A 288,358-nucleotide genomic window follows, 5' to 3' on the forward strand; every position below is an offset into this window, starting at 1 on the left:
GGTACACAAAATGGCGCAGCAAATGCTAACTTATGTAAGAACAATTCGGAAGCATGATTTTTATTCTAACATGCCGACTTTCCAGAGTCTGGACGCTGAAGCGTAGAGTATAACTGAGCTTTGCATAGCACCAGGTAGTATGAGAGTTATGCTATGGTACATTGTTACATTATACTATACGATTTTTGAATGCTACATATCTGCCTGTTACTTGGCCGCTTAGCATTTTCCTTGCAAATAGATGTTTCTGTGACTGTGTGTTTACCTATGGAGGGTCATCTGTGGGGTTTTTGGTGGACAGACCATACTCAATATAATCAGACTGATGTGGATTTTTCCCCTGCAACTGCATTCCAGGGGGGGGGCAGTGGAATCTGTGCTGTTGTTTATGGTTGTCTCTGTGAAGTGTATCGCAGTGGGAATGGAGATCATTGATCCTCCAATAACTATGTGATATATGGTGTACAACTGTACTTTCCTAGGCATTAATAGAATGATTGTGAGTGGTTGTGGATGGAGTGCATGGGGCTCATTGTGTTGCTTACAGTGTTTAAGCTGATTCTTGTGTCAGGATGGTAGGTTGGTGATCTGTGTAATACTAGAGATGGCATTTTAGTTTGATGTTTAGATATCTCAAAGTAGGGCAGCCTCTTTGTAGTTGTGATTTGCTCAAGCGAGAACTGTCTAATCTAACTCTCCCGTGTCTCCTGTTGTCTTTCCTCACTATGCTTGTGTCTCTGCCTTTCATCCTGGTGGTCCGTTCTCAAGAATATCTTGGTTGCCTAACATGGTCTAGGTATTTTTAATAATGTGATTGTGGGTGTATGCGATAGAGGTTTCAAATGTGGGCTTGATCACAACCTGACGAAATTAATTGAACTAAAGGAGCACTCCTATTTGTTTAAGTTCTACTAAATTTAAATATACTCAGAAACCAGGTGTGCCACAGGGGCTAGCACACTGTCCGAATGTGCCAATAATCAATAATCCAAAATTCAAGTTTTTCAACCTGGCCTCTGTGCACTGTTACCTAAACACAATTGTGAAATTTTCAAATAAACTGTAAACACTTGTGCAGGTATCCTCCTACGTGTGAAATTAACAATAACCAAGTAATAAATTGTACCCACATACATAGATTACATTATCTCATGTACATGTTTAATTTGTTAGAAACACAAATCAATTGCTTTGGTATATATTCATGCTTTGCATCACAATTTCAAATGTTCCGGAGAACCGCCCAATGCATTTCAGGCCCCATCGGCCCTTCTTCAAGTCTGTGAACAAGATAAACATATTCTCATATAAAACAGAACCCAAGTATGGGTAAGCGGTCTAATAAATGTTTACATCAAAAGAAACCATCATTTCATCAAATATAGATTTCCAAAATCAACCCATGCATATGGAAAACTGTAAAACAAGAGCGTGGAAACAGGTGAGCAGAAACCCAATAGTGGATTACAGAGAAAGGTGAAGAAAAGGTGCCTGATAATTGAAATAACGATCTACACTGTTTGTCCATAGCTGCGTTTGAACTAAAACCATTCCAACCATGGTGCTCCAAGATCAAAAAATACCCATAGCCATGTGCAAATTGTCAAATGAAACAACGGAGTAAAAAGAAAAACGGACACAAGGATTACAAACCTTGGAGTCCTCCAAAAGGGTAACGCAAACTCTACCAATCTAGGAATTAAATAGGAGTGCTTGAATAATGCATCCTCTCGAATAGTGACTTAAACAGAAGATGATGATAATGGATCAAGCGGTAGTGAAACGCACAACAAACTAACCTGGTGAAAAAGCTTATGGCCATGAAACACGTTCCCCGAAAATCCGGCCTGATATAAACACGATTGTCGAATCTAAAAATACAAATACGTACGGTTGTATGAACCATTTAAATAACATGCGGTGACAGCATAAGTCTGAAACCCAATGCATGTCAACTAACCTTGATCCGAACTTCGAACGGGGGAACACGACTTTCCTGTCTCTCCCGCTAACACGAACTCAATGGCTGATGAACACAACGCATGCTTACAATGCGATGGATTAAATCACTAGAATAAAAGACAGACTAAGGAGCTCACCGCAACTGTTGTAAGCGCCATATATAAACGATGAAAAGACGGGTTTATTCAGTATAAAACACACTGAAAAGTAACGGACTACGAGCCACTCATCTACTACATGAAGCACACTAGTTAAACTATAAAACTAATGTAGAAATCACAAAAAAACTTATATTCAAGCCAAAAGGTACTCTAACCAAGAGCCCAGTGCCCATGCGACAATAATTACACGGACTCGAAAATTGGTGCTTATATAAAGTAATATCCCTGAAGTGCAAAGGAAAGAAAAAAGGGTAAGAGACATAGCACAAATAATATTTCTCAAATACATTTCACTTCCATATAAAAGAGCATGGTGCTGATGATGACAGTGAATCAATACATTAAAAAACATGATGCAAATTAAACATGAGAATGCCTATCAAAAAACAGCCTGTCATGCTTTCCATTTAAGATAGAACTACAAAAAACAATCTAGATCTACCTTATCATTGATCCCTTTGGGATCCTGAGTGTTAAGCCTCCTTATCCAGTATATTTCCCTTTGAAGTAAGGTTCTGGTAAGATCTCTACTGGGTGCGGGTTTAACCATCTCTATTACCTGGAATTTTATCTGAGCTATTGTGTGACAATTTTTTGTCCAATGCACTGCTAGACTGCTGTTGGTGTTGCAATTACGGATAGTGCTTTTGTGCTCAGAAATGCGTGTTTTAATTTTTCGCTCAGTTTTGCCTATATACAATAGACCACATGGACATTTTATTCCATAAATCAAGTTTGTCGAATTACAGTCTGCATTTAGTTTGGTTTTGATTAACTCCCCCGTGTGGGGGTGCTGTATATTGTCACTACAAATTACATTGTTACAATGAACGCAGTTCTGGCACCGTCTGGTACCCTTGAAGTTTCCCCTAGTCTGTGATGGTTTAGAATTTAAAATTTCTTTTAAGTTAGATGATCTTCGAAAGGCAAATATGGGTTTATTCTTGAAAAGATCTTGAAAGTCGCTTTCATTGGCTAGACTTTCCCATCGTTGATTGATGATGGGAAGTGTGGCTCAATGGTTAGAGCGGCAGACCCTGATGCAGAGGTCTGACCCGGACCAGGGTTCAATTCCCGCCTCGGCGGGTCTTGGGCTCAATTTCCCCGGACTCGATAATTCTCGCCTCGGTGCCTATTCTAATCATGGGTCCCACTCTGCAACTCTGGGCAATAGCTTGCTTAATCTCCATAACGGCCCCAACAGCGCTAGGATGCCTGGCTTCACCTTGGGGGTGCCCAGGAGTGGGCACTTCACAGGGAAAGGCCAGGAAGGGTTCCACAGCGGTATGTGCACAGCGCCTGAGAGACCCTTTCGGGGGTGTGCGGAGCGCTATATAAATGCACTACATTTACATTTTACATGATCCTTTTAACCTGCCGAGAGCAGGTGGAAAATTTTGATACATATACTTGCCTATTGGCTGCAGTTTTAACTTTAGTTTCAAGAAGACTACTCCGTGTTCTATTGTCAACCTTCAAAATGGTTTGATCTAAAATGGGTTCTGGATAACCTTTTGATTTGTATCTTTCTTTGATGATGCAAAAATTATTTTGTAAAGAGATGTTGTCTGAACAGATCCTTTTGGCCCTGAGGAACTGAGAATAAGGAAGGTTATGAATGAAACTGGTAAATAATAAGGCGATATTCTTGTCAGTTGGTTTATGATGCACCTCTGTGTGTATATTCCCGTCCTCCAAGGTCACTAAAACATCCAAAAACTGTAAAGATTTTCTGTTCATTGTACGGGTGAATTCAATGTTTTCGTCAAACTGATTAAGTTGATTGATTTTAGTATCCAGTAGATCCCAACTGTTGTTCCACATTAAAAAGATATCATCTATATATCTGCAATATAATAGCAGATTATCGGACCATTCTTTGTCTTTATAAATGAAAGAATCTTCAAATTTAGCCATGTACGTATTTGTGTACGCCGGGGCCCTGGCGAAGCCCATTGAAGTGCCCTTCAGTTGCAAGAAGAATTGATCTTCCCATTCAAAATAACTATGATGAAGGCAAAAGTGTATATCTCCAAAATGAACACTTTGTCGGCTCCTATAGCATTCTGTTGTAATAAAGCCCATTCTACTGCCTCCACACCTCCCGAATGGGGATAGAGGCATATAATGATTTGACGTCCAAGGTGCACAAGATGGTGTCTTTATTTTGTTTAACTGCGCTAAGTTTCTGCAAAAAATGGGTAGTGTCCTTAATGTATGAACTCCAAGCCTGAACATAAGGTTGCAAGAAAATGTCTATGTATTGACCGATAGGTTTGAAAATGGTTCCGCACCCTGTGAAAATTGGTCGAAATGGGGGATCCTGGAGGTTCTTATGGATCTTTGATAGCATATACAGTCCTGGTCTTTTTGGATTGATGATCGTAAGATAAGATCAAGTATTGGTCGTGATCTATTCCATCTCAGTGGCTTTGTTTAATAAAGTTTCAAATGTAGAAACCAAATCCGGCGTGGGATCTTGATCAAGTTTAAGGTAAGTGCTAGAATCTGAAACATGTTCCATTACTTTTGATACATAGAATTGTTTATCCATTATGACAATAGCACCTCCCTTATCTGCCTTTTGTATGATGATACGATTGTCTGATGCTAAAGACTTCAAAGTATTCTCTTCATACTTGGGTAAATTGGTGGTACTGGATTCCTTGATAATTATCGCTAGATCGTTCTTTACCAGATTCTCAAACGCATCTAGGATTTTATGTGATGTGGGAGCTTGAAAAGTGGATTTTCTTTTAAATTCGATGAATTCAGGTTCTGGACGCACAGGTCTCTGATGTGCATAGTAGATAAGAAATAACGTAGACGTAAAACTCTCATAAATTTGAACAAGGCAATTTCATTTTCCAAAGCATTTGTTCGATAAGTGGGAGCAAATCCTAATCCTTTATTCAATATGCGAGTTTGTTGTGGAGTGAGCATCACCGATGAGATGTTGATTATAGCACATTTTTCTGGCTCTCCTGGGCCAAAAAAGATTTTGATGTTGAGGCATGGTCTACTCTTGTCTCGCCCATTGCTCCACGTGATATTTTACTGCTTTTGTCAATCCTGGGTGGTGCTCTATTCATGGTTGTGTCTCCTTCTGTGGCCACACTCTCTTCTAAAGAGATGTTAGTACTTTTTTTGAAAAAAACCCTTCTCTGGGCGTATACCTCGGCCCAGGTATACACCTCATTCAATTTGTAGTCCAGAGTGTCCCTTTTGTACACATCATAGGTGATGGGACCAGAGTAAAGGTTGGTGCCGTCCACGGCTCTGACTGGTTCCGGCTTATCCTTTTTGACTAAACGAATTCCCAATGTCTTAGCAAATTTTAAATCGCAAAAATTTCCAGTTGCCTCTGAATCAATCATGACAGACACTTCATCCACCTCTACATCCCGGAACAAAATTTGACTGGAAATAATTAAATGAGGGGCTGACGATTGCAGTGTGTTCACTAAAAGCTGGGCACTCGGAGTTGACTCCTTTTCTGCTTCCACCAGAGCAACTCCTTCTACTGGTGGAGCCTGTCTTTTACCCATGCGTTATTCTTGGGTTTCTTCGGGCACTCCTTCACGAAATGGCCTGCTCCGCCACAATACATACACAACTTGCCCAAACGTCTCTTCTCTCTTTCTTCCTTAGTGAGAGGACCTCGAACAGTACCAATTTGCATTGGTTCCTCACAAGTTCCAGCCTCTGAAGTTTTTGTCACCTCCGTTCTGATTCTATCAAATCTGGGTGGAACTGACCGGGTTTCCTTCCGTCTTTCATTTCTCCTTTCCGATTGGTGTTGATCAATTTGCAATACTAGATCTATCAATTCCGAAACTTCGGTGGGCCTCTTCAGAATCTGAGCCAACCCATCTTTTAATTCATCCCTAAGGCCTCGATAAAATATTGCTGCTCTTTTTGCCTCTGGCAAGTTGGTTTCCACAATCAATTTATTAAAATGTGCTAAATACGCCACAAGCTCCTGATTACCCTGCCTCAAGTCTAACAGTTCATTATCAGTGGTCTGTGAAACTGTTCTGCGATCAAAAATTCGTAAAAACTCAGCCTTGAACTCTTCAAAGTTGTATAAAAAAGGATCGTTGGTAGCAACTGAAGGCATGGACCAGGCTGCAGCATCTCCGCTCAGGTAAGACAGTATGAAAGCCACCTTAGACTGGTCTTCCTTAAAAATAATGGGCTTACATAAAAAATGTAAGGTACACTGTGTGAGGAATATCTGGGCCTTGTGTGGATCTCCCTGAAACCTTTCTGGGGGCGCAAGAGGAATAGTAGGTGACATTGCATGGACAACTTGGGTGGTTAGTTCAGTAGATGAAGGCGAAGGGGAGAAAGCATGTGTCTTTAGCTCCCTAAAACTAGGGCTGGGACTAACTGTGAGCTCATCTATCCTTTGACGCAGATAACTAGTTTCCTGATTTGACTTACGAACCTCTTCCCTAGTTTCATTTAATTGTTTCTGCAACTCTTCTAATATTGAAGCCAAAGCCTTGACATCGAATCCTTCAGCCATTCTGCTCAGGTGGAAACCAAATGGAAGGCACTTCAATCTGTCAAGAATCAATACCTGAACCTGTTGAAGTCCACAGGAGCAGAAGGCCAAAGTCCTAATGGAGTATAGTTCCCAACTCCCCTACCCCTCTGAACCAGAATACACTCTGGACTCAGAAACGGGGGGGAAAGGGGAATGGGAAAATAACAAGAGAGACTGCCACTCTGGTACCCTCGCTGTATCCCTCAGGGAAGTATCTGCACCTGCAATGACAAGCACAGAATTACTACATCCAGAAAACCCTTTTGTGAATCTAACAATTTAACATTACATTTAACTTTTCTTTACCTGTCTGATAGTGGATTTTGCCTCTCTCTATACTGTTAGAAAATCTTATGCAACCTTTCTTACTGGAGTTTAGTAAATAAGCACTTGAATTGACCAGTTGAAACAATCCAAATGAATTAACTGTCTTTCTCCTTCTCTTTTAGGTATTCTTCCTGAAAGGATGCGGACTTGGTGGTTGGTAAGTATAATATATATATATATTTAATGCATACAGTCGAGTTATGATGATTGTAGACTTAAACTCTGCTTGCTGATATGTTTTTTTAAGGTCACTTGATGCCAGAACGAAGCAGTATTCTGTTCTAATGCTAAGGCTAAAAACGAACTTAAAAGAATAAAGAGCAAGTAGGATTCTAAACAACTTAAATTTTCTTTTTCCTTACCTCAGTCTTCTCCTTAGTTCTGGAGCAAATCTTTAGTAATATGTCTCTATTAATAATTGGAGATTCTGTCCTTTAGCGATGAATGAACAAACAGTCTATTGCAGGAAAATTCATAAACTCAGTCTGAGCGCTATTCAAAATACTGAGTTCCTTCTGAAGATGAAGACTGCCTCACAAAGGGAATGTTCAGCACAAGAACCGGCGCTGGCTAGAACTGCTTCAAGAAATAAATAACCTCACCAGCAGGAATACGTCTCAGACACAGCCTTAAAACTCCTCACACTCCTCGCTGCTTCAGGAACTCCCAAAATATTCAAGTCTCTGAAGAGAAAATCCAGTCACTGAGGAGCGCAGTACAGAACCTACCTCCTCTAAAGGTTTGACAGTTGAGTGGCTGTCAGGCTAAAGAGAGGGAAACACTAGAACGCTAACTACCTGCACCCACCCTCCATGTTGAATGTACTCTGCCAAACAAGCGTCTAGCCACCAATTCTCTCCAAGTATAAGGTGAAAGGGCAACTCTTGAAGCCTTCCCAAACTTATGATCGGGACACCTTAGCACAGAATTATGGAGAATCTGGTCAGACCTGACAGGCAGGCTGTTTTTTGATAGGCATTCTTATGTTTAATTTCCTTCATGTTTTTTAATGTATTGATTCACTGTCATCATCAGCAGTATGCTATTTTATATGGAAGTGAAATGTATTTGAGAAATGTTATTTGTGCTATGTCTCTTACCCTTTTTTCTTTCCTTTGCACTTCATGGATATTACTTTATATAAGCACCAATTTTCGATTCCGTGTAATTATTGTCACATGGGCACTGCGCTCTTGGGTAGAGTACCTTTTGGCGTGAATATAAGGTTTTTTGTGATTTCTACATTAGTTTTATAGTTTAACTAGTGTGCTTCATGTAGTAGATGAGTGACTCGTAGTCCGTTACTTTTCAGTGTGTTTTATACTGAATAAACACGTCTTTTCATCGTTTATATATGGCGCTTACAACAGTTGCGGTGCGCTCCTTGGTGCGTCTTTTATTCTAGTGATTTATTCCATCGCATTGTAAGCATGTGTCGTGTTCATCAGCCGTTGAGTTCGTGTTTGCCGGAGAGATGGGAAAGTCGTGTTCCCCCGTTTGAAGTTCGGATCAAGGTTAGTTGACATGCATTGGGTTTCAGCCTTATGCTGTCACCGCATGTTATTTAAATGGTTCATACAACCATACGTATTTGTATTTTTAGATTCGACAATCGGGTTTATATCTGGCCGGATTTTCGGGGAAGCCACGTTTCATGGCCACAAGCTTTTTCACCAGGTTAGTTTGTTGTGCGTTTCACTACCGCTTGATCCATTATCATCATCTTCTGTTTAAGTCACTATTCAAGAGGATGCATTATTCAAGCACTTATATTTAATTCCTAGATTGGTACAGTTTGCGTTACCTTTTGGAGGACTCCAAGGTTTGTAATCCTTGTGTCCGTCTTTCTTTTTACTCCGTTGTTTCATTTGACAATTTGCACATGGTTATGGGTATTTTTTGATCTTGGAGCACCATGGTTGGAATGATTTTAGTTCAAACGCAGCTATGGACAAACAGTGTGGATCGTTATTTCAATTATCAGGCACCTTTTCTTCACCTTTCTCTGTAATCCACTATTGGGTTTCTGCTCACCTGTTTCCACGCTCTTGTTTTATAGTTTTTCATATGCATGGGTTGATTTTGGAAATCTATATTTGATGACATGATGATTTATTTTGATGTAAACATTTATTAGACTGCTTACCCATACTTGGGTACTGTTTTATATGAGAATATGTTTATCTTGTTCACAGACTTAACCCCTGAAGAAGGGCCGATGGGGCCTGAAATGCATTGGGCGGTTCTCCGGAACATTTGAAATTGTGATGCAAAGCATGAATATATACCAAAGCAATTGATTTGCGTTTCTAACAAATTAAACATGTACATGAGATAATGTAATCTATGTATTTGGGTACAATTTATTACTTGGTTATTGTTAATTTCACATGTAGGAGGATACCAGCACAAGTGTTTAAAGTTTATTTGAAAATTTCACAATTGTGTTTAGGTAACAGTGCTCAGAGGCCAGGTTGAAAAACTTGAATTTTGGATTCTTGATCACAACCTCCCATTGGCCTGGGTGTGAGTGGTGTGGTGGTACGATAAAGGTTTTCCCTAAAGTGCTGTTTCCTAGAGAAAGGACAGATTTTAGACCTTCCCAACCATTCCAGAGTATGCAGTTATCTCTGTTGATTGCTCATCATGGATTAAGGATTTCTTTCTTATGTTTCTCCTCTTACACTGTACGAACTATGTAAGAGTTACCATGTAGGAGCCCACCTGTGGGAGCTATGGCATAGATGGATGGATGTAAAAGGAGAGGAAGGCACATGAAACAGACAGATAGATCGAGGAGACAGATGATCAGACAGGCAGGTATGCACCTGTCCACGGATAGATCAGCAGAGCAAGGCTTTGCTCTCCTGTCTGTAATGGAGACTAGCTAAGCTACCTATGTCTTGTGAGCCGTAGCTTTGCCCGTGACATGTTAGAGATAGCGCTGCTGTCTGCAATGAGCAAGATATTGCTCCACCAAAGACACAGGGTACCCGAGTGGCAAGTGAGGAATAGCTGTGATTACCTTAGGAAGTGAAAAGTATTTCTGCTGGCTGTGACAGATGAAATAGCTCTGCTCTGCTCTCTGCACTGACCACAGATCATAAGACACTCTGCTGTGAGTGACAAATGGACACGTGGCATATTGCTCCTGTCCATAGACCGGTGACAGTATAACCCCAACCCTAAATCAAGCACATTCTCAGACTTCTGCCCAGGAGATCTTGCAAGGACAGGCAGGCCTTGCTGCTTCACATCACTAATCAATACATGTATTTGCAGGCAAAAGAAAGTCTTCCTCTAGCATCTCACTAATGAAACAGAGTGGACCACAGTGGAGAAGTATGAGTCTCGGAGGGGTGCATGGGATGCCTGTTTATGTTGACCCTAGTGTATTTTGGTGGGTCATTTAGATGTCATTGTTTATGGAATGAGGGAGTCAGGCAGAAGAACAATTTAGATAAACGATTGATGGTGTGCAGAGATGCACAGTTTATGGACATGCTCGAAAGGATGTTTTCCATCGTTTCCCACTGTTGCAGGTCACAGGCATTTCAAACAGAGAAGGACTGCTGAAAATTCTTGCTACCCTGTCAGGCAGCAATGTTGTGGCAGGGCTGCCTGGGGACGACAAAGAACGTTGTGTCTCCATAGCAACTTGGAGTTGAGACTCAGCCAGCATGTAAGTGTAGGTGTTTCTGACTGGTTAGATGTCTGAGTGTTTGCAATGTGCCTACATGAGTGGCAATTGGCCAATAAGCTAGAAAAGTGCACATGCTCACCTCCCCCCAACAAGAGGGCGCAGTCCTATGTGGTTCTTACTTGTTAAGGCCCTCTATTGTGCCTAGCATGCTACAGGGGCATTGATGAATTGACTTCTAAAGCACAACTCATTGCCTATTTCAAGGGCATGATCTTCCCCATCCCTTTCTAGGATAGAGAGAGGCATACTTATCAAATAATCATGCAGTACAGCAAGCCCCCTTACTTTGCTGCGTGATAAAGAAAGGGCAGAAATGTGCCATATTTAACATTTTACTGTGCATTCCTGTCATTTCCTAGCGCTGGCCAACCTGGGCACCCTTGGGCCATGGTGCAAGAGTGCCTGCATTTTAAGCAGGATTGTTTTTGTGCAGGAATGCACACCTTTCAGCACAAAAGCGATCCCCAGATGCATTTTCCTCTTTCTATGGGTGCTTCTAAATGCAGCACACAGACAGAGGAAAGAACAAGGAGAAGTAAAGATATTTCTCCTTGTTGCGCCTCCCCTGAGGATGCATAGTTTTTTGCAACATTTCTAGGTCTACCAATAATGGTAAATCTAGGAATGTGCCAACATCCATGGATGGGTGGGTGGGAATACCCATGAGTAATGCAACACAACAATTTGGGCTACGTTGCATTACTCTAGATTTATCAAGCCACTCAGGGCCACACAAGGTGGCCTTGCATGGCTTGATAAATCTAACTTAAGAGTTGGATCGCTCTTGCGCCCCAGTGCGTGGTGCAAGGGTGATGCAAAATTTCGCCCAAAGTGTTTGGATGTCTAGCTGTTGCTGGAGGAAGGGGGGTGTCTGTATTTGAGCAACAAGTGGACATTTTACGTTGACTCCACAAGGCTTCTAGGTGAGCAAGGCATCAGGAATGGGCTCTAGTGTAGGTTCTTTGGCAGGAAATAACCCCTCTGGGTGGGATGTGCAGTGCTCCAGTTCCCCTGGGCTTCTCAGAGCGAGTTCACTGTAACCCCAGTCCCATGCATTGGGATCTCGAAGGTCCTGATCCATAATCCAGGCTTTACTGTCTCATCTGTCATTATGATGGCCCTTGTGTCATCTTGTGAAAAATAGGTGTGGTTGGATACTAGGGTTATAAAGGAGAGAACATCAGAGCTATATGACATGCTTGGAGCTCCAGTATAAATGCCATGGGGCATCTATGAGTTGGACTGAGAGTGAGTCATGTGGGCAAGAATATCCGGTTTAAATGAGAGCAGCAGCACATGCTCTGGTGGCAGCGACGTCTATATAAAGTCTACCTTAGTTGGGAGTTACCTGCCCAAGCTTATGTGCTATAGCCATTCTTTTTACAGTGGACTGATTTTATACTAGAACAGCTGTGTTTAACTGAAACAACTATGAGCCGCAGATATCTATAATTTCTAAGAGGGTAAGGCAGGAGACCAGGTAAAGGACCATTAATGCAGGAGTCATGTGCATTGCATCCCAAACCAGCGCTCTTCACCGGGTACATTGTGTGCATAATGTGCTCTCTGCTCAACCAGGGGCTTCCTTTTATGTTGCTCCACTGGGAGGAAGGGAACTACATCACTACAGTAGCGCAACAGGCGTTCAAAAGTTCATTTTTTAACTAGGCTCTCTCTGATGAGGACCAGCCACATGAAAGCGCTTACACTTGCAGGCATGCTTGGCTGATCGTAGTCTCCCATTGAGGCCAGCGTGACAACTTATCAAGTGCCTAGGTTTGATGTCTGAAAAAAACTGTACCATGCAGTGGATACTTCATATATTTTTATTTTGTTTTCTCTAGTTGTTAAACTAAAAAAAAATACAAAATGTGTTCATTATTTATAAATACAATCTACAGACCACTGATAAACAATCCATAATGTATGCATAAAACAAAAATAGATCATAAAAAACAATTTAAAATGCTCATGATTTATCAGTTTTCTAAATATCATGCATTCATTGTCGATTATTTCTCCACAAATGGGATCACTGTATAGCATAGTGTATTTTCTTTCCCTAATACAAAATTTCTAGGACCTGCGAACAGTTAATGAAACCATTTGATAAGAAATATGTAAACCGTGACGCGTGAAAATAGAAAATGGATGGCATATTAAAAACACATTTTACTGGCAGTGCACAGGATCTACCCCTGCTACTCTGATTCACTTCCGGCTTGGTGCATGTTCCCAAAATGACTTGAACCGGAAGTTGATAGAATTAAAAGCACATAAAAGCTGCAAATGCTTTTGTCACTTTCACTTGTTGACAGACCTCTCTCTGACATTCCCCAGTACCTAGGGGCTTAGAGATGTCCATTGGAGTTCCAAGTTTCATCTGATCCAATTTTCCTGAAACTTCTGAAGATAGATAACTACTTCCTCCAGCGTCCAAGATCTAACCTGAAATATCCTTCTTTTTTTATACCTTAGAATAACTAAGTTAATTTCATCATCATTGTAGCAGCATCACATCTTTCCTAAGATATAACATTAGCAAATTTTCATCAGTCAGAAATTAAACCAAAACAATGCTTGATGGAAAAAGTTTTGTTTCTGATTTCCCTTTATGTATTTAATCAGAGATGTTTTTTGATAAAGGTTGCAATCAGAATCTGTGGTCGCATCTGGTACTCAACTAGAACATCATGAGGGGTGTTGATTTGGTCTCCCTGGAGTCGGTCAAGCAGAGTCACGCATACAACGGCGGCTGGGGAAAAAAAATGCACAAATATTATAATTTGTCTCAATTTAGTTTTAGTTGGGTTTAGATTTGAAAACGTTTTTACAAATATGATTTAAGTATAGAAAAACAAATCTCTATTTACTTGGAACAAAATCACAAACATGTTAAAAGGAGGGACTATTGTTGCTGATTGTGGAAGAAAAACTCCAGTTTCCAGGAAAATCATCAATAAACATGTAATTCTTAGAAAAAGAAAGTGCCCGTGATTACAAATAGCTGTGGTAAATCATGCTATTGCTTGTTTAAATTGACATAATAAAAGATTCCGATAAGCATTACTGTCATTTGCTTCCAAAGACTTAATTACAGCAACACATAGGAAATTATATTCACTGTGCAACATAAACCGTGAAGCTGTTATATCAGCTATGTATTTATTTGAACTTTAATACATTCTGCTGTATCAAAGTACGACCTAAGTGGGTTAACTTTTTTAAAAAGTTGCATAGTATTTCAGGGTAATTATTTATGAACCACTCTTGACGATACAGATTTGCAGGAGATTGTGTCTAGTGGTTTTAAAAAACTCAAAAAGCTCTCTTTTTAAAACACTAATGAAAGTCTGCTTTTGAAAAGAAAACCACGGAAATGAACCAAATGGGACAGAAAAAAAAATGAACGAATAACCTTGCAAATACTTTGTAAAGGCTACTCAAGAAGACACAGACCGGTCCAATTTCCAAGAATGTTTATATTGTGTTTATCGGTTATATTTTTGTGATGCCTTTCTTAAGGGAATGTCTTCGAAATGTCTTTATCTACAGGAAACAGGTATACTGTGTATTTTCACAGCAGTTTTTTTCGGTTGCTTCATAGATATATAAAATGATGGTAATTAGCGCTGAAAGATAATGTATATTGGGCGCATAACTGATGAGGGATCAAATGCAATGCGTGTTCCGGATCAGCTCTGGAGTGTTCCGTACCCTAGAATTTTTAAGGGCAAAAGAGACTTAAAGGCTTGTTTGCCATTTTGGGCCAGAATGTCAAGGTCCCAAGGTGGTTATCGCCACATTAAGATGGTGGATCAATTAGTTATCAAATGATTTGTGGTTTATCTTTTTTAGGCAAGACCAGAGGGTATTCAGGGCATACGCAAGAGAATTATGACAGAATTTTGTGTGAAGACTCTAAGGGCCTTGCCTCAAGATTTTGTACAGCTTCACCATGGACACTCCCCTCAACTTTTTTAGGCACTGTGACTTGGAAGTGAGAGAGAATCCATTTTTGGGGTAGCCTACATCAGGGAAGGACGCCTATTTGTACGCACATCCTATGTTGACACAGATGCTACAGGTGAGGGGGATAACACATAGTATTAGGGATAGGTGGATATAAGGTACCTGACTAGTATGGGCCACACACCTCATGTCATGTAATTACTGGGACAAGGAAGATGGAATCATAGTAATGACATTATAGGTAAGTAATCAGGATATTTCTGTAGTGATTTTACGTAATGGGTGTTTTCCTTTATGGAATTTACCATATATTAAGTACATAAACAAATGCATACAAGGGTGTGACCCGTAACACATGTATGACCTATTATGCACATTAACACAAAACAGTTTGGAAGACCCAACATAGAATGAATAAAGGCACTCACTGACTTTCCTAATGCATACAAATATATACATATAAAATGTATATTTTGTTTGGGAGCTTATAGCATTCTGGTATTATTGGGTTTATCCCACACTTTGGGATGGTTTTTCAACAGTCACAGTGGGTGCTAAGAAAGGATTTCCGCTTTGTGGACAGGCACTGGGAGAATCTAATAGTCAATTCAATTCTTTTATTAAGATTTGGATCTCAGATGAGGTCCACAATAAAATGAAACAGAATATATAAACGATGGTCACAATTGTAACTGGATAATAAAATTATTATTACATATTTAAATCCTTCACTGCAACAAATAAATTGAGTTAAATACATATCCAATGTGTTATTGTTAAAATTTCCATATAAGAGCAATTCATAAATAAGTACAGTTTTGTGTAAAAATTCAACTACATAGCAGCAGAGGTTTATGTGCAAATTATTCTAATAAGAGAGAGATTGATAAAATTTGTGGCTAAGTCTTCATTCCCCCTTAGCAGAAAATGTTGTGTGTAAGATTATTCCAAAGAGTAAAAAGACACTGGTAGCCATTAAAAAAGTCTGCAAGTAGACCGAATATTTATATTCTTGGTAATGACTGTTACCGTGGGCCCAAGATGCAAATTATCATAAAAAGACAGACGGATAACATTTTTGGCTAAAATCTTCATTCCCCCGCCCCCTTCCCCAGCAGCATGAGGTGTGTGCAAAATTATTCCCAAGGGTATAAAGACCCTGGTAGCCATAATAAAGGTCTGCAAATAGACACAACATAGAATGAATAAAGGCACTCACTTTGTTTCATTATGCATATATAAATATATGCATATAAAATGCATGTTTTGTTAATGAGCTTATAGCATTCTGTTATTATTGGTTTTATCGCACACTTTGGTATGGTTTTTCTTCTTTTTTCATGAGTCACGGTGTGTGCCAAGAAGGGATTTGAGCTTTGTAGACTGGCACTGGGAGAATCCGATAGTCACATTTATCCAAGGGTGATAAAAGATTACCATGGCTGTAAACCAACATGAGATTGTATTTAAGTACAAAGCTGGTCCTTGCTGTACAAAGTTGTAAGGATGTCAAGGTTGCATTGGGTCTTAACGTCTGGTTAATTAAGTCAACTCAAATTTACTTACACCACATTTAGTGGATACATAAAGTGAGGCCTGAGATAAGAGTGAGTTACCGGGCCATGAGAGTCGTATTAACAGTACTCACTCCAGCGGAACAAAGCATCCCACACTGTAGACCATACATGCTTCCCTTCCCGCTCAAACAGAAAAATATTAGCTGGTAGTCTCTCAATTGGTGGACAAATATCAGACTGGGTTTGTTCCTAAGGGAAACATTGCACCAGGTTTGCATCACTTTGAATCTGGGCCAAAGTGTTATATTTGGATTTACTTTCTAGCACAAAACAAGGTTAATTCCGATTATGTTTAATTATAAATTATCAATACTCTCTACTTGGTGTGTGTGCGTGACTAATGAGATTCGTGGATTTCCAATAGCGGTCTCGATTGGAGGAACATTATTTTACTTTGTCAGATTCTGTGAGCTGAACATGTTAAGGTGGCATACAAGCTTGGAGAGATTGATTGGTGATTTGATGTCTTTCCCCACGCCTTTAAAGGGGAAGGTCATCTTCTTGAAATTTATACGACTGCTGCATGTTTTTCAATGCATCTGATGCGGATTAGAGATGAATTCTTTAATCCTAGGATGAAATTGAGATAAATGGTTTGTGAGATCACTTTGAGTACCTACATTGCCACTAGTGTAGACGGGAACCCATACTAGATACTTGTAATAATGAACAAGCATAACACACACAGCACAACTGGGTTTGTTGCAAAGCAAATTATAGACATCATAAAGAAGCATGTTCACTCTGTGCTGCTGCCCCCATGACTCATGGGGAATGCAGCACATAACAGCAACATTAGTGCGTAGCTTGAAAGCAATAACATATCATAAAAAAATAGAAATATTTAGTATATAGAGCTAGAACCATTGTATCTAATTCTTGGTTTGGGGGCGCAGGTGTTTATTGACAAGAACTACTCGGACAGGCGCGAGTGCTAAATCAGAACATAACATGGAAATACAAAGTGAACACCTCGGTAATAAACAAGTAAGAAACTGAACCAGATAGGAAGAATCAGGAGAAATTAAACTTAAGGAAAATAAGCCAGGACACCTGCAGGAGATCAAGAGAGAAAGGGTGGTACCTATATGTGGTACCTATTAGGCACAGCTAGCATAGATCTTACAACTAGGGGCTAAAGTTATTCTCAAGAAGGAACAGCAAACCAAAAGAGACTGTTGAAGGAAAACAATGGCATCAGTTTATACAGTTTTGGAAAGCATGTATCTGGGTACCTGCGCATGGACCAGAATGGCTTCAGGATTGTGCAATATCAGAAAACAGGGAATAGCACACGGGTCAGGTAGTTTAATTTTATCATCAGAAAGGAAGCCTTCTGTCTTTGAGCTTCATCAAGTCAAAAACAACGAGAAATTACTCCAAATGTCACAACACATTGTAAAGGCAGCAACAACCAAGAAGTGCTGCAAAATTGAACACAGCATTTGCCAGGCAGGACATACAGTACATCTTCTTAGAGCTGGTTTGATGAAGGATCAGCACTGGTGTCACAAACAAAGGATTTCAAGAAACTGCTTGGATAGAGGATTAAACCCACCATAAGCGCCTAATTTGTAAATAAGTAAATAAGTGCCAGGGCCCAAGGTACTGCTCAGGAGACCACTGCAGCTTGCAAAGTGAAATGGACCGGCCATTGCGGCCACATGCTAGACTAAACCCTCTCTGCTAAATATCACATCGCTAAAACGGTGTAGGTTGGGCAATTTGAGGCAACCCAAATCAGTAAGAATAGCCTGGACGTGCTACAATTTTTTTGCAAATGTGTATTTAATTGTGAAGTTGTTAAAATAGACAGACTGTGCCATCATATGGTGTACTATCATAAATAAGTGCCGGTTTTACCAATAAAGTGCCTGTGTCGAATACCATCCCACTGGTACAAATTAAGAGCTGCCAGATTCCTACAATAGATCAACACTGGTTCTCTAACATGACTTTAATGTTTTTAACACAGGTTCTACATTCAAGGAGCTGTTGCAAGTCAAACGGACTGTTAGTTAGAAGCTGCAACTCCCTTATTTAGACCTGAGCGTAACTGGGACTGATTCAGCCAGGAAAACATTCAAAGTACAAATTTCACAGTACGTTACAACTTCTGGGATGTGGTTCCTGGTTGCATATTACCAAACCAAGACTGGAGGAGACAGATTCTAGCACTGTAGTTTCTAGTCACTCAAGCCAATGCATTTTGGGAGCTGTAGTTTCAGGGTGCCTGGTTTCCCACTCTGTGAGGTGTTTCAGGTCTCCTAGTCCACTTAAACAGTGCATTATGAGTGGTGTAGCTCCTGGATGCCCGATATTCAGCATCACAACACTGTGTACAAGTTCTCGTTCTATTTGACTTGAAAAGAATATTCTGTGCAATTTTGTGATTTTGTCTTGTGAATGCCAAGTAGCAGAGATAAAGGGGTTCAGAGAAGAACCTTCCTCCATGCCGGAGTCCAATAGTGACAACCTGCAGATACTGCTACTAGCCACAAACACAGATCAGTAAATAAGAAGCTTCATGGCCGGTTGCAAATCTCAAGTTACCCTATGAGGTTGGCATCATCAAGACTTTCTATAGGGCATCATACCTTGAACATTAAATCTTGTCAGGCAGTGGGATGAGCGGATGCTAGGCACTCACCGGATGCGACCCAAAGAGAAGATAGAAAAAAATTACCTGGCAAAGAAATATTAGGACTTGGAAAAAAAAAGTTGTCTAACCAGTGTTTCCCAAACTGTGGGCCGCAAGTGGATTTTCGGGTGGGTCACAAAAGTCCAAGCAATAGATAAAGATGCCTTTAAATTTTCGATTATTTTGTCACAGTTGCTGCTCTTGAAAGGCAAAGGTCAAGTTTCAGGTCAGGTCTTCTGACAAATTTCTACTTTTGTTTTTTAACATGGAGATTGGTGTTTACAAACTCCTCTCACTACGAACATATCAGAACATGGCTCAGTTCCTGAGTAACATAATAAGTATATTGCACTTCTTTTATCAATGCCCTGTAAGTAAGAGTGGACAATCCCTCCACCTAGTCTAACCAAGTAACTGCGTATCGGTAATCCTCTACTCACGGCTTTCTGCATCAAAAACAAAACATAGTTCAAAAGCGGCACTCTACGTGTCAAGCACTCCTACTCTCCACCTTCCATAAGTAAGTACGGGAAGTCCCCCCACCATGCCTGTCCGAATTACTGCATCCCGGTAATCCTATTCTCTCTGTGGCGTACACCACGGGCGTCATCTTGCAGCGACTTAAATACAATCACTACCCAAGAAATCTTTTATCTCTATGGCGTAAATCAGTAAGAGCCATCTTGACATGGACTATTTATCCATGTAAGTTACCAGAGTCAGTCAAAAAACGAAACTAATCATACCTGAAATCTTCTATCTCCCTGGCTCAAATCAGTAAGCGCCATCTTGAAATGGTGTAATAATCCCTATGTGTTATCTAAGTCAGTCCGAAACGATACTTATCATATCTGAATAACGGTAATGAAATGTTCAACAATGCAAAGATCTCCATCTGAAATGTGTTCAAGTACACGAATAACTGGAGTGAATTGATCAATAAAATCAATACAAGACCCATCTACATACACTCTGCCGAACAATCTCCGGATTAAAGTATGCGCCATCTTTGAGCGTGGGATGTATAAATCGTAACTCAAACATTTAACATCTCAAAAGCGCACATATGTGAGCGCCAGCAAAGTACAAATATAAACTTTGTAGGAATGCCAAAAGCGAGTACCATTAATTCTAATAAATTTTCAAAATGTCCAATATCCAGTAGGCTAAACAACCAACTAGAGTATAAAGACTCCGTATACATTACCATACTAGTTCCGTATTCCCCAAGTCAAGAACCACTACTATTGGGAATATATTCTCATAATTAGTCCGTCTTGTTAGGAGAGTAGTACCAGGGAAAAGAAATAGTTCTATAAAAGTGATATTATTGTACACAAGTAAGTACTGGCGTACAGAAAAGGGGATAGAAGCCAAAGTAACTATTCCCAATAAAAGTCATTAAATACAAGAGTAGAATAATCAATATTGGATACTCAAACATGTAATAAACTGGGGTAGCAGTATTGAGGAAACCCAACAGTAACATCAGACAGTCACATTATTATACCATTATTAGTAAGGTTACAATAAATCTACACAATTCTCTAAACAAATGTATTGACATTGGAGTGTACGGTTCAATATAGACTCATAATCAATAGTATTCACTAAACTAAATTGCCCCAAGATCCAAGAAGTCATCAGTTCATATTCAGTTGCTAAACATCATATAACCTGTCCAGTAAGACGGAAGGTCAGCATGAAGAATCCTAGGATAATGGTTTTACATACATTCTTGTCTAAACATGAGTAACACATTTGATTATCAATATCCACTATGATGTAAACAAAGATTTTTATAGGATTTAAACAAAGATATTAAAAGGCTCAATACACTTTACTTGGTGATGCACAAATAATAAATAGGCACTGAAACCCGGTTACCACACATTATCATGTGTGTACAATATAGTTTTATCAGTTAAACTGTATGACTGTGTAAATTTAGTGGCCTTTTCCACGGAAAGTGTGCTGACGGTAAATAGCAGTGTGCAACCACACAATGTTTTAGTTACATTAAAAAAATGCCTGCATCATGTCTAATAAATCTAAGTGGATCACAAAAGTTTGTCATTCTAAAAAGTGGGGTTGTGGTTCTAAAATGTTTGGGAAGCACTGGTCTAAAACTTGTATTTTAATCTATGTTAGGAGTTGGTTTGACTAACTATAAAAAGGCATTCTCTCAGTGGAAGAGATCTAGCCACACAAGAATACATCTTCAACATACAAATAGTCACAGTTTATTGGCCACTGACGAATACCATTGCAGATTTGCTTGTTAAGTAGCAAATTAATATTAAGGGTATCCTAAATTCTCCTGGGTTAAAAAAAAAACACACTAAATTGGAATCTGAAGACCAACAGGGATGATGACATCAAGCAAAAGAGGGCATATCTGCTCCAACCTTATCCGCCAAGCAATTAGATGAGTAATACATTTTAGTGTCACTTCCATGTAAACCTGGCATTTGGCTGAATTACACAAATAGTACTGCAAATACTTTTCGTCATTGTCATAGCCCGGAATACTGTGTGAAACAAGTCTGGTGCAAAGGACACTTTGGCTACGATTTCCCTAAAGGGATCTGTGGAAAGTTTGAGTAAACTATATTTAGAATCTGGGCATGCGGCAAGGATCAAAGTGAATAGAAGGGCGTACGAACTAAGACTTAAATGGAAAGAGAAGCTCATTAGAACTGATCATACGTGAAGCATCCTTCTTCCCAATGCATTGTAACATAACCAGATAACATCAAACAGTTGCAGTACCATTTTAGGGTGAGACAGAAGCCTTAAAAGGGGGGGCATGACCAAGCGGTCCACAATGGCGGACTCGCTTTAAGTGAGCCACAGGTGGCCCACTCGTAATCCTACCTCATCAGCCTGCATTCTGCCCTCACTCTCCGGACGCTGCTGTCTCCATACCCGTGTCACTTTGGGGAGGCTGCCGACCCCAATAGGAGCTGCAGTGACAAAGTGGTGACAGACGGACGGCCTGCGAGACCGGGCTCGTGCGGCCTCCCAGCCTCTTTCGGCCCGACTACCAGTAGGGCGGGCGGCACCTGGGGGAGGCCTGGCCGGGCAGCAGACGGTTAACCTGAACATCGGCAGTGGAAACCACGGCCGAAGAATAGCGCTGTTCACCTTTGTGGCACCCCATGTGCATGCGGCAGGCCCACTGCTGGATGCGGCCTGCTGCTGGCGCAGATAAATATTCTCCAGTCCAGTGCCCCTGGAAGCCTGCCGTGTGAAGTACATGGAGCGGAGACAGAAGCAGGCAGCGGGCTGCAATGAGATGAACGGGGGGCACGCATGGAGCCGCAGATTCGTTTTCTGGTTGGGGGACGCCACGCTCGAAAGGCATAATCGACGCTGGGTTTCACCATTTTGTAATAATACAGTCTTCCTGGCACAACTGGCATGTTGACTCTGCCGTATGTTCCCTGGGGTTCCTTGGGGGCTCCCTCTTCCCTTCTCTTCTCTTTCCTCTCCTTGATTGGTGAAGAGATCCAAGCGCCCGGAGAGCTCCTTGGGACGTCATGCCCCGACTCGATTCCTTTACCTTGACCCACCTTCTTGGACTACTGGTGCCCGACCCCACCCTGGAGCTCCAGTCATAGGTTAACTTGGGGTACAGGGCGAATCGTATGGTGCTGACTCTGCAGCGATTTACGTCCTCTCTACGTGGCCCGTGGGCTTGGACCTCTGCTACTCTGAGGCCTCAGTGGAGCGGGTAGCTGTGACCTACATTGCTCTCCATCTGTGCCCTACATCCTTACAGCTGAGATCATTTCATACTGTTACCTTCTGGGACTGCCTCCACGCGGGAACTACGCAACGCTGCTGGAGAGGGTTGTGTGGGGGGCACCCATTAGGCGGGTGGACGGTGGCTGCACACGGAAGCGACTGGACTAGGTCCGGCGCGGCCGGTGTGTTGGCTACCCTCATGCCTGCCTCCTGCCCACCTTGAAGACAAACAACGTCTACAATAGTGGCAGCGGGGGACCCTTCACTCCTCAGAAGCAATACTATTATAATTGCGGTCTACGACGAGCGCTTCCTACGTGCCATTTCCTATAGCTCTACATCTGTAATACCAGACACCGTCTACTGTCACTCAGAATGACCCGAAACAAGCTGCAGGGTACTTAACAGAGCGCGCTGGATTGCTACGCTGGGGCGCAGGCGGCAGAGCCAGCTGCCCTGTCCTCTACCGTTCCAGACAATGCTGCACTGATGGTGGCGATAACCCAGTCTCGCGAATCTCTTGGAGGCCAAAATCGAGGCCATGGGATAGGACGTCATGCTGATCCGCCAGGGTCACAACAAAGTAGTTGACAAGATAACGGAAGCGGAGACCCCTATATCTACTACAGAGGACACAGTTACGTCTCTCCAAAAGAGGGTATCCTCCTTGGAATCCATCACAAAGGGTCTTGCGATCAGGGTGGAGGATGCCGAGGGCAGGGCTCGTTGGAATAATCTTCACTTTGTGGGCTTTCCGGAGGGCTGCGAAGACAACAACATGGAGCAGTTTCTTACCACATCGCTTGCAGAATGGATACCTCAGTCATCTCTGTCGCAATGCTTCATTAACGAACATGCTCACAGTGCCTTGCTGCAGAAGCCTCCGCCCCGGGCCAGACCCAGCCCATTATTGCCAGGCTCCTCAAATTCCAAGATAGGGATGCCATCCTTGCGCAGGTCAGATTGGCAGGAAAACTCCACTATAACTCTCATTCCATTTTAATTTTCCCAGACTATACGAGACTGGTTCAACAACGCCGACAGTTATTCACAGCCGCGAAGGCCCGGCTCCGAGGCTTGAAGATCAAATATGCCTTGCTTTTCTCGGCCTGGCTGCGGGTTCTTTATAAGTCACGCACGCTGTTCTTCAATACCCTTGAGGAGGTCTTTGCCTGGGCGGATGAGAAGCAGAAGCTTAAACCGCACACCTCGCCATCTATTGACTCAGAGTCATCCTCTGGAGAAGCCGCACAAAAGACTGTCAAAACTAAAGAGTAATCGAACTGCAGATCACACTCATGGCACCGATCCAAATCGCGGGGGGCATCTAGCTCCCAAGTGGATGGAGACTAACATGAACTAGCACAGTCACACAACGGAAACTGAGGGTCGTCAGTACGATATGTGTTTGGCTGATAAAATATTCCAGGGCCCCCATGGGTTTTTCCCCCCCTTTGACTCATTTCTCAGTATCTGAGAACATTATCTATGCATGGGGAATGTTTACTGGGGATCCATTGGTTTGGGGCAGCAGTAGAACCCAGACCACGACAAATACTTCAACCGTTATGAGGTATTGGGTGAGGTGGGAGGGGCTGAGAAGTGGTTTAACGAGTTGTGTTATACTGTGCTGTGTTTTTCTTCATGCCTATGATTTTCATGCCATGCGACGAGCCATGTTCTCTATTTATTCTCCATATCATACCATATGTCAGACCCTGCTGGTAGGCACCATGTAGTGACCTAGAATATACGTGGGGTACTGGACAAAATCAAAAGAGGGGTGGTTCTTCCGCAGGCTAAACGTGCTTCAGCAGATGTCCTGCTACAGCACGAAACTCACCTTTGGGTTCCAAAGTGCCATGCCTCTTTTGATTTGGCTATATTCAGGACCTCCATGTAGAAGTCACCAGGGGATCCCGTGGGGTGGCGGTCCTTATTTATTGGAGAGTCCCCTTTACACATGCTAAAACATGGCCGCTATGCAGTTGTGACTGGTACGTTATATGGGGAGCTTGTTACATTTGGTAGTGTTTATGAGCCCCCCTATTGTCTGAAAAGTTTGTGGAATGCTAGACTAGAATGATGTTGGAGATTCCCAGGAGCCTCTCTATTATGGGCAGTGACTGGAATGACATATTGGTATTAGCTCAGGATAGATCGAGATTGCGTGGTGGACTGGAGCCAGTCAGTGACACGCAACTACAGACACTGGTGCGAGATATGGGCTGGGTGGATACGTGACAACACTTACAACCGACAATACAAAGCTACACATACTACTCTACAGTACACAATTTGTTCTCGCATTAAATTATATATTTCTACCGGCTACTTACTATTATCGGATTGCGGATGCAGATATCCTAGCTAGAGGCCTCTCAGAACATTCTCCAATAACGTTGAAATTGCGGCTGGACATAGCCCGCCCTTCCTTCTGATGGTGCCTTTCGACGTGGCATCTTCATGATCCACAATATAAGACCTACATGTATCAGGCCGTTACAGCTTATTTTACTGGAAATTTGTGAACTGTGAGCTCGGCGATGACCATCTGGGAGGCTATGAAGCCAACCCTTAGGGGTGCTGACATCTCTTTCTGCACCACTCAGCGAAAGAAGCGCAGGGAAACATTGATTCAGGCTGAGGCTCAAATACTTGACCTAGAGTGACGGAGTCGAGATGTAGGTGGTAGACAAACTCTGTCAGCTCCTCTTCCCACAGCAAGTATATGCTAATGTTCTGCGGGATGAGGCCAAGCAGGCTTGGCTGGCCTCACGCAGCCGAATATGTTAGTGGGGGGACAAGTCGTGCTTTCTCCTACACTGACTATGCCAGTGGGCGTCTCACCCACTAACAACACCAGGTATTTTGGGTGACGAAGGTCAGACAATGACAGATCCAGCCCAGATTGCGTCCAGCTTGGCAACGTATTATGCGGATTTATATGCCCCTAATGATGTGTCACCTGAATCTGTGATTTCTCGCTTTATAGAAGATCTACCCCCAGAGCCCTATTGGATACGGCACGGGCAGACCTGGATGCTCCCTTAACAGCTGAGGAGATGACTGCAGCCCTCACAGACTTGCCCGCAGGCAATGCTCTAGGTCCTAACGGTGTCCCATGCAAGTTTTACAAACTTTCAGTCCCAGTTTGCTACTCACTATCTGGAGGCGGTGAACGTAGCCCTCGAGGAAGGGAGACACCCATCAGATTGGCGACATGCCGAAATTGTGATATTTCTTAAATCCGGCCACCCCCAGATCAACACTCATCATACTGTCCCATATCACTGCTAAATGTAGAGGCTAAACATTTGGCCAAAGTCATTGCCAATCGTATCCTCCCTTTTATGTCCGACCTGGTTCATCCGGACCAGGTAGGCTTTATGCCTGGCCGGAACACCCGACATAATATCTGACGGGCCCATAACACAGTGGCAGCGATTGATCATCTGGAAGGTCCGACTGCGCTGCTGCTGGCCGACATAGATAGGACATTTGATTCCTTGGGGTGGACGTACCTGTTTGTTCTCCTGCAGCGTCTTAATCTTGGGCCACGCCTTCTGTCCTATATCCGGCTGTTATGTATGGATCTCATGGCTTCCGTTACAGTGGCAGGTGCTGTCTTGGAACCCTTTTCTATAGGACGTGGCACGCGTCAGGGATGCCCTCTGTCCCCCTATATATTTGCGCTGGCACTGGAACCTCTGGCCTCATGGGTCTGGATTGACGCACAGGTTAAGGGATTGGAGTGGCCCGGTGGAATATCGTATCAGATCGCTCTTTATGCGGATTATGTCCTTTTCTTTATATCAGAACCGCAGCGGACGGGACCACGGTTGCTCCGCATACTACAGATATTTGGAGAGTTCTCTGGCTTGTATATGAACGCCCGGAAGTCTATACTTTGACCTCTGTGTGGGAGCTCCAAAATTGGCGCATGGACTGTGGAAGTCACGATAGCTACATTGGGATTTAAATATCTTGGGGTTCATCTGGCTTTGTCCCAGTCGGTGTCATGGGATAAAAATAGTACCCCCCATCTGGCTGTGCACCCAGACTGAGATGAAGTCATGGACTCGTATGCCCTTTTCCATATTGGGTAGATCGGCGATTTTCAAAATGGTGTCACTTCCTCACCTTCTCTTTCAGCTGCAGAATCATCCCTTTCCAATACCACCCGCCTGATTCCAAGGGCTTAATTCCAGACTTAGCCTTTTCCTTTGGAATGACCAGACCGCTAGAGTCGCACTCAAAATATGCTTTCAGTCTACCTATTGTGGGGGGATAGCGACACCGGATATCCAACCGTATCATGCAGCATCCCACCTCTTAGTGGTCAACGATTGGTGGCACAGCAATCAAAATGATTTGGCGTACCAGGTGGAACGATGGCTCATGGGTAGCACCTTGCCACACAGCTCCCACCTGCTACACGAGTGGTCTTTGGAGTATGGAAGAAATTGCTGCGCAAAATGGGATAGTGGGGAAAACTGACAAGAGAAACACCTCTTTGGCAGAGTGGACTTATGCCACAGGTATCTACCTTGTCGGGCTTTCGAGACTGGGCTATCATTAGTATCTCCACACTGGGAGACGTGATGCGCGGCACCGTTCTGAAGTCCTTTCAGGAGCTCCAGAGGGACTTTGAGATGGAGCGTACTCAATTTGACAAGTATTTGCAATTTTGCCGCTCTCTAACACCGTAAATAGCGACCCTGGAATCTATCTCAGAGTTTAACCCGATAGAGGATAAGGTCTTTATAGGCGATTTGGGTGACCACAAGATGGCAAAAATATAGCAATCTCTTGTGACGAATCGCTCTACAACCCTGGACTCACTCCGGGAGAGATGGCAGGCAGAGACGACTGGATGGAGATATTAGAATCTCGTGGGGATCCGCAATAGCGTTACGCCCAAGATTAATTCAATTTAAATATGTACACCATGCCTATTTCACAAGCTATAGGTTGTGGAGGGCAGGACTGATGCTTCTCCCATCTGTCTCCGCTGCGACAGTGTGGAAGGCACGTTTATACATACTATTTGGGAATGCGCTGGGCTCCCTAGATTCTGGACTGGGGTCATGGCCAGTCTGTCAGAAGTACGGGGTGGAAGATACCCCTGCCCCCTAGGCTTGCACTGCTGCATGTCACAGAGGAGATTGGAGGAAATATATAAAAAAGGCATCTACTATTTCTGGGCCCTACTCTGGCTAAAAGGTATATAGCCAGGACATGGAAAGACGCGACATAGGGCATGGAAAGACTCGACATAGGACATGGAGGGCGAGTCTGGATTGGTGTATGAACATGGAGCAACCTATATTTAAGGCACGAGGCTGCTCGCAGAAACATTTCCAGATCTGGAGAGGCTGGGCAGATTATCTAGGTCTTATTTTAGAACCCCCTCCACCACGCTGTACGGATGCTGAGATTACTGGGTGATAGTTCAAGGGGACACGAAATGATGCAGGGATCTACTTTATATGAGAATTGGCTTGCAAGGTATGTTAAACTGATTATTATGTTGTACATGGCACACTTGGTTATAAACTTGTGGGCTGTTGTTTACAAGCCTGATATGTTTATTTTCTTATTTTGTAAATGTCATATGAAAGTCACCAGATTGATTCTCATAATGCTGACCAGAACTAACTGGCTTTCACCTGTTCGAGATGCGACTGTTTTATCTGCGGACTTAATAAAACTGTGTTTTGAAAAAAAAAAAAAGAAAAGGGAATTTTCACTAGAATTAGTTCACGATTTAATGGAATAAGGTTTTTATTTTAGTTGTAATGTTTACTGCGATGCCTAGGAAGCATTAGATATATACGTTCTTAATCTATTTAAAAAATACTAACAATTAATTGAACTAGTAAAAAGATTACGTGAGAGTATGCAAAGCATGCTCTTCTGTGTCGTCTCCTTTCTTGTCACCATAAAAAGCAAATTTTCTCAGACTGCTTCTTAGACCACTGTTTCCTAAATATAGATCAGAACCACAGTAACAGAACACCAGAAAAAGAATATACTGATGAATACATTGAGCATACTTGGTATGATAATCTGTTGTCCTTGGTAGTACCTTGTATTTGTAGATAAAGTGTATAAATGGTGAATAGTGAAGTATCTGGTGCAAGGAAAATAGTCATTCATCCTCGTGTTGGAGAAACCCTTCTGCAGATCGCCTGCTTCTTGGAAATCTGGCTGTTTAAATATGTTGCATAAAGAAGATTGCGGAAAGCCTCTGTTTTCCCACAATCCCTCCTGCTTCCTCCTGTGCTGATGGATTTCATGACAGAGGAAAGTGTGGCTTGTTGTTGCCATATGAAGGCTGCTACTCTACAGACAAACCAAGCAATTTGGCTGGACAGTGGTCTGTACGCGATCTGTACTCTCTGATGTGGTGTATTTATATTACCGTAAGGACCATTACTAAAAGGGAGTCTTCTCAAGTGTTTAGGCACCAGTGTTTGGTTTGAGTCTCCCTTTGGCGTCTTGGGGCAGGTATGCATACAGTGTCTAGAGATTTAAGGTGAAAAGGCAATAGTGATCATGTTTGGATTGTGCTGTTCTGAGGCTGCTGCACTACCAGTGACTTCCATCAAGTAACACACTCAGTGCATTTCATTGTGTGTGGTTTTTTTAACGTCCAACATTTTGACACAAATCCAGCAATTTCTCTGACAGAAACAACCAAAGGGGCTCGATTCGCCCGTTTCCCTGAAACACAAGGATATGTCAACAATTTCAGTAATTCAGTTAAAATATTTATGCGGTCATTGTGGCATAATGAGGGGTAACGTGGAAACATTCAAACATGTGACACATCACATGGCATAAAGGTTGAGTAGTTCTGATGATGGAAGACCAGAGATTTCTTAGTCCAAATGGGTACATTCAGGTCCCTTCTAAAAGCATCATGTGGGACACGGTGAACAAGAAAACAATTGAGATTGTCTCGTGGAATACTAAACTTTCTTTCACTTGTGCAAACGTAATCATGTTATGCCCGGCTTTCACAAATGCATTCGAAGTAATGTAGATAATCTGAGTCATACATTGATTTAAAGGTTGCATGCACATCTGGAGGCTGTTCTCTCAATCTGTTGCTCAATCTATATATTTGTTGTTGAAAGTTAAACCACGTAGGAAATGCCACAGTTTACTGAATAGACTAGAAATTTTGGCACAGCTATTTTAAAGCAAGCTGCAGCTGCAGATTAATGTATTGGTTTATTCATGGTACATTATATAGCTGATCATGGTGCCTTCTGACCACTTTAAAGACCTTGGACCACTGAAGCTGGTTAATGATTTCTGTCAGGACTCGTTGGTCAAGGTGACACAGATGTAAAGGTCAGGTCGCTCTTAATATGAGGCCTTATCGTAGACCGGTTTTCACGGTTTGGGAACAGCAAGACTGGAGGCTGTTGAGGGCAGGAAAGGTGTGAATAGCTGCTACGAATGGTAGAAGTCTACTGGTTCATCAATGAAGGGAACTGCTTTGAGTCCAAGAAAGCAGGGAAGAGTAGTTATTTTTTGGACAGTAGGCATGTAAGGAATTAAGAGACAGAGGAAATCACGTGCAACAACATGTTGTATGGTTATTCTCCACTTGCTTCTGTACCGCTCACTGGCCTCTTGTCCCCTCAGGTTTGTGCGGGATTCCTTTTGTTTCGGATGCCCTAAGGCCTCCTGGGATTTTGTTGTGGCAAGTTAGTTGTAGCGATAGACCTCCAGCACCTTATTTCTGCTACTCCTGAAAGTCTTCTAGTGGCTCCAGACTTGGAGTCAATTTCTGGCTCGTGATTAGGTGGGTAGTGGGGCTCTTATATGAAAGCTATGGATTACAATACATTCCTTCACTGTTATCTGTTGTGCTCTTTTCTAAACATGACTTCACGTACCAGGCGTGTTAGGACTACCAGAGCTCCTAAGGGCAACCGGTGGGTCACCTTCCTGAGGCTTACATCCCAGTTGAGCTACCATCCAGATATATACGAAATCGAATGTAAAGTTCCTTCCTTCCCACACAAAACCCTTGCCCCCAGTTCGCTGTATTGCGAGAGTGATGGTTTATAGGAAGAACTGGGTTTAACATCATCAGCACCATCTCTTGAAATATAGGGGATTTCTGGGAGTCTGCTTACATTTATGATTTACAGTTAGGATTATGTGTTGCAACAATAAAGTCTTCCTGTCTGGCCTCTGGGTCATTGCTTGGATGCTACGAAAGAATAAGAATTATTCCCTTGCGATTGCCATATTGATGATGCAGGCAGGTCGCAGTTAGACTCTGGACTGGACTCGAAATAAGGCATCAGTATGGTCCTTTTGATCACTGCATCCTCTTTTTGTATTGTTCAATATTTGTCTGCAGAAGTACCCCATCCAGAAAATGAGGGAGCTTGTCAACCCATAATAACCTAAGCCTGGTTTTTCACTCGGTGCTTGGAGTAGCTGGGGTGCACGGGAGGCTGAGTTTGGTGTCATTATTGGGTTCACGTAGATTGGTGGCCATGGAGCCAAATTCCATATACTGAGGTTTACAGACATCCCATTTATTATTCTGCAATCTCACCACAGCATTTAAAGAGGATTTTAAGTGAAATTCTTTCATAAAAAGTTATTTTTTCAGCTGTTTTCCGAAATGCATATGGTCTACCTCAAGTCTAAGGAGTATATTTCAGAGTTTTAACCCTTAGACTTTGTGGGACATCCTAGGAACTTGAACCATATGCACAGGATAAAAAACGGAAAGGTTTAAAGTAATGGGTTAGTTTGATAAGTTAACAGAAATACCTCTGCTCAAGATGGGAAATTCGTACCTTTCAGTCCACAAAGACGACACATGGCTGCAAAAACAGAGGACTCCATCTCAATGTTTCGGACACCAGCGTTGTTGGCTCTCGTAAGATAGTCAATCTTTTCTTGACTTGAAAATGAGCACAATGCTCCATCTAAACGCCCTTGACCTTGGAAACAAAAATATTTTTCATCAAGTTTTAAATTTTACTTTTGTTTTGCATTTTGCAGACATTTTAGTATACACCCCCATGAGAATCAACACGTTTTACCACGTACTTTTTAACAGTAAAGTTGGATCTTTTCATTGAGACCTCAGTCACGATTTGCAAAAACAAGTTCAGGATTCCTTGCACAGTTCTGCCTCATAAGGCATCTATTTTCCAAAACCTAAAAGTATGTGACTTAATTGGTCGTTTCTCCTGATGAAATGTGTTTTTCCCCAGCTAGGCACTACATAAAGGATTTCCTTTTCAATGAGGCAGCAACATCTTTGGATGGAAACACATGGTTGCAAATACAGACCACACAATGGAAAAACAGCTTGCTGCTAAGCATACTTTCAGGCAAAATGGACAAATGTACGAACAACCCTGCCAGTGGAACGGCACCAGCGGTTAACAGAAAGTCCAAAGTGAAATATGTATAGTCTGGAGACCAGAAGAATAACTACGTGGCTATGCAACCTCCACTGCTATTATTAGGTTTTCCGTCTTGGTATTTTTTGACAACTGCAATAGTAATGGGTTTCATTATTAAAATAAGTTAAACGTTAAACGCCTTCAGTTTGCAACCACTCTATTTTTCCCAATTTTCCAAAACTGAGAGTGGGATAAAGAGGTATGTCAATTGTGTTAGATCTTAAATACAAGGAGGATTCTGTCATAGAATTGAGTTTATGCCTCATCTGTATTTAGATATAGCGCCTGTCTAGTGATGGTAAGGTCAGACTTTGAATTGAAAAGCCATTTTAGGTTTTGTTAATAACTGAGGTATTGTTCGACAAACCTATGCAAACCTTTCCAACAAAAATGTTCATGCATCCACTTTGGGTTCTCCAATGACAAGTTTTGTGCAAGCCATCAAGCGGGTGCCAAAAAATTGGGGTGGGGTGCTGTAAAAGAGAATTTTTTTCCTTTTCACTCTCAAAGAATGCTTGGCTCCTCAAAAAAACAGCTGAATGGAAGTATACCACACTTGGCATGAAAGTAGCAGATTACCCAAGGGAATGTCTTTCCTTAATGTGGTGTAAATCCATTCAGTAATTTTTGAGAAATTAGCGTTTAAGATGTTTTCTGGTCTGGGCACGAAGAAGTTACATTTTAGAGAAATCAGAACCGTTAATTTATGAATCCTATGTGGATATGCAAGTCCAGGGAGGATTTACTAATCCCTTTAAAAAATAAAGGCAGACTTTTGGGCTAGGTAGCTTTTTCTCCAGTTGTCCATTGCAGATTCACAAATCTGCCATTCTTTGATTTCATGGCTGTCACAGAATAATTTCCATTTCAGCTGCCATTAGCCAATGTTATGCACTGAGCACCAATTGAGAAAAAAATGACAAGGGGCATAACGGGACATGATAAACCTACCCTGAATCCCATACCCATGTGGGACAGCCCTAAAGGGAAACTCTGGCTATAAATTATTTTACAATTCTGGAATACTAGACCCTCTCTGTGTCCCTCACGATTTACAAATTGGGCTCATGGTTCGGTGCATGGACCAAATAAATGGAAAAAAGTATTCAGTACACTATGGCTGTGTTTGGTCAATGGCCATGCATGGGGGGTTGGCTAAAGGCAGTGAATTGGGCGCATGAGCAAGCGGGATAGGGAAGTTTGGCAAACCCCTGCTGTGCACTCTTGAAGATCTAGCACACCAGGGGCAGGCCGCATGCTATGGGTTGTGTGCAGGGCCTTGCCGCCTATGCCAACACCCGCTGCGCATGGCCAAAGTCCATATGTAGAGGGAGTTGGCTTCCAGAGGATGGTTCGGTGTTGGGTCAGGCCGAAAGCCAGGCATTGCAATCCATCCCAAATGTGTATAACCAAAGGCTTTGCTCAGTGTAGATTGGCTGCCTGGGGTTATGGTTGCAGGGGCCTGGCATCAAGACAGGCCCTGTGGCTAACCCACAGTGTGCACAGTTAAAGGTCCTGGTCAGTAGGTGCTGGCTGCTCATGGTTGGTTGGGCATATGGAACCGTGGCATGTGGTATATGAACAAAAAAACTAAATATTTACTGAAAAAGCAAAGTTATGTTTAGCTGTGGCTGTAAAACATTAATATATGATTTTTAAAAAAATTAGAAATTCACGTGAAAAAAAACACATTTAAAGTGGAGTTATGGTTACAAATTAAAACTGAAAACTACTGAATTTAGCAAATTAGTTTTAAGAAAGCAATTCATAACTTGCAGAATAATTGTGCAAACCATAACTTGCACACCAAATGCAATGCTTATAAACTACCCATTGATACATTATTGTTGCACTGATCTAGGGGAACAGTGGGCTGTAAATTGAGGAAAAATCCTACAAGGAACAGAACGCTGTTCTGGGGCTGCTGCGCTACCAGTGGCTTCCAGGGTACGAATAGTATGGTATCAACATAAAGGGGGTTAGAATGGGAAGGATTAAGCAAAGATAGTTTGATTCATTTGGTAGTGAAGACTACTAGTTAAGCAAAAGTGGCATATCATCAGCTTGCTACAGTAACTCGACAGCTAGGAGTGGATTTGCACAAAATAAGAATACGTCCTTTACATGTGTTTAAATTTGAGTGAGAATGACATGAAGAAAGAGAAATTGGTTTTGTTGCGGAATTGGTTTAAAGAGTTGTTGGATCAGATAAGAAAGTGGGGACATGTGGAATGCTTGTGAGTAAGTAAAGAGTCATTGAAAAGACAGGCTTGTAAAGGCTGATGATGATAACATTCCAGAAATGCATTTATTTGAATGTACAGAGGAAAACCAATTGAGAAAGTTTCAGAGGGGAAACAGCCAACCAGTTCACTTTTGTGTGCCTTGGATATGGTGTGATTTGTAGTCATTTTCTAAGAACTTTGAGTTTGCGGGAAGCCCCTGAAAAATGGTACATAGGATAACAAAGTTGTCAAAAGTATTGAGGACAGCATTTTTTTTGTATTGTAGTGCTAAATACTTGTGGGACAGTTTCAAGGTATCTGTGAAGTAACCGGATACAGACTCTCAGTGAGGAGGTCTAAAGTTGAACCCTCATCAGTAGTGATGGATAAGTGCACCACAGCATGAAATATTGTAAAAAAGTGTGCAAAATACATAGAATGAAAATGTGAGTGCAAATATCAACGCTTATTATGAGAGATCACTGCAAGTGTATAAGCAACATAGTGGAATAGAGGATGCAACTCGGTAGGGAATGACTGCCCCGGTGTTTGCTTCTGTAATGGGGCTGGGGCCCGATATTAGAATTCAGATGCAACAATCTGTTACGTGTTGGCAAGCTAAATCAATAGAGGGAATGTTGGAATATGCACAGTATTGTAGTGAATATCCTGATTGGAAAAGGAAGAAGGATAAGGAAAGGTTAATGGTACTGCAGAGTTTTTCCCCAGCAAAATATAAAAATGTTGCAGACCCAAGCAGAATTGGCAGACATTGTCTCATAATTTAGTAATTTTGTGTCAAGAACAAAAACTTAATGTTTCATTTTCTAAACAGTTTCAGACCCCCAGAAGTCCATAGACCACAGTTAAGAACCCTTGCTTTCAGAAATAACCCTTTATTTGGCCATCTTAACCACTTCTTTCCCTGCCCAGATTATTGAGTGTTATCTATCCTTTTTTAGTTAGACTAGAAGACACACTGCAGAACTCATTCCGATATACATAAAGCTTGGGGTTTCAATCATAATAGAAATATGTAGAAAAACATCTACATTTGTAAATATTTGAAATACCCACCTTTAGCTATCCCAAATGCTGTCACTACCAGATTTTGAATTTCGTTTCATTCAGATTCCTTCTGAAAAGCCAGACCTCAGGTTTCATTCATTTTTTTATCCCGCTAAATATGGAAAGATGAATGCTAAGCAAAGGCTTGAAAGGATTCCCAGATTAGGCCTAGTGATGTCGATCTCAAACGCATTTGTTTTAAAAAGCTGTGGGTCTTCCTTTTTTAAAATAAATATTACAGCTCTGCAGTGTGTCTTCTATTTCAACTGTAAAAGGTGTAGATAAGACTGGGCAGGGAGAGTAGTAGTTAGGATAGCCAAATCAACGTTTGTCGCTGAAGCAGTGGTTCTTAACTGTGGTCCAAAATTTTAAAACGTTCTGTGAATGTGGAGGAATTTAAAACATTAGGCTAAAACTGAAGTTGGTATCCTTAGCTTCATCCATTGGAGCAACATCAGTAGAGCAAACAGGATATGACATAGCCGATGGGTGGACTTTATTGAAGTACCAACAAAAACACTGCATGCATTAGGAGCAAAAAAAAGACAGTGATATGCTAGAGATTCGCCTAACTCTTCATGATTAGAAATTAAAAAACAAGTTTAGAAAAGCTCAAACCTTCCCATCAAAATGTTCTATATTTGATTGTGAATTAAATAAAGTATTTGAATATTTGTTTGTTTGATGCGTCCTGTTTTTTTAGTGTGTTTTATTTTGAGGTTCAAATCTTTAAAATTGCTTCGGCTGGCATCCCTAGTTTTCCGTAATGACTTGTGGGGGGCCCTGGAACTCAGTAATGATTCAGGAGGGATTCACAGAATTCAAAAGGTTAAGAACCGCTGGCCTAAAGTATTCAGTACATCACTCCCTGACATATCTATCCCTGTAGCAACTAAATAATGGATATTTCAGTGGAAATGATTCTACGCTTTCCATATCAAAACAGGCAAAATAGCACAATTTGTAGAGGAGAGTGTGAGAGGTCTCAAATGCCAAGAAGATAGTGCCTATCAAACACATATATTTGTTAAATGCAGAAACTTAGAAATGTATTATATCACCATTAGTAAATGTCAGTCGAAAATGCTGAAGTTAGATATAGAGCATAGCAATAAATGACATTCCAGAGTGGTGATTAGTATATTATTGCATTCAATTGGGATAGATAGCCGAGATTGTCCTCAGTTTAAAGGGTGGTGAAGAGAAAAGTTGGCATGCAGGGTGCCGGATATCTGTTGTCCCTGGCTTTGAATGGAATGCATGAGTGTAATTTTACATGAAACACAAAACTTAAGTCACTAAAGAATGTTATAGAACCTATATCGCCCTAACAAGGTAAACTAATTAAGAATTGTAGGTTAGAGGGAAAAGTATTTATTAGGTAAATTGCTGAAATTAGTGACAGAATGTGACAAAGAAGATCTCTGTAATACTTATTAAAAGTAACATTAAAAGAATTGCAGATTCCGAGAACTTGGCCTGCAATGGTGGTGACAAAATACCATTCTTAGGCTTCTGACAGCAGGGCACGTTAATGAGTCAAAGGTTAGCTGGTACTTGACTCAGAATGGAACAGAATACTCTAAACACATACCTGGATGAAGAATTAGGTTTTCACGCTCCTCCTACTTTTGAGGACATCAGGTCTGAACTGAGGTGGCGGGGTGTTCCGCAATAGTAAGCCCTAAGCAAAGAGATCTTCTTGCAGATTGAATTTACTGGGATTGCTTATGGATAGGAGATTGTGCTTGCTGGCCTAGACGTCTGGGTGGTTCAATCAGACATCGCAAGAGGGGCTATGTTAAGAATGTGAATGAGACAAAACGTACTCAAGCATGATAATTTAATGGGAATCAATGCTAAGACTTGAGTGATCTTGTGATGTGGTCAAGGCATCCCAGGCTGAGTAAAAGATTGGAATTTTGATATAATTTCCACAGATCTGTGTAGGTAGCATTGCAACATTACCACTGTGAGGAGTATTGAAGTTATTTGAGCAGGTGGTGTAAAGCCATGACCCCTCTGAGCGGACTAAAGTGGTGAACGCTGATTTCAAGATTAAATTTACTTGCAGAATAAAGGAAACCTCACCAACAAAGAGCACATCTGTGTGCCGATTAGGAGGGTACGGGGGAGCAGGATTCCCAGGGCCAAAGAGCAGAATTTCAGTGTTCCCAGGATTCAAGGAAAGACAATTTTGATGCAGAGTTATTCCTGTGATAGGCAACTAAATCCGGGTAATCCTAAAAACAATAGGGTATATAATGTTTCAGCAGGCAGGGAAATTAATAGATTTAGTGAGTCTTGTGGTCATTGTCTGACATTTATATCTATTGTTGTATCTCTAAATAACATAACCAAAGTGTCAAAATAAAGAAAGAGCAGAATCCTACAATAACATGGTGTGCACAAGCAGGTCATAGATGTATGCCTAATAACGCTTTGAAGGAATGGTTATTCATGTGAATAAATGTCTTTATTCCCCCTTGTTGCCAATCATAGCTGGCCTCCTAAGTTTAGTCTGCCAGCTCCATGTGCCAGTTTCCCTACACCAATGGAAGGAACTCCTGCTGAGCCATCCCACTCAGTCAATTCTATCATTTGGAATCCTTTGTGGCGAAGAGCTGGGAAGGCCCAGCTTGGTGCTTTGTTAAACTCGCTTATCCATTCCTATAACCTCAATTCTCTCCCTCTTTGTGAAATGACGTGCTACTTGATGTTCAGGAAAGCACTAAAACTTGGATTTTAAATCTATGATCTGTATTATTTTCATTTATTTCCAGATGCGGCCCGAGCAGGTAGGAGTGGTGGTGGAGTAAGGCCGGGTGGGGGGATGTATTTTGACAGACGACAATGAGGGGAAACGATTTATTTAACTTTCCCTCATGGTAGTCTGTCGAAATCCCTGTGGTTATCAGTTCAAATCCCCCCCCCCCCCCCCCCAAAGACCCTACTGCCCCACCGCTCTTACCTGCACAGACCACGGCTGTTTATTCCTAGGAGAAGGACACCTTCTTGCATTTGAATCCCATAAAAATCCACTAAATACATTTGCTATATATCATTTAAAAGTTGGCCAAGTCCTAACAACCTTTGATAGTGTAGCAGTCGTTACTGAGGCCTTTGAGTTATAAAATATTGTGATGCGTCAGACATGAGGGACAGATGCATTTGAGAATCCCAAACATTGAGTCTTACATTGAATCATGAAAGAGTTTACTCATCTGCAACCCAAATAAATCAAACTGCACAGCCACTGACACCCCACAGTTACTTGCAACTTCCGTCCATTAGAGACGGACTGTAGCTAAAAGAAATTCTGGTGAAATGGTGGAATTTAAATTCTTGGTATAATTTAACTCATATAAAATACTATACTTCTATACATTCACATCCTCAAAAGACAGAACTTAAAAAATACTAGAAACACGAAATGATTTAATGAATGTATTTAATCTGGCTACGAATGTAGCTATTTAATAAATCAATGCAAATGTTTACCGATGCAGAACCTATGCTATCCACAGCAATATTCTGAAAAGATTTCTTGCCTGTGGGAAATATCTCAAATAGGAAACATATTATTCTGAGAAATTATGAGCTGGAAATATTTAAAGAAGAGCAACTTCTTTAAGTAATATCTAAAGGATAAGGGAAAATGAAAAATGAAATAACAAAAACAGCAAATGTTTAGTATTAAAGAACAATTTTGAATGCAGTAAAGCCTCTGGAAGAAAGAAACACAGAGCATTTTGTTTATTGAAATGGCACTGTAAGAAAAAAAATGAAATTAACCAAGCGGAAATATCCGGTATAGGGGAGGGAAAAATATAGATTATGAGAGATTGGTCAAGGTTTTTAAATGATTCATCTTTTGAATAGACTATCAACATTGTTCACTCTTCTGAACATTTTTAATTGGAATTATAATTCACAGGGCCTCAATCCCCAGTGAGCAATTTCAATCCTAGAAGCGCAGTGCAACAATATAAACCGTTTTGGTAGCGTCATATAAAATATGCATACTGAAGCAGCAGTAGTAGAGGTCCCTCTGGGGTGGCCCATGACCAAAGAATGTATTCATCACAGTCACAACAAAGAGAAACCTTTTTTAAAAACCAGCAACACTCGTAATGATAGCCAGTTCTGGCATTAATAGTCATGCATACAAAAATAGTTTCCAAAAATAGGAGGCAGCGGTTTAGCTTCGAGGCCCTGAAGTAAGCACAGAACAAAGCATTGTCAAAGCAATTAGGTCTTGTGTTACCCCAGAAGTTTGTTCTGACATGAATTTTGCATTTATTGTTTGGGAAGCTGCCGAACCCCCCCCCCCCCCCTCACAAAAAGGTTAAAATCCAAAATATATTTTTAATCTCAAAAACACAATTTGCCACTGCAACCCCTGGTGCTGAACGTAGCTACTTTGTATGTGAAGGTGCTCCTTGTGAAATGGCAGGATGCCATCGCTCAGAGTGAAGGTAGCCAGTGATTGGAGTGGGCTGACCCATTGTTCCTGCTATATGCTGCATGCTTCAGAAGGTGGAACAAAAATGTGAATGACACAATAAAAGACCAATGGATGAAGAGGGTTGGCCCCTGTAAATAAGTATATTATTATAATATAGTTTAAGTAAAATAAAACGCCTTTGTTAACGTCAGACCTAAAAGGAACCCTTTGCTCCCTTATAGTAAACCACAGGCATAGGTGCGGTGCAGCAGAGGCCTCCACACCACTGGACGCAGGTGCCACTTCAACCTCCCCACTATTAAGAGCTACGTCACAGATGGAAGGGGCGTGGTCTGAGTGATTGGTTCAAATGTGGGCTCCTGGGGGTGGCAATCGCACATTGTCCACCCCGGGCAGCTTCGGGCAATTGGTATGCCCCGGACAGGTGGCGAGCATTCCAATTGGCTAACGCCAGCAGCGCGAGCGCTAGGAGTGCGAAATAACCATCGCGCTGTGGCTCCTGAGGGTGTGAGGTAGGGGGTTGTGTTTCTGGCGGCGTTTTGATATTTTGATTGTTACCTGTTGCTGGTTAATGAATATGGAAGCAGCTGCTTCTGTCCGTGAAGCGCTGCGTGTATTGTGCGAGGCGGGGAGGGAGGACCTTATCATGCCTGGTGTACTAACACAGGCGTGGGTGGGTATGGAGCGTGGTTCGCGCAGGGCTGCGGGAGGTGTGTCGGCAGTGGTGGCAGCTTGTATGTTGAGTGAGGGCTCCCCAGTGCCTTCACCCGGTGCGGACAGTTTGCGGGCTGGTGCCTCACCTGCGTGTGGTGCGCGTCTACCTCAGGCTCCTGCGACAACGATAGCTCGCATGCCGGTGAAAAGAGGGAGGGGCAGGCCGCGCACGCGCGCAGCCTCTATTCCTTCTCTGGTGACCAAGAGCTATGATAATAAAAACAGGGCTCTTCCCCAAGCCACACGGGGAGTTGTCAATAAAGAAAATACTCCACCTAGTGGCCTTTCAGAGCCATTACAAGGCCATGAAACTGAAAAGCAAGCAATTACGAAACAAAAGCAGAATATCTTTATTTTTAACAAACAAAAGTTTGTCGATTCAGGTGTGTCTGCAGAGTCATAAACGGAGAGATGTCTGTCACCTGTTATTTCTAGCGCAGGGGGAGATATGTTTCAGCCAGCAAATACGCCCAGCGTTGTAGACACCCAGAGTTATGTGACACAGCAAGATAAAAATGACGAGCATTTCACGTTAACACAGGTTAATGCCGCATTTGGTGAGGAGTGTTTGAAACCAATGTACAAAACAGTTGGGGGTCAGGCGGCCGGTGCAAATGAGTTGGAGGCAGAGGGGCAGTGGGTCTGGATGCCAAAAGAAATCGCGAATGAAGCTAGATTATCTAAGCTGGAAAGAAACAGACTGCATGTAGCTGCAAGTTGAAGCGGCTTGCAGCCCTTCGCGGGCGAGATGCTGCCAAGCACAAAAAAGGGCAGTAGGGTTACCTCAGTCAGGCCTCTTGCGTCTTGCAGCGTACGAAGCACTGAAGAGGGGGATTTTCAAGCGAAATTCCCCACGACGTTGGATGCCAAGAGAGCGTCTCGTTTTGCGCGAGCTATTAATTGGAATTCGTACGATGGGGGTATAGGGGATGGGGAGCTTCCTAGTGGCAGTAGTAGGGGTGGAAGAGTAGGTGAGGTGGGGGTGTTAAGAAAAATTTCAGTTGAGGATGATGATGCCTCTTTAGAAGAAGGGGAACTTGAAGATGAGGATGAGCTGGTAAAAAATGTTCCCATTTCTTTTCGGGACAAGGGGGGGGTTTACTAAAGATATTTCCAGAAATTATTTTTCACAGGACAACCCCAGTGAAGGCGCTCCGAGCGGAACCAATACCAAACCTAATACTAAGGGAGCGAAGAGAAGAGTCTGAAGACAGCACATCCATAAAACCAGGTGAGGAACAAACTCAATCACATCGCAAACGTTTTTGTGTTGATAAAAGCGTAGGTACAGAGTCCGGACATTCCAAGGTTACATGGAAGGAGGCAGCTAGTAAGGTGGTTGCAAATGCTGAAGTTTCGGTAGGCAAGTCCGATGTGGCGGCAAGTCCGGGTAGGGGTGCGTAAGTGGAAAGTAACACATTACAGACATAAGGTTTGAAACGTTTACCTTATATGGGCCTGTCGATGCCATTGGGTGCTCATCTGTCCAAAAGTACAAAAGAGAAAATATAGAAGGGAGATTTTGTGGATGTTTTTAAGCTTCTTCATAGGGAGATTCAGGCAAAGGAAAGTTCCAGGTGAAGAGGCATGGGAGTTAGCAAGGAGACCAAGGGTGCCCACGAATATAGATACCTGGACATCAGCTTTTCTTATTTTCGAGAGTGTATACTGCAAAAAGTTTCAAGATAGTGTCCAAATATTTAAAAAGTGCTACTGACCTATCAGGAAAGATGCTACTGAGTTTGGCGGGTATGCCTGGTGACACTATGATGAAGAGTTTCAGGCAAGGCCCGTTCTCCTTCCTGAAAAACCATGGGGTGAGGTGGATAATGAACTCTGGGTGCTATGGATGTACCCTCAAAGACCTCCGCCATCCATGCATACCGCGAGTGGTTTAGCAGTTCCCAGTCGGCCCTTTCTGAACAGGCCCACCCTGGGGAAGGGGGGGGGGGGTAATTGGGGCAGACCGCAAACCTTCATCTCTGGCGCCTTCTGGAATTTCAATAAGGGATTCTGCGCAAAAAACCCCTGTAAATATAAGCACGAGTGCTCCAGGTGCGGAGGGAAACATGCCATCACGCCATGTTTTGGGGAACAGTCACATTGGGGGGGCGGTTTACCAAACAGAGGAAGAGGTGGCATTTCTCAATTTGGTCACAAGGGCTTTTACGCCAATTAACATAGACAAGTTACTGTTTGAATGGGGTTTTAGAGAAGGGTTCAAACTGGGATATCAAGGACCTAGAGTTCGCAGGTTTGCAAAAAACTTAGTCTGCAGATGATTTTCCGCACATTGTAAGGCAGAAGCGGTTTACAGAAGTAAAGGAAGGTAGGATGGCAGGCCCCTTCGACACATGGCCATTAGACAATCTCATTGTGTCGCCACTAGGTGTGGTCCCTAAGAAAGCTGAAGGAGAATTCAGGATGATACAGCATCTCACCTGGCCTCATGGTGCATCCATTAACGATTTTATAGCTAAAGAGGACTCCATGGTGAAGTTTGCTTCTGTAGATACAGCCTTGGGGATGATCAGAATTACAGGGGAAGATTCTGAGCTAGCGAAATGTGACATTAAGTCGGCTTTCCGAATACTACCAGTTCACCCCTCTGATTTTTCACTGCTGGGCATCTACTTTGAAGGAAAAGTTTTCATGGATAAGGCTCTCCCTATGGGTTGTGCGATATCCTGCAGGCTTTTTGAATCCTTTAGTTCATTTTTGCAGTGCTGTTTTTCATTCAAAACAGGACATAGTGGCATAACGCACTATTTGGATGATTTTTTATTTATGGGAGCTGCAGGTTCCTAGCAATGTGGAAAGGCATTGAGAGATTTTGAAGCATTTACACAGGAGATGGGGGTTCCCTTAGCGCCAGACAAAACAGAAGGCCCCAGCTTAACATACCTCGGCATTGAAATTGATACACATAAGATGGAGGCCAAGCTTCCGTGGAAGAAAGTACTTGAAATAACCAGGCTTTTGGAATATGCTAAAAAAGCGGACAAATTGACAATTTCGCTTGCAGGGTCATACGTGCAGGCAGAGCATTTTGCAGACGTCTGGGTTTTTCCATGTCAGGCATTCAGTTTCCGCACCATAGGATCAGAGTAACTGCCAATATGAGGGCTGATTTTGAAGTATGGTTACGTTTTTTGGAAGAGTTTAACGATGTCACGATCTGGTCGTTAGACGAGGATTTTATCTGGCAAGTACAGTTATTTTCTGATGCTTCCGGCGCTAATGGTTTTGGTTTATTCTGGGAAGGAAAGTGGTGTGCGGAGCATTGGCCACACGCGTGGATCATCGGAAAGAGAAGCATAGCTTTTCTGGAATTTTTCCCTCTGATAGTGGCATTGGCTATCTGGGGTCCAAAGCTGGCTAACAGAACAGTGGTTTTTAATGTTGATAATAAAACTGTAGTGGACCTAGTAAACGGGCAAAAGGTTAGAGATAAACATTTGCTGAAACCGTTACAAATCTTTATGCTAGGATGTTTGCAATTTAACATCATTTTCAAAGCAAAACATATTGCGGGAGTGGCAAATAACATTGCAGATGCCCTAACTCGATTTCAGTGGGAGAGATAGGGGTTTGGTGCCCGGAGCAGATTGTCTGAAGAAGTTTGGGATTTGACGATTTGACTACTTACCATCTAATCGAGAGCTCGTTAGCGAACAGCACCAAATTGGCCTACAGAAGAGCTTGGCTGGAATTTTTAGATTCAAGTGCTAAGTATAGAGGTCCTCCTGGGGAAGGTTTAAGTCAGCGTAGAGATTATAGATTTAACTTCATTATGGGCAATATACAGAGGAGTATCTCTTCCACAACAATAGCCGGAAAACTAGCTGGGGTGTCATTTTATGGCAAGTTTATCTGGGGATACGAGCCCTCGGCCGGAGAGATGGGCAGGAGAATACTGCAGGGCTGGGTGAAAACCAAAAAGAGGGGTCAGTACAAAAGAGAGCCTATTTCTTTACAATTATTATATATTGTTACATGCATTTTATGTGAGGTTTGTTTTTCCCTATTTAAATGTTGTTTATTTAAATTGTGTATGATTTGGCTCTTTTTTGGAGCATTTAGAGTTTCAGAATTGTTGGGCACAACTCACAATGGGGACCTCAAAGTTCAGAATGTTTCTCTCTTTAACTCATCTATATGTATTTTCTTGGAACGGTCAAAAACGGTCCAAACAGGTAAAGGATCGAGGGTGATTTTACAAACCATAAATGGCCCTTTGTGCCCTAAACAAGCGTGGTTAGACTTTGTTAGTGGGTGGTGCAACCTCAGAATTTGTTTTTAGGCATCCGGACGAGTCCAGGCTCCAAGCTTCTCAATTGCTGGCCATATTGCGTAGATCTTTGAAGAAGGTGGGGAGAAACCCTATCGATTTTGGTATGCATTCTTTCCGCATAGGCGCGGCTTCAGAAGCAGCCAGGTGGGGATTTTCCCTCAGTGACGTTAAGAAGCTAGGATGCTGGTCATGTCAAGATTGATACAAGCTGATTGGACACGCATATCTCATGTTAATGCGGCCAAATACCAACTGTAATAATAAATGCCAATAAAAAGAGTTTAAAAAAAAAAAGAAGCTAGGACGCTGGTCATCCAATTGTTGTTTACGTTATATTAGAGAATTGGAATGTGACGTTCCTAAGTTATGATACTAATTGTTTTTTCTTTCTAGGTGTGTTGGCATGTTGGCCATTGTCGCAAAGACAAGTTTGGATTCTTGGACATTCTTTCATTAAATGGGCTGCTAAACAAGCGGAAAAAAGACATTTTGGGAGGAATTTGGGGTTTCATTCAGAGGATGTCCTAGTTTCATGGTTTGGGAAAAGTGGTATGAAGTGGGGTCAGCTACTGCCTCTAATGAGCGAGCTCTCTTGTAAAACTAAACCTGCAGTGGCGCTGATTCACCTTGGTGAAAACGACTTAGTGCAATTATCAGGTCTGGGGTTAATCATGGAGATGAAAACAGATCTTGAAATTTTGTCAAAGACATGGCCCAACACACAGTTTGTTTTAACGGCATTAATGCCACAAAGAATTTGGAGAGGTGCAGAACGATTTACAGCAGTCGAGAGAGCACGAAGGAAAGTGAATAGAAATCTACATAGTTTTTGTTACAGTGCTGGAATGTATTGGTTGATTCACGAGTCAATTACGAAAGAGGACTATCAATTTATTTAGACATGATGGTGTTCACTTACCTTTTATTGGTAACAAAATGTATCTTCTAAATATAAAGGAGATGGTTTCCAAGATTCTTCAGATTCATACATGATGTTAGGTTATGCTGTTTTAGCGACAGCTTTCACGTTTCTGTGATCAAGCTTACACTAAAGATGTTTCAATTGCCCAAGTAAATGCAACAATATTCTCCCCGCATCCCTTCCCCTCTCCCCCTCTTACCCCCACCTTTTTTCCTTGTTTTCTCAATTCTAAGTTATGATGTGGTAGGACCTTGGTGATTATTTGTTTGGGTATTTTGAAAATACTATAACAAATTGGTTTTCTTTTCATAGTGCAAGCATATGGCACATTTTTCATTGGAATGAATAAAGCTTCACCTGTTTGGCGACATTGGTGGTATGTTGTTCTTTTAACTGATGACAAGCGTCCAGTTAGAAAGGTTTATTGATTTTTACTGGGGGGGGGACAGGAAAAACTCCTGTGTTAGGGTTTTTCCTGGTGGCGGAGTTGGAGGGGAGCAAGACAGGCAGGAAGGGTTTGGGGCATTAGGAATAGCTTGGGACAGAGGGAACAAGGGAGTGAGGTTGGAGGCAAGGGGTAGGCAGGAGAGGTAGATAGGGGTTTGGGGAGGAGGATTAGGCCGAACAACGTTGGGGAAATTGGTTGTCGGGAAAATTATTAGGGGCGGGGGGTGATAGTCGGAATACTGCATTAGCCTGAGTTGTATCCAATGATGTATTGTTTTGCCCACCTGTCCAATAAAGCGGCCTTTTACCCAATTATTTGGCTTGGGGACATTCCTTATTGCCCGATGTGGGCTCCTGGGGGTGGCAATCGCAGATTGTCCACCCCCGGGCAGCTTCGGGCAATTGGTATGCCCCGGACAGGTGGCCAGCATTCCAATTGGCTAACGCCAGCAGCGCGAGCGCTAGGAGCGCGAAATAACCGTCGCGCTGTGGCTCCTGAGGGTGTGAGGTAGGGGGATGTGTTTCTGGCCCACCCACCCACCCTTGTAATGAAAATATTTTGTTGTTATTTATATATTTGTATTTTGGTGGTTGTCGCTTGGACAGGTGGCGGAGTTGGAGGGGAGCAAGACAGGCAGGAAGGGTTTGGGGCATTAGGAATAGCTTGGGACAGAGGGAAGCAAGGGAGTGAGGTTGGAGGGAAGGGGTAGGCAGGAGAGGTAGACAGGAGTTTGGGGAGGAGGATTAGGCCGAACAACGTTGGGGAAATTGGTTGTCGGGAAAATTATTAGGGGCGGGGGGGGGGTGATAGTCGGAATATTGTATTAGCCTGAGTTGTATCCAATGATGTATTGTTTTGCCCACCTGTCCAATAAAGCGGCCTTTTACCCCATTATTTGGCTTGGGGTCATTCCTTATTGCCCGATTCCAACCGCACCCCTCGTGGCTGACAATGCCCTTACTATCCCTATACACTGAACTGTTTACATTGCAATATATGGCAATAAAATAATTCTAAAAATTGATAGCGTGAAAAGTACTGAAGCCTGGGATGGCATTGCCCGACAGATGCGAGATTTTCTTTTAATAAATAAATGGCATATATGAGCGAGGTATCAATTTTTATGATCAAAACAATAATAATTCATTAATGACGCAGCTTTCTCGGCTTTGGCTTCTATAAATATAAACCATGCTACAGAGACCCAGAGTACCAGTGGATCACCGTCCCTTAGAACCAATCAGCTCGCAGCCAGAATAGAAAACCTGAACGATGGAAAGAATGTAATATGTATCAGTATTTTTTTGTTTACTTTTGATTGTACATTTCTGGACATTCACGAACCATTCTGCCTCTGAAAGGTTTCAGTGAAATGCTGAGACATTCACTTAGAGATGCATTTCCTGGTGAGAGCCCCCGGCCTCTTCCACCAATGCAGTTAAAACATGCTCTAAAAAAGTATGAATTCGTGTTGGATGGTTACCCTCACACTTTCTCCCTCACTTCTCATCGAGATCGTCACCCTTCAATGTATGTATATCCTCTAAATCTGCTCCATGTACTCTGGCTTAATACTGCATCCGTCTCGAAATTCAAAATTCTGTATTGCCTCTATGTAATCGACAGACTGACGATTGTTACAATGAGATTCTGTGATATTTTGTAAGCCACGTCTGGTAGAAGGGCTTCACTGGTCAATAAATTAATTAATTATTAAATAGGACCTTTCTTTGTCATTGATAAAGTCATCTCACAGCCCCTGAAATGAATAAACTCATTTTAAATTGGGCCATTAGTCCTATAAATTCTAAGCAACCATCATGTTTTTGTCAGAATATGTGATTTATGGTCTTTCTATGGGCAGGTGTTTGCACCAGAAAGAAACAGCTGGGTACCATTTTGATAGGAGAAAAAGTATTCAAAGTGGTCGTCGGAAAGAGACAAGGCTTTAGTTAGTACTGGAATTAGGTTTATTTTGCAGGAAACTGGTATATTTATTTTTCTGTTTTGAAATTGAATTTGTACCAAAACAGGATTAGCTCTTAAGAAAAATAACGGAAGCACTGATTGTCTCCGGGGCATTTATCCTCCGTCTACATTTATACACATTTTAATCGGCGTGGGCGAATTTCATATACAATTTGTTTTTGCGTAAATACGGGAAATCTGGATAAAACTATGTGTAATTGAGTCAAATCTGGCATTTAGTGCTATATTTTGGAGCAAAATGCATCCTTGTGTCCGATACGTTTTGCACTAAAAATTTTTCACAAAATATACAAGTGCTGCAAACAACAGCTGGTCATATTCAGGTTGTTTATTATGTTCCCATGTTATATTTTGCATGGCGTAAATATGCGACGTGGTGCAATTTTGGTAGCTTCACAATAAAGCTTAATGTAAAATTCTCAAAATTACACAGATTACGCCACCATAATTTTAATGTCACCCAAGCCTACATCTTAAGTATTGCTATCTGTAGTTCTAAACTAATGAGTAAGTATAGTACGTGGACATTTTTGTAGACAGCACGTAACAACAATAAACAACAAAAAATCAAGCCGAAAGCCTTTTGTAAGTGAGAGTAAGAGATACTCAGGCCTATGCCATATAAAGGCTGGGTGTGTCACTACCTGACATTTTTTACACTCCTCATCAAGACGTGCCGAAAAGAACCAGGAGAGCCACAACAGTGACAATTACAGCACACAATATGTTTAGATAATCTTAGATCTTACCAATTATGGCACTACCTAATCAAGGAGGGAGAAGATGGGGGGTGGGGCGGGAAAATCTGTATCTACCTGAAATATCATTACCAAAGTTAAGTACGTTCTGATGAATCTATTTTCAGCTGACTCCTCGCCTTACAAATTAGTCCCAAATCAATAACTCTTTCAGGGGTGGGACTGAGTAGTGCTGGTTAACCAAGAAAGTCATGCAACAGAGTTTGGGAAAAGTACCTATCACTATGTACCTGAGATGTGAGGCTTTGCAAAAGTATGCATTGATAACCACATAGCTGAACAGCAAATGTTGCCAACTGAAACGCCTCTGGAAACAGCCATAAAAGCAGCCACAGCACTGATTGAATGAACATGAATACGCTCTGAAAGATTTTTATTGGCCTTGGTGAAGAGGATCTTGATACAGAGGACAGCCCAATGTGAAATAATACATTTGCCCACCACATTGCCCTTTTTTTTGCCATAAAACTTTACAAAAAGCTGACCATCATATCTGTGCTATGTGTGGGTGATTTAATACGACACTGCATGCTTCAGATGCAGCCTATGCAGACATTCCTCCGCCTGGCTGTTTGTGGAAGAGGAAGGAAGATGTAGTATTCTGGCCATATGGAATGCAGAAACCACTTTGCGTAAGGAGGATGGGCTGTTGCATATAACCAACTTTTCCAGGTAGAAAATTGTGAAGGGTTGATGAACTGCGAGGTTCTGAAGATTTCTGGTCCTGCATGCTGAATTAATTGCCACCAACAGACCTGCTAGGGTAAGGAGTCAAGCTGGGTAATTACGCATCAACAAGAAACAGAGATGCCGTGAAGATGGTCAGAACATGGTTCAAACTCCACTGAAGAACAACAAATGTATTTGGGAGGTAAAAAGTAAAACAAACTTTTTGGAAAACACTCCACTAGTAGTAAAAATTGAAGGGTTGATCAGATAAACAGGGTCGACAGATTGCCCTTAACTGTAGGCAATGCCATGCCCTGCTGAGTCAAGGACAATGCGAATCATAAGGCAGTGATGCCTTTCAACTCGCACCACTGAACAAGCTGAGTCCAGCAGCCTGTATAGCTGGATTTAGTAGCTAACTTCCTAGCCACCAAGATGATCCCTATAATCTCAGCAGAAAGGCAAATATTCTCCAACAAGCACCATCCAGTCTCCATTCATGCAACCACATAGTTTGTGGGGATAGAGGTGGAAAATCCGGACCATCTTTCTGCGAGAGCAGGTTTGCTCTGCATGGGTGGGAAAAGGACAGTTGAATGCAGCATTCTGAAAAATCAGAGTACCAGATCCCCCTCACCCAGTCTGTGGTAATTAGAATCAACGGTGCTCAATTCTCCTCCACCTTCTGTAGGATACTGTCAAGTTGATGGAGCCTGCAAAGTGTGTGCGCTACTGTCAAGATCACCCATTTCTTCACTCAGGTGAATCGCTTCCCCACACATAGTCCACGACTCCATGCCGCTATGCATGTTGATATAATGGATGGTGCCAGTGTTGTTCGATATCATTTGGACTTTACTTCCTGTAATGAAAGAGGAAAAGGTCTTCAGGACAAGTTAGACCAGCTGTAGCTAGAGCTCATTTATGTGCAGCCAGTCCTTGAGATGGACCAAATGTCCTCCGGTCATGTCCTCCAGACCCATACCCCAGCCCATTGTGGCGGCATTATGACCACGTTAGCCAAAGGCCTGTGAACGACTGGCTGGAAACCCTCTCATATGGTTGAAGGGGTCCAGCCATCCGTGCAAATCTCCATTTGTCAACTGGAAAATCTGCACCTGAGCAAAGAGACATTGTTGGTATTGCGACCACTGCCTACTCAGGCACCAGTGGAGGGATTTCAACCCCATCTGGCATGAGGTACCAAGAGGCTGCATAAGGCTCATCAGGAGAACTACATGCAAGACCAGGATCGGAGCTCAAACTAGACACATCAAATCCTAATTTGAATAGCCATGAACCATTGTGGCAGAGGGAAGACTTCCATACGGGTGTGTACAGCACCTCTACAACAAAAGTCACCCTCTGTGAGGGAGTGAAGTCAGAATTCTTGATGTTGATGGTAAAGCCCAGGTCATGGAGGAGAGTAATTGTCCTCTGAAGATGCTTCTGGACCAACACCAGGTACTCGACTTTCACAGCTAGTCATTCAAGTAAAGAAATACAAGGACACTAACTCCACAGTGAAGCTGCCATGATTACCAGCTCCTTTAAAAAGACATATTGCTGTCATCAGTTTGAATGGGAGGGCTGCAAACTGATAGTGTTGGGATCAAACTTTGAACCTCAAGTAGCATCTGGTGGCAGGGAGAATCAGAAGATCAAAGTAGGCAATCTGAAAGTCCAGTAAAGCCAATCAATCTCCTGGTTTCAAGGGCAACTGAACCTGGCTAAAGAAAAACATCTTGAATTTGTCCTGTTAGATGGAAAGGTTCACAAGGCAGAGATTCTGGATGGGACTGAAGGCCTCTGTACGTCTTTGGAATGAAGAAGAAAATGGAGTGGAATCCTGCACTTCTCTCTTCCAGAGGCACCACTTCTATGGACCCTTTTTCCTGCAAGAGCAAGACTTCACCTCCAAGATAGAGGCTTGAGCCTGTGAGCACACTCCTAAGGAAAGTGGTTGGTCTGGTGGGGAGAACAGTAAGGGAAGGGCATAGATCTGGCAGACCAGCAAGGGCACACATTGGTCCAATGTGATCATATCCAAACTGATGACAAAGTAAAATATCCCCCCTCCACCAATGAGATAGTGATGTGACAGGGGGAGTCAAAGGGGTTTTTGAGGAAGCAGAGCCGCCTGCAGAGGACAGTGGGGAATAGATCTTCTGCTGTTGATAATACCACCTTCGAGAGGCCTTTCAATAGACTGAGATGGCGTTCATGGTCAGGGCTGAACAGTGCTCAAATAACTAGAGAAATGATGATATTATTGGTGGACTTACCATAATTGGCAGGCCAGGCCCAGTGCACAGGCTATAGCCCTGCTGCTCCAAGGAAGAGTCTGCTTTCCCTTTCAATAACCATTCTCGGTCAAAGGGTTTGCTCGTAAGGGTAGTCTGACCATTGCCCCAAAAAGAAATTGGAATACATCAAAATGTGCTGCCTCAACATGACAACTGTATCCACAGAGCAGGCAACAGTGTCCCCATATTCAAAATCACATCAGTTACCTGGCCTAATTATCACAGGTTTTACCAGTACCCATAAGGTATGGGTATAACCGCCCAAAAGACAGGTGGCATTAGCTGTGCAGGAAAACAAACTACTGGAGTAAATTTCTTGCAACAAGGCATCCAGCTTGGTGGGTTACCTATCTGGGGGAGCCCTAGGGAAGGTACATGGATTCTGTTTTGAGATTGAGGTATTTCTGAAAATTAGGGTGATAGGTGAGAGGACAAAAATTGCAGATCTTCCAGGGCTGGCCTACAGCATCTGCAATATGCTTTTGGACTGCTGGGCTTTAAAATGGTTTCTCTCATGCAGTCATTATATGGTCTAAGAGAGTGTCATTAAGTAGGAGAAAGGGATCTGCTGATACAGTGGATGGTTGAAAGATTTCCATCAGAATGTTAGATTTCACATCAGCAGAAAACAAAGTCAGTTAAAAAGCACCCACTGCTTTCTGAGCAACAGATGAGAAAGACAAGACGTCCTTCAAGGCAGAGCCAGAAGGGGAACAAATGTCAACTTCTGCATAAGTATCCAGGCTACTGGCATTTTGTAAGTCCAAATAAAGGCCTGCATCCGTATTATAAGGAGACAAGAGGAGACCAGCTAATAAGCCATCATCCTCCACGCATCGGTAGTCTTTATTGTCCATAGTGATGGCACTTACATCTGAACAAAAAATTCCCTTAAAGAGAGTGAAGCTTTGAGTCTGGGAAAGGTGGTCAGATAATGGATAACATGCGCAATTAACGTTGATTTTCTCCTTTGCCGTACAGATAATTTCTCTCGAGCTCCATGGGTAACACCACCACTGGCTTTGAGGATCGCCCCAAAAGAATGGGGAACAGTATCCCAGTTGGTTTGAACTTCACCTTAGGTGCTAGGGCAGAGCTCGTGAAGGCATAGCTTAGAAAGGCATTTGGGTCAGAGTCACCAGAATTGCCAAACCTGCCACACTGGACCCAACAATGTGGAGTGGCCCAGAGGCCACCCTAAAAAGATCCTGCGTTGCCAACCAGAAGGCCTCCAACTGTACATAGTCGGCTTAAGGTCCAAGCAACTCAGGGTATGACGTCTTAAGTGCTGGGGTTTTGTTTGATATTGAGGAAGCCTCAAGCATTGGTGAACTCCATCAAAGATTCTGAACGGTCCTCAGAACAGGCCCTCTTCCTCAAGGAAGAAGAGGACTTATTCCTTCCTATGGTACTTTTTTGTATATTTTTGTTGCAAGATCAGATAGGTGCACATTCCCTATAATGCAACTTACCTTTGGGAAAGAAAGTCGGCTTGGGGGTCTGCGTACAGGCATTAATCAAAAATATGTTGACCTCCCACTCTTTGGTGGCCTTCGGGTGCAAGAGTGGCAGGCTATGTGTCATGTCCAGACCACATATAACTCATCATGAGGACCCAAAAGGGACATCATCTTGTTGCACTGTCTGAAAGGCTTGAAGAATTGAGGCCATTTTAGAAAACATTAGATGTAATAATTGTTGAATGCTGTGAATTTCATTGGTAAGACACCAAGAGAGAGTTTGGGATCGTTTTGATGAGATTCAGAAAAACAAGGATTGATGTCAGTGCGCTGGTGGGTGCCTAACCTTCTCCAGTGACACCATGAGCAAAAGGGATGTCATGACTGGAACTGCATCAGGTGGCTTTGGAGAGTCACTGCTGGGAAAAAAGTTCTTCAGCCTGAAGCCTAGAATGAGTATTCATAATGTGAAGAATCTGTGGGAAAATATGTCCATCCAAAAACTGCATGATAAAAAAACTCAGTAATGTGTGTAGGAGCTGCCTAATTAGGTTGTGGGAAAAACACATTTAATAAACAAATAACTTGGCCCCTAATCTGAATGAAGACCAGGTAACCATTTGAGATTCTTTCAATAAGAACTTTTTCAAGAAGTCCTGGATTTCTTCCAAACCTCCTATTATTTTTTCCACTAAGGAGAACCTAGAGTGAAAACCTACATCATTTCATCTTATGAGACTATGACCACAGCTCAGAATCTTCTCTCATGAAAAGTTCCTGCGAGTCCAAATGCAACTATTGAGGGAATATTTGGTGTGTAGGGAAGATAAAATGTCTGAACATAGTAGCATGTAGGTAAACATTCTACAGAGCCAAAGAGGAGCTTGAAAAAGTCCACAAGCATTCAAATTCTGCTTTTCACGCCAAGATGCAAAATTCACATTGAAGCAGCAAAAAAAAGGGGGAAAAAGAAATCCCAATTTGCTCCTAATGGGCAGCTTTGCTTTACAATGAAGAAAAGGGCCAAAGTGGCTGCACATATTCTAACACTACTCAGAAGTAAGGGGCATATGGAGTAGGACTTTTGGGTCTATGTAAACAAAACAAACAACAATCCTGAAAGCTTTGGGAGCAAACTAATGTAACAACCATCAACCAATACATAATCTAAGTAGAAGGCAGAATGCAGATATGTTCCTATGGCGCTCAAGACTTCGTAAACAGGCCCTTCGTGATGAGGTATGCTTTGAGACTAGGTTAATTGGTTAGAGTGAACCGGTCAACAAATCCAGAAAAGCTAGTAAGCTAATGTTGCAAAAGAGCTTTTTCTTTGTAATTGAACTCAGTCAGGGCCTTCTTATTTAGTTTTTATAACACAGAAAAAAAACAATGCAGGAGACATAAATGTACTAAAGGAAACATATACCGTGAAAGACAATTTTGTCAACTAGCCCTCAATTAGTGATCTATATTCCAATAAAGAATACTATAAGGTAAGACTGGCAAGAGTAATCCATGAACTGGTGGTTGACTGTGAAGGATAATTCCTGTAAATTAGAAGGTCTGAATATATCAGTAAAAAACCTTGCACAGGGCAGGAAAATATAATATATCTACATGGAAATAAATGTTTCTTGAAGAGACAAAACCAATGTACCTGAAGATGGCTATGTAAGGAAAAAAAGAAGAAGAAATGTGGTCTAAATAAATCCTGACAAAAAGGGCCAAAAATCCCAATCATTTACAATTTCTTCATTCCTGAATAATTTTATTTAGCGACGACTTTTCTCACCAACTTCTACTGCACGACAAAAAGGATATCATATTTTTCAAATATTCCATAGATCTTCCTACTCAATTGTGGACCTGCTGAACCAAATTTGGATCCATGAGAAAACCAGACTTTTTTTTTTTAATCTAAGGAGGCAGCACACATTCTTGCATGGATCAGGGGATGTCCCCTTCTTATAGCCTCTGTCACATTTTTCAGGGCACAGGTTTGGTGCCTGGCATCCTGTAATGGCTGCCAGTACCAAACATTTCACTTTGCTGCCAATCAACCAGATTGCTTAGATCCCAAATCTACAGAAGATTTGTTTAGCTCTCTTTGAACAAAGGGACAAAATGCCCCTTCATCTCATGGGGTTTCTTATTTTCCAAATGCATTATCCTCCGAAGATTCAAGGATACAGATCCTTGAAACATCCTTGAATTAACAGTCAAGATATCATATAATGAACCCTTTGAAGCACAAAACAGCAGCTTTTTAATACCAACTTTTCAAAAACATCTCTACGGAATTACACCAATCCAAGCAAAGGTACACCTCTGAGCAAAAAGAAAATAACGTCTTGCCAAGTTTGGTGTAATTCTGTATGGAAGATTTTACTGTAGAATGAAAAATGCCAATTTTGCGAGCCCTCTTTTATGTCTGGACCCTGAGCAGATATTTATGAGACTTGAAGTTTAGTACTGACGTATTTGATTGGAAAGTTTTGTGCAGATTTGTCAAATGGTGCCCAGGTATAAGCAGAGCAAAAATCACCTTCCCATGGAATGCTAGGCTCAACCAGGGCTACAAAATTGTTGCCACTAACTAAGGCACTTTCACTTAAAAACGCAGTTAAGTACAGTTATGATTACTTCCTAGAATTCTCTAGTAATGATCAGCTCCCAAAATAGGACTTGCAAAAGAGTTAAGTAACAGTAACTCACACAGCAAATGCAACGCTCATGACCTCTTCCAAAATGTGACGGATCACATAACTAATTACATAAATGATCTCGTGGGTGACATGACAGATGGTGGTATATGATGGTACCATTAACTATGGAAACAATATAATTTCCTTTATTTGGGTATGTATTGCTATTTAATGAGGTTGTGCTGTCCTGTGTTCTTAGTAATATGTTTAATACAATTGCTGTTTTCAATCTGTGGATTAGCACTTATTAAGCAATTTACTCAAGTGTAATGCTACCCAAGAAGGGCGTAATATTATGCATGAGAAAACCTCCATTATGAGAGGTGAACGTGCGTTCCATGGCAGGGATGCCCTGGAAAGTTGGGGGAACAGCCAAAACATTGTGAGCTTGTTTGCATTCAGTAATTTGTCAGGGACCCATCCCATCCTGGACAGTCAGAAATGTACCTATGTCCACGTCAGGAGTAGGAGGAGCAATATGTTGAAGGTTAAAGGTATTTGTTGCTAGCAAAGCCTTCATTCACAAAATCAAAGGGTTTGTGGCCACAAAATATCTTTTTTCACAATGTACAAAAGTTCTTTTACAAGTGAGAAAAATCTTTCTGGCTCATTAAAGGGCTTTTGTGACCTCTTCCAAATTGTAAATAAAAGGGGTCACGAAAGAGTCATTCCATCCTCTTGCGAATAGCAAAGGTTTAGAACAGGGGTTTGAGAACACAACTGCAGGCACATATTAATGAGTTGCCAAAACCGATTTGGGGTGGTAACTGATTAGCAAAGAGGAAGCTCTCTGCATAGGGCAGATTCCTCTTTAGAAATCATGTTAGGCAGCCTCAGGGGACCAGGGCGGGCTTCCCCCGAAGTCCTCCATGTACGTGAACTTTTTTTTTTTTGTAAACACAGCACCTGTACATTTAAGGGCAAACGGCTATATTTAAAAAAAAATAAAATAAAAAATAAGTGTTCGCATCCAGGGAATGTGAAGAGGAGGAAGAAGGTCTGCTGTTCCTCAAAGGTTCCCAGTACGGCATTTTCAGACATCACTAGATGGTTGTAAAATGCACCCTGTCCGATTAATATTCATACGGCAAGAGTTTTTGGGGCCTATTTTCATTACATAGTTTTCCTCCTAGAAAAAATAGGATAATAAATATCATACAAAGACATTTTTCCATGCTCAGTGGTACACTATGAACATTTAATTCACGGATCTGGCTACGCATGCATGTAAAAAGGAATTCAATAAACATTTCCGGACAGACTCTCCAAAACATTTATGAATTTAAAATGTATGGGAGTCTGTCTCCATGTGAGCTTCAACCTGCTAGTGCAAATTTACAAAGGGCCAGATTTTGAGTTTGGTGGATTGGATTTACTTGGTCAGTATTTGCCTGGGTATTCAGTCAAAATATCGAGTGGCAAATGTCGACTTACACTATTATCAAGTTTTAAATATCGTGACACAGAAATATCGACAGCAAGAATATTGTGGTCAAGAATATCGACGTTAAGGTAAGAAATATAGATTTAAAAAAATATAAAAGTCATTAATAAAGTCTGCTAAAATATTGTTTAAAATATCGAATTTTTAAATTAGTGTTATGTGTTTTAGTATATATTTTAAAATGTATGTGATGTATTTTTGTATAAGTATTGTTCATTTTTAATATAGGTGTTACATTTTTAGTAGTTATTAATTTATTTTAATTAAATTTTACATATTTTTTAATTCTGTAGTGGGTTGTGGGTTTATAGGGGAATAGGGTGGGAAGTAATTTAATTATAATAAGTTAATAAATATTTTTTATTTAATAATATTTAACTGAGATTTTATAATGTTTGGGGTAAACTTTAGGTGCAGGTTATGGGGTTTGTGGGGGTAAAGGGTGGGAAGTAATTTATTTGTAATTAATGAGTTAATTAATTGACAATTATGGTAATTGTGTAATTAATTTTAGGTGTCGGTTGTGAGGTTTATAGGAGTAAAAGGTGGGAAGTAATTCATTTTTAATTATTATTTTATTAACCTTCATTAATTAATTCACAATTAAATATGGAGATTGTGTAATTAATTTGAGCTGTGGGGTTTTTAGAGGTACAGGATTGGAAGTAATTTATTTTTTATTTAATAGTTAATATTAACTAAATGATAATTAGGGTAAATGTTTAATTATTTTTTTGTTTTTGGGTTTATAGGGGTGAAAGGTAGGGAGTAAATGTATTTTACTTACTTTAGAATTAGTTGTTAAATACTATTAGTTATTTAATTGATTTTCATTGTGTAATGTAGGTGTGGGTTGTGGGGATTATAGGTGTAAAGGGTTGGAAGTTAACCCATAAAATTGAGTTTTAATTTTTATTTGTATAATTGATTTTTAATTATGTTAATTATGCAAATACACTTGTTTTTTCAATATGGGTTGTGAGCTGGTGATGCTATAGGCTAGGAGTAAATAAACTACATTTATGTAATATTTGTTTCAAAAGTATTTGTTTTATTGTATTTAATATTTGTAGGTATTTGTGATATTTATTTACCATATGTTTATTTTTAATATTAAATATATTTTAATTTAACATATTTATATTTTTTATCTACTTTAATAAAAAATAAATAAATTGTTAATGATATTTTGTTTGTTTTTAATTTTGAACTGACTGGAGTGAGAATAGTACATTTTACCCCTCCGCAATCCAACACTTTCCCTACTGATGCACTCACTTGAATGGGTACAGTAATTTTTACCCCTCCGCTATCCAACACTTTCCATACTGTTGCATTCACTTGAGTGAGAATAGTAAATTGTATCCTTCCGCTATTCAATACTTTCCCTACCGTTGCACTCATTGGAGTGGGAATAGTAATTTTTCCCCCTCTGCTATCCAACACTTTCCCTACTGTTGCACTTATTGGAGTGGGAATAGTAATTTTTTACCCCTCCACTATTCAACACTTTCCCTACTGTTGCACTCACTGGAGTGTAAATAGTAATTTTGACCCCTCCGCTATCCAATACTTTCCCCACTTTTGCACTCCGAGTGAGAATAGTCATTTTTACCCCTCCACTTTCCAACACTTTCCCTACTGTTTCATTCACTGGAGTGGGAATAATGAATTGTATCCCCCGCTATCCAACACTTTCCCTAATGCATTGAAAGATTGATGGACTGCTTCATCAACATGATGGAGTTGTATGGCATACTTTCAATACTGTTTTATTTTCAAAATTAAAATCCCAAAGTGGAATTTTCAAAGCCAATGACCCTCTCGGCGTGGGAGAATTCTTCCATGGTGTGAGGGTCATTTACAAGTTCTCTGCCCTTTCCTGACAGATTTTTCCTAGTGGTGACCGACACTGAAATCTGGCATTTGACAGCCCTCTCTAAATCAGTCAGGCAGTCAAATGGCTAAACCTCCGTTGGCCCTTACTCTGTCAGGCCATCAGAGGAGTAGGTCAGCATTGGAGGTGGAGTAGTTTCCGTCACTAGCATACATAAGGTCCATCCACCTCGAAATGAGTTGGTTGGACCTTCAGCATGGCGGGGAGGGTATTCCTTCACGTTTGTGCAGGAGTATCCTTTCCACCATATTCTAAATCAGGACAAAATAGTTTTGTGACTTGGGATTATAGTGTTTTGTATTCCATACTCTTCTTTCATCATTTCAGATTTGAATTCGTATGTCATCATAATTCCTTTTGAGGCAATATGTGCTGTGGGGAACCTTAACATTTGAATTTTTTAGATCAAATAACCTCATTTGAATACTTTTCCATTCACAAATCACAGTTTATGTTTTTGATCCAAAGTTGCTTTGTGGATTAGTGGCCAACCAGTATTACATCTGTGTTTTGAGCAAACTTTGTGTATTTTAGGAAAAAGCAGTAGATAGAGAAAGGCTAGATTATCTTTTTCATGTATCCTACAATTATATTAAATCAAAGGAATATAGTAATTATCATAATGGATTTACCTTCATAAAAATCGTAGGTGCACATGGTGTGACCAACAATTGTGTTGAACCGGGAGATCTCCTGGCTGCACTGCAGAAGTTCATGAATGAGTTCCTTATCCAGTTCGGTGCTGCGGATCACCACTTTGTCAAGAACTGTTAGTTCAAACTGAGGCCTGAAGAAGGCATCAACAGCAGTATCTGTGATGATGACAGTGCCAGGTCGCACACCTAAAAGATTTTTCAATAGAGGTTAGAGACTCATAAAAATAAGGTGAAGAACGTCAATTTTTTTAAATATCTCCATACATTAAAGCTGAATCTCGCAAGACAACCCAAAATCAAGTATGAATCATATTACGATATTAAGTAATCAATTCTGAAGCATGAAGGTAATGACTAGGCAAAGCAATACAAAAAAACTACAAGATACCTAAATGTATATTTGAATTTTTCAAATGCAAGTGGTGTTTAGTGTACAACAGTTTCCACAAACACTGTGTCAATTCTTTTAACCTGCTTTTAAAGTTGCCCTTTTTGATGTTTTTGGTTACACCTTTAATTTCTATTAAACCGTGACTTATAAAATGTTATATATCTGATTTCGCTGATCGCCATTTCTCACTGTACTAAGCCAGAAATGTCTCTTTTAGGCAATTCAAGTAAATCTTATTGCTGCTATTATTCCTGTTAAATAAAATATTGTATCCGATTTTTTTGATCGCCTTCACTCACTTTACTAAGCCAAGTGTGGCTCTTTTAGCTATTCAAGTAAATTATATTGCATTTATTAAAAGCTCACACTTACTAAATACATATGTAACCTATAGTTAACATGTATGGTTTAAAATATTGCAACAAATCATGAATTTTAAAGCACTCTAAAAAAGTCAAGATCAATCTCTGCCACACCTCTTCCATTAGTACATCCACCCTCAGGGGCATAACGTACTCCGATGCAGCCCCTGTGGTGCAGTGGGTTCCCCAGTCTTCTATACATAAAATGGGGACCCTCACCATGCCAAGTCGAGGGTAGGGGTACTGCGAGGGCCCCCTCACCATCCCTTGCAGGGGGCCTCCTAAGGTTCACTTACACCACTGTCAACCCTCCTCCTTCAGTCACCAGCTAAATGAATGGGGTCAGCTACAGGGAGGTTCTTGCGTGTTAGATAGCTTTAATAACTGGATCCTCCACTTCTGTGCTCTGCGTAGGAACAGGGCAGTGTAGATTATAAATATTATGGAATAATCTTTTGTCCCAGAATTACCCGTTGGGTATTTGTCAAAGGGTGGAAGGAAGCATTGCTGAAAAGTAAGATTCAAAGTTCCAGCAGTGCTTATTGTCAAATAGTTCATCTTCTGGGTGCTATCAGTAGCTTTATTAAAATATTTATATTGTGATCACACCAAGAGTCAAGGATAATAACTCACATAGTTTCTCTCAATAATTATAATGAATCAATAAAATAATGACACAGTTAGGGAAAGTTTATTTTAGACCTGGCTCTACATGGTAACTCCGATTCTAACACAGAGACCCTAATGGACAAGGGGGAAGTATGGATAGAAAGTTACACAATGGAAAACAGCTTATATTACAAGATTCTGAGGTTTTCTCTCTCGCACCATTTATCCTTCGCAGAGGAAAGCTATTGGGCTATGTGGGAAAAAACTCTCCTCTAGATGCCGCTGTCAGGATCCAGGGTGGTGCAAGTTAGTGCTCTATTGCTCTGGGGTTTCTTTGGGCAGGCTATACACAAAAGCCTTGAGAGAGCCCATCTGTAAGAACACAACTTACTTGCCTCCGAAGCCCACTCTTAGCCTCTTAGTGAAGCCAGCCGAAGCGGACATTTTTTTTTTTACTGTCAACTGGTGCTTACGTTTTAGGAAAGCAGGTTTCCAATAAAGGATCTTTGGATTGAAATCTGAGAAGAAGAGGAACAGTACATCATCAAGCAAATTGTTCATCTCTTAGCTGCAACTTAGGACTTTACCCCTGTAGTCTGCATTAGCATAACCAAAACAGTGCCACCTTTTCTGGTCTTGTTTCTCCCAGATCTTTCCTGTAGTCCGGTGGCGCCAACCACCACCTGCTGGATGCTCTCTGTATCCAATCCTAGCAGGTCACCAAGTCTGGCATACTATTCATCTTGCAGGGATTCTACTGGAATTCAAGCCAGGACCCCCAATACACTTATCAGTGGCTCTCTGCATAAGTTGCCCAGATCCTCTTCTTCATGTTCAACATCATAACACAGTCTTTAATGCAGTATTTTGATGTAGTTTTGAAGGCTTTGAGGCCCCCTACAGTTAAGATTGCCTCTCTCGGTTTGGATTCCAACTATTGTGGTGTGCTGATAACACTTGTTGCTACCTCACCACTCCCACCACTCCGTTCATTATTTCTTCCAAATTATTTTCCAGAAATTCATTCTTCTCGAGTGAGGTCCTGAAACCGTAGAGTCCTTCAACATGGCCTCTTGCTTGTCCCTGCTCTTTGCTTTGCCTGAAAGGAGAGGAGAAGCAGCATTTTACTGAGTGGCTGCTGGTTCCCAGGGAAATTTGGCAGTCCCAGACAGTCTTCCCAGCTACTTTCCATATTTTAAGGCCTCCGGTAGCAAACAGACTGCTCTGGCTAGATCCGCCATGCCCCCATGCATCATTTGAATCACTGTAGCCCTGGTTAAGCCACGGCGCACCACTGAACTGGTGTTTTCATTTCTCTTTAACCTACAGCATCTGTTGTGGTGCCCAGCTGGCCTGACAACTCTCACTCTGCTCACCTGCCGTAGGGTGCGCTGTCTGTTCTTCCATTTCCTCAGAAAACTTGTAATGCAGTGAGAAGATGGACCCACCTCTCCTTCCAATGGGGGCTTTCCCAGATGGTTCCCATCAGCGCACAGGATTTTCTGTTTGACTTTGTGGCCCCTGCATTTTTAGCACTTTGAGGGATTGCTTGTGGCTGGAAAATCCTGGCTATCACCAGGAGTTTCCAGGAAGTTCTGCCATATTAGCCTCCAGTTAGCCACCACTACTAGTAGCTTTGACTAAACTTGTTTTTCTATTGAAATTCAGTGTATCGTGGCTTAATTCTCACAATATCCGCCTTCACTAAGAAACCTTGAGTGTCTCATATGAAAGTCACCATAAGGGCTAAAAGGGGTGAACTAACCAACCATTCTACGAGTCCTGTGCAACTTTTCCAGAAGAAGGACTTCTTTCATAGCCACTCTATATACACAACAGAATATGTCCTAAGCAATGATATTGCTCAAAATAAAATAGGTCTCACTACAACTTGTTCTTCCCATGTGGCAGGCGGCAGACAGGAGCCATTCCCTGGAACCCTGAAAAAGGTGACTGTATACTCATTTGATTGGTTCTGCCCCAAAACTTTGACATTTCCAATTGGCAAACCCCTCACATGGACTGTATACTAAACTTACAGTTGAACTGCCTTCCAAGACATCAAACTAACTAAGGTACCTACTATGCAATATTTATTTATTAAATATTTGGAACTCCAATGAGGTCCACATAAAAAGATACATACAAATTACCTAAAATGTAATAAAACATGGGGAAGCGCATTAATGGCAGCAACTACATATATAGATTTTTCAACAAATAGCAGTTTCGGCAAATAGAGTTTCGGATTAGCAGCAAAATGAATAGAGTAACAAAACATATCCCGAATTGTGCGAAAAGCATTTGAGTAGAAGCCAATTGATGTGCAAAATACAATAAAAAAATCCAGCTTCAGCAGAAAGTTAACTTGAAATTAGCAGCAAGAAAATAGGGATAACAAAGCATATCCTAACATGTACTAAAAAAAGCAGTTGAATTACATCAGATTAATGTGCAAAATACAATCCGAAATTCAACTTCAATAGAGAATCGAGTTTTAAAATTTGCAAAAGTGGGCGAAAAACAAAACATACCCCAATTGTGCAAAGAGCAGTTAAACAGTAGCTAAAACATGTGCAAAATACTATCTGGAAAAGGAGAGAATATTAGGACTCCATAATAGGTCGACAGACACAAGGGTAACAGCCTGATTAAAAGAATATATATAAAAGATTAAAATATATACATAAACTCCTTAAAAAAGTTGAATAATTTTACACAGACTACTTCATTTTTCAGGCAAAAGAGAAAGTCACGGGCCGAAGCTACATCTTTAACACCATTTTTAAAAACATTGGCCTAAGCCAGCAACGACGACTCAAAACCAATGCTGGACAGACAAAGAAGACCTGATCCAGGTTCTGAATACTCAGCTCACAAAAATTACAAATGTTTCCATTTTTCATGTTCTGGGACCAGTTTACTGTTAAATCGTTTGAAGGTAAGAGATTCATGTGACATAGTGTGAGCCAGCGTCGAATTCTATGTTCTAGGTTCCAGGATAAATATTTCTGGGAAATTCTCGGAGAGCTCGTCCTGGCTATTATCTTTAATCGCTCTTTAGTATTACAGATTTTAATATGTCTATTAAAGCTGATCTTACCACTTAAGGTTTCTAAAGAGGATTTAAATTCTAATGGCGGAAGGAAAATCACTGATTCTTCTTGTACACAGAAGAGTTTTAGTGCCAGAGAAAAATCACGATATAGGGAATATTTCCCCCTAATGCTGCCAAAGATTTGACACATGAACCCTCTTAATGAGTAAGACTCTCTATTTTTTAACTGGTATCCCCAACGTAAAAAACCCTGGATACACCTTGAATATAGGAGCTTATCAGGCCAAATTCTAATCTAATAGCAGCTGATGGAACTAACGTATTAAAATTGAACAATTTAGGTAAAATCCGGCCTTTGATCCTATCTAAACAACTCCAGTCTTTTACAGGGATTGATTCAATAGCATAAAGCAGGGTTGGATGAAATTTTGCTTAAAAAACCATCAGAAGATGTGAAAAATGCCTTCTGCCCATTGCACTATAAAAAATACGCAGACCATTAGCGTGGGATATAGCTTTACAGGAACTATGTTCAATATGAAGTTTATTTTTCGTATTACTCGCCATTAGTTTCCCTAAGTAGAGGTATGAATCTACCACCTCCAGTTTTTCAAAACCAATTTGCCACTCAAAATTACTTGATTTCCAACTTCTGTTGCATTTCATCATTAAAATGTTGCTTTTCGATACATTTATCTTCAAGAAATGAGCCATCGTGTAATATCAGCTTTTTATTCTACCCAATAGGGGTTAGGTTCATCACTACTACATCGTCTGCATAAAGGAGACAAGCGAAAGAACGGCTGCCTATCTTTGGTGCATCTCCCTCTAACTGGGAAAAACAATCGGGTAAATCTGCTATATATAAGGAGAAGAGTGTTTCAGTCCATTCACTATGGGAATTACAGCTGATAAGCCTTGGTATCCTCCCATTAGTACCTGCCACCATGTTTGAGAATGTAATACAATAATTAAGGATAGCAGGGGAGCAGGCAGTGCCATAATATGTAATTTTCTCCATAGTAATGGTCGGTCTACCTTATCAAAGGCCGTTGAAAAATCTATGAAGGACGTATAAACGTTTGACCTACGAGAGATCGTGTATTACGCCTCAATTAGTTTCAACATGGAGATGTTATCCAGTGTGTAATGATTTTTCCTAAAACCAGCTTGTTCTATTGTGAGGACCTTCTTCTGCATGACCTATTTCGTGAGGTGATCAAGAATACTACGTGCAAATATATTCCCTGCTGCATCTAGTAAGGCTATTTTCTGGTAATTACCCGGATGGTTTCTAGGGCCCTTTTTGTGCAGAGGGATTAAAATGCTTCCAGACCAAGATGGTGGTGTCTTCCCCTGAGAGTAACAAAAATTAAACAATGGAGCTAGGTACGTGGCCCAAAAAAGTGGCTCCTTTTTGATTACCGTCATGGGGATTTCATCCGGACCCATTGCTCCTGAAGATCTAATTTTTTTAAATAAATCCAACCACGTCATTCAATGAATGAGCATAGTTGAATAAAGGAGTTTCAAAGGAGTCAGGTGCAGCAAAACTAATAGAGTTAAGATTCGCAGAGTAGAGATCTACCATGTGGAGTTTCCAATCCTCTTCTTTAATAGGAATGGGGAGAGATTTCACTCTTGTGCCGCAGCAGTCAGTCAGCGTTGATTTCCCATAACTTTTTAGAGTCATTTTTTTTTTTTTAGAGTTTAGGCTGCCTCTTAACTGCACCCATGCGCCATCTTCTTTTATTTGTTTTAAGGAGCGTTTTTTACTCTGCCTTTTCCTCTTTTATAGATTTATTAGATTACTTACTTACTTATTAGATTACTTTGTTCAATAGAATGATTCAGGAACTGGGCCCTTACCAATCTTATTTCGCTATTTAAGGTAAGCATTTGATTAAAATATGATCTCCGTTTAGCTGGAGCATATGATGATTTACATAATGTAGCCAAAGATCTTACATTATGGGAAAAGGCTTCAAGTAAATCAGATTGAGGAGAGTCGCGCTCTGCCATTACTAAATGCTGCTGATCTTTTATCAAAGCTGTTAAGTTTGCTTTTAATTTTAGCGGTCGCTTGTGTGTTCCAGTGAATTCTACCATTTGTTGCATTGAACCCTACTGTGCTGCCTTTAAAGTTCCAGGGACCTACCTTAGCACAGACTAAATTAAATTTGGAGCAGATCAACATATGGTTGCTAAAAATCAGTTTCCAAAACTTCCATACTTATGAGATTACAAAAGAACTCTGTTGAAGCAAATAGATAATCTATAATGGATCTCCCAGCTGGGCCCTTATGCGTTTAATTTGCTGGAATATCATTTTCTAAACTCCCATTAGCAATTATAAGGTCTAAGCTTCTCAGACCTTAGAGTAATGTAGCTCCTCTTTTATCTGTCCTACTTTTATTCGGAAATTGGACAGTGGGGATACTTAGGGCTTCGTTTTTTCCAGTGGTGGAAAATACTCTTATACTTGGAGAAGAGACTTTAGAATTCAAATCTCCAACTGACATTAGAAACCTGCAATCTTTCCTTTCTAAGGTAGAGGAGATAAAAACAAATAGGTCTATAAATAAGTGAGAGTAAGATGCATCAGGAGGTAAATATACATTTCGAGAATTTGAATGATCCTGGGCATCCTTGAGATCTAGCTTAATCGCCTGAATTAAGTTGGAGGCATGAAAAAATTCTTTATATGACCAACTAACATTTGTACTTAGCATAATAGCAATACCTCCTTTAGCATGTCCTCTATTCACAGGGAGCGCAGGCCGGGCCAGCACTATATAATCTTCAGTGGACCAATCCTTTGTGATCCAAGTCTCTTGTAGACATATTATATCTTCGCTCTGCTCTTTCAAAAATAAGAGTTTATTTTTGTTGGTGCTTAGGTCGGCTGCGTTCCAAGATATCACCTACTATGCTTTAAAGAGGTAGTTTAATATTACAAAATTATGGGCTTGATTTAGAGTGAGGCGGATGGGTTACTCCGTCACAAACGAGACGGATATCTGGTCCGCTGTTTTACATGTGCATTATATCCAATGACATTTGTAATATGGCAGACGGGATATCAGTCATGTTTGTGATGCAGCAACCTGTACGCTGAACTCTAAAGCAGGTCCCAAGTCTGGAAATACACATTCGCAATCAGCAAAAGCTGACAACAGCTACTCAAAATTAAAAAAGTGTTTTGAGATACACAAGGTCATAAATATAAGGGAGAACCGCCATCAGTAACTACATTAATTAAAGTGAGAGGGAGATTCTGTCATGCTTTTGATAAAGAAACCACTTTCTGTAATAAAAGTATTCATGCAGTATAGTTATGATACCCTTCAGATCTTTGCAGTGCGTAGAAGAGTTTAGATAATGGTTTTACTACTCTAACAGGAGAGTGTTAGTCTGCCCAGAAATTGAGTTTAAGATTTATTTAATTTGAGTCAAACATGGCCAAATATTTTGTTTATAACCAGAAGCTTAAGTGCAATTTTCTGCTTCTCTACCTGTGCAGATATAGAATTAACGCATTATATTTACAGAACGTTGATTAAAACGTAATATCAAGAGAAACAAAATTGGTTAGGTTAGGAGCTTTTGGCTGGAACCCCATTGAATATCAATCATTCCCACTGATGAACTGTTTCGAATCAGTTCAGAAACTGAATTATTATGGGTCCTTTGTAAGAGCCTATGTATTAGGGTGGTGTTTCATTTTGTCTATGATCTTCACACCAAGGAACCACCAGTTCACCAGGTTGAAAACCTTAAATGTGTGGAGGAGCATAATTGCTGATGGAGGTCTTTGCACTTAGATGCACTCTATATTTTCTATAAAGATCTGTGTATTTAATGAGAATTGCAGCCAGTGATAAAATTGGCTTTATCGGAGAGTACTAGCGTATGCACCCCTTTAGCAAGTCAAATGTAAAAAAAACTAATAAATGGTTTAGTCTGCTTTAAGCAGAGTGATCAGATGATTGTCATCTGGTTTGAAAAGGAGGTTATGGAGGTCACTTCTGTCCAAATAGGATTTGAAAAGCTGATCCTAAATGGGAGTCAGCAGTACTATTAGACCTGGCCCTTTGTTACTCCACAGATGAAATATTGCTATCCTAATTTCTGCTTGTATGGCTGCTGAATTTAATTCAGAACATTTACACCTACTCTTTGGGAATCCCAAGGGCATGCACATTCAATATCTGGTTTTTGAATTCCTAGAGTCTACTTTGGTAGGACAGAAATCCCATCCTTGTGCTTTTTTATGTAGCTTGCTCATATATTTTGACCATCCAACAGAGGGACGCAGAGATATCAGTATTCCTTTACCCAGATTATCGGTACATTGAAATTAGTAAGTCTGAGATATGGGATTCTAACTGCATCCAGAGGGTCTCTTGAAACATGGGACATTGCATTGTCATTTCCACAGTAATTCCTTATTTTCCAGCCCTTTGTCATCTGGGAATTTCAATAGGTGGAACATTCAGGGGTGGAAGGAAAGCAAGAGTACTGGATTCCTACATCTCGTGGCATTCCAGATTTGGCAAGAAATGCCATTTCTAGCCAAAACAAGAATTACTCAGACCTTGTAATACAGGCCTAAGTGTCAAACAATTCATTGGGATAACAAATGCTCTGATTTCCTACATTGTTTGCTGCCCAGATATATACCTCTTTCTAAAATATGTTGAGTCTGCGTCCCACTCTGCCTTTTTTGATTTCCTTTTATACAACATGCACAAAATTATTAAGTGTCAAGGTCTGGATGGAGGAAAGCCCTCTTATTTCCTTTGTAACTGCCTGACGAAAGGCAGACTACTCCAAGGAGCCACTGGGCCACTCTGCACTTAACATACATGTGAAAAATTTCACATGCATCCATAAAAAGGTTCCTGTTAGGAGGGAAAGGACACAGAGGGTAGAAAAAACCTCCATGGCAACCTGGATACTTCTTGATTGAACACCAAAAGATTTACAAGAGTTGGGAAGCAATGCACGGAAAATACTCTTAAACAAAGAGAATGAGTCTAATACAATCTTCTAGGCTGAACAATCCATCAGAGAAAACAACTGCAGAAAAAAGTTAAAATCAGAACCAAAATATATCTAGGGTGGGCAATGTACACAACAACAAAATAGGGAATTGCATCAAATCTTTTTTGATCCAAACTCCTTTATACAGGAGTAGACCAGGACATCAATTCTCAGGAAAATAATTAAACACCATCTGGTATAGGGACACTTTGGCACAACAAACAGAGAAGACGATGATCATCCATTAAGGGAAAATGGTGTTGCCCTTCTATGTCAGGTCGAATAAGACAGATTAAGTTCCTGATATCCTGCTATTGAACCACCTGGCATCTTCTTCCTCTGAACTCTCAGCCTGGACTCAATGTGGACTGTGTGCGCAGCTGTCCACTGCCAGTGGAAACCCTTCAGGGCTACTGTGGTCACAAGCACAGCAACACCATCAACACCTTCTCACAGTCCTGGACAAAGAAGATGGGTAATCCTTCCTGCACACACACATGCCACCTTCTTGCCTGCTGGTGCATAACCAGATGACCATGCCACTGCCTAAGTGGAACCAAAGCCACTTTCTGATGCATTCGGTCTTTCTTTGGATGTAATATTAAGTTTCTCGTTGTTGACTTACAAAAATACCAGAAAGTATTTATCCCCGTCAAGTTGAAGTTTATAGAAAAATACTCAATTGGATGTCTAGTAATCAAATCATAGACAGTTCCTAAAGTAAGCAACAAATTATCCATTCCACAGGATCTGTGCTGAAGTCCAAAGTAGGTTTGCCCCATTTATCCTGCATTACCAAGTGAGAATACAGGGTCAAGAATTTCAACCTGAATGTACTCTAATATTTGCTATAAAAAGAGATTGATTCCAGTTCTATTTCCATGCTTTCTAGTTAAGAAGGTATATTCTGCTCAATTTGACTCCATCCATCCATTAAACAAAAGTATTTTAATAGAGATTGAATCCACCACTCAATAATCTGATTAAACTCCCAAATCAAGTGATGTTAAATCCTTGTGGGTTAGATGTCACAGGGTGTATTGTTTAATAACAGTGATTAGCTGAGCGGAAAGTAATCTCTATATAACAATTACCAAAATATTATTTTTTTCCAAAATGAGGTTTATTTCAAGTTAAAATGAACCAAATTAGTAACCCTCTGTGAGATGCATGTCAAAGATTCAAATACAGCTTATATCCACTTACGTTTAGTGAGGTATTCTTGAATTTACATGATCATGTCTCATGTAGAATATGCTGTATGCGATTCCTCACTGAACCCAGATTTCTTCTACTATTTTGTCTTTTTGACACTTAATGGATGCATTTTTAGATTTAGGCTCCCGGCATTGTGTTGTTTCTTCCCATCTGCTTGATCACTGGTCTTGTAAATTTGTTTACAATTCTCGCCTCCTCCATCCACTCACACTCTTCTAGCTCTTCCCCCTCACCTCCTTCCAAATTGCATCTCTCGCCAATGTGAGTTAAGTTCATGTCCTTGCTCAGAGTGATCCTCTGAATCCCTCACATTGTCCAACAAATGCTAGTGAGCAACTTTTATGGAAGACCGGACCCCAGACCAGCAGACTGGTTCTCTTATTATTGGAAGCAGAGTAGGGGGGTCCCAGAGACCCTGTCAAATGGTGCAACACAGGGAGGACCAACCCTCCCTGTGCCACCAATGAGTCCAAGGCCAATGAATATCTGTGAAATAAGGAAGACTCTGGGTTACCCTCATCACATTCTGCAGAGGGAGGCTAATGATTTTGCATTACGCCACTGAAGCAGAGGGAAGAAAACTGTTTTAAACAATATTACACTGCTGCAATTGAGCTCTCCCGAGCCCTAGCTTTCAGCCACCAAACCTCACACCTAGGATCATTTTCACTCAATACTCACCCTCATCCTTTAATAATCCCCAATGCCTACTAATGCTGAAAGGAGCTACAGCATAATTTGTCTATTCTGAATTACTTTAAGAAAAATTGTAATTTAATAATAGGATCCTACTAACAAATTCTCTGCATGGTCTTTGATAAGCTAACTGGAATCAGCAATTTTCTCTAAAATCAGTAACTTTGGCTTCCACAGGACTTTAATTTCAGAAAGTTAAATTATCCACACCTCAGTGCTTAATCTCTTTACACTGTAGAGATGGCTGCCAAGTGGTTCACTGAAAAGAAGTGCTCCTCGACTTTCTGTAATCTCACCAATATGTATGCATCTCAGTAATTAGCAAACCTGTCCTAGCACAAGAGCTCCTCAAGTACTCAATCTTTGTCCATGAATTATGCATACATGGTAGTTTTTAAGTCTACTAGGCCTATGCTCCTGTCGTGAGCCTCCTGTTCTATGTTGCTACGCTGCGGTTAGCTGTGCACTACTTGTTGATGTCTGACGAGAAGGCAACAGGTTTGTGGATATAGACGATTAGCTCCACAGACTGGCTTAGACAAATCTTCTGTGAGTGCAAGTATTTCCTGACTAGGGTTAGATAAAGATTTCTAGAAACAACTACTTTCTAACTGTACCAGTGAGAAATCTGGTACTTATGTGGAGCTACAGGATGAACTGATGCAAAAGCTGAAAGCAATGAACTCCCATAGATGCAAGCGGTCTAGGAGATGGAGGCAGGGCTATTTATGCTGATTCGGCATGTTATGTAGTGCTAGCTTAGCTTCCTGGCTACAGGAAAGTCAGAGACATAATGCTTTTTGGTTGCACCCTGCACCAGGAGACAAGGCATAGTGCATCCTATTTTTAATGGGCAAGTGAGTGACCTTGCAAGAGAATCTGGATGCAGGAAAGTAAGGCTTTTTCGTCACCCAGAAGAGAAGGGATGTTGGGAATACAAAAACTGGTAAACCCAAATGTTTTAGTGAAAGAGTGTAAGACTAATGGAGGTGCAAAGATAAAATAAATTAGAAGCAGCTTGAAAACTAAAACCTGGGTGTTTTCCTCTTGTTGGAAAAAGACAGAAAAGCTTACAAATTGCTACATTATCGGGGACACTCAGGTAAGTGACTGTCGTGGCTTTGGCAGAGCAGTAGGTCACACCCCACACCAGTTTTGCATAATGCAAAAGATTTAGGAATCGCTTTCTAAACTCCCAGACTCCTTGAATGTTCTTAAACTGCTGGCATCATGCCTGATTTCTTTTGTTTGTGAACCAAAAATAAATCAATGCAGTGATATCAAATGGGATACGACTCAAACTACTAATGTGACATCTTAAGAACAGAATATATCTGAAGATACCAGTTCCGATCTTCACCAAGTTCATGAAAGACCAAACAGGCCCCAATCCAGTAGTGCACCAGAGAAGCTTGTAAAACCTACTCCTTGCTACATGTCCCTAATATAACAGTTACATACCAAGACCATCAGCAAAATTTCTTTAAAGAGAAAAGCAAAAGCCCATGCGCTCAAAGAAATATGCTTTGTTTTCACCTGGAAAAGCTGATTACTCACCAGGTAAGTAATGGAAATAAGTGAGAGTAAGACTCAGAGTAATGCAATTACCGGTAAGTAATAGAAGCATCCGAATAGGTGATTAAGAAAAGAATGCCAGCTTGGGTCAAAAGACCCCATGCACTGCAGACTGAAAGGGAACTGCTCCAGGTGGTTATGAGACATTACCAAAGAGAATTGGGGAAAAACCAATATTGAATTTGATCTGTTGGTAGATACCAGAGCATCAATTTGGTTCCCACTCACAGAATCACCAGTATCTTTATATAACAAGGTGCTCGATCCTCATCCCTTAGGGCATGAAACAAGAACCACTAGTCAGTCCTCGGCTGAGAGTTGCCTCCTCTCCATAGAGCACTTTGCCTTTGTCTTGGGTGAGCGTATGCCTTCTGTCAAACTGGTAGAAATTCACGATGCAAAAGCAATCCACAATGCAGCTTTGGATGAACGTAAAAAAAGTGGATAATATGGAAGTGATGTTGGCAATATGGAAAGAGAAAGAGAACATTGTAGAAGAGACACTTACTAACCTTGAAAAGAGCCCAGTTAATAGAAATAGGAAAAATAATAATAAGAATAATAAGAAAATATATTAAGACATCACAAATGAAAGTAAAGGTATTGGACAATCACTCCAACTTCGATTAGTGAGTCCATCAAAGAGGAAGGAAAGTCCTAGCCCGGAACTATGCTGAGGGATGTTCAGGACTGTGGTATAAGTGAGTGGCTCCTGGAAAAATCCTTTGCACCATGACAGCCATTTTGGATTTTAAATTTGGAGTATTACACAACTCTGCCATGTACCTCTCGAAGATATCAACATACGAGAAATAGAAAGCATGAATTAAATAGATGAGAGTTTACAGTTCTTTTGAATATCAAAGGCTTAAGTTGTGCATTTGATTCAGGTTATGCTATCACGTTCCCATAATATTGAAGTGTTCCTATCTAACAGAAATGAATTCATAGTTATCAATATTTAGTTTTTGTTGCTTATTGAAAAGGGCATCGATACACAGACAATGGAAATAGGAGGCAGCTGTTGGAGCAGGGATAAACAGACAATGTGTCAGGGAGATATGGGCAATGACACTTAAGCACAGAGACTCAGAAGAGGGATATATTGACACAGGTAGGTGCAAATATTTGGAAACAGATACATGAGCATTAGGAACGTGAGACATACATGTACACGGCTCAGAGAAAGACACACAGAGAGAACACAGACCCTGGTATTGGGTGGCATTGACATTGGGACAGGGGATACCTATTCAGGGGCAGATGTACTCTTGTCTTTATGTAGCTCACCTCGAGACCTAGGCCGAAATTTACTAGGATTTTATGTCATGGTTGTTTCACTTTTCTGGTGTAGTCTCGATGCAAAGCTCATTTTATGATTTATAAAGCCACACAAATTCCACTTTGCTTGGCTTTGCCTGACTTTGTAAAAACAAAAAAAGTAATGCAAAGCAGTGCAAAGCACTTGACTTGAGTTACTTTGCATCAGGCAGGCATTACATGGGTGGTGAGTGGGTGTTCCTGTGCATCCACCCATGTATTTCGACACAAATCCATATTTAACAAAGACTTCAAAACATGGATTTTCGCCAAATTGGTGCACCTAACTGAGGCTGGAGTAATAAGATAAAATATCTTTATTTCTCCTTATTATATCCTCTTTGCTTAAGTGCTGCTTTCTGCAGCACACGTACAAAGAGTATCTCAAGATAGTTTTTGTGCAGGAGGGTACACCTTCCTTCACAAAAACTAACCTAACCACACTGCAAGCACTCTTGCGCCATAACGCAAGGGTGTCTGCATTGGCGTTAGGCAGCCATAAGTGAACCAGCACTAAGAGAGGGCAGAACAGCGCCATATCTGAAAATATTTGGGGCGGTTATCCTTTCTCTCTTTCATGCAATGCAGCGCAGCAACTTCACTTGCTCCTCTGTGTTGTGTGAAATTTTGGAAATATGCATTCTACACAAGGGAGTGCATTCTGCAGCACACATAGAAAGAGGAAAAAGACTCTCAGGACTGCTTTTGTGCAGGAAGGTGCTCCTTCCTGCACAAAAACAATCCTGCCTATAACAGAGGCCCCCTTGCGCCATGGTGAACGGGTGCTTGCGTTGGCGGTAGGCTGCCAAAATGGCACCAGCAAAGGGGGACAGGCCAGGTATGCGCCATATTGGATAAATAAGGCACAATCCTGCCTTTTCTCTGTGCAGCAAGGTGACTTGCTGCACTGTCCTGCGCCACAAACTTCATAAATATGGCCCATAGTTTTTTTTTTTAAATATAATTTTGGGCATTTTACATTAAAAAAAAACATAGTGCCATATTTATGAAACTTGTGGTGCAGTAAAGTGTAGCAAGTCACCTTGCTGCACTGCCCAGCATCACAGGGGAAGGGCAGGAATGTGCTGTATTTATGCAATATGGCAAATTCTTGTCCTTTCCAGCCCATTTGGCAACCTAGTGCTAACGCAGCCACCCTTGCACCATGGGGCAGTGTCTGTGTTGTTGGCAGGATTGTTTTTTGAGCAGGAAAGAGCACAAATACAATCCTGAGTGGCTTTTTCCTCTTTCTATGTGTGCTTTAGAAAGCAGGGAGGTGTATCTTTTTGACACATTCCCAAAATTTACAAGTCCTTGTAAATATGGGATGCATCAAAAACCATGGGAACACCCTCTGCAACGTCCAAGGATCGACTCCCTTGTTTAGAGCACGGCAACACAGCGATTTGCGCTGTGTTGCCTTACTCCAGATTTTTGAAGCCATTCAAAGTGGCTTTTCATGGCTTCATAAATCTGATTTAAAGGATTGCATCTTGCATGTACCACGTTGCGCGATGCAAAGCTCTCCTAAATATGCCCCTTTGATCTTCAGGTATAACATAACAGTGCTTACTTTACTAGTTGTTGGCTGTAACCTTTCTTGGTATAAAGAAGATAAATATTTGCTCATTATAGCACTTGTCTGACATAATCGTAAAATACAAGCTTACCTATTCCTCCAGATGTGCCAATTCGTATAATCATAACATCTCGACATTTTGCATGGTGAAGTAACTTGATAAGTTCATGAAGCATAATGGAAATAGAAGGAATTCCCATTCCATGCTGTTGACAGAAGAATTATGGCAATCATTATGAGAGCATTTGCAGCTTATGTTCATATTTTTAATTGCAAGGAACATAATGCAATATTGTAAAAATCATTCAGCCACTAAATGTATTCATAATTTAATTTGAGTCAACAATTCTGCTCTGGTATGAAAGAGAAAGAATAACGCTTTAATATTCTAGCCCTTTTGCTGAGGAATATGTTTTATTTATATGTTTCACCTTTATATTAATAGTCACATTAATATCCATGATATCAGGTTAATACAGATGGAAGAAGAAATTTTACTGCTAGAGTTTGCTCCTACCAAAACAAGACTGTCATACAGACTACTGTCGCCGTGTAAGGGTACCTTGATCGGCAGTTCATCCCGGCAGCACTAATGAATTAGGATAAATGGGACTCCTATTATCTAAAAAATGCAACAACTGATGAAAATGTTTAGGACATAATACAAAATCAGAATTTGTCCTGAGATAAGAAAAATTAATCATATTGGGGACCAGAATAGATATCCCTGAAAATACCCCAATAAGCTCATCCCTCTCCCTGCCCTCAACCACATGGATCCTTTGGATTCAGGCACAATTACCACCATTTTGAGATCAAGTACCCACTAAAGCTGAGAACTCAAAAAATTCTATGGAAAAGTCCACATTCCTACTGGTAAAGAAACACCTGGAAATCTTGACAATAGGCCACTCTCTGACCTAAGATAAGGCTATTGAAACATGGTATTCTACATGACAGAGGCCCAAGCATGGCACGATACATTTTGCAAACCATTCCCTGCCTCCCAAATCACTAAAACACACTTATGGTAAGAACCATTACCCAAATGTCACCATCAGCATATGATGAAATGGATCTAAAATAATGATAAACCTGACTTTGACAGAAAATTTCATTTTCTTATGTCATTCAAGAACTTAAGGCCCCTTAAATCTCCCCCCTGGTTACAACACCAATATGGACAATTGGGAACTAATTCGAATATGCAACCACATAACCTCAGACGGATAAACAGGAAGTCTCCATAAATCATAAAACCTCAAATCAAACAAACCTACATGACACCTCCCTAACTGAAGTCAAACTCGGTTGGGTGCAACTAAAACAACAATTCCACGTATACTCCGTTTCCACTTTTAAGGTGTTTCGCTGCCCTTGTTCTGGTGTAAAGACCTAAAGGGCAAGACAGCAAGTATCTGTAACTAGACAGATTCTGATGCATTCAAAATTCCCTTACCCATCATGAAACACAACCTGCTTATAGTTATAATACTAGCTACTTCGTGCCGCTGGAACTTTACACCACAATTATTGAGAATCCAATGAGTTGTAAATAATGTGTTACTATTAATTTAATGGTATTCTATTTATCAACTTCAGAAAGATGAAATGCTGAGTTAGCCTTGGTGGGATTAAACCCTTGGACCTTAGGTCTAAGACAGTTATCTGCATGTTCCTAAATTTTCAGTGCACTATGAATGGTAACAACCAGAATCCAAAGAGTCCAAGCATCACATGGTAGACTGAGACCGGCTGGCACCGGATCAGACCTAACTTCTCCTGCCTGTGAAGCTAAGCAGATGGACCATAGAACAGCTTAATTTTGATCCTGTCCTTAGATACCTTCTGAGTGCACTACAATCCCGTGTAGTCAGCACTCAAATATATACTGTGTGACTAATATTACTAAGAAAAGATGGAGTATTGTATATTTAAAGTATTCCACACAAAACCTAGTGAGACTTATAAATGTAGTGCTTAGAAATGTGACTAATAAAAGTTTTGCACTTATATATTTATATTTTAAAATACATTAAAGTTTAGACGGGTCTTATTGTGAAGCTGATTAAAGTGTATGTGTAGACTAATGTTTAGGCATTTATTTATGTGTAACAAGAAATTATATTGATATTGGTGTACTTCGAAATAACAGTTTTTATAATCTTTTGCAATTTATTCATGCATTAAGAAACTGCATTTTCTATGTGTTTAGAAATGTGCATGCATTTATAACCCTGAGCACTATTAAGCTGACATGATATTAGTCCTCGAGAAAAGTTTTAGCACAAGCTCATGTTAAAACATAACATCTAATTCATATTTAACTTCCAATGTAGCATGTATTTGCTTGTATTTTTTTTTCTATTGCAGGTGCAGACAAAGCTTCATTAATTAGTAAAGGAAGAGGTTGTGTTTCAGAGAGATAGCGAGGTATGTGAAGATGGATTTAGCAAGGAAAAACACAGTAATGAGCAAGGAGGCGAGTTACCAAGGCGGAGGAGAAGAATTGTCGCAGGGATTCTGCACATACACAGAACTATGCGCAAGATTATAGGACCTTGGTGTATAGGAGCTAAGCCTTCCTACCACCTTAGTGCCCACAAGCCCAAGACCGACTAGTTATAGCGTCTCACTCGCTCTCCTACTCACAAACGGAGAAACCTATGATTAGACACCCCAGAACACAACAATCCCGGATCTCTCAGGAATCACGGTAACAAGACACACCTTTTCGCTCACACTCTCGTACTTGTCCACAATAAGATCTGACAGAGACACAAAGATAGTTTAAAATATTTATTTTAACTAACTTGCTCTAAAATGCAGTATACGTGCCCCAACCAGCAGCAAAATACAGAATATCAATAGTTATAATTGCAGCAAGGCCATATATCATAAAGGGAGATGCCATTTTATAAAGGTAGTGGATGTAGGACTATAAGGCCTAACCACCCTCCCCTTGGTATGCAGTAGTATTTATTATATAATAAAGATCTCTCTGCTTTGTCAGCTGACCCCATACCTCAAGCCATAGATTATATTTCTACATCACAGTTGTGGGCTGCTCTTCTCCCTGGAATGCTCCCTCTCCAAGTGGGTGTCACCTAAACATGCATCCCCATAATATCAAAGTACGAGTCTCCAGCAAAAACAGCTGCATTGGTATGTTTTTTCTAAGTGCTTGGGCCTGACCAGAACAGAATAACATGAGGCAATGTTTATCGACCTTGCTCACAATGTTCAGACTAAACTCCAGGAACAGTCAGAGAACGAGCACAGCAGAGAGTTCTCATGTGAAAGGCATAAACAGAGTCTCGCAAAAATAAAGACATGTAGTATTGTGCGCAAAAGCAGCATCATAGCTACCGGGCTCATGCTAACTTAGAGATGTCGACAATGTCCCTAGCGACCACGTGACAGAATGGCCAAGGGCCAACGAAGTAGCAGCTTATCGAAAGGTGAGGTCAATAGCCAATTTGTGCTAGAATTGTGGAAAGTTACTGGAGTTGTTCATGTGATTTACCTTAGATGGAATTAACATTTTATGATGTAACTTAAAGAGGGACACAGAGACATCTTAGGATTTCAGGAGGTTCAAAACTCTTCTTCTGCTTTGCGTGGCTTTGGGCTACATTCCCTTTAGTTGGAGTTTCTTCTACTTTGACAGCGGACACCTTTCCATTATACGTTCTTATTTAATGCTTCTTAGTTTAGGTCTGTCCATTGCTCATGCTTACCTTTGAAAATCAACTGATGCAATTTTACGTTCAATTCTTTCTCCTAGTCATTTGCATTGCTATAACTGAATTAGTTGTATGCTTTTTGTTATATAGGGTAAATCTCTTCAGGAGATTTGGACTAATTCTGTTTTTCCTATATTTCTATACCGTGATGTTAAGACTGATTTATATCAATCCGTTTTTGATTTTATAATTAAACCTTATTAAACTCAATTTTAGTTGTCAGGTAGTTATTGTGTAGCAGAATTGGTTCAACAGTAATGAGGTTAAATTTTGATTGTTTTCTTTCCTCTTACCTCTCAAGCAGTTAAAAAGAACAGATTGTTGAGTTGGGATGTTTAAGTGGGACCAGGCTTTCACAACCAAAATAAAGGAAAACATGGTTGGCAGGGAAGCCAACATCACTACCTAAGAAAGGGCACTAGAGGAGAATGTGGGGTAATGGTAATGGAAGCTGAATATTTACACAGAAGAACAAACAGGAGTCTATTGAATGAGATAATAGGCAAAAATTACACAGAGGCTTTCTAAAGGCTAGTAAGAGACTATGAGGTATAGGGTTCATTAAGTCGTTAGTGTAATCTAGAATCTGGTTGGGTATTCACAGTAAGGTAACTACCATGGCTAAGATGATAAACCAGTCTAAGCCTGTAGTTGTCCCTGGAATGGATTACTTATTCAATGCGATCTGTGTATCCTAACTCCTTTATTCTGCGTTTGTGATTCCACCAATAAAAATAAAAATTAAAAAAAAAAAAAAAAAAAAAAAAAAAGAAGAGAAGGATCTGTATTTCCATCTATAAGCAAGTATTGACAAAGCCAATAGTTTTGACTTTTGTATGAATCGTGGATTGGGCAGACTCATTACTTACAGACGTCACACACATTGTACTAAAGCATAAACAAAAACATCTGAAAAAGATGCTGAAGAAAAAAGGCTGCTTTATTTTCTGTGGCAGCCATTTTTTAGATGCTTTTGCTGAGTTTGGCATATAATGACTTGGGTTTGACTCAGGCACTTGGAACTTAACTGAAAATTGGGTAATTCTTGGTCAATCACTTAATTGCCCTGTGCCTTAAAATGTAAACATGTGGGGGGGCTCCAAGATGGTGCCAGAGTAGCCACGACGTCACAGAACTCCCCTGTCTGATACGTTAGCCAAGAGGAAGGCAATTTTGTTTAATCGCACCCACAGAGCGGCTCATCCCGCTAAGTCCCTAGGCATGCCTCAAGATATCCTGACCCACCTGCAATACTACCAACAGAAAGAAATCATCACGGTGGCCGTACAAGTTCAAAATGAGATTACGCACAAAGCTGCCAACAATAATGCTGCAGCACTGTAGAGCGCTTCACCAGACCACAGCATTTCTACAAGACAAAGGGATCTAGTACAAGTGGAGGCAACATTTCTGGCTTATCTTTGCCTGGAACAAGGAGACCCATGTTGTCTGCACGCTGGAAGAAGAGCATGCTATATTAGGCTTTGAGATACCTCAAGGGGAGGAGAACCAGTAACCCTAGCCACTTGACCCACCTCATTCCCCCACCAAATCGCAACACCCCCTAATATCAGTGAAAAACCCTTTGCCAAACCTACAGAAGTGGAAAGCCGCAAAGAAAGAAAGGCCTTGATATGCCAACTACAATGCCGAAACAGCATGTTAGACTCTGACAACAACTAACAATAGACTGTGCTATCTACGCCCTAATTGATGGACATTCGGCCTAAGGATCCTTATCCCTAGCACAGACTTAACAACCCTGGCAGTACCATCGCCTCTTAATTGATGCTTCTATTTCAAGTGGCGGCGCTCTGATTTCATGTCCAGCTCGACACAGATGTCCAACCGCTGTTGACATGGACCCCTTTCACACAGTTTAAAGGGTTTCCAGAAGAAGAAATGTCCCAGTTGTACCACTTTGTCTTTTTCCCTCTCATCCACTACTCGACAGCTCATGCATAGATACTCAAACTCCAAACGAGGATGTCTAGACAAATGTGCTGGGCAGACAGTGTCATTGTTTGACCAGTCCCCACCTCATTGACCTATAGGATGTCATCCACCGCATGGTTAAGATACTCAGTTTAAAGTTCCGGGGCCTCAATGCTCTGGTGAAGTGCCTGGTGCTCCTCTCCCTGCTTAGAGACTCCAAATGTGATAATTGCCTCTTTCAAGAAACCGACCTTCTTAAGGCATACTGGAAATGCTTACAATGCTGGTGGTTTGATCGCCAATACTTTTCTTCTGGCACAGGAAAATGAGCAGGTGCGCCAGCACTATTGGCTACACACTTCCCGGGCCGAGTCACACAGACACAAGCAGCGATACCAGGTAAATTGCTTGCCCTATGCATTACAAAGAACACATACACCTACACACTAGTTAACACAAAAGCCCCAGATGATCATCAGGAAGCCTTTTTATTGAAGGCCATGGGCCGGGTGATGGCCATCCCCATTGCAGACACCCTAGTGGGAGGAGACTTTCATCTGGTCCAGGATGCCCTCATGTATAGATCAGCCCAGAGAATGGGGCAGACGGGGCATTCACTGCTACAGGCCTTCAGTAGTTGAGGGACATGGAGCTAATAGACGTGTGGTGCTTGCAACACAAGACGGTTAAAGACTATACATTTGTTTCAATGGCTCACCAAACCTATGCCAGGATAGACCCCTTCTTTACTTTACCACACTTTACTGCAGATGTTACAGCAGCGGACAGTGGCATTGCTGCTCTTTCTGATCATTCACCCGTCTTCATTACGTTTTACGTGACAGACATTGCACCTAAGATATACAACTGTCACCTCAATCACTGGTTACTGACACCCTAATCCACTGTCACTGAAATACATGACACAATCCATGCCTTTCTCAACACCAACGACACACCCGAAACCTCCAGCGCCCTCCTACGGGACACACTGAAAGCTGCGATACGGGGTAATTTCATAAATATTGCTGCCAGGTTCAATATGGACAAACAGTTGTGACTGGAGGGTTGGATACAAGGCACATGGAAGCCAGGCGGGGAGGATGGCTGTTGGAGGCAGTGCGTCACATAGGTACACTGACGCACATTCTTTGCCACTGCCCCAAACTACAACAATATTGGACGGACGTACTAACGGACATTAATGAGATGCAGGTCACTGACCTACCCAGGTTCCCCAGCTACATTGTGTTGGGCCAGCGCTCTGCACTAACATACCCCTTACGGTCTGCCAGGGGCCGAGCTATTACCCTTGCCCTCTGCGTGGTGAAACAAGTAATACTGTCTAAGTGGGGCACCAATGACACACCAAGGAGGCTGGATCGGCAGCATAAACTTAGAGGGCTCCTTAGCATGGAGAAGTTAACAGTGGTGGTAGAACGCATATTGCCTCCATTTCCTGCCTTTAATTACTCAGTGTTCTTATTTTACCTCACAGGCCTCTGGATTTAGGTGAGGAGTAACTCTGTGTTGCTGTTTCATAAAAATTCAAACAGATTTAAACCTAGAATGTAAATATGTGAAATGTAAAGTAACATTGGAATTCAAAGATGTACATTCCCATTAGATGTGGATGATTTTGTATCATCTTCCATCACGGCCAAAACGTGCAGTGCTTCATTGCCCTCAACTAGGTATGCACTATTTGATAACTCATACATATAGATAGCTACTTAGGGATACATGAGGGAAGGTGAACTATACATCCCACATCCTTACTGTGGTTAGAATAAAGCAAGGAAGAGTAGTTGCTCCCTTTAGGTTGAAGTTATACTTGGTAAGGGTGCTTGGTCCCCCTAAAAGGCAGTCATATTTTTACTCTATAGTTGGGGAGACACTCACATCCCTCATAGGTCATTTTTAACTTGTATCATACACCACACCACGCTCCTCGCAGCTGGCTCTTGTGAGAAATGCATGTGATCAGGAAACAGCTGTAGTTGGCAGTCATTTTTTGGCAATAGTGTAGTACCAAGTTAATAAATTGGCTATGTTGGCTGTGCTTATTTTCATACCAATACATAGACAGAAGTAAAAAAAACCTTGCCTCAAACAGTTAAAGGAAGGATGCATTGAATAATCAGCTGAGATTAACATAAGTAACCAAAGGCTAAGGACCTTATTTAGAGATTGTTGGATGGGATACTCTGTCACAAACGTGGCAGATATCCCGTCTGCCGTATTACAAGGGCTGTAGTGTATAACCTGTGCCACTGGAATTAGGCAGCAGGGGAGGACTAAATTATGTGGCAGGGTTTACTAAATTATGTGGCTAGAAAATCCAAATTATACTGTGTAATACAGCACATTTTGTGATAGTATTACTTCATTTTCACACATTAACACTACCTGGGCAATGGTTTTCACCATATTAGTACCAGTCTCACACCCAAATACAGTAATAAGCAACTGACAGATGACCAGTCAACCTGTGCAAAGGGCCTTAAGCTGCGCATCAGCCCATGCTGTTGTGTTTTAGTAGTGTTTGATATGTTTGAGCTAGAAATTTATGTGGGTTAAAATCTGCAGATTACACAGCAGATGATGGATTATGTGGCAACTGCAATTACTTCATAATTATCTGGAATATGCTGCAGCAGCAAATTGAATAATTCCACTTGCCCTGGGTATAATACATTTATAATGAGCGGATGGGACATGAATCATGTTTGTGATGGAGTATCCTGTCTGCCAAACTCTAAGGTCTGAGTCACAATCGAGTATGGGCCTTGGAGGATATGTGTTCTAGGTCTCCCCATCAGTAACAACTCTGCTGCTTTTGGCATACACAAGTAGTGGGAATAATGGAGCACATTATATGTCAGCGTATTGGGCCGACACCTATCCAGACAACATATTTGGCACCACATTTCGAGAAAGCGGCGATAGGCACTCAAAAAGAATCTTTAGCATTTTGCATGCATTGAGCTGCAGTTCAAAGTAATGTATGTTTTGGAAACGAGTTTGAATTGCCTTTATTGATTTATTCCTTGTAATCTCCTTCTCTGAATTTATTTACAATGTTCATATGTTTTGACACTGAAATTGAGTGCATATTCCTGCTTACCCCAGAAAATTTTATCACTGGATTTACACATTTTTTCCCTTAGTCGAGACGTTCACCTGTTCCACTGCAGCATAAAAAAATATAATACTGCAATGTACTGATATGACGACCATGACTGTTTGCTCTCTTTTACCACTCAGTCCAAAAGCTAAAACGAGGTTTGTTTAATGTTTTCTTTTGATGATAGTCATGAGCTAAACCCTCTAACACATACACAACTGTTATGCATCCAAGTAGTAAAGTGCTTTTAAATTCTTTTAACATTATTTGAATTATTCAAAGATCAACCACCTAATTATGTAATTTTCTTTGGCACCAACAAAGAGGCCATAGGCTTTGCATAGACCCTAAACATATAGTTGTGTCCATGGGCTATGTCATATGTTTATGGGGAACTTGTGGGATGCAGCACAATTATATTAAGATAGGCATCCATTTTTAATAAGTTGGGGCATTAATGTCTCAAACATTCAGCATGTGCAGAACTGCATCTAAGTGTAATAATTAAAATATGTCATTTTTAGATCTTGCCTACCAGAAGATGAAAGCTGTGTGATTGCAAAAAACATATTGTGAACTTACAGTGGGCTTACAGACCCCCTATTGATTACTATTGTTTGTCTTTATTGTCACCCCCATTTGCTGGTTTCTTATTGGATGGCTTGCTTTTTGTTGTATCCTTCCACTGTTCACATTTAGGGAACTACTTTTTATTTTTCATTCAGCACTCCATGAGAGTGCATGTGTTTTCAAGCTCTTCCCTTTGTTCGCTGCTTCCTTTCCCACCTCCCTTAAATATCTGACACTCCTGCACTGTGCTACTCCTCAGAGCTCCCAGCTGGTCTCTAAAAGCATAGCAAACACAAAGATATGATGGACGGAGTGCTGAAACGTTTCAGACACTCACCCCTAGCCACAGCTCTGGGTTGAATCCATCACTGTTCTTTAGCTCACTTTGCCACCCCAGTTCAGACCCAGCCATATGCAAATCAGTCTTGACCCTGTTCCTCATTGGAACAGTCCAGCACGAACTGATAAGCCAGATCTTCCCTGGACCAGAAACAAGCATTCTGGGGCAGGTTTCGGCCACCCCTCATCAGCCAGGCACAGCGAGCAAGGGATCCACTTCTGGGCATACCCTGCCAACTTAGGGCATAGCAAGAGAAATACTTTTGCCTGGGGTGAGGCTGAAGAATATGGTTTAAGGATTGTTGTTCATTCATATATTTTGTATTCCAACTATGGCTTGAAAGCAGAAGCTTTGGCACACAAAGGCTTTTACAGCACTGGGAGAATGGCCACCTGCTGGGCTAACTCAACTGGCCTATGAAGCAGAAGGTGTACTTAGTAGGCACTTCTCTTGGAGGCCCTTAAATCTGCTCTCTGACCTATTACAGAGAACCAAATGGCTGAATCCTGTGCGCAGCAAATTATACCTTGGACAGCATTTTCATTCTGACATTTCCTTATTCTTTTTAATTCTGTTCAGATATTCAGGAGCGAAAAGTATTTAAAAAATAAACCAAGCCATCCATAAAGATTGAAAAGAAAACATTACATTTAATGTGCATTTTTTAGATACCAATAAACACGTATGCATTTCCTTCACCATTGGGAAATGTTTTTTTTTAACCTTTTTAAAACAATAATTTACAGACAAACATTGGCTTAGTCAAAAGCTCGAACCTGCATTAAAAGGGAGAGATGTATTTGGCTTTGCCAATGCTTTTTACAAGTATGTTTCTAAAGCTAATTTTGTTACATTTTAGAAAAGTGTTTGCCAAGCCATTTAATGGATTTTGGTGCTTGTATTTTGAAATGACAGTGAGATGAGTTCTGGATATATACGGTTACAGTTAAAAACTTGCAAACAGCCATTACTCTTTTGAAGTGAATGCGCTTCTTCCTTAGGTGAGAGGTGTCTATTTGATGTGGAGTCCAGAAAGAGGACCTATTGTGCAGTGACCAGCAGTAGGTCATTTCATTAGCCATTCAACAGCCAGTTCCCGGAAGGTGACTACTGTGAGAGGATCCTTTGTTCTTGCCAACCGGAAGTCAGATGTAGGCAGAAGGCTTCCTGCTGATGACATCTCTCAGCTGTAACCGTGGCTGAATAGGAATACATCTGTGTCACTTGCTGTGCATCAACACATTGCAATATATGTGCAAAAAGTACAGATTATAATATCTTGTGTAAATATTATTTGGCAAACCAATTAGAAGGGACTCTAGCTGCCCAGTTTATACATGGCTTACCTAGCTTCTGCTGATATGACCATGTTACTTGCGTCTGGGTACCATTCCGACATTGAATTTAACATGACAGCATAGTGGGTTGTACCATTGTGAACTTCTTAGAGGAGGGAGACATTAATGTAAGATTTATACAATCAGCACAAGACCCTTCCCTCCACAAACTGTCTCTCACTCGCATAAGTGTCTCTCACTCGCATAACACCACACGCACTCTCTATCTCTCTCAAACGACTGTCACATACAGCCTTGTTGCACTCTGGCTCAGGTCGTCGAGGTCACAGCCGAGAAAACAAGGCCAGTCATAAAAACAGCAAAGAAGGACTAAATGGCGCAGAGGTCTAGTGCAGGGACTCTCCTCCCAACGTGAACATCATACAAATGTGACACCTACAGCAGATTCGCTCTGATGACGGTATAGTTTGCCCTGTAAACCGGTCTCAAACGGTCAATGTATTATTCTGTCTTGCGCCGAGTTATAAAATAATCAAATGTGCAGCGTATATGGAGAAGTATTGAATAATTGAAAGCAGTCCATCTCTCAGAAGCTCATCATTTACACGTGTGAGGAGCAGGAGTTACCGACGTCAGATCATATTTTGCTCAACATTTTTCTTTTTCACAGTTCATGATGTTTAAGACCCGCAACACTTTTTTCCTGGTTAATACTTACGCTGATTGCGAGCACGGGCCCCGCCTTGTACATACAGTATCTATCCGTCCCAGCACAGATGTCATCAATGTCGTTCTCGTCGCCCTCAAAGCCAAGTTCCTTGTGAATGAACCGAGCAAAGGCTTTCATTCGGTTGGCGCTTCCTCCCACGCAGACAAACTGGAAACACAATTTAAGGTGATTATAAACGCAGCTCTTTTTAAAATCTCCGTCTGCTGATTAACATTTGCTCTATATCCAAACAGGACGCGCAATACCCTTATCTCACTGAGAAATGTCAAAACTGATTAAAAAAACAGCTACATTAATGAGACATTTTCTACTTTGACATTGCAAGGGGTCTAAAGTGAGCATTTCTGCCTCAGAATTATTACGGAAAAAGAAGAAACCAGCTGAGTCATAAGTGCATTTCTAAATGTCAGAGTATATATGTGGCGACACGCAGTCAATCTTTAAAACCTGCTGCCTTGAACAGCCAAGGTTCAGCGTGACCATAGGGAGCGGTTTATGACGCGCTATAGTCTACGGTTCTGGACCAGTGGCCTTTAAGACACTTCACTGCAAGGCTAGCAGTCTATTCAAAATGGCAAACATGTCTTCTCACCCTGAACCGGCTGCCACGAGGATTGCGGTCACGTTGTGGTGTTACCTTCACCCAAGAGCTCGTCTGAGTGAGCCGTGCAAGTCTGAAACGTCGGAATCATGCCCGCTAAAATTCAGAGAGGCAGTGCTGCAGGAACATTTGGGGAGGCAGGTCCGTTTTTAGGGCGGTGCGACCGGTGCCACCGCACCGGGTGCTGGCTCCCTGGGGGCGCCGTGCTTGAAAGTTTATTATGCTTTTGAAGCACCTGCTGCAGCGTTTCTTTCCCCCGCAATTACCAGGCCTCACATAAATGTCAAGATAACTCCTGTGATTAATTATCGTCCTGGAGAGAGATCAGCATTTTGTATAGTTGAGGTTTTGACTTAGGTGAAGTTAGTGCAGAGGGTTAATATGCCTGCTGCAAAGAACGTGTACCAAGTAGATTACAGAGTACGTATGATGTAACCAGATCAGTAGGTTACTGCTTTCAAAAGAGACATCCTTTTGTTACTTGGAATTTATAACTTAAAGTCCTAATATAGAATAGTGAACTATTAAACGTTCATCCTGGAACTGCTTACACACTGCAAAGTATACATTATTAGAACATTGATTAATGTTGCAAAAAGGCTTAATTTGGCTAGAAATCGATTCTTATTATTAAAGAGAAGTCCCAACTATGCTGTTTCTTTTTCAACTCTGAGTTTGTGCTTCTCCACACCAAGCACTCTTAAACTATACTGCCTACCAGTATGGATGACATGTGACTTCTACACTTTTAGTCCTTTGGCTTATGTAACATTTCCTATACACTGATTTACACACGTATGATTGATTGTCTGTGTAATGTGTGTGAGATGCAAAGCGCTCGAACACCCTACACTGGTATGAGTGGCGCTATATAACTAATTCAATGCATCTAAGAGAGTGTGGTTATGGAGATTTCGTCACTGTTAAAGGGTGCTAGTGAGAGAATCCGTGGTGGAGGTCATTGGGGGGGCGCCAACTGACATTGTCGCACAGGGCGCCACCAGCACTAAAGCCGGCCCTGTGGGGAGGAGCTACCATTGAGGCAGCAGGTTCAGTAGTACCAGGGTCCTCAGGGGCCCACTTGAACCCTGATAACTGATGTATGGACTTCAATAGCGAATTCTTTCGTTTGCAACCAAAAACGCATTTCTATTTGAAATGTGCAAAAGTCTATGTTTAAATAACACAGATATAATAAATTAAATTTTTGTAGTGGTAGTCATACTTAAATGTTATAAGCCTACAAGTGAAGTAAACAAGTCCTAACTTTGGATGCCTTATTAACTGTGCTTCACATTAACATTGAAAGGCTTGTTTTCAACGCTTGAGTTGTTGTTTGAAAGACAACAACTCAAGCGTACTCAAATGTATTTTCTCTTTTGTTGCAGATGTTGCAATTTCCCTCCCAAAATTGTTAGTTAGTGAATAGATAATTATTTTGAATTGTACAACTGATAGTGAGCTTCTCACCAGGAGGAGAGGTGACAGCAGGAAGGATGATTCATGGGAAGAACGGTCTGAACTGCAAAATGTGGACGATGAATCTTTAAGGACTAGTGTCTGTAGACCATTGTGCAGATGTGTAGTTTATTTATTCCCAGGAGTTTACTAAAATCCTATTGAATGTTGTGGAAGACGGAAAGAAACAAGTTATTAAATAGAACAGGAGTACTCGCAAACATTTGCTCAGGGGCCACGATGTTTGGTTTATGATGTGACCGAGGGCCGCATTGATGCTAACACAGTGGCAGGCATGAAGGGGGCATTTTGGGAGTCGGAGGGTTGTAATCAGTGTATATGAAATGTTACATAAGCCAAAGGACTAAAAGTGTAGGAGTCACATGTCATCCATACTGGTAGGCAGTATAGTTTAAGAGTGCTTGGTGTGGAGAAGCACAAACTCAGAGTCGAAAAAGAAACAGCATAGTTGAGAGTTAATAATAAGAATCGATTTCTAGCCAAATTAACCCTTTTTGTAACATTAATCAATGTTCTAATAATGTATACTTTGCAGTGTGTATGCAGTTCTAGGATGAAAGTTAATAGCTCACTATCCTATATTAGGACTTTAAGTTATAAATTGCAAGTAACAAAAGGATGTCTCTTTTGAAAGCAATAACCTGCTGATCTGTTTACATCATACGCACTCTTTAATCTACTTGGTACACGTTCTTTGCCTCAGGCATATTAACCCTCTGCACTAACTTCACCTAAAAGTCAAAACCTCAACTATACAAAATGCTGATCTCTCTCCAGGAAGATAATTAATCACACGAGTTATCTTGACATTTATGTGTGGCCTGGTAATTGCCGGGGGAAAGAAACGCTGCAGCAGGTGCTTCTAAAGCATAATACACTTTCAAACACGGCGCCCCCAGGAAGCCAGCACCCGGTGCAGTGGCACCGGTCGCACCGCCCTAAAGCCGGCCCTGGCTGTACAAAACCTTCTCTTGTATTTGATTTAATACACTATAATGTTATTCATGTATAACAGGCACCCAGGCCACCCAAAGAGTGTACATAACAACTGACTTGCCTCTCAGTTCACTGTTGGAATTGCTTTTAGGATGGGGGGGGGGAAGAATGAATGTTTCAGAATTTTTGTTTGAAAACTATCACTTAAAAAGAAAATACTTCTCAATGCACTGATATAATCTGATCTACTCAGGTGAAACAGTTCTGCATGTCAATGAAATACACTTTTTTATTTTTCAAGAGACCTTTACACTGTTGCTGCAATATGTATTTAAACATGAAGTTGTTCCTAATGTTAAGCAGTTCTAGACAGCCTTGTTGCTTCCTTTGTTTGACTTCAATTATCGTTTAAGTAAAGGCTTGCCTGTTTAACATCTTTTTAATCATACTCCACAGTCAAGTAAACAGCAGCACAGAGCTAATGTTGACCAGGGGGCATCATATAAAGGTCATGAGGGCCGCTTGCAGCCCTCTGGGACATACTTTGAGCATCAGTGATCTACAATATTGTGTGCTTATATTAGTGAATGTTCCTAGAGCAAGAGAGGCTTTACCTTTGCGATTTTCTCCCACTTGCATTTGCTGGAGACTCATCTCCGAGTTTCTCTGTACCTCTACATGGGAGGCTGCTTAGCTTATTTTTTTATGTCTGCTGAATTATAGCGGAGGATACTTCCAGCGTGATATGAAAGGCTTTATGTTTCTGCATTGACTCTCTCATCAGAACTCTTTATTGGGTATCTGAACTGACATCTTATTCTATTTAAATCCAATTTTATTTAGATTAGAAAACTTCCTTTATGGAACACACTTGCTGTATTATTACAATATTGGCCATACTTTTAAGCAATATTGTATTTTTCCTTATATTGAAATATTGATTATATTAACTTTTAATATTGATACATATTGATACGTACAAGAATACTTACAGAATAAATAATGAAAAACGAAAGCATTGAATATAAAACCCTTTAACTCACACAAGTTCTCTTTATTGACTGTACCAAAAGTCTTTAATGATTTTATTAATATGTGTTTAATGCAGATGATTGCTCCTTTTTGCTTCTCCTTGTTGACAAAGGTTCATATGACCAGTGGTAAGAGTTATTCAATTTCGATACCCGCTGATTGAGACATAGAAAACCCTGCTCTATGAAGTAGAAGCATGAGGGCAGTTTGTGTCACTGGAGAAGGAGCTGAAATAAATTGCTCATGTCCCTTAAGTTCATAGCCCGAACTTGAAGAGTGAAGGAGTTCAGAGTTCTGAAGGTAGTTACAGAGGTGAAAGTGCGAGTATCAATAGACTCGCAACGGCCCCCACAGCGCTAGGATGCCTGGCTTCACCTTGGGGGGTGCCCAGGAGCAGACATCTCACAGGAAAACCAGAAAGGGTTCCACAGCGGTATGAATACAGCGCTACGAGACCTCTGGGTTGAAGTGCGCTATATAAGTACAAATACATTTACATTTACAATAGGGTTATGCTCCACAATTATTTTAATTGAGAGTTTGTCACTGTGTTGACGTTATGTGTCTGGTATTTTGGTGAAAGTCTGATAAATTTGTTGTGTCTAAAAGCTTGATGTTGAGCAGTTGAAGTTGTTATCAGACTCAGAAAAGTCCAAGTTCCCGGGATAATTAAGAAATAACAAGCTGTGGTGCCATTTGTCTGCTAAGGTTTTGTGGTGCAGATTCACAAGGTTCCATCAACTGCAACTTTGAACTAGGGACTGTAGCAATTTGTTGGGATTGTACTAGTATTGATTGGTGTTGGTGAAAACAAGAGCACAAAGGGGATGCGGGCGATTTCCAGCTTGTTGGGATTAGAGCTGTATGTGCATGTGTGAGGAAGTCAGAATGTGTTAAAGCCTGATTTCCAATTTGTTTCCAGTATGAATGAACTACTTTAAATTCGTTAGTGAAGCAGACAAGAGTCATTTGTTTATTGTGCTTAAAGGTGTCGAATTTGTGTACGAGAAAATTGTAAAGGCGGGTGAACTGCTGCAAGTAGTGAAGAACTAAGTCAGAGTGTGCCGTGTTCGGATTGGTCAGTTGGTGTAAAGTACCGTGCTGAGATTGGTTGATGAGTTATCAAGAACTAGGCTGTGGTAGGCCTACAAAAAAAGGATTGTGTCAGGATTTTAGGAAACTACTGATGTATATGGAATAATAAATTGTACACAAACATTGATATCTTATTAAATTGATATTTGCTCATTTATTGTTGAACTTTTGCAATCATGATCTGTCTTTAGGCTTCTAGAGATTTTTTTGAGGGGTGATGTGTGGGTCACTGCTCAGGAGGGTAAAGAGCCTCTGCTAGAAGGTACCACAGGTCATTATGTGGCAATAAATATATAGGTCTTTATTTAGGTGACCGTCAGTGGCACAAGATCACTGAAAATAAAGGACCATTCAGATTTCCACATTATGGCATTTGATATAAAGATTATTAGAACATTGGAACGTTGGGAGCTCCATTGTAGACAATGGAGGGCTCCATGCTTCTACGGGCCTGTAAAGGCCCACAGAGCAACATTCCAATGTTTTACAAAAGCCTCTCAAAGTTCGAGGGGATTTAAATCCCCTCGAGCTTCGAGAAGCCTTTGTTTAATTTGTTAGAACATTCTGCCCTCTAGTGGCAGGATGTTCTAATAGCCTTATAGCCCTTCGTAGCAGGGCTATACCGCTATTAAAGTCCCGCTGCTTTTGTTAAAGTCCCTCGCCTTCGGCTCGGGCCTTTAACGCTGCAGCGGGCCTTTAATAGCCGGTATAGCCCGCTACGGCGGGCTATAAGGCTATATTGAACATTTGAGGGAAAGAATATATTAAATTAAGACACCTCCTAAACTTACACAGTATGAAGTATTAAATGCTTGGGAGGGAGCAGCTCCTGCCAAAGAGAAAGTAAGGTATCAGAATAGCGCAAAGAGAGCAGTGCGAAATTATGCAGATGCCCAATGGGATGAAGGACAGCAGAGGTGGAGGAAATGCATAGTCGAAGGAGTTAGAATGTATCCAGCTATAAATACAGAAAAGACTAAAAAGAACTGAAAGCAGGGAAAGATGATGAGGAATATGCAAGAAAAACAGACAATGATAGAGATTCAAGGGATGATATTTTGACGCTTTGTTATCCTTACGTTCACATGCCATAGAGATAGGATCATTTGATGATGGGATTTGTCCCCCATAGTTTGAGAAAACTCCTGACAAAGTAAAAGAAGAAAAAGCCAGGAAAGGGTGAGACCACTAGATGTACCAAAACTGAAGGTGTAATTGGAAGAAATTATTAAAGGATGTTTAGACATTTCACATTTGAATCAATATCAGGAAAATGAATTATTATATCGGAGTAAAGAAATCAGAGCATGCAGCTCCCACTTGATAGATTAACCAAACGGTGTTCCTTTATAGAGTCGATTCAGGGCACAGTTAGATGATGACGTTATTGTGCTTATGCACTCCTCGAGAATGAGATTGCACATTGCAGAGTTGATGAAGTGCATTAAAAAAATGGAGCAATTTTGACAGGTTAGAGAGCAAGAGGACAAAGAACCAGGGAAAGAAAAAGAAACAATCAGATACAACAGAAGCAAATGGTAAAACAGCAACAGAACCCCTGGATGAGGCTGTGACTTTCTCTATGGAGGGAGCTACCAGGTGGAGGGTATCTTCATGTACTGTGGAGTAGAGGTAATCTGGTGGCATTCACAAACAACTTTCCAAAATGAAGAGAGAACCCTACCCAGTCCTAAACACACGTTGACAGATTTGTAAACATTTCAAAGGTTTTGTGGACAAACTTGAATACTTTCTTTGATATTGTGGTACCGCGTGAACTATGCGCTGAACGCAAGACAGCTGTACAGTGGTCATGTACTGATCCTACAAGGGTTGCGCATATCCGTGCACCGCCACCTGTGGTGATGCCAAAGTATGATGAGAAAAATACCTTTTTGAAAGAAAAATTTCCAGTGAGGGAGATTGATTGGTTGAGGATCAATGGAACTGCTTAGGAAGTAAAAGAAGAATCAGTGCATACTTATTATGAATGTTTGTTGAAGGACTCTAAACAGCACAGTGGACAAGAAAATCCTGAAAAGGGAGATGTGGGGAATTTTGTGCTACAGTTTGCTCTTGGGTTGCAACCAGAAATCAGCATGCACAGACAACAGAAATCGATTTGTTGGCAGACAAAACCTTTAGATGAGATTCTGAGTTATGCAAAATACTATAGTGATAAGCAAGAGATCAAGCAGAAGAGCATTAAAGAGAAATGTATGTTGGCTCAGACTAAACTGGCTCAAAAACGATTTCAGAATCAATTGCATGTAGGGAATGTTGATGGAAGGCAGGGTGATTGTTTGCAGAATGGGAGGACAAATGGTTCACGGTGGAATTAATGTTTCTCAGGGTAGGTGTTCGGTTGATCCAAACTAAGGAGAAGACATTGCAATGCTGAAGAAATAAAATACCTGTCATTATTGCAACAGGCTTTGGCATTGGAAGAGGGACTGTGAACAGAATTCAAATCGAGTAAGTGGTGATGGGCAAATGCAAGGGGTAAATCAAACAAATGCAAAGTGTTCCAGTTCAGGTTCCAGTCCAATGAATGCAGATGTCAACGCAGTCACAAGTTCCTATGATGCAGGTTTCAAAAGCCCCGATGGCCCCACAGAATATGATTAATCCCAGATTCAATATGAATCAAGTACATAAAAGCAAATTCAAATATATTCCAAAATCAGAACTCATTTCAACAGTTCCTCTTCTTAAAGAACAAGAACTTTGATTCAAAAATTCCCAATGACCATGCCTGAGGGGGGTAGGAATATTGCGTACTGGGCGCAGTCTTGGCGGTAGACCAAAGTGGACCATTTGTAGAAGGAGAACTAAATGGCCACCAAGTGTCATTTCTTATCGACACATGTGCTACCTGTTCCACTGTTAAAGCAGCGGAGGTCCTAGACCTACCCCTCTTGAGAAAGAAGAGCCAAGTGGTAGTTGTCACAAGTAAACAACCAACTAATCTTGTTTCAAAGAAAGTTCCTATAAAAATATTTTCCTTCATGGAAGATCACCATTTTGTAGTATGTGATTCAAGCCCTGTAAATTTGTTAGGACGAGATCTTTTGTGCAAGTTCAATTGCACCATTTACTGCACACCGGATGGTGTTGAATTTCAAATGCATGATGAAGATGTTGAATTTAAAATGGCCTAACAAGAAACAGCTGTAGGATTGTATCCTGTAAGAACATTAGAGAATTTACTTCCCCATTTGAGAGATATTATAAAATTAGAAGTATGGGATTTTTCAGGGAAAGATATCGGATTAATCAGAGGTGTAAAACTAGTCCGAATCACTGAATAACTCCAGTGATTGAAAACATGCAGATACTGGGGATTTTAAAAGAAATTGCGAGAAGTACTTGCAATTCACTGATGAGAGGTTTACCGAAACCCAACTACATGCATTGAATTGCACAGGATCTTCGAAAAAATTAATATTAAAGTCCCATGCTGTCCCAGGGTATTGAATTCAGAAACCATATTATTTCAGATTCCCTGTAGTGCAGAGTGATTTCCCATTGTGGATCTCTGAAAGGCCTAGTTCTCTATACCGTTGCATCAAGACATTCATTTCTTGTTCTCATTTGTATTTAGATATAGAGTTTTGGCATGGTGCCAATTTCCAAGAAGAGTATACAGAGAATCCTCCGATCTTTAGTCAGATCTTGAAAAAGAATCTTGAGACTTTAGAAATGCCTTGCAATTCAGTTCTTGTGCAATATATCGATGACCTACTTGCAGCATCAAGAAGCTTGTAAACAGGCCACAAATTGCTCTTTTAAATCATTTGGCTGAGAACTGACACAAGGTGCCCCCGAGCAAATTACAATACTATCAAAAAGCGGTCCTATATTTGGGCCAACACATTGATAAGGGTACGAGAAAGGCGTCACAAGGGAGAATCAAGACATTAGTAAAGATGAATCCACCTTAAGACACAGAGAGAAGTCAAAATGTTCCTTGGAATGCTCGGCTACTCTAGACATTTGATACCCATTTTTTTTTCCAAGTGGCCAAGCCTTTACTGAGGCTGATACACAAAGATGTGCTTGATCACTTCCATGAGACAACAATTGCTTGAAAGCGTTCCTAGAGCTGAGAGAAAGGGTCTGTCAAGCCCCAGTACTGGGAATGCCAGATTACACTAAAATGTTCACATTGCTTTGCAGTGAGAGGAAGGACTGAGCTCTCTCAATGCTTACTTAGTTGCATGCCGTCTCTCGAAGACCTATGGCATATTTTTCAACTACTCTTGACCCTGTTGCCACAGGACTGCTCGACTGCCTTAAACCAGTTGTGGCAGCTGGTGGCAGTATTGAGAGATATGAAAGCATGGTGATGGGTCATCCTCTTACAGTGACGGACCCTCATTCCGTGGAGATATTGCTCATGTGTACCAAAACTCTGTATTTAACAAACAGCAAACTTACAAAGTATGAACAATTGATTCTTGCTGCTGAAAATGTGATTCTAAAGCGGTGTCAAACACTCAATCCAGATACATTGTTACCGTTGCCTGAAAATGAAATGGAAGAAGATGAAGTTGAACATGACTGCCTTGATGTTACGTATTTGTGCACCAAGCCAAGACCAAACGTTGAAGATGAACCTCTCTGATGAGCCCGACTATGTAATTATTTTGGACAGCTCATGTTTAAGAGACAATGAGGGGACTTTGAGAGCAGCTAACACTGTTTGCAAAATTCAGGAAGTGAAGAAGCCTACTGGCTTTGAGGTGTTACCCCCTGCACAAGTGGCAGAAGTGATCACCCTGACAAGAGCATGGAATCCTTCAGCTCAAATGAGTGCGACTATATTTACAGATAAGCATGGCTTTGGTGTGGTCTGTGATTTTTTGCAGTTGTGGTCACAGAGGGGATTCATGACATCATCTGGTTCCCCTATAAGAAATGGTGAATATGTGATGAAACTGTTGGAAGCTATACAACTGCTACAAGAAATTGCTGTAGTTAAATGTGCAGCCCACAGATGTGTTAATGATTCTGTCACAGTTGGAAACAGAAATGGTGATGAAGTTGCACAGTATTGTGCGGTTGTGGTATGCACATTTAATGGAGAATATGCAAAATAATCTGATTAGGAAATCACCTCTTCAATGCTGTAGTCAGTAGCTGATATGTGGGAAGAAATAGCAAGGATGGATCAGAGAAAGAGGTGTAAAAAATGCAAAGGATATTTGAGTTTCAATGGATGGAAGACCAATATCCTCGACGTCCCGCGCCGCGACCACATCACCCCCCCACCTGAGGAACCTGCACTGACTCCCCGTCGACAGGAGAATCTCCTTCAAGCTCCTGATCCACACACACAAGGCACTCCACAAGACCGGACCAGCCTACCTCAAAAGTCGACTCTCCTTCTACGTACCCAACAGGAAACTCCGCTCTGCGGACCACGCCCTGGCCACGGTCCCGCACATCCGTAGAACCACTTCCGGAGGCAGGTCCTTTTCCCACCATGCCGCCAAGACCTGGAACACCCTCCCCCTCTACCTACAACAAACCGAAGACCTGCTGACTTTCAGGAGACAACTCAAGACCTGGTTCTTGGACTGAGGAAATATGAATTTTATGATCAGTTATGTCCCCTATCTTAGACCCCAACGGCTCCATGTGCATGCTACAAGTACATGTATGTTCCCTCCAGTTCCAGTTATTAAGACGCAAATACATGTGCGTCCACCGTCAACATGTCCTCTTTCAGATCCGCCATGAATGGGTCAGATATTCCATTCCTAAGTATGAAAGGCCACCAACTTTATGTGGTTCACTTTCCACGTTTTACAGTTCAGGCGAGTAGGCCCTGAATTCTGCCATCAAGCCTTTTCCTGCCTTCTGCCTCTGAAAGCTCCAGTCCGAGCCCGCATCTGTATCCATGAACTTTGTCCTACTCCCTGCGTGGCTAACGATGCCTGATCCGGCCTGTTTTCTGCCAAAAACTGTATTTCACCTTCAAGATTATCTGCTCCGCTCCTCATCCGATGCATTCCTGTCTAGTAGTTTAGGTAAACATTCTTCCAGCTACCGAGCAAAGGGCCAGGCCTCACTGTCCTCATGCAAGTAATTCATAGGTACTGTTACTATGGAGGATTCCTGCCCCCTCGCATCTCATGTAGACACTTAGACGCTTGTACACGCACTAACAGTCAGTATAGAATAGATTCCATCCGAGAGACCTTTCCTTTTGGATAATACAGTTCTTTAAACATAAGATATTAGATATGATTTGGGATTAGGTTGACATGACCCCTCAGACTTCTGTCTCCACATGTAGAGCTAAATGTCAAGTCCCCTTCACCCTCTAGTTGCACGTCAATCACACGTCATGCGGCTGCGCGCGCATCTCTGCCAAGTATTTTCTGCTGACATTGCAGGATTCTCTTATGGATCCACCCACTTGTGACATCATGTTTAATGACGTTTCTAGTTACGCCTATGTTTACGCCTTTTTTCATTACGTATGTGTATTATTATCTGTATTATCAGCTGCTACGCCTCCTGCATCTGTCTTAATGTAATGCTTTTCATATAAATATCTTTACTTGTCAATAATGTATTGCCTTCCCTTCCTGAACCCTCGTGGTGATGGAATTTGATGCCTATGGTTCGAACCATAATTCCTTTGTAGAGGAATAAAGCCTTTCAGAACCTCTAATACCACGGATTCTGCCTCTTATTTATACTGAGTTATTCTTACTAGACTTTACCGCATAAAAAATAGTACCGGTAATAAAATATTTACCACATAAATTGGCGCCCGAATAGGGACACTTTCTCATCTCACGCGCCGGAGGTGCATTGCAGGCCCGGTCTCCTGCCACAGCTGGACGGATAACAACGCGTACCCGCAGGATTTCCTGTATCTCCCTCCGGCCAAGCGGAGGTGACTGAGGCTGCGATCAACACCCAGACGAGGCAGTGAGAAGTGCGAAGTATCCCGACCAGAGCCTAGCTGAGAGAGCAAGATCCGAGGTATACAGAGGCCCACCAGGTTCCGAAGTTCCGAGTCGAGTCGAGTCCAGTCCAGTCCGGTCCAGTCCAGTTCAGTTCCGAGGCCTTCCGTTCCGTGCTACCTGGTGAGTACCGTTGCCGGGGAGGCATTTAGACGTGCACATAGGTTGTGCCGGTCAAGACGGGTTTGGGTACACAAATCCGGTCTGCACTGTTTCAGCAGTGTATCTGTACTGTTTAGCAGTATATCTAGTATGTCTTGCATATAATTTAGTATTATCTAGTGTTAGTATTATGTCAGTAACTAGTTTTCTATTAGTTATCATCGTTCGTTAAATGTTAAATATTAAATGTTTTAATACGTTCTACATATTGTGGTGTGAATGATTGTTCATTATTGTGTTTATTGTATTAAGTGTGTTCAAGATTAAGTGATAAGGTCTAAAAATGCCGCTCTTTTCAAAATTAAGACAGATCAAAACCAGAAAGGGGGTACTCGAAGAAGCTGTTCCCATTCCACCTAGGGACACTCCAGGGTACTTTATGTATCATAAACATGGCCTAGATGCCGTATTATTTCTTGATTTATGGGTGGACTACACCAAAGATTTACCAGAAAGTCAGAGATGGCCCGCAGCTGGGACCTGGGATGCAGATTGCATCATGAAAGTAGGGAGAATTCAAATAAAGCCCGAGAAAATATATTAATTGAGGAAGGTACCCGAGTAAAAGCAGAACAAGTAGACAGACAACGAAACACTCTTATGAATGGTATGTATCCTCTTTTGGCCGAAGGGTTACCTCAGGCCACCCCGGAAATACCGAAAGACTTGACGCCTCCATTACTCCCGATAAAAGCACATCCCAAAACAGCAAAAGACGTTTTCCTTTCTTCCTATTTAGATGATGTAGCTCCTGAATATGCTAATGCTCCGCCACACACACCGCCCACCGATGGTGCTCAACGCCAAGATCATCCGTCTGTATCCCCGCAACAACAAACTCCTACGCACATTCCCACAGGTTCATCTGCTTCTACCGCTTTTCCTACATCTACAGTTTCTATCTTACATCCAACAAATCCTTTCGTGCCTAGCACCTCAGACGGTGCAACAGGAGGTACGACAGAAATTTTTGCCACGCCACCCCGAGGAAATAAATTATCTCTTAGAGATTTAGCATACGAACGTACACCCCAACTAGCAACTTCCGACATGTTTAAAGAGCATCTAGTGGATTGTAGATATGATCCTGTGCCCGGTAGACGGGACGGTATGCTGCTGTCATCATTACGTATACGACGAGCTTCAAGGTATTTAGCGACGCTACCAGGAATGGTGGCACATTTAGATAATATATATCACTTTGTCCAATCAGGGCGAGGCCCTGAAAGTATTGACGAAGCCATGGAATACCAGAAAGTGGATGTACAGAGACAACTGTTACGCTTCTTCATAAACTGTGTGATCAGAAACCAAGACAGGCCTGAGGTAGAGCAGAAGGAAATACAGGTACTTACCAAATGGGGTCAGAATATATCAGAAGGGAAACATGATAAACAGACATGTATAGTAGTTATGTGCCGAAAGATCCGCAAAGAAGTAGAACGAATACATGAAGAAAGATTAGAGACAGACCAACATGAATCAGAGGGAGAGGAGAACGAAGAATCAGAAATGCACACAGGACACTTAGAGACAATGGCTTATGTAGGTAAAGGAAGATCTTTTAATAATACCAGATGCTTTAATGATCCGATACATCCGATACGTCCAGAATGTAACAGAAATTTTCAAGCCCCTATGTTAAATACAAGGTCTCCTGAACACCTATTCCAAGCTGCTGATAAAATTACTCCGAGACCGAAGGGGGTACCATATGCTCGATTCCATGGATGAACAAGAATTAGCCAGGTCAGCAGTACAATGGGCTGACAGTCCCGGCAAATACAGTGAAGATGCACTAGCACACACGTTTCTGAACCTTACCCCATACGAACAGCGTTTAGCTGGTATATACAGGATTCAACACCTCCTCATATTATATAAAAGCCAACACTCCGATCCTGGACCCCTACCTGACATATTGACAGAATTACTCACGAATAAATGGAGAGGGTCAGGTACTGATTTAATTAAAGAAATTCTAGAATTTCGAAACCAGTATATAGTTTTCGTATGCCCGGAACATGTTCCAGCTCCCACTATGGGAAGAAAAATGTATCACATAGATAGACAGAATCCCTTACGCGAAGTACACCCAATCAGAGGTGAAGATAATACCTTTAAACGTGTGTTTGTGTACACACCTATAACTAAAATTGAATTATTAGAAATGAAGAAAGTAGTACCCAGCCATGACAAGGATCCAGCAGGTTTCCACCGTGAGATAAAAGACATGTTACTCATGGGAGAGTATACCTACCCCGACATTATGAAAATATTAAAAGTATTAATGCCTGCCGGTATTTACGAGAAACTCAAAGAAAAGGAATGGGAGGTAGGAGACCAAAGGATAGATTGGACAGCATTAGAAAGCGAAGAAAAGGCCCGAGCAGCAGGATCAGGGCTTGGGGAAAAGACTACAGCACTACCAGGATTACTAGTGCAGGTACTGCCACGTTTATTAACTACGAAAAAGGAGGACTGGGGTGCAATCTCAGCCTGTAAACAAAAGCAAGATGAAGACACTAGTGATTTCTATTCCCGATTTGAAAAATGTTTTGGTATAAATAGTGGCATAAAAGCAAGTAGCGAGTCATATCCACATCTGTTTGTGACAAAATTAGTTGAAAATTCCCTACCGCAAGTTAAGAATAGAGTATTGAAATTTGAGAGTACCTGGCAAGGTAACACCCCGTCACAGATGTTACAGATGTTACAATATCACCACAATAGAATTAGAGAAGAACAAGAACATGAGCAAAGACGTATGAAAGACACGAAAATGAAAATGCTTGTGGCTCAGTCAGTTCCAGCTGATGGTCATAAAAAGGGTGATTCCGCAGGTCCGACGAAAGGGACATGCAACTATTGTAAACAACAAGGTCATTATATACACGATTGTGCAGTTCTGAAACATAATATCGCCACGGGTAAAACCCAGGAAAGACCACGTCCACCTAGACAGGATCAGAACCAACAACAAATCCCTCAGCATGCACAATCTAGGCCAGCTCCGCAACAGGCAGCTCCACAACAGACCGTAGCCACATCACAGCAGCAGCCTATGGCTGCAACACAAGCAACACCACAACAGATGTACCAGTATGCACAAACTGATTATCCCGATTATCAGCGATACACATGAAATAGCCTAGAGAGGGAAGTTGGCTTACCCCTTATCGAGGTTCCTGTAGATCAAGAGGGACCTTATGTACATAGTGAACTATTAGGGGAAGACAGAAAGTTTTTACTTGATACAGGGGCAAGCAGAACAACTATACGACGCAGTGAAGTTCCAGGGGCACCCCTCTCAGGCTCACAGAATATTTCCCTTGGATTCTCAGGAAAGCCTATCATTAATGAAGTATCGCAACCCCTACCACTTACGGTTGGTCCATTGACACGAACTACAGATTTATTGCTTACTAAATCATGTCCAGAAAACTTGTTAGGTATAAAAACATTGAAAGCTCTAGGAGCTATAATATGTTGTTCTCCGGAAGGAGTACGATTATTTTTACGTGACTTCAAAGGTCACTACGTGTCCAGAGACATGGATCACCGCCTGCAGAATTTACCTACACATTTATGGGCACAAGGCCCCACTGATGTTGGTTGCATGAACATTACACCATATCGAGTCACACTAAAAACAGGAATAGTACTACCACGAATGCGACAATACAAGTTACCCCCCGATGCTGTTGTGGCTTTGCTGCAAATCATTGACGAGCTCATTGCACAAGGAGTGGTTGTGGAAACCGACTCCAATGTATGTAATTCACCGATAATTCCGATTCTTAAAAGAACGGATCCAAAGGCATCACCAGTATATCGATTAGTTATTGATCTGCGCGAATTAAATAAATGTATTGTACCACAATACCCTGTGGTCCCAGATATCTCTTCATTATTAACAGCTATTGATTCAGAAGCAACGTTCTTTACTGTAATTGATCTCAAGAATGCTTTCTTTAGCGTCCCAATAGATCCGGAAAGTCAATATTTGTTCGGATTCAGTTTAAATGGACGAAGTTTTAAATTCACACGCGCTCCTCAAGGATTCACAGAAAGCCCCAGCATCTATAGCCAAGCACTGAAACGAGAACTTGACAGTATCCACATGCCAGTTAACACTGCCTTGCTTCAGTATGTCGATGATCTGCTGATCACCGCCCGAAGCGAACCTGAATGTGAAAAAGCGTCACTGAGGGTTTTACAATTTCTGGCCGACAAGGGGCACAAGGTGTCCCCTTCTAAGCTGCAATTCTGTGTCCAGCAAGTTGTTTACCTTGGGCACTTGCTGTCCAAGGAGGGAAGACAGCTTACACCTGACCGCATCCAGTTAATTGCTAACATGCCACCACCCAAGACACAAAAGGAGGTGCGGGCTTTTATAGGTCTCACTTCATACTGTAGGCAGTGAATCCCGCAATATGCATTTCTAGCAAAACCACTCATTCAGTTGACAACACAGGAGGCAGCCACATCGACTGTCCTCCCTTGGACTCAAGAACATACGCAAACCTTTGAAAGCTTAAAGAAAGCTTTATGTCAAGCACCTGTTTTAGCAACACCATGTTACAGTAAGCCTTTTACACTATTTGTTACAGAACGCGAAGGTACTGCCTTGTCAGTACTCACTCAGGAACAAGCAGGATCACACAAACCATGTGCTTATTTTTCTAGTACATTAGATCCCGTAGCTCAGGCTCTTCCTGCGTGCCTGAAATCAGTGGCAGCAACAGCTTTAGCAATCAGACAAAGCGATGCCATAGTATTAGGACATCAATTGACAGTACAAGTACCACACGCAGTAGAGGTTCTCTTGAACCGCACACAAACACAACACTTGACTATAGCAAGACTCACCGGTTATGAATTAACATTGTTTCAGCCACACATAGAAATCAGACGTTGTAATACATTAAATCCTGCCACACTTTTGCCAGTAAACGGAACAGATCCATTAGCACATGATTGTATTGAAGTCATTACTATCACGACGAAACCCAGACAAGACTTGACAGACATCCCCTTATCAGATCCGGACCTGACATTGTATGTAGATGGTTCATGTATGAGAACAAGTACAGGAGAGTTAGTGGCCGCTTACGCAGTCACAACAGACACTGAAGTCATTGAAACAAATTGTATTAACACTCTGTCAGCTCAAGCAGCAGAGCTCATCGCTCTGACACAAGCCTGTATTCAAGCCAAAAATAAGAAAGTCAACATATACACAGATTCAAATTATGCATTCGGAGTCGTCCATGACTTCGGCGTACTGTGGCGAGAGAGAGGTTATTTAACTTCTCATGGTACCCACATCCAACACGGACCCCTCATTCAAGCTCTATTAGACGCAATTCATCTACCTACTGCAATATCGATTATGAAATGTAAAGCCCATACAAAAGTTACCGATATCATTTCTCAGGGTAACGACCTAGCTGACAGAACAACTAAACAGACTGCTCAGAATCAGACTCATACAACTGACACGACAAAGACAATAGTCCCGACACCAACACATTGCATGACAGTTAAGGATCCCGCCCTTGATGTAATTGACATACAGACACATGCTACACCAGAAGAAATAAAGAAATGGACTGAATTAGGAGGGATCCAAACGGATCAAGGATGGATGACGAAGGGAAAATCTATATGGTTTCTTCCCGACTCCATGGTTCAAGTCATCATTAACACAATACATAGTCCAGCGCACCTAGGAGAAAAAGCTATGCTAGACAGCATTCAACACATTTGGTTCAACAAGCACTTGCGAGCAGCAGCCAAACAGAAAGTACGTACCTGTATGATATGTTGTCAGTTTAATCCAGGTAAAAGCATTCCCGTAGAGCAGGGTGGATTTCAACCTCCCGATCACCCTTTTGAAGTCCTCCAGATGGATTATATCCAGATGGAACGATGTCGAGGATTCAAATATGTTCTCGTAGTTGTCTGTGCTCTTTCCCGTTGGACAGAAGCCTACCCGGTTTCAGATTACACTGCCCCGACTTCTGCCAAACAGCTAGTTCGAGAATTCTTCCCACGATACGGTTTACCACGTGTTGTATACTCAGATAACGGCCAGCCATTCTCATCCGAACTAATGAAACACGTTTCACTTCTGTTAGGTTACCAATGGAAATTTCACTGTGTCCGACATCCCGAGGCAGCAGGTCTCGTGGAACGCCATAATCAAACTCTGAAAATTAGATTGTCCAAAGTATGTAGAGAAAAAGGTGTCGATTGGATAGTAGCCTTACCAGTTGCGCTCTTTTACATGAGAATGGTAGCACATTCTCGAACAGGGCTATCCCCGTATGAGGTGATCTTCGGTAGACCACCAAATATGTGGGGGACGCCTATACCTCGTAAAATCACTGATGTTGACTGTAATATGCTGACAGATTACCTGGCTTCCTTGATGTCTGCACTACAATCTTGTCGTTCACAGGTAGCTGCAGCTTTTCCCGATAACACTGAGGTGAAGCCCCATGACGTGGTTCCAGATGACCTGGTTCTTGTGAGGAATTTTGACCGGAAGACCCAGCTGGAGCCTAGGTGGCAGTCGCCCAAGCTCGTCCTGCTGACTACAAGGACAGCCGCGAAGATTGAGGGACGTAAAGGGTGGTTGCACTCGAGCCATATCAAGAAATTTTATGGACTACCGTCCGATGTGAACACTCGGCCCTGTATTCCCTCACAGACAGACTCAAAGCTCCCCTTGGTTGAAAGGTCGGAGAACGAACTCTATAAACTGAAACTAAGGTCTAGCAAGTCAGACAATTTGATTGTTTAAGTCCTCTCCAAGGTGAATCGGTTGAATTTGTCTCTGACATGTATCCTCTGGACCGAAATAGAGAGAGGAATAGACAGATACAGCTTAAAAAACATGCGTACTGTAAATCGCTTCGTAGTCACTGCATGACGACATTATTAATTTTGTTTTTTCTAAGTCTTCTGATCATCATTTCTAGTGTATTTCTACATATGTATTACCCTATTTCTAAGCGTGCTTACAATGTTACTGCTGAACATTCTTTTAGCGAACTACCTCCGCATGAGTTGTCTTATAGATTTGCGCTGCGCAACAACACATTTATTAGTATGCTACATCATTCCCATCAGACCAGCAATGCTACCAATTGTTGGATCTGTGGCCGACTCCCTCCCTATCAGAACTATAAGGGAGTTTTGCCTCTCTTTCCGTATCCGTTCACACACAATGGCTCCTGTGGAGCATGGTTTAGTTTGATTAATTCCCTAGATTCAAATTCCGCAGTTTATCAAGACAACTGGGTATGGGGAAACCTGAACCTGGTTTTGCTTAAAGTCTGCTACCCTAACAAGGAGGGACTTCCCAAAAGAACAGGAACTGATCTAGAAAATGAAGTATATGGATTAGGTAACTTTACACTTAACCTCATGATTCTGAATGTTGAATCCGAAGCTACACCAATTTTGTCCGCTATGTCAGTATTTCCAGTTAAAGGTGAATTATGTGTAAGAAAGAATGGTTCCATACACATGGGCCATAGTAAATGTACCACTGTAGTAATATTCAGTGATCAAGGCAAGTCTACATTTAGAGCTTCTCGCCATTCCTACTTCATATGTGGCCAGATTGCATATATACGTTTACCTCTAGATTGGGATGGTACCTGTTACATAGCATTCCTTCTGCCACCTGTTTTCCTAGCCCCTCCTGACTATCACAGAAATACCCATTTAGTACACAATAGACAGCAGAGAGATCTCCCGATTGTCGATTACACTGAAACGGCATGGGAGCAATACACAGATTTCAATAAAGGTTTCTTTCCCTATATAGGTACAGTCACTAATAGTAAGCTGATACGTAGATTAACTAGAACCCTTGAAGCAGTAGTGAATGAGACTACTTCCGCCCTAGGCAACTTAACAGAGGAGCAGTCTGCGATGCGGATTGTTGTGCTTCAAAATCGTCTTGTCCTTGACGTCATCCTGGCCGATAGGGGCGGAGCTTGTAGGGTCATCGGATCAAGTTGCTGTGTTTTCATACCAGAAAACTCGCCGTCAGTATATAAAGCCATAACTCGCCGTCATAAGATTATAAGCCAGATACACCAGAGTCCAGGCACCTGGACTTGGTCCGGTTGGTTCTGGAGCGTGTTGTCAGCCTGGGGATGGAGGATCCTATCCTTCCTAGGTATTGGCTTTCTCATACTATTCAGTTGCTGCTTATGTCTACAATGTGGGCCAGCGATTTGTGGTCTGTGTGCCACATCGTGTATCCCGCCTTCAAGTTTTCGTTCAAGATCCCGGAAGAAGAAAGAAGAACAAATGATGCTATATGAACAGATTGATGGATTGATAAAGATCGATATCTCCTGAGGGTCCGTAGGGGACAAGGAGGGAATGAGGAAATATGAATTTTATGATCAGTTATGTCCCTATCTTAGACCCCAACGGCTCCATGTGCATGCTACAAGTACATGTATGTTCCCTCCAGTTCCAGTTATTAAGACGCAAATACATGTGCGTCCACCGTCAACATGTCCTCTTTCAGATCCGCCATGAATGGGTCAGATATTCCATTCCTAAGTATGAAAGGCCACCGACTTTATGTGGTTCACTTTCCACGTTTTACAGTTCAGGCGAGTAGGCCCTGAATTCTGCCATCAAGCCTTTTCCTGCCTTCTGCCTCTGAAAGCTCCAGTCCGAGCCCGCATCTGTATCCATGAACTTTGTCCTACTCCCTGCGCGGCTAACGATGCCTGATCCGGCCTGTTTTCTGCCAAAAACTGTATTTCACCTTCAAGATGATCTGCTCCGCTCCTCATCCGATGCATTCCTGTCTAGTAGTTTAGGTAAACATTCTTCCAGCTACCGAGCAAAGGGCCAGGCCTCACTGTCCTCATGCAAGTAATTCATAGGCCCTGTTACTATGGAGGATTCCTGCCCCCTCGCATCTCATGTAGACACTTAGACGCTTGTACACGCACTAACAGTCAGTATAGAATAGATTCCATCCGAGAGACCTTTCCTTTTGGATAATACAGTTCTTTAAACATAAGATATTAGATATGATTTGGGATTAGGTTGACATGACCCCTCAGACTTCTGTCTCCACATGTAGAGCTAAATGTCAAGTCCCCTTCACCCTCTAGTTGCACGTCAATCACACGTCATGCGGCTGCGCGCGCATCTCTGCCAAGTATTTTCTGCTGACATTGCAGGATTCTCTTATGGATCCACCCACTTGTGACATCATGTTTAATGACGTTTCTAGTTACGCCTATGTTTACGCCTTTTTTCATTACGTATGTGTATTATTATCTGTATTATCAGCTGTTACGCCTCCTGCATCTGTCTTAATGTAATGCTTTTCATATAAATATCTTTACTTGTCAATAATGTATTGCCTTCCCTTCCTGAACCCTCGTGGTGATGGAATTTGATGCCTATGGTTCGAACCATAATTCCTTTGTAGAGGAATAAAGCCTTTCAGAACCTCTAATACCACGGATTCTGCCTCTTATTTATACTGAGTTATTCTTACTAGACTTTACCGCATAAAAAATAGTACCGGTAATAAAATATTTACCACAGGACCAGTAGCAGTAGCCCCCCCCCCCCCCCCCAGCGCCTTGAAACCCTTATAGGCAAGTAGTGCGCTTTACAAATTAAATGATTTGATTAAATATTGCCAAATAGCTTGTTGCTTCCCAAGAAATGACATTTTTTATGGTCTTGCATACATTGGGAGGGAAGCAATGGTTAGGTTGCTTAGACAGAACTGGTTTAATCCTTCAAGTAGAGTTCTAGCTGAGGACTTATGTCATAGGTGTGTGGCATGCCTGCAGATAAATGTAGGGAGGAGAACCCCTGTAACATTAAGCCATATAGAAAGATCAGGAGGACCCTTTAATAGGATGCAGTTGGACTTATCAACATCCTTTTTTGTAATGGGCTGAGATATGTTCTGCATATGGTTTGCAATTTCCCCCAATGGGTGGAAGCCTATCCAACACAGAAAAATGACGGTCTCAATGTAGCCAAACTGCAGCTAAGCAAACTCATTCAATGGTTCCAATTCCCAATTTCTCTGGAGTCAGACCGAGGGATCCATTTTAATAATGAGGTCCTCTGAATGCTGTATGTGGCCCTTCAAGTGGAACAGAGATTGCATTGTAGCCATCGTCCTGAGGCTTCGGGGATAGTTGAACAGTGAAAAGGAACGCTGAAATCTCGATTGGCCAAAGTCTGTGCATCTACCTCACTGAAATGGCCAGATGCTTTACCATCCATTGGTGTTGATGAGTCTTCGAAGTACTCCTACAGGCAGACTGGATTATCTCCACACGAGATACTCATGGGATGTGCTATGAGACTGCCTGCCTTGCCTGCAAATGTGTTTGTAAACATCACAGAGGACAGGATAATGAAAAGGATTAGCTGATGTTGTGAGTTATGTTTCTCACCAGGTTGGAGCTGCTATTGCCAGTCCAAACCAGGAGCAGTGCCATGATCTTAACCCTAATGACTGGGTTTTGAAAAAAAATTAAGTGCCAAAATCCTGCCTGGAACGGAGGTGAAAAGGCTGCATACCAGGTACTCTTGGTTACTAACACTGCTATGAAATGTGCCAGGATGCCCAATTGGGCACATGCTTCGCACACCCAGAGAGTGACGTGTCCATGTGAAAAAGTAGTATTCTTTGAGTCAAGTCTGAAACCTCCAGTGTCCATACGTCCTGAAGAACCAGAGGGGGGTGAAGTACAGCAAAATATCTCACATGTATTAGTACCTGAAATCTTGCAAAGTGGTGTGGAAATACCCATGGGAAATGAAGAATTGAGAGTTGAAAGTAGAGGAACTGTTGAAGCATCACAAAAGCAACCAACTGATCCAGATGAAGGGAGAAGTGTGAGAAGAAAATAAACCCCTATAAAGATCAGAAAGGCCAAATGGTAGAAGGCAGTTGAGATCTAGTGTGTCACTTGAATGCATAACACAAACCATCATTGAGTAAACATAATCTGGTGGTATAAGTAGGTATAAGTGAGAGGGAATAAGATCAACAGACACCAAGGATGTCCTGGAGAGCAAGGGCACGTTGTTGCTGGTTTTCTGCACCTGAATGGAATTATTACCCAGAGAACATGCTTAATGCATCAGATCAAACCCCTAATGAACTGAGATCAGACGGACTCATTTGAGCCTTCATGATATGCCACATTAAAACAGCAATGGTTTAAGATTCCTGAAACAATATTACAATCAAGAACTTGACAAGCACTCTTTAGTGAATTCAAACTGAAAGAACTAATACAACAAATGATGAAATGTGTTTAAATCAAATTATAAGAGACTGTGATAGAGGATTATGACATTTATTCTTAAACAAAAGGGAAGTACAAACATAATTAAGAAGAATTTCCTAGGGCTAAGGCTTCAGAAGACGAATAGGGATAACATTTCTAGGAGAAGATGGAGTAGGGCTAGGAAAGCCTCATGAAGTCTATGTAAGCTGAATAGAAAATCGTACGTTAATCACCAAAGGTTTTGCTAATTTTACACAAGTAAAAATCAACGCAGAATATGGATTCTACCTGCTGCTATATTCTATTCAAGGTCTGACTGTAGACAAACGTGTATCCTTCCAAAGGCTAAATGTAGAATAGTGATTACTGTTAGATTAATATTCATAGTGCTAGCATTTATAATTCTTTTAGTTGGAAGGAGTTTTACCCCAGAAACAGAAACCCTTAGCTCTAAGTCTACATCACCTGCATGACATAGATAGTAAAAAACTAAGCTTGATTTATAGACATCACAAAAGAAGAGTTCAACAAAATTTTATTCTTGATTACATAAGGAACATACTCAAGCTTAAGACACTAAGGATTGCTATGTCTGTGCACACTTACCTTCTTCAACTGCAGAAAATGTGATGCATCACCACACTCCACTTTCATATGCAATTACATGTAGTACTTTACTTCGTTTATTTTATAGATAGGAACATTTTGAATACTGTTTTTCTAATTATGATGATTCTTTCTAAAGTTCACCTTCAGAAAAGAATGAATCCTCACCCACAAGCAAAAGACATGGACATTGCATGGCATTTATTCAGATCCCCTACAGTTATAGACACAGTCAAGGCATATGAAATGAATCTGACCTATTTAATGAGACCCTTAGAGAAGAATTTAATTTTAAAAAAGTTAGAAGAGCTCACATATTTCATGACGCAAACAGGGCAGAAAATGTTTGAAAACATGTTTGGCAGAAAGAGGAAGATGAATACAAGAACAAATTATAGATTTGAAATTAAAATTAGATAGGCAAATGAATTGTGTGATTCACACGAGGAGAAAGCGACACATTGTAATAAGCAGCTGTGAACACACACTTGAAGTTCTGGCAGTGCCTGTTCAAATTTTAACAGAGGAAGTTTTCCCTGGAGTTAATTTTATTTGCAGACGGGATGCCTATTTCCAGTTACCTGCTGATTGGGAGCGTGTTTGTGATTTAGCTTTGCTGTTTTCTAAGATGTATCATAGAAATAGCATAGATGATTTAACAATGACTCCATCTCGCAGACACACGTAGCACTATTGGTGGGACACAATTTAGTGGGAGATATTTTTGGAGTAATCATACCAACAGTAGTAGTTCCAAACAATGAGCAAATTAGAAAGTTATCTACTGTAGGAGATAAATTTGCTACCAGTACATCTGGCGCTCCTCTAGCAGTTAACACAGAATTAGTAGCTATCAGGGCAATGGTTCTGCAAGATTGATTAAAGCTAGATATATTATTAGTAGAGAAAGACGAAGTTTGAAAAATGTTAAAGGCTCAGCATTGCTGCTCACTTATAACAGACGAGGGTAGTAAGATATACGATTTTGCAAAGGACATTTCTGACCTAAAACCTGAATTATAATCTTTAGAAACCGCTAGTGTTTTGGGAACATAAGGTAAGGAAACTTCTGGTATTGGCAATTGGTTTACAACTGCAGGGGGAGAACTTTTTAAATTCATACTAAAACCTGTATTAATTTTAGGCATTTGTATAATATGTTTCATTTAAAGGCTTTAGATGCTATCTAACAAGGAAGAAGAATAAATTAAGAGAAAGGCAAAGGAAAGAAAAATTTGAAATGGAAGCAAGAAAGAATAGAGAATTTTAAGAAGTTGCAGGAAGTAGAAACCCTGAAAAATAAATATCATGATTCAGCAAAAAGGGAGGGTGCACTTTAGAGACTCATTTGTAAAAAAGCGTGATGGTTATTCAACCATCACAGGGGGGGGGGGTAGATGCAATAGCTAGCGAATTCTTTCATTTGCAATCAAAAACACATTTTCTAATTGAAATGTGCATAAGTCAATATTTAAATATCACGCATACAATAAATGCAAACTTGTAGTAGGCATTCATACTTCGATATTATTAGCCTACAAGTGAAGCCCAGGGCTGTGCTTTTGGGTGGGGGGTTGCAGACTGCTGTGGGTTTAGCCACAGGACCTGTGGGGAGTTTGTCACAGGGCCTGGTCAAAGTGATGTCATCAGTGAGGTCATGAATGATGCCACAGAACATGTCATGAAAGATGTAATATGTGAGGGCATAAGCAGTGCATGGAGGGGGTGCAAGTTATAGTTAGCTCTGCTAAATAGAACGTGAATTTCTGTGTTTTTCTTTATTTCAAAACATATTCACCTAACTATAACATTCTTTAACCTTTATTTTTTTCAGTAAATATATATTATTATTCATTGGAAAAAACAAAGTTTAAAGGGACGTTATAGGTAGGATCAGATTTTACACACACAAAACCATAGAAATTCAGCAGTTATAGTTACTTTAACTACAACTTACGCCCTCGCAATGTACTGCTTATAACCTCATATATTACATTACTCATGACATGGTCAGTGACATCACTGATGACATCACTGATGACATCCTCCAGTGATTTGATTTTATGAAGGTTTATGAGTGTTAAACATATATACTATGGTACTACAAAAAATAAATTAGTATACTTTGTGTACTGCTAATGAGTGATAATATTTCTAACATATACTATGTGGTTGGCCTAGTGAGAGTGTGTATCGGAGTAGGAGTGGGTGTCTGAGTGGCTCTATGAGTATGATGGGTATGTGAGTGGATGTGTGAGTGGCTGTATAGGTGAGTGAGTGGGTGTGTGAGGAGCTGTATGGGTGACTGAGTGGCTGTATGGGTGAATTACTGGGTGCATAAGTAGCTGTATGGGTGAGTGAGTAGCTGTTTGAGTGGGTGTGTGAGTGGCTGTACTGGAGAGGGAGTAGCTGTATGGGTGAGTGAGTGGACATGAGAGTGCTTGTATGGATGTGTGAATGAGTATGCAAGTGGTTGCATGTGTGTGTGAGTGGTTGTATGGGTGAATGAGTGTCTCTGTTGAGAGGCTATATGTGTGAGTGAGTAGGTATGTGAATGGCTGTATGGTAAATATGTGGGTGTGTGAGTAGCTGTCTGGGTCAGTGGCTGTGTGAGTGACTGTATAGGTGAGCGATTGGCTGTGTGGTTAGGTATATGGGTAAGGGAGTGGCTGTATGGATGATTAAGTGGGTATGTGAGTGGTTGTATGGGTGGGTGTATGAATGGTTGTGTGGGTGCGTTTGTGGATGTGTGAGTAGTTATGTGATTGATGTTATCAGTGAGGTTATTATTTGAGATGTCATGAGTGATCTATTATGAGAGGTCAGAAGCAGTGCTTTACATAAGTTATAGTTAGCTCAAATAACTAACTGCTGAATTTCCAAGGTTTTGTGTGTATAAAATCTGAACCCAACTATACTGTCCCTTTAACCTTTGTTTTATATGGTTTAAAAAAAATATATATTTTTGTTTTAACTAGGATGTCCCTGTAACCTTTAAGAGTGTATTTATGTGTGTGTAAGTGAACGTATGGGTTAGTGAGTGGGTCTGTGAGTGGGCCTGTGTGTGGGTGTCTGTGAGTGGGTCTTTGAGTGGGTCTGTGTGTGTGTGTGTGTGTCTGAGTAGGTTTGTGAGTGGGTGCATAAGTGTCTGTCTGGATATGCAACTGGTTGTGTGAGTAGTTTTGTGGGTGTGCGAGTAGGTGTGTGAGTTTCTGTGTCTCTCTGTGAGTGGGTCAGTTAGTGCCTGCATAGCTCTGTTAGAGGGTGTGCGAGTGCTTGTGTGGGCCTGCAAGTGAGTGTGTAAGTGGATGCATGGGTCTGTGGGTAGGTGTGCGAGTACCTGCATGGGTCTATGAGGAACTCTATGAGTACCTGCATAGGTCTGTGAGTGGGTGTGCGAGTGGATTGAGTGTCTTTGTGAGTCAGTTTGTGAGTGGGTGTCTGAGTACCTGCATGGGTCTGGGAGTTGATGTGTGACTGCCTGTGTGCGACTCTGAGTGAGTGTAAAAGTGCCAGCATAAAACTGTGCGTGAGCGTGAGAGTACCTGCATAGGTCTGTGAGTACCTGTGTGGGTGTGTGAGTAAGTCGGTCAGTGCCTGCATGTATTTCTGAGTGGGTGTGTGAGTGCTTGTATGGCTCTGTCAGTGGATCTGTGAGCGCTTGTGTGTTTCTGTCAGTGGTTGTGAGAGCACACGTGTAGGTCTTTGAGTGAGTGTGTGATTGGTTGAGTGGGTCTGTAAGTGGGTGTATGAGTGTCTATGTGGGTGTATGAGGAGGTCTCTGACTGCCTGTATGGTTCTGTGAAAGGGGGTGGGAGTACCTGCAGTGGTTTGTGACTAGGCCTGCGTGTGCATGTGTTGGTCTGTGAACAGGTATGCCAGTGTTTGCATGGGTCTATGAGTGGTCGTGTGGGTCTGTGAGTGTGTCCGAGACTATATATTTATATATATATATATATATATATCTCCATCTATCCACTTCCATTGGAAAGTTGTTGTTTTTTGGCTTGCTAATAGCTTTGGTCCGGTTTCATAAAGATTTCCACACAAAAAAAAAAAAAAAAATCATCCACCTCAGCTCCTTCCTGGAAAGTTTTGGGGAGGTCCGTCAACCAGGGGCCAAGAAACAGGGGGGGGTCCCAAAGACATTTTCCCTATACAATTGTGTAGTGGAAAATTGACCAGTCATACAGAAGAAAACAGCTGAACGGGATTACACCACATTTGACAGATTGCTTCATCATTATCCAGAAAGCATGTTTTTTCTGATTTGGTGTAAATCCTTTCTGTAATTTTTGAGAAATTAAGGTTAAAAATGTTTGTATTTTTTTTAGATTGTGAAGGATTCACGGCTCCAACAGATCAAAAGATTAGATCGGATTTGCTACGGTCTACATCAACAAGATGTTGCAGCAGCCATTTTAGGATGCAGAGACGCAGTCCCCTGCCCCCAAAAAAGAATTAAAATATACGGGGTAAGGGTAGGGATACCCTGACCCCTTTGGCCTGGTGAAGGGTTGCCACAGGGAGGCCCTCTGGGGCCAAAACCGTAATTTTATTTTAATGTCAACGTGGATCCACGAACGATCTCCTGCCCTTCTCAAATACACCCCCCCTGGATGGTCCAGGGAGTGAGGCCATAATGTTTTCTTTTCTTTAAAAGGGGGTGTGCAGCTCACCTCCCTTAGTCATTTAAAGGCCCCAGGGACCCCAGCCACTGCGGCAGAGGTTATTTTGTAGGGAGAACCAGTGCTTAATTTCTGCTGGTGCTTTCCGGTGCCTAGCACCGGCACTTAATTATTAGGGCCGGGTCTACGCATCTGCTGCTGCGCATGCCCACATTGATGGATGTTTTAAAATGTACCTTGGATTATTGCACCCGCGTAATAAATATAAATAATATGTCGTCGTCATCATCATCATGGCGGCTGCGGGCCTGAAGGGCCCTTCAGTGTAGAGATGCAGAAAATCAGATTGCAGACGCAGTGTTGACTTGCCAGTGTGGACGGGCCGCGGAAGTTCGGAACACACACAATGTATTTGGGCGGGCTGGAGGTTCTGCTGGGGTAGGTAGGGGCTGTGCGCGCGGTAGCGCACGACATTTTTTTCACTTTGCCACATCCAGCATAAGCAGCGTAGCTTCATCGTGGACTGAGTCAGCCTGGCAGCCCCGGTCCAACCGACGACGATAAGGGCAGGGGCGCAGGGCAGAACTGGCTGGGCAGCCTGTGTGCAGCAGCAGGCATCCTTCGATCAACTGCAGCCAGTAGTACCACCACAGTAGTGACGGTCTGGCAGATTGCAGTGGCAGTGCAACCAGCACGGAACGGAGTGTGTGTGTGACTGAGCCGACCGGCCCCACACGAGTAACGGTAAGATTAGAACTTAGAGGATTCAACTTTAAGCACTTTTAAGTTAAGCAGTAACTATCTTTAGTAAAGCGAAGCGAGCTAACTAGGGATGCCAATGCTATGCGGTGCCTTCACCTACGCTGTGGTTTTTTTTGGTAGCGTGATGCAGGCCTGGTTCTACGGTCAAACAAAGTGCTTCAAACATCCTCCCCTCCCGTCCCTCCCTTTCCCCCCCGCCGCCCTTATGTGTGTCAGCCGGGCTGAGACAGCTTCCCGGGCGTGCACACAAGCAGACAGTTTTAGAGATGACCGTAGCCGCACCAGAGTACTTCACAGGTCTTTATAAGCCCATTTACATGTTAAAGAGGCTTTGTTTATTTTTTCACCCCTTCATCTTCACATGGCGAAAGGCAAAATCCTTTCTTTGACACTGGTAACCTCTGCCTACTGTCCTGCTGCGTGGATATTTATTTTCCTATGCAGCGCAGGAGAAAATAAGTTTGTTTATTCCTATTCACCTCTCCTGACCCCTGCAGCAGCTTATCACATCAGGCTGCGACACTAAGTTTGACTAATGGAGTAGGTTAGAGAATGTGTTACTAAAGTACTGACACACACTGACTACACTGATATGAGTAGCGCTATACAACAAATGAAATGCATATGAGAGAGGGGCTACGTAAAGATGATGGGGACTGTTGGAGGGTGGCAGTGAGGGAATCCCAGGAGGAGGTAGTGGGAGGGGCTATGGAGCGATGAGGGGTACAGTTGGACAGTGGTAGTGAGGGAATCCGAGGAGGAGGTCATGAGGTGGAGGGGGAAGCTAGGGAGAGATGAGGGGCACTGTTGGAGGGTGGTAGTGAGGGAGTCTGAGGAGGAGGTCATGAGGGGGAGGGGCTACAGAGAGATGAGGTGCACTGGTGGAGGGTGGCAGCGAGGGAATCCGAGGAAGAGGTCATGAGGGGGAGGGGTAATGGGGAGATGAGGGGCACTTGTGGCGTGTGGCAGTGAGGGAATCCGAGGAGGACGTCAGGGGCATTGTTGGAAGGTGGTAGTCAAGGTATTTACGGAGAAAGAGGTTATTGGTGCGGCACGAAAAAAGACTTTCGCATCAGCGCTGAATCCGGCCCGGTCATGGCCTTTTTGTTTATTTAATTAGCAGTCGGGTCATATGGGTTACTGTGGAACATTAAAGTGCGTGCTAAATATATTTACTGCTATATTCAATGTCTTAAGTTTGAAGGTGATTTTACTAATGTTTTTAATGGGAAAAATAAAAGTGGGGCCCAATGGTGCCTGATATGGGGCTGGTGCCCAGGGTCAGCTGTGAGATAAGGTGCACTGGAGAGGAGTAGTGGATAATCAAGCCTGTAAGGGGGTGCGTTGCAGAGTCCAGGGTCAGGTGGAGGAGGTTGTAATGAAGATAGATTCTCCCTGAAGGCTCGCACAGAGGGAGCCCAAGAAGTGTCACTTGACTAATACTCCCACCTCAGAAACCTCCTCTTCCCATCAAAGGAACATTACATGGAAAAAACACTTTTTGAGAGTGATAATATTTAGAAAGATCTGGAAAAGAGTGCGTTTGACTGGGCCTTGTAAGACTAGGAAGAGATAAAATGAGGGCCCTGTAGCAGGCCTGGCTAGACATATATGCGACAAATCGAGCCCACAGTGGCCCACCCAAATGCACCCTTGACCCACCCAAATAAAAATTCCTGAAGCCGGGCCTGGCGTGATGGCATTGGTCTGGTTCAAACTTGTAGATCACTGGCGTGGACAGTGGGACTGGAAGCAGGCAGGCTGCAGGCAGCTCACCCAGCTCTGGCAGCTCCCTAATATACGAATACGACGATTATAGGATCCTCATAGTCGGAGTCCGATGTCTGTGATTCATTCATTTTCACTGTCTGAATGCCAGACCAGTGCCTGCCTGCCTGGTGCCTGGCCTAGTAGTAACCGGAAGCCGCCACGCCCGCCGGCCCTAGCGGTACGCTTTAACTCAAGATAGAAATCAGCAGGCCTCGGGTGCATTTGGCTTATTGGCTGGCCTGGCTCTCATAGAGGGAGTGGTGGTCGGTCCTACAGATGGGTGGCAGTGTGGAGTGCAGTGAGATCCTGAATTTTCAAGCGCAGCTAAAAGGGAAATGCTGGTTCAGGGAATCCTTCAATCCGCTTCCTACCATATGTTGTTTCTCAGTATACCCTGCAAATGTATGAATAATGGGCATGACAGTCATTCCAATATGCTTACGATAAAACATGCATATCAATGAGGTGGCATGGAAATTAGCCAGGCCAATTAATTTGGGTGTTTTTAGTGCTCAGAAAGGATTGGGCACTGTAAATTCTTTCTGATAAGCCCCCTCTCTAATAAGAAAATGTCCCCATTATAGAAACCAAAAATACATGAAAACTTGCACCGGGCCAGAAGGTGGCGCTATGTTGAAATTCATATTTATGCCATAATGAGCCCCTCTATATGACATATATAGGTCACTCAGTCAGCAAAAGTTTTAGATTAGAACACAATGAAAACTGCGATGTGTTGCCACTTTTGAAGTAATTCCACAAAATAGAAATACATTAAATATCATAGGGCAAACCATTGAGATAAAAAACAATGTTTTTGGGCCTTCTATTTTCTGAAATGTAGAAGGACATGGCTAATGGCTTGAGTGCCTTTCTTTAACATTTTCATGCTTTCTGGCCTGGGTGCCTTGTGACGTTTCCATGATTTCTGGCCTGGGGCCTTTGTGTGACGTTTCCATGATTTCTGGCCTGGGGCCTTTGTGTGACGTTTCCATGATTTCTGTCCTGGGGGCCTTTGTGTGACGTTTCCATGCTTCCTTGTCTGAGTATTTATGTGTGAGATTTCCATGCTTTCTGGCATGGGTGCTTATGTGTGACATTTCCACGGTTTATGGCCTGGAATGGATGCTTATGTGTGACACACACATTTCCATGGTTTATCGCATGGATGCTTGTGTGACATTTCCATGCTTTCTGGATTGGGTATGACGTTTCCATGCTTCCTTGTCTGAGTACTTATGTGTGAGATTTCCATGCTTTCTGGCCTGGGTGCTTATGTCAGGTCATCATTTACGATTTACTTTGCTTTGAAAGTTAATACAGCTAAATATTTAATGGAAAATGTGTTGTACACCATTGGATTTTCTTTTTACAAAATGTTCTTGAAGGGAGAATTCCCTCCATGCAAACACCTCTAGCAGTCATTATACTTGCTGCGCTCGCTTGCTACACACCGTAAGGGGGCTGGTCTAACAAAACTTGCCAGGGTTGACACTAGGAGTAAAGCAATGAAAGAGGAAGACTTGGAATGCACTAGCAATTTAGACTGTTTCTGGGCTTTTATAGAAAAATAGATGTAGCCCATTCCAACTGAAAAAATGTGTCATTGCAATGTTTTGGAAAAGTTAGGCTTTACTGTGTTTGGATATTTAATTGTTCTAGTTTATATAGGTTATTTATTTGCATTTAGAACACTTTGTTGACAGTGTCAATTTATTTAATATTTTGTTATATTTATGTGTCTTCCTTCTTTGGATGTTCTATTTATTGTTCTATTTAATATATTTTATTTATTTTGTTTTTATAAGACAACTTGGTTTTTCATTTTTCATTTTAGAACATGTATTTATTTGTATTTATATATTTTATTTTTAGTTATTTTGTCTTTATATAATTACATTTTGTATGGCACTATTGTCATTTTTCACTAATAATAGGTATGACTTATTTAAGAGAAGGTCAAATTCAAACTGCCCAGCCACTACCTATTCCTTTGGCCTAGGTACCTCAAGGACTTTTTGGATCAAATTTTTCTTTGCTTTATGTTAATATACAAATCTTTAATTAAAAAGTCATATTTTGAACATATGCTTCTTTTATGATCTCTGTGTGGTCTGTGTCATACAGAACTACATAGTTTCATGTTTTTTTGTTTACTATTCTGAATGTCTAATAAATGCACATATAGCTCCAGGGGAGTAAGTTATAGTAACAAGCCCAATTGGTAATCATCCTTTTTTTTTTTTTGTTTCTCTAAAAGTAATCGCTTTAACGGAATACTCTACTATACTGATTAACCCAATACCCCTTCGGCCACTGAAAGTGACAGTGGCTGACTTATTCAAGTGTATTGCATGATTTTATTCAGTTTATCTGTTTGGACTAGTGTTTTCACAACATTTTGTCACATAACTTAAGCTATGTCACAGTTGTATCTTTGAACTCATAGACTCTGTTAAAAATGGCATGCCCTACCCCCAGTATTGTCCTTTCCCCAAATCAGCACACAGAGCACTGATATTTTCCCTTTTCAATGCATTAGTGGTTTTAGCTAATTTATTCCAAAATTGTTCTTTAAATGCACTTTTGCTTTAATCTTTTTCAAAATGGTTTACGGGGAACCTCTTATCAAAACCTCACTATGAGGAAGGCTCCCTTTCTGAAATTCAGATCGGGTATTATATTTGACTTTTCTCAGTGACAGTTGAAGATGTGGGTGGAGCTAAAAGAGTAAGTGGGTGGAGCCAGAAAAAAGTGGGCGTGGCCTCCGACAAACATTTGAGCACCTGCACTTCATATTTTACAAATTCAGCACTGGGGAGAACCCATCTCCTGGGGCCAATTTACTCTTTTAAGTTGCTATTTAAATCTAAATTTGGAGACAAACTGGAGACAAACTGGCTATGAAAACATAGGCCAGGATGTGAGCTACATCTACCAGTGACAGGGTAGGCCTCCTTCGAAGCTCAGGAAGGTGCATTTGGCTTAAGCAGAAAAATGACACATTACTAAAAGTGCAATTTTCAAAATTGTGATAATAATCAGACTTGACCATTAGGTTGGATGTTGAATTACTATTATAAGGTTTTATAATGTAACCCAGTACTTTTCTATGGGAGAGCACGCTTTTGGATATTTTTCACTGCTGTCGCATATAAGTACACATGCTATTCTTCCTGCCCCATGGTCATTTTAAGGGCTGCCATATGAGTGGCACATGATTAAAAAAAAAAAAAAAAAGTTTAGGAATGACAAAAGGTTTATTTTGCAAGGTTAAACTGTCAGTTTTAAAACTGCACGCTTTTAGCTTCATGGGGCAGGCCTGAATATATGCTCTGCATAGTCATTTTAGTGGTGGCACAATATGCCCTGCAGTCCTCTGGTGACATGTAACTTACAAGCCCTGGGTACACGGTACACATTTGTACCATATGCTGTTGAGTTATAGGTAAGTTAAGTATGGCAATCAGGAGTGAAGCCAATTGTGACATGTTCTAGGGGTCTGAGCACATGCACAGGGGCCTGGTTAGCAGTGACCCAGTGTACAGAGTTAAAAAAACGGTTAGTATTGGTCCAGAAAAAATGGGGGTGACCATCCAAAAAGAGGCATTTCCCTACATGCCCTCCAAGTGAAGGAGCAACTCAGCCATTCCTTTGCCAGCTATCATCTAAACAGAGGAACCTCAAAAGGACCTCCGAATTGGCATGGTCAGTCCCAGGTCTGTGCTCCACTGTAAAGTCTATATTCTGTAGGGAGATGGACCATCTTAACAGTTTGTAGGTTTCTTCGCTCATATGCAGGAGTCATCTAAGAGTCCTGTGGTCCGTTTGATCCCTGAAGTGAGTCCTAAAGAAGTAGGGTCTCAGCTTCTTCACTGAAATAACCACAACAAAGGCTTCCCTCTCCATGGCAGTCCTACACTGCTCTTTGGGGAGTTGTCCCCTGCTAATAAAAGAAACTGTCTGATCCTGACGCTCATCATTTAGCTGTGATAACACTACCCCAATTTCATATTCACAAGCATCTGTTTGAACCACAAACTCCTTGCTAAAATTGGTGCCTTGAGAACAGGTGCTGTACACAGCCTCTTTCAGCGTGTCAAAAGCCTTCTGTTACTCCTCAGTCCAGATGACTTTTTTCAGCTACTTCTTTAAAGTCATTCCTGTCAGGGGGCTACAATGGTGTCATACCCCTTGCCAAACCTTCTTTAGTACCCTATCAGAACCAGGTGAGGCTCCTAAGCCCCGATAGTGTGGATCTACATCACTACTGTAGAACTATGTATGAAGGTAAAACAACTAGGGAGTGGGAGTTAAGCAGAAGACGAGGAAATATGGTATGTAATAATAAAAGTACTTGGTTGTTCTGCAATAAAAACAATAGATTTCTTTTAAAGTTGTTCATTTGCAAGTTAGCAATATAATAGTAAAATCCTAGATATTTTTCTGGATTTTATAGGGTTGTTTCTTGAATTGAGGAATGGGATATTTTTGAAGGCCTTTTTCCTGAATTCAGTAATCTCTATTTGTTGGTGCTATGTCTCTGCTGATGTGGTGTCTATACCAAGTGTTAGTAGGTATTGATGATATAGAAGAGCCCCTTGATGAAATTTCCCATTGTCCATAAACATTACAGAATAGATAGTGGTCTACTTGAAGGCCAAGAGGTAGGACATTGGCCTCCAATCAGTTTCCCAAGGGGTTTAGCTTTGATTATTTTTTTACTCTTTTTGTAAGGCAGTCAAAGGTAAGTTAGGCGACATCATTATCATTCTAGCCACCATGAAAGAAGCCATTGTCCTCAATCATGGAATTTGTCTCCCTGGATCTCTGGATCACAGCAATGCTTCTCAATGAATGTTATAGTGGCTGAAAAATGCAACAAGTAAATACATTAATCAAATTAAGTAAAAGCGCAAAGCAGCATATTCATTTACCTTGACATCACTAAACATGGCAGGCAGGTTATGTGTTTTTGTTCCCAGACTAAAATGATAAAGAATGTCCTCAGGCATCAAATCCAAGTGAGGGTTTCTAATGTGGACAAGACCATTTCTGCAAAGAAAAACAGGAATAATTGTGGCATAAATAATAGACACAGTTTTCAACAGAGGGTTGTGGGTTTTCTTCAGCCAAATGGGCACACTTTAAGATCCTATTACAGCGAATACCTTGTGGCTCATATAAATGAGGTGTGCAGTACCAGTATGTATTTTCTCGGTGTACACATAAATTAAAACTCAATATAATGAAATAGCATTTGGATGACCATATTAAAAGGAGTACTGTAATGGGATCAAGTTGCAGTATCAGTATTGCATACATTTCTAGAACTAGCCAAGTAATGCACTATTTTATGCTACATTTCACCAATACAAAAATTACCCGATTATTCAGAGTTACCCTTCATTACTGCCATTAACGGTCTTTTTGGACAGAATTCTACATTGCTCTCTTAGCGTGGGTAGTCCTCTGAATGCAAACAAACTTTAGACTGAGCTCAGGGGGGTGGGGAGGGGGGGCTATATTATAAAGGATATCAGAAAAGAAAACCCTTCTAAGTTGCATTTTCATAATATATATATATATAATGTGGTGTGTATAAACACATTTATTTACACACACACACACACACACACACACATATGTATATTTACACACACATATAATCTACTAACTGAGTAGTTATAGTAAGGACCTAGTTTTCATAGACAAAGCGTTTTTTGTTCTGCCAGTAACTTAGACTGCGTCTCATGAATCTTCACCAAATTTTAAAAAACGAGTACGCCAATGACTTCAGCTGCTGTGGGGATTCTTCAAGTTGGGTCTGAGAAAAAGGGGGGCCCAAAATGCATTTCCTCCATGCAATTTCCTATAGGGATTTTAGACACGGCTACAGCCTGAACCACTGAATGGAATTACACCAAATTTGGCAGAATGATAGCTGTTGGTCCAGAAAGAGCCCTTTTTGTAATTTGGAGTAAATCCATTCAGTCGTATTTAGTTTATTAGTTAACAAAAACCATAAACAGACAAAAAGAAAACATATAACAATTCCTCCTTTAAAAATAAGGTGGATGCTTGAGTCTTAGCAGCTGCTTGGAATAACCCTAGAGGCCAACATGAAATTAAACATCACAGCCAAAATATTAACTCAAAGTGATATATATTTTTTAAGGAGAACTTGAGGGATACTATTTGGGCCAAGGGCACAATTAGAATGTGAGCTCTCAATCCTCATGGTTACCGGTAAAACAGAATATTCTAGTGGAACAGGATCATCACTAGAAAATTGGAAATTCTCTGGAGCAGGCACAGAAGGGCTTGGCGCATCAAATTTGACAAAGATATCTGCAAAAGAGCCTACAGAAAGTGAGATTGAAACCACACACTGAAACATTGATAGCTCGTAGAGAGAAGCAAGTAGCAATAAAAAGACCAAGAAACGCCTAGCTTGGTACTAACATATAGCAAAGAGTACTAAAATCATGAATATTGTACGAAAGCACTGTCATCTAATATCTAAAGATCCTGATATTGGGACTCTTGTGCAAACATCCTCAGGTGACTTACAGAAAACCCCAAATCATTAAAAGATCAATTTGTAAAGAATCACTTTCAGGACAATCGACCAAAGAATTGGTTAGAAGAGCGACAGAGTGAATTCATCAAATGAAACCGCTGTAGAGCATGCAAGATTGGCATAAATATGCAAACCATCATGGACAGAGACCACAAAACAGTTAAGATCCAAAAGAAAATAACATGCTGTACACAATATGTAGTCTACGTAATTGAATGGGCTTGTGGTTTCTGCTACATGGAAAGCACAACATGCTTGCTAAAAAAAAAAAATAATAATATTGGAACATATAAGAGCAGTAAAACATTGCGACCCAATGTATGCAACAGCAAAACAAACAGCACAATGTCAGGAAAACAATTTTAGGACAATGAGATATTATGGAGTAGACATGATCTCACCAAGAGAATAAGGTGGCAACAGGACTAAAAAAAATAATATATCTTATATCCAAATATATAATCAGACTGAAAACAAAGATGCCTAATGGCCTAAACAACTATGAAGAACCTTATGTGCATCTACAACACTGATTATCAGTGGTTATGACAATGTTATGAGACATTGAAGTTATACTAAGAAAGGTGTTGACACATTTGAGATGTAATTGCAATTCCAAATATTTATATTGATAAGCAGACACTGTTGTACAACATGTATAGAAGTGAGATGGTCGATATTGGTACTAGACCAACACAATAGTGCAAGTTCAGTCATAGACACACAGAGATGAGGCATGTGGTACTAGGCCATGCAACATGACACGGGTGGATATGTGGCACTAAACAACATGCCATGACATTGTTACTATACTGGACGCATGATGAAAACTACACACAAACTCACACTTCTTGTAATAAATGAAGGTACTATACAGATAGTTCATCGACATGATGATTTTAATAGTATGGTAGTGATAGCATTTACAAATGAAGTATTAGAGGATGCATAAACCAAGTCTGTTATAATTGTTTTAAAGTAAATACTACATCTCCCATAATGCCTCCTAATTGGCAGATATGTGAACAGTATATAAGGAGTAAGAAAAAGGACTCCTCTACCATGACAAGGACTTGGGTGGTCGAAAAGCATTGGTGGGACAATTGTAAAACTTGAATAAATACTTATACTCAAGTTCACGGAGTGCGGCGTCTCTTTGTTTACCATTGCTCTTAGGGCGAGCAGTCAAGCCCCAACGCCAGCACCAGCTGCGGAGCGTGCCGAGAGTTTTCAGATCAAAATGTGTAAGGAGATTATATATATACACACACCATCTGTTCGTCGAGTGCGTCCTTGCCTCCGAGCAATTTTTTGGAAAAAGTTTACGAGGCTGCTCCGGCGGTGAAGGACTGTACCACCACGTAACTGTAGTGTGGGGCGGGAAGTGCTGGGAACCTTGCAGTACCTCACCGGCACAACAGATTTCATCAAAAGGGTAACCGGAATGCTGCCCAAGGCCCACTGTGGGTTAAATAATTGCATTAATAATGGTAGTTTTTACGGGACCCACTGAGGGGAACACAAGTAATTGACGCATACTATCAAGACCATGATGCACTGTGAACTCACTTACTAAAGGAGTCCTACTATAGGTCAATCAGCAATCACGAGAGAATACAAAGAGGAATGTGTCAACAGCGCTGTAAATCCACCTGCTTTGCCTTTGAATAAGAAGTGGAATGCTTCAAAACACGTCAGGCGATAAGAATCCTGGAAGGCATTTGCTGGTTTGAGAAAAATAAAGGTCTTGGGAACTTCCTTACCTCTGTGTTATTTGTTGAATTTGAATATTATATATCTTACTGGTGGTCACCGGTAGGTAGTTATATTTAGGACCTAGTTTCCATAGATAAAGATTTTTTGACTTGCCTACAACTTTGATGCTGTTTGACGAAGCTTCACAAAATGTTTCCCAAAAAGTGCACCACTGCCTTTTTGCGCATTGAAAGTTTCAGGGTGATCCGTCAAGCGGAGGCCGTACAGAACAATAACAAAAGGTACACAGCAGCACATTGTAACAAATTATTTAACTGTGATTCCAACAAGCTTTGAGCCAATGAAAAACAACTCAAGAACAGCAGTACAACCAACACACTGCGTGCTGGACAATTGTGGACGCTGAAATACTGTCGAGGGCAACACGTCAGGAACAGAGAGGTCTATCCGATTAAATTCAATTAAAGTTCATTCTCGAGTCAGACCTAAAGTGCAATTTTCGCAAGTTTTCAATAACACCTGTGAATTGATTTATAAAAAGAGCTTATTGTGCAGTGTGTTCTGATGGGGTGTTCAAACTAATCGAAGTTTACAAGAGCAAAAATAGACTCAATATTGTTTAAACGCTTGCGGTGAAAAGAATGTGCACACGGCTATTTTTTCCAAAACCCACACAAAATAAATGGCATCAGAAAAAGCTCCCTTTTTTTTTTTTTAATATTGCAAGTATGCTTCAGAAGGACGATGAAAGTTATTATCAAAGAGCCATGTAAGGTGAACAGATTTCTCACTAATGGTTTGGAGAATTAGAGGTTCGAGGATTTAGGCACACACAAATGCACACGTTCAGATGTAGGATTAAAAACAAAGAAGTTAACCGCCGGTTCACGGGGGAAAAATGCTACCGCCAACCACAGCTTGCAGTGCATGTGTGCGAGTGGTGCGTGCGCAGCAGTAATCACGCCATATGGCACCTCTGCTCAAGCGCGCGCCCGCGACCATGCACTGCAAGATGTGGCCGGCGGTAGCATTTTTTGAAGCCCTTACTTTAAGTCTCGCCAGACCAGCGCAAGCGCTGGTTCAGGCGAGACCTAAAAAAGGGGAGGGGTAAAAAAAAAAAAAAAAAAAGTGTGTTACCCATGTTAATTTCCATAGAGATTTTAGACCATGACTGCAGTCCGAACCGCTGAGCGGAATTAAACCGAACTTGGCAGAAAGCTAGCACTTGGTCCAGAAACTGCCCTTTTTGTGATTTGGTGTAAATCCATTCAGCAGTTTTTAAGATATTAAAAGAAAATAAATGTGTATATCTAGCGGCGCAGACCCTTCAAAAATCTTTTGCGGCGCTTTGCAAATCCACACGCCAACAGCAGAACTGGGATTGGCTGGCCGCAACCTGAGTAGAAAGTTGTGGCTGCCATTTTACACACCAGAAAATAGTCCCCAGCAGCAAATAAGATATTACATTTTGTGGAAAAGGGTAGTGGTACCCTGACCCACTGGGAGCAATATAGGGGTCTGTGTGGGCCCCGAGGTGGGAAGAAAATGCCCAGATTTTTTTCTTTCATGCGTTAACATTCACAAATCCGTTGCGACGCTCAGCAAGGCCCCAAGTGTAACTTCAGATTCGCAAATTCAGCTGAAAACTATTTTAAAAAACACCCAGACACTCACTCAGATACTTATGCACACACTCCCAGACCCACTCAGACTCATGCACTCACTCACAGACCCACTTAGACACTCATGCAGCCACTCACAGACCCACTCAGAGGCTCATGCACCCATTAACAAACCCACTAAGAGATTCACACACACTCTCACAGACCCACTATGACACTCTTGCTCCCACTCAGAGATTCATGCGCCCACTCACATCAGCTGAGTCCTAAAAACATATGCAAAAAAAGAAATAAAAGGGGGCAGGGTAGGAATACCCCAACCCTCTAGCCTTGGTCTAGGGGTCGTAGAGGTACCCCACCAGGGCAAAAGAGCATTATTTTTAAATTCACTGTAATTTTTCTGAAATATTTCGAAATATATACATTTTTTTTTAATAACAAGAACAGTCTCTCTTGCTTGTTTTTAATGTAGCCACCGAGTGGGTCACTTCCTGTGGGCATGCAGCACATTGAAAAACATGGAGGGAGGCACCTGGGCCCCCCTACTCGTGGACCACATCCTCCCTGGGCTACATTTTGAAAAATAGGAGAGACACGTGGACTACCCCAGGCTGGGGGACCCCCATGTCCAAATATTTTTTTTTTTTAAATGAAGGAGAAGGGCCATGTGGTCCCCTCCTTGGCCATATACGGCCAGGGACCACCACCTCCCTGGGGCTGGGCACAAAAAGGAAGGGGCTGTGAAACCCCCCTTCCTGGAGCCTTATAGGGCCCTGGGGTTTGCCACCCCCCAGGGCGGTTTTCCTGCTATGTCCAGAGGTACCCACCCTGGGACATAGCTGTTTGCTTTTGCTTGTCAAAAGCAAACACTCCACTTCCAGCAAACAGAATCTGTCAAAATGCTCTCACTTGCTGGAAGCAGAGGTTTCATCTCTTTCCCTCTACACATATCCAGGCAGGGAGAGTGATGAAATGATCGCTCTTGCACACAAAGAGCTGTATTTCTAGCAGCCACCTGAGTGCAAGTGCAAGAGCAATGCTGGCTCCAATAGGAGGCGGGGAGCTGGATGGGACTGCAGGGACCCTGAGGTACCCTCGACAGTCCCCATCCTACACACTGGGTGCCCTGGGTGGGACCAGAGCACCCAGGGACACACAGTCAGACCCCAGTGGATGGGGTGCCTGAGGCCGAAATCAGCTAGGGGAGGAGGGGTGCATGGCTTCCCTCCCCCATTTGTTTGTGACGAGGATTAAGGGGTGGGGATCCTGTGGCTGAAATCGGCCAGGGAAGGGGAGCCGTGTGGCCCCCCTCCCCATTAAATTAAAGCCAGGCCCTAGGGGATAGGGTCCCGAGGGTCCCAATAGGCCCAGGGACAGGAGCCACACGGTCCCCCTCCCCATTAAGGTTTTGCAAGGCATTTTTGGCCCTTAAGCTCATCTCACACAAATCAAACCTCAAAGGGAGGCACTTACAAATGTAAACATCGCAGGTGCACCCATTGAAGCTCCACTTCTGTAAAGGACAAATAATCCTTTCTCCTGGGCTTGACAAAGACAGAGCAAGTGGATTTTCTCAGCAATTCCATATTGAAAAATGATGTGAAATCCTTCGTGGACCTGACTGCTTCATTGATCTTTTGGAGCACAAGCTGTACGTGACTGTGACAAGTGGGTTCTTTGTTGTCCTGTCCTAGTGAGAGCAGAGCCCATGGTTTCCCCTTTAAACTACTACATGTATGCAAATGTTTGGTCCCACTCAAACACCCACTTAGTGTTTGGCCCCATCCACCTTCGTTGTATGCAACGGTCTTCTTGCCTTTTGCCAGGATGAAGGACAGCTTACCTAAAGGCCCTCCAGTGTGTTTTCCGCTGATTTTGATGACGTGTTTTTCATTCCGAGGAATAGGAGAACATATTCACCAAACAAAGAAGCACTTACTTCATATAGCTAGGAGGAAGTACCCTTGTTTGGTGGCGATTTACCTCTTTGTAGTCTTGTTGTCCTCTCTATAGGAGGATTCATGTTATCACATATTTCTAGATAAAAACGAACAATCACATTGCCAAAATGCACACAAGGTCACTTAAGACCTTTCTCCGTGGGCCATTACACAGATGTAGTTTAGAATACGCACTGGACAATTACCTGACAAGATAGCAGTTTCTAATTAACCAGAAGAAAGTGCTCCACTTTATTAGATATTTTGTGCAAAACTGTTGACTTTTATTAGCTAAAGGGTCAGGTGTGGTACTTTTGTGGCCCAGTCACTCACACAGCGACTTACATACCCACACAGACACTTAGACACCCATTCACACACCCAGTCATTCACACACCCACTGACAAACCCACTTGGACACTCGCACACCCACTCATGGATCCATTCACACACCCTCTCACAGACCTACTCAGACACAATCACACATACTCAGACTGACTCAGACACTGATGCACCCACTCACAGATGCACTCAGGCATTCATGCTCCCACTAACAGAACCACTCAGAAACTCATGCACACACTCACTCTCAAGGATTACAGGTTACAGTTGGGAAATAAAATGTAAACAAACTTCGGAAATTCACTTTAAAAAAAAAAAAAAAAAAAAAAGAAGAAGAGGTTACAGGGACATTATAGTTAGGAAACAACATTACAAAAACCTTAGAAATTCACGGAAAAAACAAAGGTTACAGAGACGTTATAGTTAGAAAACAGAATTTAAATAAAACATTACAAATTCACTGAATAAAACAAAGGTTACAGAGACATTATAGTTAAACTCAGCTTTCACTCATACTAAACAATCGAAATTCAGCAGTTATAGTAACTTGGACTAACTATAACTTACGCCCCTGCAATACACTACTTATGACCTCACATGTTACATCACTCATGAGATGGTCATTGACATCACTGATGACATCTAAGATGTCATCATTAATGACATCATACACGGAACCACTCACACAAACACACTCACACCTCTGTAGAACCTCTCACGCACCAACTCACACAACCACTCACATACCCATTCACGGACCCATACAACCACTCACACACCCACTCACTCGCCCACACAAACACTTACATACCCATTCACACATCTATGCAAGCACTCACATGCCCACTCGCTCACCTATACAACCACTCACACAGACACTTACTGTGCAATACAGCCACTCACACACCCCTTCACTTACCGAGACACCCACTGAAACAGCCACTTACCCACGCACCCACTTACTCACCAAGTTACTCACCCATAGAGCCACTCATGCAATCACCCACCCACCAATAGAGCCAATCACACAGACACTCACCCACCCATAAAGCCACTCTCAGGGACACTCACTCACCCATACACCACTGGTGCACCCACTCACTCACCCATAGCAAATACCAATTACATAATGGTTATAATGTATACTCCAAACTGCATTTAATCTTGGTACAAAACTAGTTGCATTAATGCCCGTTTCAATAGTACTTATTTAATATCTTCCAGTTGGGCGAAATGCAGAGCTGGCCCTTTGACCTGTAGGTTTACAAGAGGGCACTGCAAGATGTGTTTAAAAGGAATCCCACAGTCAGAGTCATATAAAGTGAATTGCCCAAGAACACAAGCAGTTTAAGGCCGATGCAAGCACTAGTAACTCTGAGCCTACAAATCTTCAACATGATCGATTTTTCACTTTCAATGCCTGTGCAGGCCAGTTACTTTTTTTTTACAAGAATACATGTAATTAAGGGAACATTGATAAATAAATCAATGTATAACAATCTAATACAGGCCAATGCTCTAATGCATACTTAGCACCCATTACTTACCCAAGCTGCCCGCCCATGTCAGTCACAGCAGCCTCAATGGTCTTGCCTGCTACTATCGGCGCCATGGCTGCTCAGATGAAATAAAAACACGTGAAAAATATGGTCCAAAAATAACGCTGTCCTTCTTCCCAGAAGGGTCACTTCATTCCACTTAAAGCTGTCTCCAGTAGGCCGCGTACATTGGGTTGGTCAGGAGTCAATCTCCTCACACGGACGCTTGGTGCAGACTCGGCTTTGGAAGATGCGCTGACTGACGCAGCACCATATATTGAGGTAAACCCGAAGGAGGGCGGGGGTAACAACAAAACTTCCACGAGCCAAATGGCTGTTTTAAGTGGGTGCTGCTAGGTTACACCCCCAAGAGGTATGTTTACAGGGGGTGGGGCGGAAAGGGCAGTATTTGGGAAATCTCTCAGTGTTTGGGGTCAATATTTGAAGTTCATTAACCTCACAGTTGTTGAAAACATGACAGGCAAATTCCTGACACTACAAATACTGACCCTTCCGCATGTTTAGCTTGCATTTGTGTTCGCAGGTGCCAAGCAAGAATCGGTTTGTAAGCAGTTTGGCGGTACAGAAAGTGAAAGTGGCAGTTTCCGGTGTTTTCGGTCGGCAAACGAAAGAAAGAAACTCTTTTAAAGAAAGATACTGTCAATGCATGTAACACTTTATTTTATCAGGTTACCCACTCGCTGCGTTTGACGAGTAAAACGTAGACTAACTAGATTTCAACGAGCGGCGGAAGTAGGGCCGAAAGACAGGGTCCGTTTATGGCAAAAGCGACGTTTTGTAAAGAAAGAGCTCATGTATTGTATCCCATTACAGAGTAGCACTTTTAGCATTGGAAACCCGCATGGGTACCTAAGTGAAGGTTACCTGTTTGATTGAACTATGTTACATAACATCATACTATCAGCTGCCATGTTTTCCCAACTCCATGCGACAGTTCAGTTTTTTAGGTCTCGCCTGAGACAGCGCTTTAGCGCTGCCTCTGGCGAGACTTATAGTAAGCGAGTTTTGGAAGTGCAAACAGTGCTTTTCAGGCCGCCAACTACAGTGCATGTGCGCCGGGCGCGCGCACCATTTGGCAGCCTGAAAAGCACTGCCTGATCACTTCCTTTGATGTCCTCAGTGAGCCGCGCGGCCACGGAGGACATCAAAGTGCACACCATTTGCACTGTGCCCGCCCCCACTCCCTCCTCGTAAACTTCAGTGCGCGCTTGTCATTTTTACACTTTAGCACTCGTGCTTTTGTGGCATTTGAACAGCAGCGTGTTTCCCCTTATGATGTTGTGGCTGCTAAAAAACATTGTGCTTCTCCTTTATAGTTAAATACTTATTTACGTCGGAAAAGGGCAAGTTAGCTTGTGTGCACGTTTAAAAGTTTTACCCACCTCCTCCCTCCCGTCTATGCCTGCTCCGTCCACAAATCACTCCCAGTCCCTCCCCCGTCACTACTGTTAAAACCACCCTTTGGCCTTTGATGTCCGCAATTCATTGTCATCGGTGTTTCTAACTGGCCTCCCCCCAGGATCGGCTCAGAGTCTCTGTGCAGACATGTTCGCAGCGTCGAAGCGCTTTGATGTTTTTTACCCTCACTCGGCCTGCATCTCGAGAGCCAAATGTGGGCACCGGAACGGGCTTCATGTCGAAGATCCTAACAGAGCATATTTACATGAGAGTGAGTAGCGCTACATAGCCGCCCTAGATAATAATAATAATAAACAGAATTTTATGCGCGCTTGTCATTTTTACACTTTAGCACTCGTGCTTTTGTGGCATTTGAACAGCAGCGTGTTTCCCCTTATGATTTTGTGGCTGCTAAAAAACATTGTGCTTCTCCTTTATAGTTAAATACTTATTACGTCGGAAAAGGGCAAGTTAGCTTGTGTGCACGTTTAAAAGTTTTACCCACCTCCTCCCTCCCGTCTATGCCTGCTCCGTCCACAAATCACTCCCAGTCCCTCCCCCGTCACTACTGTTAAAACCACCCTTTGGCCTTTGATGTCCGCAATTCATTGTCATCGGTGTTTCTAACTGGCCTCCCCCCAGGATCGGCTCAGAGTCTCTGTGCAGACATGTTCGCAGCGTCGAAGCGCTTTGATGTTTTTTACCCTCACTCGGCCTGCATCTCGAGAGCCAAATGTGGGCACCGGAACGGGCTTCATGTCGAAGATCCTAACAGAGCATATTTACATGAGAGTGAGTAGCGCTACATAGCCGCCCTAGATAATAATAATAATAAACAGAATTTTATTAAGCGCACAGCTACCCCCAACGGGGGTCCCGTAAACGCGTGTTCACAGTGCTGGCACAACTGATTAATAATGTGCGCTAATATGCTCATTCAATGCAAAGGGCTAACGTGTTATGTATACGTTTTATACTGCACCACCCCTTTGCAGCTCAGCGCCTCGACGCACCCACAAATTTACATTGTGGTTGAAGGAGAAATCTGGATACATGTCAACACTCCCAGCTACTGTCCCCAATAGTGACCCATGACTGAAAGCTCTCAAAACACATAATCCTAAAACAAGCATTTGCAATGCAATAGGTCTCGCAGTTGTTAAGAGTTTGAGCTATTGGCACTGTAAATGGCAATGCCTTTTATTTATGTGTGGGTTTTTAAAACATAAATAAAAGGCATTGTCATATACAATGCCAATAGCTCAAACTCGTATAAATGCGAGACCTATTGCATTACAAATGCTTGTTTCTTCTTTGCATTCTGGGACTTGATATCCTGGTTTCCAAAGCCACAATCCATGCTACAAGCCAACGATGCACATAAAAAACCTTGCTTGGACGAGCTAGTGTAGCGTGGACCCGGTACCCTAGCTATGGTTTTGTCATGCATGACGGGTTTGGATGTGTTTGCAGTTTACAGAAAAACTGCTGTATATATTTTTAACACTTATTTTTGATGCTACATGAATATTGCATTTTTTTATGGAAACAAACCGTTTAATGAACACAAGAAAGACCTTATTTAATGAAATGCCATACAAGGGCAGGCTCTTAGCGTGAAGGAGGATGGTAATATTCTAACTGAAAATCCCGTTCTTCATAGGGAAGAAAAATAAAAACACCGCGGCAGCCCCGGCATTGGGCATCAGCAGAGCTCTCAAGTTTCCCAGGTCCATGCATGACTTGTTTGCATTCTGGGATTTGTAGTTTTATTTATGACATTATAAAATAATGGCAACAACTCCCACAATGCAGTCCAAAAGCTCGGACTGGATGAGCTATTCCTACATGGACATTAGAAACTTGGAAGCTCTGCAGAAGTTATTTGGATAAAATGCAGACAGTTTACTAATATGAAGGAAGCAGGGCCACACTTTTCAGGGCCCCACCTGCCTGCTGCAAAAAGTTTTAATGTTATACTAAAAGCAAGCCATGCGGTTCATCATGATGTGGCACCTACTGGCAGCTGCTAAAATGGTTAGCACCAGATGCTATTGCTCTCTGCAAATGACAAACTGTGAGCTTCTTCCGTTCCATGGGGAACATTTTTTCTATTCAGAATGAGGTGTTTGATGTAAGAAAACAGGGGTCATCTTACCGTAAGGGCGCACTGTCCCTGTTTTTGCTGTGGTGCAACAATCACTCGCTGTGCTGAACTAAAACAGGGACATTGAGCACTGTTGCTGATAATGCACTGCCCCATGGCAACCTAAAAATTGTACTTCGGTGTAGGCAGCGCATTAGTGAAAGATGGACCAGCTGATTAAAGCAGTCAGAGACGTTTTAAGGCATATAAAAAGTGCCCACGCCCCCCACTTTTTCTAGGGCCTCCATGATAAAGTGATCTTCCTCCCTCTCTTTCAGTCAGAACTTCTCTCTGCCTATCTCTACTTCTGACTTTCACTACCAAGCGTACATTTTTAGGACTATTGGGGCCTTAGGAAAGACTGTCAGCTGTTTTTGTGTGAGAGTTAAAGTATAATGCAATACTGTTTACCATTGATTAGGCTTGAATTAGCAGAAAATAGGTAATAAAATTGTAATTTCATCTTAATTGGGGCCCGAAAATATCTCATGCCCAGGGCACTGAGAATTCTTAACATGACACTGGAAGCAGCCGGTTTGCCTTTCACTGTGCATGTGGCCTAGCCTGCACCTTCTCGGTGGGCAGAGGTCCCCCTGCAGGCGAGAGGAGTGAGTGACTGCCCCCACCTTCAGGGGAATGTCTGGGTGGCCCAAGGGACCCCCGTTTCACCCTCCAGAGAGGTACCCTGGGGTGGGGGGGTGCACTATATGTGAACCACTTCTCTGTGGTACACAGTAAGTACTCCTCCTGCCAGCCACTTTGCCTATGCACTTGGGTTGATTGTATGGTGGAGGTGCACAAGAAAAGTGTGTCCCTTATTTGCAGGGGACATGTCACCATGCAAATGAGGGACTGCTGCTCTAGGATGGTGCCCGTGCTACATGGGCACTGGCACTATCTGCATCACAGAAGGGGCTGCACAAGCATCTGTGCATCTTCCTTAATACCAAACTGTTCTGGGGAGCAGAAAGCGGGTGCACTCACGTGCTGCGCTCCCAAGGCAGTTTATGAAATCCCGCCCATGAGTGGGACCCCATATGAAGTGTTTTAACAAGGTCTCAAAAGAGCTTCTGTCATGCCTTTATGCAGAGCTCTCAAGTTTACCTGTTCCTTGCACGAGTAGCTCATGTAGTCCTGGTATTTCCGTTGAATTCCTGGGACTTGTAATCCTAGTTTTATAACGGGTGAACCAGCACTACAAATCTCTCCAAGCAACCAAAAACCTGGGCTGAATGAGCTATTCAAGCATGGAACTGAAAGTTCTCTTCATATTAGAAGTCGCGGTTTGAAACAGTCTCGCTGTTCGTTAACATAGGCAGCACAGAGCCCTGGATATTTTTGAACTGTGCCTCATTTTAGATATGGCCTTGGCAATGCGTTGGTTCACAAATTTCTAAATAGCTCAACCCTTCCAATAGTTTTCTTTAGTTTCTGGTGCTTGTAGTCATGGTTTTATAATGGGTTAATCAAAACTACAATTCTACAAATCCAACAAAAATAACCTGGACTGGATTGGAGCAGTTAGTAATCTCTTGTGTAAATATGTTAAGTCATGTATCCATCCCCGCATGCATCAGACGTGTTGGCCATCAGTCGAATACTGGCTCTCCAGAAAGTCCCCTCTCAGCAATCATACTGTGTGCCTGTTACCACTCCCATATCTTCACTTCTCTTTATACTCTTTCCTCCATTGATTCTCTATAAAGAGAGTAAGTGCCACTCCCTGTGCATCTTCTCCCACCATCACTCAGTAGACAATGGCTCGCTTACTGGAGAACAGTCAGCAGGTACATGTTGCAGAGCCACACAGGATGCTAAACAATTGTTGCTTTTCTTATTTACTTTGAAAACGCGATTTGTGCAAAGTAAGATTACCTTGTGACTTACAGAAAAATATATGAAATATAGAGATCTCACATAATAGAGAGTGGAAATCTCTGTAATGTTAGCATGAATAGCACTTTAAATAAGGTTAATTTTAATATGGTGATCTTGAACACACAATATTTCATTCAGAATATTAGTTTTCCTGGCTCCATGCCTGTCACACAGATACCTTAAAAGAGTGCTTCCATGTTTGCATAAATAGTACCTGACTTGTCTGATACATGCATTGTTATAATGAAATGCCCTGCCACACACAGCAATGCATTATCACACATAGAAAGGTAAAAACACTTGTTAAAATACTTTTGCCTATCATAAAGATCTAGGAGTTTTTTCAAACACTACGTAATTGTTTATGTTTGAAGTAACATGAAGCGACAACATTATGAAACAAATGTGAGATATGCTTGTACCTGAAGACCTGTTACCAGCACACCTTTGTTTATCTCAGGGCCGAAGTGCAATAACACTAAGGGAAAAAAATCTGGCACTGCTAGACTAACATGCAGCTCAGTGGAGCTGGCGCTAGTCTCATGCTGCCGGTGGGTGGTAAATATTCTTTGTAGAACATGATTAAGCATGCACAGGTAGAGGGAGTTGGGACAGCTGCCAGGCCAATCAAAAAATATGTAACTAAGAGGGCTTCTGCCAGCCCAGACAGCCTGTATTTAAAACTGGGCCTCCAATGAAAACATAAAATGACAGCCCAGGGGCCAGAAATGTATTGACAGTGGGCCCCCTGCAAAGTACATGTAGGCCCCGCCCACACTCCAGACCCATTCAGGAGCTCTCAGACTAGGGGCCTGCCGTCCATGCAAAGTTCCGGAGGTGGCCCTCTGGAACTACGACCTCCCACACCGCAGGGGCTGCGGGGGCTATTATTTTGCCACTGAGCATGCTTTATATAGTGCTGGGCTGACTACCCTGAGGGTCAAGAGCTCCAGCGGTTGTAGTGCTAGAGGCACTCTTGTGGTCTGACACCAATTGATGACCTTTAACTACCATCATTTCAATTGACTTCGGTGTGTTATTTTATCCCAGCCTGAATGTACGACGTCCTGCATATGCCTTGTTTCTATTGAAGGTTTTGTTCTTGTAATCTTGCAATCTTACAGTGGGAGCTGTCACAGTAGAACAGCCTTGCCAAGAACAGAACGTGTGGGATGTGCATTTAAAAGCATGAGAGAGAGAGAGGTGTGGAATATACTTTTTGGTCTCGAAGCGCAGTGTTATGAGCAGTGGTGCACAAATGTGGACTGTGTTGTACATTGAGAGATGAAGTATGTGATGCTATAGGCAGTGGTACACAAATGTGCATTGTGTTGTACATTGGGAAGAATTATGGCGTTTTTACTACTGGCTTTGACATGGCCTCATGTCATCCTAAATTCTGACTCTGCTTTGCTTGAGCTTTTTCTGCGTGCACAAACAGGCTTGCAAGTTGTTTGGGTTAATCATGTTCAATGATTGTTTAATGTACCCTGGAAGACTTTCGTATGCTTCGTTAAGATAAAGGCTGGAACATGCAAGAATGTAGAGTGAACATGTGAACTCCTTCCTGCCGTGGAATGCTTGCCTGGGAGCTGGCCAGTTCCAGAAAGTTTCCTTGGCGTAGAGGGGGCAGACTCTCAAACCTTCTAGTGTGTGTTTTTGTGACTATAAAGCTGAGGGTTGTTGACAGCCAAGGTGGGAGCTCACTTACAGAGTAGACGTACTGCTGTAAGATGAACTGAACTTGAGTCCCAGTCGAGAGTTCAAGCCCAGCTGTGAATGTGCCCCCCATCTTGAGTTGGCAATGATTTCAAGTGAACAATCGGGTGAGGTGATTTGTTTCTGACTAGTGCCATTGTGATGCGTGGTTCTATCGGCTGTGGTCATTTGAGGTGTTTTCTTTGTGATGTGTGAATGAGTCAGAGTCCACATCCAAAGTAATCATTTGATTTATTCAGTGTATATATTTCTCTTATAGGACGTCCAGTATATTTGCTTGAATTTGATCTCATATTATTTCCTGCTTGTATTTCATATCAATGCATTTAACTGTTGCATTTACCAAGTGTATTATTATTGCTTGCATAAAAATATATTTCTTAATATACCTTGGAATGTGGTTTGTTTGGCATCTGGGAAAGCCTTTCTGTTAGAGAGTGCTGCATAAATAAAACCCCAAGCCTTATTCTAAAAAGAGAGTCTTTGCATTTTGTAAAATAAAACCCTTTTCTAGGTATTGTTGTGTTTTATGTTTTGCTCCGCCGTGTTTGAATCACCGTGTGGGAGATTCTGTATTATCTGAAAGGTGTAGCAAGACAGCGGTGTACTTGGTGCTCAATTTAGGTCCACTATTAAGTCCGTCCCAGGACTTCCCGCAACCCCTTCGTTAATTTTCTTCTTTAGGTCATTTGATTGGGCACTTGTTGTGTTAACGAAGATGTTTCATTGCTCATAAATGAGACAATTTTAATACAGATCTGTGACAAATGTAGTAGGAAAGGTCTTTGCTTGATGTATCCCCTTACCAAATAGCTACCTTTCTTCAGAATGCGCTTTTGCATCCTTCAGCGGGTATACAAAAAAATTAAAAAAATTGTGACATAGCATCATGTTGTTACGTACTCATGTGTGGTAACACCTGCATGCATTTATGCCATCATGCTGGTGCCAACCTACAGTAAAAATAAAGCTGCACCAGCATCTTGACATGTGTGATGCATGCTGAAGCATGCACCATCATACAGGGCTGGCCATTTTATTTATTTATGTTTTAGGATTTTCAGCATCAGCAGCAACCTGCTTTTTTCCTTTTTGCTGATGATGAAGAGCATCAGCAGCAAGCATTGGCAAAACCAAAAAGTTGACTAATACCTTTCCAAGGCGATACTTATTGCCTTTGCCAAAGCTTGTGTTACAGTGAGAACTTTTTAACAAATTCAATAGGAAGGGTTTTACATTGTGAATTCGGTGACAAATGCAATAGAAAGGAGTTTAGAATGTAAACTCTGTGACAAATACCACAGAAGGGGCCAGCACTTCATACAAATGTACAAGTACCTTAGAGGAAAAAGTTTGTCTTCTAGTCCTGAAACAAGCACTCACGCTTCAAAATGAAAGGGTGGCTTTACATTTGGGGAGGTTTTGAGTGGATTAAAGGGACTGCTCGTCTGATTAAAACAATATTGAATAATACCTGGGATGTCTGCAATTGGCGTTTTTTGAAAGTCACTCACCGTTGAAGTTGGAGTGTTTATATTGCTTGAGGAGGCTGCACCCCACCTATCTTAATAAGAATTCAGGGTTGTGAATGAGATCAGTGGCCCTCCATGTGTATGGTGTCTTCTTTGGAGTGAGTGACGCATGGTCATGAAGAATGCACACTAGTGTGCAACCCTCACTACGCATGCATGCCGACATGTCACAACTTTGATTGGAAACAGAGACTTTAATTGGTGGGAGCAGTGGATTATAACAAACGGATGTAATTCATACAACTTTGCAAAACACGGATGAGAAGTGCATCAACAAATGCTGAGATGGAGAAGAGAGCAATTCGCTAGAGAATCATTTACTTACATTTCTGTAGATATTATTTGACATTGTGTCTGATTTTAATAAACAGCATCTCAGTTTCCTCATGTGGTAGTGTCTCCTAATGCACAGAAGTCCTAGAGGTTTTAAGACAATGACTGCATGGATAAACATATCAAACAACAATGACAATGTAATATATGTTTTTTTTCTATCTTGTTTTGAGTAATCAAACTTTATTTCTGCAGGTAATCATTTTGAACTCGGGTGTCATTTTGGATAATGGTGCAGAGGAGTTCTTGTTCTGTTGTACTGTCCCTATGATTTCAAGCTCTACATTATGTTGAAATTACATTACTGTCTAGCATCACATCCTTCGTATTGGGTTTAAAATGCAGAACTTTAATGCACCCCCTTTCTTCTTATCTAGTCTTGCCTCTATTGCACTTGGGTAAAGGGAAGAAGGTGTTTTGCCATTACCTGAGTATGTGGTAGGTCAACTTTTGATGTGCTGCTTAGGACCTGAAGACCATGAAGTATTTGAACGTCTTCCTCAACTGCCAATGGATGAGGCCTTGATCTTAGTGAATATAAGATTTGTGTTAAGAAACTTGGCATGCATTATCGACACAAAGTGAGCACAATATTGGAACAGTATCTCTTTGGGAAGAAAACTCAAAGAGCTGGTGAGACAGTTAAGGAGTTGTATTCACAAAACTGTGGACACTGGCTTCAACATACTATTTTGGTAGCAGTTTTGGTGAATGTGTGAGAGGCCAATTTATGCTGGGTTGTAGCATGGAGGAGTCAAGAAAATGTTTGTGTCAAAAGGATGAACCCTCCTTAAAGGAATCTTTAACAATTGCTACGACGTGAGAACACACCACGTTTGAAAGAGTTACAAACGAGAACTGTCGTGGATTTAAGGGAAACAATGACAAGGTGTAAGTGGTTAGAAAAAAGTATAATATGAGGGAGATGGAAAATTTCAAGGAAGGTTTTATAAGTGTGGAGCACATTGCAAACAACAAAGACTATCTGGGATGTAAGGTAATCTGTAAATTATGCGGAAGAAAGAGGGATTATGCCAAGTGTTGTAGGACTGAATGGAACATGAAAGCTATAGAATTGAACTGTGATGAAGGAGAGAAATGCAAGGAGGTGGTTATACAGATAATTTGCTAGTGTGAAATTGGCCCAATTGAGGAAGTACAAAATGAAAATGTTCCCATAAACATGGTATTTGGATCAGTTGTGAAAAATGCATTAATTTCCAGGGAGATATTTGAGAAAGAATTAAGAAGGAAAGTCAAACTATGCAAGCATGATATTAGTCCCAAGGGAAGTGATGGAGAGCCCATCAAGCTATTAGGCTACTTTATGGGTTGTATACAGTTTGAAGGAAGATACGCTTCTGGTAAGATCTTCATATACATTAGTCGTGCCAGCAGTCAAATTAAATTAACAAGCAGATATTACCCAAGTTTGTACAGAGACTTTATGAGAAGGAATTCTCTGAAGTTTTTAGGAAGATCTAGGATGCCTTAGGGGTTCTGTTCATATGATTAAGCTAAAGGAGGATTCACAACAAAGGTTGGAAGAGTCAGAAATGTGGCTATCATGGTTCGAGAATCTATGACTAATAAACTGAAGAAAAAAAAGAAAAATCATGTAATTGAAGAGGTAGAGGCAATGGAATTGTTGCATGCAAGGCCACTGGCGAGACCAGATTGTCTATTGATGTATGCAAACTAAACAAATGTGTTGTCATGGACCATTACCCACTACCAAGTATCATGGGGAGGCTGCTAATGCTCCATTGGGCTGAGTATTTTTCCTTGCTGGATCTGTCTTCAGGTAATCACCAGATCAAGCTGCACCATAAATCACCAGTATTGTCATCATTTGTTCCCCCCTTTTGGAACGTTTAGATTCTTGTTGATGCCATTTGGTTTAATATCCACAGCTTTGCTCTTCCAACAAGTCACAAAGAGGGTCTAGAAAAGGCATAACTGGCATGAAGTTGTATTAAGATGATGTTTGACTATATGGTAAAAACAATGGTGCACATGTTCAGAGATTGCAAGATCTTTGAAAGAGTTTAAAAGTAGTCTTACACTGAAGATAGAGAAATGCAAGTTTAATGTGACAATGACAGAGTATGTAGAGCGCAAGATAACGCCAGTGGGTTTTGAACCTGGGCGTTAGTCAGAGCCATATACTTATGTCAAGTCTAATTACCATGACGCGTACCTTGTGCACAATCTATATGCCACCATATGCATATTACCCCTCAGCATTAGTGATCCCCTAGACAACCCCTCTACCTATGTATACGCCAGTATAGGTGACCCCCTAAGCATGGCTGCCCTCCTCATCCCTGGCCAAACCACTGTTTTGTAAGAACTCATGTTGACACAATGACAATGCATAGATTATATTCCAAACTTAGATAAAAAGCACAGCCCCACACCCCACATTCAACTTTGCCCCCTTTCAGTGACACGAGCCATGGAAGAGCGAGATCTCGTCCCCACCTGATTTCGGCAGCCATCTTGGGGCATGGTCTATAAAGATCGCACCCTAGGCCTTCAGCTGTCGCTTGGCTTTGCAGACTTACCTGAAGGAGGTTTTCCGGCTCCCACAGCTTCCTGATCTCTGCCAGGCTCCTGCTGCAAGGATTCTTTTTCTTGGCAGCCCAATCCTGTCCTTCTTCAACTCCTGGCTCCCTAATCTCAGCACCTACAAAAAAGAAGAACATAGAGATTAAACAACCATCAAAGATCGCGCTCAATTCTGCGCATCACTGCATCTATCAAAGATCAGTGCATTGTGCCTAAAACATTGGGCAGTTGTGAAAAAACACCAAAGCAATAGCGTTTTGGGATATCGCCTCACTGTAATTTCGACCTATGCAGGAATAGGTGCAAGATTTGTAAAGCAGAAAGTAATTAACCTATGAGCTAATAGGTTGTAGGAAACTCATGAGTAAGGGCAGTTGAGCTTTGTGCATATTCCTAGAACACTGATTACTCGCATTGCTAACCTATAAAGGAATAGGGGTGCTTATCGAAAGAATAGCGCTACTGAACATTGAACTTTGTTTTGCACCCCAATTACTAACCTATGTGGCAGTAGGTTGCAGGTTTCTTGAAAGCACATTGAGTTAATGTTGATGGTGTGTGTTTGTACTAACATAGGGGATACCGTGTATACAAACAAATTGTGGCATTGTGATCTTGCATATTGTAGGAAAGTGCCCTTTTTTTACATGACCACACCCACTTTTTGCCTGGTATTTGATGCAATTTTGACTGAAGGTTCACTGGGTTCCTGCTAAGTAGATTCACAGTGTCGGTGCTCTTTCTCTAAAATAAGGTAACTGTGCAATTGTTCTTCAATTGGCAAGACCTTTAGCACCCCTGTAAGGCTCTAGTAAATGGTACCCCTGGTACCTAGGTCATAGGTAATACAGAGGGCCCCTAAGGGCTATAGCGGTATTGTGCCACCTTAAGGGACCCACCAACAAATTCATACAGACTGCCGTTGCAGGCGGTGTGAAATGGTGCAGACAAATGTGAAAAACATGACCTGGTGCACACCCTCTGTGCCATGCCTACAGACACTGCATGCAATGTATGTATGTCACATGTACAGTAGGCCTTCTAGCCCTAAGGCAGGGTGCATTCTATTCACACCCTCCACCCTCAGAGCCTAGGTTTAGTGTGGCCGGAGACTTTTGCCATCTTGAAAATGTCCTGACACATTGCATTGTGGGCCTGTTTGAAGTAATGCAAATATGAACTGCTGCAAAAATGGGTAGGGTTATCCGTGGGAACCTTTACACCATTGGTTAAAGAGAAGTCAGAAGTCACCTTCACCCACTCACTGGTGCCAGCCATAAATGTGGAACCCCAAACACCCTATTCAGAACAATTTCTGGTTCTGTGGAAGATCAGAAGAGGAAAGGACCTGCTGTCTTTGACTTGATGGGAGCCCTGAAGGACTGGACCCGGGACAAAGAGGTGGACTCCAAGGATCAGTTGGCTTACCTCCTGCATGGCTATCGGGACACAACAAGCTACATGAGCCCTTTACCGTGGAGATTACAGCTGACCAGTAGCAACTGGACCTAGACTGGACCTGCTGGTGGCCTCTGCTAAAGTGAGTATGGCCTTTACTAGCTGCCCCCTGAGGTCCTGGAAGCCGTACATTTAACCGAGAGGCGCTGCTCCAGAAACTCTGAAAACTAGGGAATTAAACAACTAAGTGAGAAGGTAAAATCTTTGACTGGATAAACCTAGTTGGTGTATGCGACCTGTGCTCCATTGTCGTCATCCTGACATTGCATCTAGATTGAAGTTCAGCACAATCTTAGACTATGTGTGGCACTTGGCAGTTTTCTGCAGTATTTCCACATAAAACATTAAAAGTCATATCTCCTGTATTCATCATTGGATTGTTGTCATTTTTAAAAATTAAATTCTACTCTATTGTTCTTATTCGATTTGGGATTTTTTAAATTATTTTACATTTTGATGTTATTACAGTTTTGGTACTGGATAAATACTTTACACGTTGCCCTCACTTAAGCAAGTCTGCTCTGTGCCATAGATACCAGGGGGTTGAGCTCAGGTTAATTTAATGATTAGGAAGGTTCGCCCTGAAAAACATTTGAATTTTATTTTTAAGTGGACAGTTGCCCACTCCAAATAATAATCCAATTTCTTACAAGACTTATAAACTGTTTAGAACCTCTAGTTATCAGACCATGTGATATGGAAACTGAATAGAGTGATGAAATATTTACCTATGTGTGAGAGACGGAGAAATGAGAAAGTATAAATGTTGCCTATGTTCCCAGTTTAAAATGATACATTGTAAATATTACATATGTCATCTAATATTAATTGTTTCCCTTGATCATTGGGATTATCCTGGGATATCATTGCAACTATTTGTGTTGGTAAGAAATGGAGGTGTGTGTGTGTGGTATTGTTAGAACCTGTAAGTTGAACTCCGACTGATATGAATCTTATGATTCAGTCCAAGGGGGAGTTGGAGAGAGGAAGAGTTCTAGTGCACACTATAGCTGAGGTTGTTTTTGCTGTAGTTTAATATCTGTAAACATTTACAAATTTAGATAGCATGCACCTTTTATTACAAAGAACAGTTCCACGCACTGTACAGACCTGGAGTAGGCTCACTTGAACACAGAGGCTAGAAGTACTCAGACTGAAGGAAATAAGGAGTGGAGTAGAGAAGGCTCAGGTTATCCTGATTGCTCCTTACTAGCCCAGATGTCATTGGTTTCCTCTCCTTACAGCTCCGCCCAAGATTACAGAGATCATCTATTTGTCTGTTTTTCTAAGTGGTTTGCAGGGTGTTCCTTTTGAGCCACTGGAGGAATCAGAATTGGTCTGTTTGTTGGCTAAGGTATTTTTCTTAGTGGTCATTACTTCAGCTTAACGTCTGGGGGAATTAGGGACTCTCATGGCTGTTGAAACTCTTCCCTGATCGAGAAGTACTTAGGTTACCTAAGTTTGTTCCTAAGGTGTCTTCTTCCTTTCATTATGTGCAGGAGGTCATTTTGCCTGTATTTCCAGATTCCTCTTCAACTTCTCTTATTTCTTTTTCAGAAGGGCCCTTCTGATCTATTTAGAGCATACAATGTATTTTCTGGTTTCAAACTCCTTGTTTATTGCACATAGTTCTGCGGCAAAGGAAAATAAGGTTTCTACTCAAACCCTGAGTAGATGGGTCCATCAGGCCATTGCTTGTGCATATTCTGTGGTGGGGGAGCCTCTTTCAACTGATGTCCAAGGTCACTCAACTAGTGCAGTTTCCACTTCCTGGGTAGAGGCAGGAGGAGTTTCCCTGTTGGACATTTGCCAGTCAATCTTCACAAGAAGCTTCATTAATCATTTTCATCTTTCTGTTTGTGATGATTTGGATGGATATTTTGGATCTAAAATTTTGACTACAGCAATGAAGTAATTGTTTTCTCCTTTTTTCTAATAAACATTTATTGCATTTGTACTATATGGTCCAACATTGTTTTTCTCTGGACTTGGATACATCCTCAGATGTTAGGACTGGGATGAGGAGTACCTCATGGGGGGTGGGAGTGAGGTAATTTACCTGTTACTTACTGTTAATCATCATTCCCCCAATTAGGGATTTCTTCCCATGGGGGTGGGAGTGAGGTAATTTACCTGTTACTTACTGTTAATCTTTATTCCCCCAATTAGGGATTTCTTCCTTGTCCCAGTCCTCTTCCACCCCCCACCCCCCCTTCCCTCCCTGGTTGCACATTGTGGTGCGTAGCTTGGATCATAACAGAAGGAGGAGGAGTTAATAAAAACGTCTTATAAAATAAATACTTATTTGCTATACCTGTCATGAGAGGGACGTGCCCTCAGATGTTAGGACTGGGATGAGGAGGACCCCAATAAGGATATTGAATATTACCTGTAAGTAATGGGTTCAATAACAAATATCCATTTGGTTTTCACACAAGAACACAGGAGAGGAAGCACTGCCCACAATTACATGGATTGACATGCCCATCCCATTCTCTTCCCCTATTCTGAAATTGCATTATCACATCAATAGGCAACCACGCATCATCTGTGCTACACCACCATTCTATAATGGGTTCAAGGGAAAGGGTCTGAGAGACATTAATGAATATGAAAACATTACATTACATATGCCTGAGAAATGTATGATTGCTAATGTATAAATACTATTATTACGGAGAAATCCATTGATCAAAAGTATCGCCACATCACTTGGATGTGTAAATAATTTGAAAATAAATTCCCATACCTTTTCACACTAGCCATACACATAGTTTGCTGAATTGTAACACATCCATGTAAGTGAATTGATGTGCTTTGCTGAATGAGAACATCAGATAAGAATATTTGTGTTTACATACTATTTCTCTTGTCAAACTGTGTGAATCCATCACCAAGCTCAATAGCTGTTCTGGTGTGGGGCGATACGCAGGAAATCATCTAGCTGCTCATGAATAAAAGATTACAACAGGGATTTGTTTTTAATTAAGTGCTAAGTAAAGCCAGCTATAAACCTCCAGTGATGGTAACTGGAGATTTGCTATGTTGAAAACATGGATATATTGGCTTACACTAAACTGTTCACTTATGAATATGTATAAGTCAAATAAATAATACAATATTCTATTGAAGTCGTCAAGCTAATCTCAATATGTGTTTCTCTAGCCTAGTAGTTAAGAAAAATGTTCTTCTACTCTTCCTCATAAAAGGTAACATTGCCTGTACGTATTTAGGTGCCTGAAAAAGAAAGTTCCCCAGGAAAACTGTGATTGGACTTGGAGGAGAGAACTGTTCCAGAAACATCCGTCACCTTACCCCACAAGTTCTGTGTCCTGGTCAGGTGGCTCAGTGGACTAACACATCCTCTGCAGAAATCATCCGTTAACATCCTGGCAGGTCCATTCTACCTTTCACCCTTCTGAGGCCAAGAAAATACGATTGGGTTGGGGAACAACAAACATTGGTGAATAAGTGCGAGGTGACCCTTTTGGGGTAACGTGCGTTTCACGAGAAAATACTTCTACACAGTTGACAAAGTGCTCCTAAAGATGTGTTGTTGTTTCTTGTTGCACTTTTATGGAGAAGGTCCTTTAATTCTTTTTCTCCCTCAACAGTCCTCCAGCTCTTCAATAGACTAGATTTTCTTTCATCCTGTTACCATTTTTTTCTGTATGGCATTTCAAATTGCAGGAATAATACTTTTACTATTACTCTTTTAAAATGCTCACACTCTTTCTACTTGCATGTCCTCCGTGCTTCCTCTTCCATCACCTATCCATCTCTTCATCATTTTCACTGTACCAAGGAGCAGCTCCTTTTCGTGGCCGAAGTAAATGAGAAAGCACTGGCAAAAGCAAATGGGTCTGGCTTTAGTGTGCTAACGTTTACAAATGCAGACATGCACAAATACCATTTAGCACGTTGGAGCGAGGGCTCATTGCTTTGCATATGCAGGGGATGTTCAGAATGCATATAGATTATACAAAATTGAAAGTGACAAATGGTGTGATGACTTTGGGGTTGATTCCGATCTCGTTCGGAAAGCATACTGAACGACTCGGTTACGGAATGCTTTCCGGACGACTCGGATTGGGTGAGTCTGTCTGAACAAGTACGATGCATCCATATGCATCCGGATACCATTCGGTCGGACTCTCATTGACTTCAATGGGAGCCTGTGTACCGAACGTGAACACAGGCTCCCATTGAATAAAGGGGTCGCTGGGGAAAACCTTGCACCCTGTGGTGGGCGCCCCATGGTGCCTGCCACACTATGCATGTTTGGGAGGAGGGGACCAATGGGTACACCCACGGGCACAGGTTTGAGGGCCCTAGGTGAAGGGGAGCCTGCTCCAGGCCCCCAAAGACTGATTCCGGCAGCAGTTTCTTTCCAAGCTATCCAAATCGGAAAGGCTGTCCGAATCATTCATCGTACTTGGTCACGCAGAAGCCAAGTCGATAGAGCTGTACAAATCATCTCCGGAAAGGCTCGATCTCTATGGATGCCTTTCGAAACCGATTCGGTCAGCGCTAAGGGTTTCCAGGCATTGTACTTGGTTGTTCGGAACTGGGAATGTATCGGTCAAAAACAAGGGCTCCGGATTGGTCACAGCCGAATTCGATTGGGATCCCTTCCAAACAAGATCAGAATCAATCCCTTTTTCTTTGACCATGTACAGCACTCTGCTGTTTTTTGTCTAAGTTTGCATTATAAAAATACCACATACATACACATACATGATTGAATATTCCATTCAGATGTAAAATAATCCCAGATTCACTGGGAGGAATTGTACATCCAACAGTCAATGGCACGATGTTACAGAGAAATATTACTCTGATTGGAGCAAAAGCCCACCCTACCCATTTTTTTTTTTTAAACGTGTAACATTATTTCTAAAGACAGCTGCATTTTTAAGAGAGTTGTAAAAAAAATACCAAAATTCGTTTTTGCTCTGATAGTTTCTTTTTGGGCATTCCCAATGTCTTTGCTATTTAGATTTCATGCATCATGCATCTTAGAAAATATTAGAATTTTTTAGATGAATTGTGAAACTTTGTTTGCCTTTCACTAGGATCCAATGCCATGTCTCTTTGGTAATTATTGTTAAGTCATCAGCCTTGAATTTGTATTTTTGTAGGCACTTCAAATGTTTAGTATTTATCTTACTCGTGAGCCAGCATTGTCCCGGGTTTTCAGGGTCCCTTTGTTAGTCATAAATACATGTCCTGGTGAGGGCGTTAAGTGGGATGAAAAAAATGGAAGGTTTCTAATATGGGCTTGGCCTAATAAGCATAATTAGGAATCCTTTCCAAGAGGCATGGTGGATGTAATTAAGACAGTGGCTTTAAACTTGTAAATTGAAATGCTGTGCTTCCCATAGTGTACTACCCAACCAGTATTTTTCGTGCTTCTCAGAGAGCTTTCTGTTATTGCATCCAGTCATGTTACACTGTAACAGACATTCAACCTAGAACAAGCTAAACCTATTGACTTTTCCAATGCTTGTTAACCGTATTACATAAACGAGTACCAACACATGAATAATATGAGTCTGTGAATTAATCATTAAAAAAATCTGTGTAAGGGGTTTCAGCTTTTGGAGTGTCTCAATCATCTAGTTCTTCTCTTCACACCCCTTACCTCTGCAGTCTCTCAGGTAGAGACTTGTGCCTTGTTTCTTTGCACATCTTTCTGAAATCCTCCATCTAATCCCTTTCAAGGAACTCTTCCCTCCCCAGTCTCTCCTTTTACTCATCCCATACCTCATCTTACTACTATGATCTCCTAGATAACACTTTCTAGATTCTTCCCTCTTCTATCCCTCCATTATCCTATTCAATCCAGCAAACAGACTCGCATGTCCACCACTCAAATGAACTCATATTTCCATAAACTAATCCATCACTAGTCCTTTTGGGGTGTGGAGTAGCATGCTACTCACCAAAAAGTGCTTTGACACCTCGTCAGGGGTAGTAAGCGCAATTACAATCTGGATATCTCACACCTAACCTCTTTCCTCTTCAGTACCCTCTTTTAACTATCTTCTTCCTACATGCACATCCATGCATGTCCTTCACTTCACCATCCCCCTACACACACATCACATCTATTCACCTGTAACCGCTGTATTGTCTTTTACTTTTTCAACAGTTATGTCCCTTCATCAAACTTTTGCATGAATTCACAATTACAATTGGCACACACGAGCATTACTCTGTGCGATCTGCAGAGAGGCCAAGGATAAAATGAGCATGCTTTCTAAAGACCTTTTTAACCCACAGAAAGGCAGGGTAAGAAACTCACTCTGCTTCAGCCTCAATCCCAGAGCTCTCAATCATGGCTCGTTATAAACATCCACCCAGAACCTCTCCACACACTGGCGCCTGGAGGCAACTCAGTACAAAATATGCACTATAAAAGAGTACCATGCTGGATGAGAAAAGCAAACACGCTTAGGGCAAGATTAGTAAAACATTTCGAAATGTAAACTGGAGATACATCGCTGACAAGGATCACCTTCCTGTATTTTACAGTCATTTTTCAGAAATCGAGCAATGTTTTGCCTGTTAAGTTAGGGACAAGAATACAGAGCCCTTTAGGGACCCGTTGTAATGTCAGCTTTTACTTACTGTTTGATCTGAGGCCCTAAGGGGCCTGCCCCATGTAAAGCCCTGGTCCTGGTTATGAAGAAATGGTCGTGTGAGTGTGCACACTACTAACATTTATTTTACATGTCCTCACTTGTTAAATCACACGTGGACAGAACTTCAGAGAAGAGTCAGTTGCCTTAATGACACCCCTGCGTTGCTTCCTCGCCCCATTCCTGCAGCACAGATTAATTTAACAAGAAATTAATTAACATTTGACCAATATCTTGGCTTCACCAGTGCTTGGCAGTGGGAAAGTGGCTCTTTACTAACAAATTTTTGTCTGATGTTTTGGTCAGACATCATATACTTTAAACAAGGGTTCATGAGTATTTTCCTTTTAGTTTCATATTTAGTAAATGCAAAAGGCTTCTATTATGAATACATGTGCATTTCGCCACCATCTTCCCTTCTGTCTCACAGAAGCATCTATAGAGTTTTTTCTGGTCTCATGACAAACAGGTCCTGCTGTCTGTTTCAATCAAATACCATTTTATACAATTGTACACAGAGACAACCCTTGCTCACGATTAAATGGCTTTCTTGCTAATCTCGCTTATCTGCTCTTTATCACTGGCCTTTCTCCCATTCTATGTTCTTCCCTCGCCTGAAGCATAGCTTCTTTACCCTTAATTTTGATCGTCTGAGGTGTATCCTGCTGCTGTTGGCAACACGGAACTACTGTTCTTTCATTTTATGTGTTTCTTAGAACTCCATAGGAGTGCATGTCTTGCTCTTAAGAGTGCATTTGCGCTCTTTCCCTTTCTCCCCCCAAGCCACCTCATCTCTTTCCTAGCACATACATGCCAACGTTTTAGAAAAGGAAATGTGGGAAGTTTTAAAAAAAATAATCAGGAGGATGTATTTCTCCTATTGACTTCTATTGAGGCCTGAACTGGGTCTGTTGTCATGTATGGGACTTGCAAGTATGATGATGCAGGATCGGATATCAGAAAAGCACGTACACTTTTTCCCTTACCTGTCAGAAGCACAGAGAAAGTGCTAAGGCAGGCAGAGAGAGTGTGAGAAAACTGTTATGCACTAGCCTGTAGCAGCAGGTTACTGGAGGTACTAATTCAGAGTCACACAAGACCAGTCCCTGTTAGAAGGAGCAGGTAGAGGAATCAGGTTTTTGCATGCAGGAATCGGGAGGCAGGAGACTAGCCTTGAATTTCGTAGTCTCACGCCTGAATTGGGAGGTTTGGAATGTATGCTATGACCCTCCCTCCCAACGCTCCTCAACAGGGCATCTGGTGCTGAATATCAGCCTTAGTGAGGCACCGCATGTTGTACTTCACTATCTCTCCCCATCACCGTCCCTTATGATGCTTTTGGCAGAACACCAGGCACCTGATGTCGGCATTGGTGATGCCATGTATGTTATCTTGCTGCACTATCCTGGACTACTCTCCATTGTGGAAGTGCTGAAGCACTGGGCCAATCTTACCACTTACCCTGTGATGAACCTTTTTTTAGGTGCCAGAGAGGTAAAGAGGAGTTAACGACAATTCAACTAATTCAATTTACAGCGTAGCCCATTTGGCCACACATTAAGGACCAGGAATCAGACAATAAAGTTAAATGAGGTTTATTACATATTAAGAGCCAAACTGATGTATATAAAACTCAAGAGCATATTGTAAAGATACAAAATCACCACAGGATATCCAAAGAGTTGAATGAAATTAAGTTGATACAACATGAGAAATACAAGAACCTCAGTTGCAGCAATAAGAAGAATGAGAAACAAAATCTGTTGATCAGTATATACGTTTCTATCCTCCAGTCTGCCCATGAATAAATCTAAAATCGCCTAAACTGATCCTAAACTTAAGTTGAAAAATTAGGGACCTAGTTAAATCAGAGGAAACAGGAAGGTGGCAGTATTGAGGAGACATCAGTGGAAGTTCTGTAAATCAGTAACATTTTATAGCACAAAGCCATGCAATAAGAGAATCTCAGAGAGGTCTGTACCCCTCAGAGTCTCTAGGGAATCTGGTCTCATGACTAAAGTGTGAACACCAGTTAAACCCACAGAACATTCGAGCGTTCCACAAGATCAATTCCAGTAACTTTCCACCTACATGCGGTAGGAATTTTCATCCTCCCTCGATCCTTCTCGTCCCACAGTTCAAACATCAGGATGTCCATGAATGTCTCCCGTCTCCAGACAGGACATGAATAGGTGTCCTCCCTTATGGTTTGTCCTCTCATCCTTGCCAAATGTTCTCCTCCCAAGCCTCACTATTTCTAATGCACAGTAGGCCTTTCAACAGCTATGTGATAATGTAAACGCACCCGCAAAAGAAAGAACACTGCAATCCAAGCAACTTTCAAGCTGAAGGTTAATCACTAAAAACGAAATGTTTAGGGCCTTTGGTTAGGCTAACTTAATAAAGCAGTCAATGTGTAATTTGAATATAGGACTAGGTGTGCATGTACAAATACAATAAAATGTAAGGTGTTAATTAATACATTATTACGCGGAAAGTATACTTCAGATAAATACGAAATAATGCAAAATACACAGATGTAAATGTGCTTGAGAACTAGAAAATATAACATTATCATGAAGGTATTAGATCATATACTTATATGAATAACTACTTTCTACCATGAATACATTCCACTATTAGGTTTGATGTTTCATTCTACATTAATAGGATTAAGACACATAAAATATATTATGCGAATCCATGCAAATATTGTGCTTATTGGGATGTATGAGGGGGGTGGAGCTTCGATTGTGCGTCTCCAGTAGCTTCTATTGACTTTGCCAGTGCTGGAGGCTTTCAAATGCCATCTGCAGTGGCAAAGCCAGTAGCACCAACAGGCCATGTTGAAAGAATATAAAACAATGAAACCATTTTTTCTCTACTTTAAAGATGGCCAACATGTTGTATATTTCATGTATGTTGCAAAAATATTTATGCGCAACAAGCATTGAATAGCACAATGCCACAGCCATCCTGAAAGTATAAAATCCAAAGATTGATAGTTTTAACATGGTCGGTATGGCATTTGTAAACCAGATCGAATCTCCCGCTCCACATTGGCAAGGTGCAGTGATTGGCTTTCCCAATGCTTGTTTACACTTTGCTTTCTGGTTCATTTTTTGTTAGCAAAATAGATGCAGGACTACGAGTCCCAGAATGCAAAGTTAACCTGACTGAATAAGCTTGCCCCAGGTGACACGTGATAACTTAACACCTCGTTATTTCTTCCTTGGGCTACTTAACGTCTTCTAATATGCCTATAGAGTAGTCCACCAATAAACGAGGTTGCTATCCTTTTCAGGGACAAATACCTGCTGTTTCCCCATGTCTTGATGATCTGTAAGGACCAGGACCAGTACATGAATACAATTTTGTATTAAAATCTTTTGATTGACATGTTAATTGTCTTTCTGTTTTTTAAATACACATAGAGGTCTAGCTAACACAACTCTAGAGTACTATTTAAATTATTTCTTATTACATTTGTTATTTTATGTTTCCACTTCAGGAGGGCAAATACTACCAACCTTTACAAATCTTTTTTTTTTATTGGCCTTGAGATAAAATACTACCCACATCAGGTAAAAAAAAAACTGTCCCAGTGACGAAGAGCCATCTATGGACTAAAGTGGCCTGTATGTAATTTGTCCTGCTATCCGAGGTCACCCTCTCGTGGCTTTTTCTCTGTCGAGGGAGGGCTAACGATAAAGAAGGTGGTGCTGGAGGCAAGGTCCAATGTACTGCAGCATTCTGAGGTCATCAGATTAGATCGCTAATACAGGACGGCCATTTTGAAGAAGCAGGCCCGGTTCCAGAAGGAGGGCCGGGTGGGGCAGGTCCACCCAAGAGAGCCCCTGGCCCTCCCAAGGTCTGTACTCAAGCAAATAGTGTCAATTTGTTTTTTGCTTTTTGAGTGTCTGTGTGCCTTGTATTTGGGTGGGTTGCACACACACCGATCAACAGTATATCACTTTGGGGGCAGGAGGAACAGTTTTGCTGGCAGCGTAGTGATATGCGCGCAGGCCGCGTGGTTTGGCTGCAATGAGACACCGGCATGAGGTTGACTGGTGCTCATGTGTCTCGGCTCTGACCCCAGACGCACACTCTTTCATTAACATAGACTCGCGCTATGCGGGCCAAACCATTTACATCACGTAAGCGGGGAGAACCTAGAGCTTGCCCCCGCGTAAGCGTGACCACATAAGTATGCCCCCGAAACAAGTATCTCGAGAGGCGATACGACATTCCTACCAAAATGAAAGTTCAAACAAATATCATCAACAGTTACAACAATCAAAAACCAGTCCTGGATGGTACCCAGATCGCTTAACGCCAATTGGCAACTTTTCAGCAATGATAATCCTTCAGTCTACTTCACGGATCAGGATTGGATCTCAATGTGTATTGAGAGCACGTTGCTCGCCCTTGACTTGGACACTCTGGAACCGCAGGAACTTCTGAGGTCCCGAGAATGATGTCTGGAGGATGAGGGGATGCGTCGCCACCTTCAGCCCCCAGGAGCTCTGAACCACCCTCAAACCAATCTTCCCACACTTGTTCTTGGGAACAGCCAGTTGCAGAATTACGTTCTTGGTGATGCCCTTCAACGTATCTCTTGAAGACTGACACATCCCTTGTGAGCATTTCCAGACCTCTTCTCGCAGTGACTTGCGTACCACGAATTTTGACAACTTGCCAAGGATTTCTCTCAAATGGTAGTCGGAATTTGGTGCCAGGACGTCTGTCTTGCACCAGCACTAGATCCCCTTCTTGGAGTTGAGAATGCTCCGCTCTGCGCCGGGTACTGGCTTGATCATTGGACTTCTTTCTCCTCGCTTGTACTGCCTTCTCAGTTACGTCATTGGGGAACCATTGAGGATGATGTGGAATAGAGTCAGTCACGACTCGTCCCATGGACAGGTGTCCAGGAGCACAACCAGTGGTAGAATGGGGTATTTGCCGATAATTTCACTGAAAATAATATATGGACTGTTCTACCGGGTCCCCATTTGCCACTGCTATATGGATCACTTTGTGCAATTTTCTCATAAATCGTTCTGCCTCCCCATTGGCTTGAGGCCACTTCGGGGTTATTTTCCCGTGCACAATTCCAAGAGACATGAGGTATGAGGCGAATTCCTGTCCTTGAAACAGCGGACCATTGTCCGTTTTGATCTCTTTAATTAGACAATGTGTGGCCATTGCTTTTTCCAGCTTCGTAATCACCTCTCCAGCGTTCAGGGAAGACAGGACCTCGACCTCTGGGTACATTGAGTAGTTGTCTATCACCACCATGGAAAGTCTTCCATCCGGTAGACTCCCAAAATCCATGCTCACACTCAGCCACGGACCTTCCGGACGTTTTTCGGTCATCACCGGTGGAGGTGGTTTCGGATCGCCTGTCGCTTGGCACCATGGACATGACCTTACCACCTCCTCCACCTTCTCATCCATCAGAGGGAACCAGATTTCGGTTTGGAGCCGCCCTTTAGTTTTCACCATTCCCTGGTGTCCGGCATGAGTGAGACTAAACACTTGATCAACCAAGGTTGACGGGATTACCAGCCAGTGGCCTCAGAGCAAACACCCATTGGGGTCAGCACTTAGCTCATTCCTAACTTGGTAGAGACTCTCAATTATCTTCTTTGACACCAAGGTGAGACTTGCGCCTTGGCTCCGGAAGGACTGCCATCTATTGGTTTGCACTGCTTCTAATGCCCGTTGCAGACCGGCATCTTGTCTAGTCGCTTCACACATCTCAGCCAGGGCGATGGGAAATTGATGGGACCGGTCCACGACATACCGAATGTACGCTTCGGTCTCTTCTGCTTCTTCTATTTCCTGACGGGAGCTTCTCTAGGATGACGAGACAAGTAATCGCCGGAATGTGAGTTCCAGGATGATACTCAATTTTTCAATTATACTCCTGAAGCTGTAGCATCCATTTCTCGATGCGGGGAGGTGGCTTGGGTGCTGTGCCGGTAAACAGAGGAACTAAAGGGTTATGGTCGGTGGTGACCAGGAACGGTTTTCCATAGACGTACAAATGGAAATGCCGGCACCCCCAATGTATCGCTATTGCTTCATTTTCTATTTGAGAGTACCTTTGCTCAGTCTCTGTCAGTGATCTACTCGCGAATGCAACCGGGGCCCACTCATCTTCATCCTTGGACCTTTGCAAGAGAGCAGCCCCCAATACTTTGTCTCCCGCATCAACCGCAACTTGTGTCTGCTGCCGTGGATCAAAGTACCTGAGTGTGGTGTTGCTCAACAGAGCATCTTTGGTCAGCTGAAACGCGGTCACTTGCTCAGCACCCCACGACCATGGAACAGACGCTTTTGTCAGCTCTCTCAGAGGTGTGGTCAATGAGGACAGGTCTTTTATGAATCTCCCATAGTAATTGACCATCCCCAGGATGTTGCGCATCTCTGTCACGTTGGTAGGGGCAGGAGCCTCCTTAATGTCTCTTATTTTCACAGGGTCAGGGGCTACTCCATCCGCTGAGGAAATATATCCAAAGAACTGCAGTCTCTGTTTCAAAAGCTCACATTTCTCTTTATGTAGCGTGAGACCAGCATCCTGTATCCTCTGTAGTACCTGTCGCAGTCGGCTGTTGTGTTCCTGTACTGACCTGGCATGAAATAGAATATCGTCACTAACATTTAATGTGCCTGGAAGGTCGGCCAGCAGTTCTCTAATGGTATTTTGGAATACCTCTGTTGCACTTGATATTCTGAAGCTCAACCTTTTATAGCGCCTCAGTCCGACATGCGTTGAGAAGGTTGTAATATATCTGAACTGTTCGTCTAGGAGCTGATGATATCCAGCACCCAGGTCAAGTTTCGAGAACCAGCAAGCTCCACTTAGTTCCCTGATTAAGTCATCAATGGTGGGTGTCAGGTGCCTTTCTCTTTTGATTGCAGTGTTTGGAATTTGCATGTCCACACAAATTCTGACCTCCCCGGGTTACTTGGGTTTTCTAGCTACCACAATTGGGGATATCTGCGGGGTCGGCCCTTTCTCCTTCTCAATACTCCCCGCCTCTTCAAGTTTGTGCAGTTCTTTTTCCACCAGTGGCCGCAAATGAAATGCGACTCGCCTGTGTCGCAAAGCCACTGGCTGTACAGAGGGGTCAATATGTAGGTGTACCTGCTTGTCTTTTAGACACCCAATGCCATTGAATACATTTGGGAACTCTTCCACGATGAGATTCACTCCCTCTCGGTGAATTCCAAAGGCGAATGTGACTATGCCCAGGGCCTCCGCATACTTGCATCCTAACAACATTCCATGACCCTCCTCCGTTACATATACCAGGGCCTCGACCTTCTGGTTATCATAGGATATGATGGTTCGGAATCTCATTTTGATGGCCAGTGGTTTGGATTGTCCATATGCAAAGACTTTTATCTTGGCCGGTGTCAGCGGTGGAGGAGATGTCATGTCTTGATATGCTGCGGTGGACATAATGTTTATGGTTGCGCCAGTATCGACTATCAACGTCGAGGACCTTCCTCCAACGAGGACTTGGCATTGCGGCAACCTCTCTTGAGTGTTTGACGTGGATCCCACAGTGAACACCGAGTGCACTGTGTGTTCTTCTTGGTCATCAACCATCAATGGTTCATCTTTCCGCAGGCCATGCACTTTTTACCCCTCGCTGGACACTCGGATGGGCGATGTGAGGATCCCCCGATCGTGTTCTTGTGCCTTGTTGTACTCTTGTCTACCCAGTCGCGATGCTGGGAGCAACTGCATTCACTGAATTTACCGGTTCTGTCTTGATGGGAGCTTGTAGCACAGCCTCGATGTGAGCCGCCCTCCCTTTTGATAATTCTTTGTTTCGCCCTCCTTTTTGATAATTCTTTGTTTCGCCCCAGGGTATCTCCGCCAGCGACTTTCCTGACTCCTCCAGAATGCGCTCTCTCAGCTTCACCGACGTGCATCCCTGAATCACCTGGCCTCGGATCTCCTCTGTCTCAGCCTGAAACCCACAGGTGCTGGCTAACTCTTTTAGCCTCTCATGAAAAGTGTCTAGCGACTTGTCCGGAAGTTGCCTGGCTTGCCGAAACACAAACCACTCGTAGTCGCGATTTGTCATGGGCTCAAAATGTGCATTGAGCGCAGCGATAAATGTGAGACGAGTTTAGCGATAAGTGTGAGACGAGTTTTAGGTGCTGCCTCCACCACCGTCTTGGCTATCTTATAGACATCCTTCCCTCCAAGATGCAACACCATGGCCCTTTTCTGCTCATTTTCCACTTTGGTGGCTTCGAAGAATAGGAGCACACGCTCCACTCATTCTCTCCACCTCGGGGCCTGGGCAGATGGCGCCCTCTCCAGTACAAAAGGCTTAATGGCTGGTATGTGTGCCATGACCACCATCTCCCATGTATCACTGGACCTCCCTCGGTGGAGCTGATACCCCCACAGTCAACAGCAATGTTGTGTGCACAGCTGGATGGCTACTCACAGTTGGTAGCGTGTGGGTATGCATGCAACCCAACTGGCCAGTCAGTGCCTCAGCCGGGAACTTCACCAGTCCTCACTCAAACAGTTTCCTTTGGGCACCGGTCAGACGCGTTCCTCTCTCCCCACAGGAAGCACGTGGGCTGGGCTCCTCAGCAGCACGAGCACCGCGCACTCACCAAACCCAGTGCGCGACCGCCACTATATGTCCCAATGACGGACACCCTCATCGCCAATGTTTTGTCTTGCTGTGGGTTGCACACACACACCGATAAGCAGTATAATCACTTTGGGGGCAGGAGTAACATTAATGCTGGCAGCGTAGTGATATGCGCGCAGGCCGCGTATCTTAGGCCGCAATAAGACACCGGCACACGGAGCGTGAGGTTGACTGGTGCTCGTGTGTCTCGGCTCTGGCGCCAGACGCATGCGCACACTCTTTTATGAACATAGACCCGCGCTACGCGGGCCAAACCATTTACATCACGTAAGCGGGGAGAACCTAGAGCTTGCCCCTGCATAAGCGTGACCACATAAGTATGCCCCCAAAACAAGTATCGCGAGAGGCGATACGACAAGCCATTACACTTTGTTTAATCACCTCACTTGTATGATGTTGACTCGGGTTCCTGAAGGTATCCGCATGTATAGATATGAAGGTCAGCAGGCATGGATGTTGATGTTGATGTTGTCTCTGACACACAAAAGAACACCAGGGTGTCTTGACACTCACACTACATCAAAACACAGTGATTGCAAGCACCCATTGCAATTGGGAATCAGGCAGCGAAATGTCACGGACATGTGTATATATATAATCAAACACACACTTACTATTTTGAGAATATATATTTTAGTAGTGGTTTGTTTTATTTTATTTCTACAGTAGGGCCTTTCCTAAATTCGAAAAATGATGTTGCGTTGTGACAGTTAGTTAATAGAAGAACATTATATGGACCATTGTGCTTAGTTCACATAATATGCTTGTGAATTTGGATAGTTATCAGTGCAAGTTTGTGACTTCTGCTGGAGTCACGTGTTACCTGGAGGACTCGTTTTGAACACCAACATGGGCTACTCAGCATTTCATCCTTCTGAAGTTGATAAAACGAGAGTCACTGATTTGACAAATACAAATTCTTCCTATTTAGAATGCTTTATAATGGTACAATGTGGCTAAATATATTTTATGAAGGAATATATTATATAGCAGTATGAGACACATTTGTATATTTGTTCAATAAAAAATAAAGATTTCTGTGTAAGTTGAAGTTTAAATGGAATGTAAACTGCAACACACAAAAAAGATAAAAGTCTCAAAATTACTAAATCACATAATTGAAGACTTCTTTTAAACATCTTAGTAGATACAACTACCTTAACTATTTGTGAATATTGCAGGAAGTCTCGGCTTGTTGGTGACTAATTCTGTATAACACTGGGTGCTTTTTGACAAGATGCAATTTATGTATGCCAGTACCTTTGAGGTATACTTTTGTGTTGTAGCCTGCACCTGTTTCATTCTGAACTCCTGTTAAAAACTATGCATTAGATTATCCCAGTGACCAAGGCCCTCGTAAGGAGTTGACCTTGAACACTGCACCTGATTTTGGTAATCCCAGTCGCTTGCATTCCAGAGATTAATCCTGTGCACAAACCTGGACAACACAGATCCTTACTTCAGCCTTTGAAAAACGGAATGGGGCAGACATTTTTACCCATGCTAATAGCATGAGGTACAGGCTTGAAATTATCCCCGTTGACATTATCTGCTGCTAAATCAAATCAATGTTCAAATGTTTCAACCATCGATTCCCAAATCAATTCATAAACACTCCTAATAGTATGGCTGATAGAGTGGACCAGGCAGAGGTTTTCAGCTGGACGAGAGGGAATGCTATCAGAGGAGCCTCTTTTTCCACTTCATTGGAGTTCTCCATAGTAAATCGCTCCACAGAGGGGGAATGGAGCCTCCTGTGCAAATGCACTGTTTTCACCTTTATTCCTGTGAGGGTAACAATTTTCTCATTGAGAAAGCTAATCCTCTGCACCCATAGTAAATTTGGGGGTTCTCCATCAGTTCCTGGAAGTAGACTTACTCTCAATATTTCCAGAGTGGAAAGGCTACCAAGAAGAATTTGAGGGTGCCCATAAATGTATATGCTTGTTCCTAAAAAGTACTAAGGGGAATTACACCTTAAAACACTCCATTCTCACACCCTAAGTGGGATTTACTATATGGGATTTCTCGGCGCTCTTGTTGGAGAAATCCACAGTAATAAATGCATAGCCACCTGTCAGGAGTTCCTTCATGAATTCCTTGCAGGTGTAAAAAAGGTACATTTGGTCATAAACCTATGTGTATGCCAGAATGTACCTCTTGAGAATACAGCCCTATAAGTTTACATACAGAGGATAAATATTCAACAGTTTTAGGTATTATGGTTCCATAAAAGGATCCGTGGAGTTGGAAATCTCAGTCCTTTGCTTGTATGTTTTTAAACCTTTCAAGATTTGTGAAGTATGAAGCTGACAAATCATTTCAAAATGATCCCTATTATACGAGGCCGCAATCACATCATTAGGCAACCCATTCTCACTGGTTCTGATGAGATGCTTACTTCCCTTTCTCCAGTACTGGTGGTCCAGGGCAGGCATTCCAGTGGCAGTCAAGGTGAAATATGCTATTCATTCCCCTGCTGGCTCTCAGCACTTAATGGCCGCAGGAAAAGCAGTTCCCTGTAGGTGGATGTCCTACACGTCTTCAGGCACTAGGATGGGTGTGATGCAAAAGGAACAGCACAATCCTAATTTGCATTGCCGTATTTCTATACATCCTTTCATGATATTCAACGATGAGATACTGATTTGTAAATCTCACTAGAACTCCATAACTTTACGTGATGTACTTTTAACATCACATGTTTTTGAAATTTTAAATTATGGCTTGAAAACACATTTCGCTACTGTAGTATACTACATTACACTAATTTCTGGTCTTATTATTGGTTGATACTGTAATTAATAAAATAGATAATAAAAAATAATTAATCAGTATGGCATTATTCCTGTGAAATATGAGTTTTGAAGTTGCTGCTGAAAGGATATTTTACTAATGAGCCACAACCTAAAAACATTTGCATTACACAAAGTATGGTGAGCTATGGTAACAGATCACCTCCACCTTCGCAACCTGTACATTTTAGTCATGCACTGTAGCCAAAAATCTCTTCCTCTACTATTCCTACTATTATGTCTAGTCATGGCTATGCTTAGTTGACGTTGGGCACGGTCACTGCCCTTGCCCTCAAGCAAGGGTCATGCTTATAGCATCCAAACTCGCACTTCTTGCAGCAGTGCTCAGAGGGCATGGTTTGCAGCCATGCTTTATGCCTAGTATCGCTGCAAACAGCACAATTTGGGTACTGAGAAGGGCCAATGTTCTGTTCAATTAGGCCAAACATTAATAAACATGTGCATCTTTCACTTCGCTGACTTGTGAAAAGTGGGCCTGTAGTCAGTGTCTGAAACAGCAGATCTTCCTAAATGCTTTGAATTTTGCCCCCACCACATCCATCATTTTGGCCCACTCATGTTGCTTCATGGCCCTCCCAGATTCAGATCTTGGAGCCGCCCTGTGAAGAAGAGAGATATCGTGCCCGTCCATCCCTACCAGGGGTGTTGAGCCTAGTCAAGAGACAGCTGCATTAATGGTTAGGCCTTTCTACCAGTCACCAAGGCCTTCTCTGTGCTGTCAGACTGAAGGCAGTCTGTATTATACCCCTACCTGGAATTAAGGACCAGCTGTGAGAGAGTGACTATGCTGTAAGCTCTGCCACTTGGGACTGGGTCTCAGAGGTGCAACCTGCAGCGGGCCATAATGTAGGGGTGGCGAGGCCTTCCGTTAGAGCCTAGAATGTGCTGGGCCAGAGAAGTGATACAGTCCTGGGTAATGGGGCTTCCCCTGCATTAAGTGTGGAGCAGCAATCCTGAATGTTTATAGAACCCACCCGGTCACCGTCCACTACAGCTGCGACTGCTCCACTGCGGACTGCAAACGTGGAGTGAACCCTACACGGTGAAGGCTCGCACCACAACAGTGGAGTGAATACCGGACAATGTGCATGAGAAAGACACCATATGTCTGGAGGCCTGGTCTTTCATAGAGCACTATTTCTATCTCGTTATATTGGTAGACGGTGTCTGCCAGGCCGCGCCCTTCACTAAGCACCGACAAAGTCCTAGGTTGAATATCACTGTTGGGTAGACTGGTCCCCAGAACACTGCTCCACCTGCATGGAAATATATGTTGGACCTACTGCTCCCTGCTTCAGAACCCACCTGGTACCGATCGGAATCCAGAGACTCTTAAGAGGAGTGGGATGTTGCAGATGCCTGAGTGAAGGGAATCGTTGGAAACTACATTATAGCAGAGGGAACTAGTATTTTTGCATAAGGGCCCTTGGTTACCCTTGCACGTTTGTGCTCAGAAGGTCTGGGGCGAATGGCCTGGGCAGTTGGAAGAAAGTCATACCCGAAATAATGGAGAAAATGGATCACAGGAAGATGGTGGCTCATAGCAAGTGCAGAAGACCAAATGAACAAACGTCACACAATCTCTAGAGTGACGGAAGGAAGGCTGCAGCTAGGAGCGGAAGTCTTCTGGGTGATGAACAAAATGTGGGTACAGGAACCAGAAGTACGGAGTATCAGGTGTCTGACAATATCAATCAGTAGGCACTAATTCACAGCGCTCAGTTTAGTCATCTGACATTGAAGCTGTCACATTTTTGTGTTCTCCTTGTGATTAAGTTCTCTCTATACTTGTTTGGATTAATTTCTGTTTCCTCCTCCTGATATCAGGTTCCTGGCTGACTGCTGGCAGCCGGAAGTTCAGTTATTACACTGCAGACGTCCGGTAAGTGTCCTTCAAAACTTTGTGCAGTCTCTTGTTCCATGTACTTGTGGTGCGTATTGATCACCGTTGAAGCATATTCTTTGCACAGGAAGGGCACAATGGTTCCGCATTACCTAAATGATCAGACTTCATTTGCAGAGGCTCCAGTGTTCGTTCTCTCTCTCTCTCTTTCTCTTTCTTTCTCTCCCTCTGTCTCTGACTCTCTCTCTCGCTCTCTCTTTGTCTCTCTCTCTCTCTCTCTCTCTCTCTCTCTCTGACTCTCCCTCTCGCTCTCTCTTTCTTTCTCTCTCTCTTTCTCTCTCTCTCTCTCTCTCTCTCTCTCTCTCTCTCTCTTCCTTTCTCTCTCTCTCTCTCTCTCTCTCTCTCTCCCCTTCCCTACCTCTTTTCCCTTCATACCATCTTGGGAGTTTATTGTAAAGTATATATTACAAGTTCACTCAAGATTCTTAAGGGTAAAGGCAGATTTTCGTCGTACATCTTGATCACTTAAATCTCGACCTGACAGAGGGATTTTTATATTCAATTGACTTAATTTAGTGTAACCTTGTAATTTGTTGCGTGGTTGCCCTGTCCTGAATTTCTTCCAGTTCTTTTTTACCAGTTTTGGCCCAATAATGTAGTATAAGCTTTCGGAAGACAATGATAATTGAGAAACCCTGCCCACTAGACCACCTATGGATGATGCCTGACTTCATTATTTTCTTCTTACTTGCCAAAAAATGGTAAATAAAAACTGTTGCAAAAAACCTGGTCCAGTGCCAACCTTGCCTCTGAAGCTCTGGTGGTCTCATAGGCCTGTGGAATGTTCTTCTTGGTCACTGGGCGCTGTCGCTGAAGCCCTTCAGTGACCATGGTCTGTGCTCACATTTACTGCTACGTCAATGTCACTGGTTTGTCTGGTTGTTGGTTTTGAACATCTGGCCACCCAGCCAGTGTTCTTAAAGACTGTTTTTCTATTGGTATACATAAATCTGACCACTGTCCAAAAATAAAGCGCATGACGTCAGCATGCCTTTAAGTCTTGCATGCGGTTACTGCAAAAATAGCAAGCAGCACAGGAATCAAAAGACTATTGTCATTTCATCTTAGCTGAAATCATCAAGAAACCACCGCTGCAGAGCACAAATCAGATGTAATTCGGGTCAGGCAAGAGACCATCTCATATTGAGATGTGCTTAGCAAAAACAAGAATATTATCTTCAATGACTGCAGAAATAACTAAGCTCATTCTCAGAATTCAATCCATGTTCTAAGGCTCGTAGCCGACTAATCCACCTGGCCTTAGACTAGTAGTAATAATTCCTAATTCCCCCTCCCCCTCCCCCTCATCGTGGTCCGCTAACAATTCTTTTGAGCTGTGGAATGTAATTCGTCCCTCATCTGTCTGTTGTTTCATAATATGCTAGGTTAAGGTATGATGGGATCAGCACTTCTGATAGCTCTACAATGTTCCTGTATATGTATCTTGAGCAGTATATTGGTGCTCCTAACATACTTTTTTTTTCCAGCTATACACGATATAACCACAAACGTGCTGTTATAATGAACACATTGACCAATATAATAATGTCTATTCAAATTATATTTGAACTTTTTCAAACCATTCTTTCCAAATGTACATAAATTACAATTTGCACAAACATAACATTTTTGTCAGTTTCTGTGGATTTTGAACATTATTTCTAACAGGAAGCAGGTAATTTCTCGTAAGTAGGGTTGCGTAGAGGTTGGCGTTTCCATCAGCTAAAATCAGATGCATTGGTAGTGGTTCGGTCTCCTATCACGTTGGAGGGGAGGCCATGCTGGAGGTGACCGTAAACCCTGCGTGAATGCACTTCTCAGTGACTTGTGCAGGTTTCACCAGATGTCTCAACACAATCATGGCAAATGTTTAGGGGGAGGTGGAGTTTTGGCAGGCAAATGGAAAGAGGAGGAATCCTGATGGGCCCCTGGAGTGCTAGATAGTGGTGGAGGCTGACGTATGGGTCAGGAGGAGGTGGTGAGTGCTTTAGGTTCATTGTTGCATGGGTGAGGGACATAACAGAATACACAGGGATCAGAGATAATGGTGGGCAAATTAAGCAATTTTGTGGACAACTTGTCAAGTTTGGCATGGCTTCAGAATGTTTGCATTGCACTTGGGTCTGCACCTGTGTCAAAAACTAGAAAGAATCGAGTACCCTAACCTAGCAATATAACACACCTAATCCCATGTCCAAAAAGGATTAGGCCACTCTACGAATACACCAGCTCTAGGCAACTAACTAAGCGCTATTAGCCGATTAAACTGCTTCTGCATCACCAGCACAATTGCCCACTAACGCATAGAAAATACAGTAATCTCTGCAGAATTAATATGTTGATACCCCAAGTGGCAGGTTACACTTCAACATCTGACTCGTGTTAGCACCACAGAGCCTCATAGTCACTAGTTGTAGTAAATTCAATCCACATATTGGCCAGCATATATTCATCAGCCATTCCGCCACTCACATTCATGACACATGTAGTTTTGCCTATTTTGCATGTGCACTAGGAATGGCACTTTCACTGAAGTAGTTTAATAACTGCACATGGAGGTGCATATTCATTTATTGACCAACTCACAGGCAGGTTCCTGAACACAGAAAGCTTAATGCCTTTGCAGAGCCTGGAGAACACACACGTCATTTACTCTTAGCTGCTTCATTACTATCCTAGCACAGTTGTGGAACTTGCCACACACTCATCTCCAATACAACTTGAGGTCCTTCCTATCACAGGTTCCGGTGATGTTGAATGGTAATGCAGAATCTATGTGAGGCAGCACCCTACAAGCTCCCCAGAGGTGAACTGTGGCAAGCTGCGGTGCCCTTTCCAGCAATGAAATGGTCCACTCGCCAAAGCACTGTCCACTCCAGGAGACTCATAGGACAACCAGATTCTGAAAACTCAGACAGGTAGGAGAGACAAACCGATAGAAAGAGAGAGAACAACTATCACTAGACAGCGATGAGTATATGTGTCCGTGCCTCATGGATTGAAAGGGGTATTATTGAATGGGGCTGGTGATTGTGAGACAAGAAGATTGTAATATGACTGACATAAAGCAGAACTGAGGTGGCAAATATCATAAGAAGATTGACCACAATCACCGTTATAAGGAGGAGAGCAAGTAACATAGTCTCATTTATGCCAAGATTAATGAATTGCAGAATAAGGGGGTAATGTGTGTGGCAAGATCTTTAAGCAGCCATATTGATGGCAAGTCCAAGGTTTACTCCGTAGGTGTTAGCAGTGAGAGAAAGGGAAGCACCGTATCAAAGAGAGCTGAATAGCTCGCTCAAATTTGACTTGTGTGGCAGAGGACAATGCCTTTGGCAGGGCTAGTTATTTAGCATGGATCTACATTTTTAGCTTTGGCCAGAAACAATATGTTTCAATTACCACATTAAGAGTGTGAGGACATGACTTTAGAAAACATTGTCTAGGATTAGTGGTAGGAGCCTCCCTACTTAGAGTGAACCCTGGGTGATTATATTGTATTGTAGTATTTCAAGAGGACCTTTCTATCTCTTGTCAAGTCCCACAGTACTTTCCAGACAATCAGGTGTCTAGTTATTACTTCTGTGGTGCTTGTGTGGCAGAAGGGTGTCGGTTAAAGTGTATTCTATTTCTGTTGAGGTTTGCATGTGGCCTGGAAAATATACTCATGACATAAGACAATGTAAGCAGTGGCTGAGCAAGGGCACTATGGGCCATGGTGCAAAGAGAATTAATGGGCCCTACCCCTAGACAGGCACCATAAAACAGTCAGAATTGAAGTGAAGTTGTCTCCCCACACACCTGGGTCCTGATACCTTTGCACCCAATGCACTATTCATATCTATGCTCCTCCAGCCAGAGAATCTTAAGCATGAGCTGGTAAGAAAAGGAAAGTGAGGACAGTTTTGTAGGAAGATTGTACAAACCTGTCAGTGTTGTAGTTTGAGGGTGTTCTGCTTGGGTTTTTAGATCGGGTGGAACCTGCTCTACAGAGCCCTTCTAACCCAAATGCAGAACGTTACCCCCTCCCTAGGGCCTTTTTACACCTAAATAACCACATATATGCGTACCACCTAAGGACAGGGAATTCCTATTATAATTATATATGGAGGCCTCACAGCCCCGCAATCTCAGACCCAAAATCTCCTACCCATTCGGCAGCGACACCCACAGTCTCGCGGCCCTTGTTAGACCCAGAACCTCCTACCCATTCGGCAGCGACACTCAAAGTCTCGCGGCCTGTGTTAGACCCAGAACCTCCTACCCATTCGGCAGCGACACTCAAAGTCTCGCGGTCCTTGTTAGACCCAGAACCTCCTACCCATTCGGCAGCGACACTCAAAGTCTCGCGGCCTTTGTTAGACCCAGAACCTCCTACCCATTCGGCAGCGACACTCAAAGTCTCGCGGCCTTTGTTAGACCCAGAACCTCCTACCCATTCGGTAGCGACACTCAAAGTCTCGCGGCCTTTGTTAGACCCAGAACCTCCTACCCATTCGGCAGCGACACTCAAAGTCTCGCGGCCTTTGTTAGACCCAGAACCTCCTACCCATTCGGCAGCGACACTCAAAGTCTCGCGGCCTTTGTTAGACCCAGAATCTCCTACCCATTCGGCAGCGACACTCAAAGTCTCGCGGCCTTTGTTAGACCCAGAATCTCCTACCCATTCGGCAGCGACACTCAAAGTCTCGCGGCCTTTGTTAGACCCAGAACCTCCTACCCATTCGGCAGCGACACTCAAAGTCTCGCGGCCGTTGTTAGACCCAGAATCTCCTACCCATTCGGCAGCCTTAGCACGAGCTTATCCTATTATAATTATAGTACACGACAGGGGAGTTAGGATTACCACATGTCCGATCACACAAAGACTACCAATTGAGCACAACCTGTTCTCTTAGTTCGAGGGGCTTGTCTTTCCCCTCATCCAGTTACCCCTTACCTGACCAGGATTAGTCTCTGTTCACTTTGAAGTAACTCCGACTAAAGAATAGACTGTTCTCCTATACAAAAGTACACAACACATGCTAACGTACAACAAGCTAAATACTTTATTCAAATGGCACATGCATAGTTATAGAACATACCATACATATAGAACCTGCAAGGAAAGTGAAAGGTTAAGTTATATACTTCAAAGAAGAAAAAGGGATCGACTGCACCTTATATCTGTGTAGGCTGTGCTCGATGGACATCTGGGTTCCCTTCTCGTCTATGCCTCGGTTTAGCCTGGAAGTTACCCCTCGGCAGCTGTGGGTCTGCTTCCTTCTCTTTCTCCGAGTCACTAGAACCTTGTCCTCCTTGACTACTCCCTTCTCTTTGGATTTGAGTTTGCCATCAGTCTTCCCTGAAACAAGCAATAGCTTTTCTGCTAACGGCCAGATGCCGCCTACGGTCTAGAAGCAAGTGTCTTATCTCACTCAGACTTTCACTAATATGGACGTGCATTCCCTCATGGAAATTTCCAGCTCAAGACCTGCCGCCCACCAAATTCCTGTACCTCCCCGTACCAAGGACACTTTCCCAGCCGGCCGGCCTGTTGTAGTGTCTTCGGCATGAAGAAAAATACAATCCTTCGATAAGGGCCGGCCCGAACCAGTTCTCTCCGAGCGAATAACACTTCATAACTAAAACATCCCCCTCCCTCTGGGAAGGTCCCGGGCTGCCGGAGCAGAAAGAAAGATGGAGTCTCTCCCGTTTGAGGCCTACCAGGCCTGGATTCAGTACAACTCTACAAAATACCCTCACCATAGGGCAAGTTATCCTCAATACTAACGAATCTATCCCCTAGGCTATGTGTATAGGCCCTAGGCTATGGGTAGAAGCACGGAATTGTGTCAAAGTGTCTAACAAACAGGCTCTACTCACTACTCCAGACTTGAGACTTAGATGGAAATAGACTGAAGTCATATGGACTGCCCTGCAGCACCAGAAAGCCGGAAAAATCAAGCAGTACATTCCACCCTTGACTTTAGTCTATTTACATATACTAAACGGAGCTAACATCTGTGGAAGAGTAATAAGAAACAAAACTAACCGATCTGTGTCTAGTACCAGATGTGCAGAATTGAAGCAGTGAAGGAATACATTGAATAAGACAACAGATAGAAATCAAAACAGCAATAGTAATCAAAATGCCACCTAATGCTTGACGTAGCATCTTCAGGTCTGGCAACCAGTTGAAGAGCCAGTCAAACCAACCCTGATCAATGTGTTTCTTAACTTCGTTAGTTAGATCATGCAATTTATCTATGTGTGCACGAATGGATTGTGTATGATCAGATAAGTTAAAACAACAGAGGCCTTCAAAATCTGAACAGCCATGTCCATGCTTAAGTAAAAGATAATCAATGGCTGCTCTGTTTTGCAAGATAGCCCTACGTTCACCCTGGGCATCCAATAGTAAGTCAGATAGGACTGTGGAAGTATGATTAATAGACTTAACCATCCAGCAAGCCATTTTTCCAATGGATTTAGCATTATAAACCGCCAAAGCAGGGACACCAATAATTGAGACAGCTAGACTAAGGTATTCAGACTTAGAATATAAATGCAGCGATGAGTCACAATCCTCTTGTAACATAACTGCATCTCGGAGCACACGAGAGTTGGCATTCGGGTGTGAGGAAAACATAAGCAAACTAAGTCTAGTAATGGCACACGGACCTCCGGAAATATTTGCAGGGACATAGGGCCAGGAAGTATTACCACATGAGAAAAGCCATCCGGCAGGTAGCAACATTGCGCGATAGTGACTAGGAGTAACTACCAAACTATTACAAGTCATATTATTTTGTATGGAAGCACATGAGGTCGGTGTCCTCTGGAGGCACAAAGTTCGCTCATGGGGTGTGAATGAAACAGCACCTCTTAACTTGAGACGTAGACATTCAGAGATTGCATTTGGATTACATGTGAGGAAAAAGCACAGGTCACCCTGTGTGATGTTATACGTAGTTATTTGGGATTGGATGGGAAGTTGTTCATTCGGCAGTTCAGTACATAAAGGACAATATGCATGGGTAGCAAAATCACCCAGAATAATATTCGGACGAGCTTTTGAAACGTTAAAAATGCTCGTTAATGTTTCCAGCGAAGCGGGGACAGCAACTAGGCATGTCGCCAGAATGTCATGTACAGATCTCATCGGTGTCAAACAGAAGTGAGGGGCATCAGTCACTCTTTTCGCCAGCAGTGTCCAAAAGTTCGATGACGAGTCCCACGCATTGAAGGAACGCAACACTCTGGTTCCCACTTCATCCCGGGTTAATGGGATCCCTCCTTTCTCTCCGAAGTAGACCGAAGGGTGTCCAGTACCGACACATCCCGCAGCAACAATCCAAAGAATGATCTGAAAAAAAAAAAACCAAACACAGGCATTAATCATTCTCGTAAATAACACTTATCAGCTGGGACAGCTTCCCAGCTATCTTTCCCTGGCCTCATAACCAAAATGGTGTTATCCTGACCGGTGGCAATAACCTCTGCTTGTTCAGGGGGATTCTTAGGCGATTGCACCCAAATCTTGGCTCCAGGATTATCCGTAGAGCCAAAGCCTTTCTGGCCTCGTACAGTTAGCAAAGTTGGGGCAGTGCCTTTTATTATTCCACCACTGAAAACAGGCATAATGAGTAATTGAGCCACTCGGTCGGTGCGGTGTACCAGTAGGTCATCCTCACTGCTATTTAGCAGAAGTATTTTTATTTCTCCCTGATAATCACTATCAATTACACCTCCAAGTACCTGGATGCCTTTTACAGCCAACCCCGATCTAGGGGCGATCAATCCAAAATTTCCCGGTGGTATATGAATACCAACACCGGTAGCAATGATGACCCGATTTTTGCTTTTTAAAACGGTGTCATCCATAGCATGCAAGTCCAAGCCTGCCGACCCTGGGGTCGCTCTGCATGGAGCTAGAGCTCCGGAAGTAATTTCCCAATACATCACAGTTTCATTTATTATATTAGGCATTGTTTCAACCTGTGGGGGGAACAAACGCATAAGTGGAGATTCAGCATTTAAAAAAGGACGATTATTCAAGATCAATAATGCTTGAGGTAAAAAATCTCGCCAATTTTTATACTTGTCATCTGTTAGTTTACGCAACTGATCCTTTAGCAGACCATTCAATCTTTCCACCAGGCCTGAGGCCTGCGGGTAATAGGGTATATGAAAGATCCACTCAATGTGATGTTCCACACAGAATTCCTGTACCAATCTTCCACGAAAATGGGATGCATTATCAGATTGAATTTGGAATGGCACACCATAATACATCATAATTAATTCCAATGTTTTTATGGTGTTCAATTGGGTGGCTTGCTTACATGGAAAAGCTACCAGCAACCCACTATATGTATCGACAATTGTGCAAACATATTGACAATTTCTACTCATGGGAAGGGGTCCGATGTAATCAATCTGCCAGATTTGAGCGGGCAATTTCCCGCGATGTAAATGGCCTCTAACAATTTGGGGTACTTTACGCTGCCTGATATGTTGACAGACGGGACAATGTAGAATAACATCTTTAATTAGATCTAGGGGAATATAAATTCCTCTGTCAGCAGCCCACCTGCTAGTGGCCTTCTCTCCAAAGTGTCCTGCCTTCTGGTGTGCCCATTTCGCCAATCCCGCAATGTCAGGATCTTGTCTGTCCACCACTGCCTCGGCAATTTTAGATTTCTCATCTGCAATGTTATGAAAAAATTTGTCAAGGGAGTCTATCGGGGTGTGAGCATCCACATGGAAGATGGTAACAGTACTCTGTGGGAGCATTTCCCAAATTTCTTGCCATAACTCCTTTCCCCATAACTCTTTAGAGTGTAATTTCCAATTACGAGAATGCCAGGTTGGTAACCAAACAGCCAGTCCATTTGCAGTAGACCAGGAGTCAGTGAAAATATGGCATACGCCAGGTAACTCCTGTTTCAGGACTTGATAAACAGCATATAGCTCTGCGAATTGACTACTCTTTCCTTCACCAGTTGTGCTCAATAGTCTCTGTGTGATCGGATTATAAGACACCGCCTTCCAGTGCCGTGTATTTCCAATAAATTTTGCTGACCCATCTGTGAACCACACATGGTTCCTGTCCTCGACGGACAAATCATCAAAAGGTTTACCCCACTTGACAGGAGACTCCTGTTCTAAAGGTACAGAACACTCACTCTCAGTCTCAGTCGATGGTACTTGCGCCACCTGCTCATGTAAGGACGCAACTCCTTTCGGACCCACACGTGCCCTGTCTTGTATGTACCATTTCCATTTAATCACACTCGCCTCCTGAGCATGCCCAATTCGATGAGTTTTTGGTGAACTCAAAACCCACTGCATAATAGGAATTTCAGGACGCAAGAATATGTCATGTCCCAATGTTAATTGCTCGGTATCCACCAAAGCCCAATAACAAGCAAGTAGCTGTTTCTCAAAAGGTGTGTAACGCTCACCAGCATCAGGTAGCTTTTTGGTCCAGAATCCTAATGGTACTTTACACCTACCCTGTTTCTGCCACAGACTCCAGTTTGCATAAGGGCCTTCCACAGACACATTCAAATCCACATCACCATCACATACAGGCCAAAGATCCATAGCATGTTGAATCGCCTCTTTTGCTAGACTAAATGCATCTTGCTGTTGTTTACCCCATTCGAATGCATTCTTCTTACGTGTAACACGATACAATGGGGCCAATATTTGACTCAGATGAGGAATATGCTGGCGCCAAAAACCAAATAAACCAATAAAGCTTTGGGCTTCCTTCCTATTCCTCGGAACCGAAAAATCAAGAATCTTCTGTTTTACCTGAGGGATCACCTCACGGTGTCCCTCATGCCAATTAATACCTAAAAATTTTACAGCTTGGGATGGACCCTGTAATTTGTCCGGATTGATCTCCCAACCTTTCTCACGCAGACATTCAATGACTTTATCTAATTGTATCTGAACATCCTCTTGTGTTTCGCCTTGAATCAGCACATCATCAATATAATGACATATCTGAATTTTGGGATGAACTGGTACCTCAGTCAAGTGTTCTGCCACCAGCCGGTGACAGATCGTAGGGCTATGCACATAGCCCTGAGGAAGACTTCTGAACGTCATTTGACGCCCGTTCCACGTAAAACTGAACTGTTCCTGACACTCAGGGGCAATTGGAATAGAAAAGAAAGCATTAGCAATATCAAGGGACGCATACCATGTACCTGGGTGTGTTTGGATTCTTTCAATCAGAGTAATAACATCCGGTACTGCAGCCGTCAAAGAGGGCGTGTGTTTGTTCAATTCTCGATAATCAACAGTCATGCGCCAAGAATTATCACTTTTACGCACCGGCCAAACAGGATTATTCCAAGCAGAAGTAACTGGAGTTATAACACCTGCATTAACCAACTCCTGAATGGTGGTACTAATCTCTTCATGACCACCCGGAATACGATACTGCTTCTGACAAACCACCTTTGCCGCCTGGGGAACTTGTATAGGGGGCATCCTTAAACGACCAACCCGTATAGGTCTGGACGAGATATAATGCGTCGTTCCAAATTGGTAACACCCATCATCAAGATGCAACGTCATTCCTTTCAAAATATCAATTCCAATTATGAATTCTAGGAGTGGCACCACTAATACAGAATATTCCTTTCTAGGAATTCTACCTATTCTCATTTCAAGCAAAGTTTGAACTGCGGGGGTTTCTTTTCCTCCTAATCCAGTAATAGTAAAAGGCTGCCCTGTAAATTTCTTCGATTTTCCATGAATAAGAGTGGCCTCCGCTCCTGTATCAACTAATGCTCGGGCCCTTTGGATATTACGATGTCTCCAATAAATTTCAATATCTACATAGGGTCTATTATCTCTGTGAGCCCATCTGTGTACCGGAGCTTGACCTATTTCCTAGTCATTCTTATTGCATTCTGTGTACCAGGACAAATCAGGATAAAGACTCTCACGTTTTTTAGGTATCAGTGCTTCCTATTCATATCCGTCTCTATTGCGAAATGGATTCCTGTCCTCTGCACTGCACTGCAAATTTCGATCGTTAAAACTGTGTCTATCCTCCCTTCTTCTCAGCTCAGGGGAGTGATCCCTATCATCTCTACGTCTGTTGTAGGCATAATCATTTCTCCCCCTTTCCCTTTCCCCCTCTCTCTCCCTGTCCCGCTCTCGACGGGGGGACAGATCACGTACAGGACGCCGATCATCACAATGATCAGAGCGCCCACGGCGATCATCATCACCGCTACCATCAGAACAACCACGATCACACTCAGTCGTTCGAACACGCCGGGCACCCTCCTTCCGATCCAAGCCCCGTTTGCGAAACATCTCCCACAAACGGGCAGTAGTCTCACCATCAATGTTTTCCCGACGCACACCATCAGCCAAAAGACCAGTAAAGATGTCACGTCTAGTAAATTTATATTCACCAGGAGTACGAGTGTCAGGCCGGGACTGACGTTCAGGTTTAAACCACTCACCCAACTCACCGAGTTGGCGTACCGACTCCAACACCGTAGATAGAACATTACCAGTCTGGTTAATCAACAAAGTCATCATGACCTGCTTGTAGGCAACAGGAGAAGAGCGAATAATACGATTCCGCACAGAAGAAGTCAACATCCCATCAAGCAACCTGTCAGCAGTGCCCAGAAAAATAGCCGTTTTCATCACCTCCTCCTTAAGACGTTGCGCAGCATCACGCAGGGTATACCACGGCTTGTCATTGACAGGCCAGTCAGATTCAGTAGGATACTTCAAATTACAGCCCTCAGTCGCCAATTGGAGCAAAGAAATCTGACCACCACCATTATAGTTACGAAAATGATCTTGTACAGAAGAATCTAAACTCAAAGAACAAAACTTCAAACAATCGCCAGTATCCAACATAATACCAGCAGCGCCTAGTTCATAAAGGCGCACCATCCAAGTGAGCAAAGCCTCACCAGTCCGCTGCCGAAAGCGCTGCAAAATATCACTAATTTCTTGTTGGGTAAAATCCTCCAAGCAGTCTAAAGAAACACCCTGCGGAGCATTGGGAGACTGCTGCAACTTCCGACGAAAAACCGGATGCGCAGCAACCACAGGACGAGCATCAGAAGGAGCCCGAGTAGTACCAGTAGAGGGACAATCAGTGTAAGAAGCATCGATGCCGCCCGAAGGACGAGCGCAATCACGGGGTGCACCATCAGAGGTGCGGGAAGTAGACTTACTGTCATGACGGGAACGAGAAAACTCATGCATAGCACAGTCCTCACCCGAGGAACAAGACGTAGCCGAGTCCCAGATATTACCATCCCATTCATCAGGATTCCAATCCAGCCCAGCCTTTGCCACGGCCAGACGCACCTTACGCGACGAAACTCGACCACGCCTGTGTTTGTATTTGTAACGAGCAATCCGCACAGCCGCCCGTTCAGCAACCGTTTGGTAAGTGTCAATTTTGTCGGAAAGCAACTTGTTTTGACAGCGCAATAAAGTATTGGAATTTTGAACCTCAACAAAGTGCGAATCCGCATCCTTAAGAGCGATCTGCAATTTCAGCAACTTCTCATGCAAAATCCGATACGCAGATAGAATAACCCAACCTCTGCGCCCTAAAGCGGGAACCTCCTCTCCCTTCAAGACAGGTGCCGTCTGCAAACAAGTAATCACGTCAGCCGGTTCCGCCGACTCCAAAGAAGAGGTCCAATTTTCACTCAAACCAGTAGAATCAGCCCACTCTCGGGCCAAGGCACCATAAGGCGTTGAATCCCATCCGGGAATATCAACGGACAATTTAAGAGTAGCTTTAGATTTCCTAGAAAACATCGCGAAAAAGAAAGAAAAAGAGACGCAGAGAAAAGAAAGGAAGAGAGAAAGAAAGAGAAAAAAAAAAAAAAAAAAACTATACACGCAAATATACAAAAAAGAAAACCACGCACACGCTGAAAGCAAACACAAGACAAACACAACGCACACAGGTTTCGTAAACAGTTCGTGACGCCAAATGTTCTGCTTGGGTTTTTAGATCGGGTGGAACCTGCTCTACAGAGCCCTTCTAACCCAAATGCAGAACGTTACCCCCTCCCTAGGGCCTTTTTACACCTAAATAACCACATATATGCGTACCACCTAAGGACAGGGAATTCCTATTATAATTATATATGGAGGCCTCACAGCCCCGCAATCTCAGACCCAAAATCTCCTACCCATTCGGCAGCGACACCCACAGTCTCGCGGCCCTTGTTAGACCCAGAACCTCCTACCCATTCGGCAGCGACACTCAAAGTCTCGCGGCCTGTGTTAGACCCAGAACCTCCTACCCATTCGGCAGCGACACTCAAAGTCTCGCGGTCCTTGTTAGACCCAGAACCTCCTACCCATTCGGCAGCGACACTCAAAGTCTCGCGGCCTTTGTTAGACCCAGAACCTCCTACCCATTCGGCAGCGACACTCAAAGTCTCGCGGCCTTTGTTAGACCCAGAACCTCCTACCCATTCGGTAGCGACACTCAAAGTCTCGCGGCCTTTGTTAGACCCAGAACCTCCTACCCATTCGGCAGCGACACTCAAAGTCTCGCGGCCTTTGTTAGACCCAGAACCTCCTACCCATTCGGCAGCGACACTCAAAGTCTCGCGGCCTTTGTTAGACCCAGAATCTCCTACCCATTCGGCAGCGACACTCAAAGTCTCGCGGCCTTTGTTAGACCCAGAATCTCCTACCCATTCGGCAGCGACACTCAAAGTCTCGCGGCCTTTGTTAGACCCAGAACCTCCTACCCATTCGGCAGCGACACTCAAAGTCTCGCGGCCGTTGTTAGACCCAGAATCTCCTACCCATTCGGCAGCCTTAGCACGAGCTTATCCTATTATAATTATAGTACACGACAGGGGAGTTAGGATTACCACATGTCCGATCACACAAAGACTACCAATTGAGCACAACCTGTTCTCTTAGTTCGAGGGGCTTGTCTTTCCCCTCATCCAGTTACCCCTTACCTGACCAGGATTAGTCTCTGTTCACTTTGAAGTAACTCCGACTAAAGAATAGACTGTTCTCCTATACAAAAGTACACAACACATGCTAACGTACAACAAGCTAAATACTTTATTCAAATGGCACATGCATAGTTATAGAACATACCATACATATAGAACCTGCAAGGAAAGTGAAAGGTTAAGTTATATACTTCAAAGAAGAAAAAGGGATCGACTGCACCTTATATCTGTGTAGGCTGTGCTCGATGGACATCTGGGTTCCCTTCTCGTCTATGCCTCGGTTTAGCCTGGAAGTTACCCCTCGGCAGCTGTGGGTCTGCTTCCTTCTCTTTCTCCGAGTCACTAGAACCTTGTCCTCCTTGACTACTCCCTTCTCTTTGGATTTGAGTTTGCCATCAGTCTTCCCTGAAACAAGCAATAGCTTTTCTGCTAACGGCCAGATGCCGCCTACGGTCTAGAAGCAAGTGTCTTATCTCACTCAGACTTTCACTAATATGGACGTGCATTCCCTCATGGAAATTTCCAGCTCAAGACCTGCCGCCCACCAAATTCCTGTACCTCCCCGTACCAAGGACACTTTCCCAGCCGGCCGGCCTGTTGTAGTGTCTTCGGCATGAAGAAAAATACAATCCTTCGATAAGGGCCGGCCCGAACCAGTTCTCTCCGAGCGAATAACACTTCATAACTAAAACATCCCCCTCCCTCTGGGAAGGTCCCGGGCTGCCGGAGCAGAAAGAAAGATGGAGTCTCTCCCGTTTGAGGCCTACCAGGCCTGGATTCAGTACAACTCTACAAAATACCCTCACCATAGGGCAAGTTATCCTCAATACTAACGAATCTATCCCCTAGGCTATGTGTATAGGCCCTAGGCTATGGGTAGAAGCACGGAATTGTGTCAAAGTGTCTAACAAACAGGCTCTACTCACTACTCCAGACTTGAGACTTAGATGGAAATAGACTGAAGTCATATGGACTGCCCTGCAGCACCAGAAAGCCGGAAAAATCAAGCAGTACAGAGGGTTACTTGGGTTTTGATTTTGGAAACCTAGTTCTTTATTTCCCTTCCGAATTATTTATGTTTGTTGAAGATACTTATTCTAAATTGTGAGTATGTACCACTGCCTGCAAGTCTGTACTCAGAAGGAGCATCAACCTATGTTGCTTTTTGAAAGAGGGACTGTTCAGAAGTGGGGGTCCTTTATGAGTAATTTTGCATGCAGCATAGGACTTCGTTAACGTTTCATCATTGTATTGTCATGGTGGGTCACTAGAGAGAGCAAGGGCGCAATGGCTCCCTACCCCACTTCACTGGGACTTGACGTTATCATGATGTACATTACATGTTATGCTGCATCCAAGTGTAATATGAAATGTGTATTGGTTATACCTTTTAGTTTATGTGCATATAGAATTTTGCATTAAACTAAATATGGTGACACCCTATTTTGGGGTTGTGGACTGTTGGTCTTCAGGAGGAATGTCCCCTGGAATTATTTGAATAGTAGGCATCCTGGCTTCATGACAATGAAGGTAAACAGGGAAGGGGGTCCGGCCTTTGAGTTGCTTTGAGGTGCCGAGGGTTGATTGTTTTAATTTTCTCTCTTTTTCTCTTTTGTACTAACTTATTTATGATGTCAATTGTATATTTAATAATGTTTATGGTTTTTTAATGGCTAATAAACACATCTTAAACACAGGTGGAAAATCCTTTTTGGCCAAAAGAATACTGTAGCCGAATGACAAGTTCTCCCAAAAGAGAACATTGATGCACCTTGGTACGTCCCCCTCTAATTGGAGTTGCATCTCATATAATCAGTATTCAAATCTTTATTTAGGCTGTAAGCCATAAAAGAGCAATAAAACATAGTATAAAACATTAGGATCAAACAAGTATGCACCAAAAAGAGCAATAAAACCTACTTAGATCAGACATGCATCATAAAATATTTGAAATCAATACAGCCAAAACATTCCGTAACCCCCAAAAATGAGTCACAAAAGCAGTCTTGGTCCATAAATTCTAATGGTGCTAGTGCATAGGGGAAAACAAAGTTTCTAACGGCACCCTATGCATTGATAATGCACAGATACAGTCATGCACTACAATGTCTCAAAGTGCTAGTGCTAGTGCATGTGGGGAAGCAGAGACACTAGGAGCACCCTGTGCTGTTGTCAAATCAAAACCCGCAATAAGCTTGGGTATCATGCGCCTAGTCCTCTCCATCGTCAAAAGGTAATGATAGATAGCAAAATAAATGCTTTGTCTCGTGTTGAATGTTAAAATACGCAGACCCTCAACATGTTTTTAACCCCTAAAATTCACCATGCTGGGAGTATCGATTTATTCCTCCCCTTCACGTAAGCGGGCAGAAAAAAAGTGCATGCTCCACTTGTGTGTGCTTTGTTTGCCCTAAGTTAGCAGGGTATGCCCAAACGTGGGTCCCTTGCTTACTTTGCCACTGGATTCAAGCTAGCCTGGCTGATGAGGGCGGTTAGCCCGAAACCGGTCCCAGGATGCTTTTTTCCGGTCCAGGGAAGACATGGCTTGGCAGTTAGAGCTGGACTGTTCCCATGAGGAACAGGGTCAAGACTGATTTGCATATAGCTGTGTCTGAACTGGGGTGGCGAAGTGAGCTAAAGAACGATGATGGATTCAACCCAGACCTGTGACTGGGGGTGAGTGTCTAAAAAGTTTCAGCGCTCCGTCCATTATCTCCTTGTGTTTGCTTTGCCCACTTTCTTTACTGGCACCACAGGAGGGGCATGTCCACCTATCTCGTTCATGTGGCCGACCCCAGCCTAAGGACTCATATTACTGATGCAGGACACTCACTCTCGTGTCCTGTGTTTCCACCTGGACATAGTCACTCAGTGCTACTGTCACCAGACAATCCATCATGTTTCGGCAAACTATTGTGACTTCTGCCACACTATCTAGCATGGTCAGAGCCCACTCCCCGCTCAGAAGTAATGTCCTCAATATCCATTGAATGCTTGACTTTAATTCCAGCCACCTTTTTCTTTTTGAACTGAGGTTTGGATTGTTTAGGTTTATCTTCCTTTTTTATTATGCAGTCAATAGAGCTTTAAGTCCTTCTTCGGTTTCAAGTACTCCTCTGATCTGCACTCTGACCGTTCTGCTCTCCCCGAGCGTTTTTCAGATGAATCCTGAAAGGAACAAGATGAACATGTAGCAGTATTCCTGATACCTGTCAGGTGTCTTAGTAGTGTCACAGTTATGCAGATTTTAGCCCTTCACAGTGGCCTTCTGTTGTGGAGATCCACCCCATGACTTAGTCTTTTCTTTATGTTTCTTATTCCCCCACTTTTGCTTAGACGATTCGGGTGCTTGCTTTGAGTTGTACTTCCAGAATTACTCTTAATTTGTGGGTTACTAGGTCTGGCTCCCAAATTATCTCGGCCTATTGTTGCATAGGCTTCCTCAATAATTTTAGGTAACTCACACTGTAGTTCCCTCGGAGTTGAGTTAGTGAGTCTTTGGTGTAGCGCAAATGCTGCTGCTTACCCTTTAATGTTACTCAACATAATGGCGGACACTGTAGAAAAATTTCCCATCACTTTAATCCCCAAATCCAGGTCAGGGGCTGCCCCGTAATCATTTTGGATCTGTTCAAGCACCTCTGGCAAAACAGCTAATGAGGGTGAACCATGTGTTCTGGTACATCCTGCAGCAAAGACTGTGCCCCAAGTGGCGCAGTTCTCCACCAGGGGAGCCATCCCCATTGGCAAGCATATTGCAAGAATTCTGTGTTTTTTCTGGGTTCCTGTATGGGAACAGACTGCTTCAAACTGGTTTGTTTTTTGTGCAAGCTAGATTGATATTTCCTCCCGTCTGACGTGAATCTTACCCATAACTGCATTTACTGTTTGTAGGCTAATTCCAGGTGTAGCCAATTGTGGTTGTGCAGCTTGAGCAGTCCTTGCAGGATTTATTGTCATGGTTCACATGAGAAACTGTGTTAAACATCTATCTGGCACATGCATCAACAAAGACTTTTGCGATTCCTTAATTGCGATTTTTAAGGAATCGCAATTAAGGAATTGCAAAAGCCTATGCATGTAGGAATCGCTATAAAAATAGCGATACCTACAAATTCCTTAATTGCGACTCGCAAATTGCGAGTCGCAATTAAGGAATGCTGTCCCATTCATTCCTATGGGCCTCCAGGCCCATAGGAATGAATTGGAGATTGCATGAGCAATTTGCGAGTACCAGTAGGTACTCGCAAATTGCTCTTGCAATTTCAAGGGTGCAAGGGTGTCAAAATGACACCCTATTGCACCCCTGAAATTGATCTGTGCACATATGTTGCACACACACATGCTCTAAGGGCATGTGTGTGCGCAACATGAAACTTTGAAAAATGCACAAAAGTGCTTTTTTCAAAGTTTTAGCAAATTACCATGAAGTTCAACTTCATGGTAATTTGCTCCCCCTATTAGCGAGATCGCTAATTTTTTCACTTTCATGCATTGCATTTAAGGAATCTCAATTTGGGATTCCTTAAATGCAATCGCAATTTAAGGAATCGCAATTTAGAGATTCCTTAAATTGCGATTTTTGCATTTGGGATGATGCATCCCAAATGCAAAAATACCGGTCGCAAAGGGGCAGATTCTGAGAATCTGCCCGTTTGCGACCGGTTTTTACATTGATGCATGTGCCTGAAAATGTTTTAACCAGATCTGTGTACAAAGTACATAGCGCTGGAGCTCTCAGATTATCTATATCTGGAAACGGTGTGTATCCGGTTAGGACTGGCCATGTTGCTCCCTCATTGCTATGGGGACCTAGTCTAATGTTGTTTTATGTATGTGGGTGGTTGCCTTCAAATCAGTTTTGATGTTCTTGGTAAGTTAATGTTATTTCCAGTGCTTTATAAGCTATGTAGCTATTAGGAACTGTATCTGCAGTGTATGTGTGAAACAGTCTTGAAGTTCTATTTACTAATGGGAATGTAATCCATAAATAGAATGCCTCTGTCCTGAATGCTTCATGTGCCTCAACCACAAAGGTAACTTTTCTACCCATCTGGGGCAGACCACGTTGCAACAGCATTGGTGTAACCCCATGTCTGCAGTTAGCTGGTATGTTAACTGTTGGTGGGTCGTTGTTCTCCGACATTTGAATATGTGGAGTCAGAGAGGGTACCTCTATGGGGAAATCATTTGAAAGGTTCAAGCTGGAACAGGCTTCAGTCAATACATAGGACTTACCCACTCAGATGAGGAGGATTTGTTCCCTAACACCAAGGATGTCTCCTGTTAGTAGGTGAGTAGGCATCTTTGGGTATCCAAAAGAAAACTTCTCAGGTGATCCATTAAATAGGAATCCAACCTAGAATGTCGGAGGCACCATATTGTATGGCTTGTACTTTCACAAGAAAATCTGTGCGTTTGTTTGACAACATAAACTTTGGACTGGTGCAAGACTGATTCTGCGCACCCCTCTGGGTATGCTGGCCTATAGTCGTGCAAGCTCACAATGCGCCTTCTGTAACCTAACCTTGAAGAGTAACAAATGGATGTGCAACCACAGAACATGACAATCCTGACCCCTAAGTAAATCATGGTAACAGATCTAAAACCCTTTCACTCAGCCACTTATGCATTCTCAAAGAGATACACAAGAAGTGCACAATGATGCGTTTCAATATTTATTGAAGCATTGTGATTCTTGAGTAAAATACGTGAGCTGCAATGATTAATAGAAGGAAACAGAATAATGTGATTGGCATTACGAGAATGGTGAAAAAGATGAACAATTCAACCATTTTGCTGATTGCAGAAAACTAGATGCTTGCATACAAGTACTGTAATATAGTGTGCTGCTACCGAGCGTATTCCACCCTTTTGTGTCTAAGATGAGTGGATTTGCTAAATCCCTGTTGGGTGATCTAACTCTCCATTACCAGTGGGTAAGTGTCAGCAAGCTGCCTGTCTTGGTGTGGAGTAGGACAGCATCCTTCGCATGAGGTGACAGGAATCAGCTGAGCATGGACCGACCTCTCCGTGCCATCGAAATGCTCCTCTGAATAAACAAAGGCTTGATGTCATATATATAATAGCATCTTCCATGTTACCATGCCAAAGCCTCATTTAGGCCACTATTGTTTATTCTATTATGATATCTCTGTCGCCGAGCTGCCAAAAACAAATAACAACATCTTGAGTGCCGAACTTAGCCCTTGTACAGAGTGTTCAAGGTCTTTCGATAGAGTGCCTACGAAATGGTGTTGTAAGCAAACCTGACTTTGAAGACTGTTATCCCATATGTGCATGCAAATGAATGTGTGTCAAATGTCATCGTGTTTAGATAGAGAAGGCTACTTAAGAATGTGTGCATGTAAAATGGCAATTTCTTAACCTGGCCTAATACCTCCACAGGACAACCCCCCTGGTTTCCATTGGAGTCAGGAGGAATGGGTGGGTTTGTGCTGAGGTGAGATGGTGGGGAGAGTCGGCACTGCATGCATTGCATTATGCGTATTGATGCGTTCTGCCTTGGCAGACATTTGGGACAGGACGCTACCAGTGGATAATTGTCACTGCCCTGCTGAGCTTGCTTTGGACAGTTGATTTCAAGTCTGAGCTGATGTTGATGACTGCTGACCAAGAGTGGAGTGCTAAGGACTATTGGTCAAGCCTGCTACAGTGCGACAGTTCCAGGCACAGTTTTAAATACAGTAGTCAGACAGAAACATTGCAATTCTTAACACATATTTTAAGGAATTTAATGAAGCTAAAAGGTGTGGCACATGCTTACTGGCGAGTCATTATGTGCATGCTGTGATTGCTGGTATGGTCCCTGCATTGACCCTAATTCTGTGAACTGGAGGCCAAATGCACACAGCCTTAATGTAGTACTAAGTCATCTGAAGCCTTGAAGTATGGGAAGACACTTCTTTTACATAGGGATCAGTGGAATTGAACTTCAGTGACAAATTTTCTTAGGTCTAAAGTCATTCTGGAAATAGGGTTACTTAAAAAGAAAACTATATTCTAGAAACCATTAAGGAACTTAAGAAACGTGTAAGATGAAAATTCGCTCACAGAAACAGGACTTATCTACAAGACATACACTTTTGGCACAAGACTCCTCGCTATCATAGAATACAAGCAAATTGATTCCATAAAACATTATCACTGACCACTCCAGCACAAGGAACACAGAGAGGCCTGTCATTACAAAGAAGGCTTGTGTTTGCTTTGATCACCCTAAGTTGGCCGGGTATGCCCAGACATGGGTCCCTTGCCTACTTTGCCTCTGGATTCAAGCTAGCCTGGCTGATGAAGGGTGTTACCTAGAAACCGGTCCCAGGATGCTTGTGTCCGGTTCAGGGAAGACCTGGCTTGGCAGTTCGGGCTGGACTCTTCCAATGAGGCACAGGGTCAAGACTGATTTTCATATAGCTGGGTCTGAACTGAGGTCACGAAGTGAGTTAAAGAATGATGATGGATTCAACCCAGATCTGTGACTAGGGTTGACTGTCTGAAAAGTTTCAGCGCTCGGTCCATCATCTCCATGTGTTTGCTTTGTTCACCCTAAGTTGGCAGGGTATGCCCAGACGTGGGTCCCTTGCTCACTTTGCCACTGGATTCAAGCTAGCCTGGCTGATGAAGGGTGTTACCCAGAAACCAGTCCCAGGATGCTTGTTTCTGGTTCAGGGAAGAACTGGCTTGGCAGTTCGGGCTGGACTGTTCCCATGAGGCACAGGGTCAAGACTGATTTGCTTATAGCTGGGTCTGCACTGAGGTGGCGAAGTTAGCTAAAGAAAAATGATGGATTCAACCCAGATCTGTGACTGGGGGTGAGTGTCTGAAATGTTTTAGCGCTCCGTCCATCATCTCCTTGAGTTTGCATTACAAAGAAGGAGTCATGTTTTAAACCTATAAAACAACAGATGATACAGAAATGCTTTGAATCAGTAGCAGCCTTAGGAAAAGCAACTTACCATGTCTTTTCAAAAAAAGGTGCCCTTGCTGTAAATGCTTTCAATAATGCTGGGTTTAGGAAGGGAAATACCATGAACTCTATCACTATGACTGCTCAACTAAATGCTGTTTCAGATATCTTGTGATCTCTGCTTTTTTTGTTTGTGAAACATATTCTATCTATAGGTAACAGCCAATTGAGACTTGTTGTATATTGTTTTTATATCACATAACCTTTATTTTTATGTCTATCCTTCTTAGTTGTTATGATTCAAATAGATTTTATGTATGTGCCACCCCAGTTTCATCTGGAATGTTGAACCCCATGAGTCCTTTTCCAGTGGATCTGAATGGATGAGGCCGTGAAGTACTGTGCTGTTGAAATAAATGCTTATTTGAATTTTTTGGTTGGATTTGTAAACTTGTCAAGTGGCGATGAGTGGAGACGTAACAGCTACATGTTGCAGCACAGGTGTGACACTATCTCTTTGGGCCCAGGTGGAATTTGGCAATCTACTTTCTCAAAATATCAATGCTGAACATTGTGTTATCAATGGATATTACCCTATTAAAGGTATGGTTGCTGTTTCAGGTACTGTTAAGAAGTAACTTCTACAGGAAGTTTAAACAATGCTTGCCACATTTTTTCATTGTGTGGTCATGCACAATTACTTGCATCGTGTGCTGTAGTTGTGTGTATTGCTGATATTGCGCACCAGCTGCAGGCAGAGGCTCATTGATGAGGGATCGATACAGCCCTGTACAAGGCTCATCATCACACTGTGTCAGTGTGCTGCATACGTTGGCATGACGTCATCTTTGTTTGCGTCTCAACCTGACGGTCAGGCATATCTGACATTTTCAAGTTACACTGTAAGCCTCAACGACGATTTACGCAATACTGATATTCTGCGTGAATTACAAGTGACTAAACTTCAACCTTCGCTGGATGCAATGGATCCAAGCTAGAAGTGTGTGCCAGATTCCTGACTATTTTGTTCATTTAAACTTATTGGAAGCTTCTATATCTAATGCTATTGCACTATATTCCCACATTCTTTTTCGAATTAGTCTTCTGGAACTTTATTAGTTTTACCAAACTATGAAATTTGATACACTGACAAACATTTACAGAATATAAGTAATCCACCAATTCCTTGGACACCAGAGAAGAAAAAGTTTATTACATATATGAAAGCAATCGAAGGTGACAGGATGTCTGCAGATAGGAAACAGAACATGCGTCTGCCTTGCTTAAGGTCAGAAGGACAGGTTATTATCTGAACTTTGCCACAGGTTATGCCTCAGAAAGGACAAGGAGACATTGATATGTTTGAGGAAGCCTTATTAAGATTGGAGTATAGATTCAAAACTACATCTAGTATAGTACTCAACGGGTTTGCGTTTTACGCACATGCTCAGTAGGAAGATGAAACATTTTATGGATTTCTCACGGCGTTGAGATTCCAAAAGTTAAATAACATTCAGGGACAGCTTTGGGATATGGGTGATCCAAAACTACAAGATGACAGAACTACAACCATAGCATTGGAACAATCTGAGAAGTGAAGAATGTCTGTGCATTACAGCAATGACAAGAGTTCAAGTGGGGTGGAGGAAGTGTGTGTTGTAAATAGCATTAGTAATGCTCATATTAATAGTTTCCAACAAGGAAAACAACTAGAAGGGTCCTGATTCATTACAGGTGTGGGAGCTCTAGTCATATAGCTTTGTTCTCTCAAGGCTATGCAAGGATAAGGAATGCAAAAATATGGTTGGACTGGACATTTTGCTTGAGTGTGTAAAGATCTAAAGAACAATTTTCCTACACAAAGACTGAACATTTCTTGCATAATTGAGGGAAGGTATCTGAAGTATGGGTGTGAGTATAAGTTAGAAAAAAGAAGTTGACAAAGGCATTGTACAGTCTATAAAAGATGTTGGTGGGGAGGAAGAAAACAGTGAAATTAAAACTCCATGTAAATGCAGTGTTAGAATACTAGGTAAAGATTTGAAACTTGTGGCAGATTCAGAATCCCCAGTGACAATAATCACAACAAAATATTGTTTGGAAAAGATGGAAAATGCATTAAAATTGGATAGGCTATAGATGTCTGATATTGTAGCTGAAGGTTTTGATGGGTCCACCACAAATATCATAGATTATTTGGAGATAATCATTACATTTAAAAACACAGAAGAGCTCAAATCAAGTTGTATGTGGCAGTCGAAGGTGTGAATGTTTTAGTGTGGAAAAATCAATAGAAGCTTGGAATCATTTTAAACCCTAGGAACAAGGAACCTGTCTTACTTGTAACAGAAGTTTGCAAAAAGAGTTGGATAAATTCAACATTTCCTAATCTTTTCACTGAGAAACTAAACAAATTGGATGGCTATTCCCCCAAAAAATAAAGTTAGAGATGGTGCCAAATTCTCAAACAAAAGTTGAAAGGAGTGCCAATAAATGTGAGACAGAAGCTGAAGCAAATGCTAGAAGATATGGTGAAGGATAATGTTACCAAAGAAGTGGAGACTTCTGAGTGAATTTCGCCCATAGTTTTGGTACTGCCGCTGCTAAATGTTTGAGATTGTGCATCGACCTTAGAGGGCTTTACACAAATATAGTGGTTGATTTTCATCCACTACGGAATATAAATAAAGAATCATGCATGCTGGAAGGTGCTAAAATATCTTCTACACTGAACCTGCAGTCAGCGTATCATCAGGTAGAGTAGACTGCTAAATCGCAACACTTGCCTTTATTTCTTATAAATGGTCTGTTTCATGAAGCGTTTGCGGGAGGTTATTCTTATTTTTGTGAAAAGTGAACAAGAACACAGAAAACACATAAAGGAAATGTGTAAAATATTGGAGAAGTACAGTTTATCTTTTAAAGAGAACAAATGTAAGTTGTTTGTGATTCTGTGGAGTATCAGGGTCATATGTAGTCTGGTGAGGGTCTTTAGTTGACGATCTCATCAAGGCACCTGTGCCTCGAAACCAAGAATTCGAGAACTTACTAGGAAGAATGTTGAATTTAAATGGGCAGGAACACAACAAAAGGCATTTGATCTGATCAAAGCTGAAATTGTTGAAACACCCACATTGACACCTTTTTTGCATGAACAAGGAGTGCATAAATAGTGTGGAGGCTAATTCGTTTGGCATTGGAAGGGTATTATTGCAGAGATGTGGAAAAGAGGAGTATGTCGCATTGGCATCTAGAACTCTTAATCACACTGAAGCAAGGTCTACAATGATAGTTAATGACTTGTGTGTGGGCAATTGAATATTCCCATAATTGTCTCAAAATCTTAGTTTACTTTGAAAACGTTGTGTCTGTGGTGGTGTTATGAAAGACAAGTAGGTAAAGTGGATGATCTTGGTAAGAGAGAAATTGCTTTGACAGTAAGGAACAAGAGAAAGCTTAACAAGCGTATGACTCCAAGAGAAAACCTAAGACATCTACATTTGTGGTAGGAGATTGGATGAGAACTCTCAAGTCTGTGTTTCTGGCTAATGATGTTTCCAAGTTTGTAAAGGCGGTAAGGAGGGTTAAAGTCAACAACAATAGTGTAGTCACACAGGATGGCAATGTGTGGAATGTGAGGTGAAGTGTAAGAATGACAAGGTTCAGGGAGGGAAAGGCTTTTTACGAAGACTGGCAATTCACAACGATGTATGCAACATGTTGGACTTGGCCCTTTTTGCAGGGTCATCCCTGAACTTTTTGCCTTTCTCCTGTGTTTTTTTCTGACCTGGTGTTGGTGGTTACAGGACTCTGGGCACTTTAATACTGCTGTCCAGTGTAAAGCGCATGTGCTCTCTATGGTAAAACATGGTAAGATTGGTCTACACCTGTTTGGCGTATTTAATTTACCTATCAGTCCCTTGTAAAGTGGTATCTCAGATACCCAGGGCCAGTAAATTAAATGCTACTGGTGGGGTTGCAGCGATGCTTGCGCCACCCAACACAGTACCCTTTCAAACCTGTCTCAGGCCTCTGCCATTGCAGGGCCTGCGCGCGCAGTTTACTGCCGCTGTGACGTGGCACATAAAGTGGTTGCCACATCTGGGACTACCCTTTTACTACATATCAGTCACCCCTAAGGTAGGCCCTAGCTAGCCCTATGGGCAGGGTGCGACGTAGGTAAAAGGTAGGACATGTGCCTTAACTGTGTGGCATGTCCTGGTAGTGACAAACAACCATTTTGGTTTCTCACTACTGTGAGGCTACCCTCTCATAGGAATGCATTGGGGATTCCCTGATATGTGTGTCAGTGGTAATTCCTGATATGAGAGGAGTAGAGGGATCAAGTTTGGTATGTTTGGAATAGTGGTAATAAATGCTGCATAATGGTATTCGCAGATTTATAGTCACTATTTTAGAAATGCCACTTTTAGAAGTGGGTATCTCTGTGTACTATGTGTCTTTGTGGCTGCCTGGTGTGTATTGCATGTCTGGCTCTGGAGTGACAGGGGCTAGGAAGGTGCAGTGGCTCCAGAGGGGCTGAGTGAGTCAGTGCTAGGCTGAAGAGGCTGATCTGCATTTGGAGTAGTGGGAGGAGTAGCCCCTGACCCTGAATAGGTCTGTGCCTGCCTTGTACAATGCTGGCTCCGCCCCCCTGTGGTGTGTCTGGGGCCAGGACTTACACTGTCAAAGGGACTATTGTGCACTTGTTAAGTGCCGCCCAGAACTGGTTAGAACTAGGTCCCCAAGCCCTGTGCCAAGGCAAATCAAAGACATTTGTGGTATAAATATTGGGACTGTGACCCCATGTGCTGTGTGCTTACTTGAGACCTGAGGAACACTTTGTCAGCAGGAAACACCATGGGACTCAGCTACTACCTGCTGGGAGGCCCTGCGTGGTGGCCTGCCTGTGCCCAGCTGTGCCTGGAAAAGAAGTGCTGCCTGCTCCTTGTTCTGTGCCTTCAAGTGGGAGACAGGCTGAGCGCTTCAGATTCATCTAGTGCCTTGAAGCGCCCGGAGCAGCACGTGTAGCAAGTTGGGAGTTAAAGGTTTCAAAAGATATATGTACATGGCGTCCTGATGAAGGCTGTAAGCCGAAACGCGCGTAGGATCTAAAGTTTGCAAGAGCCATGCCTTAAACCATTATGTTCTCAATAACATCAAACAACATTTTGTATATATAACTCTGATGAATGTCCAATGAATTTCAGATAGACTGTCCAATGAATTTCAGATAGAATACAAATTACTGTATCCTCTGTTTCAAAATGATTGAAGTATGTCTGTGTAAACATTTTGCACTCTTAAATATAGAGGTTAGCATCACCTCTAGTATATACTTCCTATGTTTTTTTGTTCTGTCTTTAAATTATGAAAAATATGACAAATTTGCAAAATAAGAAAAGTAAAAAATATATATTTTTGTAACCAATAGTGTATGTATACAATATTGTGTATGCTTTTCAGGTCCGCACTACTAATTCTTATGTTCCTAATTTGTTTTGAATCAATTATTTGATACACCCTGATTTAGGAATTTACGTCAGTAATACAAAGGCTATTTTTGATATAACCTTGTGTGGAGTTTCTTTTGTGGTGTGCCTAGTGTGTCGCTGCTGTGTGAGTGTGTTGCACAAATGCTTTACCCATTGCCTCTAAGATAAGCCTGACTGCTCTGCCAAGCTACCAAGGGGGTGAGCAGGGGTTATCTTCGGTGTGTAACTCCCTTGCCCTGACTAGAGTGGTGGTTTCTGTCTGGCTTAGGCCATTGCCCTAGCCAACTGAAAATCCCCTTTCTAACACAATGCAGTTAGGAAAATCTTTCTGCTCAAAATAAAGAGGTGGTTGATGCTGAGGATTTATGTTGCACACAATGTAGTGATAATGATGACATTGTGATGTGTGATTTTGTAGCATCTAGAGCTAAAGGAACAAACCGGGATGGACAACCACCAGTTAGGTATACAAACCATGTATATTATGTGTTTTTCTATGTATTCTCATTTATAGTAAACTATGTGTTATAAGTTTTGTCATGCATGCTTATTTATAGTCTAGTATGATTTTTCCTAGTGTTTCATATTTCAGGTTTTTGTTTATTTTCAGGAGAAAGATGTGCTGTATGCTGTTTTCATGTCACATAACTTTTATATCTATCATTCTTGGTTGTTGTGATACAAATGCATTATATCCATGTACCATCCCTGTTGCATCTAGAATGTGGAACCTCTGGCATCAATTTTGAGTGGATCAGAACAGATGTGACCGGGAGATACTGTAGTGCTGAAATCAATAGTTATTCTTTTTTTTTTCCTGAAATAACAAATAGTGTACTCTCTAATTCCCTTGATAACCCTGATTTGCTGACAGAACTCGACATGCTCTTGACACCGGGAATCTCAAAACATTCCCTATTACTGCTAGGATCTATCAATTCAACTTTTTGTATGGATCAAGGCATTATGGGCCAAATGAATGAAAATCGCACTCCCTCTTTACTCCAGTTCTTAATGCAATGGAAGCTATCAGTTTAACGCTAACACAAATGTCTGACACATTTGTAAATCAATCTGTTCTGTTATCAGAACAAGTATCACTTTTCAAAGGTATAAAACATGAATGAAAACACTTCATGAAAAGTCAAAATTGGTAGCTAGAATTCAACAGATCTTAAAAGCTTTTGAACCCAGTATTACCAATGTGTCTCTAGCAGATGACATCATTAATTTATCACTGTCAGGCAAGAAAGTGATCATAATCCAGAAGAAATCTCTCTCTATTATAATGACGACCAACATCTGGATTTTCCTAAAATTAGTGAAGAACAAGTAATTTCCTACTCAACTTGCCACGCTGTGGCCAAGGGCTCATTGCTTGCCCGAGTTCTCTTGTGGACCTCTGATCAGTCCACAAGAGAGCTACCCATCACGCTTCCCTCAAGGGCACTCTTCCAAACAGGATGCTTACTAACCTAGCATTGCAAGCATCTGCTGCCCACTGATGGGTTGGACCTTCCATTTGGAGCACACCATGGTCTCCAGGCACTCTACCAGTTGAAGCGCTTTTCCTTCTTTTCAATCAAGGGCCCGCTGTCCTCAGATCTTCCTTTGTAGAATTTTGTGATACTGGCTCCCCCTATTCCAGTTTTGACACACTTATGTACAGTATTTCTACCCTGAATGCCTTGAAGCTTTTACCATGTAATTGTTGGACTCTTAGAAAACCCTTTGAGTCCTGATAATGATCCCGAAATCGACTTAAGGGATTGAAACGTTTACTTTGTTAAGGACTCTATTTGCACAGTTTATCAATTTGTACAGGGTCGTGCTGTTCTTGTTTTAGATGCAAACTTTAACCACTATCAGCATGTGTGTGTCACCTAAAAGAGAGCACTGAGTACATTTTGCACATTTTTTACAGGAAGATGTCCCTTCCTATATAAACAAACTTTTTTTTAAAAATGCCATTTTGTCACTTTCATGTGCGCTGCATGAAGCAGCACGCATGAAAGTGACAGAATGGCATTTTAGGATTGTTTATGTGCAGGAATGGACCCCTTCCTTCACATAAACATTCCTCCCCTGCACTCAGACACCCTTGCACTCTGATGCAAGGGTGCCTGCATTGGCGCTAAATTGCTAAACTAAACGCCATCGCAGGGGGAAACACAAGGCTGCACCACATTCTTGGAAATATGGTGCAGCCTTGCGTTTCAGAAGTGGAGGAGTGAGGTGTTAAGCCAGGAAGGCTAACGCCTCTCTCCGCCACTTCCTTGTACATATCCCCCTGTATGTCTTGAGACCACTGTTCTGATATACTATAACAAGTAAACTCCATTAATAACTAGAAATTATGTTGCTCTTATGACTTAAACAACAAATTTAGTCAACTGGAAATCAAAATGTCATAATCACTAAACACCAGAGTCCCAGAATTAAAGACAATGTGCTATATGCATGGATACTGGATTGAGAATCGCTATTAAGCTTAACTCTTGAGATTATTTCCACTATGCAGATAGCAACCGCTGCCCTAGATTTCACATTGAAAATTATGAGAAAAAATATTGATCAATATTGCTTGCTAAAAGATTTCACTGGAAATCATTACATGTTTTGCTAAAGAACCCTTGATCAAGTGAACGAAACAGACAAATTCAACAGCTGAAAAACCAACAAAACAAAACTATTAGGAGAATTAAGTATAACCACTGAGAAAAAGCATGGATCAATCTTCAAGAAGGTAGCAAATTAGGACATACAAAATAATGTTGGTCTTTGATGAATTTGGCACACAAAGGCCCATATTTATCAAGGGTTTGCATCGCCCTTGCGCCTCACAAGGGGGCGCAAGGGTGACACAAAATCTAAATGAGATTTACCAGGCCCACACAAGGCACTTTGAGTGTCTCTGGGTGGCTTGATAAATCTAAAGTAATGCAAGGCAGTGTAAATCACTGCCTTGAGTTACTCTGCGGTAGGGAGGTGTTACATGGGTTGAGTGTGGGTGTTTCCACGCATCCATCCATGCATTCTGATACATTCCCAGATTTACCAACTCTGGTATACCTGGGAAAGCAGTAGAATTGTGTGTCACTCCACCAGAGGTGCAATATGGAGAAATATCTGTATTTCTTCTCATTTTTCCTCTTTCTAAGGGTGCTGCATTGCGCAGCACACTTGGAAAGAGGAAAATGCCTTTGAGGGTTGTTTCAGTGCAGGAAGGTGCCTATTTTCAAGTGATATCACACCTCCAATCACCAGTGGAATATTCTGTGACAGCATTGTTTACATTTCTCAAGCAGAAATTATTAACTTGATTACCATCCCACATGAGCAGCAGGTTCAAATGAGACTCTAATTGCAGTAATGAAAAAAAGCAATCTAATAGAGTACCTTGCTAATTTGCTTCTTTACAAAGGTGTTATAAACAGGATAGATTCCACCACCCTGAAAATGTTCAATAACACCACAGATCCATAAAAGGAGGACAAAAATTGACCGTAAAAACGATCTGCTTTTAGTACTTTTTGATAGAGAGGGCAACAAGCCATTTGCAAAAATATTACAGATTAAATTATTCACTTGTGCTAATGAACATAATTTGTTTAAGATGCATCAAACTGGTTTTCAGACTGGATGCTCCACTATTGATGACAATGTTGTTCTTGCTCTGCTAATGAAGAAAATGAACAGTAAAACTATAGCAATCTTTCTGCATGCTATATTGATTACTCTAGCACTTTTGATAAAGTTAAAACTACTAAATTGGGAAATATATCACCTACTTTGACACTTTTAATAGCTTTAACTCAAGATACCAGATCAAAGATATAACGTTAAAACAAAAATACCATGTTTCTTAAGATGTATACACATAATGGACCAGAGCAGGAATGATTCCTTGCACCATGTGTGTGATATTTATTTATTTCTTATTTGGCTGACTACCTGGATGCTCAGGATGGTCTACCTCCTAAACTAACACAGCAAGCAACCACTTACTTGGCTTATGCCGACAATCTAGTTATTTTCCCCTAATACCACGTGACTTACAAAGGTAATTGTCTCAGAGGAATGAATTCAATATTGCAAATGAACTAATCGTAAATTCAACTAAAATGGCTTTTGTTTAATGATGCAAACAGCAATCTTGGATTTTAGGAAACGCACCCTAGACCAAGTTAATAAATGTGATTATCTTGGAATGACTATTGACAACAAACTTTCCTGGTCTGAGCATATTTCCTCAAGAAGGCAGAAATTCATATTCATAACTAATTCAGTGAAACAATCTGAAAGTATTTATGTCAGAAGGGAGAGCAGCCTGTCAATTACAGCACGAAACTCTAAGCTGATTATATATCTTTTGCCATGAATCGCCTTTAATTGAATCAAAAAAGTGCTAGAATTGAATAAACTCTATATGCAAAATATGAGATTTCTCAAGGTTCACCACTCAGACCCACTTTCCAATGCACACATGATCCCTCAGGCCAACTTCATCTCCACCCATGACATAGACATTCTCTCTTACATCAATGACATGCAACTTATACTCTCCCTCTCGTACAAAATCCCCAACACAAGAAACAAGTTCACTGCGTGCATAACTGAAGTCGCTAACCGGATCAGTGCCTACAGTCTCCTCCTCAGCACAGGCCACTTCACCATGGGGCTCCATGGAACTCAGATCCACACCCAGCACCCACGCAAGCAATCTCAGAATAATTATCGGGAGCAAACTGGAAATGACCGCACAAGTCAACGCTGTTACACCATCCTGCTTCCTCGCCCTGAAGATGTTGAGGAAGATCTTCAAATGGCAGCCAAGCAACATTAGAAAAACGATCACTCATGACCTAGTCACCAGCAATTTGGACTTCAGAAACACCCTCTATAACTGGATCACCAAGCAACTTAATAGAGGACTACAAACCATCCAGAACTTGGCAGTCAGACTCACCCTCAACCTCCCACACTGAAATCACATCACACCACGCCTTAGGGAGTTCCAATGGCTCCGGATACACAAACATACTCATTTCAAACTCCTCATGCACACATTCAAGGCACTACACAACTCCTGCCCCACCTACCTGAACAGCTTCATCTCCTTCCACCAACCATCCAGACACCTACACTCCTCAGGACTGCCACTTGCACTCACCCCATGCACGCACAGAACCAGATCAAGAGGATGGGTATTGTCTTGCATTGTTCCTAAAGCATGGAACAGCCTTCCACTCCATAGCAGAGCCTCCTCCTCTCTTCTTGAATCCCACAAGAATCTGAAAACCTGACTCCTCAATTAACCAACCTACCATAGGCAGGGCTAGGCCAAACACCCATTCAGCTCCCCAATCACCTTGCCAGTGATACTGCCCTTTACATAAAAAATAACATAAAATCTTTATTAAATCTATGCACTTCAACTACTCATTGGGCTCGAATTTACTTTAAAATCTCCAATTACACATCATAGTTATGTAACAAACAATTATTTCTTAGACTGCAGGAAAGCCAAACCTGATAATTTAAAACATCTGATCTGAAAGGAGCAAACGGTAAATATATCTATCAAATGTGATTTAAATACAATTAGAATGAATAATACTATTTAGGAACAAAAACTCCCGCTATTGAATTTGCTCTTCGTAATGAAGTAAGCTAAGTGTAAACGCATAATAAGAACTCGACAAAGGAAGTTAATGGCAGTGAGAAAGACCTTTTAATATTTTCAGCATAAAAACATTCAGAGCTGACGTTAGATTCCTATTTATTGGCAAGACAAGAAAATGTAACCTCGAACATGATGGCAAGAACAAAGATCAAGTAGATGAGATTTTATTCATTCCCTTGGACAATTTGAGGGCTCTTGGAGGAACTATTCCACTGCCGGAAGGGGTTGTAGGTTATGTGGTTATAACTTTGAGACCTTGGAGCACATTATCTGTCTCTGAAAGTGTTCGGTCTACTGAGGAGGTATCTGAAAGCTTTATTCATAAAAGCAAACAGAAGAACTGCAGGAAGGCAATTAGGGCCTTTTTACTCTGTAAACCAAGGGCACATTTACAAGAAAGTGGCTCAGTGCATTCCGCAAGCCATTTTGCTGCGCCGCACTGAGTCACTTTCAAAGCACAGGGATGCAACATATTTACAACAATATGTCGCATCTCTGTGCTTCCCCCTGAGCTGGCGCACAAACTGCTGCCATGGGCCGTTGCAGGCACCCTTGCACCATGGTGCAAGGATGCCTGCGTCGTGGGGAGATTGTTTTGTTCAGGAAGGGTTCCTTTCCTGCACAAAAACAATCTGAACGATGCAGTTTTTGAACTTCTATGTGTGCTGCATTAGCACACATAGAAGTTGAAAAACGTCATTGTTTCAATGATTGTTAATGTGCAGGAAGGGAACCCTTCCTGAACAAAAACAAACATTAGAGGTGATTTCCTCTTTCTATGCGTGCTGCATAATGCAGCACGCATAGAAAGAGGAAAAGAAAATGAGGAGAAATTAATACATTTCTCCTGGTTGCGTCTCCCTACGCCTCCCCTGGGGAGGCGTAGCATTGACACGCATTTCCAGATTTACCATTCCTCGTTAATCTGGAAATGTGTCTGGTTCCATGGGTGTTGCGTGGGAACACCCAAAGAAACACCCATGGAACTCCCCTTTCACGCAAAGTGCTGCGTGCAAAGGGTCATATTTACAAGGACAGGAAAATTAACGCAGGGTGACTTTTCCTGTCCTTGTAAATATGGAGCCGTTAAATGCGCCACCGGTACGACACAAAAAGTGACGCACCGCTGGCACAAGGGGCTTGTAAATCTGCCCCAAACTTTTTTATTAGTAGACTTACAAAATTTCTTGACAACTTATAAGATGGTGTGCTGATCAGCTAACTAATGACGAATGACAAATCAATTCGGTCCCTATGATTGTCTTAAAACATTCTATTGGAGTACTGAATTATAGGGATGACTATTGCATATAATGTATTTTCTAGTTGTTTCTTGAGATTATCATTTTTTCTTTTATTTATTTCATGTATTGAAATTGATTTATTTAAATACAATAACTATATACTCCTACCGCTTGAAGACAAAAACAAGACATATCTATGAATTATACAGGTTTATTTAATGCGCAGCATAACTGGTAGTACAAGCATTCCAACTGTTTATCCATATGCCCCACTTTAAGTATTTTACATATTCTGTCTTGTATTGACACTCTGCTTTCATTAGGGTTTGCTGTTGATATATGTGCTTGCGTATTTTTTCAATTAGGCCTGTTCATTTATGTAGTGTTGTGACTCTTTGAGAAATGGGATAAAAGTACTAACTCAGTAAGATTATGTAATCTGATTAACACCTGTGATTAAATACTGATAGAAAATACCACAAATAATGATAGAAAATGTGCCTGAATCAGGTATAAAAACAGTGTGTGCCCATTATTCGTATTTTTATTGGAAAACACTAAATGCTGTTGTCACCCTCAAAAAATCGCATTTTCTTCAGGTATTTTTTGTGCCAAGTTATCTCAGTAAGACCTCATAGGTTCAGCCTAGAGGAGGGCTTCACTCCTTCATGGGCTTAAATCAAAAGAATGGAGAGTTTGTCAAGTGCATGCTAGGTGGTAATAGCCCTTGAAACAAACCTTAATGTAATGCTATTTTATTGAAAGATGGAAACTGGATTAGTTAATCATCACCAAAAGTCAGCTGTACTATTTCACAACAATGTGATCGATTGCACAAGTTTCCAAGACTGCATGGGATGGAACACCAGCTGATTTTTGAACTTTGAGCTCTTCTAGACCAATTGACGTCATGACCTGGTAAACAGTACCGACCAGAGCATTGTCAGTGGTCATCAGAACCTGAAGTAAAATGTGGGTTTATGCTTATAGATTAAGCATAAGATGTTACTATTCTAAAAAGACATACTGTGGACATTTCCAAATAAGCGCTATGATAATTACCATGCTCTGTTTGTGGTATTAGCTGTCTATAGCACCAATATCGGCAACCCTCCCTGCTAACATGGTAAATAGCTACTTAGAACACAACTATGGTATAAAATGTATTGTGTAGTTAGTTAAAACCATTACAATTTTAGCATAAAATCATCAAGTGTAACAACATTCCTATTTACATGTTGAATTGTGCAAAGGTGAGAGTTTGTTCGATCTTCTTAAAATGAGACTTTGAACATAGTGCGTCTAAAATCAAGTGAGCACATTTATGTCCAGAATGTAGAAATGTTCGCTGACTGCTTCACAGGGATCGTAAGGAAGCTCTAAGCAATTTTTGTCTACCGCTAGGCTAGTACAGATGTATCCCTTACCATTGTTAAAAAAGTCCCTGCTATTAAGTAATTTGAAACCGGAAAAAAATGAGCTATGTGCAAGATTAATACCAGATGACAGTTTTCCTCCTTTGCAATTTTATGTACATCTTCGCAGTGCCCTTTTTAGCTGCCACATGGTTGGAGTTCGTGTACAAAAATGCGAGTCAATATAGCAAGCATTTAGTAAATGGCGTAATATTAAACAGTTCGGCATACAGTACATCTAAAACAGGAAAAAGAATTACTATATGCCAGTTGATACCAGAAGACAGTTGTCCTCCATTACAATTTTATATACATCTGCACTATGCCCTTTGTAGCTGCCACGTTATTGGAGTTTGTGTGCAAACATGCAAATTGGTGTAGCAAACATGTAGTAAATAGCACCATCTTAAAAACTATTTATTTGATATTTGTAACAGTTTGCTGACTTGTTGCAAGAACTTGGCTTCCCTGCATGAGATCTGTAACGACTGGCTATTTAGTAATGCCAGTACGGCAGGTTGGCATGATTGAATCCGGAGAGAACGGAAAGCTGGAAGTAAAAAATGCCGTCTCCAGTTATTAACAGGGCAGATACACAAGAAATTCCAAGCAAACTTGTGCTTGGGATATAAATTGCGGAATTCGGAAAATTTGTTTGAAGAGGCTAGATTATTGGAGATTCAAAAAGTTTGCATCTTGGCCCTTAAATAATTTGGAGCTGTAAGTAAGAGTTGGAAGAAACTTAGTGGCAATTACTTTTAGAAGATGGGAGTTGGATGGACACATTAATTTCAGTCTTAGAGTGTTTAATGTGAAACGTAATTTGTTCGCCTGTGCTCGTCTTTTGGTTGGATGCTCTTTAAGTGTAAATCTGGAGTCTACCACCACTCCTAAGTATTTGTAAGAGCCACTCTGCTCTATGCTGTTCCCTGCTGCATACCACTTATATTTTTTGCTGTGGGGCCCGGTGTTTGCAGAGAAACAGATGACCTTTGTTTTGTTGTAATTTAGAGATAGTCCAAGCGCCACTGGATATTCCAACAGCTGTGTGATCAGGCGCTGTAGGCCAACCGGCGTCTGGCTGCATAGGACAATGTCATCGGCGTATTGCAAACCTCTAATTTGGCGATGTGTTAGCTCTGGAGGGTCGCTTTGGACTTCTGTCAGCCTTTTATCCAGATCTGCTGTGAATATGTTAAATGAGCTGAGGGCTAGCACACAGCCTTGTTTTAGACCTCTGTGCTTTGGTATCCTTGCTGTGGTTCTTTCTCCATATCCTAGCTTTTTCTGGACCCAGGTGGCTGAGTACAAATTGATTATGGCCCTTAGTAGCCGTGGCGGGATGCCCCGTTTTCCCATCTTTTGCCATAGGAATGCTCTAGGTACCATGCCGCTATCAAGTCGACAAAACACGTATACAGTTTGATGGACTTTCACTGCGTTTTTACAACAAGGAGGTTCAGGGCCAAAAGGTTACAAATTGTGCGTGTGCCTGGTCTGAAGCCTGTTTGTGAAATTGGAAGGATCTTGCTGGAAGTGACCCATTCCTCGAGGTCGACAAGGAGGTTCGACACATAGACTTTGGCTTCTACATCAATGAGCGCAATTAGTCTGTAATTCGCCGGGTCTGATCTACTGCCAGCTTTGAATATCGGGTGCAGGATGCTACCTCTTCATGATGCTGGTATACTGTTTGATTGAAAAGTGTGATTGAACAGCGGCGTGAAGAATTTGCCCCAGAAAAGTTGATCTGACTTGAATAGCTAGTTTGGCAAGCCGCTTAGGCCCGGGGCTCCACTAGATCTACATTTATTTAGGACTATCTCAACTTGGTTAATTAAGATCCAATTGCCCTCAGACGCATTTTGTACGTGCTCAGATTTTGGTTAGTACAGGGAGTAATAATGTTCGTCCAAAGCTACATGTTTGTTAGTATGGCTCAGATGGGCTATCTAATTGGCCTCAAGGATATTTGCATTGTGATGCCGAAAGGAGCCATTTGCTATGTTGTTTATTTCTGCCCAGAACTTCTTTTTATTATTTGATTTACTTGTCTGCAGCAACTTGAGCTAGATATCTGTTTGATGTGATTTCTTTGCTGACCATACTTCCTGTTTGTATGGCCGCCTTAGCTGATTAATTTGATGATTTACGTTTTCGCCTATTGTTAGTGCGTTGCCATGAAGTCTTCTTATTTCCATGTGCAGCATCTATTTTTTCCCTGCTAACAAGATGACAAACTCTGGTATTACTTTCCTGTTTCTTTTTTCGTATCGCTTGTTGTGTGACAATAATTTGGAAATAAGAATTGCTATCATGTTTTCCCAGTTTTTCCATGACCCTTGCCCGTTTGGTGCTTGTTCGTTTACCATTGTATCTTTTATGTAATTCATTACTTCAAAAGCGTTTTTGCCATTCCACGCTAGCCTTTTTAGGTTATAAGGGCTTGGGACTTCCAGCAGGTCGTTTGTTTCAGCAGCTCTCAGGGGGTGAATATGAAAATAAATTGCCTGGAGACTATGATCGCTCTCTAGTCGATGGATTATTTGATAACTGGAAGTCATTTGAAGTAACTCCGTATCCACTATTGTATAGTTTAAAATGGAGTTAGCTTGCCTTGATATTCTGGTTGGTGCGGCTCGTTGATCTTGTGGTATACGACCATTTAGGGTTAGCATCCCTATTTTGGCTAATAATGTGGCACAGAGTTTGCCATATCGATCATATTTGCGATGATTTGTGAATGCTAAAGGAATGTTTTTCCCGTTAAGTTTGTTTTGTTGTTTACTTTGGCATTGGTTAGATAGTAATAAGAACATTTTGAAATCACCTGACAGCACGATGTGTACTTGCGGGTAGGTGAATTGCAACGATTTGAGTAAGGCTATTAGGGACTCGATTTTCTCAGATTTTTCCTTTGATCCTGGATGGATGTACACATTACATATTAGTAATGAATCTTTCTCATGTTTGCTCAATGAATCAATAAGAGGATTTTGCGGTAAGGAGATTTTAATGCATTGGATCCAGGTTTGGCCTAACTCGATCAATTCTGATTTCCACCGTATATCGGTGGTAAGGTAGATTGATAAACCACCAGACACTCTACTTGATGTTTTTCCTTTGATGGCGTATTGGTGGTATTCTTTAAAGCCATTGATTGGTATAGGTGCCATGGCCCAGATCTCCTGGAATAATAAAATGTCAAATTTTTAAAGAAAAGTTAAAAGTTCGGCCTCCTCTGTCTTGCTACCTAAGCTGTTGATGTTCCAAGAGCACAATTTTAAGTCGCTTACTCATGCCTCACTCTTTGTGATCGCTGTGCCCCAAGCTGTTGAAATAAAAACTTGTCTGTTTTGACTAGCTGCTCCAGATGCAGCGTGATGGGTGATGCGTAGATTGGATAGGCTCTCCGGGGCACTGTCGGTAGGCCCTGCAGCCCCCCGAAGTAATCCACTAACAGTTACCGTTCTGGCTTCTACGGTTAGAAATAACAGGCCTGGATACCGTTCTGTTTCAATTGTTTTTATTTCAGTTCCCCATTTTGCAAAGAGTTCTCTGTGATGCCAGACTTCCATTGTGATTGTTGGATCGCTCCGAGTTACAACTGTGATTTCTCTCTCATTTGCACTTGTGTTTGGTTTGAATTTTACACTGTCGATATGATTTGTATTAAGATATTTCAATGTTTCGGTAGAGCTTGCAAGCTTTAGTATTGCACTACGGTTGAGTATGGCATGGCGTCCTCTTGAGTTGTAGTGAGGAATCAGTTCTAGTGTTAATAAACCTTCAGGCGATATGTGTCCATCATTGCTTGAATGCATATCAGCACTGTGAAAATATGGCCTGGAAAAATGTCCGCTGAAGTGCTTCTATTGAGGGTTTCATTTTGATTGCATTTTGAATCAAAATTGTTTTTGTCCAGTCTGTTGTTATTAGCTGACTTTCAGTTTGCTCACTAAGTGTGGGACTCGGAACGGTTTCGTTTGATGAGTGATGGGACATTTTAGCTGGTTGCTGCGTTTCATCTAAACCTTTTCTACTATGTGAAATTGATTGTTTTGGGAAAAATTGGGATATAATTGGCTGTTCTAACCGGGGATTATGTGGTGAGATTCCATGTTCTTCTTGATCTGAGATGGTGAGGGATGGTAGCAGAGTGACTTTGTGGCTGCTAATCTTAGACGTTGTGGAAACTAATGAGATTGTGGACTTTCCAAAATGATCTATTTGTGATTTGAGCTCAGACATGTTATTAGGGGAATTTGTGTTAACCTTATTTCCCAAGTCCCTGTTTCTGAGTTCTGCCTTATGTGATTGCACGTGCTGACTGAGTGTAGCGAACGGCATTCGAGGTAACTCTAGTGCCTGATTTCGAGGCGTTTGGACTTTTGCTTGCTGCCTCATCTGTTTGTTGTTCCTTGATTTCCTCAGATGATTGTGTTCCCTTTTTGTTAATGGGTCGCTGGGTTTTTCCAGCAGCAAAATTTGACTCCTGCGTGGGTCGACGGGCCTCCGCATTGTTGATTTATTTGTGTGGGTGCGTTATTTGAGAAGTTGTTTGCTGACTGGGTTCCTTCTAAATCCGAGTCTCTAATGATGCTATCAATTGCGTTCTCACTTTCCAGTTTACCCGAAGAAGTGGTGAGATTCAGTTTACTTGCCCTGGAATTGGTTGGAACTCTAGATAATGGGGCGGTATTCCGTGGTTTTACTTCTGAAGGATGTCTGTCAGAATAACCAGGATGGAATTCAGATGATTCATGGTGCTGGAACATTGACATTCGTGATACGTTGTGTGGGGATCTTTTTGCACCCGCTCAATTATGGAGTTTAGGTCTTAACGTTTTTTCTCTATGCCAGAAACATGAGATGCAGGGCTTGCAGGAGATCAACTTGCAGCTCTAGTTTTTCTGAGTGCTGAAAAAGGGCAGTAGATATTTCCTCCATTATGTTGATGAAAGGGGACCAAAACGGGGCTGGGAGAGGTGAAAAATTCTCTGTCTGCTGTGCATCCATGTGCTGACTTAGATGGATGCAATTGCTTGATTTGTTCATGTTGTCCTCTGTGGCATCCTGCACCGGACCGCTGGTCAATTGGGTAATGAAGCCGGGCCCTGGCTGAGTCTTTATTGGAGAGAGTAAGGTGTTATAATCGTGGAAGGGACCAGAGATTATTTTTGCGTTAGGTGGGACTATTGCTTCCTTCTGGGCTTCCTGTGTTAGCTCAAATTAGCCGATTAAGAATTCCTGTGTTTCCACTACGACCTTTGGCAGGGCCTCTAATAGATCCCCTAAAGTGATATCTTCTTCGATGGCGGTGGTGTTATTGTCCTGGCTATCCCTGGGCAAGACAGGTACTTAGTACACAAGGAATTTGATAAATCAGACAACACATGGTTAGGTGGAAAAACTGTTTGCTGCAGTGTTATTTTATAAGTGAAATATGCCAATGTGGTAGGTTAATTTATGGCCGATTAAAAGGCAGGCAGTGATGAGTAACCTAAGCTGCCCACCCACCTGATGAGCCAAACAGCACCTGCCAGATTTTATGTGTGGCCTCCAGGAATATTACTCACGCCGATTTAGGGGCGGAGCATCAACCAGGCAAACTCCTGGATGCTCAGGCTTGCAACCACCTGAAGGACTAATAGGGTGCTGCCACTTACATCCCATACTCCTGCCGTAAAGACTCCTGGGGTTTGGCATTGAGCACTCCTGCTGTGCTCCCTGTACTGCTCGATTTTCCCGGCCTTTCCTTGTGTTAACGGGTGACTAGTGTGACTTCAGTCTCTTTCCATCCAAGTCTAAGGGTTAGAGTAGTGAATGGAGCCTATTTACTAGGCACTTTGACATGATCCGGTGCTCTTCCCCATAGATCAGGGCTTACATACATAGCCTAGGGGATAGATTCGTTAGTATTAGGGATAACCTGTCCTGTAGTGAGGGTATTTCATGGAGCCGTGCTAGATTCAGGCCTGGTAGGCCTCAAACGGGAGAGACTCCATCTTTCTTTCTGCTCCGGCAGCTTGGGAAGCTTCTAGGTCGAGGGTGATGTTTTAGTTATGAGGTGTTATTCGCTTGGAGAGAACCGGTTCAGGCCGGCCCTTATCGAAGGATTGTATTTTTCTTCATGCCGAAGACACTACATCAGGCCGGCCGGCTGGGAACGTGTCCTTGGCACGGGGAGGTACAAGAATTCGGTGGGCGGTAGGTTACGGGCTGGAATTTTCCATGAGAGAATGCACCTCCATATTAGTGAAAGTCTGAGGCAGATACTGGCACTTGCTTGTAGTCCGTAAGCGGCACCTGGCCGTTAGCAGAAAAGCTACTACTTATTTCAGGGAAGACAGATGACGAACTGGAAGGTGAAGGAAAACCAAGAAATAGATATTCCAAAGAGAAGAGAGTAGCCGATGAGGAAGAGGTCCCAGTGACTCGGAGAGAGAGAAGGGAGTAGATCCGTGACTGCGGAGGTGTGACTTCCAGGCGAAGCCGAGGCACAGACGAGAAGGGAACCTAGATGACCATTGAGTGCAGGCTACATACGACCAAGGTGATGTCGACCCCTTTTTACTAGAGTGTACAACTTAATCTTTCGCTTTTCTTTGCAGGTTAGGATATATATATATATACTATGTTCTGTGAGTGTGTATGTAGTAACTAAATAAAGTATATAGTTTGTAGTGAATCAACATTTGCTGCGTGTTCTTGTATAAGAGGGTAGCCTATTCTTCTAATCAGTTGTGACTTGAAATGAACAGATGCTAACCCTGATCAGGTAAGTGGTAACTGGATAAGGGAGAAGGGAGTCCCTCGAACTGGAGAACAGGTTGTGCTCAACTAGCGATCTTTGTGTGATCTGATATATAGTAACACTGATTCCCCTGTCGTATGTCATGGTAATAATAGGATGAGCTCGTGCTAAGGCTGCCGGCTGGGCAGGAAGTCCTGGGTCTGTTTGAGACCGCGAGGCTGCCACTTGTCTGAGGCTGCCGTCTGGGCAGGAAGTCCTGGGTCCGTTTGGGACCGCGAGGCTGGAGCTGCCGTCTGGGCAGGAAGTCCTGGGTCTGTTTGAGACCGCGAGGCTGCCACTTGTCTGAGGCTGCCGTCTGGGCAGGAAGTCCTGGGTCCGTTTGGGACCGCGAGGCTGCTACTTGTCTGAGGCTGCCGTCTGGGCAGGAAGTCCTGGGTCCGTTTGGGACCGCGAGGCTGGAGCTGCCGTCTGGGCAGGAAGTCCTGGGTCTGTTTGAGACCGCGAGGCTGCCACTTGTCTGAGGCTGCCGTCTGGGCAGGAAGTCCTGGGTCCGTTTGGGACCGCGAGGCTGCTACTTGTCTGAGGCTGCCGTCTGGGCAGGAAGTCCTGGGTCCGTTTGGGACCGCGAGGCTGGAGCTGCCGTCTGGGTAGGAAGTCCTGGGTCTGTTTGAGACCGCGAGGCCGCCACTGGTCTGAGGCTGTCGTCTGGGCAGGAAGTCCTGGGTCCACTTAGAACCGCGAGGCTGCCACTTGTATTATAAGAGGTCTTGATATATATATATATAATAGGAATTCCCTGTCCTTAGGTGGTACATATATATGTGGTTATTTAGGTGTAAATAGGCCCTAGGGAGGGGGTAACGTTCTGGTTTGGGTCAGGAAGGCTCTGTTGAGCGGGTTCTATCTGATCCGAAGACCCAAGCAGAACACTCCCTCAGATGGTACCCCTCTGTATCAAACTACCTCCGGATCTCTCTGTCACTCCATCTGCAATGGAAATAAACAATTAACAAGCTCAGCACAAGAAGAAAACATGTTGCTGGCACGCTGGGTACAGGATAGGGTGGGTGCCAGTGTGTCCACGGGGGAACAAAGAGGCCGACACCCCAGGTGCCGGAAATGACACCAGAGAGCACCGGAAGGGATGCCCACGGGGGTCCCAACAAGTGGAGCAAGGGTGAGAGTGCTATAATGCAGTACTAAGGGGCTGCGCTCTTAGGAGATCACACTGTGTGTGCCGCGGGCAGCAGCATAGGTTCTAAATGTTGTGTGGCTCAAACAGGGAGACATTGCCATGAATCATGGATTCTAAGGGCCTGATTGAGAGTTTGGCAGATGAGTACTCCATCACAAACATGACGGATATCCCATATGCCTTATTATAAGTGTATTCGGATATAATGCACTTGTAAGAAGAAAGGCGGGATAGCCATCACATTTGTGACAGAGTACCCACTGCCAAACTCTATATCAGGACCTAAATCTGGTTATTCACTGCTATAACATAGACACAGTGCTAGGTCCTTAGTGGAAGTTTTTTCTTTTTAAGGGAGGGGTGAGGGGGCTCTTGCCGTGGTTGGGGGGAGACAAGGGGGTGGGGAAGGGCAAGAGACACTGGGTAGGGTGGAGGGTTTGTGGTGGTTGGGGGAGTAAAGTAAGAAATTCCATGATAGTTATACGTGAGAGTGACGGCAATGAAAAGGATATTTTTGTTTCATGTATTTACAGTCAGAGTTTAAACTTGCTGAATTATTGTTTAAGTAGTACTAAAGGTTATTCGGGGACTTCAAGAAAAAATTAGTATGGCACGTAGTATTAAGATCTGTTAATTTAATGTATCAGGGCTCAATTGCAGTAATAAAAGGCGGAGAATAGCCGCAGAAATACGGTTTATTCAGCCAGATATTTTATGTTTACAAGAAACTCATTTACCCTGGGATAAAAGGTTACTTATAGCAGACCTGGGTTATAAGTTGATTGTAGCTTCTCAACAACCAAATAACACAAGAGGTGTTATGATCCTTTCTAGAACTGGATATTGCTTGACGGGTCGTAAATTAGCTGACAAATGGGGTAGGTGGGCCATATCAGAAATTACAGTACGTGGTGTGGTTTTCACAATCTGTTCAATATATGGATCTAATATAGATGAGGCTGAAGTTTTGGAGCAATTAAATATTGAACTTGCCAATTGGAGTACTCCGCTAATTTTATGTGGGGACCTTAATATTCATTTGAATACCAGAGAGCTAATGGCAGGTTTGGAACAGTATAAAGGACGTAAACCGCGAGTATTTAAGGCCCTATATAATTTAGTAGATGACCACGGTCTGGTTGATATATGGAGTAAACGTTATCCTACCCTTCCGGGATATACTTACTACTCTGCACCACACAAGAAACTTGTCCGGTTAGATTACTTTTTTACGTCCTCGACTATACAAAGTCAGTCAAAGATACAAACCTTCCCAAGAGTTACATCGGATCATTCTCCTATACTAATAGTATGTTCAATTTTAAAGGAATCCAGCAGCATAAGAAGTTTTTCATTTGATAGGAAGCTCTGTCTTGACGAACAATACAGAATCTATATGACAGAGTGGATGACAGAGTTTTTTAATATTAATTTAGGCACCGCCAACATTTCAATAGTCTGGGATACTTTTAAGGCCTGCTTTAGAGGAGAAGCGATAAATTTCGGTTTATATAATCAAAATAAACGACGGTCTCAAATGAGGGAGCTTTATGAACTATTAAAGGCTGCAGAAGTAGATCTTGCTAAAGCAATAATGAAAAAGGATAACTTAACGGAGATTTCCGTAATGGAAGCAAAAATTGCACAATGTAAAGCAACTATAACAGGGGTGTGGGCTGAAGAGATTGCTCGCAAATATTTAGTAAATCGAAGACACATCTATGAATTTGGAGAATCTATTGGTCGGCCTTTAGCGTTAAGACTGAAAATGAAAGCTACTTCGCGGCTGATTTCGAAATTACAGGATCAATCAGGGGTGGTTCGTGAAGCTCCAATGGCAATATTAGATATTTTCCATCAATTTTTTTTTCGGAACTTTACACTCAGCAGTTAGAGTCTACTTCAGTTCAGATATCAGAAGCCTTTATATTAAATCAATTAACTAAAACAGAGGCAGAAGTTCTGGATAGTCCTTTTACCATGGAAGAGTTGGAGAGTGCTGTTAGCAGTATACCGAATGGCAAAGCCGCTGGTCCAGATTTTATTCCAGGGGAGGTTCATAAATGTTTTTTTAAGTCATTGAAGTTTGTGATGTTAGAAACGTTTAGGATGGCACAAACTGGAATTGCTCCAAACACATGGAACGAAGCATCAATAGTGGTATTTAGTAAAAAGGGGAAACCACCGGAATTACCCGGCTCTTATCGACCAATATCTCTGCTTAATTGTGACAGTAAGCTTTATTCTAAAATGATCGCGAATCGCTTATCCAAGGTTATATCGTCATTAGTTACAATCACTCAGCATGGTTTTATACCTAAAAGAGGAACGGTTTCTCATATTAATAAAGTTATTACTCTATTTGATATAGCAGAAGTGGAAAAGAGGGATTTAGCATTGATATTGCTCGATGCGGAAAAAGCTTTTGACCGCGTAGAGTGGGTTTATCTATGGGAAGTGATGAGAAGGATGAGATTTGGGAAAGCTTTTTTAACCGCAATTCAGGTCTTATATAAAGCACCTAATGCAAGAATTGCTGCTATGGGCCTTAAATCTGAAAAGATCAATATAACTAGAGGTACACGACAAGGGTGCCCCTGCTCCCCTTTGCTTTTTGCGTTGTATATTCATCCTTTTATTATTAGTTTACAGAAATCGCCCTATATAAAACCTTTTTTGGCCACAGGTATCTCATATTCCGTATTTATATATGCAGATGACATAGCTATAACGACAACTGACCCTAGAGAGGCAATAGGAGAGATTGAATCATTAGCTAGAGCTTTTGGAGTTATATCTGGGTATAAATTAAATTCGGCAAAAACACAAGTCTTGTGTACTAAAAATATACAGTTTATTGATTTTCGAGTAACAGAGGAGGTTACGTATCTAGGCATTAAAATTAAAACTCAAATGCTAGAGATAGTTGATAGTAATTGGAAAGAGATCATATATCAAATCAAGCAATCATTAGATAGATGGAGCAGACTTCAATTATCAATAATTGGAAGAGGGAATATCATCAAGATGAATGTTCTTCCTAAGATTCTATATTTATTTCGAAGCATTCCACTCGAATTTTCACTTAAACAAATACAGCAACTACAAATTATTTGCGGGAAATTTTTTTGGGCTCCGGGTAAAGTTCGTAGAGCTATGAAGTGGTTGATACTGCCTGAAGCAAGAGGCGGACGAAATCTGCCTGATTTTCTAAGTTATTATTATGTCTGTTTCTTGCAAAAGATGAGTTATATTTTGACAGGCGATCCGCCGAAAAATGAAGTGGATGCCCCGTCTATTTTTTTTTTAATGCTGGGAGAACATGCAAAATGCTGCTTATTAAAGGAATTGGAGGGTCATTATTACAAGCACACACGTTTTAAGGTATTGGTTTCAGCGTTTAGAGTATGGAGGAATGTTAAAAAACTGATCAAATTTGGCAAAATTACATATTATACTCCTTTTGATGCTGATAAAGTACTTCCCTCGGTCTTTTGGGATAATAATGAAAAGTTATGGGTTAGAAAAGGGGTCTCTAAAATTGGGGATCTATATGATAATAAAGCATTATTAGTGACATATGCTGAACTGGTAGATAAATATCAGTTACCACAGTCTGCATTTTTTAAGTATCTTCAACTCCGAGATTTTTGTTTAAAAAATCAGATTGTGGCGAATCATGGATTCTAAGGGCCTGATTGAGAGTTTGGCAGATGAGTACTCCATCACAAACATGACGGATATCCCACATGCCTTATTATAAGTGTATTAGGATATAATGCACTTGTAAGAAGAAAGGCGGGATAGCCATCACATTTGTGACAGAGTACCCACTGCCAAACTCTATATCAGGACCTAAATCTGGTTATTCACTGCTATAACATAGACACAGTGCTAGGTCCTTAGTGGAAGTTTTTTTCTTTTTTTCTCTGACAGGGGAAGAAGAAGCCCAACTACCACCGCCCCCTATCAGCATGATTTTGTACAGACCTACATAGATAGGAATTTCAGACCACAATGAAAGCTGCTTTTTCACAGAGCGTCAGTGAGGCAATAGCTCTCTGCTCTAAGAGAGCAGGGAAATAGTTTTGGGTATGAAGGGAAGCTGCAGCTAGTAGAATGCGAGGGTGACAGGATGCCAAGTGTTTATTTATAACGCATGCTACAAGTGAGTCAGAGTCGAGCATACTTGAGAATAATATCTTTTTTAGAGCTCTGCAAGGAATACGTCCCACCATTGAGCTGTGTCATAACATACCCACCATGTTCAAGTGTTCTGACATTTATGAGGAAATAGGGACAGAGATGGTGTAGTTGAAATAAACACAAGTTCAAAACAAAACTAAAGAGGACCAGATATGAAGAGCGGGTTGGAGAAAGAGAGTCCTAAAAACGCAAGGTTAGCAAGTGTAGGCACACTAGCAAATGGCTACTTATTTGAATTAACCAAAAAATGAAAAAATTAAAAGACGTACATAGAAATCTACACAAGGTCTTTAAATGCATGAACTCTCTCCTTTGCCACTCTCTTACATATACAGATCCATGCCTTCTGGGACAGCAGCTAAAAGCAAAACAAGCGGACTCCATGCACCCACAAATCTACATTTACTGGCGTGGGCATGCAGAGAGATCCCCTAAGGATTGGATAATCTACAGGTCCTCTCTGATATCCCACATAATCATAGGAAGGTCCCTAATAGGTACAGAGATCAGGCAGCCTGGAAGATGCTTATGTAGAGGACAGAAACTCCCACACATTCTAATAAATTAAAGTGGGCTATCTCCTAATAAAGAGACTGTGATTTACACATCAAAATATTAAAATACTTTGACATTCAAAAACTCACATACAACTCCTTCGGGAGATCTGCAGAGAAATAGACCCTGACACAGACAGACACACACATATAAACACATGCATAGCCTGCTGTACTTAACTAAGACCACCAGTTGTAAATAGTCTTTCTAGGATTCAAAACTATGTGACTGATTTAGAGTTTGGTAGAGAGGGTACTCCATTGCAACTGCGCCAAACCTTCATTCTGGCCGACATCTATGTAGAGCCTTGATCCGGCTCTGTAGCTGACATATGCCTCCAACACCCCAATGCACTACTGTCTGTCAAAGATTCACATGTAACATATAACACTGTCCGCCTAATTGAGAGTGGATGGTGTTCTATGTGTTTCTTTGCTCTTTGTCATTGCCTGGTGAAACCAGTGACGGTAAGGGACATTAGAAAACAAATACTGACCCTCACACCATAGGATACAAATCCTTTGGTGTGGGGGTCATTAGCTTTTGCCTTTTTAAAAACAAAATCTTCCTGCCAATGTTAAGAGATGTCTGCAGGGCTGGTGGCCATCTTTAACTGCGAGGTATGGGTACTCCTTCAGGTCGGCGGAGTATTTTACTTTGTCACCCTAATGGAGTAAATACCATACTCCACCATTTAAATAAGGTCCTATATTTTCAGCATACATCTTTTTTTTGACCACACAATAACACACATTGTTATTCAGAAATGAACTTGTTCATCTGATATGCCAAGATATTTCAATAATGTATATCCCCAACACCTCCCTAAAAGCAACACTGTCCAAAGCTCTGCTCTCATGCTGCTAAAACTGCATTCTGAAATGAATGAAAAGCACGACAGGAAAGTAAGAGATCGTTTTATGAGGGATTCAAAAGGAAACAATACATAGCAGAAACAGATAGCTACCACTTGTATCTGAAGAAGGGTGAGTTTGGTAATCACTGGAGGGATTTAAAGGGTTAGTAGCTGAGAGACAGAGAGAAAATAATTCAAGAGAATATAATAGGAAATATAGCAATATTAAAACAAGGTTTAAACTGGAACATCTAAAGAGGTGCCTTTTTGGAACATCAGGAATTGTCCTTTTTTACGTATTGCGCATGTGATGTTGCTGCGAGACCTGTTGTAAAAAAAAAAGCAATTTATAAAGGGCGTAAGGCCTGCTCATTAGTTACCATTGGTGGTGTCGATGTCACTCTCATTTCCTTCCTATTAGGCAGCATCTCTCGATTTCACTTTATCTTCCTCTGTTAAGCCGAACCATGGAGTATCACAAAACAGAAGAGACAAGGGTTTAGAGTCTTCTCTGACTCCCTTACCAATATATAAAACTCACACGACAGAGAAAAACTTCATAGCAAAAATAGTAATACTAGAAAGTGAAAACGGGAAAATCAAAAGAGCTTTTAATACTGCCCTCACACACTTGGTAGTGTCATGCTTCATCATTGGGCCGCATCATACACCCAGGTGCAGACCAACACACTGGATGGAGCGCAATTTTTTAGAAGATGAAGGACAGTAGTGAGGGTAGAGTGTAGTAAAGAAAGACAAAAACACAAAGGTGTTTGCTCAAAACATAAAGGAAAATAGATTTTACTCCTGGAAAAACGGGACCAAGAGAGGTGCAGATATGTTAATAAAACTGCCTAGGTGTTAAACTGTGGAAATATGGATTTTTATGATCAGTTATGTCCCCTATCTTGGACCCCAACGGTTTCATGTATAAATCACAAGTACATGTATGTCCCCTCAAGTTCCAGTTATAAAGACGCAAACACATGTGTGTCCACCGCCAACATGTCCTCTTCCAGATCCGCCATGAATGGGCCGGATATTCCATTCCTAAGTATGAAAGGCCACCGGCTTTGTATGGTTCATTCATGCCATTTTACAGTCCAGGCGAGTAGGCCCTGATTCTGCCATTAAGCCTTTTCCTGCCTTCTGCCTCTGAAAGCTCCAGTCTGAGCTCGCATCTGTATCCATGAACTTTGTCCTACTCCCTGCGCGGCTAACGGTGCCTGACACCAGCCTGTTGCCTGCCAAAACTGTATTTCACCTTCGAAATTATCCGCTCCGCATCCAATGCATTCCTGTCTAGTAGTTTAAGTAAACATTCTTCCAGCTACCAAGCAAGGGGCCCGGCTTCTCTGTCTTTATGCAAGTAATTCATAGCCCTGTTACTATGGAAGATTTCTGCCCTCGCATCTAGTGTAGACACTTAGACGCTTGTACACGCACTAACAGTCAGTATAGTCAGTATAGAATAAGATTTTACTCTAAGAGACCTCTCTTTTTGGATAACATAGTTCTTTAAACATAGGATGTTAGATATGATTTGAGATTAGGTTGACTTGACCCCCCAGACTTCCTGTCTCCACATGTAGAGCTAAATGTCAAGTCCCCTTCACCCCCTAGTTGCACGTCAACCACACGTCATGCTGCTGCGCGCGCATGTCTGCCAAGTATTTCTGCTGACATTGCGAAATTCTTTCATGGAACCACCCTATTATGACATCACACCTGATGACGTTCTTTAGTTACGCCCAGTTACACCCACTTTAGCTACGCATGTATGTTTTATCTTTACTATCAATTGTTACGCCTCCTGCATTTGTTTCACTGTAATGCATATTGTATAAAAATGATTACTTGTCAATAAAGTAGGGCCTTCACTTCCTGAGCCTTCGTGGTGATGGAATATGGAGCTCCTCAATTTGAATTGATCTTGGAATAAAGCCCGTTCCGAAACTCTAATACCACGGATTCTGCCTCTTATTTTACTGAGCTATTATTATAGATTTTCCGCATCAAATTAAGTTCCGGTAATTAAATTATTTACCACATATATGGCGCCCGAACAGGGACACTTTCTCATCTCACGCGCCGGCGGTGCGTTGCAGGCCCGGTCTCCTGTCACAGCTGGACGGACAACAACGCGTACCCACAGGATTTCCTGTATCTCCCTCCTGCCGAGCGGGGGTAACTGAGGCTGTGATCAACACCCAGACGAGGCGGTGAGAAGTGCGAAGTATCCCGACCAGAGCCTAGCTGAGAGAGCAAGATCCGAGGTATACAGAGGCCCACCAGTTTCCGAAGTCCCGAAGTTTCGAGTCGAGTCCAGTCCGGTTCAAGTTCAGTTCAGTTCCGAGGCCTTCCGTTCCGAGCTACCCGGTGAGTACCATTGTCGGGGAGGCGTTCTGACGTGCACATAGTTTGTGCCGGTCAAGACGGGTTTGGGTACACAAATCCGGTCTGCACTGTTTCAGCAGTGTATCTGTACTGTTTAGCAGTATATCAAGTATGTCTAGTATGTAAAATTCAGAATTACCTAGTTAGTATCGAGTATTATGCTTAGTGACTAGTTCCCTAAATGGCCATCATTGTTTATTCATTAAATGTTAAATGTTAAATGTTTTAAATATGTTCTGCGTACTGTGGTGTGAATGACTGTTCATTATTGTGTTTTGTTGTATTAAACGTGTTCAAAATTAGGTATCAGATCAGTTCTCAATATGCCGCTCTTTTCGAAATTAAGACAGATCAAAACTAGAAAAGGGGTACTCGAAGAAGCTGTCCCCATTCCTCCTAGGGACACTCCAGGGTACTTCATGTATCATAAACATGGCCTAGACGCCATATTATTTCTTGATTTATGGGTGGACTACACCAAGGAATTACCAGAAAGTCAGAGGTGGCCCGCAGCTGGGACCTGGGATGCAGATTGCATCATGAAAGTAGAAGAAGAATTACGGAAAAAGAAGGCTAGACAGTCACAGAAAGATGCCATCGAATTATGGCGTAAAGAATCATATAGACGTACAGAAAAAGCGCTCAGACAGGAAGAGAAAAGTAAGGAGAATTCAAATAAAGTTCGAGAAAATGTAGTAATTGAAGAAGGTACTCGAGTAAAGTCAGAACAAACAGACAGGCAAAGAAATGCCCTTGTGAATGGTATGTATCCTCTTCTGGCCGAAGGATTACCTAAGGCTACTCCGGAGATACCAAAAGACTTGCCACCCCCATTGTTTCCGATAAAAGTACATCCCAAAGGGCATCCCAGAACCGCAGAAGATGTTTTTCTTTCCTCTTATTTAGACGACGCAGCTCCCGAGTATGCTAATGCTGCGCCACATAGACCGCCTGCTGAGGGGGTTCAACGCCAAGACCCTCCTCCGTCTGTACCCCTGCAACAGCAAACTCCGACACAAGTTCCGGCAAGCACATCTGTTTCTACATCCGTATCCACACCTATGGTTGCTATATCACGTTCAACGAATCCTTTCACATCCAGCACCCCAGGTGGTGCTACTGGAGGTACATCAAGCATTTTTTCCACGCCACCCAGAGCAAATAAACTTTCCTTTCAAGAATCAGTCCACCAACGTACGCCCAAACTAGTAACTCCCAACACGCTCAAAGAACTTCTAATAGATTGTAGATATGACCCTGTGCCCGGAAAAGGGGACGAAATGGTGCTGGCATCATTACGTATCCGACGAGCTGCAATATATTTAGGGAAAATACCAGGAATGACTGCACATTTAGAAAATATATATCACTTTGTTCAGTCAGGGCGAGACCCTGAGAGTATGAACATAGACGCAAGAAAGACACGAAAATGAAAATGCTAGTTTCCCAGACAGTTCCAGCTGACGGTCATAAAAAGGGTATGACACAGTCCAGTGTTTCAGCAGGTCCTGTAAAAGGGACGTGTAACTATTGTAAACAGCCAGGTCATTATGTACACGATTGTCCCGTTTTAAAACATAATATCGCCATAGGTAACACAAAAGAAAGACCAAGATCACTTAGACAGGATCAGAATCAACAAGGAGCCCCGCAGCATGCACAGTCCATGCCAGCTCCGCAACAGTCTATGCCAGCTCCACCACCGCAGCCTATCGCTGCCACACAAACAACGACCCGACAGATGTATCAGACCGCACAATATGACTACCCTGATTATCAACGATACTCATGAAACAGCCTAGAGAGGGAAGTTGGCTTACCCCTTATTGAGGTCCCTGTAGATCAAGAAGGACCTTATGTACACAGTGAACTATTAGGCCAAGATAGAAAATTTTTACTTGATACAGGGGCAAGCCGAACAACAATAAAACGTAGTGAAGTTCCAGGGGTACCCCTCTCAGGCACACAGAATATTTCCCTTGGTTTTTCAGGAAAACCTATCATTAACGAAGTATCACAGCCTCTTCCACTTACGATTGGTCCCTTGACACGAACTACAGATTTATTACTTACTAAATCATGTCCAGAAAACCTGTTAGGCATAAAAACTTTGAAAGCTCTAGGAGCTATAATATGTTGTTCTCCGGAAGGAGTAAGATTATTTTTACGAGATTTCAAAGGGCACTACGTGTCCCGCGACATGGATTACCGACTGCAGACTTTACCCACACATTTATGGGCACAAGGCCCTACAGATGTTGGTTGCATGAACATTACACCATATCGAGTCACACTAAAGGCAGGAGTGGTACTACCCCGAATGCGACAATACAAGTTACCCCCAGATGCTGTAGTGGCTTTACTACAAATCATTGACGAGCTTATTACCCAAGGAGTGGTTGTGGAAACCGACTCCAATGTATGTAATTCACCGATAATTCCGATTCTTAAACGAACTGATCCAACAGCCCCGCCAGTATACCGATTGGTTATTGATCTGCGCGAATTAAATAAATGTATTGTACCACAATACCCCGTAGTCCCAGACATTTCTTCATTACTGACAGCCATTGATTCCGAAGCAACATTCTTTACTGTAATTGATCTCAAGAATGCCTTTTTCAGCGTCCCAATAGATCCGGAAAGCCAATACTTGTTCGGATTTAGTTTAAATGGACGAAGCTTTAAATTCACACGCGCACCTCAAGGATTCACAGAAAGCCCCAGCATCTATAGCCAAGCACTGAAACGAGAACTCGACAGTATCCATATGCCAGTCAACACTGCCCTGCTTCAATATGTCGATGATCTGCTGATCACCGCTAGAAGCGAGCCTGAATGTGAAGAAGCCTCACTGACGGTTTTACAATTTTTGGCCGAAAAGGGGCACAAGGTGTCCCCTTCTAAGCTGCAATTCTGTGTCCAGCGAGTTGTTTACCTTGGTCACTCGCTGTCCAAGGAGGGAAGGCAGCTTACATCAGATCGCATCCAGTTAATTGCTAACATGCCAATACCCAAGACACAAAAGGAGGTACGGGCTTTCATAGGCCTCACTTCATATTGTAGGCAGTGGATCCCTCAGTATGCATTTCTAGCAAAACCACTCATTCAATTGACAACACAGGAGGCAGCCACATCGACTGTTCTCCCTTGGACTCAGGAACATACACAAGCTTTTGAAAACCTAAAGAAAGCTTTATGTCAAGCACCTGTTTTAGCAACACCATGTTACAATAAACAGTTTACACTCTTTGTTACAGAACGCGAAGGTACTGCCTTGTCAGTACTCACACAGGAACAAGCAGGATCACACAAACCATGTGCTTATTTTTCTAGTACATTAGATCCCGTAGCTCAGGCTCTGCCTGCGTGCCTGAAATCAGTGGCAGCAACAGCTTTAGCAATCAGACAAAGCGATGCCATAGTACTAGGACACCAATTGACAGTACAAGTACCACATGCAGTAGAGGTTCTCTTGAACCGCACACAAACACAACACTTGACTATAGCACGACTCACTGGTTACGAATTAACATTGTTTCAGCCACATATAGAAATCAGACGTTGTAGTACATTGAATCCTGCCACACTGTTACCTGTAAATGGAACAGACCCACTTGCACATGATTGTATGGAAGTTATCACTATCACGACGAAACCCAGACAAGACTTGACAGACGTCCCATTGTCAGACCCAGACCTGACGTTGTATGTAGATGGTTCATGTATGAGAACAAGTACAGGAGAGTTAGTGGCCGCTTACGCAGTCACAACAGACACTGAAGTCATTGAAACAAACCGCATAAATACCTTGTCCGCTCAAGCAGCAGAGCTCATTGCTCTGACACAAGCCTGTATTCAAGCCACAAATAAAAAAGTCAACATATACACTGATTCACGTTATGCATTCGGAGTTGTACATGACTTCGGCGTGCTGTGGCGAGAGAGAGGTTATTTAACTTCTCACGGTGCCCACATTCAGCACGGACCCCTCATTCATGCCTTATTAGATGCAATACATCTACCCACTGCAATATCAATTATGAAATGTAAAGCTCATACGAAAGTTACTGATATCATTTCTCAAGGCAATGATCTAGCTGACAGAACAGCTAAACAGACTGCTCAAACTCAAACATCCGACATGACAAAGACAATAGTCCCGACACCGACATATTGCATGACGGTTAAGGATCCCGCTCTTGATGTAATTGACATACAGACACATGCTACACCAGACGAAATAAAGAAATGGACTGAATTAGGAGGGATCCAAACGGATCAAGGATGGATGACGAAGGAAAAATCTGTGTGGTTCCTTCCTGATTCAATGGTCCAAGTTATAATTAATACTGTACATAGTCCAGCGCATTTAGGAGAAAAAGCTATGCTAGACAGCATTCAACACATTTGGTTTAACAAATATTTACGAGCAGCAGCTAAACAAAAAGTTCGTACCTGTATGATCTGTTGTCAGTTTAACCCAGGTAAAAGCATTCCCGTAGAACAGGGTGGATTTCAGCCTCCTGATCACCCTTTTGAAGTCCTCCAGATGGATTATATCCAGATGGAACGATGTCGAGGATTCAAATATGTTCTCGTAGTTGTCTGTGCTCTTTCCCGTTGGACAGAGGCATACCCGGTTTCAGATTACACTGCCCCGACTACTGCCAAACAGTTGGTTCGAGAATTCTTCCCACGGTACGGTTTACCACGTGTTGTCTACTCAGATAACGGCCAGCCGTTCTCATCCGAACTAATGAAACACGTTTCACTTTTGTTAGGCTATCAGTGGAAATTCCACTGTGTCCGACACCCCGAGGCAGCAGGTCTCGTGGAAAGACATAATCAGACTCTGAAAATTAGATTGTCCAAAATATGTAGAGAGAAAGGTGTCGACTGGGTAGTAGCTTTACCAGTTGCACTCTTTTACATGAGAATGGTAGCACACTCTCGAACAGGGCTATCCCCTTATGAAGTGATCTTTGGTAGACCACCAAATATGTGGGGGACGCCTATACCACATAAAATAACTGATATTGACTGTAATATGCTGACAGATTACCTGGCTTCCTTGATGTCTGCACTACAATCTTGTCGTTCACAGGTAGCTGCAGCCTTTCCCGACAACACCGAGGTGAAACCCCATGACGTAATTCCAGGGGACTTGGTATTAGTGAGGAACTTTGACCGGAAGTCTCAGCTGGATCCTAGGTGGAAGTCGCCTCAAATCGTACTGTTAACGACGAGGACAGCCGTGAAGATCGAAGGTCGAAAAGGCTGGATACATTCAAGTCATATCAAGAAATTTCATGGACTACCGTCCGACGTAAATGACACACCTCGCGTGTCTTCACCGATTGACTCAAAGCTTCCTTTGGTTGAACTGAATAACAATGAACAATATAAACTAAAACTTCGGTCTAACAAGTCAGGCAATTTGATTGTTTAAGTCCTCTCCAAGGTGAATCGGTCGAATTTGTCTCTGACATGTATCCCTTAGACCTGTATAGAGAAAGAAACAGAAGGAGGAAGTTGAAACAACATGCGTACTGTAAATCACTGCGTAGTCATTGCATAGTGACGTTATTGATTTTGTTTTTCTTAAGTCTTTTAATAATTACTGCAAGTATATTGTTGCACATATATTATCCTATTTCTAGACATGTTTATAATGTTACTGCTGAACATTCTTTTAGTGAATTACCTCCGCATGAGTTGTCCTATAGATTTGCGCTGCGCAATAACACTTTTATTAGTATGTTACATCATTCCCATCAGGTTAGCAATGCTACAAATTGTTGGATATGTGGCCGACTCCCTCCCTATCAGAACTATAAAGGAATTTTGCCTCTCTTTCCATACCCGTTCACACACAATGGCTCCTGTGGAGCATGGTTTAGTTTAATTAATTCTCTAGATTCGAATTCTGCAGTTTACCAAAATAACTGGGTATGGGGAAATCTGAACTTAGTTTTACTCAAAGTCTGCTACCCTAACGAGGAGGGACTTCCCAAAAGAACAGGAACTGATTTAGAAAATGAAGTATATGGATTAGGTAATTTTACGCTTAATCTCATGATCCTGAATGTCGAATCCGAAGCTACACCAATTCTGCCCGCCATGTCAGTATTTCCAGTTAAAGGTGAATTATGTGTAAAAAAGAATGGTTCCATACATATGGGCCATAGTAGATGCACCACTGTAATAGAATTCAGTGATCAAGGCAAGTCTACCTTTAGAGCTTCCCGCCATTCCTACTTCATATGTGGTCAGACGGCATATATACGTTTGCCTCTAGATTGGGATGGTACCTGCTACATCGGATTCCTTATGCCACCTGTTTTTCTAGCTCCTCCTGATTATCACAGAAATACTCATTTAGTACACAATAGAGAACAAAGAGATCTCCCAATAGTCGATTACACTGAGACAGCATGGGAAAAATACACTGATTTCAATAAAGGTCTCTTTCCCTATATAGGTACAGTTACCAATAGTAAGCTGATACGTAGATTAACCAGAACCCTTGAAGCAGTAGTGAACGAAACTATTTCCGCCTTAGGCAATTTAACAGAAGAGCAGTCTGCTATGCGGATTGTTGTGCTTCAAAATCGTCTTGTCCTTGACGTCATCCTGGCCGATAGGGGCGGAGCTTGTAGGGTCATCGGATCAAGCTGTTGCATTTTCATACCAGAAAATTCGCCATCTGTATATAAAGCCATAACTCGCCTTCATAAGATTGTAAGCCAGATACACCAGAATCCAGGTACCTGGACTTGGTCCGGTTGGTTTTGGAGTGTATTATCTACCTTTGGATGGAGGGTCCTATCCTTCCTAGGTATTGGCTTTCTCATATTATTCAGTTGCTGCTTATGCCTACAATGTGGACCAGCGATTTGTGGTCTGTGTGCCACATCGTGTATTCCACCACCAAGATTTCACTCATCACGGAAGAAGAAAGAAGAACAAATGATGCTATATGAACAGATCAACGGATTGATGAAGATTGATATCTCTTAAGGGCAAGTAGGGGACAAGGAGGGAATGTGGAAATATGGATTTTTATGATCAGTTATGTCCCCTATCTTGGACCCCAACGGTTTCATGTATAAATCACAAGTACATGTATGTCCCCTCAAGTTCCAGTTATAAAGACGCAAACACATGTGTGTCCACCGCCAACATGTCCTCTTCCAGATCCGCCATTCCTAAGTATGAAAGGCCACCGGCTTTGTATGGTTCATTCATGCCATTTTACAGTCCAGGCGAGTAGGCCCTGATTCTGCCATTAAGCCTTTTCCTGCCTTCTGCCTCTGAAAGCTCCAGTCTGAGCTCGCATCTGTATCCATGAACTTTGTCCTACTCCCTGCGCGGCTAACGGTGCCTGACACCAGCCTGTTGCCTGCCAAAACTGTATTTCACCTTCGAAATTATCCGCTCCGCATCCAATGCATTCCTGTCTAGTAGTTTAAGTAAACATTCTTCCAGCTACCAAGCAAGGGGCCCGGCTTCTCTGTCTTTATGCAAGTAATTCATAGCCCTGTTACTATGGAAGATTTCTGCCCTCGCATCTAGTGTAGACACTTAGACGCTTGTACACGCACTAACAGTCAGTATAGTCAGTATAGAATAAGATTTTACTCTAAGAGACCTCTCTTTTTGGATAACATAGTTCTTTAAACATAGGATGTTAGATATGATTTGAGATTAGGTTGACTTGACCCCCCAGACTTCCTGTCTCCACATGTAGAGCTAAATGTCAAGTCCCCTTCACCCCCTAGTTGCACGTCAACCACATGTCATGCTGCTGCGCGCGCATCTCTGCCAAGTATTTCTGCTGACATTGCGAAATTCTTTCATGGAACCACCCTATTATGACATCACACCTGATGACGTTCTTTAGTTACGCCCAGTTACACCCACTTTAGCTACGCATGTATGTTTTATCTTTACTATCAATTGTTACGCCTCCTGCATTTGTTTCACTGTAATGCATATTGTATAAAAATGATTACTTGTCAATAAAGTAGGGCCTTCACTTCCTGAGCCTTCGTGGTGATGGAATATGGAGCTCCTCAATTCGAATTGATCTTGGAATAAAGCCCGTTCCGAAACTCTAATACCACGGATTCTGCCTCTTATTTTACTGAGCTATTATTATAGATTTTCCGCATCAAATTAAGTTCCGGTAATTAAATTATTTACCACAAAACAATAACTCTTTATTTAATGTCAACCTCTGGCAGGATTAAAATTATGATTATGGGGTATTCAGGGAAGGTAACGACCCTTATATCCCCACTGCAATTACCAACATGTTTCTGCCAGTTTTTTACGCGCCACACCTGGTCGCTCTGGCATTCGTCAGGGTGTTGGTCCCTCACTCTCATTTCCTTCCTATTAGGCAGCATCTCTTGATTTCACTTTATCTTCCTCTGTTAAGCCGAACCATGGACCAAGTACTGAATGATTACTTAACAAATGTTCTTCCGCTGCTCTGTCTCAGATTGAGGTACTTTTTGTTTTTGTTGGATTCCCCCACTGTCGCTGCTTGTTCCCCTGTCCCTCCTCCCCTTCCACATCATTGCTTGCCCTACCATACACCTCCTCTATTGCTTGCCCCTTTTTACAGCTGTGTCCCCTGTTTCCCCGTTTTACTTCTGCCAGAAAAAAAAATGCTATTATGCGTCCAGCACTGGCTGTCTCATATCCTTATTTCCCCCTAACTAAACCATCCTGCACAACAGCTGCACTGCTCTGCAACATGGCTAAAAACATTCACAAAACCAATAGCTCTTGTAGGCAAAAGCTACTAGCTTTGCTAATGCTTGTTAAATAATTCCTGCACGCACAAGTCTCTTGCATCTGGCTCGAGTTAACCATTCTCAATGGACTCCATGACTTTAATGGGGTATATGTGATCAGAAATCGTCAAATAACACATTTACTTGTTATCCAAATGATTAGACTCCTTAGCTTGACACTAATTGGCCCTGATATATCGGATTCTACTAGGTGTATTTTGATGGGCAGAATGAACCCACCGGGTTTCTGATATAAGAAGGTTCTCCTCCTAATGCATCTTGGTTGGGTGGCCTCTGGAACATGCACAAGAAATGGGATTTTAATTCTCATGTTTCTTGGCGGAGGGCGTGCCGTTTGCAATGCAGCCAGTTGTGGGCTCTGGGAGGGACCGTGCATATAGCTAGGGCATGCTTGAGTCTGGTGGCAGCAATGTGAGTGAATATTGCATCAGTATTCCTGCTTTGCACTAGTTTTGCAACAAATTATGTTGAACTTTGACAACCCAGCTTGCATGCTGAAGCTGGATTTATTTTGTGTTTGAAGAGTGCGCAAATTTATTTTTACTCAGTAATAGCTCTTTGAATGACTGTACTAATAAGTTTTCTCCCATCTAGAATATAAATGCCTTAGGAACTCTGGTGTGAGAAACTGTGGCAAAGCCAGTGACTATACAGATGTTTAAATAAATATTTTAATGTATTCCCCTTTCAGGGAGCATCTGACCAATCTCTTCAACTTGGTCTAGATAAATGAAGACTGTCCAGTATGTAAATGCATTTTTTAAGATGTTTATTTATATTAATACATCTTTTATCCGATTGCCATGCCTATGTTGTGAAAATGGAGTGTATTAAGCTTGTTTTTACATTTGTTGTTGACTGTTAAGTACTTGTTTTTCCCTGCAGTCGCGTAATGATATTACGCAGTGGCAGATTTTTTACTTAGAATTTAATTCCAGATTAACAAATTGTTTTCAAGATTACAATTGTTGGAACTAAACCCTAAAAATCATCTGAACCCCAATATTTTGAACGCCCTTATTTTTACACAATTATTTCGGCTTCAGAATCTCCAGTAGATCTAGTGGCTAGAGACTACACTCCTCATCAAAAATATACATTTCAACAGAGTACAATAGAATAAATGAGAAAGTTCCAACAAGTGAGTTCTAGATCAATTATAAGTATAAAAATAGATTTATTACAGAATTTTAGAAAATGGAGCACCTAGGGAAATTAATGAAATGCCAAGAAGGCTCAATGACAGAAATACAGAATCATAAAACTTAGCCCTCACTAAATAAGTTAAGTAAAATCGAAGTCAAATTCATATAGAGTACTGACAACATCCCCCTTAGAAAATCTAAGTCAAATGGACATAAAAAAATGACAAAGTCTGCCAGCAACAACAGTCCTAGAGACAACTGTAAAGGTACCAACCAAAAACAAGCCCACGGTTCTAAAGCCCAAGAGTTTTTAAACACAAAGCAAGCTTTCTATTAATAGATTCGGCAACTTCAGCATAGTATAATCATAGTTAGGATCTCACTGGCAAATCAAAAACAGCTGTGTAGGTTTAAAAATCTTATGCACCTGCCTATTTCTTAAGGTAAGAGAAATCTTTAAACCTATTCTCACAGCAACTGCACTCCACAGATGATCAGCACAAAATTAAACATCTCTCAACAATGCTCATAGAATTATCATGCCTTCAGCAGAACTTCCAGCGGAAGTCCTTGAATATGATACTTTGGGTATATGATGGAGGCTTCATTTACAATAAACACTTCTTAACACAGTAGTTCATTTTGCATCTTTGACGTTATTCACTTGATGCTCGTGGAGACGAGATGAGAGATGGTTTGCAGCTTGACACTGATTAGGAGGAGTGATGAGCAGGAGCGAGATGAACAGAACACCAGAAACTGCATCCATATTGAAATAAATGACGTCTCATACAAAAATGTGGCATAACTACTTCACAGTATTAATTACTTTTCAAAGTGACTAAGTAAATTAATTTCAAGTGCAACATCATTAATTCATTAATTCTGACTCTGTGCATCATTAAAATAATTAGCTTTCTAAAATTATTTTCACCCAACATTTTCACACTTGCACATTTTGAAAAAGCTGCTACACAATTAAGCACAAAACGCATGCATTCTTCAAAGACGCAAAGCTGAATTTGTGAACTTGAACCAAGCAAGTACGCTGACTAAACAGTGGTATTTTGCATCATGGCTGAGAAGGAGCCTTCCATAAACTGCACAGTGAGTCATCATGTGCCCTATTCGTGACTCAGCAATAAAGTGTATGATAATGTAGCCAGTGGCATAGCTAGCCCCCTGGCCGCCCGTGGGGGTCCCTGCGTTTGCCACCCCGCGGCAGCCGCAGTGATGAGCGGGGGGTGCTGGTGAGAGATTTCTACGTTTGCGGCCTGTGGCAAATTCATTAAGGAGGTGGGGTTGCTATTGTCGCCCCGAGAGGGTAGGTAAGAGCAGGGGGGGGCTGCCGCCCCTAAAACTCAAGCCGCCCGGGGCGGACCACACCCGCCTAGCTACGCCACTGAATGAAACTCAGTAGGCTAATGTGTATACTCGAGAGACATTCTGTGTAAAAAGCACCCTAAAAATCCATGTAGGGTAAGGAAGCAAGGATGTTATCACTGCAAATTATGTGTGTCACCAGGATGCTGAGGATCACAGTCCTAACATGCATTGGCAAAGCCAATAGGTCTTGCCTATGTGAAATGTATTGGCTTTTTTTCAGCTGCGTTGGACAGCAGCGCTGTGCAGCATCGCTGACAAACAAAACGCTGTCGCATGGTCAATGTTGGCCGAATCATAGCGCATTTTATTTGTACTTTCAGCCATGCTGCTGTACAGCATAGCAAAACACTATTGACAAGGACAAAAGATCTCCAGAGGAGAGACCATTGGCTTTGTCAATGCTTGTTTTTCGTTGAGGACAGCTTACACTTAATGGTATGACTCCTGAGTTATGGCTTGAACATGATGCTAAGATTGTTACACTCAGTGGGACACCCCATTGGGATTGAAATCACTGAGGCAGGTATTGGTAAAATGTGAAGGAACCGAATATTAGCAACTAAAATCTCTCCTTTACTAATCTAAAGTGAGATTTACCTATGGGGTCACGCTGCATATGGTTAAAATGCCGCAGTAAATTTTGTACGTGCCATAACGAGGTTTGGAAAAGCTAGAGTAAAAATAATTAACCAAAAGGGAAAGTTTGTGAAGTGTTCAAGAGGGGAAAGTTGAAACTGTGAAAGACGGAGGAAACAAACGACTCTGTACTAGACACAGTCTGTTAGGTGAAAGAAAATTTTTAAAAAACTGTGAACATAAGGAAGAGAAAAAAATCAAAAACACACCATAAGCACCAGGAAAAATGCAAGCTATAGAAGTTGGAAAAGTAGGTGGCTACAAAGAAGCAGGAGAAAATAACTCAGATTCACACAAAAAAAAACGTCACTTCCAACTCTGTGAAATAGTGTAAATTTTAGGGCCTCGGAAGAATAGATATTTACATTGGAAAAAAGCGAGAAAGAACATAAAGGTAGAACGTTACTGGCAACTCAGCAAATACGTGGAAATAGGATGAACTGTGACGCACAGAAGAACAGGCACATAAATCTAGCAGGCACAGTGAAAGAAACACTGTAGAAAAACAGCCCCTGGTCGAAACTTTAAGCCCAAAGGGAGAAAAGAAAGGAGAACAGGGGGTGACTCCTATAAGGAAAGGCAATAAAGAAAGGTAGAAACAATGTGTGACTTTTCTATGATGAAACACCACTTGTGGATAAGTAGGGCACTGCAGATGCCGCACTAGTAATCAAAGTGCGGCATTACAACGCTGAATAGCAATTATCCCTATATCCATCTTACTTGCTCTTGTCATCATTAATGAGATGTTCCACACCTCCAGACAGAGGTAAAAGAGCTGCTAGCTGACCTCATCCACCCACGTGGGGCCATGATATACCACGACCCCCCTCTGGCTAGTGGGATCTTTACTACCTGGCATGCCAGAAGTTACATTTTCTAATCGCCTGTGCTTGTAACCACATCATATCAGAAAACTGCTCTCAGTTAGTGCGCAGTCCTCGACTGAGTATATGCGCAATGAGCATGGACATTGATGCACCAAAATGTCAGGGGTAACGGAAGTGACATCACATGTCGTTTTGCTTCGTGATGAAAACCAGAAGTGACATAACACGGCTCACCCCCACCCCCTTGATATCACAGAAAGTGCTGTCACATAACCTCTGCACTTGTGGATACCCAAGTAAAATAAATTACTATTGCAAGATCAGTAAAATCACTAGCAAAATATGAGAGCTCGTAAAAGTATATTTGGTTGCAACCAAATATCAACTATTTAGATGCCAGAATATGCTCTGGATTCAGTATTATATACATCACTACAGTAATTATATACATAAGTACAACTATATATACACACCCAGTAATAGTCTGTAATGCCTAGGCATGGTCATTATATATTCATACATTGATTCAAATGTCCAAACAGTCTCAAATATCCACGCCCACCCCAGTGTGCTGCATAAGAGAAGCAAGCATATCCATAAGCTTAAGCAGAATTTAGAGACTTCAGAGAACCTTGCTATCCGTTAGGTTCAACAGAAGTTACAGGGTGAGCTTTGGGCAGCAGACTAGGTGCTCAGGTTACCAAAGCATACTGTCTCAGGGTAAGATAGTGTGGGAATAATTTAAAAAATCAAATTTCGACTTGCAAACCATATTTTAATAGCACCTAAAAATGCAGTTAAACTGCTGCCGAAATGTTTTGACATAGAAAATGACACACAAGGGGGCGCTAGGTGGCGCCGGAGCGGAATGGCCGCCACGGTGTGAGGCTCCCGCAGTCTGGCGCTGGCATCCTTTCATAATCCTGTCCCGGGGAGCGGATCCGACCACCCATGCTTGGCTTCCACCCCACAAACACTGGGGTAACTGTGTCTCGAGCCGCGGGAGCTGCAGACGCGAGAATCAGCAAAAACGGCCTGAGGACGGCGTGATCGCGATGACCCCTGGTGCAGCGGGAAGCTCCGCCAGCGGGGAGTACGCAAGCACCGCGGCTTTCACGAGGCGTGCAGGCCGCGGTGCGGAAATGGCGGCTGCTGGGAGGCGGTGAGTGCTGGTTACCTTTCCCGCGGGTCCGCTGGGCGCGGACCTACCTCACTGACTGCCACTGGAGCAAGAAGGGAGCGGCTGATTAAACATACTTACACTGGTGAGTGCCTCCTGCTTATCTTAAACGCCCGTTGGCCGCGGAGCTATACCACCGATCCCATCCATCGCGCGGACGGCGGATCGGCCGTCAGCGGCAGAGGAGCACTGTACATCGCTTGGGGAGGCTGGAGCATTGCAGCGCTAAGGTAGTGACGGTAAATCTGCCAAGCTGGGAGAGGCAGTCGTCTGACACCACAGAGCAGTCCCCCACTGAGAGGCAGGAGGGAAGGAGCGATTGGTGACTGGCGACACATTGGAGAAAGGTGGGGACTTGGTGGATGGAGGGTGCCACAGAGGAGCATCACACATAGCCAGTGTGGAAAGGTCTGTGAGGAGCACATGTCCCCTGGCGTAATCTTGGTTGCGCTGGAGCTGCCTGCTGTGGAGCACTAGTAGCGCAGAGCTGCATGGTGGCGCACCATATCGGCGCTAATAGCGGAATACCGCATTGGAGGCGAGACGGTCTGCTGAGATCACCACCCACTGCTCCCGCCATCCCTGAGGGGGCGTCGCAGCGTAGTCTGTACTGTCAAGTACGAAGATGGGGAAAACAGATGCAAAGCAATCACGGCTCACCTTTGAGGCGAGGAAGGGGACTCGCCAGCCAACGGCGATGGATGACGAAGGAGCAGACGGCATATCACACGCCCCAAAGCCCGCGCAGGGCGCAGACATGACGGTAATCCTACAGGAAATGAGACAGGGCTTCACTAGTATCGTGGAAAAAGTGGACACACTGAGCGTATAAAGGACGTTGAAACACGCATCTCGGAGGCTGAGGATCATAATGCCCACATCCAAGGCACAGTGACACAAATGGAGAAGTTGCTGAAAATCATCGCTGCCAAGAATGAGGATATTGAAGCAAGGAGTAAAAGGAACAACATTCGCGTACTGGGGATACCGGAAAGCACCAACAAGGGCAGGATGGAGAACTATATCGAAAAGTTGCTGAAGGCCGTGGTGGGGCCGAAGGCCCTCTCCCCTATCTCGTCATCGAACGGGCACACAGAGGCCTAGGCCCGAGTCCGCCTCCCGGAGGAGCGCCAAGGCCCATCTTAGCACGCCTGCTGAATTATAGGGATAGGGACGCGGCCCTGAAGGTGGCGAGAGACAAGAAACAGCTAAATTTTGAGGGGGTGCCATTCACTATATATCCGGATTTTACCCCCCAAGTGCAGGAAGAACGGCGCAAATTCCTGCCGGTTAAGCAAAAACTGCGGCAGGCACAAATTGATTATGCTCTTCTCTACCCGGCGCGGCTCCGCATCACTCACCAGGGCAAAGAAATGTTTTATACAAAGCCCCAGCAGGTTGAGGATTTTCTGACGCAACTTCAGAGGCAACGGGCAGCTGGCACTTCGCCGGACGCTACACCTTGATAACAACTGTGGAGTGCGGGCGGTTGCTCAATCAGCTGTGGGAAGGCCGGCGGAAGCTGCGAATTGAGCACCAAGCACGACATACCGAGCATTTGCGGTGAGGTGGATACCTGGTTGCACCAGGATTATATGCTGATGGAGGTAACACGTCAGGACTACTGGGACACAAACTTTTGAAGCAGCCAGACACCCTTGGTGTCTGTTTAGGGGCATGCCTGTTGGCATTGGCACCCTGAATGACGGAAGGTACCCGTGGGCCACCTAGTAAGTCTTCCCCTTACGGGAGATCCCCATAGATGGTTAACTCTGGTCCTTGGCTAGAGCTGTTCAAAGGGAAGTTCTGTTTGAGCGGGAGCGGGGAGGGGGGAGAGATTCACAAACCTGGCATGATTGGGATGCTTCAGTGGGTGGGGGAAGGAGGGATTATGACCAGTACACGGTTAATTGGCTATCATGTGCGGCATTCTCGTAGGCACCACAACTCGCTGTTTACACACGGTTTTACAATGATCGGAATTGCAACACGGGGGTCCATGCACTGGCAGGTGATACGGGGGGCATGGTAGATGGGACACAATTGAAGGTAATATCCTGGAATGTGAGGGGTCTGGGAGACGCGCGAAAACGCAGATAAATATTAGCATTTCTGGATCGCCAACAGGTTAGCATAGCCCTACTTCAAGAAACACACATCAACCCACACTCCGCTAATACATTTTCTGGCAAATGGGCTGGCAGTAGAATATTCTCCTCTTATTCATCTTATGCCCGTGGCACAGCGATCATAGTTAAAAAAACAGACACCCTTTGTATTGGCAGAGGCGATTGCAGACCCACAGGGGAGATATGCTATAGCGTGGGGACATTTGGGCAGGGAATCGATCACGATAGCAACATGTTACGGTACGAACGTTGATGCCCTGGAATTCTTTACCACGGTATGGGGGAAAATAGTGACTGTGGGGTCCACACACATAATCTGGGGAGGAGATTCTAATGTGGCCTTCAACCCGGTTTTAGATAGATAAAACACTGCAGCACATCACTACAATAACTCCCAGGCGGTGCTACAGGGGATTATGGATGAGGATAAACTGATTGATAGCTGGAGGCACCTGCATCCACAGGTCAGGGAGGGTACACACTTTACAGCATATGCCGGGACATGGGCTCGCATAGACTACTGTTTGCTGTCTAGAGGTCTAGTGACGGCTTTACGCAGCGCCGAGCACCTTGCGCGCACGTTTTCAGATCACTGCCCAGTGCGGCTTACACTCACACCTCAGGGCTATGATGCGCCCAGGCCTAGGTGGCGGTTACAGTTAGAAAACGATGGATGATAGTGCCTTCTTAATTGGTCCACGTCAGTAGATAATCAACATCAAGAACATTGCTCAAAATGAAATTGCTTGTGTTGTTTTTATTTTTTTGACAAAAAATGCAGGTATAGATTGTGAGGGGAAAAGCAACAAGCCGACACGTGTTTCGCCCTAGTGGCCCATTGGCCTTGGGCTTTTTCAAGGCGGTTTTCAGTAAGTGTCAAAGTCTTCCTGCGGATGTCAGGAGATGAGTCTCTGCGGTCTCGAGGAATCAAAGCAATGAGCTGTCAGAAGGGTTACAACCTGCTGCCCTGACGGATGCAGTGTTTCAAAATGAACTAGGGGAAGAGATAAAGGAATTTTTCGAAAGAAATAAGGGGTCGGTAGACAGCGTGGAGACGATATGGGAGGCCTTTAAGGTCACCATTAGAGGGATTTGTATCTCAAAGAGCTTTGGCGTACTGTGAGATATCAGGGGTACGCTTAAACTGGAGTCAAAGTAGAAGACATTGGAGACACGTATGGGGGAGGGTGAGACAGGCCAGGTGCAAAAAGAGTTCCGAGAGACGCTGTCTGAGTACGAGGTCACTGCGGCACGGGCGGTGAAATACAGGGGATGACATTGGGTGGCCCGTCGATATGGGGAAGGAGAGCGCCCGGGAAAGGCACTGGCTGAAATCACTAGGCGGCCCCGCTTCTCAACGCATATACTGGGGTTTGAGATACCTGGGGAGCTGCCACAACGGGACACTCCGGATATACTAGACGCATTCACCTTGCATTATACAGAACTGTACACTACAAAGCGCGGGGGCCTTAGATCTGGATGGATTTCTAGAGGATGTGGCACTAGGGTGGCTGGGTGATACACAACGGGGATTTCTTAGCCTTCCTTTCGAGATTGATGAACTCAGGGAGGCGATAATGCAGCTAAAGAGCGGGAAGGCGCCAGGACTTGACGGTATTCCCATTGAGTTTTATAAATGCTACATCGATATCATGGTGCCGGTCCTTAAGGAAGTATTCGAGGAATCATTGGAAGTGGGCACACTACTCCCATCGATGAGGGAGGCGCTGGTCATATCCCTTCTAAAGCCAGGTAAAGCACCGGAATCCTGCGACTCCTATAGACCGCTGTCACTTATAAATTGTGACACGAAAATATTAGCTAAGGTATTGGCAAACCGATTGACTCTCCTGATGGATAAGCTTATTTTGCCGGATCAGGTGGGGTTCGTCCCTGGACGCGCCACCACTCATAACTTACGCACCCTGTTCTCTCTGCTGCAGAACGTGGAGCCTGAATTCCCGTTATCTGCAGTGTTTTTAGATGCCACGAAGGCATTTGACGCTGTGGAATGGGACTACCTATTCGGGGTGCTTCAGCGCATGGGATTCCCACTCCAGTTCATATCATGGATCAGATTGTTATATGGGCAGCCCACTGCTAGAATACTGATTAACGGACACCTCTCTTCTCCATTTTCCATCACAAGAGGCACACGGCAGGGGTGTCCGCTGTCCCCACTCTTATTCGCCATAGCTGTCGAACCATTAGCCTCTAAGCTCCGCCAACACCATCAAGATAAAGCATTTTGCTGTTGCTTGCACCAAATTCTGATTTCATTATACGCAGAGGATGTGACTCTCTATATTAGACACCCACAGCAGAATGTCAACGCATTGCTGAGGGAGTTTATTGTATTTGGCAGACTGTCTGGGATTGGCATTAATTGGGGGAAATCTCAGTTTTATCCATTGACAGCGGCGGTCCCTCGGTTTGATATTGATTTCCCGCTGGAGTGGTGCGATACTGATCTTCAATACTTGGGTATACAGCTGGCTGGGGACAGGGACAGTGTACTGCGCCTCAATTACGGCACGGCTATCACGCAATTATCTGATACTATTACGCAATGGATCGCTTTGCCTCTTTCTCTTGCGGGAAGAGCTTCTTTGATTAAGATGGTGGTCCTCGTGCGGTTCTTATATCTTTTTATGAATATACCCTACCACCCGGGATCTTATTTTTTTAAGACGCTTCGCACTGAACTGATTAGGTTAATGTGGGGAGGCAAGCAACCGAGGGTCCATATGCTCAGGGTGAATTTGATGTTCCTGACTTTGTGGTATACTTTCTGTGTGCACAAGCACATTATGCCTACTATTGGATAAACCCCCCCGCTACATGCCACAGGAGGCGGCGGAGGACTGGCTCGCAGAACCCATTCCTCTGAATGGGGTCATATACGCACCCGCTCGTACACGGACGGAACCGCCCACAACAGTTACAGGAACGGTCGATGCTTGGCATCGACTTACAGAACTTCTTGACTCCCCCTTTCTCTACTCGTCGCGGCTTCCGCTGTCTTATCACCTCTGCATGCCACTGTTACAGGAAAAGGGATTTCATAAACTATGCGAGCGGATTAAGATAACGAAATGGGGCGACCTCTTTCACAATGGTATATTCCGCTCCTCGGACCAGCTATTTCAGGGGACCCAGCCTTCATCGCTAGATCTGTTCCTTTATATACGGCTCAGACAGGGCATCATAACTATTATACCAGACTTTCCACGGGATCCAGCTAATTTTCTTCCGTTACACCAAATGCTGGGATCCACGGATGGGAAACACCTGGTCTCCAGGCTCTATAAAAGCGTCCACGCACAGCAACAGAGGGCAGGAACTCCAGCTAGAGCACACTGGACTGCGGAGTTAGGGAGGGAGGTGACTGATGATCACTGGGACTACTGTTGGCTAAAAACCTCACGCATTTCTGCTAGCTGTAGATTGCGCGTAATACATTATAAATACCTACATCGCATGTATTACACACCTGCTAAAAAATACAGGCATAAATTGGCAGATAATGATAACTGCGGGCAGTGTCGACGTCCGGGGGCTGGCTTTATACACCTAGCATGGGAATGTCCCGGGGTGCAGGAGTTCTGGGGACAGGTCTTTGAGGCGCTTGAGAAGATGACGAATGTTACATTGGGGAGAGATCCATTTATGGCCCTGTTGGGGTATACGGCACAAATACCAAGGGCATATCGTAAATTTCTGGATATGGCGTTCAGCCGCGGTCGGTAGTAGGAGTTCCTGCAGGGCGGTGACGTTGGGAGGGGGTGGGGCAGGGTGGGGGGTAGTAAACTATGGATTACGGAGGTTTACAGGTAAGTAAACATATAAATTAATAAAACAAATTTCGTTGCGTGCACTGCATCGCATTTGGGGATGCAGTGCATGCAACGAAATTCGTTTTATTAATTTATATGTTTACTTACCTGTAAACCTCCGTAATCCATAGTTTACTACCCCCCACCCTGCCCCTCCCCCTCCCGACGTCACCGCCCTGCAGGAACTCCTACTACCGACCTCGGCTGATGGCGTTACTGCTGGCCAAGCGTAGGGTGGCATGCAAGTGGGGACGGGGACGTGCCCCAAAATTCAAGGACTGGCTGACAGACGTACTGCACTGTCAGGCGCAATTAACTGTCTATGCTGAACTACTACCGAGCGCCTCTAGACCTAAGGATATATGGGGCCCACTGCAAAGTTATCTACTCCTGCAAACTTCAGAGGGGTCGGAACCAGTGCCGCAGGGAACTGCTTAAGATCTGCTGACCGCTGATATTTAGGAAGTGCGTGGGAGGTGGGTGAGTGGGACGGAGTTCAGATATGTGAAGTGGTGAGGTTGATAATTTGTCGAAATGTGTTTTCTTGTACTGCTCCAGATGTGATGGGGATGGGCTCTCATGAACACGCACAATCCTATGATGGACAAATATGGACTGGGCTGGATCATCTAGTGTACCCGCCGAGGTTGCAAAATGACAAGCGAGTATAGAACGATCGATGGACTCAAGCTATAGGGGCTGTCCGAGTGTGCTGGTATTGTTATGAATATTTGAAAGTGTAATGGATTCTTGTTTATGCGAAAAATCATAAATAAAGTTTTGTTTTTTAAATGACACAAAAAATGTGCTTGCTCTATAACGTGAAAGAACTCTTTAAAAATGCTTTTAATAATGTTGGAAAATAATTCAGTAATTAATTACACGTAGAGAAAATGTGCTTACCTAAATGTATATGGAATAAAGCTAAGAAAATGTTTGTACTAAGATATCATTCTTAAACATGCCACTTTAGAAGGCCCAAAGCCTTTTCTTTGGACTCTTGCTAACAGCTTAATAGATGTTTATTTGGGACATTTTGCCTGGCACAAGCATCTTACTTGAGAATGTGCTGACTTCAAGCGTATGTTTCCTTAGCTTCATCATACCACATTAGCTTATTTATGTTGAACAAAGAACTCTGCTGCGATTATTAGAATAAATAATGATTTAGATATATTTTCTGTATGTCTCACAAGTACATTAATGCTAGTTTTTTGTCTCAGCATCTTCTACTTGCTTTCATATTCACAATGGACACAGAGCGCATCTTTTAGCTTAGGTAAGAAGGTTCTCATGAGAACTTTCCTCCATGTTGCTAATGTATGATACATTGTTATACTATACGCCGGTGTGAATGTTTACCATGGGAAATGAAAGGAGAAGCATCGGACGTTGACAACACCATCGGATGAGCGGTTTTCATTGGAGGAGAACTTCCAAAGGACGAAATCTGTAAGTTGGGATGTTAGGTTTTAATGACCCCATTTAAAACATCCTGAGATTTCCAGCAGTTTTTGGTAACAGAGTTAAGGTTCAGACCTCGAATGGATCGTTAAAAATTGTACTCAAGGTATCCAGTGTCCATGTACAGACGGCGTGGCAAAGCAGAATTTGAAGGCATTGCAGTATTTGTGATTGTGGTATTGAAGGTGTGAGTATCAATCGGGTGAAAATGTCATGGTAGAGAGTATTGTGGGTGTGAGTGCCTTTCTTTTCAGGTGTATGAGTGGAAGATAGAGATATCAAGTTATTGAAAAGGAGGAGTTAAGTTTTAGGCTCACTGAAGTCGAAAGATCCCGAGATGACAACAAATACTTAAACCTTGCTTGCAGGTGAATTAGATGTGGAGTGTGAGGTACCATCACTTCCATCAATAACAATAGGGACAAGATGTGATTGATACATTTTTGTTAATGTTAGTGGAACCTTATTGCGCAGACCGGTGAAGCTGCGTTAATTTGTGTGAATTTTCAGTGATCAAGAAGTCACTTGCAAGTGTAGAATATTCTTGAGTTGCTGTGATACTTAATTTTCGTTAGAAGAAGCAAACAGGAAGTTGTTTTAAGGAACTGTTGAAGGCTCTGTATGAATGCGTAGAAAATTGTAAAGGAGGGCGAGCTGCTTGAGGAGTGAGTCATACGTCATAGTGTTCGCGCTGGGATTGGACGGTTAGTGTACTTTCATGCTTCCGTTGGCTAGTGGATTTTTTTGTATCACGCGGTGATTGGACATTGTTGATTTGAGTGCGGTCATTTGATTTGGTAACGGATTACATGAAATTGAAAGCTGTCATTTAATTGATGAAGAAGAATTTGACATATACGGAGCTAAATCAAAACATTTGTTCTTCCGTAAACATTTTAAAGCACACATGTCATTATGAAAGTTTAAAGGATTTTTAGAAATTTGTCAAGGAAATGTCATCATAAACTTTATTCAATTTGACAAGCAAATCAGAAAAGCATAAAAATGGCAATACATTCAATAAAAATATGTCATGGAGTAAAATGCATAATTTAAGTAAAATACTCAAAATCATTAAGAAGGAGTCTAAATCCTATAAAACCATAAGAAATACAAACAAATAAGTTAAGAAACGAAATGGCACTTCAACAAGACTATTCCAGTGTACATTTCTAGGCAAATCGGTAAGACAAAGTTCATATGAGTTATCAGTATCATTTTCATATTATGAGGGTTCCTCTTATAAAATTTAAGACATCACAAATATCAAAAGAGTAGAGCAACTGTAAATTACTAAAACCTTCTCTATAACAACAAGGGCGTCACAACCTCAGTATCAGTAGCAAAAATTTGAATCTCCAATTTTTGGACAATTCACAAAACAAAACAAATTGGAGAGCAGATTGTTTTGCAACTTTGTTGCAAAGGAAAGGCAGAAGGTAGTCATGCCAACCACCTTGATTAGTAAAGACTACCATGAAGTGCAACGTGCTTAAGCCAAAGTTGGTTAAATAAAATTTATGTTGAGGCTCCAAAAGAAGATATAAGTAGGGTTGCATCTGCTTGGTAGAATAACTATCATTGCAGGGCTCAAGACTCTTCACTGATTTAATTGCTGGTTGTGAAGTTCACTGGCACTTGAATAATATAAAGACTTTACTAGAGACTTTGCGTGAGGAGACATATCACATGGGTCATTAAAGAACTCTATTACACCCAATTCCCTAAATGCACATTTCAGATAACCGAGCCAGAGGATCCTCACAGGATTGGCCATGGAAAGACAATCCATAATAATGGATCTTGAAAAATACAGCTCCGGCGTACGCCAAATTTTCACCCATAATAACAAAGGGGCAAGTCCAATACGATCCATAATATACTCAAGGCCCAGTTCCGAGTAGCAAAAGGATGTTGGTATGCTCTTAGGGACCATGAAAGGTGTTCTAATAAAATTATTTTCCACTACTTGAAGTTTTCCACAGTTACTGTAGAGGAGATGCCACTATTCCTGTACAGAAAGGTGAGGAGGCACTTCAAGAGGGCACTAGGGCATACATTATGACTACCGAATATGGATTCAATTTGTGTTTGTGGCTTCGACAATGGAGTAGTATTACAGAAAATGAGGGTGCTTAAAGTTTTCCGAGATATGGGGCATTCAATACCAGATTGCTAGATCATTTGAAGAGGAAATTGTACGAGATGAAGCCACCACCTCAACCTATGCAATATGAGGCTTTCAATGCTTGGGTAAAGCTTCCAAGGAAAATAGAAAAGGAGAAATATTAATGAAGGACAGGAAGAGCAATGCGAAATTATGCAAATGCTCTGTGGGATGAGGAACAGTGTAGATGGATGAAAGGTATTATTGAAGGAGCCAGATTATATCTGGTTCTCACTTCAGAAGGTATAAAAAAAAGTAAGGGAATCGAGAAGCTAGCGGTAAATGAGTCAGACACTGATTCTGGAGATAAGATACTAGAACAGATATTGTCCTCGCAAACACCACCACCTGTAAAATCTACTGATCCAGGAGAGTTAAGTGCTAGTGCCAGTCAGACCATAGCTACAGCTCCAGTGCATCCAGATCTACTTCCTATCGAATGAACCTTACAGGTTTTACAAATTGCTCCACCAGCTGTAAGACGACCACCAGCTGTGGTCCCCATTGCTAACATTCCAGCTGCACCTCGAGTGGTTGCTAGTGCACCACCCGAAATTGAGAGACGGACCGAAGTCTTAGCGACACCAGTTGTTGGGAATGTGCCGACAACTCAGAATTCACAATTAGTTCTGTGGAGAACCCCCCAAACTGTGCAGGAGGAGAGACCCTAGTCTTTACATCTCCCTTAGCTACAAAGAATTTAATTGGCCGATGGAGACATATTTTTACCAGCATGGATAGAAGACATTACTGGAGAAAAATGGACCACAGTTACAGACCCCCCAAAAAGTTAGAAACAAAGAAAGACAGATCATTGGATATTGAAAAATTAAAAATAGACTTAGAAGAACTGATCAAAGGTGGCATGGAGTTTGATCACTTGGATCAATACCAGAGAAATGAGTAAACCTACCTGTGTAAGCAGATTACTCAGAGAGCTGCTATGATGCATGACATGATGTGGATCTTACTAATAACATAAATCTGCATCATAGTTACAGAGTTGAATTGGATGATCAGGCAATAGAGAACATGAGGATTACAGGAATGCGTCTGCACATTATTGAATTGGTCAAATGCATATGCAGATGGAAAGATGTGAAGAAGTTGGAACTTAAATGGTAAAGGAAACATGAAAAGAAAAAGAGGGAAGCAGAGGACAGACAGAATGAGTTGGATGAGGCAGCGGTGTATCTATTGAGGGCAGTAGTTGGAGGTACCTATGTACATGTTCCATAGAATAGAGGTGATCTGGCTGCATTTACGAACAATTCTCCAAAATTGATAGACAAGCCGGTGCAGTGGTATGCACAAGTAGAAAGGTTTATCAAGAATATGGAGCGGCTATGACTTTTTTGAACGGGATATTGATTGTTTGAAGAGTAAAAGAATCACACAAGAGCCGGAGGAGACAGTTCATGAGTACTCTGAAAGATTGCTGCAGGTGTTCAAACAGCACAGTTGATGTGAATATCCTGAAGAAAAGGATATGGAGATTTTTGGGTCAGTTTGTTCTAGGGTTGAAACCTGAAATTAGTGCCCACATTACTCAAAGTGTGATTGGTTGGCAGACCAATACATTAGATGAAATCCTGCATCACACTAATATTGCAGTGATGAAGTGAACATGATGCAGAGAAAAATACAAGAGAAATTTATGTTTACTCAGGCAAGGTGGGCTCAAAAAGGTTTTCGGGACCCATCTTTTACAGGAAATCAAGGAATGATGAATGAAGTTGTCGCTTCGCAGGCTGTATTTTCAGGAGATCAAGGTCAAATGATATGCCCCATAACAGAGGTTGAGGTGTTCCCACTGGTATTACATGATTGTCATAGGGTGGGACAATGGAAACCAGAATGCCAATTTAATACAGAAAAATCTTGAGCATTGATGCAAACTTCACAGGGTACACCAGTAAAGAGAATGCCCATACAGCAAATGCAGACTCCCCTGCAAAATCAAGCCCAGATGATGCCCCTACTCCTCCGCAAATGGGGAACACTAGATTGAACATATCCAGTCAATATCCCTTATTTGAGATTATTTTAGTTTTTTAATCGAGCAGAAGAAAAGGTTCAACAAATGACTTGTATAAGAAAAGAAAAATATTTTTGTCCAGATAATAACAATGTAGCCCCTAGCAGCAGTCTGAATGTAATCATAGATTATACACTGTGCATCAGCAACGTAAATTTTGGTCCATATTATGTACAGAGAATGTTCATAATACTTGTAGTACCTTAATAAAATGCTAAATGCTATCCAAGTTCATTAAAGTGTCTTGACAAAAAAAATGCATTAGTGCTTTTAATAAGGAAAAATAAAGTGCATACAATTCAATAGAAGCAAATTTAAAACAACTTTTCAGCTGCTTGGCCCACTCTAGTCTTCATCAAATTGTAGATCACGATCTAAAGCATGTGCATAGAGCTACTGAAAGTGCAAGAGTGCTACTTAATTACCAACCAAGCTTTACAATTCCAATCAAATGTTAATACATTGAACAGATAAAAGTGCAATAGTGCTTCAAAAGTACAATTTTGTGTGCGGAGCTAATTTTGATTCAGGACATCTTTATACAAAGTAAAAATAGGATAACCAGAATTTACATGATCTATCACAATTTAATGTTCCAAACTAAAAAACATTGTTTTCTGAATATATTGGACAGGCACTGAAGCACACCCTCTAATGTCAGGTAAAAAGCTTTAACTGCCTTAATCTTTTCAGTCCCCCTACCGCTCTGCATAAGCCTCTTCAAAATTCATAGTATGAAAGAATTTATTCTTCTGGTCCAAAACTGTTGTGACCCTTGCAGGCCTCCAATTCTGTAGGATAAAAGTGCACACAATCATCAAAGCTACAGATATAAAATTGTGTTTACCCTATACTATTTGTTGACTCCTTTTATAAACACCAAATTATGCTAGGGTAGCATCTGGCAGAGCTGGACACTTACCAATTGCCTCAAACACTTCTTCCCAAAAATGTGTAAGATGCGGGCAAACATAAAACATTTGGAACCAACCTCCTTCACCTAGTTGACGAAATCAATTATTGGAAACCGCAGTATACATTTCATGGAGAATTTCTGGTATGAAGTATGCCATCCATCCAGACAGGAATGATATTCTTTTAAAATTAGCTGCTCGGAGAGATTTGTTACCTATCTTTGCAATTAGATGCCAATCACTCACTGATAGATGACATTGTGTTTTTTCTGATACCCTGGAAAGAAAATCAGCTAGATCAGGCTGCACGGAAAGATCCTTCAGCAGTCTGTACCAATTACCGATTCCTAGCATTTTGCTCATAACCAGAGTGCTACTAATTGATTTGGACTCCTAAATCTTGTTTTTAAAATGAACCTGCAGAAGGTGCTTACTCTTGTTATAGTTTTAAAAATGGTGCTTACAGAGAGAGGCGCACTAAACCTCCTTGTGGTGGTGTTGCAGGGATTCTGCTTATGCACAGAACTATGCGCAGGAAACCAGGACCTCAGAGAATTGTGGTGTACCAGAAACTCCCCTCAGACCCAAGAACCCCTATCCGACTAGCTTAGTGTCACATTCGTTATCCGAGATTTAGCTCGGCGGTCCCAATGTATAGACAACCCAGAACAAGCGACTTAGATACTCTCAGGAGTGGTGGGAATCCGAAATACCCGTTGGTAGCTATATATCAGTCCACAACAGAATAACAAAGACACTGTAAAGTTTAAAGAGTTTATTTTATAAACCTCGCGTCCTAAGATGCAGTACTTTGGCTAACACAAGCAGACAAATGGTTAAGATCAGAACCATCAGCATTGTTACAATACCATAGAAAATGAAAGGAGCAATCATAATAATAATGACAGTGGAAAGCGACCACCCTCCTTTCTCTAGCAACTAATAAGTTATTATTAGACTAATAGAAGGTCTCTTAGGCTTGCATGGGGGACCCCATAACTTATAGATCAGCTTAGTGGAATCACATCACAAGATCAGCTAGGCTCTCTCCTGCAACAGCTCTTCGTTTCGAATGCTACAGAAAACATGCTGCTCTGCAATATTAAAGGACTCGTCTTTCAGGTATTGGCAGCTGTATGTATGTTATGGCTAAGAAGTGGTACGATCAACCTGAGCACAACAACCTGCACCGTCTAGTGACCCAGACTCGTTCTTTACACGGTGTACAGACCAAGATCACTGCCCACTGTTAAGGATGTTAAACAACAGACAGTTCTCATGTGAAGCAAAGTCGAGTCAGCGGTTCTCGAATGAATAACATATAACAACAGTGTCGCGTGCAAAAGCAGCAGAAGCGGCAAGCTGGCTTTCTAACAGCCGACTAGGTTATGCTAACTTAGCGTTGTACATAGGGAGTGATTAATCCATACTACACCCCCCCTTGATCGGACTACTAACCACTAGGGGCGCACTTATCAAGAACGCAGAGTTCAAGTTACAAAGAACGGAACCAAGGGCATGAACTATAAGTCCATATAAGGTAAGTGTAAGTTCGAAAAGAAAAAAAAATGTCAAAAACAGAAAAAATATGTCGTCAGGGGAAAAAACCCATGAAAAACGGGAAAAAATGACATCGATGGATGCACCATTAGTTGATCCAACAAGGGAAAGGAACACACGTGTTCACTCACAATCGGAGCTTCCAGCACCACACGAGGACAACAAGAAGGCTCCTCGATGTAACTGCGTTCCAGGAAGTCAATCGCAGCCTCGTCAATGGCCCAATTTCCAAGGACTCCATGTGCCGCACCCAAGGCCATAAACCCGACACCAGAACATTCAAACTCATGAGCCATTAAGGGGCCCATTAATTGACCAAAATCCGGGACAGGTGACACCGAGTTTGACAGGCATAAATCCAGAGCCCATTGGAATGGACAATCCAGGCAGTGAAAGACTGGTTGCACACAAGTAAAGAAAGGAAACCGGAAGGACAATCCGTAGGCGACACTTAAGGTCGCCAAAGGCAAGGTGCCATAGTATTCAAGCATCCGGTTACGGAGATGCACCAGCCGGGGCACGTTGTCTCTGTACGCAAGTTGCACAGCCATTGCGCAGGACGCAAAACAATAGAAGTATTCCAGCTATAAGGGCGAGAAGCAGTGGGAGACCTCCGAAGACGCTGGAAAAAATAGAATGAAAAAATGCGGGAATCACACCAAAAATAGTCTGAAAGGAGGTCACGAGGCCGGAGCCCACAAGTTTAAAAAAATGAACTATGCCAGTCGTAGACGAGGCATTAAAGATAGTCTGTATCAATGTTCCAAAATGGAAGGGGAGGTCAGTATTCAAAAGCGCCTGCACCTCTTTGCGGGTGTTTGCCACGTGAAGAAGAAAGGTTTCACGGGACGAAGTCAAAGCGACCTCCCTTTGAGACAAAAGAGCCCTTATTCTGCTCATCTGGTTGAACTCTGCGCTCAAGGTTGGAATCGAAGGCCAGATAGAAACATCCAGCCGTCCATGCGGGGGTGGAAAAAGGACATTTTTACAGCAAACAACACGCTGTGACACAGTTACTATGTAAGGAATGCCCTTCAGCATCCCGCAGCAATCCTCATTATTTAAAAGCAAATAACTATCGTTAGCAAGCAGCGTAAACGAAGGGGTTATAGCCGGACCCTGTATACCCTTCAGGACGCAAGCCAAATTAGGAGCGTGTACAGTGCAAGCACCATGCAATTGTATGTGTCTACACACAACAGAATGATCAGGGGCAGAAGTGCATTCCTCACCCTTCAAATAAGCTTCTTTTCCCTCCCGCAAGCATCTGTATGTGAACGGGAGCGACCAAACCTCGTGCAGGAATGAACTACCAAGGTGCTCATATCTGCCAAGAGCATAATGTTTCATGCACAAACTAAACTTAAAAAGCGGAAAAGGTAAAGTGATTACGCCGTAAATAAGCCACGTGGCCGAATTTAACTCGGCAATAGAGAAAGGCAACGGTTCTAATTTCTCAATGTGCAGCAATGAATAAGTGGCATCCTTCATGGACATAAACTGTTGTTTTGCAGTTAAATTAAAAGGGAGGAACAGAGAGGAAACATTCAAGTAATCCCATGGGACCTTTCCTGCCTTTAACGTTTGTAAAGTCCATGCAAACTGCATAACAGAACGCAACTGATTCTGGCCATGATACAACACAGACAAATCATCCTACACAATGTCTACGACAGATGAAACAATATTATCTAAAGTATAGATTCTGGAAGACAAGGTATTTATACTATTATCAATCACAGCCAACACTTTTTCCATATTGGCCTGGTCAATAGCACGTAATCTGGATGCAGCCTCAATTTGTGACATTTTCCAAACTTCGTTGTAAACAGCATAAACCCATCGTTTTGACCTTCCTTACGCCGGACCCTTAATAAAATCATTCAGATCGATTTTGTCGTCTAAACATGACAAATGAAGTTTAACAGATGATAATGTGGAATGTTGCAGCCATGACTGGCATAGCTTACCCACAGAGTAGGTGGTTACAGTGTGTGATGATTCAAAACGAGGATCCACCCTGACTTGAGTATACCCAGGTGCCAAGGCTAAAAATCGACGTTGACAGGAATCTGCACCAGTTTGCCATACCAACCACCCATCAGGATTAAATGCCGAAACATTAAAGGTGGTGTTGGGAACAAGGGACTGCAACATAGTAAGGGAAAGATCTGTGTGATTACCTCACCCGGGATAAGTACCCAGATCTGGGATCGAGGGGGAATTTAATTTTTTAGATGTGGCCAATCCAAAACAGGTGGTATGAAAAATCGATGAATTCAAAAACAAAATATGGTTTGGGATAAGACAAGCGCGATGCAAAGCTTCTGTACCCTGAACCTGCCATGGTTTAGTACCCCAAACCGATTTAAGATCGATAGTAGCTTTCCAGAGCTCATATCCTCCAACAGCCAAGTCGTCCATAAAGGACTTAGAATATAACAATTTGGTATGTGTCAACCTAACCTTAGAGGCGGTCTCAGCCGCCACCTTAAAATAAAAGGAGGTCGGACTAGACATACTAAAACCCGAAAAATATGTGAATTTGTTCACCAATGTGGCAGAACTGCCATGAGAAGGGGCCGGACAGTGTTCCCATTGTGTGTAATTAACAAAATTACGAAAGGTATTTGCTCTGTGCAAAAAATGTGTGCCATAATGTTGATAACAAAACTGTTCACCATAATTTGCAGAATTTAAATACAAATCTTCAGCATCAAATGCAGCATAATATTTTAGATCAGAAAATAGTGCTTCTATTGCCTGTACATCCCAATCATCAGATCGGATATTCTGTTTAACTACATCACCCATAGACACACGAAACATATTAGGCACATTAATCACTTCCGTCGGTCCATTTTAACAGCATCCCAAGCGATCCCATCACGCACAGGCCAGGCCAGGCAGTAATGCTCACAAAAGTCTGGTCCCTTTTCATAATGTGTGATGAGGAATGGGGAGCCAAAGTTCTATTGATTAACCTAATCGCAGATCGCTCAGCCAGGTAGTGTCCATTGATAAGTTTAAAAAACACTACCACAAAGCCAATTGTCATGAACAAAAAAATACATATTAGCACCAGCCAGATGTAAGTCCATGGTGCCACCAAAAAATGTCTCTTGAACCAGGCAAAAAATATAAAAACTTTGAAAGGGGCAGTGGAAGTCATTGATTCAGTGTCAAAGGAAGAACGTGACTGGTGAATTGCTGTTGAATGTAATAGAGGCAGCTGGACATCTGCAGGATAAGCATACTCAGGATCATCAGGCAAACCACCAACAGTAGGCGGCATAGAAGGAGCAATAACTGCATGCATCTCAACGGCAACCTCAGGCATGTTGTTAGAGGGCGGCATCACAACAGAATTTCGCAGAATGGAAGGGCAAGAAACTGAAGGTGTCATACTATGGAGAATCAGCCACACGCTGTAGCTTGACATTGTCAATCGAGATGTACCTGTTATCCTTGCGACCAGGAAGAGGTGGTAAAATAACTGTATGTGTACCCTGGACTCCAAGCACCGGGACCGGTGCACGATAAGAGGGACCAAACTCCTTCTTGTTCTCCACCTTCTCACGGACCAGGTCACCAACTCGGGGTAGCCTGCCGACTACCGGAATATGGAGCGCAGCTTCGGTTGTACAGGGCACGTGTTCCTTTGCTAGAGCGTCTCTGGCTTCTTGAAGAGTCTGCAATACAGCACAGTGATCATCTAGGTCAAAAGGCGCGGCAGCCGCCGCCATGTCTAGACCCTCAAGGTCCGGAACAAACATTCGTACTTCAAAGAGCATCATGTATGGGGTCCGCCCACCCAAATACCTTCTAGGGAGATTATTAAGTGCACGTTGCACGTCATACAAGTGGGTTAGCCAGCTTCGGCCTGTACCTAAAACCCTTGCTGTCAAAGATTGCTTTAGGTCACGGTTCATTCGCTCCACTACACTATTGCCCTCAGGCCGGTATGGAGACGAAAATTTGACTTGGACCCCCAAACTTCTCATGGCTTCTTTGTACGCCCTAGAGGCAAACGCAGGGCCCTGGTCAGAATGAAAGGTACCACATGCAAAACTCCCAACAAAGACACGCAAATCCTTGATGACCGTCCAGGCATCAGTACTCCTTTGCGGCCACACCCACAGAAAACGTGTGTACGAATCCACTGCAACCAAGATATACTTGTACGCAGTATCAGAGGAAAAAGGACCGCAGTGATCTAAATAAAAACACGCAAGTGGTTGATTAGATATATATACAGCTGTGTTTGTGGTGGACGCGCGGCAGAAGAAGGTTTAATCTGCTGGCAAATGTCACACAAAAGGACATAAGCCCGTGCCTGTTTGTACAAACCGTACCACCAGTAACGTTGCTGCAAAAGAGATACAGTAGCCGAAACGCCGGCATGCGCAGACGCAACACCTTCGTGGGCAGCTGAAATCAGAGACGGTCTGCAGTCCGCGTTGGGAATCAATCTGTCACCAACGTCATTAATCCTCACTAACTGGACGTTATCAGGACTTAAACGATAATGGTAGCGAGAAGGGAAACCTTTTGGGAAGGTTGTCCCTGTCTCGGACGCAGCAATAGCTGCCAAGATGTCATCATCAATCTTAGTTTTGGATCTTGTCACTGCTGCTACTAAATATGTCGCCACTGCGGTTTTTGCTGCCTCGTCAGCCAAACTGTTACCGACAGCATGGACACCAACACGTTGGTAACCAAGAGTGTGAATTACATTCACGAGTGGCAAAGCTTCTTTAAGTTCTGCCACTCGAACCCAAAGCGTTTTGTGGTTTACTGTGCTACCTTTCGAATCACGGAAGTCATTGTGACTCCAAAAGTGTAAATTCTCGTTGTATGATTGAACACAATAGTACGAGTCACTCACTATAAGAGTAGTGACTCGAGGATCAGCAAAATCCAGTGCAAGCACCAGAGCTCTCAGTTCTGCTAACTGCGCGGTACAATCACCCAATGACTGCGTATGCACGACATCAGATTTGAACTCATCGTTGACGAAAGTACCCACCACAATTGCGCAGGCCGCTGAATAGGCGTGCTTTGATCCAGTCGCGGGTTGCGCAGAACCATCAGTGTAAATGACACAATGGTACTCCTCGAGCGGGCGCAAAGTCAGAGGAGCCGGATGAACAAATTCATACTCCAAGAACTCCTGTGTCTGTAATGCCGCGTCAAAAAGATATGTGACGTCAGGCGAGGTCAAGGAGGTTGCCCATTGTATCCACCTTGGATGCAAAGCCTTAGAATTTGGTACACTGGCTTTTGTGACCGCCTCAAGGGCAGGGTACGGTGTTACCACCAGCATGTGCTTTCCCTGTGATAGCGCTCGCTCTTTCAGGATCGCCATCTGAACTGCTGTCAGTACTTTTTCGACAGCGGAAAAGCGCAGTTCAGCCGAGGTGTACAGATGAGATTTGTAGGCAATGGGGACGGTGTCGCCCTCATTGAACGTCAAGTAGGTGAAACCCACTGCACCCGGTACAATTCTAATGACCAGGTTAGTGTGGTTATCACGAGTTTGTAAGTATTTTGAAGCAAGAAGATCAGACTGCAGAGATTGCATGGCAGCAGAATGTTCAGGCAGCCAGCAAGATTTGGTAAAAGTAGGTTGTACCAAGGCATAAAGCGACTTGATACGCTGGGCATAATCAGGAATGTAGGTACGACCGAAATTCAGAAAACCCAGCAAAGATTGTAATTTCTTCAGTGTCGTAGGAGTACTAAGGCGTGCGCATTTCTCAAGGAACTGTGGAGCCAAGCCTCGACCCTCATTATTGAGTTCGTACCCCAAGAACAGCACTGTGAACTCGGCAATGTGGGACTTCGCAAAGTTGAACTTGTAACCGAAGTCAGCAAACATAGTAATTATGTTATCCACGCGAGTAAGGTGTGGAAGCAACTCGTCGTCCGTTAGGTAGATGTCATCTACATACGAATACGCTTCCGGGTCAACCATCACCAAGAGAGAGACCACACGAGCAGCAAAGACCCCGGGGCTATTTTTATAGCCCATCGGGAGCCTTTTGAACTTCTTTTGTTTGCCACCCGAGGTAAACGCCGTCCACTCATAGCTATGAGGGGACAGATTATGGCTATAAAAGCCATTGGAGATGTCAAGTGTTGTTTTAAATCGTTTTCTCACGAGACTATCGACGAGAGCTGAACTGTGTGTAGTCTGTACCGCGCATGTCCGGCAGTGCGAGTTTAAGTGCCGGTAATCCAAAACTAGGCGGTACGATCCGTCAGGCTTCGTCACAGTGAATAAGGGATTATTCATGGGTGACACGCATGTTTCAATCACTCCCTGATATTCCAATTGTTCAAGTATAGACGCGACGTGAGACCTAGCCTCGCGACGCATGGGATATTGGGGTTGAGGCTGGGGTTCCGACCGCAACGGAATCGTGTGGTTGGGAGAAAATTTATCCCAGCCTACCTGAGTACGGTACAACGCAGGCGCGAGCACCTGCGCCCACTCCCCGGCTAACCTGTTAGAATGTTCCAGCGGCGACGGGAGGATCACTACCTCCCCTCTAGGAGCTTCTAAAACGAAAGTCGGGGGCCAATCCGCCTCCGCCAAAAGGATATCATAGGTGGAGGTTAGATTATCCCAAAATACCACTTTAATTTTACATTGTATGTCACCCTCAATTACAAGGACAATTTCAAACATCCGTTCAGGGGGGGAAACGCGAGTATCGGCAGTTTCAACACTCACAAATGTATCAGTTGCTGTCGCCTCCAGAAATGGACGCAGCGCTTGTTGCACTACTGTAACTTCCGCCGCGCTGTCTAGCAGCGTTAGCGCCCATGTCTGGTTCAGAAGCTGTGTCCGTACCATCTGAGGCATATCTCGCAGTTAAAGCAGCAACTTTTTTCTTCTGAAACGGGGGTCTTTGACGTGCAGACGCGTCCTGCTTGCCTTTACCGTCAGTCTGACGGGGCTGCTCACGACCTTGAGCACCCCTACCTTTCCCACGATCTCCGCCACCGGATTGAAAAGCCGATGTTTCCTGTGAAGAACGAGGAGAGCGTTGTTCAGGAACCTGAATTCTATCAGGTGACTTAATATTAGAACGATCGCGCAAAATCATAAGTGCGTTCACTTTATATCTGCACCGGCGACGCAGAACGAGACCTCCGTTTCTCTTGCTGCTTCCCCTGTTTTTTAGCTCGCCAACTTTGTTTTGGAAAGTTGGGCTTTTCGTCTTTGGTAGACGAATTCACTTTAGGTTGCTGTACTACAGTTGGAATGATCACGGTGGGCTTCACACCCACCATTCTGTAGGCTTTCGCTATAATTTTAGCGAATTCCTTTGGCCTGTCGGCCGGATCCACAAGTGCCAACATATTGCACACTTGGAATTGCATGGCATCTCCTTTGAGGTTTCCCATTACCATGGAACACACCACATCGAAGCTGTCAACAAGCCTCATTCCCAACTCAATGGCTGCCTCCGCACCATGATTGTCTTGGACCTTCTTGATGACAGAGGGTAGTACGGACATAGACGGAGTGCCGTAGCACTTCGCATAGGTCGCAGCAAAGACCTTGCCCCAATTGTCACAGTCGACAATATCCGGGACCAGGTCCTTTGGCAAAGTAATAGTGAGTATCCTGTGTTTATCCACAGGAGAAGTATGCGGAAAAACGGCTTCTAATTGATCAAACTTTTCAGCAAGCCAGTAAGGAAATTCATCCTTATTTTGGGGGCGCTTGCCGACAACCGCATTAGCCATAACTTGGCTGATGACCACCGCGTGATAGTCAGTCGTGTGGCCCGCAACCACAGGTGCCCCCACCTGTACATTGCGAGACACGTACTGCACTAACGCCCTATGGACCGTAATCAGGCCAGTGTGTAGCACACGTAACTCCGCCACCGCCACAGTCATGTAGCGGGGATGGGGAGTATAACCGGCCAGCACCGGCCATGTGGCCCCTGCAATAGACAACGGGCCCATTCTCGCCGGTACAACCGCATGGGGATGGGCGCCATTAAACCAAATAGTATGCTGCCAGGCAGTGAGAGGAATTTCAAGTGTCCGATAAGGGGCATAGGCTGCAGGCATCGCTGTGGCAGTATATTCGTGGAACAAAGTGTTGTTTGCATACACTGCATCGAACGTCACCCAAGAGTAAAACAACTCATATGGGAACGCCGCATCAGCCCCTACCACAAAAATAACATCCAACCCGTCATCAGGAACCCCATAGACCCTCAAATGTGCGGTCAGGGGAACCCGACTATGAGCGGCAATGTTGACCGCCATCGGGACACACAGAAGAACGACAACAAGCTTTAAAGTAGCACTGGGGTTCAGAAAAAGAAAACCTTTTTAATTATCAAGCTTGAAAGAACCTTTAGTCGAAACCTAGGTTGGTTAAGCCGTCACTCCCGTTGTCCGGAAACCAGAGTGAGGGCGTTGTGGACTAATAAAAGCACTACTAAGGCTTTTCAGATCAAAAGACCAAACGTTAGGTGCGCCATGTTGCAGGGATTCTGCTTATGCACAGAACTATGCGCAGGAAACCAGGACCTCAGAGAATTGTGGTGTACCAGAAACTCCCCTCAGACCCAAGAACCCCTATCCGACTAGCTTAGTGTCACATTCGTTATCCGAGATTTAGCTCGGCGGTCCCAATGTATAGACAACCCAGAACAAGCGACTTAGATACTCTCAGGAGTGGTGGGAATCCGAAATACCCGTTGGTAGCTATATATCAGTTCACAACAGAATAACAAAGACACGGTAAAGTTTAAAGAGTTTATTTTATAAACCTCGCGTCCTAAGATGCAGTACTTTGGCTAACACAAGCAGACAAATGGTTAAGATCAGAACCATCAGCATTGTTACAATACCATAGAAAATGAAAGGAGCAATCATAATAATAATGACAGTGGAAAGCGACCACCCTCCTTTCTCTAGCAACTAATAAGTTATTATTAGACTAATAGAAGGTCTCTTAGGCTTGCATGGAGGACCCCATACCTTATAGATCAGCTTAGTGGAATCACATCACAAGATCAGCTAGGCTCTCTCCTGCAACAGCTCTTCGTTTCGAATGCTACAGAAAACATGCTGCTCTGCAATATTAAAGGACTCGTCTTTCAGGTATTGGCAGCTGTATGTATGTTATGGCTAAGAAGTGGTACGATCAACCTGAACACAACAACCTGCACCGTCTAGTGACCCATACTCGTTCTTTGCACGGTGTACAGACCAAGGTCACTGCCCACTGTTAAGGATGTTAAACAACAGACAGTTCTCATGTGAAGCAAAGTCGAGTCAGCAGTTCTCGAATGAATAACATATAACAACAGTGTCGCGTGCAAAAGCAGCAGAAGCGGCAAGCTGGCTTTCTAACAGCCGACTAGGTTAGGCTAACTTAGCGTTGTACATAGGGAGTGATTAACCCATACTACAGTGGTTTGCCTGAGGCGCGGTAAAAACGCTGTTTTAGATCCTTTGAACCATTTTTAAACTTACTTGTATTCTGAATTCCTTGCTGTGTTGCTTTTAATATCGTTTTTTTTAAATTGGAACTTCACTGGCATCTTGCGTGCTCCGCAAATTCTCACTTCCTTCCCCCTAACGACACTTCAGCTGCTGCAAAGCGGTCTAGTGCTCCGGGACGATCAGCTGCTGCACAGCAGGGCTGATTGGTGGGGGGAGGAGCTAACCTGTTATCTGGCACGCTGGAGCAAGCGCGCAGGCAGAAAGAGACGTGCTAAACCTCCTCGTGGTGGTTTGCCTGAGGCGTGGTAAAAACGCTATTTTAGATCCTATTAACCATTTTGAAACTTACTTGTATTCTGAATTCCTTGATGTTTTGCTTTTAATATCGCTTTTTAAAATTGGAACTTCACTGGCATCTTGCGTGCACCTCAAATCCTCACGTCCTTCACCCTAACGGCACTTCCGCTGCTGCAAAGCGGTCTAGTGCTCCGGGACGATCAGCTGCTGCACTGGTGGGGGGGAGGAGCTAGCCTGTTATCTGCCACGCTGGAGCAAGTGCGCAGCGCGTGTGCAGTGCGTGTGCAGCGCGTGTGCAGCACGTGTGCGCAGCGGGCGTGCCTAAGGTAAGCCTGTCTGCGCCCGATCGCGTCCGACCGGGGCCAGTTGCCAGAACCCCTGGTCCTCACACCACGTATCCTGCGAAAGTACTCCTGGCCTTAGATCCTGGAGCAGCCCCCCTAAACAACAATGAAGTGGACATCCTCAGAGCGGAAGGCTTACTAAGGACTTCAACTGCAGCAGGAAGTGCAGGTACCTCACCGCACCTCCCTAGACAGGCCAGGCCTGCTAGCTTACAGAGACTACGGGTAGCGGTCCTGAATACCCACTCCCTGCAAAAGCACAACCTGGAGGTCTTCTTGCTCCTCCAGGATAACTCCTTGGATATCCTGGGGGTTACGGAAACTTGTCTGGAGGACTCGCCTGCATCGGACATAGTAGCATCCCTGCCCCGGACTATGCGGCCTTATGGCATAACAGAATAGGAAACACTAGAGGTGTTGGGGTAGCAATTTTATACAATCGACAACTGGCGATAGAGACGATAGTTGCCGAAAACATTGAGGGTGCAGATGTTCTGGGAACCAACGGTCTTTCCAAGGCATCTTGTCTAACCCTAGTGGTGGTTTATCGCCTCCCCCTAGTACATCCCCCAAATTCACTGAGCGCATCACCTAGTTAGTCAGTGACCTACGTTCCCGGTATCAGTGCATACTGGTGATAGGGGACTTTAACTTTCACTGGGATCAGGTACCCAGAGACATTTATGCCAAACAACTGGAAGAGGCACTGACCACCTTGGAACTTAATCAACTTGTTAACGCACCCACCCATGACAAGGGTCACACCCTCGACCTGGTCTGGACTACCCACCCCTCAGCAAGCCGGATATCAGTCCGTGTGCCTGGTCTGAACACTTTCTGATCAGGTGTCTGATTCCGCTCACGGGCCGAGTGGCCCCCCCTTCCCCAGAGTGGAAAGTGCTGCGCAGGTGGAAGAACATAAAAGAATGTGACCTTGTGGGGACCCTGCGTAACTCAGCCCCAATAAGGCCAGTACAGGGAAACCTTGACCAGGAAAGCGAGTTCCTCTCACTCAGGCTGAGGAATGCCATTGACAAGGTCGCTCCTGCACGTCGGGAAAGAGTGAGGAACAAAGGCAAAGGGTCCCCCTGGTTTAATGAGGCTTTAAGAGGGAAGAAACAAACACTATGCCAATTCGAAAGAGAGCATGGCGTAAAGCATACGACCCAGGTGCTCTCTCTGAATACAAAGCCATGTTTGCAACCTACAAAAAATCCATCATAGTCAGCAAGGTGGAATATTACGAATCTAGGATTCTGGCCGCCGACAATAAACAGAAGGAGACTTTCCGGATCCTAACGCAGCTGAGACAGTCACAAGAACAGAGCCAGGGGGTTGCCCTGAAGACTACAACAAGTTTCAGTCCTACTTTCTGCACAAAGTCAAGGATCTCTTGTCGGTCATTCACCACACCCCCATCGTCCATTTTCCTCTAGTGACTGACCCCACACCGCCTGCCTATGACAAACCCCTCACCATCTTTCCTAAGCTAAACTATGACTCTCTGAGCCTCCTAATGGGCCGTATCAAATCGGGGTCACCAGCGGATCCCTGCCCACCTAGGGTGTTTCGTATGGCACTCTTCGGGGTGGAGAGTGAGGTCCTTAACTTGTTAAATCGGTCTCTTGAAAATGGCCATGTTCTGACCAACTTTAAAGAAGCTAGAGTCATACCCCTGCTGAAAAAACTTGGGGCAGATACAACAAACCTTAAAAACTTTAGGCCTATTTCCCAGCTCCCTTTTCTGGCAAATTTGCTGGAACAACATGTGCTGAAAACCCTATCCCACCACATAGAGAGTAATCAGCTATTTCAAATGAAACAGGCAGGTTTCAGGGCTCACCACAGCACAGAACTGGTAATGCTGGCAGTGATGGACGAACTCAGGCTTATGGCCGCTAATAAGAAGCCATGCACCATGGTCCTGCTAGACCTGTCTGCGGCATTGGACACGGTTAACCATGGCCTACTCTTGTCACGGATTATGGAGCTAGGCATTCAGGGGCTAGCATTTCAATGGCTTGCGTCCTTCCTGTCAGGATGATCTCAAATGATCCAATTGGCCAACCTGGTGTCTGATGCGGGTGAGCTAAAGTGTGGTGTCCCTCAGGGCTCGGCGTTGTCACCCCCTTCTTTTCAATGCCTATCTCCAGCCCCTGGTGGCCTCATTGACCGGTATGGAATGCCAAGTCTTTAATTATGCGGACGACACCCAAATCATCATCCAGATCAACAACTCCCCCACGGCCCACGTACGGATGCAGAATATCCTGAAGTACACAGTCAACTGGATGACAGCAAATTCTCTCAAAATCAACCCCGATAAAACCAAGGTATTGGCCATTACCACGGATATCAACCCTTGGAGTGACCTCTTCTGGACACAAGAGCTTGGCCCTACTCCCAAGCCAGCCTCAGTCGTAAAGAGTCTAGGCATAAAAATAGACGCCAAGCTCTCCATGTCCCACCAGGTGTCTACTGTGGTGGTAACATGCGTGGGCCTGCTGAGACTGCTACGGAGACTCGCCCCCTTCTCTCATTTATGGCACTCCGTATGGCAGTGTAAGCATTGATCATTTCACGCTTAGATTATGGAAACTCTCTGTATGTTGGCCTCCTGGAGAAGCTGCTAACAAAACTCCAAGTAATCATGAATGATACTGCCAGACTGATTTTCAGGCTCCCAAGGCGGGATCACGCCACCCCCCTACTGCAGCAGCTACACTGGCTTCCGGTCAAGCAGAGAACTAGATTCAAGGGCCTAGGCATAGCCCACAAAGCCATCCATCGTCAGGCCCCAGCATATATTAAGGAACGTCTGGTAAATTATGTGCCAGGGCGGTTCCTCCGATCTTCGGATGCTGGTTTGCTGGCCTGCCCCCGCTTCAATATCTCTTCCAAAGGGGGCAGAGCCTTTTCCATAATGACTCCTCAACTCTGAATAATGTTGAAAAAACACTTTAGCGATCTCTCCCCGGTTGTCACCATGTTTCTCGTGATGGGATTCTCCAAAGATTTGATCATTGTCTTTTCACTCTTAATTCTAGTAGACCAGGCCAGGAACTTGCCAATATGCTTTTTTTCCTCATATATTTTTTATTGATAGCTGTTAAACTTATTAATCTCTTCTAAAATGAAAAAATATTTAAGATTTTGTTTTACTGTTCCTACTCGGCTGGCCTCGGTCTCAATTCCTGAGTTTCGCTCCCTAACTCCCATAGCATTATCTAATGCTGTCTGCAGGCTCGCTATCCGCTGGGACAATTCTTTACTTTGATTCGCTTTAAAAGCTATAACCCTCCCCCTTAATGTTGCTTTAAAAGTCTCCCAAATTGAAAATAATGAAGCAGTATTACTGTTGATGGAAAAAACTCATGGATAAACTGCTTCAATTCAGCCACCCACTCGGAATTGGGGAGCAGCTATCTATCAAATTGCCATCTGGCTTGTCCCTATTATTTGAATCAATATCCACCACTAGGAAGACCAATGAATGATCTGAAAAAGCATTGGCCTGAGTATCGGTCTGCGCCCTACCGCATAATTTTGACAATGAGAAAAAAGCTCTTTATGAAGCATTCTTAAATCTGTGGGGAAAACATGTATATTGATTGACCTCTGAATGGTTTTCTCTCCAGGGATCAACTAGCTAAAAACTTGACATAAAAGTTTCTATTACTCTTTTTGTTCTAGGTTTAAGCTGTTGCTTGTTCCTTTTTGAAATATCTTTAGTCAAGTCTTGAATAAAATTAAAATTCCCTCCCCAATTCAGAGAACCCACAGTCCCCAGGGCAATAGAGTCTGTATCGCCGTTTATAGGACCATAGTAGTTGATAAAATTTAGATTCCTGCCATTGATTGTTACTTTGACCCAGATCCATCTACCATGTGGATCACGTACATTTGACGTTCTTGACTGATTCTCAAACTCATCAAGCTTGATCTGGGTTTCTTCCAGCTCCTGATTTATACTTTGCTTGGAATAGCTGAAAGTTTTTCTAGACATCTTCGAGATCGGAAATACGCTGTTCAGCAAGGCTTAGCCTTTGATTTAATTGCAAAATATTGTCATTGACTATCTCCAGCTGGGTCTTAACTTTTGTGTGGGCCTTTTCTTGGGTATTTTTAAGTTGCCTTATTGCCAGCAAGATTTCTTTCAGCATGTCTCCCGACTGGGAGTTATAGGCTGCAGCCCCTTTTATGACTAACCCATATCTCTTCTTAGCTCACACTGTAGTGCTGCTTGAGATTGAGGGCTGGCGCTGTTAAAAGCAATTTGAGATGCTAACAACCCATTTAATAAGTTCATCCCGCTGTTTCTGAAAGGGGCTCATCATTCTCACAAGCTATTAAACCCCCTAATGCCAATTACGCTACATATCCCAAACCTCGCCTCATTTCTGGTGAGCTCTGGGCAGCTTGCCCTGCTGTCTTAGCTTAACAAACAATGGATATCAGGGTTTTTGCACAGGACAATAGTCTTTTGATGAACTATCAGGTGTGGAGTCTTGAAACAGTACTGATTCTAAAGGGAGAAGCTTGCCTTGTTCTGCTAAAATACCCTGCTGGGGCATTGGCTGAATTTGTTTTAAAGACTCGTTTGCCTCTTCAGAAGAGCAGCTTTTTCCAAATCAGGTGAATTCAGTGGACCATCTTGAGCAGTGCTCAGATTCATGCCATCATTGCACCCCTCGATATCCTCTACTTGAATTTCCGGGCCGATTATCTCAACCTGTTTTTTCCCTGTACTTTCTCCACTGTGACGGTTCTAGTAATCTTCACCAGGGTTCGGGATTTTATTTTCCCATCTTGTGCAGTGAGGGGCTTCATCTGACCTAATTAAAAGGTAAGCCTGTTGAGGGGGTATGCTTTATCCTGGAAACTGCTGGAAACTACTGTTGTAATATCCTGTAGTGTCCTGTAGTATATGATGGAGTGGGGGCAGGCCGAGCAGCATAAAGCTGCACCCTACACCTAGGAAGGCTACTTCTGCTTCCGCCCTGGCTCAGCGCCCCGTGTGGGAAGCTTAATGCGTCCTTTGAATAATTATGCCTTAACCCTTCTGCACCCCCTGCAGCCCAGTTCTTCCGGCAATTCACACGATCCAGTCACTTGAGGCAGCACGGCGTCTTCTTCTGAACTGCCCGATTCAGCGTCTCACACCGCTTCCTCTCTGCGCGGCTCTTCCACTGATACCAGAGCTGCAGCGTGCCTACTACGTACCTCTCCTCACCGCCTCAGCTCTGAGCTTCTGATCTAAAAATGGAGCGAGAAAACAGCAGCTCTGAACTTCGACGCCTCCCCTAATAACTTAAAAACTCTTCATTAGAATGCAATACAGTGCAGTGCTGAGTACTACAAAGCAAGGAGCAGGAGCAGAAATCAGTGATGGATCGCTCCGACCCTCTGCACGGCGACCATTGACCGGATGTGACCTTGTTAGCCGAGGAGCATGACAGGACCTCTTCCACCCGTATTTGAGATTGATAAGTTTGCTTCTGATAATTACCAATGACGATGCCTGACAGAGGTAGAAGATTGCGTATTTGGCGTTGTCTTAGAGGTCGATCAAAGTGGCTCATATATAGACGCAAACGTTTATGGTCACGATGTGTTCTTTCGGATTAACAACTGTTAGAACAGTGGAAGTACCAGGCTTGCCTCTCTCGGGGAAAACAATCCAAGTAGATGGAGTTACAAGTAAACAAATGCAAAATCCTATTTCAAAAGAAGTTCCAGTAAAAATAGGAACTTTTGAAGAAACCCGGTAAACCTGCTAGGAAGAGATCTATTGTGTGAGTTAGATTGCACAATGTACAATACACCGGACAGTGTTGCCTTTTAAATCCATGATGAGGATTTCGACTTTAAAATGATTAGACAGAATGCTGAAATAGGAATATTCTCTTTGCTGGCAATTTCTGAATTACCAGAAGATCTCAGAAAAACCATGAATGCAGAAGTTTGGGATTTCACAAGGAAAGACATTGGACTTATTAAAGGTGTAGAACCAGTCCAGGTAAAATTAAATCCAAATGCTGTTTATCCCCTAACACCATCCTATCATTTGTTTCAGAAACTATTGCAGGGATACAGCCAGTAATCAAAGACATGCTTCAGAAAAGCATACTGAGAATGTTCATTGGAAGCTCATTTAATTAAACTATTATGGGTTTACAAAATCCAAATGGCTAGTATAGGATTGTCCAGGATTGGAGGCAAATTAATGACATAGAAGTGCATTGTTGTCCCATGGTACCAAATCCTGCCACTGTACTATTCCAAATGCCATGTACTGCAGAATGGTTTACAGTCACTGATTTGTGTCAGGCTTACTTTTTTAGTGTCCTTGCACAAATATAGCGAATACTTTTTAGGTCTCGCCTGGCGAGAACAGCGCATGCGCTGCTCTCACCAGAGAAGACCTTTTGCAATCGATTCTGCCAAAGCCTTACATGCACGTGCAGGGATGGACAAAGATGGCTGCTCTCGACATTTGTCCAAACCTAACAGCATGCGCGTGCATGTAAGGACAGTGGACAGCCCACCGCCATCTTGATAAACATGCATGCTTTCACTTTAAACATGGCGTGCTTTCACTTTAAACGCAGTTTAAAGTGAAAGCACGCCGCCATGCGTGCGCGCGTGCACTGCGCGCCAGCCCGGCCGACCTCCCTTGTTTTGCCTGCCAATACTCCATCCCTCCATTTTCTCCTACATTAGCGAGTGCTTGGCACACTTCCTCCAAAGCTTTAATGTCATATATCATTTCGCGCGTGCGCGTGCACTGCGCGCCAGCCCCCATCCATTATTTTCTCCTACCTCAGGGAGTACTTGGCACACTTCTTCCAAAGCGTTAATGTCATATATCGTTTCTTGCCTGGGCTTAAAGTAGATAGGAGTTTGTTGTTTCTAAGGCATCACGTTTGTTACCGTCATCAGCAAAGCGAGATGGTTAATGACATTGCTGCACAGGAATTGTTCATTGTTTCGAAAGGCAAAGCTGCGTGCAGTGCTTGCTGTGTGTACTCTGTGGATGCTTACGCAGCAGAAGGTAAATGGTCTTCAGCACATCTCTGGGTTAGCCTGCCCTCTGTCACTCAGTTATTTTGTGGGGGAGATGGATGGATCCAGGAACAAAAAGAGAATCCGTCGCCAGGGCGTCATCCTTTGTTGGAGATGAAACACATTTACTTCTTAATACTCTCCGGTGACCAAGTGCGTGCTGCTCCCTGTCACCTGGCTCCAACGATAGTCCGTCATCTATCTCATTAGCATGGAGAAACAGCCAGAGCGGAATCTTGTCAGTACCTGTACCTGCCTAACCGTGCCCAGACTACACCCAGAGCAGCCCTTTGCCATCTCTCACTGCTCTCCCTATCCCCACACTACCTAATACAGATTTGGGAGCAGTGAGGTATGTTGATCAAAGCATGTCTTACCCGGAATGGAGCAGATGTGAAACCAAGACACATCAATGCCAAACAGCAGAGTAAAGAGTATTGTTTGTAGACATCCCGTGTGCAGAGGCTTCACTGGCTCATAAGTCACAACCGTAAAAGAGAGAAACCTGAGCCACACTATCAGAAAGCATAACTGATAGCTGTAGATCAAACAGCAGCACTGACTCAGCCTTTACAACTGTTATTGTATTTATAGAGAGAACTTGTTCTTCTTGTCCTCTATATCATTGGTGTTGTCGAGGGACAGGAACATTCAGCCCAGTAGCTCATTCCTATTTTAATCACAAGCGATCAGACGTTCAAAAGAAGGTCGTTTCTGTACCAAAGTGCAGGACTCCTATGCATGCTTGCTTAAAAAAATGCATCAAAACAATATTTGCCAGTTACATTTTCAAAATGTTAACTGTTTGCTGAAAACTTATTACCTCAAAACATAACATATTTCTTTTTTTTTTTATTTAAAAGAGATATTCATCTGCATACTGACTGGATAGCTAAACATCTGACCATTTTCTGCCACGGGAGCATGGAAACTGCTTAAGTTAATGCCACCCCCAAATGACGCGAGCACAATGAACGCAGCCACTACATAATCCATAGGGGTTCGAGTCCCGAAATATTGTTTTTTACAAAACCAGCTAGACTATGATTTTTTTTACTGCAAGCCATGGGTATTTGAACAGCCCCGAAGAGGAGCTCTTTAAATATCTTAACACTTCGGTGTACCCAGGAGCAGTATTCCTCTGCAGCAAGCAGACGTCTATTAAAACATTGAGTGCTGTGCTAAAGGTGCTTGATTTATAAACGTTCCTTGTCCTGCTTACTGTCCACTTTAACACAGAATTTTAATCTGCTGCTGTAAGGGAATAACAAGCATTGAAAATGCAATAGGTCTCGCCTTTGACTAAGTTAAAGCCATTTGCTTTGCTAATGGTATTGTATAGCAAAGCAAATGGCTTTAACTTAATAAAAGGCGAGACCTATTGCATTTTTTTTTTTTTTTTTAAAACCTTTATTTTATATCAGTGACACAGCTATTCAGCCGACATCCCGGAGGTACGGCAGCTTTAGAGGTTCAACACATGCTTGCGTCCACATATCACTGACAGGAGAGCCAAAGGTTCTATTTTGCATAAACATAAATACAACCCTAAACACAAGCAAGGCGAAAGGTACTGTAAACACCAAGAGAGGTTCCCATTAGGGGGGACGAGCCCCATCACGTCCAACAGGCACTGATCTATAGTAAGGGAAAGGAGGGAAAGGCAGAGACTCTAGAAACAATCACATATCAGCGGGAAAGTCAAAGCCGGAAAAGGACTAAGGGGAAAGTTGCTCCTCAGGCGGATCCGGGTCGGGCGGCAGGCATATGTCCCCTCTGTACTGGTTCCATGGCCCCCACACAGCATGCCATTTCCGAGGGCGCTCCCGAGCACAATACACTGTCTTCTCCCTAAACATGCTCCAGTCCATGTTTTCCATCCACGCTGTCAATGTGGGCGGCCTATTGGAGCCCCACAGCCGAGCGATATCGCGCTTGGCTACCATGTTCCCCAGGGTCACCCACTGAGTCTGTGCCGCGTTGTGGTCAGTAGGACTCCAGACATTCAGGAGACAACATCGCGCCTCAGGCTGCATAACAATTCCTGTCACCTCCCCCATCACCTCGTGGACTTGCCTCCAAAACTCCATAATCGCACCGCATTCCCAAATAATATGGAGGAAGGTACCCACCATACCACAGCCTCTCTTACATAGGCCCTCCTCAGAAAAACCCATGTGAACCAACCTGGGCCCCATCACGTAGACCCTATGGAGTATTTTAAGCTGCACCAGCCGCAGGCGCGCGGGGATAGCGACCTCTTTGGGAGAAGAAACTGCGTACTGCCAATCCTCATCATCTAGTTCAAGGCCGTCCCTTATCCATTGGGCGCGCTGTGGAAATGTGGATTTTCCTGGTCAGTTATGTCCCCTATCTTGGACCCCAACGGTTCTAGGTGCATGTCACAAGTACATGTATGTTCCCTCCAGCTCCAGTTTCCAAAACGCAAACATATGTGCGTCCACCGTCAACATGTTCTCTGTCAGATCCGCCATCAATGGGCTGGATATTCGATTCCTAAGTATGAAAGGCCACCGACTTTATATGGCTAAGTTACTCCATTTTTACAGTTCAGGCAAGTAGGCCCGATCCTGTCCTTAAAGCCTTCCCTGCTCTCTGTCTCTGACAGCTTCAGCTTGAGCTCGCATCTGTATCCATGAACTTTGTCCTACTCCCTGTGCAGCTAACGGTGCCTGCCTCGGCCAGTTTTTGCCTGCCTGCCAAGAAGCTGTATTTCACCTTCGAATTATCTACTTTGCTCTTCAGCCGATGCATTCCTGTTCAGTGATTTAGGTAAACATTTCCTCTAAGCTCCCAAGCAAAGGACTCGGCCTTCCCGTCCTCCTGCAAGTAATTCATAGCCCTGTTGCCATGGAAAGTTTTCTGCCCCTCGCATCTCATATAGACACTTAGACGCTTGTACACGCACACACAGTCAGTATAGAATAGATTCTGTCCGAGAGTCTTTTCTTGTGGATAACATAGTTCTCTAAACATAGGATGTTAGATAGGATTTGGGATTAGGTTGACTTGACCCCCCAGACTTCTCGTCTCCACATGTAGAGCTAAATGTCAAGTCCCCTTCACCCCCTAGTTGCACGTCAATCACACGTCATGCTGTTGCGCGCGCATCCATGTTAAGTATTATCTTATAGATCCACCTATGCATGATAATCAGAGCCAATCATGTTTCTTTCTGCTCCTTATTACGCCTAGTTTCGATTACGCACCAATATGTCATTTCTCTTATCAATTGTTACGCCTTTTGCATTCATTTCATTGTAATGTATGAACTATAAAAGTTACTTCTTGTCAATAAAGTATTGTACTTCACTTCCTGAACCCTCGTGGTGACGGAACCTGAAGGCCGCCACTCGAGTCGGCCATTTTGGAATAAAGCCCATTCAGAAAATCTCTTATACCACGGATTCTGCCTCTTGTTATTCTGAGCTATTTTACTTTAATTTAGATTCTGTCTGAAATTCAGTCAAGGTAAAAAAAGAATATTTACCACATAATGGCGCCCGAATAGGGACACTTTCTCATCTCACGCGCCGGCGGTGCGTTGCAGGCCCGGTCTCCTGCCACAGCTGGACGGACCATAAACGCGTACCAGCAGGATTTCCTGTAAACTCCCTCCGGTCAAGCGGGGGCGACTGAGGCTGCGATCAACCCAGACGAGGCGGTGAGAAGTGCGAAGTATCCCGACCAGAGCCTAGCTGAGAGAGCAAGATCCGAGGTATACAGAGGCCCACCAGGTTTTCGAAATCCCGATGTCCAGAGGGTCCGCTGTCCGCAGTCATCGAGTCCCGTCCATTCTCTGAGGCCTTCCGTTTCAAGGAGCTACCCGGTGAGTACCATCGCCGGGGAGGCGTGTTGACAGCACATAGGTTGTGCCGGTCAAGACGGATTTGGGTACACAAATCCGGTCTGCACTGTTTAGCAGTGTATATGTACTGTTTAGCAGTATATCAAGTATTCCGAAGTATCTAGTTATTGTCAAGAATTCTGCTTGGTGACTAGTTATGCAGACTGTCATCATTGTTGGTCATTTTTAAAGGTTAAAATGTTTAATGTTAAATGTTTAAAGTGTTCAAATGTCTTGCATATTGTGGTATGAATGATTGTTCATTGTTCACCGTTCATTATTGTGTTTTCCGTATTAAGTGAATTCAAGAGTAAGTATCAGATCAGTTGTCGAGATGCCGCTCTTCTCGAAGTTAAGACAGATTACTACTAGAAAAGGGGTGCTTGAAGAAGCAGTTCCTATTCCTCCTAGGGACACCCCAGGGCATTTTATGTATCATAAGCATGGCTTAGATGCCATATTGTTTCTTGATCTATGGGTAGATTATACCAAGGGATTGCCGGAAAGTCAAAGGTGGCCCGCAGCGGGAACCTGGGATGCAGAGTGCATCATGAAAGTGGAGGAAGAGTTATGGAAAAGAAAAGTCAGACAGTCACAGAAAGACGCTGTTGAGTTATGGCGTAAAGAATCTCATAGACGTACAGAAAAAGCACGTAGACAGGAAGAGAGGAGTAAAGAGAGTTCAAAGGAAGTTCAAGAAAATATATTAATTGAGGAAGGTGTCCGAGTAAAATCAGAACAAGTAGATAGACAAAGAAACGCTCTTATGAGTGGTATGTATCCCCTCCTAGCCGAAGGACTACCTAAGGCTGTTCCAGAGATGCCAAAAGACTTGCCACCCCCATTATTTCCAATTAAGGTACATCCAAAAGGGCATCCCAGAACCGCAGAAGATGTTTTTCTTTCCTCATATCTAGATGACGCAGCTCCCGAGTATGCTAACCCCACACCACATAGACCGTCTGGCGGAGGGGTTCAACGTCAGGACCAGGTATCTGTCCCCGTGCAACAGCAAGTCCCGACGCGAGCTCCGGCAAGCACGTCTGTTTCCGCATCTGTCCCCGCAATCGATTCTACAGTGGTATCGACACCTATAGTTGCTGTGTCACGTTCGACGAATCCATTCACACCCGACGCCCCTGAAGGGGCCACGGGAGGTGCAAGCAATACTTTTACGCCACCTAGAATAAATAAACTTATTTTTCAAGAATCAGCGCATTCACGTACACCCAAATTCGTAAGTGAACGTACGCTTAAGGAACTCCTTATAGATTGTAGATATGACCCGGTGGTCGGTAAAGAGGACGAAATGGTCCTGGCATCATTACGTATCAGACGAGCCGCAGAGTATTTAGCGAGGTTACCAGGAATGACTACGCATCTAGATAACATATATCATTTTGTCCAAACAGGGCGAGACCCAGAATGTATTAACAGAGCTATGGAATTCCAGAAAGTAGAGATACAGGGGGAACTGTTACGTTTCCTCATAAACTGTGTGATCAGAAATCAAGACCGTCCGGGGGTAGACCCGAATACAATGCTTATTCTTACAAGATGGAGCCAGAATATATCAGAAGGGAGACACGATAAGAAAAACTGTATAATAGCCATGTGCCGAAAAATCCGTAGAGAAATAGAACGCATTCACGAAGAAAGATTGGAAATAGACGAGTTCGAGCAAGATGAAGTCTCCGAATCAGGGAATTCCGCAAGACAGTCAGAAACCATAGCATACGTAGGCAGAGGAAGATCCTGTGATAATACTAGATGTTTTTCTGATCCCATACACTCTGTATGTCCAAATAATAGCAGAACGTATCCGACGCCTGTAATAAATTTAAAGTCTCCTGAACATCTGTTCCAAGCCGCAGATAAACTACTACGAGAACGAAGGGGTTACCACCTCCTCGATTCCATGGATGAGCAAGAATTGGCCAGATCAGCCGTTCACTGGATTGACAGTCCTGAAAAATACGGTGATGAGACCGTAGCACACACGTTTTTTAACCTTAGTGCAGATGAACAACGTTTAGCTGGAATCTATATGATTCAGCAACTCCTTATATTATATAAGAGCCAACATGCTGACCCTGGTCCTTTACCTGATATATTAACGGAACTACTCACGAACAGATGGAGAGGTTCTAGTAACAAGTTGATTAAAGAAATATTAGTATCACGTAAACAGTATGTCCTTTTTGTAAATCCGGATTCTTTCCCGCTGCCCCGCAGAGAAAGAACGCCGTATTATATGGATAGACAAAATCCCTTACGAGAAGTGCACCCAATAAAAGGCGAAGACAATGAGTTTCACCGTGTATTTGTATACACACCCATATCAAAAATTGAATTGTTAGAAATGAAGAAAGTAGTACCAAGTCATGACAAAGACCCAGCGGGTTTCCACCGAGAAATTAAGGACATGTTGCTGATGGGAGAGTATACCTATCCTGATATTATGACGATATTAAAGGTGCTCTTACCTGCTGGTATTTATGAAAAACTGAAAGAAAAAGAGTGGGAAGTGGGAGACCAAAAGATAGATTGGACAGCATTAGAAACGGAAGAAAAGGCCCGAGCTGCAGGTTCAGGGCTCGGGGATAAAGTCAAAGCATTACCAGGTTTACTAGTACAAGTACTGCCACGTTTGTTAACTACGAAAAAGGAAGATTGGGGTGCAATCACGGCCTGTAAACAAAAGCATGATGAAGACACAAGTGACTACTATGCCCGATTTGAAAAATGTTTTGGAATAAATAGTGGTATAAAAACAAGTAGTGAGTCGTATCCACATTTATTTGTGACAAAATTAGTAGAAAATGCATTACCTCCAGTAAAGAATAGAATATTGAAATTCGAGAGTACCTGGCAAAGTAACACTCCGTCACAAATGCTACAAATGTTACAGTATCATCACAATAGAATTAGAGATGAACAAGAACACGAACAAAGACGTATGAAAGATACAAAAATGAAAATGCTAGTGTCTCAGACAGTACCGGCTGAAGGACATAAAAAGGGTATGACACAGACCGATTCAGCAGGACCGGTAAAAGGGACATGCAATTATTGCAAAAAGCCAGGTCATTACGTACACGATTGTCCAGTTTTAAAACACAATATCGCCATAGGTAAAACACAAGAAAGATCACGGCCACTCAGACAAGATCAGAATGAACAAGGAGCTATGCCACATTCCCAGGCCATGCCAGCCGCACAACAGCCAATACAGTTTGTGCCAGCTGCACCACCGTTGCCTGTTACTGCCACACAAACCACCACACGACAAATGTATCAGACCGCACAGTATGAATATCCTGAGTATCAGCGTTACGCATGAACTAGCCTAGAGAGGGAAGTTGACTTACCGCTTATCGAGATTCCTGTAGATCAAGAAGGACCTTATGTACATAGTGAATTATTAGGTCAAGATAGAAAATTCTTACTCGATACAGGGGCAAGTCGTACAACTATAAAACGTAGTGAAGTTCCAGGGGCACCCCTCTCAGGCTCTCAAAATGTTTCCCTTGGTTTTTCAGGAAAACCTATTGTTAACGAAGTATCACAGCCTCTTCCACTTACGATAGGACCTCTGACACGAACTACAGATTTATTGCTTACTAAATCATGCCCAGAAAATTTGTTAGGAATTAAAACTCTGAAAGCCCTAGGAGCCATAATATGTTGTTCTCCGGAAGGAATAAGGTTGTTTTTACGTGATTTTAAAGGTCACTATGTATCTAGAGACATGGATCCCCGACTACAGACTTTACCAGCACATCTATGGGCACAAGGCCCTACTGATGTTGGTTGCATGAACATTACACCATACCGAGTTACACTCAAGGCAGGAGTGGTATTACCACGAATGCGACAATACAAGTTACCGCAAGATGCTGTAGTGGCTTTGCTGAAAATCATTGATGAGTTAATTGCCCAAGGAGTAGTTGTAGAAACAGACTCCAATGTATGTAATTCACCGATAATTCCGATTCTTAAACGAACTGACCCTACTGCTCCGCCAGTATACCGATTGGTTATTGATTTGCGGGAACTAAACAAGTGCATTGTGCCACAATTTCCTGTGGTCCCCGATATATCATCATTATTGACAGCAATTGATTCCGAAGCAACATTCTTTACTGTAATTGATCTCAAGAATGCCTTTTTTAGCGTCCCAATAGATCCGGAAAGCCAATATTTGTTCGGATTCAGTTTAAATGGGCGCAGCTTTAAATTCTCACGCGCTCCCCAGGGATTCACAGAAAGCCCCAGCATCTACAGCCAAGCACTGAAACGAGAACTTGACAGTATCCACATGCCAGTCAATACTGCACTGCTTCAATATGTCGATGATCTGCTGATCACCGCGAGAAGCGAACCTGAATGTGAAAAGGCTTCTCTGACAGTTTTACATTTTCTAGCCGACAAGGGGCACAAAGTGTCTCCCTCTAAGCTGCAATTCTGTGCCCAGCGAGTTATTTATCTTGGTCACTCGCTGTCCAAGGAGGGAAGGCAGCTTACACCAGATCGCATCCAGTTAATTGCTAACATGTCAATACCCCAGACACAAAAGGAGGTGCGGGCTTTCATAGGCCTCACTTCATATTGTAGGCAGTGGATCCCTCAGTACGCATTTCTAGCAAAACCACTCATTCAGTTAACCACACAGGAGGCAGCCACATCGACTGTTCTCCCTTGGACTCAGGAACATACACAAGCTTTTGAAAGCCTAAAGGAAGCTTTATGTCAAGCACCTGTTTTAGCAACACCATGTTATAGCAAACATTTTACACTCTTTGTCACAGAACGCGAAGGTACTGCTTTGTCAGTACTCACACAGGAACAAGCAGGATCACGCAAGCCATGTGCTTATTTTTCCAGTACATTAGATCCCGTAGCTCAGGCTTTGCCCGCATGCCTGAAATCAGTGGCAGCAACAGCTTTAGCAATCAGACAAAGCGATGCCATAGTGTTAGGACATCCATTGACAGTACAAGTACCACATGCAGTAGAAGTTCTTGTGAACCGAACACAAACACAACACTTGACCATAGCAAGACTTACCGGTTATGAACTGACATTGTTTCAGCCACACATAGAGATCCGACGGTGTAATACATTGAATCCTGCTACACTTTTACCTGTAATTGGAACAGACCCACTAGCTCATGATTGTGTTGAAATTATTGAAATAAAGACGAAACCTAGACAAGACTTGACAGACGTTCCATTGTTAGATCCAGACCTGACATTGTATGTAGATGGATCGTGCATGAGAGCAAGTACAGGAGACTTAGTGGCCGCGTATGCAGTCACAACGGACACTGAAGTTATTGAGACAAATTGTATAGATACTTTGTCAGCCCAAGCAGCAGAACTTATTGCTCTAACACAAGCCTGTATTCAAGCCACAAATAAGAAAGTTAATGTATACACTGACTCACGTTATGCATTCGGAGTTGTACACGACTTCGGCGTGCTGTGGCGAGAGAGAGGTTATTTAACCTCCCATGGTGCCCACATTCAGCACGGAACCCTCATTCATGCCTTGTTAGACGCAATACATCTACCAACTGCCATATCGATTATGAAATGTAAAGCACACACGAAGGTTACTGATATCATTTCTCAAGGCAATGATTTAGCTGACAGAACAGCTAAACAGACTGCTCAGAATCGCACATTAGACATGACAAAGCCAATAGTTCAGACACCAACACAGTGTATGACAATTAAGGATCCCGCACTTGACGTAATTGACATACAGACACATGCTACTGCAGAGGAATTAAAGAAATGGACTGAACTAGGAGGGATCCAGACAGATCAGGGATGGATGACGAAGGAGAAATCTGTATGGTTTCTTCCTGACTCTATGGTCCAGGCCATTATAGCTACAATTCACAGCCCAGCGCATTTAGGAGAGAAAGCTATGCTAGATAGCATTCAACACATTTGGTTCAACAAACATTTACGAGCAGCAGCTAAACAAAAAGTCCGTACCTGTATGATATGTTGTCAGTTCAACCCAGGAAAAAGTGTTCCCGTAGAACAGGGTGGATTCCAGACTCCTGATCATCCTTTTGAAGTGCTCCAAATGGATTATATCCAGATGGAACGATGTCGAGGATTCAAATATGTTCTGGTAGTTGTCTGCGCTCTCTCCCGATGGACTGAGGCGTACCCAGTATCAGATTACACGGACCCGACTACTGCCAAACAGTTAGTTCGAGAATTCTTCCCGCGGTACGGTTTACCACGTGTTGTATATTCAGATAACGGCCAGCCTTTCTCATCCGAATTAATGAAACATGTCTCACTTTTGTTGGGATATCAGTGGAAATTCCACTGTGTCCGACACCCCGAGGCAGCAGGTCTCGTGGAACGACATAATCAAATTTTGAAAATCAGATTGTCTAAAATATGTAAGGAGAAGGGTGTTGACTGGATAGTAGCATTACCAGTTGCACTATTTTACATAAGAATGGTAGCACACTCTCGAACAGGGCTATCCCCGTATGAGGTGATCTTCGGAAGACCACCAAATATGTGGGGGACGCCTATACCACGTAAAATAACTGATGTTAATTGTAATATGCTGACAGATTACTTGGCTTCCTTGATGTCTGCACTACAATCTTGTCGTTCACAGGTAACTGCAGCTTTTCCTGACAACACTGAGGTGAAACCCCATGACGTTGCTCCGGGGGATCTGGTGTTTGTGAGAAATTTTGATCGGAAGACCCAGTTGGAGCCCAGGTGGAAAGCACCGAAGCTAGTCCTGCTGACCACAAGAACAGCCGTGAAAGTTGAGGGCAGCAAGGGCTGGATACATTCCAGCAACATTAAGAAATTTCATGGACTATCCTCGGATATAGACACTGTGCCCTGCACTCCCTCACAGACTGATTCAAAACTTCCTTTTGTTGAACAGAATGACTCTCAGTGCTATAAATTAAAGCTTAGGCCCAAACAGTCGAGCAATTTGATTGTTTAAGTCCTCTCCAAGGTGAAGCGGTTGAATTGTCTCCGACATGTATCCCTTGGACCTGAGTAGAGAAAATACCCGAGAAATGTTGAAACGACAGGCGTATTGTAAATCACTGCGTAGCTACTGTATGAGGACATTATTAATTTTGTTTTTATTGAGTGTTTTAGTAATTATTACGAGTGTGATTTTGCACATATATCATCCTATTTCTAGACATGTTTATAATGTTGCTGCTGAACATTCTTTTAGTGACCTACCGCCACATGAATTATCTTATAGACTTGCGCTGCGCAATAACACTTTCATTAGTATGTTACATCATTCCCATCAGACTAGTAATGCCACCAATTGTTGGGTGTGTGGCCGACTCCCTCCCTATCAGAATAACAAAGGAGTTCTGCCTTTCTTTCCACATCCGTTCACACACAATGGCTCCTGTGGAGCATGGTTTAGTTTACTAAACTCCATAGACCCAGACACAGCAGTTTATCAACAACATTGGATATGGGGAAATCTGAATCTAGTTTTATTCAAAGTCTGTCATCCTAATAAGGAGGGTCGCCCCAGTAGAACAGGAACTGATCTAGAAAATGAAGTGTATAAATTAGGTAATTTTACACCTAATCTTATGATTCTGAATGTCAAATCCGAAGTTGAACTAATTCTGCCCACTATGTCAGTATTTTCAGTTAAGGGTGAATTATGTGTAAGAAAAGTTGGTTCCATACATATGGGCCATAGCCAATGCGTTACTACAGTAGAATATAGTGATCAAGGTAAATCTTCATTTAGAGCTTCTCGCCATTCTTACTTTATATGTGGTCAGACGGCATATATGCGTCTGCCTCTAGATTGGGATGGTACCTGTTACATAGCATTCCTTCTGCCACCTGTTTTCCTAGCTCCCCCTGATTATCATCGAAATGTTCATTTAGTACACAATAGAGAGCGAAGAGATCTCCCAGTTGTCGATTATACTGAGACGGCATGGGACAAGTATGTAGATTTCAATAAAGGTATCTTTCCCTATATAGGTGCAATATCAAATAGTAAGCTGATACGTAAACTAACAAAGACTCTCGAAGCTGTAGTAAACGAGACTATAGCCGCCCTAGGCAATCTGACAGAGGAACAATCAGTAATGAGAATTGTTGTTCTCCAGAATCGTCTTGTCCTTGACGTCATCCTGGCCGATAGGGGCGGAGCTTGCAGGGTCATCGGATCCAGCTGCTGCATATTCATACCAGAAAATTCGCCATCTGTATATAAAGCTATAACACGTCTTCATAAGATTGTGAGCCAGATACACGAAAATCCAGGCACTTGGACGTGGTCCGGGTGGTTTTGGAGTGTGATATCAGCCTGGGGATGGAGAGTTCTATCCTTCCTAGGTATTGGCCTTCTTATGCTCTTCAGTTGTTGTTTATGCCTGCAATGTGGACCAGCGATTTGTGGTCTGTGTGCCACATCATGCATTCCATATCAAGGTTCTCGTTCAAAATGCCGGAAGAAGAAGGAAGAAGAAATGATGCTCCATGAGCAAATCGATGGAATGATGAAGATTGATATCTCTTGAAGGGCAAGTAGGGGACAAGGAGGGAATGTGGAAATGTGGATTTTCCTGGTCAGTTATGTCCCCTATCTTGGACCCCAACGGTTCTAGGTGCATGTCACAAGTACATGTATGTTCCCTCCAGCTCCAGTTTCCAAAACGCAAACATATGTGCGTCCACCGTCAACATGTTCTCTGTCAGATCCGCCATCAATGGGCTGGATATTCGATTCCTAAGTATGAAAGGCCACCGACTTTATATGGCTAAGTTACTCCATTTTTACAGTTCAGGCAAGTAGGCCCGATCCTGTCCTTAAAGCCTTCCCTGCTCTCTGTCTCTGACAGCTTCAGCTTGAGCTCGCATCTGTATCCATGAACTTTGTCCTACTCCCTGTGCAGCTAACGGTGCCTGCCTCGGCCAGTTTTTGCCTGCCTGCCAAGAAGCTGTATTTCACCTTCGAATTATCTACTTTGCTCTTCAGCCGATGCATTCCTGTTCAGTGATTTAGGTAAACATTTCCTCTAAGCTCACAAGCAAAGGACTCGGCCTTCCCGTCCTCCTGCAAGTAATTCATAGCCCTGTTGCCATGGAAAGTTTTCTGCCCCTCGCATCTCATATAGACACTTAGACGCTTGTACACGCACACACAGTCAGTATAGAATAGATTCTGTCCGAGAGTCTTTTCTTGTGGATAACATAGTTCTCTAAACATAGGATGTTAGATATGATTTGGGATTAGGTTGACTTGACCCCCCAGACTTCTCGTCTCCACATGTAGAGCTAAATGTCAAGTCCCCTTCACCCCCTAGTTGCACGTCAATCACACGTCATGCTGTTGCGCGCGCATCCATGTTAAGTATTATCTTATAGATCCACCTATGCATGATAATCAGAGCCAATCATGTTTCTTTCTGCTCCTTATTACGCCTAGTTTCGATTACGCACCAATATGTCATTTCTCTTATCAATTGTTACGCCTTTTGCATTCATTTCATTGTAATGTATGAACTATAAAAGTTACTTCTTGTCAATAAAGTATTGTACTTCACTTCCTGAACCCTCGTGGTGACGGAACCTGAAGGCCGCCACTCGAGTCGGCCATTTTGGAATAAAGCCCATTCAGAAAATCTCTTATACCACGGATTCTGCCTCTTGTTATTCTGAGCTATTTTACTTTAATTTAGATTCTGTCTGAAATTCAGTCAAGGTAAAAAAAGAATATTTACCACAGCGCAACCCTAGGAGAAGATCCGCCCGAACATTGATAAGCTTCTTATAAATGAGCGAAATCGTGCTCTCTGGCATGTGACCATCCAGGATCCGATCCTCCAACGGAGAGGACTCGGGCACCTTCTCCCCCTCCACAAGGACTGACCGCAAGGCGTGGCGCACTTGTGCATATCGGAAGAACTCCGTGCTCCCCAGCTCGTATTCCTTCTGCAGCTCCTCGAACGACTTTATCTTACCCTTAACCAAAAGGTCTCCAACCCTGGATATGCCGATCAAATCCCATTTTTCGAACCCTTTTGTGCGCCAAAGCTTCCCCAGAATCTCGGAGTCGAACAGAGGGGTGGCAAGGGTAAGCTTACCCCTCCAGCCCAGCGAGTCCGTCGCCACCTTCCACACATGGACGGCCACTCTGGTGGGCCCCGTGAGGGTGAGGTCCGACGATTTCGAGTACAACGCTCTGTGGTAATTACCCCCACGGAGCAACCAGCGGTCCATGGCGAAGCCAGGGCTGAGCGCCGGACCATAGACACCATGGTTAATCGCGCTCAACTGGGTGGCCCAGTAATAACGTCGAATGTCTGGAAGCGCGATACCACCGTCGTACCACGGAAGCGTCAACTTAGCGACTGCGATACGCGGACGCCCGTCCCATAAGAGCGCGCTGGTGGCTTTCGATCTCACGGAAATAGCTGGCCGGGACCAGGTCAAGAGTATTCTGCAGGGCATAGAGGAAACGGGGAAGGGACATCATTTTAAACAGTGCAGCGCGGCCAAGGAGGGAGAGCGGCAATTGCCGCCAGCCCGCCACATCCCGCCGCAGGCGCACCAAGGGAGGGAGCAAGTTCTTCTCGTAGCGCAAGATGGGGTCGGTGGAAATATAGATCCCCAAATACAAAAAGCCCTGCTGGGCTATCTGGATCGAGCAGTTACGCGGAACAGGCGGGACATCCCCACACAGGACATACAAGTGTGACTTCCCCCAATTAATGACTAGGCCCGAGTTTCTACCGAAAGATGTCAAGACGTCACAAACCACTATCAGAGATTTCTTAGGCGAGGCAAGATATAACAGAATGTCGTCAGCGTAGAGTGAAATACGGTCTTCGTGGTCAGGCGACCAGCGAAGCCCACGTATATCCGGGTGCCACCGTATCCACGCCGCCAACGGTTCAAGAGCAAGGGCAAACAGCAACGGCGACAGGGGGCAACCCTGCCGGGTGCCTCTCCCGAGCTCGAAAGGTGCCGACGCCCGCCCGTTCACCACGACGCTTGCAAGAGGCCCCTCATAGAGCAGCCTCACCCACCCCACGAATCCAGGCCCGAAGCCGAATTTGGCCAGCACCACCCACAAGTATGCCCACTCTACCGTGTCAAAGGCCATCGTGGCGTCGAGGGACGCCACAATAGCCTGCTCTCGTATCGTACCCGTCCTGGCAATCACTCCGTGGAGGCGTCTAAGGTTTAGTGCAGTGTTACGGTGCGGGATAAAGCCCGACTGATCAAGTCGGCGATTCGAAGAAGAAAGTCCGATCCTCATATACCACACGCAGCTTAGCGGGTAAAAGCATGGCATACTTCAGGTCCATATCCCTAAGCCGCCGCTTCACCCCCAGGAAACTTTGCCTCTGTTTCTGCACCATCTGGGTGAAATCAGGGTAAAAGCTCACAGAGGCATTTTGAAAAGGCACCGGGCCTGTCACCCTCGATGCTTGCAGGATAGCGTCCCGATCTCGAAAGTGGAAGATCCGGGCGACAATCGGCCGCGGGGGGCTCCCACCTTAGGCCGTCCGCCAGGCACTCGGTGAGCCCGCTCCACCGCGAAAAACTTGCCGAGGCCCTTTGGCGCAAGATGATTCACCACCAGGTCCTCGACGAGGAGGTCCACGGAGAGCTCCTCCGAAGTTTCTGGGACCCCAATAATGCGTACATTATTGCGCCGGGCCCGACCTTCAAAGTCCTCGAGCCGGCGAGCGGAGAGGTCATTCGCGGTTCGTAGCTTGCGGACCTCAGCCTGGAGTTCCGAGACATCGTCCGCGAGGCCAGTAGTCTTGAGGTCCAGGGACTTGACCCGTTCATTGGTTTTTCCCAGGTCCGCGCGAATCAAGTTGACATCGACCAAAATCATGTCCACCTTGTGCGCCAGGGTCTCGAACTGTCGCCCAATCGAAGATTGCATCCCATCTATCGCCCCCTTGATATCCTGCAATGATAACTCCGAGGCTGGGGATGAATCGGCCTTCTGTGCTTCCAGCGACTGTCCCGATCCACCAGGCGACTCCTTCTGCTGGGCATAGCGATCCATATTGTTGGATTGGATATAGCCTCCCCGCCTGGTAGTCTTGGACTTCGACCTGTCTGCCTCCGATTTGGTCGACATCTCGGACAGCAGGACGGTCAGTCGCAAGAGGATGTCCCTCACTCAGGTAGAGGAGACAGGTACGACTAGGTCTTCAACAGCCAGTCAGGACCGGGTGGAGGTCTTCCAGACAACAGAGGATCTGTATGACGCACTCCCAACCCGGAGCAAACAAAGGGCGAGAAAGCGAAAGTGAAAGTGCCACGGCATCCGTCCGTCAGTTCACACCTCCCAAGGCCGTTGTTGTTCAATTAGTGGCCGGGCATCCTGCCAACGCAAGCCCCTGGCATCCTTCGGAGGTAGGCCGCAATCGGTGGGCGATCTTGGCCCGGACAACGTCAATCGCCCCAGCTGTGACTCATCTGCAGGATTCCGTGCATGAAAATCAGGATTTAGGACAGGATGAGTGCCGGAGGGCGCGAGGGTAGCGGGAGCTCAAGGCTCACGCGGCCATCTTGGTTAAGCGCTAAGCTCCTCCTTCACCTATTGCATTTTTAATGCTTGTTCTCTTTTGTCTTCCAACAGAAGACAATCACATAGTGTCATGTCCCTCAGCGATATACAGAGAGTCTGTCTATTTTCAACCAGATCCTGAAAAGAAATTTGAGTCCCTAAAAATGCCTTGTGAGTCTACCCTTGTACAATACGTAGATGATCTTTTAGTAGCATCAGAAACACATGGTGCTTGCAAGTATGAAACCATTGCACTTTTGAATCACCTGGCAGAAAACGGACACAAAGTGTCTTCAGGTAAACTGCAGTACTGTCAAAATGAAATTCAATATCTGGGATACATTATCATGAAGGGAGTTAGAAGGGAGTCACCAGAGAGAGTGGTAGCCATCCTGCAGATGAATCTGCCTCGAACACAGAAATAAATCAGGATGTTTTTGGGAATGGTTGCTACTGTAGTCAGTGGATACCAAACTTTTCCTTAATGGCAAAGCCTTTACTGAGGCTGACACATCGAGATGTGCCTGAGCCGCTTTCTTGGGACAACAAATGTACAAGAGCTTTCCTAGCTCTGAAAGAGAAATTGTGCCACCACCACTGCATGCATGGGTACTTCGCTGTTCTATGTCAAAACTTGCAGATCTACAAAGTTTCCTTCTTACACTTGCTTATCATGTGAACCTTCACCATCAATAGCCTTCATGCATTGTCGGACTCAAAGCAAATTGAAGCTTAACTTTTCAACATTTGCTAGATGTTTTGACTAATGCCTTCCAGACTAGCTATGAAAAAGATACCACAAGTGTTAGCAAATATGAAATATTCTGATGTGAAATTTTATGGTAATAGAGGATTACCTCCTCATTCATTCCTCGTCCCATCACTTACTCCATGTACTTATGAGGGAATTCCTCACAATAGTCACCCCTATCAAGCACCTCAAAAAGAAACACAAATGAACCAGCACCCTAGCTCCCTCACTATTTAAAGAGAAATGAGGTTACCAAAGTTCCTGTTTCTTTTTGTGTGTACTCCTTGGCACACTCTGCACAATGCTAAGGCCAGTATTTCTCTTAGATAATGGTGCATGGGTCTGATATCTCTATACTTTTCATCAGGGTCGAGCTAGCGAATGTGTCTTGCTTGCGAGACACTGTTGTTTACAAAATGGACTTGGAGCATTTCTTTACCACTTGTTGGCTTCATGTCACTCTTCTTTAAAGCCATCTAATTGGACAGCGCAGCAGAAATGTCACTTCTGATGCTTGCTGTGGAGCAGGAACTAAGCACAGATTGATTCAACATATTCTGTGCTCGTCCACAGCTCCTGATGTGAATTATGTACTATTTCTTCCCCCATTCCCTCAGTGTATTGCTCCCTCCATAGCACTTGTGCTTAACACTCTTAAAGAGTGCATGTGTATTTTTACAGACCGTCTCATCTTATCTCTCGTCTTGCGACCGTACTTGCTCCCGACACTCCATGAATGTTCATGCATGTCTTTCTAAGCTGTCTCTTCTCTTTCACCCACTTCGCTACTTAGGTCTGGCACCCCACCCCTGTTTTGTGTTGAGAATGCAAATTCTTTCGGGCAGACTCCCTCCCGTACTTCTGTCCCCTGTGCTGCTCTCCTTCGCCAGCCTCCCTCCCTGCTACACTCACCCATGTGCTTCTCATCATTGCCTCCGATATGTTACTTCCCTGACCCTCCCCATGTGTTATCTCAATAGTACAAGCAATACTGCTGAAGTGTGACACACACATTGCTTTCAGGGACCATATTGCAGTAAGCGCCCACTTTGCCCACACCCAGGCAGTATGGTACTACAGAAGGGGGTGCAGACACTTGTGCGTCCCCTTCAGTAATACCGATAGTGCCAGCACACTTAAAGCACCAGCGCTACCTTCAGGTAGCATTCCCTTGTTTGCATGGGGACATGCCCAATTCAAATGAGGGAGCTCCTTTGCCTCTGCGCCCATGCCGTATTAACGGCAAGGGCGCAGAGGCAAAGAAGCTCTCAGGGAGTACGTCTGTGTGCAGCCCTCTGGAGTGGGGTAAGGGGGTCCTATGGCCCCCAGACTTCCCCTTGCAGGCAGGTGCAGTCACTGACTGCACCCACCTGCAAGGGAATGTCTAATCCCCTGTGAAAGTGCAAGCGGGTGCCGCCTGCACTGTGAAAACACAGAGTCTGCAAGCAGATGCTCTGTTTCACATAAATGTGCTGCCCCCGGGGCAGTGCGAGTTCGCGGTTTCCCTGGGGGCAGTGCATTCATCGTAATAGGGTGCACTTTCATTGTTTGCACCAGGTGCACCTTTTAATAGGTACGCCCAGCGCAAACAACTGAAAATGCATAATACGGCCCCATGTGTTGTTTTTGGATGGTAGATATCTACTTGGTTCTGTTGAGGAGCCCTTACGAATGTTCTGTCAGTGTGATCTCTCCTTACCTTTTTAGGTCTCGCCTACTCAGGGCGCAAGCACTGCTGAGGAGGGGACCTTTTGCAATCGCTCAGGACTTTTGGTTAAACGCGTGCATGTTTTGCATTGGTTTGTATTGCAACTCGTGCATATTTGCCGTTTCCCTTGCGTGAGCGAGCAGCGGCGCCATCTGTTTGCAGTTATCGTGAAACAGATGGCGCGCCTGCTCGCTCCCGCAAGGGAAACACTGTGCGAGTCTCGCCCTGTTTGAAACCTCATCTCTGTGCCCACTGCTCGCTCCCGCGTCACTTTAACCGCGGTTGTCTTTCTTGCTGGGCCGTTTTGTTTTGCTAACCTCTGCCCAGTGCTTGCATGCACCCCAGCTGCAACCTGCACCTACATTCAGACTGGTAAAGCATATGCTGGCGGGGGGCTGAATGACTACTATTATCATTGCTCAGTTCGAATTTCCACCAGGGATAGCTGCACACCAGGTACGAGGAACTTTACTTGGTCGCGTTATCGTTTGGTTTGAAGTTTGCATTGATTTTAAAATTCAACCGTCACATGCACGCGCACTCTTTGGGGCATGCTTTAATGATACGGGTCCTGCCTGGTGTTCCCCCTCAGTCACTCGTGTTTGAAAAGTTTTCAACGCTCGGTTCTTCTCCCGAGCCTCCTGACCTCTATTGCTCCGCAGTGCGCCGGGTTAAATCCTCTAAGGGCCTCTATAGATAGAGCTGTGACGCGGCCCTCGCCCCCAGGCAAGCAGGTAAACAGGCCGGCGTCAGTTCAGCATGTACCGAGGCAGATGTGATGTTTATACATGTGACCCGAAACAGGACCCCCACATGCACCGAGGCCGAGACTGGAGAGGATTTGAACGCAGGGCCTTTCCGGTTAAAAAAAACAATGATTTGTGTGTGTCTCACAAAATGCCATCTCTCGTTTCCATTAGAACAGTTGAGTCACAGACTATCAGCTTATTTAAACCTCTTTATGAGGTGAGGTCTGAGATGGGAGCGCAGGCCATGAACTCCTCATGAAGACGGGAGGGTTGCCGATAAATCTCATAGTTTATTTTTTATTTTCCTTTTGCGCTTGAACAGGGAGGGGTGCAGTGTGTCCAGTGTGGCATTTAAAGAAGCCAGACGGGTATGTAGTTGATCGGTAAACACACACATCCCACGATGCACCTCATGTGCCCACCCCCTTCTCAACAGCGAGAGCCCCCCCATTATAAGAGGATATGAACCTAAAAGCTCCGGAAGGGCCGTCATCGGGATATGAGAGCTGAATTCACGCCTGTATCCGCGCATAGCAATGACGTGAAATGCTCTCCTTCTCAGACCCTTTTATTGTACAGAAAACCTCCCTGCAGAGGACCCCGGAAGGCGCGTCACCATATCTGAAGTGCAGACGCTTATTACAATCTTGAGTGCTTTTTGCATGCTACATTGTATCCTCTCATATGCCCCAGGGGCACCCCGCTGTCCCCTCTCCCCCATGGTAGGTTACCCAACTGACACACACAAGACAGTTGGTGTTTGGTAACAATGCTGCAACGAAAAAAGAAAACATTACCACGCTCAGAACCCCCCCCACCCAACGCCTATGCCGGGTAAGCGGTAGGGAGGGATGTGGCGAGGTGGGTGACAAAGAGGTCGCCAGGAGGGTGGGGGAAGTCTAAATAGCCTCCCCCTCACACCAGGGCCAGGAAGGGACACGCATTGCGCGTCACTTCCGGCCAACCCGAGGAGGGGGGCTCCGGTCGGCGTCCCCGCCCCCTCCCTGTGGGAGGGGGTGGGGAGGGGTGACCGGTGGCCCGGGGGCACTAAGGCGCCGACCGCTGATTGGCCCACTGCGGGGGCCGCGGTCAGCAGCATAGTACCCCCAGGGGCACCCCGCTGTCCCCCCTCCCCCATGGTAGGTTACCCAAATGACACACACAAGACAGTTGGTGTTGGGTAACAATGCTGCAGGTTTATTACATAATTCCAGAATATGTAATGGGTGGGTTATCTTACGGGCGATCCAAGGGCAGGCAACCAACTGGGTCGCCTGCCCGCCTGATGAGCCGGGCAGTGCGGGAGCGATGCCCGCTGATGCTGCCATCCATGTGATTCTTTCTACGATCACGTGCCGTTGGTAACTTCTACTCACGCCCCCATATCGGGGCGGAGCGTCGCTTAGCAAGCCCCCGGTTGTTCGGGCCCACAACCGCCCGCAGGACTAGTGGGGCGCCGACACGGCTTCCGGGACCCTCCCATGAGGCTCCTCGGTTTTGGCTCAGGCACCCCCAATGGTGCCGCGCAGAGGTACCCTTTGTACCGGCCTGCTTCCAGATCGCCCTGTAACTCCGCCACAGCCCTGGAGGCTTACCGTCGCAGCCAGGACCCCCACCAACCCGCTATAGTCTTACCTGCAACCTCTCCTGACTAGGGCTTCCTGCAACTAGCTAGAAGGGAACCATCCCTGCAGAAAGAAGAGTTTGAAATTTTGCCATCTTATGACACTTTGCAGTGCTAGCGGGACTCAGACCCTTGTCCCGTGAGATCCTTTACAACCACAGGCACCAGACTACCAGTGAGCTATAGCTCCTGGTGTTGTGGATGGCCCCATCTATGTCCCCAAAGCCCTAGATGCTATCCTGGGTCGGATAGAGTCTGCTGAAATAAAGGACCCGTTGGGCCTGTGAAGATGTACCAAGAACTATACGGCCCCTTGCGGGAAAGTTACACCTCTACACAATTCTGGGCCTGCCCGCTTTGGCTGTTATGGCGAGAAGGGTTTACTTAACCTTTGGACAGTCCTCTCTGATTGCTAAACCTGGAGCACAGGAGTGCTCCTAGCTGCCAGCGCGTGACCATGGGCAAGGGGCGACTCCTGCCCCTGCCCACCATCCCTTATGGGAATTATGCCCCCAAAGATCCCTCAGTGATGAAACCCCCTAGGCATACCAGCTTCGGGAATCTGTCTTGCTTAAGCATTGCGCGCTGTCTGTAAAGTTTTAGCATTGAGGATTGACTAAGTCCTACTTCGCCCCTCCCATCATGCTCCCAGTAGGAGGGTGGCAGGGGGATGCCCCCCCGCAAACCCAGAGCATCCCCAGTGGTGCCAGGTTCCTGCTCCGTTGAAGTAGAGATTTAGTGACACCCTGGGCGTGACAAATGTTCTAGTGACATAATGTCCCCTTGTGTTTGCCCCGCTGACACCCCAGTTATTGGGACGGCAGCACCATATGTCGGCTGGCCGCGTCCCCTAAGCGAGGTAAAAGCAGTACGCGACCAGTGAATTCCGCTGGGGGGTACCCCCAGCTGCAATGGTCCTCCGGACGTTAAGAAATGCCCTATTCTTACCTGGGCCTAACTCTAAATGATGGTGATTTCACACAGCTGTAGGCCCGTGGCCCCCTATGATACCTATTTACTTGCTGTTGCTACTCAGCCCCCTTATGGTTAGGCCTCCGTGATACTTTATCTGTTGCTAAATGCCCTACTCCTGGAAGCTTCCCAAGACCCGTTGACTTCGTGGTCCCACCTGGATTGATCCCATCGCCTGGGGGGGACCCAGTGGTGGACAGGACCTGCATGGTACCTCCACCCCCGCGTAGCTGTCGACTCATGTGAGACAAGGAACACACATGCCCATGTGGCGAGGTGGGCGACAAAGAGGTAGCCAGGAGGGTGGGGGAAGGCTAAATAGCCTCCCCCTCACACCAGGGCCAGGAAGTGACACGCATTGCGCGTCACTTCCGGCCAAACCGAGGAGGGGGGCTCTGGTCGGCGTCCCCGCCGGGAGGGGTGACCCGTGCCCCGGGGGCACTAAGGCGCCGACCACTGATTGGCCCCCTGCGGGGGCCGCGGTCAGCGGCAGATATCCACTGTGCCGCTGCCGCCAGCTCCTGCATTCTGATCTGTGGACATTGTACAACCCAGGACTTTGACATGAACTTGTCAGTGGCACACACACGTATGTATTGATGAGGAGAAGATGGCCCACCTCAATAGCCATAATTCCCTTGTACATATGACACATAACTGGAAGGCTACACACGTTCTTAAGAGCATAAAAGACTGGTTCTAGCCAGCAAACCTCAGAACACACCAGAGATGTAAAAAAAAAAAAACTGCGTGAAAACACCAGAAGGAATTTGGAAACAGAATGGAGACACAGTGGCATTAAAAGATACATCCTCCATCATTCTGGTCTCTTTTGGAATATATTCATTTATTATTTTGTTTGGCACGCACACATACAAAGCATAATTATATAGTTTTCAAGAGAAGAGAGAACAAATGTGGGCTGAATGTACAAAACAGCTTTGCCGTTGCAAACCAAAATCAGAGGGTTTGCTACCACAAAAGTGTGTTTTGACATGTACAAAACAAGTGGGAATCTTCTTTCTGTTTCTAAAAGGGGTTTTGTGAGCCCTTACAAACAGTAAATGGGAGGGGACTTGTAAGGGGTGCCCCCTCCCATTTGGGAGCTGCAATGGAATGTATTGCAACCACTGTTGCGTTTGCAAACCATTGATCAGATACTGATCGATGGTTCCTGTAGGGAAAGCGTCCTCTTTGGTAATCATGTTGGACAGCCTCAGAAGACCACTGCATGCTGCACCGATATAATCCCAAAATGGAACAAGCATTCGCAGCCATTCACAGGTGATCACACCATGCAACCTACCTACTTAATATCCAAGCAGGTTGTTTTGTGACTCCCTGCAAATTGAAGATTTACGATGTGATCTATAGTACATAGTTGGCATCACAAATTTCGTTACCCATTCAAAACTAATTGGTGTGCAAATTGCACATCCTGGTTTGCAAATTTGGGGCCAGATTTACCACCTACTCATGGAAATAAATATACCTTAAAAAAAAGCTGAATATGGTATCATTACAATTTAAATCAATTTATAAGCGCAAAAATTCAAGCACATATAGTTAAAAATGTGTCCAGAGCAACTAGCACTATTAAACGAAATGTGACTGGTTGCTCTGTCTTCTTTCTAATATTGGTAAACATGCAGCTTCTGTGCTGCATGGCTAACCACTGATATGGTCCCAAAGGCGAGACTTATTGGCTATGCCAATGCTTGTTTGTGTAATGTCGTCACAATCTTCGTCCCTGCACCGTGTAGTTTGCTGACATTTACCCTGAACGCTTTGTAAACATTGTTTCCATCTCGTGACAGAAACAATGTTGGTAATACGCATAAAATAAAACATTTGCCAGTCAGCGTCTATATGGGTAGTTAATGCTTTCCTAGTTAAACTGTTGAAAATCTTTTTATTTGTGGCTTGAAAATCTTTTTATTTGTGGCGAAGAAAAGAAGGCAGGTTAATGTTTAATTCCATAACCAAAATTATTTGTTTTACAAGCCGTGATCAGCGGTAGTGAGTTTGAGCGAGTCTGTATACTGTCGCACTTTTATTTGACAGTGGCTCTTCCCATAAGCTATCCTCAAAGGCAGGCCATTACCTCAGTTTTCAGAAAAAATGTAGTCTTCCTTCAGTAGACTTGTAATAGAAAGATTACCTTTATTTCGTAAATTAGAAATGCCTTCTGGTTAACTGTCCTCATAGTATGCACTCTCATAGCACTATGGAAAATGCCTTGCTTGTAGAACACTGCCACCTCTCTTATCTCTTGAAAGTTCGAAGAGTGAGAGGAAATCATAAACATAACTTTCATATAATAAACCAAAGCCTGAAATAAACGCATACCTTACTAATCTCCATGTCACTCCAGCTGTGACTTAAAAATGACATGTTAATAGCGTATTAGAGTCCACTTTGCCGCCACAACACCTGCTGCCAGCGTAGAAGGCGGGTCGATGCGCAGAATTGGCATTTCAGAATATTCCTTTGTTCGATAATGTTATCTTTGGGTTTCAGACTTACTGTGACATTTTTATCAGATGTCCCTGTTAAAGTGTTTTTGCAACAATAAACTGCAAATTGTCTTGGTCATTTTTATAATACTGAGTGTGCCATAATTCTATTGATGAATACTGATCAATAGAATCTTAGCAAAAAAAAAAGAGTTCAAGTAGGTAAACAAAGAGTGCAGGCAGAATGTGTGTTACCATGTATCAAAAGTAATAAAATATCCCCTGTCGTACAAAAAAAGAGTATTGCAGGTCACCTACGAGTTCAGTAACCTTAAAAAAACAAAGCTTATCTTTGACACATTCTTCTCTTGGGTCACAGAATTCCTTGGTGACATGCAATATCCTCATAATATACAGTATGTTCAGGGCAACTGAAATTATGCAGCAAGGGAAGATCAATTTATGAGACAGTGCTGGCTAAATTAAGCAGCAAGAAAAAGCTAATTATCTGGTGTAATGTAACATATTCACTTCTCTATTCTGTCATTTTTAGTTCTTGCATATCAGACATCTTTTGGCTTTCTGTAGGTAAAAGCCTCTTGTGGACCTTATCAAAACCTATAGTGGGCTTAGACACTGACCATTGCTGACCATTATATGACCTTCCTTCCTC

At 43.0% G+C, this 288,358-nt stretch overlaps 1 protein-coding gene across 2 annotated transcripts; it reads right to left on the reverse strand.

Annotated features, from left to right (window-relative positions):
• Positions 1–12,517: 12,517 nt before the first annotated feature.
• On the reverse strand, positions 12,518–133,086 carry UPP2 (uridine phosphorylase 2). Of its 2 annotated transcripts, XM_085646413.1 has the most exons (7): positions 132,846–133,086; positions 124,033–124,150; positions 87,712–87,870; positions 76,069–76,183; positions 60,100–60,309; positions 31,483–31,629; positions 12,518–13,460 (listed from the first exon to the last, which is right to left on the reverse strand). In XM_085646413.1, the coding sequence occupies exons 1-7, from the start codon at positions 132,908–132,910 to the stop codon at positions 13,330–13,332; spliced, it is 945 nt and encodes a 314-aa protein (XP_085502539.1). In that variant the 5' UTR covers positions 132,911–133,086; the 3' UTR covers positions 12,518–13,329. The 2 variants fall into 2 exon arrangements, with proteins under 2 accessions (XP_085502539.1, XP_085502540.1); XM_085646414.1 differs by lacking the exon at positions 87,712–87,870 and having other exon boundaries at positions 132,846–133,055.
• Between the last annotated feature and the right edge of the window lie 155,272 nt (positions 133,087–288,358).

The sequence above is a fragment of the Triturus cristatus genome, chromosome 3_1 (assembly GCF_964204655.1).
Source record: "Triturus cristatus chromosome 3_1, aTriCri1.1, whole genome shotgun sequence".
NCBI lineage: Eukaryota > Metazoa > Chordata > Amphibia > Caudata > Salamandridae > Triturus > Triturus cristatus.

Coding starts and splice junctions, on each gene's coding strand:
- UPP2 (XM_085646413.1), bottom strand. CDS start 132,910: ATGGCGCCGATAGTAGCAGGCAAGACCATTGAGGCTGCTGTGACTGAC. Junction 87,871..124,032: donor CCATGTTTAGTGATGTCAAG/GTAAATGAATAT, acceptor TTGTGTTTCCAG/TTTGTCTGCGTGGGAGGAAG. Junction 76,184..87,711: donor GGCCCGTGCTCGCAATCAGC/GTAAGTATTAAC, acceptor TTCTGTCAACAG/CATGGAATGGGAATTCCTTC.